The 288,358-nt window shown below is 32.7% G+C and overlaps 4 protein-coding genes and 2 long non-coding RNA genes across 12 annotated transcripts in view; 5 read left to right on the top strand and 1 right to left on the bottom strand.

The window, feature by feature from the left end:
* Nucleotides 1-9,083, top strand: part of LOC134700095 (uncharacterized) — a 12,999-nt gene extending 3,916 nt beyond the window's left edge. The window contains exon 2 of the mRNA XM_063561464.1: nucleotides 8,360-9,083. Within this exon, the coding sequence (XP_063417534.1) occupies nucleotides 8,360-9,083 (724 nt within the window). The remainder of the gene's footprint in view (nucleotides 1-8,359) is intronic.
* A 4,633-nt stretch (nucleotides 9,084-13,716) lies between these two features.
* On the top strand, nucleotides 13,717-16,765 carry LOC134700128 (piggyBac transposable element-derived protein 4-like). Its single transcript, XM_063561498.1, has one exon. It carries the CDS (start codon nucleotides 13,974-13,976, stop codon nucleotides 15,771-15,773), a length of 1,800 nt encoding a protein of 599 aa, XP_063417568.1. The 5' UTR covers nucleotides 13,717-13,973; the 3' UTR covers nucleotides 15,774-16,765.
* Nucleotides 16,766-20,500: 3,735 nt separating this feature from the next.
* LOC134700097 (uncharacterized) lies at nucleotides 20,501-26,743 on the top strand. Of its 2 annotated transcripts, none has more exons than XR_010103773.1 (3): nucleotides 20,501-25,113; nucleotides 25,668-25,756; nucleotides 26,622-26,743. It is a non-coding gene; the product is annotated as an uncharacterized LOC134700097 (long non-coding RNA). The 2 variants fall into 2 exon arrangements; XR_010103772.1 differs by having other exon boundaries at nucleotides 26,619-26,743.
* Nucleotides 26,744-74,888: 48,145 nt separating this feature from the next.
* LOC134700101 (innexin unc-9-like) lies at nucleotides 74,889-235,024 on the top strand. 5 transcript variants are annotated; one of them, XM_063561471.1, is made up of 4 exons: nucleotides 74,889-75,145; nucleotides 99,286-99,425; nucleotides 119,826-119,983; nucleotides 230,387-235,024. In XM_063561471.1, the coding sequence occupies exon 4, from the start codon at nucleotides 230,388-230,390 to the stop codon at nucleotides 231,612-231,614; it is 1,227 nt and encodes a 408-aa protein (XP_063417541.1). In that variant the 5' UTR covers nucleotides 74,889-75,145; nucleotides 99,286-99,425; nucleotides 119,826-119,983; nucleotide 230,387; the 3' UTR covers nucleotides 231,615-235,024. The 5 variants fall into 5 exon arrangements, with proteins under 5 accessions (XP_063417541.1, XP_063417544.1, XP_063417540.1 ...); XM_063561474.1 differs by lacking the exons at nucleotides 74,889-75,145; nucleotides 99,286-99,425; nucleotides 119,826-119,983 and adding an exon at nucleotides 227,237-227,359; XM_063561470.1 differs by lacking the exons at nucleotides 74,889-75,145; nucleotides 99,286-99,425; nucleotides 119,826-119,983 and adding an exon at nucleotides 229,640-229,756.
* Nucleotides 157,948-163,371, bottom strand: LOC134700130 (uncharacterized). The gene is made up of 3 exons (XR_010103784.1): nucleotides 163,170-163,371; nucleotides 159,433-159,520; nucleotides 157,948-158,558 (listed from the first exon to the last, which is right to left on the bottom strand). It is a non-coding gene; the product is annotated as an uncharacterized LOC134700130 (long non-coding RNA).
* Nucleotides 235,025-245,648: 10,624 nt separating the features above from the next.
* LOC134700107 (monocarboxylate transporter 12-B-like) lies at nucleotides 245,649-265,975 on the top strand. 2 transcript variants are annotated; one of them, XM_063561479.1, is made up of 6 exons: nucleotides 245,649-245,721; nucleotides 251,580-251,905; nucleotides 256,934-257,077; nucleotides 258,071-258,955; nucleotides 264,114-264,239; nucleotides 265,665-265,975. In XM_063561479.1, exons 2-6 carry the CDS (start codon nucleotides 251,701-251,703, stop codon nucleotides 265,817-265,819), a joined length of 1,515 nt encoding a protein of 504 aa, XP_063417549.1. In that variant the 5' UTR covers nucleotides 245,649-245,721; nucleotides 251,580-251,700; the 3' UTR covers nucleotides 265,820-265,975. The 2 variants fall into 2 exon arrangements, with proteins under 2 accessions (XP_063417549.1, XP_063417548.1); XM_063561478.1 differs by lacking the exon at nucleotides 245,649-245,721 and having other exon boundaries at nucleotides 251,466-251,905.
* The last annotated feature ends 22,383 nt before the right edge of the window (nucleotides 265,976-288,358 follow it).

Raw genomic sequence — 288,358 nt, 5'->3', positions numbered from 1 at the left:
AATTTTATTTGAAATTATGAATTTTTATTGCAATAGATTAATATGCTACTTTACATCGTTATTGGGAAACGAAGTGTGTTAAAACTCGGTCAAATCTGAAATCCATTTTGTCAAGTCATCGGGCATTTATTTTCACACAAGATCGTATGTAACATTATGCACATAGGAAAAATAATAGACCCCCGGCGCAATCTCTTTGAAAATTGTATTTTCCTTTTTTAAACAAGACGAAACAAGTCTACAGATTATGTTTGCTTACATCCCGTTGGAAACAAATACAATGTTTAGACCTAGTATTTCGTATATCCGGCTGTAAGGGCGAGATCACATGTTAGTCACATGTTTCACGTATGACCGGAAATGATAAGAACTTAACGACAAAAACAATTTTAATAAATAAATGGACTTCTGTTTCGTGTGAAATGTAACGCATAACGATAGCGTCATTTCCAACTTAATTATTACGAAGAACAAAACAAGAATGTAAAACATCTCTGACTCTGATTTACCTGTTTGAACATCTCGCGAGAGTTCATATTTGCATATTGTTGCAAAGAATTCTTTTACAACAAAGCAGATTAAACCATCTAAAATGTGCGTTACAAAATGGGAAACCAAAATAACGACAGTGTTCTTATACCTGCTACAGAAATACTTATAGTTCTCTGCATTTTCTTCTCACTATTCTTATTGGTCGATGTTCTTTATTATTTGAAAGCAAAAGTTAAGAATTTGGCGGTGACGATTATCTATAAAACAGTCAGGGTTATGCACTTTGGAAGCGAAAAGTAATGCGAGAAATGACACAAAAATACGGTTGTATAATCTTTGAAATCTGTTAATTTCAATTTTTTTCTAGGGAAGAGTAGCATACACTTGTATGTTGATAAAAATAATGACATCTTTAGATGTAGTTACAACTTTTCTTGAAGTAATTCCCAATTTTATCACTTTTCTATAGTTATAGGAAACGAGCCCAATAGCAAATTATGGTCCATATGTTATTTTGCTAGGACTAGAAAATAAGGGGACTTAATTGGTAAGTTTCATTTGTTGTCTCCCCTTTAAACAAAATATTGCTTTAACTAGTCATTTAATTTTTCAACAAAATAGAGTTGACCTTTTTTAAAAGGCAAATGTATCTATTAGCGATTGAGCATGAGTGATCATTTCTGCATTTAGTCAACTTAGGACTATCATATTTGTCTGATAAGGTGGAATTTTAGAAACTTATTTTTCATCCAGTTATCATTACATACAGTCAGCAGTTAAAATTTTTAAACATTTATTAGATTACTAAATTATCCTTGATTTTTACCAAACTTAGACAGAAGCTTCTTACAATCAAAAGATAGTATCAAGAGGAATTATTTTATTGATTTATTTCCACATCTTTGTAAAAGCAAAAGTAGACGAGAAACTTGGTTCCATGGAACCCTTACGCATTTAACCATTCTTGAGTTATGTCCCTTTATAATGTTATATCATCTACATGTATGTCTCATGGACAAATTCTTCATTTATTTGTTATTAACATTTATTAACATTTAGGTAAAGTCTTTGATTAAAACTTATTTAGACATCTCCCTCATGAACCATAATTTCTGAATATTAGCTGAATGTGGCTGAAATTTTCTGAATTTTGGCTGAAATGTGTCTTAGAACAAATCAGGTGTCTGAATCCTGTCTGACCTGTTTATTGATGGTGTCTGAATATTGTCTTATAGTTCTGAATTTTGTCTGAATACTTCTTATTTAGTCAGAAAAAGTTTCAGACATATTCAGAACTTCTGAATACTGTCTTATTTGTCTGAATTATTAAGAAACAGCAGTAAAATCAATTCAGAAACCAAAAATTAATTAAATACACCCCTAAATATCTGAATATTGTCTGAATTATTCTTAATCATTCAGATATTATGTCAGACAAAATTCAGAAAATTGGAAATAAGTAAATTCTAATATATAGATCTGAATATTGTCTGAATTTTTTAAAATCATTCAGAAGTTATGTCAGACAAAAGTCAGAAAACTGGAAATAAGTAAATTATAATCTCATAGAAATGAATTTTGTCTGATTTTTTCTAAATCATTCAGAAGTTAGACAAAATTCAGAAAACTAGAAATAAGTCATAGATCTGAATTACACTGAGTTATTTAATTTTAACACATAAAAGGAAACATAAAAAATAATTCTTCAAAAGTCTGAATGTTATGTGAATAAGTTTCACCAACAAAACTACATAAAATAAAATATTTTGAAAATGTACAAATAACAGCAAGAATTAATTTCCCTGATTACAAAAATTTAGAAATCCTTCATCTGACTCATCAACATAAAAGTGCAAGAATCTTACAGTGTTTTCCCAAGGCAATATAGCTACTGACCTTATTTTTGAGGTGGGATAGGAGGGGTCCTAATCCCGAAATCCCGGACTTAAAAAACGAAATCCCATAATCCCGACGTCCCGAAATCCCCAAAAAGAATTCCCTAATCCCGAAAGAGTGAATCCCGAAATCCTGAGCTTAAAAACACCTGATCCCGGGGTAATAATAATCCCCCCTTTTTTTCATCTAACATTTTGGGATGACCGTGAATGCAGTTACAGTCATCAGTTTAAACCCATTGATATATAACTATGAAATACTTTGGAAAACCAAGTGTACATAATAAAAAACTCATGAGTAGTTTGATCATTATTATCAGTACAATTCATTTGTACCTAGTCCAAATAATTATGATGTTTTGAAAGGCTATTTAATTTTAGCTTTGACACCTTTTGCAGCAAGGTGCAAAGCCGACAATAAAATAACCATTCAGTGGGGAAATGTTTTTAATGCAACACCAGGAATTCATGTTTCTTATACCTTAAAACTTCTCTAAATACAGTTCTCCCATCATATCGGCTAAATCAAGGAGACCCGTACATTAAATGGTCATTTAACCTTACAAAACTGGCCATATGATTCCTTTCAATGGATACTAGCAAGTGTCATTTTTGAATTTGAATAATTAAAATCATAATAATTCAACCTCATTAAACGGGCCTTGTCATCTTAATATCACTGATTAGATATAAAATTGTTATGTATCATAAAGACAGTAAACTGTGAGTACTGCTCAGCTTGTCATTATGTTTTTATTATCACAATGTTTTACATATAGTGATTATCGGCAATACCCACTGAAACAATGTTTGCAAATTTCATATAATTATTAGGGAAAAATCGTTAGTGTATGGTGTTTTTTATTTTTTATTCCTGCAAAATAAAAAAAATAAATAAGATGAAATACAAGTTGTAGCAGTATTTTACAATAGAAATTATTCACAAAACTAAAATTCACAAAGGAAAAACGTATATTTGAATAAGATCAAATACATTTTTAAATATTTCTCAAACACCCATATGAAGGGGAAGTTACTCTTCGAAATTTTAAATTTCAACTAACCAGCAAACCCTGCAAATCGGCCGTAATTTGTGACCTGACCGGCGGCATGTTTTGAGAAGTTTCACTGAAACACCGTTACGGGGACGAATCAATTTCGGGCCGATATGATATGGGGCGAGATTGACACCTTGACTGAAACGCACTGGCATACGTCATCAAAGATTACGCTGGATAAACAATATGGAGAATCCAAACGCAAATGTTTTCAGATAAGTATTTTGATTTAACATATGATAATTGTAATTATTATAAAATGCAATTTGTTGAGGCACTATTATAAAACATTTAGGATTTAAATCTGAGAGAACATCAGAAAATTTTGGCAGACAATTAATGTAATGAATATATATATTGTTCAAAATTTGTTGTCACATTCATAAAACAAATAGTAACTAGGTTAATCTGCAGTCAATAACTTAAAAAATGCACTACCACTTTCTACATTAAATGTAGAAATTAAATTGGGTGAACAAACTTAGTGAAAACTATAAGTCACCAATTTTATCTTCAAGGGATAAAAAGGGGGGGGGGGTCTTAATTTGAGTTTTTGGCTTCCAATGTAAGATACAGTACAAATGCATAATGCAATAATGTTTCTATTGAATTTATTGCTTCATAACCTCAAGAACAATTGATTCTTTGTGGATATTTTTGTACTTTTAGGGGATTAAATATGAGCTGCCAGCAATGATATGAAACAGATTTTATGCAGACTCCATTTTAATACCTTTATTCAGCAATTCAAGTTTGAAGTACAGAGACAGCAAGTTTTAAATTACAGAAAGGAAGAGAAGTTTATATCTGACACATAATTTTTATATTAGTTAATCAGTTTGTGAGTGAGGTTTAAGCTGACCATAGTTACTGTTTTTATTCTAATGCAAACCATGCAGGCCATTTTGTTCATGGATAGGATGTTAAGAATGTTATTTATTTAAATATTTGAATATATTCAGATCAATCTATGATCAAAGCACTCACTATATTTTGTGTTTCTTAGAAAAAGTGATAAACGATCATAAACCTTGGGCTTAATTGGAAGATCAAATCAGATACAATGGGGTTTTGATTCCATTTCATGCTATCTTATTATGGCTGAATATGTCTTAATAAGGCTGAAGATTGGATGAATTTGTCTGAATAGTTCTTAATATGGTTGAATATTTCTGAATATATATATGAATATTTCTGAATATATATGAATATTTCTTAATGTCTGAATATTTCTTAATATATGTCTGAATATTTCTTAATATGTCTGAATATTTCTTAGTATGGCTGAAGATTGGAAGAATGTTGGCTGAAGATTTCTGAATATTGCTGAATATGTCTTAAAAAATGGCTGAATATTTCTTAATACAGCATCATTTAACCCATAAATTTTCTGAATATTTCTGTTTCTGAATACTGGCTGAATAGTCCGAAATCCAGTCAATATTCAGAAATAGACACAAATACAACATTCAGACCTATTCAGACGATTATTCAGATAGAATTCAGAAATAATTCAGACAATATATTCAGCCACCAATTTTCCATGAGGGCAATATCCTTCATAGAATTTTATAAAATGTTGACAGAAGCTTAGAATCATACTTCATGCATGATTTTGAGAACATTTATAAGGAACATTTTTTCTGTAATTTTTGTTGAGTCTTTTAACATTTTATGTGGAAGATAGATGTAGAAATCCTACATAATTTAACTGTGTTCGTAACTTTAAGACTTTGTTTATAGTTCATTAAGACACCAATAACTTTGTCAGAACTTGGTTCAATTATTATATACAAAACAGCCCTGAGTAGTTTTTCTATGATCAAAAAGTGAAATAACCAAAATAACAAACTTGTGTTTAGCCCGTCCCTAGGATTTTCATGGCATTCCATCTATGCCATCGATTTTTCATGGAAAAAGGATGGAAACGATGTAAAATTTGATAAAATTCCATGAAATTCATGGCAAAAATTGCCATCCTTTTCATATTTCCCATGAAAGAAATTTCATGGAAAGGATAAAAATCTATGGCAATTGATGGCAAAGTTTGGACTTTAACTTTTTTGGGGGATGGAAACGATGGCAAACTTGGACTCTGAAATTTTAAAGGAAGGCAAACGATGGAAAAGCAGCACTTAGAAAATTTTCTAAGATGAAAACGAAGGCAAATTGGACTTAGAATATTTTGATGATTTGAAACATAAAAAGTTACTGAAAACATTATCAAAAATCTAAATACATGTTTAGATTCAGCATATCAAAGAACCCCAATAATTCCAATTTTGTTGAAATCAAGCAAAAGCTTTATTTTGGACACCGATTTGCACCAACATGAAGACTGGGCCCATATTCAAAAATATAAATACATGTTTAGATTCAGCAAATCAAAGAACCAAAAGAATTTATTTTTTGAAACAACTTAAAAATTAAAGTTGGCCCATAATCAAAAATCTTAATCTAAATACATGTTAATATTCAGCATATAAAAGAACACCAACAATTCAATTTTTGATGAAATAAAACAAAAAGTTTAATTTTGGACCCTTTGGACCTCAATGTGCACCAATTTAAAAATGGGACCCAAATTCCAAAAACTTAATACATGGTAACATTTAGCATATTAAAGAAGAACCCAATGAATTCAAGAATAAAACCCCTAAATTGAAGGGGTAAAGAAATATAAGCTATCTATACAAAGTATTAGAAAAGTATTGTTTTTGGCCCCTTATTCCTTAACTGTTGGACCTTAACCATTAAAAACAATCCCAATCTTCCTTTTGTGGTTTCAAACCTTGTGTATAAATTTCACTTATAAAAACTTAAGATCTGATTTAAGTGTCTTCAAAAGTGTGTACAGGAAAAAGAGGGGGTAAATCGTTTGATACTGAATTTCGTTTGAAAAAAGAAATAAAATGCATTATTTTTTTCACATAGTATATATATTTGAATGATTTCTGCATAAAAATAACATGTACAGAGATTTGAGTGTCTCTGATGAGTAATTGTGTGGATAAAATGGTGTTTTTTATTGTGGTTCCCCTTTAAAATGTTTGCCTCATGAACAGCTGTATGATCAGAATTGGAAATGTTAAAGAATGCTTACATAAAGGTTCCTGAATGTTTTTCCAGCCATTTTTTTTATATTATCTAGAAATAAATGGTATGATTGCCATTAATACAAATATCAATACCTTAGAATAAAGATAGCTGGACTATTAATACATGTAATAGGTCTCTTTTTACATATGACCTTCAAAAAACAACAAAATCCTATGCTGAAGTGTTATATCTCTGAAAGTCCAAAATGACAAAATATGAAACAGTTTTGTTGAATGAGCCTGATTAAGACTGTAACATTATGAATTAAAAACAATGAACATCACAGGATTAAAGATTTTTTAAGATGTAGTGTGGGTTGGAAGGTTTTGGGAAAGAAATGTTCTGGCCAGTGGTCAAAACTGGAAATAGAATTAACATGAATATTCTTTCCAAACAAATGCAGGATACGGCTGTGTACTAAAATAAAAATGAATAATTGTGTTAGCAAAAAAACATTAATATGCAAAAAATAACATGAATATTCTTTCCAATCAAATGATATTTATCCAGTGCACTCTTGACAGGTAAATTTTAAATATTAAAAATGCTTGGGCGAGCCTCACATTTTAAATTGAAAATAATTGGATAAATATCATATCACACTTGATGGTTTATAATTATAGCTAAATCAATTACCAGATTAATGAAATATGTCAATTTCGTAAAAATTTATGTACAAAAGAGGGAAGAAAGATACCAGAGGGACAGTCTGTTGAAACTCATAAATCGAAAATAAACTGACAACACCATGGCAAAAAATAAAAAAAGACAAACAAACAATAGTACACATGACACAACATAGAAAACTAAAGAATAAGCAACACGAACCCCACCAAAAACTAGGGGTGATCTCAGGTGCTCCGGAAGGGTAAGCAGATCCTGCTCCACATGTGGTACAAGTGTTTTCATGACATCACAAGTAAGACAAATTGGGACTTGCCACAAACTTGAATGAAAACTTGTTAATATTAGATAGGAGATAATATAACTGGTATGTTGACAAAAGAGAACTTTAAACATCAAATTGACCTTTCTGGCTTTGATATTTAGTATGTGGAGCTCTCAGGCTCTGTTTTCAATTCACCTATTCAGAATCTAAAGAACTATGGGTAATCTAATTGTTCATACACTAAAGTGAAATATCGTCACATCATTGGTTAAATTTCAGTTGTTTAGGATGTTTTTAACCAATCAACACGCTTTGGTACGGAAGCGTATTAGCGCCACACATTTTTTTTTTTTTTTTTTTCATTTTTTTTCCCGCAAAGGTAATGTTTGTGTTATAACGCAAAGGTTTGCGTTGTAACGCAAAGGTTTGCGTTGTAACGCAAAGGTTTGCGTTGTAACGCAAACATAGGAAAAAAAAAAAAAAAAAAATGTGTGGCGCTAATACGCTTTCCGTACTTTGGTGAAACGGCCAATTGTCTAAAATGAGTTGGAAAACAGGACGATTTCTCAACTAGTTTTTCTGCCGGTTTTTTAAATGTAGATGCTTTAAAAAAACATGCACGAAAATTTGAAAAAAGATCTATACCTTACTTGCTCCTTGAACTATGAAATCTTATTTTCTGAAACAGTGAACAATTTCTATTCTATTTATTTTCTTTGTCACTGTAAATTCAGAATTTGTGATTTTTTTTTTAAATGGATGATTTGGTACTTTCTTAAAAAAATCACAATTATAAATTGATGTAATAATTTCTGAACTTACAGTATCTCAATGACCTTGTTTCATAATCAATTTGACATGTGAATGTTATGTTAAAAAAAGTGGGAAAGCAGAATATGTATTATATTCAATATATTGTATTTCAGTGTGAGGAAATACGTGGACAACCAGATGAACAGGCGTCTCCGACGAGTTGGTATGCCATACAGCTATGTGGCTCCACGACAAGAGGCACCACGATGCTCTCGTCGTCTTTTAGGGTTGGAGCCAGAACCAGTTCTTGTCCCAGTTGCGTCTCCTGAGCTGCCAAGAAATGATCAACCTGAACATTTCGAAGCAGTTATTGTACCTCGGGCACGATTATTCTCCGTCATGGTTCCTGAAGCAGCTATTCAAATTGCTGATGACGAGGATGATATGGTCGAGGTTGAGATAGCTGGCGAGGAGCTCTCGGTTCTGGAGTCAACTCTGGAGGAGGAAGAGGTCATCGAGCTGTCTGTGCTGTGTGGTATAGACACAACGGTGGAGGACCCAGCCGACTGGTTCCTGGAGGAGACTGTGTCTTTCCTGCCAACAGAGGAGGAGACTGTTGTGTTCGAGGAGGTAGTGGACGAGGATGCAACAACCAACCACGCTGAAGAGACTGTCTGGTATGGTCCTGAAGAGGTTGAGGTTCCAGCCACTCCAGCCACACCGTATGTTGTTATAGGTAATGATGTAGGTGTTCCTTTGGACTGGGAGGTGATCCCTGCTCCAGTGGTTGATGTTGCTCCTGTCCCTGAGGCAGCTGGGAGGTTTGCTGGGTGGAGACAGGTGGCTAGAGTGCTAGGCTGCCTTGTTACTTCATACCAAACTGTCTCAGCTGTCTAATTTTTTTTGTTAATTTTTGGTAAATACATATACATTTTGTATATTTTCTTTAAAAAAGTAATACTGGAAATGTTTAAATTTTTGCTTTAGTTAAAAAAAAAATGTTTGGAAAAGTTAATTTTTGAAACTTGATTTTTTTGTTTTCATTTATGGTCATTCAGTTTATTTTTGAAAGATTTTCATTCTTTGCTAAATAACACAATTTCTTATAACTTCAAAATATTTTTTTTATAATTTTGGCTATTTAATTAATCATTAAAGTTTTATGAAATTATTTTGTTGTAATTTAAATGAAAGTTTTTAATGTTAAATTTACTGAACTTGGAAATTTATAAAGAGTGTGTGTCTGTCTTTTTGTAACCACTGTTCTTTTTATCCAACACATGTGAAACTGTCAAAATGGATCACCATAATTATCAGTCAGGTCAAGGTCAATCAGTATAGATATCCAATCATTTCAGGTCAACATTTTCGTTGAAGTTTGGTCATAGGTTAGAGGTTTAGAAGTTCAGGTCAACATTGCCAAGAATAGAATGGTCATATACTCCTTTATAGGGTAGAGGTCTACTAGAGTTAAGATCAAACTATTTGTAAGAATGGTTATTTGCAAGGTCAAAGATATGCACTGCAGGTCAAGGTCAATGTTTACTTCTACAGAATGATTATATCTGTTAGCAGGATCACAGATATGATTAACTGCTTAAAAGCAACAAGCACATGTAAGAAGCATATTCCTGCTAAACATCTTTAATATATGTGTACCTATTTTTACAAATAAGAACAAAAATAGCTCCCTTCCCAAAGGGTTGACTTGGGTATAGAAATATTTGAAAGTTGCATCTAATACCTGAGTAACTTTTAACCCAAAGTGTGACAGACAAACAAACCAACGGACCAACAAACAGACGAACGGGTAAGACCAGAAAACATAATGCCCATGTATGGGGCATAAAAATCCAGCATAACAGTGCAACATTCCATTTCGCTTTTGAAATTTTTATGAAAAATACAAAATATTTCCTTTGACTCAGTTAAAACATTTAAATTGTCACCCCAATTAGAAAGAAAATGAACATTAAAGTCCCCTACATAAATTTCATAGTTTAAATAAAGGGATTTTTTTTTTCAGCAATTTTTACTTCTGGATGAAAGGATAATATTACCACTTCTGGTGAGCATTTATAAAAAGTAACACATCAGAAGTAAAACAAAAAAAATGAAAATATCACTTATTTCCTATTAAACATCCTAAAAATTTTGCATTTGTTCATTTTAACCTTGACCACTCTTTTAATATTTAATAAAATATTAAATAAAGTTTCTGTATCTTAATTTGGCAGCTTCTGATAAATTAAAGAATATATTTAGTATACATCAATGAGGGGTACTTAACTAACAACAAAAACAAGGCGTCTTTAGGTCAACATAGTCTTCAACATAGATCGGCATCTATACAATATGTTTAGTGTTTTTAGTTCAAAATTAGTCGACAAAATTAACTCAATTTCTATAAAGAAAAATGTTGACAAATTTACTAAATAAATAAATATAATAAAAGAAAAAAGTTGACAAAATTTATTACTAAATATCTATAGAGAATAAAGTCGACTAAATTTACTAAATATCTGTAAAGAAAAAAGTCGAAAAAATTTACTTAATATCTATAGAGAATAAAGTCGACTAAATTTACTAAATATCTGTAAAGAAAAAAGTCGACAAAATTTACTAAATATCTATAAAGAAAAAAGTCCTAAATTTACTAAATATCTATAAAGAAAAAAGTCAACAAAATTGACTAAATATTTATAAAGAAAAAAAAAGTCGACAAAATTTACTAAATATCTCGAAAGAAAAAAGTCGACAAAATTTACTAAATATCTTGAGAAAAAAGTCGACAAAATTACTAAATATCTATAAAAAAAAAGTCAACAAAATCTACTACCGGTAAATATCTCTAAAGAAAAAAGTCTACATAATTTACTAAATATCTCTTAAAGAAAAAAGTCCACAAAATTTACTAAATATCTATAAAGAAAAAAGTCCACAAAATTTACTTAGTATCTCTAAAGAAAAAAGTCCACAAAATTAACTAAATATCTATAACGAAAGAACTAATCCACAAAATTTACTAAAAAAAGAAAAAGTCCACAAAATTGACTAAATATCTATAAAGAAAAAAGTATACAAAATTTACTAAATATCTATTAAAAGTAATAATAAAGCAAAATAATTAAAAATTCTTTTTTCTTGCAATTAAATAAGTTGAAAATTGTTAATTTAGCAAAAGATTTGGGCTTACCACAACTTGATGTGAATGATATTGCATTATTATAGTGTCTGGGTACAACATTATTACATAACTTGCTGGGTTCAATTTTTTTTTTACAAAAATATAAAGTATATCCAAAGTTAACACTGGCAAGTCTAGTATAACAATGTATCTAACACTGCACAATCTGCATAAACCTGCAAACCTGCATAGGAAAATTAGCATTGCATATTTAAATTAACATGTAAAGCTTATGCTGGCTTGCTGATGTTTTCTTTCATTGTTCTATTTAGTTAACCCCCTAGCCCAAATAGCATGCAACATCTATTTAAAATTGACCTGGGACTGGGATTTTGGGCAGGTAGGGAGGAATAAGGGAATTTAAGGCTTAAAGAAAGGGAAGAGGAAACCCAGGGACTCGAGTGAAGTGGGGAGATAAAAGGAGAGGGGAAACCCCGGGCCTGGTGTATTTAGGGAGATAAAAGAGGGAGAAGGTTACATCCACGGCCTGGTGAACTGGGGGAGATAAATGAGGGAATGGGGATAGAGTTGCTGTCCATTGAATGAAGTAAGTTATGTGTTAATGTTGTATTTACATTGTTGTGATGATTTTATTGTTGCTTTGAAGTTTGTGGAGCACAAATACCCCAGCACTTTTATGTGAAAATGATAATGAAAAAATATTCCTGTTTAAACTTTCAGCTTTTAATCAAGATATTCCAGTGTCCAAATTAACCATTAAAGTGGTCTTTTATTAAAGTTGTGAAACAAGAACCAAAGTGTACCTTTTTAAAATATCAACATTTAATTTTAAACCTTTGGTTTATACATTTATGCGTGTTTCTGAATTCCTTTCATTAAAATTGAGTAAATAAAATCTCACTCTATTTAAAAAAAATTGTGTTGTAAAAAAAAACAACAAAAACATTCAAAAAAGTACTTGACCTATAGTATAGAAACTTGTTTTTGTTTGAGACTATATTGACCTCTGGGGTTCAGGTTTTTTTATGTTGTTTAGTTGCTGTCTCAATAACAAATATTTAAAATTTAGATTAATTAAAATAGCCTCCCCTCTTGAAAAAAAAAGAACAAATTAACAGAAAAAAGGGGGATTGAAAAGTAATAAAGATACAGAATTTAAATAAAGTGATAAAAAGATCCTCCATCGTTTTCTAAACTTCTTTTTAAAGTTTTAAATTTGGTAAATTAGATGTTCCCTGAATTTAGAGTATCCATGGGAACATGTCCTATTTTTACCAGACATTAATATACCCATAGGAACATTACAGTACATGTTCCTCTTCAAAATAATAAAGGTATCCATTGGAACATCACATGTTCCTTTCCAAAGTAATGAAGGTATCCATAGGAACATCATATGTTCCTCTCCAAAGTAATGACGGTATCCATAGGAACGTCACATGTCCCTCTTCAAAGTAATGAAGGTATTCATAGGAACATCACATGTTCCGCTCAAAAGTATAATGAATGTCCATAGGAACATCACATGTTCCTCTTCAAAGTAATGAAGGTGATTCCATAGGAACATCACATGTTCCTCTCCAAAGTTATGAAGGTATCCATAGGAACATCACAGGTTCCTCTCCAAAGTAATAAAGGTGTCCATTATATAGGAACTTCAAAGTAATGAAGGTATCCATAGGAACATCACAGTAATGAAGGTATCCATAGGAACATCACATGTTCCTCTTCAAAGTAATGAAGGTATCCATAGGAACATCACATGTTCCTCTCCAAAGTAATGAAGGTATCCATAGGAACATCATGTTCCTCTCCAAAGTTGTGAAGGTATCCATAAGAACATCCCATGTGTCTTACCAATGTAAATAAGGTATCCATAGGAACATGGGAGCCTCAGTGGCCAAGTGGTCTTAAGTATTAACTACTGTAATCACTAGCCAGTCAACACTGAGGTAGTAAGTTCGAACCCTGCTTGTGCGGGTGCACATGACTCCAATCTTAATTGACTTAGGGTTGTAAGTTTTCCTTTTGACGGTCAGTTGTTTTCTCCAGGCACTCTGGCTTCCCCCACCAATACAAACTGGCTGCCATGAAATAGCCAAAGTATAGTGCTTTACAGTGGCGTTAAAACACAAAAAGATCAAATTCAAATTCAAAGGTGCACTGCCTGCTCCAAATTTACTGTTATCTGATATCCATTGGAATCCAAATTTAATTGTTCAGTTTGTATTGATGACAGAATTGGCTTAAAATGAACTTTGAACTCAAAGAAATGGATACACATGTTTCAGAAAAGTAAGTTTGGTACCAGAATATCTCTTTCCCTATTTTGTTGTTTTTAAATAATTTGTAAATTTTATTGTAAATGTAACATAGTTAACCCTTTCAACGCTATTCGCGGCATATGCCGCGATGAGGTGCTCCGTCCCAGGCTGCTATTCGCGGCATAAGTCGTTTTTGTTGTTGTTCGGTTTCGCCGGCATGTATCGTATGTATATCACCCGGAAGGCATCTAGACTTTAGTCAATCTTAAAGGGCATATGTCTAGGTCGCAATTGTGCTTATAAAAATGAAACTTTCTTTGGGAAAATATTGCGCCCGGCGGAGAAATAAAAAGTAAAAAAAAATATGATGCCAAAATGGCGGCGTTCATTGACGACGGAGAACTAGACGATTTTATACAGGAATATTTCGGTGAATCAGACGAAGAAAGCGAATTTGAAGGTTTTGATCTGAACGATATAATTACAGACAATGATATACTGAGCGAAATAGTATTTGAACAAGATGATAAAGACATAAATGTTGGGGTAGATGAGCAGAATGGTTGGTCGCGAATTGACACGCCCCCCTTTTGTGCTCCGTTCACTGGAACGCCGGGTCTAAATAATGACATCGACTTGGGAGAAGACCCACAGCCAATTGATTTCTTCAATTTATTATTTAAGAATTCAATGTGGGATACATTAGTCGTACAAACAAACTTATACGCTGAAAGGAGACTTCAAAATGATGAACTCAAACCAAATTCTCGCATCACAAAATGGCGACCAACTTCCATAGACGAAATGAAAGTATTTTTTTCTTTGATAATTTCAATGGGATTAACTAGAAAAGGTGACCTAGATGCCTATTGGTCAACAGATGAGGTTATCAACACCCCATTTTTCAGTAAAATGATGGCAAAAGATAGGTTCATGAATATTCTGGCCAACTTACATTTGAATGACAATAATCTTGCTAACACTGACCGTCTTTATAAAGTAAGGCCATTTATTTCTATGATGAGAGATACTTTTAGTGTTTATACACCAGAAGAGAATCTGAGTTTTGATGAAGGAACATGTCCCTTCAAAGGGAGAGTTAAATTCAGGGTATATAATCCTATGAAACCCAACAAGTTTGGTATAAAGTTGTATCAATGTTGTGAAGCGAGATCTGGTTATTGTGTTGCATTTGATATATATGATGCTGATGCTGAGCGTAGCTGCAGTATTTATGCTGATACTGTAGATGTTGGAGAGGATTGTACTCACACCACTAAATTAGTAGTTGGACTTTTAGCTTTCTGTGGCTTGTTACTTAAGGGGTATAAAGTATACCTGGACAACTATTATTGTAGTCCTGAACTTTTCAATGAGTTGGACCTACTAAATACTTATGCTTGTGGTACTGTTCGTACTAACAGAAAACTAGTTCCGAAAGCATTTACAGAGGTAAAAAAATTGAAACAAGGACAAGGAATATTTCGACGAATGGGGAATTTATTAGCTATAAAATTTCATGACAAACGTGATGTGCATATGCTCTCTACGATGCATGAGGCCAAACTTATAGTCACAGACAGAGTAAACAAGGACAACGAGCCTGTGCTCAAGCCAAACTTAGTAGTTGACTATTGTAAATATATGGGTGGTGTAGACATGAATGACCAAATCTGCCAGTACTATGATGTTCTACGTAAAAGTGTTAAGTGGTGGAAAACTCTATTCTTTCACTTATTTAATGTTCTCCTAGTGAATGTGTACGTCTTGTTTAAGAAATATGGAAAGCCCGCAAAACGAAGAACGCATCAAATGTTCCGTCAAAGTCTAATCCGCGCCCTCATCGATGAGGCAGTTGATGCTCCTCTCCCAGACAATACCAAAGGGAGAAAATGTGAACCCATTGGGAGACTTACAGGAAAACATTTTCCGCAGTATATTCCGGCAAAGGAAGGGGCAAAGCGTAAAAGGCCATTGCGAGATTGTAAGGCATGCAATTTTGCGCCAAAGGACAGACAGGGTAATCGTAGAACACAAACTTCTTTCTATTGTCCTAAGTGTGTCGTAGCACTTTGTGTTCCAGACTGCTTTCATGAGTACCACACAAAAAAGGATTACAAGAGAAAATTGGGGGTTGACGATACCTCTTCATCTTCATCTTCAGAGAGTGAATGAACACAATGACAAATTTCAACGTTTTGTTATTTACATGAATTGAATACCTTTGCCAAAGTTTTACAATGTTACAGAGTTCTATTTCTAGTTATTAAATTCTATTTCTACATTTACAAATGTTTACAGTACTTCCCATCTACATGATCTATCAAAATGAACCCAGTCAAGAATTATATGAATAACCATTATAACTACAGTATCACAGTTTCAAGTGGTGTTTGTTGCTTGAAAATTGAGAACACTTTTACTTCATGGGTTTCATTCACCTTGTCTTTATACAGAAACTACACAACACAACACAGCTTGCAATATTTTATTTACACAATCATACAAATCAATGTAATACAGGACATGGACATGTAAAAAATCTGATTTTTTTTTTTTTTTTTTTTTTTTTTTTTTACCTGTATTGTATTTCACCTTGATATACAGGTGCAAATATGTCAAATAGGTAAAAACAAACACTTATGTATATGTATATCAATATAATGAACATGTATACCAAAATATAATCACATTCTTTCAACAATGAATCCAGTATAGACCATTTAATCACACAACAATTCCATAGAAATCATAGAAATTGCTCCTGGGAAAGCACTTACCTGTAATCAAGGTTTTTACCTGTACAAAGGTAACAAGAGCCACAAATTTGTGAAAATTTTATTTTACAATCTTTACCTGTAAAAATTATGAGTTGTATACAAAAACCAACAAAGATTCCAGTCTAGAGGAGTGGTATACATAAATAATACAGGTTAATTAATTTTACCTGTAGTTTACCTGTATATACAGATTTCATTATGACCAAAAGGTAAAAATGGAAGTCGTCATTTTATTGTTTGGGATAAGGAGAACAATTTACATACACAAACTTTTTCTATATCTGCAATAATAAAAAAGTTATATCAGTTTGAATGTAGATGTGCATTTTCATTGCAAACAACATAGAAAATGCAGCAGCAGCAGCCATATTGTTCATTTTTTGTGTAGCGTTGAAAGGGTTAAGTTGTCAAATTTTTGTGTAAAAAGGGGAATGACCATTTCAAAATTGTTTTTCATTATTTTTGTTAAAGATTTTCAGAAGGAAATAGAAAAATTATTTATGAGAATGTGGATAGTGTCAAATGTGTATATAGTTTTAAGAAAAATAGAAAAAATAAAATAAAAATAATATGCATGGTTTTCATTCTAATATTGATTTTAAGAAAAATAGAAAAAAAAAAGAAAAAAAATAATATGCATGGTTTTCATTCTAATATTGATTTTAAGAAAAATAGAAAAAAAAAAAAAAAAAAAATAATATGCATGGTTTTCATTCTAATATTGATTTTAAGAAAAATAGAAAAAAAAAAAATAATAATATGCATGGTTTTCATTCTAATACATGTATTGATTTTAAGAAAAATAGAAAAAAAAGAAATAAAGTGGTTGGGGTTTAATTATATCGTGATGCAGAAATGGGTCCATTATTTTAACTTGAATTCGGAATTTAATTATATCATGATACGGAATGGATACATTCTTTTAACTGGAATTTGGGATTTAATTATATTATGATATGGAATGGATACATTCTTTTAATTTTAATTTGGGGGATTTAATCATTATCATGAAACAGAATGGATACATTCTTAAAACTGAATTTGGGAGATTTAATCATATCATGATACGGAATGGATACATTCTTTTAACTGGAATTTGGGGATTAAATTAAACCCTCAAAGTGGGGGTATACTGTTTTATCTCTGTCTGTCCATCCATGCCATCATTCAGTCTCTCAGCATCAACAATACAAGAATTTCTGAAAGTTGGTTCAGTGTTGATAAAATGCAGCTTTACTGTGCGATGCAGTTTGAGATTCATCACACAACAACTTCCTGTTAACCAAACACTTGTATCATTTACACATGATAGCTAAGTTGAAAATTTTCGTCACCTTTTTCTCAGAAACTTCAATTCAAGGATTTCTGAAATTTGGTTTCAGGGTTGATCAAAGTCAGCTTTACTGTGCGATGCAGTTTCAGATTCATTACTTAACAACTTCCTGTTAACCGAACACTTGTATCATTTACACATGATAGCTAAGTTGAAAATTTTCGTCACCTTTTTTTCAGAAACTTCAATTCAAGGATTTCTGAAATTTGGTTTCAGGGTTGATAAAAGTCAGCTTTACTGTGCGATGCAGTTTCAGATTCATTACTTAACAACTTCCTGTTTACCGAACACTTGTATCATTTACACATGAGAGCTAAGTTGAAAATTTTCGTCACCTTTTTCTCAGAAACTTCAATTCAAGGATTTCTGAAATTTGGTTTCAGGGTTGATCAAAGTCAGGTTTACTGTGCGATGCAGTTTCAGATTCATTACTTAAAAACTTCCTGTTTACCGAACACTTGTATCATTTACACATGATAGTTAAGTTGAAAATTTTCGTCACCTTTTTCTCAGAAACTTCAATTCAAGGATTTCTGAAATTTGGTTTCAAGGTTGATAAAAGTCAGCTTTACTGTGCGATGCAGTTTCAGATTCATTACTTAACAACTTCCTGTTTACCGAACACTTGTATCATTTACACATGATAGCTAAGTTGAAAATTTTCGTCACCTTTTTCTCAGCAACTTCAATTCATGGATTTCTGAAATTTGGTTTCAAGGTTGATAAAAGTCAGCTTTACTGTGCGATGCAGTTTCAGATTCATTAATTAACAACTTCCTGTTTACCGAACACTTGTATCATTTACACATAATAGCTAAGTTGAAAATTTTCGTCACCTTTTTCTCAGAAACTTCAATTTAAGGATTTCTGAAATTTGGTTTCAGGGTTGATAAAAGTCAGCTTTACTGTACGATGCAGTTTCAGATTCATTACTTAACAACTTCCTGTTTACTGAACGCTTGTATCATTTACACATGATAGCTAAGTTGAAAATTTTCGTCACCTTTTTCTCAGGAACTTCAATACAAGGATTTCTGAAATTTGGTTTCAGGGTTGATAAAGGTCAGCTATACTGTGTGAGGCGTTTTTGGATTTGCAACTCAACAACTTCCTGCGTACTGAAGTATATGTTGGGCGTATCCTCAGTGGGCAGTAGCTCACAGTTTCACTTGTTTTACCATGATACGGAATGGATACATTCTTTTCACTGGAATTTTGGATTTAATTATATCATGATATGGAATGGATCAATACATTCTTTTAACTGGAATTTGGGATTTAATTACATTCTTTTAACTGGAATTCGGGATTTAATTATATCATGATACGGAATGGACACATGCTTTTAACTGAAATTTTGGATTTAATTATATCATGATACGGAATGGACACATGCTTTTAACTGAAATTTTGGATTTAATTATATCATGATAAGGAATGGATACGTACATTTTTTAACTGAAATTTTGGATTTAATCATATCAAGATACAGAATGGATACATTCTTTTAACTGGAATTTTGGATTTAATTATATCATGATACGGCATGGAAACATTCTTTTAACTGAAATTTTGGATTTAATTATATCATGATATGGAATGGATACATTATTTTAAGTGTAATTTTGGAATTAATTATATCATGATACAGAATGGATACATTCTTTTAACTGGAATTTTGGATTGAATTATATCATGATACGGAATGGATACATTCTTTTAACTGGAATTTTGGATTTAATTATATCATGATACGGAATGGATACATTCTTTTAACTGAAATTTTGGATTTAATTATATTATAATACAGAATGGATACATTCTTTTAACTGAAATTTTGGATTTAATCATATCATGATACGGAATGGATACATTCTTTTTACTGAAATTTTGGATTTAATTATATCATGATACGGAATGGATACATTCTTTTAACTGAAATTTTGGATTTAATTGTATTATAATACAGAATGGATACATTCTTTTAACTGAAATTTTGGATTTAATCATATCATGATACGGAATGGATACATTTTTTTAACTGAAATTTTGGATTTAATTATATCATGGTATGGAATGGATACATTCTTTTAAGTGGAATTTTGGATTTAATTATATCATGATACGGAATGGATACATTTTTTAACTGAAATTTTGGATTTAATTATACATTGTATCATGATATGGAATGGATACATTCTTTTAACTGAAATTTTGGATTTAATTATATCATGATACGGAATGGATACATTCTTTTAACTTGAATTAAATATAATTTAGAGTATACTTTTTTATTTCTGAGGATTGTTTTGATATTTGTTAGTGAACAGTAACCAACAACAAAAAAAAAAACAACATCAAAAGATTATAGTTAATTTACATTTTAAATAAAGATAAATAATGTTATACCTTTTGTCCTTCATTTGGAAATTTCAAGATAAATTTAAAATAGTATGGAAATTTATAAATAAAAAGGAAAAATACTATATTCCCTTTAAATTTTTATAAAACCATAAATCATGTCTGATGTTAAAAATAATTTTTCAAATTTTCAAATTTTAGATCAAATTGCCCTTAAGACAAGCATAGAATCATTGAGGAGGTTATAAAGTCTTTGGTCCATACATGGGAAAGAGCCCTTTACCTCCAACACATCAGACAAGCATAGAACCATTGAGGAGGTTATAAAGTCTTTGGTCTAACATGGAAAAGATCCCTTTACCTCCAACACACCAGGCAAGCATAGAACCATTGAAGAGGTTATAAAGTCTTTGGTCTAACATGGAAAAAAGCCCTTTACCTCCAACACACCAGGCAAGCATAGAACCATTGAAGAGGTTATAAAGTCTTTGGTCCATACATGGGAAAAAGCCCTTTACCTCCAACACATCAGGCAAGCATAGAACCATTGAGGAGGTTATAATTGGAAGTGAAAAGTATTCTTTTTAAAATATTCATATTCATTTTATATTTGTTTATTTGAAAATGAACTGTTACTCATTACCTTGTTCAATTCCTAGTAGTAACAGAAAACATATAAATTTTTATATTTGGTTTAAAAATATTTTTGTTTGAAAAGTTAATCAAAATATTTAATTGAAAAGTATGTCTCCATGCAAAATTATCCATCCCTCTACAGGTGGTATCTAAATATAAAAATCTTATTCTTAAAGTATCAACACTAACCATTACTAACAATTGGTACTTAATTAAATAGGTTGAAAGGATGGAAGACGAGAGAGGGAGAGAAATGAGAGGGGAGAGGGGAGAGGGAATAGAGACTGATGGAGTGAGTTTTCAGATAAGGGTTTAAGGTACTAGTCTAGTAGAGGGATAGGTCTTCTTTAAAAATTAATGTATTCAGTCAAAAAAGAGAACTTCTTGTTAAAACAATATGAATATGAGTAGGGATACAAACCAATTTTTATTTTTGGTATGCAAATCCAGTCTGAAAGTCCTTGTTTTAAAATAATGGGTCTATTACATTTCTTAATTATTTCCAAGTCTAAAATTTTTGTGACCCCAGTGGCCAATCCAAGGGTTAGGGTTGGACCCCCCCCCCCCCCCTTTTTTTTTAATGATAAAGCATTTGAATGGGGATATATATATTTAAAACCTCCACTTTCTCCTGGGTTGGATCCCCCTTTTTTAAAGATTGCTGGTTCCTCTCCTGAACCTTTCTCCCTCCCTATTTGGTAAAGACATATAAAATTGTGTCCATAGTACATGGATGCCCCATCCGCACTATCATTTTCTATGTTTAGTAGACTTTGAAAATGGAGGAAAAAACTCTATTTGGCATTAAAATTAAAAAGATGATATCCTAGGGAACATGTGTACTACGTTTCAAGTTGATTGGACTCAACTTCATCAAAAACTACCTCAACCAAAAACTTTAACCTGAAGCGGGACAGACAAACAAACAGACGCTCAGACCAGAAAACATAATGCCCATAAATGAGGCATAATAAATGTTTGCCTTGGAAAACTCCCTTTAATAATTTGTATAACAACAGCCAGTCTAGCCTGTCATAATTCAGTAACTACCTAGTTATTTATCTTTTCTGGAAAGATATGACTGTTTCAACACCACTTGTAGTACTCCTACCTATTACAAGGCTGCCAGTTTTTATTGGTGGCGGAAGCCATATAAATGGAACCTGAAAAACCACCAACCTTCAGTGTCTTTAAATGTTGTCCAAAGTTTCTGTTGAAATGTTTGTACTGGTTTAAGGTATTGCTGATTAAAAGTGTTGACGTCTGATTAAACAAAAAAACATCCTTTACCAAATTGTCCTATTCAGGGGGAGATAAACATATTGAAATAAATCAAGGGGAGATAAACTTATTGAAATAAATCCTTTACAACAACTTTGGATCAATACCTTATAAATGGGTACTCGGATAATATTTTGGGAAAGATTTTGAGAAAAGCAATTTAAAAATCTGTTAAAGGTATATTCTCTAAATTTATAAAATAATTGGTCCAGTGATCAATGAAGAATGTAAAGATGATCATGATGTGATAAGAATGCCAATGAGATGTGGTTAATATGTCAATGAGATGTGGTCAATATGCCAATGAGATGTGGTCAATATGCCAATGAGATGTGGTAATAAAGCTAATGAGATGTGCTAAGAATGCCAATGAGATGTGGTTAATATGCCAATGAGATGTGGTCAATATGCCAATGAGATGTGGTCAATATGCCAATGAGATGTGGTTAATATGCCAATGAGATGTGGTCAATATGCCAATGAGATGTGGTCAATATGCCAATGAGATGTGGTTAATATGCCAATGAGATGTGGTCAATATGCCAATGAGATGTGGTCAATATGCCAATGAGATGTGGTCAATATGCCAATGAGATGTGGTCAATATGCCAATGAGATGTGGTCAACATGCCAATGAGATGTGGTCAATATGCCAATGAGATGTGGTAATAAAGCTGATGAGATGTGCTAAGAATGCCAATGAGATGTGGTTAATATGCCAATGAGATGTGGTCAATATGCCAATGAGATGTGGTAATAAATCTAATGAGATGTGCTAAGAATGCCAATAAGATGTGGTCAACATGCCAATGAGATGTGGTCAATATGCCAATGAGATGTGGTCAACATGCCAATGAGATGTGGTCAATATGCCAATGAGATGTGGTAATAAAGCTGATGAGATGTGCTAAGAATGCCAATGAGATGTGGTCAACATGCCAATGAGATGTGGTCAATATGCCAATGAGATGTGGTAATAAAGCTTATGAGATGTGCTAAGAATGCCAATGAGATGTGGTTAATATGCCAATGAGATGTGGTCAATATGCCAATGAGATGTGGTAATAAAGCTAATGAGATGTGCTAAGAATGCCAATGAGATGTGGTTAATATGCCAATGAGATGTGGTCAATATGCCAATGAGATGTGGTAATAAATCTAATGAGATGTGCTAAGAATGCCAATGAGATGTGCTAAGAATGCCAATGAGATGGGCAACAAATGCCAAGGAGATGTGCTTAGAATGCCAATAAGATGTGTTAATACAACTAATGAGATGCGCTAAGAATGCAAATGAGAAGTGATAAAGCTAATGAGATGTGCTTAGAAAGCTAATGAAATGTGGTAATAAGCTAATGAGATGCACTAAGAATGCAAATGAGTTGTGGTAATAAAGCTAATGAGATGCACTTATAAGAATGTAAATGAGATGTGGTAATAAAGCTAATGAGATGCACTTATAAGAATGTAAATGAGATGTGGTAATAAAGCTAATGAGATGCACTTATAAGAATGTAAATGAGATGTGGTAGTAAAGCTAATGAGATGTGGCAATAAAGTTAATGAGATGCACTAAGAATGCAAATGAGTTGTGGTTATAAAGTTAATGAGATGTGGTAGTAAAGCTAATGAGATGCACTTTTAAGAATGCACATGAGATGTGGTAATAAAGCTAATGAGTTGCAATAAGAATGCCAATGAGATGTGGTAGTAAAGCTAATGAGATGTGCTTAGAATGCCAATGAGATTTTGTAATAAAGCTAATGAGATGTGGTAATAAAGCTAATGAGATGTGCTAAGACTGCCAATGAGATATGCTAAAAATGGCAATGAGATGTGCTTAGAATGCCAATAAGATTTGTTAATACAACTAATGAGATGCACTAAGAATGCAAATGAGATATGGTATAAAGCTAATGAGATATGTGCTTAGAAAGCCAATGAGATTTGGTTATAAAGTTAATGAGATGTGGTAATAAAGCTAATGAGATGTTGCAATCATGCTAATGAGATGTGGCATTAAAGTTAATGAGATGTTCTACAAATGCACATGAGATGTGGTAGTAAAGCTAATGAGATGCACTTATAAGTATGCAAATGAGATGTGGTAATGAAGCTAATGAGTTGCACTAAGAATGCAAATGAGATGTGGTAACAAAGCTAATGAGATGTGCTAAGAATGCACATGAGATGTGGTAGAAAGACTAATGATATTTCATATTTGGTAATAAAGCTAAATAGATGTGGTAATAGTGCCAATGAGATGTGCTAAAAATGCCAATGAGTAGTGATATTTATGCAACTTCAATTTGGTAAGAATGCCAATGAGATGTGGTAATAAAGCTACTGAGATGTAGTAAGAATGCCAATGAGATGTGGTAATAAAGCTAATGAGATGTGCTAAGAATGCCAATGAGATGTGGTAATAAAGCTACTGAGATGTAGTAAGAATGCCAATGAGAACTATCCACCACAGATAAAACCACAAGGCTGTAAGAGTTATCTTTCTTTCATGTGAATTTTATGTATACTTTGTAAACTTTGTAAGCTCCCCTACAGATGATTAAAGTTACCCTTTCTTTTAATAAAATTATTTTATGAATAAACTTTTATAAATTAGCAAGATGAAAAAGCTTGCTATAAATCTCAAATTCAAAATATTCTGAAAAAAAACCCTTAAATAACCACTTGATTTTTTTGCCAATTTCAAAAAAGATATACCAGTAATGACACGAGGATAGAAGATGTGTGGAATCAAATAGGTAACAACTATAGTGATAATGAAATATTCTAATAATAACCAGTTTTAAATGTATTGACTTGATGGACTTATTGTATGATGTTGTATGTGACCAGTCAGAATAGTGGACAATGAAATATTCAAATGATGAAACTGACTGACTTTTAGTGAATAGACTGAATTCAGGATTAAACAGACTTGGAATTGGACTGACAAGTTAATATTGACACCAGCCTTGGAACCAGCAAGTGAATTATTGACATTTATATTGATGTGACCAGTATTCATGTAGATGGACAGTGCTAGTGAACTATAAACTGATAAATCTCACAGAAAGCTGGCACATCACAACTGGGTCTGAAGCTGTTACATGCAAAAGACTAGGTAATTATGCTCAAAATACATAACATTACACTGATTACATGTAGATGTAAAAAAGATGTGGTATGATTGCCAATGAGACAACTCTCAACAAGAGACCAAATTACACAAAAATTAACAATTATAGGTCACTGTACAGCCTTCAACATTGAGCAAAGCCCATATCACCTAGTCCGCTATAAAAGGCCCTGAAATAACTATGTATAACAATCCAAACGAGAAAATATAAACGGCCTAGCTAACTTGTGTAACAAAAATTTAAAAAATACCAAATATGTGAAACTAAAACAAACCACAACCACTGATGTTTATTAACCTTATATATATAAGCATTTAGGTTATTTTGAGTGTTTGAAAACGATAAATGTGTAATAGAGACAAAAGTCTTCATTACAAAAAAAATCAGCCTGGTAAATTTTAAAACAACATGTAATGTACCTGATCGGATGTTTTAATATACTTGGGTGAAAAGTTGTCCTACTTTTAATTATAATTAAAATTCCATATTTATAAGCATTTTTAAGATGTAACTGTTCAACATAATTTTTCTTCTTCAGATATCCAGGAAATTTTGAAGAATTGTATGTGATCTATAACAAGATCTGAGGACAGTAGGACCCGGAAGTACTATATTACCAACTTTAAGGTGAGGTTTTACAGTAAAATAATATGGTAATGAACACATGTTTAATCACAAAAATACTGAACGCCGAGGAAAATTCAAAACAGAAAGTCCCTAATCAAATGGCAAAATCAAAAGCATAAACACATCAAAAGAATGAACTACAAATTTCATATTCCTGAAATAATTGGTACAAAGATGTACAGACATTTTCTTCTATAGAAAATGGTAGATTGAACCTCAGGTTTTATAGCGCTAAACCTCTCACTTGTATGAAAATCCGAAAATTCCCTTACATTGACAACAATGCGTGAATAAAACATGATAGGTAAAAATGTCAAAATAGGGGTTCAGCAGTCAACACCGAGTCACAATCTTAATCGCAACAAAAACAAACAAATGTTTAATAAAGAAGCACTCAAAAAGCATACATCACATTTAACAACCTCGTTCATTATGCTTACTTATTTTCGTATTTTATCTATTTATGTCAAATATGAATTTGCTCCTGCAAATATACAATGACAACTTGATTATCATCATACTTTTGTTTATCCTACTGTTAAATCTTGGACAAATTATTTCATTGTTTGAATTTTGAAAAGAAACATTAATATTAACTAGCAAGTTTTAATACTCTTATTCTGAGTTATAGGCATAAATGTTTAACACTAAAATTAAAATGTCATGGACAATTTCCTTTAAGCCCACCTTGTTCTAATTATGCATGAAATATTTGCCGCTGGACATTAAGCATGCAACAATCAATCAATCAATATTATATGTATATATGAAATGAATAGTTTCTGACATATCAATAAGAATTAAATATGTTATTTTGTCAATTTAATTTCCATGTTTTAATTGACATTTTGTTGTTTCTTAGTAGATTAATTGCTTGGGAATTTACAAATCAACTGATAAAGAAGAAGACTAATTTTGCCATTTAGATGAACTTGGAAACAATTATTGACACACAATATAGTATATTATTATTCTTGTTAAAATCAACAGAGAGAGAGAGGGGAAGGATAGGAGAGAGTCAATTGTAAAGATTTATTTCTATTTAATCAGACATGTCGATTACATTAGAATTTCAGAGGCCTACAGTTTTAGCATTACAGGGCTTAAATGGTCATACATGGAAGTAGTTGAAGCAATTTAATGTTAAGACTTTGATGTGACCAGCGAGAACAATCAGGCAGCTGGCATTGGTTTAAATCTCTTTTTTCGAAGATGTTTTGGTTACAAATAAATAAATCTGTGTGGAACGTCAAAAAATGTAAAAAAAATAATTTGTGGTATTTTGTACAGTTTCATTATGCAATCTTGAATACATTTATGATTACTATTTATAAAGAAGTATTATCATAAGAATGAGGATGGAAAATGCTTTTAACATTTATTTGAGACAGAGTTTTGCATTATTTCATAAAAAAAAAAATCTTTTTCTGTTAATAAAGAACAAACAGGGAAAACAGACAAAGCTGTTATTATATGAATTTCAAATTGTATTTATATTAGTTGAAGATTAACTACAAGTATTCAGCATAGTACAAAATTGAGGTTGCACTGCAAGTGTATATTATCTCTATAGTTATCATCACACTATGTCCAATCTAGATGTACAACACTCTTTTTTATAGTGTTCTGTAAATTATCAGGAACACCAGTTGTGATGAATGGAAAGACTGGCAGGCTGAGATTATACAAGGGGAGGGAATACCCCTGCTTATCTTTTCAAACTGGTTAGTTCCTTTGGTAAAGGTTTTATACAAATGTTGTTCATATCAGATGTATACGTTTTGAAGAGAGTTATTATTTGGAGCTCTGTAAAAAAAAAAAAAAAAAAAGTAAAAAAAAAAAAGAAAGAAAAAAAAGAAAAAAAAAAAAAAAAAAGAGAAAAAAAGAATTGTAAACAGAGTTCTAGATAATAACTGGGTGGTATGAAATGCGGGTTGAATATTTTCGGTTTATTAACAATATTTTTTTTTTATATATGCATCTGATAATTTTGTGTATAAAATGTTTTGTTATTTTTTACAGAATTGCTTTAGTTGCCTTCCTGACTAACATTTATTGGTGAATGGAGAGACTAGCAGGCTGAGATTGAGGGGTGAGGGGAGGGATTACCCCTGCTTTTCTCTTCATACTTGTAAATTCTGTCACTGCACCGAAGGTCAACAATTAAGAATATATTAGTTATCATTTTTTTATGTATCAATGTAAGTTAGATTTATAAGTTATATCAGATGTATAAAAAGTAAGATGAAAGTATTCTTTAGAGCTCTGTAAAAAAAAAGCTTGTAAACAGAGGTCTAGATAATGCATTAAAGGGTTTGGTTTGGCATGGGGATTTCAAATTTTATTTACAAGTCATCATCTACAAAAATGCATCTGATATTATTATTTGCCCCAAGCCCAATTTCGTGTCCCAAATATAATGAGTACAGAATAATGGTGACAGCTTGGTCAACATCCTTATTTTAAGTTTTATTTAACCCTCTTTTCGTCACCCACCCCACCCTAACCCCACTCTTTTAATAAGAAGTTATAGGTTAAGGTTTCTTATTGTGATTAATGATAAATTAATTGATTTTAATTAAGTGTCACAGAATTATTAAGATACTCATTTCCGTGTAACAAGATAAATCTCCAATATTTGAAGGTGTTTTTGATCAAGTTTTATTAAACTCAAAATGTTTAGTATTTCATCAGCTCTGTAGAGTACAAAATAGAAATCTAACAAAATGAAAAACTCTGTCCATGAAATTGATTTAATTGAACTTTCAAACTGTTGATAATAACCCTGTTTGTTCATGACAATTTTACATGTGGTAGTCTTGATGTAATATATAGTTCTTCCACTAACAACCCTGTTTGTTCGTGACAATTGTACTCTTGAATATATCTGTTACAATTACACACCCATGCTTTTTCCCCTATAGGGTTTTTTAATGCAGGGTGCATGTTTTTCTATGTTACCATATGTCTGTCTCTCTTTTTAATAAAGAACATACATAGAAATGTTTCTGTTTGTTGAAAAATTGAAAGGTCCTTATTTACATCCTCTTCAAAGGTGTGAGTTTGTTACAAATATCATGACCCTTGCCTAATTCATCAATTTGGATGACAAACTATGTCCTTGAGGCTAGGACAAACATAAAACTGGTATTTGCAGCTTCAATGCCAAGGACACACTCCATTTAGAAGAAGTACTTGTCTGTCATATTTGTTTTTCATAAATTATTTGGTTATAAATTAGTCTGTTAATTCTTGTTTGAATCATCTCCCCTTGTTTTGTCCTAGGGATTATATAGAAAACTTCCTGGTATACAGCATTGATTTTGCTCAATGTTGAAGGTTGTACAGCAACATTTAGCTGCTTATGATCTGCGTCATTTGAACTTTGGAGCACATATAGATTAGTTGTCTCATCAGCAATCATACCACATATCTTATTGTATAGCCGGGTTGGCTGGAGTCATAATATTAATAAAGGGTATGTTGATCTAGTTTGAGTTTAAAATGTAGAAAGCCACAGATAAAAAATGGAAGTGAAAGGTTTTATTAGGGAACTTGAAGGAATCATGCTGCAATTCAATCTATTTGGATTCATTGGCTAGTGGTAGTATGTTAGAGAACCACAACCTTTGACAGGACAACTGACAATTATAGTCCATTAAGATGAGCCAAGTGCACTAATTGCCATATGGAGGCTTCGAACATACAACCTCTGCATTGAAAGGCTAGTGATACAGTAGTTTTAACTACTCCAACAACAATGCCACCATTTAGGTCTGACAACAATGCCACCATTTAGGTCCGACAACAATGCCACCATTTAGGTCTCACCTAAACCAGGATAGATGTTATTTAATGAGAAAGATCCTATCAAATATGATGTCTAAGTTCAAGGTCACATATACCAAAACAGACTAAAAGCAGTGCAGAAGCAGTGTTTTCACACATAGAACCTTGTTAGGAAGTAAACTTAGATATGATAAATCAATACATGGAAGACCCCAAATAATGTGTTAGTCCACATATAAGGGTAATTCATTTCAGGACGGTACCTTTGGAACATTTCACAACAATTTAGAATATGTTGGTGGTATGATTTCAACAATAGTTTACGTATTATATAAAATGCTATTCCAAATAATTCCATATGTAAAAAAAAACATGAATGATTCCCAATTATTGGAGAGCCAACACATGAAACATCTATGCTTATATTACATGTAGAGGTTTAATGCTAATAAGTCAATTCAAGGAGACCCACAATTGGTACATTTTGTAGGTCAGTGGTATTTGATATGCAGTTGTATTAGCATTGGCACATATCAAGTTCAATGAGATTAATTGGCCCTTCCCCTTCAGTCATGGTCTATTGACTTAGAAACTTGAGCTGAATTTACATGTTTTGTAATTGTCTGAGTAAGGTGATGCATTTCATTTCCATGGCTTTTTTTTTGCCCAGTCCTCCAGTCCTTTGAATTGCATAGTTTACATATTATATAAAATGCTATTCCAAATAATTCCATATGTAAAAAAAACCATGAATGATTCCCAATTATTGGAGAGCCAACACATGAAACATCTATGCTTATATTACATGTAGAGGTTTAATGCTAATAAGTCAATTCAAGGAGACCCACAATTGGTACATTTTGTAGGTCAGTGGTATTTGATATGCAGTTGTATTAGCATTGGCACATATCAAGTTCAATGAGATTAATTGGCCCTTCCCCTTCAGTCATGGTCTATTGACTTAGAAACTTGAGCTGAATTTACATGTTTTGTAATTGTCTGAGTAAGGTGATGCATTTCATTTCCATGGCTTTTTTTTTGCCCAGTCCTCCAGTCCTTTGAATTGCATAGTTTACATTTTAAAGTTGTAATTAGATCAGTTTATGATTACTGTAAATTCAGAAATTATTGTGTGCATATATCATTGAGATTTTGTCAGTTTAGACTTAAATACAATTTAATTTTTTACGCATTTTGAGAAAAATCCTGTTTTAATCATATAAAATATTTCAAAATGCAAGATTAAATTATTAGGTTAACAATTGTCGCATTTTTCGCAATTATAAAAACCTCACAATAATTTCTGACTTTACAGTAACCAATAACACTAAGTCAATGATATTTAGTATGCAATTGTAATAGCATTCCCTCTTAAATGGTTTATTGACTTGGAAACTTTTGCATTGTTTAGATGTAAAAGTTTGTGTTTGTTAGTTAAAGGGAACTTACATGTGAGAAGTCAATGGTATTTGGTATGCAGTTGTTTTGGCATTTACAATTTGCAAAGAGGTTATTCAGCCCTGCACCTTCAGTCATGTAAACAAAAAAGATGTGGTATGATTGCCAATGAGACAACTCTCCACAAGAGACCAAATGACACAGAAAATAACAGTTATACATGTATGTCACTGTACGGCCTTCAACAGTGAGCAAAGCCCATACCGCATAGTCAGCTATAAATGGCCCTAAAAATTACAAATGTAAAACAATTCAAACAAGAAAACTAAGGGCCTAATTTATGTACAAAAAATGAATGAAAGACAAATATGTAACACATCAACAAACGATAATCACCGAATCACAGGCTCCTGACTTAGGACAGGCGCATATACATACAGAATATAGCAAAGTCAAACATGTTAGAGGGATCTTTTGCTTTTTCAGTATTTTAATAATAGATTAACTTAGTTATTTGCAGTGAATATTTACACAGTATCAGTGTGAAATTTTTTTTTTTTTATCAAAAGTCCTTACTTTTGCCCTAAAATCTGAATATTTTTAAATGTGATGATAATTTGATGAAGGTATATGTTAATACATGTATGTCTAATTGTAAAGATTTTAATAGATTGTATCATAAGTGGTGTAGTAGTGATGTCAATAATGTAGGGAATAAAATTGAGAATGGAAATGGGGAATGTGTCAGAGACAACAACTTGACCATAGAAAAAACAACAGCAGAAGGTCACCAACAGGTCTTCAATATAAAGAGAATTTCCCGCATCCGGAGGCGTCCTTCAGCTGGCCACTAAACAAATATATACTAGTTCAGTGATAATGAACGCCATACTAATTTCCAAATTGTACACAAGAAACTAAAATTAAAATAATACAAGACTAACAAAGGCCAGAGGCTGCTGACTTGGGACAGGCGCAAAAATGTGGCGTGTAAAACATGTTCTCAACCCTTCCCCTATACCTCTAGCCAATGTAGAAAAGTAAATGCATAACAAGTTTATTATAAACTGATTTATATTGGCATAATTTTGCAAAATTAATGACCGCATTTTGAAAAAAATTAACAGTGGCCACTGACATCAACAAATACTTATGTTAGAATATTCCTCATTTACCATTTATTTTAGTTTTCACCATAATTTCAATAAGCATGGGGTTTTCACCATAATTTCAATAAGCGAGGGGTTTTCACCATAATTTCAATAAGCGAGGGGTTTTCACCATAATTTTAATAAGCGAGGGGTCAGGTGCCACAGATAAAATCTTAAAACATGGTTTAAAAAGGTTGCAAATCTCTTGAAAACAATATGATTTGGTGAATCAACTCAATTGTCTATCTTTTGAGATGAAGGAACCATATTATGAGTTCATTACTTTGAAGTTAATGTTGTCTGAAATTTGCCAAAAAATTTTGACATGATTATTTAACTGGAAAATTACATTGAACTGAATGCAGACCTGACTGAATTGTTATATTAATTTAACTCCCACTAGATAATATTCTTTGCACAGAAATAGATTATTTTAATTGGGAAATGGACTTTTAAATGTAATGTCTACCAAGTTTGGAGCAAGATGAAGGGAAGTCCTAATGATCTACTGATATAATATACATACCATTATCTTAGTCTGTCCATATCAATGAGTTTGTCATATCCAAGGATTTGTATAATTAAGTAAGAAGGTTCTTTTACTATACAAATCCTTGCTATATCTATCTGCAAATGTGCACCCCACAAGTCACTGTTTTATGCGATTAATTTATTGGGTATCATAGCATAATATACAGAATGGCATTAATTCTTAATTGTTTGTGGGAAGAATTTATAAAATAAATTGTTACAATGTTTGCCAAAATCTACAATAATCCTACAAATAAAAACAATAAAATAAATTAAAGAATAAAACACCTTTTCCTGTGAAGAACTGTGTTAACATTAGAGACAAAATATTAGGACCAAAATGGAATCATTAATAGAATATGTTATAAAAAAAACTTTAGAAAAGAATAGTATGCAGACTAAGGTTCTTAGTGTGAGAAAAGACTTTTAAACAGTATATTTCAAATTCTAAAACAGGCATATAAATCATAACAAAGAGAGACATATGATATACTACTTTCATCCATTCATTCTCATAACTGTCATTCTGATTGGGAATGATTCATCAGGAAACCAATATAATCATAAGTCAGTTGACCTGTTCTGTACAAAGAGGGATAACTCGAACATTTTTTTAAAAACATTTTAACACCACAGAGCATATAAACAGAACACATTAATTTATATAATGTATCTTATTGTTATTAGTAAAGGCTTGGGTAAAGTCTTGTTTAATATATTTTACAGACTACTGCTTACATATATATAGCGACAGACGAATATATGTAGATGTTACTTCCATTTTAATTTGGGTATTTTTTCCAAACAAAAGGGTAACCTATTCTACAACTGAGAACACATTGACTTATCTGGTAATACTTCAGATATATATAATACAAACAAAGGAAGAAAGATAAGCTACCGATTATGATGCCAGTGGTGTCACATTTGGTCTGATATTGGCGAATTTCTGATTTTTTTTTAACAAATCATAAACCCCAGAAACTGTCAAAATGGTTTATATATAAAAAAAAGAAGATGTGGTATGATTGCCAATGAGACAACTTTCCACAAAAGACCAAAATGACACAAACATTATAACAATGATAGGTCATCGTACGGCCTTCAACAATGAGCAAAGCCCATACCGCATATAGTCAGCTATAAAAGGCCCCGATAAGACAATGTAAAACCATTTAAGCGAGAAAACTAACGGCCTTATTTATGTAAAAAAATGAACGAAAAACAAATATGTAACACATAAACAAACGACAACCACTGAATTACAGGCTCATGACTTGGGACAGGCATATACATATATAATGTGGCGGGTTTAGCTGTTTAATTCACCTTAAATTTTACCTTAACCGCATCTGAGACAAATATACACATGTATATATGTCTCTGACCGCATTATTATACTTCAGTTTTGATTATAAAAAAAGGCGAGACATTTCAGCGTGTGCACGTGTGTTCAGCATAATCTATATAGATCCGGAACATGTGAATTATCTCTAACGAGAAAACCAACGACCTGATTTGAGACAAAACAATTATACACTACAAAACAACCAATTACGACATGCAGACAACAAACAACGACAACCAACGAACAACAGAATCCTGACTTGGGACAGCACATACAGAATGTGACGGGTTTAACATGTTTGTGAGCCCCTAACCCGCCTTCTTACCTTGGAAGTGTGTGTAACAGTACAAAATAAACTGCAAAAATGTTGACGAATTCCGCGTGTCGCATAGCAAATTATATATTGTGCAGTGGCAACTATTTGGATGTATAATGAGGGCGACTTGTGAATAACAATGAAGGTTTGCAAGTAAGGTCATCTGGGATGAAGGGCACATCATAACGATTTCAAGAGGGTTTGTTGGACAAGGGTAGACATTTGTTCTTGTTACAGACCTCTTTGAATTGCCTCAATAAGTTGAAGTAACATTTGATAATTGTTGTGTGTCTGAAGCATTAATCTTGTTTTTTAATTTTTGCAAGATCGCTGAAACCTACGAAAAAACGTAAAACAAAATCGTAAAGAAAAATTAAAGCCACATTAGCTAAGATTAACTTAGCTACTTAATAATTATTCAAACTTTGGAAATAAGGTGAAGTTGAACGTTTTTATATAATTATAAATACTATTAACATCGTTTTTTTGACGTTGATTATTTTTCCATAACAATTTATATAAAACTGTTTGTATCTGTAAGTTTTGAACATGCTTTAAGTATTCGGTTGACCGATAAAACATATAAAGATGGCTGTTATTGTCAATCTGGTCGGATTAACCCAGGTTAACGTGACGTGATAACCAACAATGTATACATGTAGGTTAGGTTTGTATTCCCGGTCGTTTGGGTGCTTGGTGTTTTTTTATAATGAGTGATTGAAGAGAGTACACAGCGCACTATGTTTTGTTGAATGAGTGATTGAAGAGAGTACACAGCGCACTATGTTTTGTTGCGTAAATTGAACCCAACATGAAACATACTAAATTGAACTTGCAACAGCATAAATCGACAAACTATAACGTGTATACATATTGCCTTTATCGAGATGTTGACACTTTATATTTCTGATAAACCTTTTCAAACAGATTGATTGATGTTCAAATAGTTGGTAACTTCACGAATCTTAGTTGTGCTTCAACTTTGACTTGGTAGATATGTATTTTAGTAGTGCTTTACATGTATTTCAATATGCCTGTGCCCTTATATATCCTGTCTGTATATTGTGTGTTTTTATGCTGTGCTTATGTTATTTTATATTCCGTAAAAAAGCTCTTTAAAAGAGCTTATGTGTGTATTGTTATATTTCAACCGAATCAAAATAAAACTTTCATATATTCATATTCGTATCCGTATAAAACCAATGGCAAATAGTTCATTCATAATCCAGTACTAGAACAAATTAACAATACATACACTAGGTAGGTTCTTTCGACGAGGTGTCCAAGATTAATGTTGGAAAAGTTAAGGAAATGAGAGTATGTTAGAAATGAACAGACATTAAGCCTTACAACAGGTAAGTACTGACCCCTTAAAAAGTTGTTGCAAGGGTTCCTAAACTACAAAGAGCGTTGCACTCTCTTTCCAAGAAGAAAAGGATTCAACGTCCACATTACTTGAACATCCCGCATAGCCAAAGAGACGCCCCAACTGCTGGTCAAAGAAAGACAAATGCTGTGATACTTTTTTCCTAATCACGTTTGTTTGGGAGGGGGGTAACAACTTTTAGACTGGTATTTGTTATATGTTCCGTGGCTTCATGATATGTATAAAACCACTTATCATGGTAAGATTTCCAATCTAAAATAATGTATGAAATCCTAGTAGGATTCTACACGTACCAATACAGATACAGATACAATTATAGTACTAATTTATCGTGGCATATGAAGAAAAATCCATCCGTTCGAAACAAATCTTTAGTTGAGTAGCTTTATGCATACAAACCATGCATCATGCTTTAGATTGCTTACCGATTCCGTAAGACGATATCCTTCATATAATATTTATGTCAATGTTCATCGAACATTACTACCTTTAACTCGTAAAAACCATGGTATATATAGTACTTAGCACTTAATGAAAATAGCTCCGTAAGAAAATATCCGATGATATAAACAAACAGCGTTGTATTTATGGTTAGCAGATTCTACTTAATTTCGTTTCATTAAATAATCGTAAAAAAGTCAAATGAATGACACTTTGACGTAACGAATTAACGGACTTTCTGTTGCATGTTTTATGCTGAATAAATTGTACCATGTATCTTTGAAGTATGTGTTAGTCCAAAAAATATAGGTTCCTTTTGCTTTGCGTAAATTTTTACTAGCTCCCTAACCATTCAATATTGCCATATATTTCGTCCAAGCGTAGAAAAGACTTATCGGGGCCTTTTATAGCTGACTATGCGGTATGGGCTTTGCTCATTGTTGAAGGCCGTATAACGACCTATAGTTGTTAATGTCTGTGTCATTTTGGTCCCTTGTGGACAGTTGTCTCATTGGCAATCATACCACATCTTCTTTTTTTATATTCTCAGTTCCGTTAGGGATAAAGAAAATAAGTCATTATGCGTTTGGCCCATTACAGAATGCTGGAAGTCTGTAGAAAACGTATAACCAGTTGCACACATCGACAACTCATGATCAGCTAGGATATCTTGATAAAATGGTTGTGCCTATATTATTTATTGATTGTTGATTGTAACCTCTGAAGTTTTCTTACCTCTTTTTAACAAATTTTAGTTCCATTCTTATATTTTTTTTTAAATAACTCTCAACAAAGTCGGGTTTAAACGGATTGAGAATATCTGTATATTAAATGCTAAATAAAATTGAGAATGGAAATGAGGAATGTGTCAAAGAGACAACAACCCGACCAAATAAAAAACAACAGCAGAAGGTCACCAACAGGTCTTCAATGTAGCGAGAAATTCCCGCACCCGGAGTCGTCCTTCAGCTGGCCCCTAAACAAATATATACTAGTCCAGTGATAATGAACGCCATAGCATACACTCATTTCATTTTTTTTCTATATTCCATCATATAAATATAAAAAAAAAGTTGTGGTAAGAATGCCAATGAGATAACTCTACACAAGAGACCAAATGAAATAGAAAATTAACAACAATAGGTCACTGTACGGCCTTTAACAATGAGCAAACCCCATTTTTCTATGACGTTAAGTACATCATTGGGCCATTCCAGTTAATTCTGACAGGTTGGGATGGATGGGGAGATTTTTTTCATACTTATCGGAAAAAAAACATCATGAAAAACTACCTATCTGATTTATAAATTAAGACCTATCAGATGTAGAGTTTCTGTTCATATTGGGTGGATGGGCTTTCATGGGAAAAATTGACCTATCAGAATTTTTTACTGCAAGGATTGTACCCATCAAAATTTCAAATACAATACCAGATAATGCATGATACGAAACTGTCTACATTCCAAAGCACCCCTAATATCCGAAAAAGGGTATTTTTTTTAACCCCTAAGATGAAATTATTTTTAATTATTTACTGCTGCAAGACCCTCAGAAATTTTTGCGTATAAGTGTACGAGTCAGATGAAAAAAAAAATCACCTCTAAGATGTATAAATTCTACACCCTTCAGAAAGGACCATCCATTCCCTTTTAGCAGATATTACTGACTGGAATGGCCCATTAATTGCGTCAATACCGTGTAATCAACCAGTCCACACTAATAAACAGCTTTTCTATAAAATCATAACACCTAAATTATATAAATTTTATATCCTTAGATAAGACAGGTAAATACTATTCCGAAAGATACTACAAATTGTTTTATCATATTTAACATTAGTTTAAAATAAGGACAACATATTGACAAAACGTCAAAAACATGCGGTCAGACGTAACAGACTATACAAATTTTAACTTTAGCAGGGGTGTTTGTGTTCTTCAAAACAGTGTTATATCCGCGAAAATTCGAATGAAGGATAAAGTATTAAAAAACTACTGAATATGCGTTCCTGTAACTATCAACGCTCTTTTTGGCAAAAATAAATAGTATTCATTATGGTCAGATTTAGGAAAATGTTAAGTTATCAAAACTTATAGGCTTTAAAATATAAGATTATGTGAAATTTCGTTCGTGTAAATTATGTTCATAAAAGTACATAGATAGACCATATCGAAATCGAATTTTTGCAGCACTTACGGGGCGCCGAATAGGACTCTTGTGGTTTTGTACAAAATTCAATTCTGTCATAACAAAATCATTTTTGTCTTACAAAACTATATGCTACAGACTTGTTTTGTGAGAACTTCAATTTTGTGATGACAAAATTCATTTGTGTAGACAAAATTCATTTTTGTCATGACAAAATTCAGTTTTGTAGACAATATTCATATTTGTCATGACAAAAGTCAATTTTGTCTAAAATCACAATTGACTTTTGTTACCTGATATGGAAATTTAATCACAAAAGTCAATTGTGTGAGACAAAATTTACTTTTGTGAGACAAAATTAACTTTTGTGAGACAATATTGACTTTTGTGAGACAAAACTCAATTTTGTCAATTTTGTTGAGACAAAAGTCAATATTTTGCTAATTTTGTTGAGACAAAAGTCAATTTTGTTAATTCTGTTGAGACAAAAGTCAATTTTGTTAATTTTGTTTTAGACAAAAGTCAATTTTGTCAATTTTGTTGAGACAAAAATCAATTTTGTCAATTTTGTTGAGACAAAAGTCAATTTTGTGACGACAAAATTCATTTTTGTGACGACAAAATTCATTTTGTAACAACAAAATTGAATTTTATGAGACAAATTTGACTTTCGTGAGACAAAAATCAATTTTGTTGAGACAAAATTCAATTTCGTCAATTTTGTTGTGACTAAATTCAATTTTATCAATTTTGTTGAGACAAAATTCAATTTTGTCAATTTTGTTGAGACAAAAGTCAATTTTGTCTCACATTGGTCAATTTTGTCTCACAAAAGTCAATTTTGTCAATTTTGTTGATCACATTGGTCAATTTTGTCTCACAAAAGTCAATTTTGTCAATTTTGTCTCACAAAAGTCAATTTTGTCAATTTTGTCTCACAAAAGTCAATTTTGTGTAACAAAAGTCGATTTTGTATGCAAATTAGTTCACAGAAACCAAACTAAACTAATTTGAATACAAAATTGACTTTTGTCGCCCTATTTTCAAATTAGGTAACAAAAGTCAAGTCTGTGTAACAAAAATGAATTTTGTCATGACAAAAGTGACTTTTGTCCGCTGATAGATAATTTTGTATGACAAAATTTTAAATTTGTTGTATGATACAAATTTTGTTAAACTGAACTCATTTTTGTTGAACAAAAGTCACTTTCGCATCGATTTTTTCCTATTCATAAAACAAATTTGATATTCTAATAAGAACAATTAACTTGTACAAGCGCAAATAGTTGTGAATATCAACACCAACTTTCAATTTCGATACAATTGTTGAGACATTTATCTGAAAGAAACCTCATACAGGGCCAAAGTAATAGTCACCAATCATAAACCTACCTGTGATTACTCATTCCTTGAAACATTTTGGGTAATAAACGAGTATAAAAATGTTTTTGTGTACGGTGTTTAACAACATAACTATGCAACGTACATAAGGATTTATGTGGTCAGCTAAACACCGTACACAACACTTTTTTAGGGATAAAATCTCGAAAAATAACATATGTATGAAAGATTTCAATGCCAATTATAGAAACAGCTATACTAATAACACACACACATTTCACCTATCAGAAAAAGAGTTGCAATGAATATAGAATTATATCGGATGAGACGAGGGCAAACTTCTTTGACAAGTATTTGCACATGCTTTTACAATATTTTAGTAATCCCTCTTGTTTTGGGGAAATAATGAGACATCTCTAACCATCAACCTACGTCCAAATCATTTCTTAAAACAGCAACTATATGTTTAGATGAAGTACACATTGATATTATGTGAACAAAACAAAAGACTTTCGTTACCATGTAAGATCAAAATCGCTCACGCCCGCTTGGTTAGTACCTATATCCGCTGTACGATGATACACGGTGGTAACTACCATTTGAGACGCAATATCGTGCGTAACGTCTATATCTTCATCTATATGGGCAATCCGTAAAGAGTCCGTTGACTCATCACACGAATACGTTAAAATTAAAGTTGTGTTATACTGCATGGTCAGCTATAAAAAGCTCCGAAATCACAAGTGTAAAACAATTAAAACAAACAAAATTGAACGAAAAATAAATATGTAACACATAAACAAACGACAATCAATGAATTACAGACTCCTGACTAGGAACATGCACATATATACATAATGTGTCAGAGTTAGCGTAGGTAATTAGTCACAACGACTTGTAGGGCCTCTCTGACAGACGAAAAGATTCACGATTGGTTATGCTATATAGATAGAACACAATAAATTAATTCCACAAAAAAAATTCAAATTCAAACCAAACCCACAAATTCCATCTTGCAAAACACAGTACAGACAAAGATCTTTTACCCAAGAAGAATAACCGACTGGAACAAATTACATAAGAACATCTTAAATTGCACATCTTCAGTAGACTCTTTCAAATCTTCAATTTCAAAGCATCAATATTGAACTAAATTACTTACATCAAACTAATTGTACATTAAATTTTGTAATTATATTAATCTATATCTTGTAAGTAAGTTATTTTTCTGCGACATATTCTTAAATTTGTTGAAGGCGGTCAGAAATATAAATAGAACAAATTATAAATAGATGAACGGGATATCATGTGAAGCAGGATCTGCTTACTATTCCGGAGCACATCCATTCCCCTCTCTTTTTTATGGAGGGTTTTAGGATTTCTATGTTATGTTATGTTAGTTGTTGTTTTTCTTATGATCGATTTTCGTTGTTTGCCAGGGCATAGTAAGTTTTATTCGACTTATAAATTTGAATATCACTTCGGACATCTTTCGTGTCTCTTTTACATAATAGTATACTACGAATCTGTTAATAAAACGAACTAGATTGTTTGTCTTTTGTAATAAAACATCCTTCGTCACACTATACAAGAAAAGAAGTTGGAAGGACAAATAATAACGAATACACCAATCAAATGCAGAATAATGCACACATCGACATTAATTCTATGAAGTGCATTGTCAGTTGGTTTCTTCTACATTAAGTTAGATTTGGAACCGGATGGGGAAAGGGGAGATCCAAAATATAATCACTATATGGCAATATTATACATAAAGAATTTTTTTCGATGTCCGTCTTGAAAAAATATTACCTTTATAAAACGTAATAACTGATTGTTTGCAAGTACGCTTTTTTTAGTTGTTTTTATCAATATTTTTACACAGAGCTTCTTTGGTCAATAATACTTTGAAAAATGTCAGTAACGATAATCAGGAGTTTTCTTTTTGCGCTTTTTAGCTCACCTTTCCTAAAAGGAAATGTGAGCTTTTCTTATCACTTGGCGTCCGTCGTCGTCGTCGTCGTCGTCGTATGTCGTCGTTAACAATTTTTCAAGCATCTTCTCCTCTGAAACTACTGAATGGATTTGGATGAAACTTAGCATGATTGTTCCTTAGATTATCCTGCACAAAGTTTGTGCTTCGATTTTTGATCCGTCAAAAAACATGGCCGCCGTTACTTAAAATAGAACATAGGGGTCAAATGCAGTTTTTGGCTTATATTTCAAAAACGAAACCATTAAGAGCAAATCTGACAAAGGGTATAAATGTTCATTATGTCAATATCTATCATTCCTGAAATTTTCAGATGAATCAAACAACCCATTGTTGGGTTGCTGTCACTTAATTGGTAATTTTCAGGAAATTTTGCAGTTTTTGGTCATTATCTTGAATATTATTATAGATAAAGATAAACTGTAAACGGCAAAAATGATCAACAAAGTAAGATCTACAAATAAGTTACTATGACCAAAATTTTCAATTGACCCCTTAAGGGGTTATTGTCCTTTAATGACAATTTTTCACAATTTGTTCATCATATTTACTAACTTTAAAAAATCTTCTCCTCTAAAACTACTCAACCAAATTCAACCAAACTTCAACTGAATGATCAGTAGGGTGTATAAAATAAAGTTTGTGTTTTATTTTCTATTTCGTCAAAAAGATGGCCGTCATGGCTAAAAATAGAACACAGGGTAAAATGCAGTTTTTGGCTTATATCTCAAAAACTCCAGCATTTAGAGCAAATAAGACAAGAAGTTACAGTATTTATTAGGTCAAGGTCTACCTGTCCTGAAATTTTCTGCCGAATTAGGTAACTGGTTTTTCAGGTATAATGCCCCCGAAATGATGATTTTAAAGAAATTTTGCAGTTTTTGGTTATTATCTTGAATATTATTATAGATACAGATAAACTGTTATAGCAAAAATGTAAAAAAAAAAATGATCAGCAAAGTAAGATCTACAAATAAGTCAATTTGACCAAAATTGTCAATTGACCCCTTAAGGAGTTATTGCCTTTTAAAGACTTTTTCACAATCTGTTCATCATGTTGACTTACTTTAAAAAATCTTCTCCATTGAAACTGTTGTATCAATTTCAGCCAAACTTAGGCTAAATGAGTTTCAGAGTATCTAGTATAAATTTTATATTTTATTTCCTTGTATGTCAAGAAACATAGCTCCTATGGCTAAAATAGAACATAGGAGAACATGATTTTTTTTTGCTTTTGAAGAAAATAGGACGATTCAAAGAACATTTGAATAAATTGAAAAGCCAAAATAATCATTGATGAGAGATTTAACCAAAAAAATTAAGGTGAACGATTCAGGCTCATGAGAGCCTCTTTTTTACACAGAATGGGACAAATAGTACACAATAAACGTCATATGCTAAGATAGTCTTGAAAGTTTAAATGCAAGCGTATTAACAATGATGTTGCATATCATGTTTTGAGTTGTTTTTTTGTATCATTATTTTTGTCAGCATTGAGCTTCTGATGTCATCTTTTCCCTTTGATTCAGCTGCAAGGAGATATGACCACAACCAGAAAACTAAACTACTTCTCCCTACTTTGACACCTCTTACAGAGAAGAAAGTTATCACACTAAGAACTGCAAATGTAATAGCAGCAAGTGGCATGTCTTGTTCTCACCTTCGCATTTCATATGCAAGAGATGGCCGCCAAGGAATAGCAGATGTTCTGAAAGAGGAGGATGTAAATGGAAAAGTGCGTGTCACCAAATCAAAGAAGATAGTGGATGCCATATCAGACTTTTTCAAAAGTTTAAAACCAGATGCTTGATGTACTATAACATGTACCTTTCATATTTGTATATCCGAATTTGAACTGCATTCCAATTTTGCTTTAGGTTATTTCATATTAAAAATTTATAATATAGATTATGGTCTTCAGAGTGTAAATTTGTTTTCTTTAAAAAACTAATTGGCATGTAAATTAATGTTCAGGTATTTTTTTTTTCATTGAGAATGTTAATTTCTATCCGTTTATTATCTGGCGCATGCAATTCTTGTCTAAGCAAAAGTGGAGAGTCATCTAATTCTATTGATATTTTGGAAAATACTTTATTTCAAATTGATCATAGGGACTGTATTGAGCAAGAATTTATGTGATAATTAAAAAATATATCAGCTATTACAAATGATTGATTCTGAAAAAAATAAAGGGGATAATTTTGAGTATTGTCATGGACCTCTTGCTGCACTTGTCAATATTTACATTGTATGGGAACGTTGGTATCTGTATGGTGCCTTACATGTAATTGTTTTTATTCCCTTTAAGTTTCAAGGTATAGTAACAATTGTATCATATTATGGTATGCCTGATAAGTTTGTTAATTTTTCCAGTTATGATGTTAAAGGGTTAAATTTTTACAAAATTCTGGATTTTTAAACTTGGCTATTTACCAGAAACTGCCTGTGATTGTGTATTACAGATTGAAAAAAAAGACAAATTTGGAAAACTATGATTTCTAGCTAACATCACATGATCATTTGCTCTATAATGGTATACTTTAATTTTTGTTTATGAAGTTTTTAAAGTAAAATGAGGCAGTAATACTACAGAAATTGAACAAAATATGGGCAAAACCACAGTTTTTGGAAAATTCAAATTCAGTTTATTTTCTAATTCCAACATGGATTTTTTTCTTGTATCAGTTTTCAAGATCATAATACCTTCCTTATTAACTTTTAATTATTAAAATATGGTTCTGATTACATATTTTTTTTATTTTTTACCCCATAAAGGTGGTAGAAAGTCTGGATTTTGAGTAAAATCTAGTTTTTGAAAATCTCAGTTATGCTTATAAATTTTCGAATTCCAACATGGATTTTTTTCTTGTATCAGTTTTTAAGATCATAAGACCCTTCTTTTTAACCTTTATCTTTGAAATGTGGTTTTGATTACAATTTCCTATTTTGTCTGTCCTTAATGCGGGGTTCACACATTGCCGATTATTACTCCCATTTGAGATCAGACAGCAATACGACACAAAAAGTGAAAAAGTCGGATTAGTATCCTCAATTATCTGATATGTCGTATCATTGTCTGAACACAGTCGTTTTAGTTCGTAACAGATTCCTACGGATCGGGAAGGGTTCGAATAGTTCGGCAAAGCACGCCGACAGTGAGTTGCGTCCCGTAACATTCGGGGCAACTCAGCCGATTTTGTCTAGTCGAATTACAATCGTGGCTATGTCGTGGCAGATTCTGCTTTATCGGATCGAATTCCGAACAATGTCTTGTGTATTCTGGACGGTGTCCTGTGGAACGGGAATGATCTGGAGTAATTCTTTATAGCTGTTTTTCTGCCGATTGAGTCCAGATTGCATCCAGATCTTGTCGATTGCGAACCGTTTTTTGCCGAAACCGTTCAGAAACAGTCCGGTTAATAATACGAAATTCGTCAATGATACCCGTCAGAGTCCCGACAATTACAGAATACAATACGACTGAGACCAGACAAAGCCGTTTGCAATGCGATAGAGCGGACCGTGATAGGATTACGTTCCGACAGTACCTGATCATCCCGAATATACCGACAGTTTTCGAACGGATAACTTCCGTCAGCGTCGTTTCACTGTCTGATCACTGTCTGATATCTGTCAGATTACATTCGGCAGAGTCGGGACGCAGTCGTGACAGACTCGGTCGAATTTTACCTGACGAAAAATACAAATCGGATTAGAAGCTGATTGAGAACGGGGTTATCGGGACTAATTCGCTAAGAAACGGATGAATATCGACGCTTCCTGGACACTATCTGATTGTTGTCGTGACCAAATTATTTTTTTTACAAATTTTAATTTAAGTTTGAATTTCCATCCACGATTCACAGGATCTTGATCAGACTTTTAATAAATTTAATCGGGAATGGTCCTGTCAAGGACGGTAGTAAAAGTCGTGAATGTGTGACCCCAGCTTAAATTAAGGTTGTAAAAAGTGTCAGTTTTTGAAAATTGAAATGAAGATTTTTTTCTAAAACCAACATGGATTTTTTTCTTGTATCCGTTTTTGAGGTTATAAGACCTTCCTTTTTAACTATTAATTATTTAAATTTGGTTCTAATTACAATTTCCTAAATTTTTACTACCTAAAAGGTTGTAGGAAGCGTGGATTTTTTGAAAAATCCATGTAATAGGTGGTGCTGAAATTTATCATCATTCTGCAAAACAAGTATTAAATTCTTTGCAATTTGACAAGTATTTATACTAAATATTATGAATTGTAATTGATTTATTGTTTTTTATTTTAATTATATGAGATTTTTTTTATTTAAAGGTAAAGGTATTTTTTCTATTGAAAATGTGAAGAATTACCTCCCTTTTCTGATTGTATGATAAAAACATTTTTTTACATGGATTTCTTAATTAAACATGAAAACATGTTAAAAAGTGTATATCTTTACTTTTTATGCCATTTTGAAGCATTCTAACTACATCAACCTGAGCATCCTTAAGAGTTTTTTTCATCAAAACTTTTTGCGTATTATTCACACAGTATTGCAAAAATACTATTCACCAATTCAATTTCGTACTTATCAGCCGTGAGGAGTGAACATTCATTTTTTTACATAAATAAGACCGTTAGTTTTCTCGTTTGAATTGTTTTACAACAAACAAATGGAAGTTTTTAACGACCTTGACTGGCTATACAGCCCTTGCACGGTCGGCTATTGTTTTACACTGTCTTATCGGGCTTTTTATATCTGACTATGCGGTATGGGCTATGCTCATTGTTGAAGGCCGTACGGTGACCTATAGTTGTTAATGTTTGTGTCATTTTGGTCTTTTGTGGATAGTTGGCAATTGTACCACATCTTCTTTTTTATACCTTTACTTTTATCTTAAACGTACAAAATACTTTTTGCAGGATTAAACTTGAAAAATAACACAAATAGTCAAACACTATATATAAACATCCGCGGATGATGCCAATGCTTAACCTTTTGTTTAGTACGTGGACAGTTTTAACTTTTTAAAACTTAACAATTCACGTCCACATAATCTTATCAAAACAAGTTTTCTTATTTAACTGAAGAAAATCTAGATTTGTAAGCAATATACTGCCGAAATTTACCAAAAATCCTATTAGACTGTAATAACTGTCCTTTCCTAGATTTATATATTTCAGTTTTACAAATGAAACTCTATACTAAAACTAATAACACAAGGGTCATTGTTTTCTCTGACAGTTGATGACGCCTTTACATTAAATCCATCGGATGTTGGATATGTCCTTGATTTGTATTGGATTTGTATTTGTTAATCCACTGTTCCAAATTAAGGCAAGGATTGGTGCCTTCAAACTAATTTAACCAGGCCACAATCTGATTGTGCCTGTTCCAAATAAAGAGCTGTCCGCAATTCAGTGGTTGTCGTTTGTTGGTGTGTATAAAAAAAGAAGATGGGTATAATTGCTGATGAAACAACTCTCCATAAGAGACAAAATGACACAGAAATTGACAACTATAAGTCACCGTACGACCTTCAACAATGTGAAAAGCCCGTACCGCATAGTCAGCTATGAAAGGCCCTGAAATGACAAATGTAAAACAATTCAAACGAAGGAAAACTAACGGCTTAATTTTTGCACAAAAAAATGAACAATAAACAAATATGTAACACGACAACCACTGAATTATAGAATCCTGACTTGGGACAAGCACAACATATAGAATGTGGCGAGGTTAAACATATAAGCAGGACCCAACACCCCCTCCTAACCTGTGAAAATTATAAAAGGCTTAACTCATCCGATGGATACTAATACAAATACTGCACATAGTGGACAAGGCCGTTTCCTTGTATATCCCAACAATAAACAGACACTAAGTACAGATCTGAGAGTACTCATATTTACTGACAGTTAATTCAAAGCCTCTAATAACTAATAAAAAAAATCATCTAAGACTAAATTATCAGTAAGTACACATCCAACATCCATTGGATTTAGTGTACAGACGTCATAAACAGTCAAAGAAAAAAAAATTACCTTGTGGTATGCCAAGAAACAGGTATCGACAGATAGTAGATCCATGAATGTATATAACAATAATATTCAGTTTGCTTTTAATTTACTCAGATAACAAAATCAATATTGATACCAATAAACACAATATTCAATGATCTAATTACAGTGTTGAATTAATAACCTTTAAAATAAAATAAGTTTATTTTAAGGATCGATAAGTTTACCAGATTCGTTTCTTAATTTCTGGTACGGTAAACAACATTTCTGTTCAAATGATGATGTAGTTCCGGTTTGAAATAAGTTTTTCACAGGTACAACAAAATCAAATCTTTATATCTTTGTGTAATATATTTGTTTGTTTTCATTATTTTATACAGACTGTCAGTTTTCTCGTTTGAATTGTTTAACATTTGTTATTTCGAAACCTTGTATAGTTTACACTGCATAATTGGCTTTGCTCTTTGGTGAAGACCATACGGTGACATCTGGCTGTAAATGTCTGTATTTGTGGTCACTTGTGGAGAGTTGTCTCATTGACAATAATACCAAATGTTTCTTTTGATATTACAATTTTTGATTTACACTAATATTTGAATCAGATGAAGACCATATTGCACCAACCCCTTTGATGATGAGTGACGGTCGGTGATGACACTATTGGAAAAAAGGAATGTACTTGTGTTGACATATCTGAGGACATCTTTTGTAAAGATGAGGAACTACAGTTAATCATATAATTTAATAACTTGAAACGGAATTTATTTTTACTTTTGTCAAATATATTCGATTTAGATATTGGGATCATATTTCGTTTAATAAGAACTATTTCGTATCGACGAGAGACCCATTATCACAGTTCCTTTGTTAAAATATCAACCCGTTAAATAAGCCAGGAATTATTGCATATGTTCCGGAAGGGTAGACAGATCGCTCTACATATGTGATACCAGCAAGGGTACAAATTCGGTGATAACTCTCATTTACGTTATTGTAGCTATGCCATTTTAGAAATCATTTTAACGAATTTTTCCCGTATGAATGGTTTTACACTAGTAATTTTTGGGGCCCTTTGTAGCTTGTTTTCCGGTGTGAGCCAAACAGTGAGCTCGAGGTTAATGGGTGTTTCTTTTAAATGTTAGTACTTTCATCACAAAGCACCTGTGGCCATTAATGTATTTAATGTTAATTCTTTCCGCATTTCATTAACAATTTTTACCTATTTTAAAAGGAGTAAGGAGATCCTGTTTAATGTGGCTACCAAATTTTGTTCATAAAAATTACAAAGGAGACTAGGCATTAAGGTTTTATTTAAGGCCAAGAATCTAAACACTTTTAATCATCAATTCAAGTAATCACATAGTGTTTGAAAATATGTGAAGTAAAGACAAAGAAATTATTAAGTTTACCCTAGATTTCTGAATTCAGACACAAAATGTGTCTTTTTCATGAAGGAAAGAAAACTGATTGATTTACGTAGTTTCTTCCCAAATTTCTTTTGTTGAACAGAGTGGCAAAAGATACCAAAGGGACATTTAAACTCATAAGTAAAATATAGACTGACAATATGGCTAAAAATAGAAAACAAGAAAAACAACAGTACAATAAACCAAACATAAAAAACTTAAGACTGAGCAATAAATGCTCAGCCAAGAAACAAATAAAAATAAAGAAACTTTATATTTTTTTAAAATTGTAATCGAAATGCCGCACACAAAATATATGGTGTGCATTTTAGGGTTGTCAAGAATTCACGAAAATCCCACATAAAAAAACGTCACTGATTGTTAGCGCTTCAACTCAACTAATAAAAAAATCTTCTAATTGCTATGTAAATTATTTCACAAAAGAAATATGCTTAACTTTAGACTTACAAAAGAGACAATGTTCACTCTGTGCTTTTGTAAGATGTATTTTTATTTGTTTCCATCTGATTTTTAAAGTTAGTCCTTATGCTGTACTGTTACACCACTTCCAAAGTTAGGGGAAAATTGGGATCCCGCTTATATGTTTAACTCCGCCACATACTATTTGTATGTGCCTGTCCCAAGTCAGGAGCCTGTTATTCAGTGTTTGTCGTTTGTTGATGTTTTCTATATTTGTTTTTCGTTTTTTTTATACATAAATGAGGCCATTAGTTTTTTCGTTAGAATTTTCTTACATTTATGCTTTCGGAGCCTTTTATAGCTGATTATGCGCTATAGGCTTTACTCATTGTTGAAAGCCGTACGGTGATCTATAGCTGTTATTTTCTGTGTCATTTAGTCTCTTGTGGAGAGTTGTCTCGTGGCAATCATACCGCATCTTATATTTTATACCTCATACAGAAAAAAAATATCCATCTGATATATCTGATAAAACAACCAATCACAAACACTAACCACTGTTTTGCCATGTTCACTTCACCATGTTCACCAAGATGGCCACGTTCATAGATTTTCATGTTGTACATTAATACCTGTGCCCAATGTACATGGAACATATTTGTGAAGATCTTTTCATGACTTTTTTCACAACAGTCTACCAAATTATCATTGCGTCTGTAAACGAAGGGATTACTTTTTTGCTCCTTTTCATCAATTTTTATAGTGACTCGAGCTTTAATGGTACTACTTAATGCTACTTGAAAACAAACTATTATTTTTGTATATTAGAAACCTACATACACAACTTTAAAAACTAAAGCAAGTGCTTTTCAATTCAAGATACATGTATGACAAACAGAGACTGAAAAGATATGAAACGCCTCCTCAATTTCTTTCTAGTTGCATGCTTCACCTGTGCATTGAGAAAAAATGATTTAACAAAAAAATCATTAAAGTTCACTCAACTGTATTGAGAAAAGACATCTAAAATAAACGGTTAAAAGTGCCCGACAATCTCATTACAAACACAAAACAAAGTAATACACGACTGTTTATGGGAAGGGGAAGATTTTGCTCCCTCAAACATGTTTCATTTGGGACTTTTGTTATTATATTACTTTTAACTATTCGGTATATGTTTGTTGAATGCAGTAGAGTGATCGATAGTTTCCAGGTTCTACGTCATTTTGTCTATGGTGGAGGGTAATTGTATTGGTAGTCAAACGTCATTTTCTCATTTTATGTTGAATAGATAATGACGTTGCGCACGATGTTGGTATCAATTCCATTTTGCTATAGATTAGCATAAAATAAGTACATTAGACTTGAATATAATAATAAAAGAAAGAAACAAAAATTTGAAATAACAAGAATTATACGACTAAGTTATCCCATTTTTGCGCAAAAAAAGTAATGTCCACGTTACATTCGTGAGCAAAAGATCGGATTTTCCTATGGTATTTGTTCTCCGATCATCTTAAAACTTCACAAGAGTATTGCTATTGTTATAGTTTTCAAACGGGTTCGGTACTTATACATCTTCGGATTTCAAATGTTTGGCTTTGAGCGTACCTGATGAAGGTAAATCCAGAAAAGCGCTTCGGACGCAAGAATTTATTAAACGTGTTGTTTCTATTTTTTTCTTCAAACAAACCGAAATCGGTTACAAAATTCTCAACCTTAAATTGACCTCATCAATTATATGCTTGAACGCCTGAAACGTTCTTTGAAATCGTCGAAATCGCCTTATTATCAGAAACGCCGTGTAACGCGAAGTAGTACAAACATCGTGCACAACGTAATAGCAATGATTTTCCAATATAAATATAAATTTAAACGAATTTTCACCTATTTCCGAAAAAAGTTCATGTTTGACTTTATGCGTTAATTTTTCCCTTTAAGTGTTTATTTCTATTATCACAAACAATCCTGTGGTCGTTAGCACTTTAATGTGTGTGTGTTTTTATCAAAATGTTTACCGTTTTTGTGTTGAACATCAATTGAGTGATCACAGCGGAAAAAGGTTTCACATTGTGATGATAAAAATATGCAAACAACCGGATACTTTGTAATCTATACAAATGCTAAAAAGATTGATGCCACTGCTGATGGACGTTTCGTCCCCGAGGGTATCATCAGCCCAGTAGTCAGCACTTCGGTGTTGACATAAAAATCAATTATGTGTAAATTTCCTGTTTACAAAAGTATGATTTTTTTTAAATGATACTAAGAATTTTTCTTATCCCAAGCATAGATTTGTCTGTTTGTCTTTTTCATTTTTAGCAATGGCATTTTCAATTTATTTTCGATTTATGAGTTTGACTGTCTCTCTTGTATCTTTTGTCCCTCTTTTACCTTCGCTGTATTTGGCACAACTTTTTGGAATTTTGGGTCCCCAATGCTCTCCAACTTTGTACTTGTTTGGCTCAATAACTACTTTGGTCTGAGCTTCACTGATGAGTTTTAGGTAGAAGAAACGCGCGTCTGGCTTTTTAAATTATAATCCTGGTACCTTTGATAACTAATAAGATATAAATAACAATATAAAGTGTTATATTTTTAACCACGCAATAAAACAGAGATATCAGTCTAATAAAACAGAGATATCAGTCTAATAAAACAGAGATATCAGTCTAATAAAACAGAGATATCAGTCTAATAAAACAGAGATATCAGTCTGACCGAATTTCTGGCATTGCAGGTGCTAATAACCCTAACATTGATTGTGCTAATAACCCTTACATTGATTGTGCTAACGAATTATAAACTTGTGATTTCATATTAGGACCCTGTTTAATCATTGACGTCAGATATGGCTATTACCATGATTACTGATAGGTTATTTTGGGGAAAGTTAAAAGGAAATTTATGGATACGCATACTGACATTAAAAGTATTAATGACCAAAGGAGCTAAGTGTTAACAAATGTTGATCTATGTAGAAACAAATATCTTTTAAACAACATAAACTTCAAAACAAGAGTTCTTACCAAAACAATCTTATATATATAAAAAAGGAATTATAGATTGCAACTATTTTAGAATGTTTGCTACTCTGTTTCAAAATAACAACCTTAAAAAAACCTGTTATCAGATGATAGTAAATAAATAAACGAATTAAACAGCAGAAACGTGACTCTTTTTGAGATATAACCCATTGAACATTTAGCGAGAAATAATTCTCTCTAACATTTTTATACATTTAACATTGGCACCCTTTTTCTTTAAAAGATATGAGAAAATAACAAGGATTTTATTGATTTTTTAAATATTGCTTTGAAAACTATATGCAATAAACAAAAATGAAAGGAAACATAGGGGTTAACGGGGAAAATTAATGAAGACAGTATATGAATGAAAAGATGCCGAATATCTGGCAAAAAACCCAAGAGGATTATACGTTTATACCGCGATCTTTCTACGCTTCCAGCAATTACGTCGACATCTTGCTTCATATAAATACTGTTCTATTCCATCTATTTATCATTAATAAGTACATTTCATGGAAACAACACGGTCATCCCACCAAAATCTACAAAAAATCGTTGGCATGGTGGTGGGGGTAGAGGTAGTGAAAGAAGAGCTTCTGATATGAATCCTGATCCAGTAAAAAATGTCTGACCGACCAATTCAATCTGATTTACAACACATTGCTGGTCCATCAAGATAAAATTAATTCGTACCTCGTTCAACAACTAATCATAACCAAGGATGAACTCAACGGCGTCTAAAATATCTTCCTATTATCGCTATTTTACGAAATTTTACTGTGATCTTACTGACTGATAATTTCCTTCTCAGCAGAGTAGAGTGATATGAAAAATAAAAACGTGGTTGGATCGCGGTGAAACCGAACGTGATGGTCTTAGTGGGGTCGTAGCAAAGTCGCTGTGAGACCACAGCGCAGTCTCTCCGAATAGAATCACGATTTCGCTACGATTGTACAGCTACCGTTTATATCTTACCACGACCTTACTGCGCTCTTATTACACCGCTACTACGACAAGATTTTGCCACGACTGTACCATGACTGTACAACCTTTATATATTTAAAAACAACGAAATCGGAGCTAGATATGACACTTAATTTACCCATTTGATGTATCTTATGACTTGAAGTCAGTGGTTTTAGTCGAATGTATTAGTGAACACTTTTACTTAGCTTGTTCCCTTGGACATTGATCAGATTTTCAAATGTAGCTGTACCTGATGAATTCTTGTCAAACACGGGATATTATTTCTTATGTTTTATACACGTGGATTTGAATGCGATCTACGTAAACTTATAGAGAATTTCAGGAGTACCTAAGATCACTCCCAGTTGTTAGTTCGGTTCATGTTAACGTTGCTTATTCTTTAGTTTTCTTTGTTTTGTGTACTATTATTAGTAGGTTTGTCCTTTTCTTTTTATCCATAGCGTTGTCAGTTTATTTTCGATCTATGAGTTGTAATGTCTCTCAGTAGACATATGTTAGATTTAGTATTTATAAGTACTCGTATTGATTTGTTTTTGTGACGAGTTAGACATAACTTTATACGGAAAACTTATCAGATATAAAAAATGCGGTCCTACATTTTTTCGAAATTGTTTTTTTAATGTTTTTGTATTAAAAAAAATATATTGTGTCATATTATCGTTATTATTTGCATATAAAAATATAATGGAAATCGTTGCGGAAAATGTTGATTAATAGCCCGTTAATCATAATCACGACGTTTGCTTTCATGTATAAACATTTGCATTATCAACAATTACAGTTCATTATGGCTAGCAATGACTTAAAGGTAAAACCACAAAATACTCCGATGAAAATTCAAAACGGAATGTCACTCATCAAATGACAAAATCAAAAGCTTAAATACCTCAAACGAATTGACAACTACTGTCAAATGGTAGAGATATTTTCTTATGTAGAAAATGGTGGATTAAACCTGCTAGCTAAACCTCTCACTTATGACAGTCGCATATAATTCCATTATATCTGACAACGTGCGATCAAAACAATCAGACATAATAGATGAAACTATCGAAAATAGGGGTACAGCAGTCAACATTATATTATCATCTTAAACACTACAAAAATAATATTTAAACACACATTTACTATGGCACAAACACAGAATGACGGAATGTATAAGTACAGAGCCACGTCATATGTAACAAAGACACACAAAAAGTCATATATACAAAGATTATAAAAATTAGTATAAAACAATAACACCATGCCAAAGTGCATTCAATGTTACATGATTGTCATAGTATTTTTTCACTCTACCTCATGTTTTAAGATACATGTATGAATTTTATTACCCCGTATATTTGAATAATAAAATATTTGAAGTATATCATTCAAGTACTTTATATTTGTCGTTCTTTCAGTGGTCATCTTCATGATATCATTAGAAAGCTTTGTATTTCCGTACTTTTGGGAAAATTTATTACCATGATATACATAGTATAAGTTACACAGTATGCTTAAGGAAAATTCAAAACGGAAAGTGACCGTAAAGAAATTGGTGATATCAAAGCTCGCAACCCAAATCGAATTTTATTACCCCGTATATTTGAATAATTAAAGATTTGAAGTATACGGCATATAGACTAACACATACAAAGGTTATTGAAAATTCAGGAACGGTCATCATGAAATATTGTAGTTAGTAATTAGAATGTCACTCCACTACCCGTGTCCAATAGTCTTGCCGATTTTGAAATATGTGTTATGTTTCTTAAACGTTAATACGTTGCCACTTCAAAGAAATACAGGTAAGCTTTCTTTTGATTTTTTCCAGGATGACAACATTTTTGAATGCTACTATTATGTTTGAATTGCAGTATCATAATAGTTGCTTGATTTTTATTTTGGGCATTGGTCGAATAAAGTAATATGTCAGGGTGATATTTCCATATCCAAAACAGACATATTTTAAGACATTTTGAAGCATTTAGTATCGAATATAACCACTGCTGTTGTTTTTTTCTATGGTTGGGTTGTTGTCTCTTTAAGACATTTCCCATTTCCATTCTCATTTGTATTGACTCCTTTATAAACATGTATGTAACATATGAAATCAATTTCGAAATAGTCTATTTGGTAATGCTCCTGAATTTTGTTGGTTGTTATACACCATTTACCTTTTAATATATATATTGCTTTCTACGTTCCCGAAGAAGGTAAATAAAGCCCCTTGAACGCAAGCATTTTGCAAAGTGCTTTCTTTATTTTGTATGACTATTTCTTTATATAAGTCTACTGTTGGCAATTGAATGGATCGGAGCACCTGAGACGGCTCGGATTCCGTTGGGGTTCGTGTTGCTCAGTTTTAGTTTTGTATGATGTGTTTTGTGTACTTGTTTTTGTATTTTGACTTTCTTTTTGTCATGACGTTGTCAGTTTTGTTCGATTTGTACTGTTGAATATGTTTTTGTAAATTCAAGTCATCTTTTGTTCATTCTTTTTACATAAAAATTGCAGATTGTTTAAAGCGCCCAAATGTACAAATATTTTTCTGAATAAAGAGGGTGAAAATAATAACTGTTGGTTTGATAAAAAAAAAGTAATGGTAATGCCAACAAGAATCAACAATACTCTAACAATATAAAAAAGAAGAAGTGGTATTATTGCCAATGAGACAACTATCCACAAAAGACCAAAAAGCTAAACAGTTGAAACAGTTAATGATAACTTGAATATTATGATCAGTCTACAAAATATATTATACATATGCCACGGGTGAAGGTCGGTATGTTGATGATCTCACATTGAGCTCTTCGGTAGTGTCATGTTGTCTCGGTTAAACGGATATCTGATGTTCAGCGGTTATCGTCTGTTTATGTGGTTTATAACTGTTTCTTGTTTTTCATTTCTTTTTAGATTTAACCGTTGGTTTTGAATGGTTTTACACTATTAATATATGGGGTCCTTTATAGCTAGCTGTTCGGTGTGAGCCAAAGCTCCGTGTTGAAGACCGTATCTTGACCTGGTTTACTTTTATAATTTTTTACTTGAATGGAGAGTTTTCTCATTGGCACTCAAACCACAAATTCCTATTTCTATGAAGACAACATGATTATTATATTATATTTGACATTAAAACTAGGGTTTTAAACAGTACACCCGACATTCGTTATACTGATCGGAAACCTTAGAATTATAGAAATTATTAGTACTTCATATCAATTTCAGGGAGCGAAAATAGATTGGTGATTATCACATCAAACATATGTAATTAAAAATCACAAGTCAAAACAGTTTAAACAGAAGTAATCTATTGATCATAGATATATCTTAAATTTTGGATAAACAAAGATTTCACGACATATTTCCTACATTTGATATATGCCTGGTATCGATTATGAGATTATTTTAAAACTTCTTTTACTGGTACTCGTGTTATCAAAGAATATGCATTTATGAGTGTTATAACATGGAGGTAAAAATATATTTATTGACAATGCAATGACGTAATGTCAATGACATAAACCAAATGCAAAACCACCAAACATCGCTTAAAATGTTCCGTACATAATAAAATCATATATCTACTGTACTTCATTCAATGAGAGCAGTCATCATTTAGTCTAGTCTGTAACCTGTCGAGGTTCTTTCATGTCCAGCTATATTCGTACATAAAAGCATATCGTGGAGATATAGATCATAAAACATTACCAGCTGCATTTATGATTTTCATTTACCAAAAAAACTGGCCAGTACATCTGTATTGCATGTGGCTAATTAAAACTTGGCAGAGTATTTCTAATGATATATGTTTTCTCAATAGTGGGCGATAAAGAGATTCTTAATTATGTAATGTTTGACCGCTTTGTTTAAGCTCAAATTTCAAAAACATTATGCACATCGTGTTGCGTGTTTTAGTAGGGGTACAATAAAGTTTTGCTCATCAAAAACTTCATTATATTGGCCATTTAATACACATCCTATTGTTCTGTTCTATCTTACTTCACATATAATTATTTGTTTATATTTTGTTTGTTTAATGGCTGTTTTAATGATGTTACCTCTTTCAAATAGTCATAAACTGTGCTACCTTGTTCAAGTGTATACAAGGCTGGTTTACTTCGTTGAAGTCGTTTTTTACAAGTAAAAGGTTTAATTATTTCAAATTGAAACACTCCACATTACTATCGGAGACAACAAGAGAAAATGAAAAAATCATCGGTTTCAGACATATTAAATTCGTCGAGATAAAGAAGTTTTTCTTTATTTTTCAATCTGAAATTAGTACAAACGCTGTAGTTGATATGGTGTATTTGATTATTAAAAGTAAAACTTCGCCAGGAATCTTCACAGACAAGCCTTATAATACCAAAGGACAAACTTCAATTCATGGTATTTTAAAAACGTAAATGTATGACTTGGATGGAAGGTTTTCACATTGACACGTATCACACATCTTCTTCCATCAATGTGTAGGGTACTATAGATAAAGCCTTTAAACATCAACTTTAACTACCGGTTAAACCATTAATCGGTCGAACGATTAACCGAGTAACCAGTTAGGCAAAAGTGAACGATTTGACAACACTAAAAGTTGTATATAATAATAGAAAAAAACTGTTACATTGCTACATGTATAATAACAATAATGAACATACATGTATAGTAATAATATGCCGTTTCAAAAATCGTATTTTATGTACCATAACTGTACTTGAATAAAAAAAAAATGGCTGTGCAAATTTACTCAGATATATTATAATATATGTTCTAACACAAATGATAAACTCTGCGAATTACTTAACATATGACCTTTAGAACTAGCATGTATTACTCTTTTATTTTAATTTGATTGCGTTTACTAAATTTTATATTAATTTTTAAATATTCGAAGAGTTTTATGATACCAGTCTCTGATACCAGTGATTGTAAAACAAAATGAACGACTTCCGTTGAAATGTCAACTCATGTTGTCTGACAAACTAAAACGAACGCAATGCATGACGTATCTTTGGTAGTTTAACGTCACGTGACTTCCATTAAAAGTTACGTATCATAGATAATGTAACATTTATCCAAAGCAGATATGCAACAACTGCCGTAATCAAACACACATGGCGTTACTTATAGCTATAACCTGCCAGCAGGTGCCCTGTATCACTTTTATGTAACACATGCCAATGCATAAAAATAAAACATCAATTAGTTACTAGTATTCAAACTAAACGATATACCATACCAACTGGAATAAATAAACAACTTATTAATTGAATTTTAATTATATCATGAAATATCTAGACAATAGTAATGTTAATAATAGTAGTACAAATTCAAATAACAGTTCGAATTAGAAAAAAAAATATATACTAGTATAACAAAATACCTATACGAAGTCAGGAATATGACGGTTGATTTCCTTCGTTTGATGTTTGGAGCTTTTGATTTTGCGAATTGATAATGGACTTTCCTTTTTGAATTTTCCTCGGAGTTGTTGTGGTTTTACTTTTTTCAAGCGACACAGAATAAAATTACAAGTAAAATATACATCCGAGACCTACATAGAGGGTAACATATTAAAACTCGAAAGGTAACAAACTGGTTTTTTTTCCGGCTTTCTGCAAAAATACAAAAATGAAGGATGTCATTTGTGTGATGTTTTAGCAGCGAATCAAGAAAAATGCTTGCCGTTTTACGTACAAGGAGTTTTCACATAATTAGTACAACGTTGCCTATGATTGAAGGATGTCATCTGTGTGATGTTTTAGCAGCGAATGCAAGAAAAATGCTTGCCGTTTTACGTACAAGGAGTTTTCACATAATTAGTACAACGTTGCCTATGATTGCTAACATATCAGGTTACAACCTTAACCACTTCAACGCATAGGCATTGAAAGCGTTAAGCAGTTCGATAAATTCTGGCTTATTTTAATTCCAACCTGTTGGCCTGCGTCTTTCCTTTTAAAGGTTTCGGTCGAAGAAGAGGGTATTAAATATGTGTTTACAAGAGTCATTCATGTTTATGAAGAATAATTGACTATAGCTCCATCTGGCATCTTCTCTCTTTTTTCGCTTTTTGCTAAAATTATGTTTGATATCAAATTGTGAGCCACTTTGATAAAACGTAACGATTAATATCCAATGGCTGATAATATATATTCAAATTTCAATGAACAGCATCATTTCTGTATAATACTATAATACATATAGTAGTAACACCATGAAAGAGGGACGAAAGATACAAGAGGGACAGACAATAGTTTTCAAAGGTAGCAGGATTATAATTTAGTTATAACCCAAACAAATACAAAGTTGAAGAGGATTAAGGATCCAAAATTTCGAAAAGTTGTGCCAAATACGGCTAAGGTAATCTACTCCTTGGATAAAAAATCCTTAGTTTTTCGATAACTTTTGTAAACAGGAAATTAAAAAAAAAATGACCACATAATTGATATTCAAGTCAACACCGAAACGTCCACCAGCAGAGGCATCGACCCAGTGGTGTAAATAGTTATTAAAGGTACCAGGATTATAATTTAGTACGTCAGGCGCGCGTTTCGTCTACATACGACTCATCAGTAACGCTCATATCAAAATAGTTATAACCCAAACAAATACAAAGTTTGCAAACTCATAAATCGACAATACACTGACAACGCCATGGCTAAAAATGAAAAGGACAAACAGACAAACAATAGTACACATAACACAACATAGTAAAACTAAAGAATAAACAACCCGAACCCTACCAAAAACTAGGTGATCTCAGGTGCTCCGGAAGGGTAATTTATGATTAGGCTCCATATGTGGCACCCGTCGTGTTGCTTATGAGATATCAGTTAATATTATAATTCGGTAGGTCACATAAATGACGCCACATTGTTGTAATATAAAACAGAAGCTATGGTATGATTGCCAATGAGACAACAATCCACAAAAGACCAAAATGACACAGACATTAACAACTATAGATCACCATACGGCCTTCAACAATGAGCAAAGCCCATACCGCATAAGTCTGTTCATTGTATTTTTTATTTATTTATTGCTACTGTCTTTTTTCTTGTTACACATTGTACATACCATATATAAATGGGAGATGTGGTATGATTGCGAATGAGACAACTCTACACAAGAGACCAAAATGACACAGAAATTAACAACTGTAGGTCACCGTACGGCCTTCAGCAAAGTCCATACCGCATAGTCAGCTATAAAAGTCCCCGATATGACAATGCAAAACAGTTCATACGAGTAAAACCTACGGCCTTATTACTATAAAATAAAATAAATGAACAACAAATATGTAACACATAATTAAACGATAACCACTGAATTACAGACTCCTGATTCGGGACAGGCACTTACATACTAATGTGTCGGGGTTTAACATGTTAATGGGATCCAAACCCTCCCCAAACCTGGGACAGTGGTAAAACCATACAACTTAAGAACAAACTATAAAAATCAGTTGAAAGAAGCTTAACTCATCAGATGGACAAACATATAAGTGGACGTGGCCGGTTACTTGTACATCCCAACAACAAAAATATACTATGAACAGATCTAAAAGTACTCGCAGTTACCTGACAGCTTGTTCAAAGCCACTAACAACTAATAAAAAAAATCACGCATCTATGACTAAATTATTAATCCGTACACATCCAACATCTAATGGATATTGTGTAAATACGTCATAAACAGTCATCGGCAAACATGACATTGTGGGATGCCAAGATACAGGTATCGACATATTGTAGATCCATGAATTTGTTAATGTAACATATTTGTAATATGTGGTTTGCTTTTATGGTACTGATAACAAAATCAATATGTATACCAATATAAACAATATTCAATGATCTTATTACAGTGTTGAATTTGTTACATTTTTATTCAGATATAAAAATACTTATGTATGTCAGACAAATCCCCACCCATGTCACAATTCAATAAATAAACCATGATAGGTCAGAATACGGTCTTTATCACGAATCATTGTCTCAAACCGAACAGGAAGCTATAAAGGGCACCCAAATGATTACTGTTAAACCATTTAAACGGAGATATTAAAGGTCTCATATATACAAAAAAACGCCTTCAACGTGAAACTATAAAAAAAACGCCTTTAACGTGAAACTATCTAACACCAGAGTCCTGACTTAGAACAAAAGCAAACAAATGCAGCGATTTCAAACGTTTTAATAGGTACCAACCGTCATCCTTATCTGAAAAAAAAGAGTAACATCAAAACATAGTTAATTAGCGACTTTTATATCTTTCAGTGTTGATGGTTGCTCACAGGCTCGTCATCTGGGCTCTTTTGTGTAGAAGTTTAAGAAGCAATCAAATTTTATCGCCTTAATTTTATACTTATAATGAAATGAAGCCAAAAAACAAAATTAGATTTTTAAAAAAAGTATTTGATAAGATATTTCATTTGTTATTGCATAATAATAAGGTATGTTTTCATTTACTAACAAATTAGCTGAATATAATATGGACGAGATATGATAAATAAGTGAAGATTGTTTATTTGTACCACCTGCTAGATTATTACACGTGCTCGTCAGTCGTTTGATTATTACACGTGCTCGTCAGCCAAGTGGAAGTAAAAGGCAAAGGCATAGAGTTACATTATAAATAAAACAATCATGCAAAATGTTACCCAGAATAGTGTTTTATAGCTATTTTATATTTAGGCATTTTGTTTTATGATCGATGTTACTCATATGCTTTTTTGGTGGGGGAGTCTTAAAAATTGACTCAACTGATAGTGCGGTCTGTAAATATGAACCTTTACAACTTTTAAAAGCTCGATTTTCCCCTTAAAATATAAATTCTGAGTGGAAATTATAACACAAAAAGAAATATTCAAACTTATGATTCTGTATCCATTGACCAGTCTGCCGCTAATTATTTTTCCTATAACATAAAATAAGGACATATGCATTTATGATATCTACATATAAAAGAAATGTTTTCAATATTATTTTATCTATTTCTGAAAAAAAATGGTTGAAAGAATTCCTTAAACTGGCATTAATATTTAGTACTTTAGTGGCCTTTTAAACTTTTTTTGGAATCGAGCGTCTGGTTTAATTTTTTTGATCCTGGTATCTATTATTAGTTTATTTGTAAATTATGTCTGCTTTACATATCTCAATAACATCATTATTGTTGTCATACCAAATTCTCATTTCGACAATAAATGAATTTTCAGTGACGCATGAGGCCATAAAAAAGGAAGATTACTGTTCAATTTAAAACAATAATTTCAGTCATTAATTTTCTATCTTGTATTTTATGAACCTGTATGCCTTTCGTCGTCTTTTTGTTGTTGCAGTGGTCGTTTTTTTTTCAATTTTGGTTTTGAGTTATGATTGTTCCTATGGGATCTTATGGCATTTTGTTTTGTCTATAGAGTTAAATATAATGATCATAATACTAGTACCCTAACTTTTCATATACGGCCAAAAACGACTTCTAAATGGTTGTTTGTTTGATTCTTTTATAACTGTTTGCTCTATTTTTCTGAGTTTAATAGATGTTACTTAGTGTGTGTTTTTTTTTAAAAATATATCAATATATTACAAATCATGATTAAATGGTGACATTAATAGTGCAGTAACATTTATTAAACTTATCAAATCTGAATTTTGCAATACCATTTCACAGATGTACATGTTTTAAGATTGTAAACAGCTATTTGATTAACAAATATAGACTTACATTGCGCATTACGCAAACGCACTATAATTAAATGAAGTGAATTACAAAAACAGATAATTATGCTGTCTAAAACTGCTTCTTGTCCCTTGTTGTTTACTACATTGCGACTTTTATATGAAGAATAGGCATGCAAACGTTGTTCTTTTGCTTAGAATTTTGCCAAACTACGTAGTGTAGGGCGTTCTAGTAATCTAAAGATATTTGTCAATATATAACAACACTTCGAGCAAAAGCACATTAACAAAATCAACATAACAACCTAAAGAAACATAACCAACAAGTATTTCTGCATCAGATCTAAGGGAGCTACCATTTGATTTTTAGGGGGGGGGCTAGGATGTTATTTAAAAAAATAGGAGTTTTTATTTAAAAAAAAGGCAGGATGAGACACCTTGCAAAAAAAAAGGCAGGACGACAATTTAGGTTAAAAAAAAGTCAGGATAAACAAAAAAAAAAGGCAGGACCGAACAGAGTGAAAAATAAAAAGGCAGGACAGAGATTACAGCTAAAAACAAATGCAGGACAACATTTTTCATCCTAGCTCCCCCATAAAAATCAAATGGTAGCTCCGTAAGAGTGTATGAATACCATTTATTCTCATCAAGTAATCATTTGAATATACAATATATTGGATTGTTAGCGTTTTTACTTTGAAAAGAAAACATGAAAAGTACTAAATGAAAACAACACTTTTAATCCATTTAAAATTGAAAATTGAGATGGTGAATATATCAATAGTCATAGGAAAACAAGAATAAACTCAGCTCAAATTTGCATAAGGGAACGAGAACCTACGTTGCTGATCATTTCTCTGTTCAACAGGATTTTTTTAAATTGTGCTGTTTAAATTCAAAGTCAACAACGAAGTATTAATGACTGAGCGGATCATACCGTCAGGGACTAATAAACATTCGATTAAATGAGGGATCAACCAAATAGTAATTAATGTAATAAGCACTCTAAAAACTTACAACTCCGATGCAATTTCTATGTGCGTGAATATTCCGTTAAATCCATGGTTAACATGTCGTCACCAAGGCGTACCATCGCCATATTGAATGTCTTTGATGAACAAATGCTCGATTATTACAAAATAATCAGAAATAAAACAATACCTATTTCAGCAACGCCGAGTGTATTTTATTTGCATTCAGATTTTAATTTAAGAGTTAACATCATAGCCCTCATTTGTATTGTTTGACGTCACATTTAGCCATAACGGGTCTGCGCTAAAATCAATCTTGAAATTGCGTGATATTTTCTAATTCTTATGCATGTTTCTTTGCCTCTTTTTAAAAAAATCTATAACTATTTGTTATCAAATAGTTTTGTAATACATTCGGATTGGACAAACTGTTATTGAAGTAATGCAAGTAATCATGCATTTGCCACTGCCTGCCAAAGTATGACAGCAACTCTCCTACTGCAGTACTGTTATTCATTAATTTTCATTTAAGAGAGTCGAAAAATAACAGCGCGACGTCGAAAAGAAACTGACAACACCTGTCAAATACAATAAAATACCAACAGGAAATCAATTAAGAATTGAATGCTTCTTTTTGTAAATTCATTGGGGTGTAAAAGCGTTGACCGAAGTACATTTTGTATGAAGCGCGGAAGTTCTTCATTCATAAAATGTGCGCACGGTCAACGCTTTTACAACCCTATGAAGTTACAAAAAGAAGCATTCAATACTTATAATTACATTTTTAAGCTTTGATCATGAAAACACGAATTTTGTAACTTTTTTTATTCAATTCACCTGTGCACTTTATTGTGGGACCACGTGTAATCATGAATGAAAAGTTTTATTGAGTGATGCAACTGCTTGAGAAATAACATGTCATGTGCAGTTAGCCAATCAGAATAAAATATTATAGAATGAAACATACATCAAATGTAATCAATAATACATGAAATATTACATACAAAAAGGTACAGACGGAGCAAAACAAACACCACAAAAATTTGTTGCGATCTCACCTTCCCCGGAATCTTTGTTCTGTATCATTTGAAAATACACCAAAGAGAGTTCAGTAGTCGATAAAAAAGGGACGAAAGATACAAAAGGGACAATCAAACTCATAAATCTAAAATAAACTGAGAACGCCATGGCTAAAAATTAAAAAGATAAACAGACAAACAATAGTACACATGACACAACATAGAATAAACAACACGAACCCCACCAAAAACTAGGGGTGATCTTAGGTGCTCCGGAAGGGTAAGTAGATCCTGCTCCACATGTGGCACCGGTCGTGTTGCTTGAAAATACACCACACAGAGTTAAGTAGTCGATAAATGTCCTGTTTGTGTCTGCACTGGTAACTTTTGTAAATACATGTTTGTTTCAACAAAACAGTGTGAGTTTTCTAGATAAGTCTTTTTGACTCCAGATTGTTACATTTAAACAAAGTATGCTGTAATTTTGAAATGCATGTGATGAGTATGTAATTTATCAACAATTACTTCAGTCACTTCAAATAATAAGAATTGATTCATATCTTTCTACAATGATAAGTTTGCATTATGTAAGATTAAGCTGACTCTTTTACATTATGTTAATGAGAGATGATAAATTGTTTATAAAGAATAATATGCATTGTAGGATTTATACTTTATATTATTAATATTTTGTGACTTGCAATACTTTTGAACAATTAAGGTGGTACCCAACACTTTCACTAAAATTAATTTTGCTCGTTCAATTTTCATAAAATTTTGACAAAGTATTTACTTTGACCCTCTAACAAAAATATAAGAAAATCAAAAAATTTGAACCAAGCGTTTTATCAGAAAAATTACACTGGTTACATAGCAGTTCGACAAACACTAATTTTGATCATTGAGAAGCTTTATATTGCGTTCACAACGCAACGTAATTAAAACGTTTAGCTAATATTACAGAGTTATCTCCCTGTAGTGTTAGGTACCACCTTAAAAACTATTATACTACTTAAGATATTAAAAAAACATTATTTTTTTTAATTGTATAGAAAGTGCCACAAGAAGAAAATGTTGCATTGTGTTTCTATTTTAATATTAGAAAACTTTAATTCAATAAAATATACAGAACATAATAACAAATGAATACGATTACAACACAGAGACACCAAACGATTTACATCAACATTTAAAAACTTGATCTTTAAACAAGTGAGAGGTTTAGTGCCTTAAAAACAGGGTCATTCCACCATTTTCTACAAAACGAAATCTATAAAAATGCCTGCATCAAGTCAGGATTATGACAGTTGCTGTTCATTCGTTTGGTATGTATTATCATTTGATTTTTCCATTTGATTATGGACTTTCCGTTTTGAATTTTCCTCGGAGTTCTGAAAATCTAAACAAGATGTCGCATAGATCATTCTGTTCCGTTTGTTTGTATACCAGGCAATGACTTGTGATGGATGTTGGTGATACTTTAATTTTTAAAGAAAACTATCATAGACGCTCTAAACGTTGGTGCATTATATTCCATAAAAGCGTTGAGTGTAAAAATATTTGAAAATTCGAAATCCAACACAATAGTCAAAACAAAAGACAGAAGTATGACTAGAAATCAGGGCTATGAACACAGAAGGCAATATTTGAAACATTACTTCATGTTTTTGTGCTGAGAATTAATTTCAATTGCGAAAGTTGATTGCATCTAAGAATCATACATAAAAAGAATACCACATGAGATTGTGAAATACCACATATGCAATGAAGTCTGTTTATATTTGACCTATACAAATTAATATTGCCATGATTGTTGTTTGATAACTAAACTAAACAAGAACGTTTGTAAATAGATATAGGAAGATGTGGTGTGAGTGCCAATGAGACAACTCTCCATCCAAATAACAATTTAAGAAGTAAACCATTATAGGTTAAAGTACGGCCTTCAACATGGAGCCTTGGCTCACACCGAACAACAAGCTATAAAGGGCCCCAAAATTACTAGTGTAAAACCATTCAAACGGGAAAACCAAAAGTTTGTTAAAGGCAACTGTAAAATGTAAAATATAAAAAATCAAATCACAAAAATATTTAAGAAATAACTGTAATATTTTTCTGTCTATGAAGAAATAACATAAACAATTTGGTGCACACTGAATAACGCGCGTAACTGGATTATTTAACAGTTTGCACCACATTTTTTATGTTATTTCGAATAGACAGAAAAAATATTACAGTCATTTCTTATAGTTTAATTCTAAATTCCATTTTAAACCGTAGAAACCTTGAAAAAACGTTTATGACGTTACGGTCAGATGACTAAATTATGTCTATGGACTCATAACAAAATAACGTCAACCAATCAGAAGACGCGTTATATTCAAAATTAAATTATAGTTAAATATACAAAAAAACATAAAAGATACAATTACGTCTGCGTCATATTATTTTTTTATATGATTTGTGTTATTGTTTGTGAAATCTTCAGAATGTGCATTGTTGTGCTTTGTAAACTTAACTGCTTTAAGTTAAATCATAATACATTTACCAACTAATAACATTACACCATTTTACTATGGTTTGTAACTATATGGCTTTATATTAGATCAGACTGTCTCCACTAAAATTTAGAAGATATGTGTAAAATATAATGATGAATGAAGTAATTTATTTTCACTAAAGTTTTCGGTTTTATTGAACGCTGAGTGGTAAAAAAAAAAACTAACTGATATTGATATTCTTCCTCGACATATACTCGTGGAATATTCTAAAATTCAACTTCAAATACAGGCATAGATACATTATAATAGTTAATGTCAGTAATACAATATGCTGGTGTTTTTTTTAAACTTCAAAGTATAAATCATTTCCTTCTATAACTGGTCAGACTCCTTGCTAGATATATAAATACGCGCTATAGTAAAAGAAGTAACTTGTTTTCGAGCGTTGTTTGGTGTTTCTAGCTTTATATTTGTAATACTTTTAAGTAAAATTTCTGATTATCCACACAAATAGTTTACTTTTTCCGCAGAAGAGTCTTTATGTATTGTGTTGTGTATGCACTGCCTCAATCAATAACCAAAAGATTATATTGTAGGGTTAAGTTGGAATTTGTAGATTGGAAATATCGAAACAAATTTTCATCAAATAATGTACGTATGAACATTTTATATATGTAAAGTATGAGAATGACTAAAATTAAACGTTGACAATGTTTTTTTTTCTTCAAATCAGCATTATTTGTCTTGCTACACATTGCTACATTGACTGACTTTCTTCATAGGACGTACAAGTTAATAAACTGTTTGCAAACAAGAGCAACACGGCGAGTGCCCCCCGCTTACATACAACCGGTCTAGCGCACAAAGGATCACCCCTTGTTTTGGAGAAGTTGTGTTGTTCGGAGTTTTGTTTTCTATTGTATATACTGTTGACAGTCTTCTGGTAGTTTTTGGCAACGCCATTGTACTGTCAGTTTATAGAATAATGCGTTTAAATATCTATTCTATTTTACAAAAAAAATCCGCCTCTGTAAATCCAAATATGCTATTGTTAGGGTGCATTGCTTTTTTCGCATTGCAATACGATTTCATTTTTGGGGGGAATAGAGAGAATAGTATTATATATTAACTGAAACCTTGTTTCTTACCATTCCACGCTCTACGTTTTGTTTCGGTAAAAATATACATCTTTAATCATTTTGTATATTTAATCTAATGTAAAATTATTTTCAAATACTTAAGATGTCATTGTGTGTGAGAGGTGTTACTAGAATAACTTTCATCATGTAAACGGGTGTTAATAGAATACTAGTAACTTTCGATACGTAAGCATTGTAAACAGGTGAAAACTAGAAAAATATAATAACATTCGCCATGTTAAAAGTAAAATCACCATAAAACGAAGTCGGGAAAATTCAAAACGAATAGTCTATTATCAAATGAAAAAATGAAAAACTCATACACACAAAACGAATAAATGATAACTGTCATCTTCCTGACTTGGTTTTGGCATTTTTCAATGTAGCTATATAGACAATAGTTGCTTAAAAACTGGTTTTATAGCAAACTAAACCTCTCACTTGTAGGACAGTCGCAAACATTCGTCATATAAACAGGTGTAACTAGAACAGCTTTCGTCATGTAATCAAGTGTAACTAGAATAACTTGTGTCAGTCAAACGGATGTTACTAGAAAACTTTCTCTTCGTCAGGCAAACAAGTGTAACTAGAATAACTTGTGTCGGTTAGACGGATGTTACTAGAAAACTTTTGCTTCGTCAGGCAAACACGTGTAACTAATACTCTTAAATAGGTGTAAATATGTGTCAAATGATTACCATTGGACATTAAAACAGGTGTAACTAGAATAACTTTTGTCATTTTTAAGGCTATTACTATAATATGTACAGAGGTTTGAAAATAACACACGTAGCATAATTGTCAACCAAAAACATTGGTAGTTTAACCATTCTTTTCGTAATTCAGTTTAATTTCGAGTATTGCATTTCTGTAAGTAAGTAGAGGTCTTGTGATTGATTATAATTTCATTTGGATATAGCAGAAACGGTCAGTAACTTCTTTATATATGCGATAGCTTTTAATAATCTCTATATCATCACATATTATCTCGGTACAAACATATTTTTTTTTGCATGAACGAAACGTTTAATTCGACAGGTAATGTAACAAACCAGATGTAGGTAATTTATTTTCGTATTTGCACACAGCAAATTTGAAAAGTCTGAGTGATAAACTTGAATATGTTCCGTGGATTACTAAGTTTTAGCAAAAACCACAAAATGACTGACTCTTAAGATTTAATCACAAAGGATAACCTTGTACATTGGCAGCCATCTTTGACTATAGAAAGCGATTAGTGATCGATTTTTACCAGTTAATGTGATAAACCGTGGATAACGTCATATGTTATCATACGGAGACGTAACGAAATGACATGTTATCTCAATATCTATGTGAATGAACATTGTATATATCGCTGATTAGACATTATATTAACATTGAAGTTGTTTTTCAGCTTCTTGATGCAAATGTTCCTTTCAATATTTATTTTTATGAAGAGTATATAGTATATAAAAACTATGTATTTTTGAATGATTGATTTTTTTCTCAATCTTAGTGACAAAATGTTCGTGCTTTTAAAATAAAAAAACTAATTAACACTTTTGCAGTAGTTTGAATATAGGTAGACTGTGTATTAAGAACAACATCATATCATCTCAAACAATCTAGCTACATGTTTCTTATTTTGTGTCAGGTTTAATTTTATTCGAAGTTGAATTTAAATGGGTTTGTTTTATTCATTGCGAGAGGGATATAGGGCATTGATACATGCTTCTTCTTTCTTTTTTTTTCTTTTTTAGCTGATTAAATTGCAAATGGAAAAGTGTGAATATAAAGTAATAACATTTCTATAAATTATCTACAGATGAAAATGCAGGTACCAAGTCAGAAATATCACCGTTTACCATTCGTTTAAGGGGGTAGACCTTGGTTCAGGGAGATAACTCTTTAAATCAGTTAAGCGTTTGTAAAAGTCAAGTTCATCAATGTATTTTAAGCATTTACCTGAAACAGATTGAAAATAATCTATGTAAACTAGAAGCTTAGAATATATTTTTGAAAATGGTTGACACAAACATACTGATGATAGTAAGAGTTATTTCCCTTAACCTAGGTCTACCTCCTTAATGTGTTTAATTTTGACATTTCATTAGAACTTTCCGTTTTGAAATTACCTGGGAGTTTGATATTCCTGTTAATCGAATGACGCAGATGACAAAAGGTCAGTTTAATATAAACAACAATTGACTTCTAAAATTTGAAGATAAGTGTTAACTAATATTTCATAAGTATACTTGGTTTAAATGGTGTTGCTTCTTCCACTAGAGGTAAGTAAGGCTCCGTTTTATCTACTTATATTGAAGATTTTATCAGATGCAAACCACTTTGTACATAATTTCCACTGATCCCTTTAAGCATCTGCCTGGTGTCAAAGAAACATTACTGTCGAATCAACATAAGATATGTCTGATTACCTATTCGATTGTGGTTAGTTATATCCTTTAGTCAATCGGTGCTTATCTACAGCCATGATCAGTTTGATTGTGGTAGTTAAAATTGATGTCCCCTTGAAATTGTGTATTGTATACTGATTTAACCGTTACAATTGTCGTATTAATCTGCAAAAAGATTATAGTTGAGGCATTAAAATAGACATTTGAATATGCATAGCATATTTCGTACATTAATTAATTTCCTTATCTTCGTTTTTGTTCTCAATCACTTTATTGATGTGACTTTTGTAAACGAAACGCACGTCTTGCGTACACTATTATAAGCCTTCAACATTTGATGGAATGATGATTGGATTTTTGAAAACAAGTTCATGCAAACAGAAGGTGCTGAAACTAAAACTGAGATTCGATGGGCACAATTGTTGTTCTTGACCAATGTTCTGCCTTCTATCCTTAGTTCCATTTGTGGTACAATGTATCAACATAACATGTTAAAGCAGAAAACTATTTATAGGCTACCATTTGAAATTATACATATAGGGTTGTATATAGGTATCAAAGGAACCAGGATTATAATTAAGTACGCCAGACGCGCGTTTCGTCTACATAATACTCATCAGTGACGCTCATATAAATATATTTATAAAGCCAAACAAGTACAAAGTTGAAGAGCATAGGATCAAAAATTCCAAAAAATTGTATCCTACACATTAGTCTTTCCCATATGTTCTGTTTAAAAAGAAATACTCATGTATTCACTTCCAGTTTTAGTGGAGTTCGTGTTGTTTCTTATTTCTTATTTACAATTGTTCATGTACATGTCTTTTGGTTTTGTGAGTCTTTGGTTACTCCTTGGTTTTGATTGTTATTGTCATACGCCAAAACCTACAACCTATGATCCAATGGAAATCTATTAATCCGATACATCTTATTACTTTGAACGTACATTTTTAAAAGTTAAAAACTAACCATAGATGTCTGGCTTATCAATATGTACGTTTAATCCACATAAGAGTCATTAGTGGCACTCGAATCAAATGCAAGCTTGTGTGTATCTCCCTCATGCAAAGCTCTGATTCCTTTCAAGGATTTGGCTACACTTTTTGAACCTTTTGGATTATAGCTCTTCATCTTTTATATAAGCTTTGAATTTCAAATATTTTGGCCACGAGCATCACTGAAGAGACATGTTTTGTCGAAATGCGCATCTGGTGCAAGAAAATTAGTACCGTTTTTTTTGTTTTTTTTGTTTTTTGTTTTTGTTTTTTTTGTTTTTTTGTTTTTGTTTTTTTCACGTTACGTTGTATTTTTGCTTATTAATTGAATCCGTAGACAAACGGATTGAAAAGAGGGACGAAAGACACCAAAGGGACAGTCAAACTCGTAAATCTAAAACAAACTGACAACGCCATGGCTAAAAATGAAAAAGACAAACAGAAAAACAATAGTACACATGACACAACATAGAAAACTAAAGAATAAACAACACGAACCCCATTGAAATGTACAGAAGAAAATAAACTCATCATAGATACCAGGACTAAATATAGTATATACGCCAGACGCGCGTTTTGTCTACAAATGACTCGTCAGTGACGCTCGAATACAAAAAAGTTAAAAGGGCCAAAACAAGTACGAAGTTGAAGAGCATTGAGGACCAAAATTCCTAAAAAAAGTTTTGCTAAATACAGCTAAGGTTATCTATGCCTGAGGTAGAAAAGGCTTAGTATTTCAAAAAATCCAAACATTTGTAAACAGTAAATTTATAAATATCTTTTGACGAACTAATAACCTTTTACCTCATATCTTCTCTAGTAACTTTTTTAAGTATACAGTTGCAACCTTAGAATGAACAAACTTTATATTGATTTTGCACTTTTATTTGAGAATGTGTTAAATATTTCAAATATCATATACATACATTAACAAACTATATGTCGCGACATATAAGCTCTTTTTAACTACATACCATAAAAATTCTTATTAGCACAATTACTGTGGGATCACTTTGGCATTCATCTTTCTGGTTAGCTATTAACTATGAACGTCTTTTAATCGTTATGATAAATTGAGGATATCATTTCGGCAGCTAATAAACCTAACGTCATTAACTTTCTAGCAATAATAACATTTATAACGGTAATTTGTTTTCATGATGATTTCGGCATTATAAGGCATTTGGATTGTGTATCGATGTATTGTACTAGTTTTTGTAATAATGTAATTATTTTCGGGAACAGAAAGTGTGTAGGAACCAAATAAATAATGTAAAGTCAATACTAATTTCACAAACAATGTAAATAAAAAACATAAAAATGTTTCATATTCCTACTTTCTTCATATAAACTTTTAACATACCAACCAAATAATGGAAAACATATAAGAAAAGCTAAACTACTGAATCATTAAAACATAAGGTCCTATGATGCTTTGCTTGTTATTCATTTCGAGATAGTAATTCACAAACTGATCTGTCAATTGCGATAAATAGGGGCCATCATTACGAATGAACCTGTTAGGCTTTTGAAACTGTGTAGACTTGTCTATGTTGTCAGAGCGATGTTTTTTTTTTCTTCAACTAAATGTTCAGATATCAACGGTTACAGCCAGGCTTATCATACTTGAAGTATATTTGATTAATAAACAATGTACGTATACATTGTATGATGTAAATGGATTTTCCTTTTAAATTGTACACCCCGTATAACCCCGATACAAATGAATCCGGACGTTGACGTGTTCGAAGCGATAATCAGGACAACATTTGGGATGACAATAACTTAGAATGCCTCTCTAGAACTTATTTGAGTATATATAAATATGTCAATGAGCATGTTAGTATCTTTATTCAATTATACAGTTGTTGTAAGTTTTAGATATTGTATAAAACGTTTGATTAAACTGCTAGATGCAAAACGCACAGACATGGTGCAAATTCATACGGTTTACGATGTAAACAATGCTGAATATATTTTCGTGCATACACCTTTGAGTATTAATACCTTAAGCAATACTAAATAACAATACATTGAATTACTACGTGCCTTCAAATGTGCCCTTGAACTTAGAATAAACGCAATATCATACAAAATAAATTTTATGTTTGTATAAAAAAATGTCACATTTTTGAAAAACCTTTTAGTAACTCATGAGTATTATGGCGAAGAATATATTGGCGCAAAATATAAAGAATAGATATTGTATTGTTCGTTCCACCAAATCAGCTCGGGATATTTCCCTACATTTACGCAAATCATGTAGTTTCTGGTAATGCAATGTAAAGTATGATCTTCCAGTCTGCATGTTATTAAAATTATAATAATCAGTGATAACAAAACACAAATATTTATCTCAATAATAAGAAACTTATCACAACTTATAAAAGACATATGTTGTAAATATTGCAATTATTCTTCAATAATATCATTATGGAAAATTCGCAATGAATATGTCAGGACATTTGCCAAGGTTAAACATGCACGTGTGTCGAATTTATCACAAATCAATCACTAGAGGTGCAAAAACGCATCATTTATAACGGAATAAAAATACCTTGGAAAATAACTCTGACAGTAATGAATTGATATCGACCAATTACCTATACGAAATCTTGTTATTTACACTGCAAACGATGTATCAATTTATTTACCTGATTTGAGAATAATTTTCAACCACGTGTTTATCTAATTGGCGCTAAAAGCATGTAAACGTCACTTCCTATGAAGGGAGATCCCCATTCTCAGTCTAGCGTAGATACATGTTTCGTATCATCAGACAAATAATAGATCAGCACGTGGTACCCCGTCAATCAAAAAAGTTGCAAAGAATATGGTAACAAGTGCCAGTTGTCATTTTCATCAAATTAGTTTCTTTTTTTTCTTCTTTTTATGTGATTTGAATTCACATATATCTGCAGTTTCTATTTCCAAAGACTTTGCTTTATCTATGATTATGTGACTTAATTTGGATAAATTATTCTATAAACAATTTACGGGATTCTTACACCCTAATCAAGGTAAGTTTGTTTTACTCAACTGAAAAAAAAAATAACCACTTGTTGTATAAACTTTTGGATTGTAATTAATACTAGTAATTAGAGCACTAGGGTCTGACGTATCATTAGTGGTTTATTACGTAACATAGAAAGTATAAAAAGTATGAATATTATAAACATACTTAAAGTTACCGCGGTTTCTGATGTAATCTAACGGTAGGTAGTTACATATATTTTATTTTGTATTATCTGTGTTATCTAGAAGCTTACGTTTTAATTTTTTTTAAATACTAAGGACTTTCTACTCCATGAATAGATAATCTAATCTGCATGTATTTGGCAAAAGCTTCGGAATTTTAATCCCTCAATGTTTTGTTTATCGTTATCATTTATTATCCCTTTTTAATTTTCTATTCGATCCTCATTGATGTATCTTTTTGAAGACGAAACGTTCGTCTGACGTAATTTGTTTTAAAATCCTGGTACAAAAAGTATATATAATGAGTTAGTTTTATAGAAGCTTACGTTTTATTCTGTAAAAGTTATCTCCTTTTCTTAAATTCTATATAATGCATTTCCCTTTAAATGCAAAAAAAAGGTTTGAGACAAAGATTCATAAACTTTGGAAATACTTTTTCGAAAAATACCTTAATTTAATCTTTATATCATTTCTGCATAATTTGTTAAATACAAGAGTGCAGTTGGTGAAATTTGCATCGTCTGCAACCACTCACTAGTTTTGGACAGGTTTGTGAAATATAACGACATGTGTTATAAGTATTTTCCCTTAAAAAATATATTAAGTTCGGATGTATCTGATGAAGATTTTCATAATCGCTTACACTATGATGTTTGTTCTGTAGTTGTTATGGTACGTTACTTTTACATTTTAACATAGCAAATTAAGGCATGTTCTTAGTTATTATAATTGCTTGAAAATTGAGATCTCGCATACAAATAGCAATGCGGCAATTTCACTTGTGTTTTGTCTAGTTTCAATATATGGATGGTTATATATAAAGACTTTTGATTGTCGTTGGGCTTTTTCAATTATCTTTTATCATGGTATTGTCGTATGTTTGAGAATTGTGATTTAAGTGCACATTTGATATCAGTCGTACTTTTTTCTCATTTAATTGTTTATCAATTGCAGGATCTTTAAATCAAGTCATATAGTTATGTAAGTACAAATGAAACTTGAGTATATGCTATTTCCTTATTCAGCGTATATATCAATGAATATTTGTTAAAACCTAGAATATATGCATGTTGATATGGGCGATTTAAAGATGCGGGTACCGTGGTAATTAAAGTAGTCGTTAATCATTCTGAACATTCGATATGTCGGACAGTACATGTCTTACCAGCATAGAATTCCATCACGTATGATATGATATTATATGATACAAATAAATGGGGACATAGTGACTGATGTGGTATTGGGTTGGATTTTTTAAAAGGTTAGTACATTGATGTGCTAATGTGCTAATGTGCTGTTGTGCATATGTAGAAATTAATGTATATGAGGTGTAAAAGATGTGATTTTGTCCACGATATTTAGCTGACCTTTGTTTGGCATGTTTGAATAAAACGAACACAGCATATATATAAATATCTGAAGATATTGTAAAACTTCCAATGTGACAACTGTTAACCAGAGACCATATGAAGAAAGAGTAGGTAGCTAAATGTATATGTCATGGTAAGTTCTTCAACAATTAATATAACCCATACCGCATATCCAGCGGTATTTGTCTGTCTAGTTTGAATGCTTACATATCAAAACAGCCTTCTGCATAGCACTCCACCCAAGCTCTAAAAGGAAACAATATGATTTGTTGGGACTTAAAAATGTGATATAGATGAACAATATAAACACAATCATAGCCATGCTGTTGTCTTCGTTTGTAGATATGAGTCAAATTATTCAAAATATATCGTATATATACAATTGAATAATTTATAATGAATAACATTTTGCTACCGTGTTTTAATTGTAAAAACCGTTCACTAACCTATAAAGGTATATGCTGTCTTATCTCATTTTCTTTTAAATTATCGTTTTATTATTTTTTGTAACCACAAATTTTACATGTTCATGCATGAGAAGGAAGAAGCTTTACTTAAAACGTTCAGAAGTTATTGAAGTGGTTTTGTAGAAATTAGGTTTAGTATACACATTGCTCTTGTTAATATGACTGTCGTCGAGACAGAATTTTTACACGCGAACCCACACTATAAATGATTATCAATTATACATTTGTGATATTATTACATATGAACGATAGTTGGCAGGTAAATAACAATTGTATCAACAAAACAAGAGAAAACTATTCTCATTTCACCTACACAATCTGTTTGTATTATTCACAACCTGAAAGAATAAAAGGGGGAAGCTTCAAATGTTGGCGTAAATGTAGCAACTTAGAATTGTTCCGTATCCATTTGTGGGACATACAGAAACAAGATGTAACTATGACAAAACGATTGAGCAACATGTGACATCGCAAATTATAATGCTAGTTTTTCAGATAAGAACTTTGTATACAGTAACCAAAACTAATATGCCTATTTACATGTAGCACTTTTTTGTCATTTTTCAAAAATCAGATAATTATAATTAAAGCCTCAACAGACCAATGTAAATCCAAATATAATAATGACAAGGGAATACCATAGCTTCGTCATAACCAACCTGTAATCTGTTTGTTTACTTAACGTCCAGTGACAAATATTCCTTGATTGTTCAAGACGAACTTTTTATATATGCATGTTAGAATGTAAATAACTATTGAAATGGTAAGTTTTCCGATATGACCACGGCAAACTAGTTAACAGGAAAACCATAGAATCATTATGAACATCACATGGGACTAAACAAAATACCGTAACAAGCTGTTACTCGCATGTCGGAATGTACGTTAGGAACTAAAACGCTAATTTTCTAAATACGTCTACTCACACCAAATAATAACAAGGCAAGACAATAGCATCACATACGAACCCTTAATCATGAAGTATAACTGTACTTAAAAAACAGAAACATGTCCCTTGCATTTCGGAATGTACAAATAAAGAACAAAAATGCAATTAGTATTATTCGTCTAACAACAGAAAATAATATCGCGGAAAAACCAAAGCATACTTATAATTACCAAGTGTGACTGTACTACGGAAAAGTAGCATGTTATAACGGAATTTTATATACGTCTTACTACAGCAAATCACATCTCTGGAAAACCAGAGCATCACCACGAGCCTCGCGTGTGACTTTACTAAGGAAAAGCAACAACCTGTAACGTTTATGGCGGAATGTAAATAAAGAACACATATGCAAATTTTATTATTCGTCTAACTGCAGCAAATATAATACATGGCAACACGTACCTAATGTACGACTGTACCAATGAAAAATAAAAGCATGTACAGTAGTTCTCGTTTGTTTATGTAATATATAAGTGTTTCTCGTTTTTCGTTTTGTTTATATAGATTAGACTGTTGGTTTTCCCGTTTGAATGGTTTTACACTAGTAATTTTGGGGCCCTTTATAGCTTGGTGTTCGGTGTGAGCCAAGGCTCCATGTTGAAGGCCGTATTTTGACCTATAATAGTTTACTTTTTAAATTGTTATTTGGATGGAGAGTTGTCTCATTGGCACTCACACCACATCTTCCTATATCTATCATTATAATTCTTACATGTGACTGTACTAAGGAAATGCAACAACCTGTATCACTCATGTCGGAATGTACATAAAGAACAAGTAAGAGACTGGTACAATGCTAGTTATTTATCTGTATCATCCATGTCGGAATGTACATAAAGAACAAAAAAGAGACTGGTACAATGCTAGTTATTTATTTCATCTGTATCAGATGCAAGTAATTGACAAAGAGGAAGTAATAAAGTAAAGGCGATGGTACGTAGTGTGCTGTTAATTAGAGGTAGTGGTATAACTATTTATACTTATCTACATGCTTCGTTTGAAGTCTCTTGCTATTGATTATGAATTTAGATGAAATGCATGTTCCCAACAGTTGCTTTTCTCGTTGTAGAGTATTACATATACATATTGTTGGATTAGTAATTTATGAATCATTGGCTTTCATTTATTTAAATATCGTTCAGAAAATTATGGATATAGCTATATAGACTATGTTTCTTGCAGGTTGAACTTCCTTAACGATTTCACCATTGCTAATTAATCGCCATTCCCACGGTAAAAGACAAAGTAGGGCTCATTTCATGTTGCGCCAATGGTTTTGAGTAAGATACACTTTACACAACCCCCAAATTGTTTCATCGTCACAATTTGTGTGAATAAGAAAGTTATAGATATAGACTATGTTTCTTGCAGGTTGAACTCCGTTTTACAATTTCACAATTGCTAATTAATCGCCATTCCCACGGTAAAAGAGAAAGTGATGTACGTTTCATGTTGTGCACGATGGTTTTGAATAAGATTTACTTACAGTACCCTCAAAAATGTTTAATCGTCACAATTTTTATGCATGTTTGTTGAATTCGAAAATTATGGGTGTAGATTATGTTTCTTGCAGGTTGAACTTATTTAACGATTTCACAATTGCTAATTAATCGCTATTCCCACGGTATAAGACAAAGTGGGGGTCGTTTCATGTTGCGCAAGATGGTATGGAGTAAAATACCCTTAAAGTTCTCCAAAATGTTCCATAGTGATAATTTTCATGTTTATTGAATAATAATATTATGGGTTATTTTCTTGCAGGTTGAACTTATTTAACGATTTCACCATTGCTAAATAATTAATATTCCCACGGTATAAGACAAAGTACGGCTTGTTTCATGTTCCGCAAGATGGTATTGAGTAAGATACACTTAAGTTATGGTACCCGCACAATTTTCTATAGTCACAATTTTCATGTTTGTTGAATAATAAAATTATGGATATAGACTATGTTTCTTGCAGGTTGCACTTCTTGAACGATTCCACAATTGCTAATTAATCGTCATTCCCACTGTAAAAGACAAAGTGATGTACGTTTCATGTTGTGCACGATCGTTTTGAATAAGATATACTTACAGTACCCTCAAAAATGTTTAATCGTCACAATTTTTATGCATGTTTGTTAAATTCGAAAATTATGGTCGTAGACTATGTTTCTTGCAGGTTGAAATTATTTTACGATTTCACCATTGCTAATTAATCGCTATTCCCACGATATAAGACAAAGTGGGGTTCGTTTTATGTTGCGTATGATGGTATTGAATAAGATACACTTACGGTTCTCTCTTAAATGTTCCATAGTCACAATTTTCATGTTTGTTAAATTTTATCGATATTTTAATGTTAATGTTCGCTTAATGTATACGAAAGAGCTATAAATAAAATCGTTTTAAATTTGATTAAATTTGATGTGTGTATTTTTGCCTAGAAAATTTATGAAACTGATATTTTAATTTATATTTCATTCCTGTGGTTTCATATACTATATGATATAATATCGAACAATGCATATGTAAATATTATAGATGGCCTTACATTTCTCAGAAAACTAAGAGGGTATGGGTAGGGTTAAATGTAAAAAGAAAATAATGGGTAAACACAAGCAGCAAACACAAATAGTCACCTATGAAACACCTGTCTACAATGTAGATTCTAAGATATAGATACAGCTATGGAATCAGTTATCACGTTACACATTTGCTTAAAAAAATCATTTTAGCATATATTAACTGGAAGGATATTCCAGGTACGTCGTAACTCTGATCAGTTTTTTTACTCAGTCCCACCAGGAACATATACTGTTCCCTGGTCACGCCTACATGTATGAGTGGCACAGTAGTATTTCCTGATCCATAAGGGATAATGATAGCCTTTTTAAAATTTATTTGTAATACTGCCAAAAATTCTGCGCACACAGTTAACTGAAAAACTTTCATTTTTATATTCAGAAATGAATTTAGATATATATCATGATCGTTTACTTTTTGTTCTATCTTTAAATACCCAAGGCCACTAGGGCTTTTATGTCTTTTATCATACAGTGAATACAAAATCCCGAAAAATTATTTCCATCTACATGTAAAATCATTTCATGTTTTTTACACCTGTTATTCCCTCAGTTTTGGGATGTTCAGTTAACATTGGTATTGCTTTTTTTGTATTTTCTTCAAGATCAAGAGTCGTAAATTGTATTCAGGTTCCACATGTTTTGTATTTTTACCTTTTTAATACTTTCAACTAGAATATTTTAATCGATGCTCGAATCAAATTTTTTTTCTGTATCTTTTTCACGTCTATGGGAAATCTGTCTAGATGTAGAATCTAAGATCTGGAAACGAACACGGAAGTTCTATTTTATTATTTTTTTTGTATCTTTTGAATCTTTATTTACTTGGATATTTGAAGCCGTAGCTCTGGTCGTAATCCCTTATATCTTTTTTTCACGCCTATGGTGTCTCTATCTTGCGATTTAGACACTTGAGAGAAATTAAGGTGGTACCTAACACTACAGGGAGATAACTCTGTAATATCAGCGAAACGTTTTTATTACGTTACATTATGAAGGCAATGTAAAGCATCTCAATGATCAAAATTAGTGTTTGTAAAACTGCTATATAACCAGTGTAATTTTTCTGACAAAACGGTTGGTTCAAAATTTTTGAAATTTTTATATTTTTGTTAAAGGGTCAAAGTAAATACGTTGTCCAAATTTTATCAAAATTAAACGAGCCAAATTAATTTTAGTGAAAGTGTTGGGTACCACCTTAAGTTAGATCTACATTTGTACATTCTACATTGAAGTGTCTCTATCTTACGATCTAGACACTTGAGAAAAGAAAGTACGTATGATCTACGTTAGACATTGTATAATGCTCTAAAGTTTCAATGCACTTAGTAATTCAAAGAGCTAGTTAAAGTTATCAAAAATATAAATTTTCAAAAATACCACAAGATACTGATAAGCAAGGGGGAAATACATAGTGAAAAATTATAACTGCTGATTCTATCAAATATCAAACCGTGTCTTATCATTTATCTTTGGTAAATTAAATATAGCTTCGGTATTAAATTATAATTACATTAGATGTAAGTTTCATTATGATACGTTATTCTGATTGGCTAACATGTTATTCCGTTAACAATTGCATCAGACAATAACATTTATCATGCATGATGACACGAGGTCCCACAAAAAAGTGCACAGGTGAATTAAATCAAACTGGATAAAAACCGTGTTTTCATGATTTTAGCTAAAAAATGTAATTATAAGTATTGAATGCTTCTTTTTGAAACTTTATAGGGTTGTAAAAGCGTTGACCGTGCGTACATTTTTAGAATGAAGCGCTTCCGCGCTTCATACAAAATGTACTTCGGTCAACGCTTTTACCACCCAATAAATTTACAAAAAGAAGCATTCAATTCTTAAATAAATACCACTTTGACGTTAGCTTTCCTTGGTTTCAAATTTATGAATGTTGTACGTCTTTCGATATACTTTGTTTTCGACTGAAACAACATAGACACGTTATTTATTGGTACGTGCACGATAGATATAGATTACATCATAATGCCGTGGATTACAATATGTTTTAGTGAAAGTAATGCTTTAAAAAAACTAAAAATGCGAGAATTGTCATGAAATATCACAAATTGATGCTGTAATACATGTCGTTATTTTTTTTGGATTTTTTTTTTTTGGATATTCAATGGTTTTGTTGATGGAGGGGCCTTTTAAAGCCGACTAAACTGTTTCGGGTTTTCTCATTGTTGAAGGCCGTACAGTTGCCTATAATTGCTTACATCTACTTCATTTGAACTTGGTGGATAGTTGTCGCATACAGTTTGTACATGTACAGAATAGTGTTATAATACACGGAGATTGATTGACACATTACTGGTATCTTCAATGATAAGTTAGTTCAGTCTGTATTTCTACTGAGAGAGTGACGTAGAGATGAAAAGTGAAAATACAATCGTTTTGCGCAATTGACACAGCAATTATGAATTATCGGTTTTTAAAGCTTTACTTAAGAATTGAATGCGATTTTTTGTAACTTCATTGGGGTGTAAAAGCGTTGACCGAAGTACATTTTGTATGAAGCGCAAAAGCGCTTCATTCTATAAATGTGCGCAAGGTCAACGCTTAAGTTTTACAACCCTATGAAGTTACAAAAAGAAGCATTCAATACTTATAATTACATTTTTTTAACTATGATCATGAAAACCCAAATTTTATATATATATTTTTTTAATTCACCTGTGCACTTTATTGTGGAACCACGTGTAATTATGAATGATAAATTTTATTGAGTAATGCAATTGCGTACTGAGGAATAACACGTGATGTGGAGTTAGCCAATCAAAATAAAGTATGATAAGGAAACATACATGTAATGTAATTATAAGTTCATATTTAATTGACCTTCGATTTTTTTAAATTTGAGCGCCACCTATGATTTTTTTTTGTAAACGAAACGCTTTTTGGAATCTTGAGTGTGTTTTCCCCAAATCAGTTTGTTGCACTTTATATCTACAGGAAAAGAAAACATGCAGACACAACGAAAACTCTTTCATTATCTTTATGATTGTTAAAACATAGATGCATGTCGTTTTGTTTGTTTATTCATTTAGAACAAAGATATTTCGTCTTGGACAATTTCTAAACATAGAGTACGTACTATAATGATCCATTTGGCAGATAATTAGTATGCTCTGAGACCACCTGACATCTAAAGTACAAATTGTTAAACCAATCATGGTCCGTATGCATAAAGCTACACAGTACTGAAGTTATAAGATTGGATTCGAATGGGCGAATTTTTCGTCATGGGCAACGATAACTCAGCACTACAATGGGATTTCTTAACGTAAGTGGTTTTGTGCATACGGGCCATGAACTTGTTACTTGTATATTATATTGGATATCATCGTTAAATGATTAAATTGTATTTGAAAAGTGAATCCTCGACAATGTTTACTAAAACAAGATATGACCTGCATCGTAAAAAAATCTTAATACCCTACTCAAATTATTTCAATACAGTGTACATCTAATAACTTGATTCGGGTTGAAAAATCGGTATGGAAAGTATGTTTCTGTTTAAAAATTGAGTTGATTTATAAGAACCATACAAAACAGTCCAGAATTCATCTTTTATTTCGTATTTGAATTTTAAAAAAATCTATTAAATGCTGACACAAATACATGTACGTGCACGTGATTTCTATATAGCGCAGCTCATACTTTTAGAATAAAGACATTTCATAGAGTGTAAAATATGATTGTCTATGAAAGCAAAACATCGTGCATATATAAAGGGCATATTTACAATATATAATCAGTGCTAGTAGAGCTTTCAATTTGCCGTGTCAGAATGTAACCGTCGAATTCTGGGTAATACTTTATTTTCTATAAAATTACCAACGAATCTGAAACTGCAAATTAGCAATGGTGAATATTCATTTTTTATTATTGTTTAATCAGCTACATCCTAAAAAACACCGGAGCCATTCCGGGCTACCTCATATTTGAAACAATTTCATTTTTTAAAAGATTTTTTTACATTCAAAAGAACTAATCGAATGTCTTTTACTAATCATACATAATTATATACAGTGTAATTTGGTTGTTGTTTTTCTTCGACTTTTTTTTTTGGTTGGCTTCCTGTACATGTACACATGCATGGTGAATGTATGCGATGTTCAGTAACATTTGTAGATATTTTCCATTTTAAATGTTGAATTATATCAATTATAATTCATATGAGGAGCACTATCGATTGGCATCTTTAAAGATAAAAAGTTTTAACAATATTGATACTTTAGTCCAAAAACATTATAGTACCTAACAAGGGGCAATGTTTTAAAACTGTTATGCCTCATACAATACGATTTTTTATGTCCTTTGAAAATCTCGCTGTTTGGATCGCATGCCTTGGATAGTTTGTTTGTCTAATTTTAAACCTTTAAAATTTAGGGAAGATCTATCGTTAGAGAACACAATTCGTAGACATAATGGAGATTTTATTAAAAAAATAACATGTCGATCAAAGTGGTAGGGGACGTACCCCACCCTGAATCCGCCATACCACTCTGACTAAGCATTTTGGATTTGGTTGTACTCTGAAATATATTGCAACATGTTTTCCGCTAAACAACTATTGAACATTCGACTATCACGTTTTACGCCTGTATCAACTATAACAAGTACTATACATGATATATTATGTAATATACAAACTACCATTGAGATTAAAATTTTTGATTATGACGTATTTTACATCGATAAGATCCTTATTTCATAATGTATATGATGTTACTTTGGTTGCTTCGTTAGATGTTACTTGATAACCGCATTTGTATCGGAAGAGGTGTCTATCCATGTACAAAAACCTTTGCAGATGCATGTCTTATTATATAGAAAGCCATGTGTCCCTTATGCAACACATGCAACCTCGGAGGTACAAAATGAAGTCTGTTAAAAAGAGATTTCGTCATACATCACTTGCGTCAATGAAAAATGATACTACATGTATATCGCCTCCGTCATACACCACTTACACCAATGAAAAAAAAAACATCATTCAAATCAATGAAAACTGTTTATACATGTATATCGCCCACATCTGTCAGTTATTCATCACGAAATTTAGACAACGCCTTCAGACAACTAAACAGTACCTCCACAGTCAATTTAGAATCCAAAGTGAATGTAAAAATTCATTTATACGTGTACATGTAGATGACTTAACACATGCGTTATTATAAAGAATAAAATAAAAAAGGAAATAACATAGAACGATCAGCATTATAATTTACTCCATTATAATTTTATTTCGACGTTTTACAATGTTTAACATTTACATACAATTTTTAAAAAAATGCTGTGATCATTTTATCATTTGTTTGATTACTTTATTTTTAAAGTAAATACTTAAACAATGTTATAAGAGACTATTGATATGAAAAGGCTCTTAAATAACAACTAAATGTTAGCATCATCCTTTTTGATTTGGTAATGTCCGTTTTGATATATTAAACTAATATATGATTGGGTTAGACTGGTATCCCTTTTCTATATCAGTTTTAAGTTTTAGAAATATAAGAATCCGGTATCCACTTTTGAAAATTAACAGTTCTAGGGGGTAATGTAACGTCGTAAAGTGTTTTGGTCATAGTTGATAGTTTCGAATCCATGCACGCGCAAATATTTAGACCGAAATCCAAACACATATATATCAGAAGATGTGGTATGAGTGCCAATGAGACAACTCTCCATTCAAGTCGCAATTTATAAAAGTAAACCATTATAGGTCAAAGTACAACTCGTAAAACCATGCCTCACACCGAACAACAAGATACGAAGGGCCCCAAAATGACTAGCGGTTAACTATTCAAACGGGAAAACCAACGGTCTTATATATATAAAAAATGAGAAACACTTATGAACCACATCAACACAAGACTACTTTTGGACATCAGATTTCTGACTTAGATAATGTGCAAACAAAATGAATGCAGCGGGTTTAAACGTTTTTATAGGTACCAACTAACATTACCGCTTTGTAAATGCAAAACACAAATTCCAACTTCCGGGACTTAACTTCGACTGACCTCTCTTTTGCGCAGGTTAAACTCACAAAATAAGTTTAACATTAGTCATCTCGGGGCATTAAATAGCTGACAATGCATTATGGACTTTAATGTTGAAGGCCGTACAGTGACCTTTTGTTTTTAATGTCCGGTTCATTTGGTCAGTAGTGAAACGTTGTCTCTTTTATATATATTTGTCGTCAATTACGGGTGCCACATGTACAGCAGGATCTGCCTACCCTTCCGGAGTGCCTATTATTTGTGGGTTTCGTGTTGCTTAGTCTTTAGTTGTCTATGTAGTCTTGTGTTCTATTATTTGCTTAGTTTTTAGTTGTCTATGTAGTCTTGTGTACTATTATTTGTCCTTTTGTCGTTTAATTTTTCTTTTTTAGCCATGACGTTGTCAGTTTATTTTAGATATATGAGTTTGACTGTCCCTTAAAGATATCAGATGTAAAAAAATATTTTGTTTTTCATTATGCCAGTTGTCTTTGTTTTCAAACTCATAACGATCTCCTCCCACAACTGATGAGATGCACTATTTTAACCGCAAATGCACATTGCAGGTTCGATATGGTCACTTTAATCCGCCGTACCATCCACCGATAATACTCGTCTTCTTCCTCGTCTGTAAATTCTGTGATCTAATTATGTAATCCATATGCGCATCATGTTTATACAAATTTCTTCCTTAATGATGTGATTAGCCCATAGATAATGTAAGGTTAAAAAAGGGGTTTAGACGCAATAATCTTTGCAATTAGCTTCAGCACAAAATACAATTTGACTTTAAAAAAAATGCATGAATAAAGCCTAGGATATAATAGTTATATTTTTTTTAAGTTATAACTACATCATCTAAACTGCTGCAGTTTGCATATTGTGAAAACCCTAATAAGTGTCCGTAGTAAGTGTTCTGACCGCTAATGTTATCAGAATTGTAAAGACTCAGGCACTTCACTTGTAAGATTTTCTGAACATCTCCTTAATATCTAATGAATATATAAAATTGCCTGCATCCGTATTTAATTTTATTATTAAATTATCTAAATATGAATTTTGTAAATAATAACCGTCACATTAAATACATGTTTATGTCTTCACGTGCTGAGTGAACTTTTAAGAATTTGGAATCCGGATGGAAAGTTAATATTGTATATATATATAGCGACTGTTAGCGTACTCTTTCATGAACATAAACAAATTATAAATAACGCCGTTTAAATGAAACCATCAACTTTTCTGTATCCGAAAAGGGATATTTACAAACTGTGCATGTTGTTTTCGTTTACCTTTATACAATGATTTACAGTAGTTGTCATTTGTGGATGATGTTCGTAAGAGTTTCTCGTTTCTCGTTTTTTTTTTATAGATTAGACTGTTGTTTTTGCCTTTTGTAGGGTTTAACATTAGTGATTTTTTTGGGCCTTTATAGCTTGTTCTTTGGTGTGAGCCAAGGCTCCGTGTTGAAGACCGTAACTTGACCTATAATAGTTTACTTTCATAAACTGTTATTTGAATTGAGAGTTGTCTCATTGGCAGTCATACCACAGTTTCCTATATTTATATGTACAAGTATAAAATACTTTAGCTGTTTGCTTTAAAATTTATATCAACCAATTTCATCTCTCTTCGATTTTGAAAGTTGTTAAAAACTATGATATCTGAATCAGCTTTGTTTGAGAACAAAGTTTTAGTGTGAAGAAAGTTCTAGATAAACTACAAATTGTAATGACCACACGTTTTTTCCTATCGTGTTCAGCAGGTGCGTGTCTGCCATTCCGAATACCATTTCAGTACAATAGAATTTAAAATCGTGAATTAAAGATTTGGATCTATGACGTCAATTCAAAAATCTGCTGTACCGATAAACGGTACACGATAGAAGGGCGTGGTGAAATCAAACGTATAAGGTGCACGAGTAATTAATTGAAACCATAACTAATATAAAAAGTTATGAAAGTTTTATTATATATTCATGACTATGATTTTCAAAAAGAAGTTAAACATTATAAAGGGTTATGATTTAATAAAGAGCACATGAATGTAGAATGCCTTTCAATCACTATATTGAAGTCTATATCTGCCGTGTAAGTAACTGCTAGTAGCTTTTTGTTGATTATTTTTATCATGGTAATTAAGCTTAGTTTCTTTGGGTTACTTTGTAAGTCTTTTGTTTTTGTTTTTAATTTTGGTTCATTTCTATGTTTCGGGGTTAAGTTTGGCTTCTAATTCACTGATCACTTTATTTAATGGTTTACTTGACAACTGCCTAAAGCCCAATTCCGCATGCGTGATTTTCTTGCTTTTATGAAGACTTATAGGTGACATTGGGCTGTTTTCTGCACTTTGTTCAGGTTTCGTCTCTTAGAAAAATTAATTTCTCGGATCCATTCTCTATTCTGATCACCTTACAAAAAAATCCACAAACTGGGGAATCATAATACTAATCTATAACCCAACTTACGGATGTTTATTTATGTGTCAGTTGGTCTCTTGTGAAGAGTTGTCTCATGGACATAATCATACCACATCGTCTTTTTTTTTAAATATATATAACGTAAAACAAAACATAGTTGTAGTATTATATCTATGAATATACTTAAAGCATTGATATAAGTTCGCATTATATCATATCTTAACAGAGCAAAAACAGAAACATAAACGACTGGTCAATGAATCGTCACACAAGAAGTATGTTTTAGTAGATAAGTTAATTAGAGTAACACGTTGTTCGTCAAAACAAATTACAATAACTTTAGATACGTATGTCTGCGTGCATACTCCATAGTACTTCTGTGTGAAAAGACAGATAAAGCATTCTTCGATCGAATATTTATCTTGAAAGATGGCTTAACTGATTTGTCGGGTCACTTCGGTATGTCAGATATCTTAACTAGTTTTTGGCAATACACAATCAATAATTACCACAGTAATGAAGCATTCATTAGTGGTAGAGATATAGTCTTGTTTGTTTGTTCAAGTTTCCCTTCATCTTTTTACTTCTGCTTAACCCGATCGCAAATTGTATCTCTGTGTAAGGGAGATAATTTAATATAATACATTGTAAACATGCTTTCAATTTTCCTTACACGTGACTTACTGTGAATTTTCTCTTGCGTTCTTGGCAGTCGAAACACGGCGCACATCTAATTTGTCACGAACTTGTTTACCTAATTTATTTGAATATATTAATTTATACAACAGCAAATAAACTGAAACAAGAATGACAAATTAGTTGATCAGATGTGTTGGTCCTCTATAGCTTGCTGTTCGGTGTCAGCTAAAAGCTTTGTGTTGAAGGCCATACATTCACTTTGACCTATATATAAAATAATTAACCTCTGACCAACTGACTTACATACAGAGCTGTATCATTTGTACTCATACCACATCTTCTTTTAACCAATTGAATGACACAAACCCTTTTCCTAACTTGGGACACTGTTTTAATAGTAAAACATATTAAGATTAATGTCTTTATGCACAGATGACCTATTCGAAACCGTAAATAACGTTCGAGAAAAGTAGCCATAAACTGTTTACCATCTACCAAATCCTCTCAATAATATTGATAACGTTGCCCCCGAAATAATATTTTCGACTTAATTGTGTCAATGTTTATTACTGCTCGATTCACAGATAAAACAACTGTAAGCATCGGCAGATCAAGGGGGGCCCGGACCTTTCCTTTTTCCTTTTTGTTGAAAACATTTGTTGTTTATATAGGGAATCACTGAATCGTGACTGGAGTGGGCCCATTAGATCAGTAATCCGCCAACCTCTGGATCCGCAGCTATTAAATTTTTCTTAAATAATTAATCTATATTTCAATGATTTTCATAAAACAACTACTGATTCTCAAACGTTTTGTATTGCTGACTTTCCCTTTTGGTCTCAATAGTGAAGTTTTTCCGGGAAATGCATGCATACGTCAAACGGGATACGTCAAACGAGATAGCACATCCTCATTTTTACGGAAATGTTATTAACTGTGCCCGGAAATTTAGAAATGATCATTGTAAACTTATCGCTCCTTTAAATAAACTTATTCTAAAAGGTTACCAATTCAACACTGTAATAAGATCATTGAATATTGTTTTTATTGGTATAAATATTGATTTTGTTATCAGTAAATTAACAGCAAACTAAATATTACTAGTATGTTATAAACATATACACATTCATGAATTTACAATTTGTCGATACCTGTATCTTGGTATTGCACAAGGTCATGTTTTTCTCTGACTGTTTATGACGTCTTTACACTAAATCAAATGGATGTTGGATGTGAACGGATTGCTAGTTTAGTTTTAGATGTATGATTTTTTAACAGTTGTTAGTGTATTTTAAATAGCTGTCAGATAACTGCGAAAACTCTCAGATCTGTTCCTAGTGTTTTATTTTGTTGTTGGGATGTACAAGTACCCGGTCACGTTCACTTGTATTTTTGTCCATCTGATGAGTTAAGGCCTTTTCAACTAATTTGTATAGTTCGTTCTTATGTTGAACTGTTATACCACTGTCCCAGGTTAGGGGGAGGGTTGGGATCCCACAAACATGTTTAACCCCGCCACATAATTTATGTACGAGTGTCCCAAGTCAGGAGCCTGTAATTCAGTGGTTGTCGTTTGTTTATGTGTTACATATTTGTTTTTCGTTCATTTTTTATATAAATAAGGCCGTTAGTTTTCTCGTTTGAATTTTTTTACATTGTCACATCGCCTGTTATAGCTGACTATATGGTATGGGCTTTGCTCATTGTTGAAGGCAGTGCGGTGATCTATAGTAGTTAATGCCTATGTCATTTTGGTCTCTTGTTGACAGTTGTCTCATTGGCAATCATACCACATCTTCTTTATTATACGTACATGCATAACCATTCTTAGCAAGTGTTTTGTAATGGTTTGTACGTTGTATAAAGATTTGGATTTTAGAATACGAAATACGCAGATGAGGCAATAAAATGTGTATCGTTTATATTAAGAGTTTATGTTATTACAATAGTAGGAAGATGTAGCATGAAAGCAATATTATTTAAGAATTGAATGCTTCTTTTTGTAACTTTATTAGGGTGTAAAAGCGTCGACCGAAGTACAATTTGTATGAAGTCCGCAAGCGCTTCATTCTAAAAATGTACGCACGGTCATAGCTTTAACAACCCTATGAAGTTACAAAAAGAAGCATTCAATACTTATAATTACATTTTTTAGCTAGGATCATGAAAACACGATGTGCATCAAGTTTTTATTTAATTTACCTGTGCACTTTGTTATGGGACCTCGTGTCATCATGAATGATAAGTTTTATTGTGTATTGCAACCGCTTCAGTAATAACACGTGATTCGCAGTTAGCCAGTCATAATAACGTATTATAATGAAACATACATCTAATGTTATTATAAGCAGTTAAAAAACGATTTCACTTATATACAGCGAAATCGGACTTAACCGAATCCTGTTTAAACCGAAAACTTGTATAAGCCAAACATGTTCGTAAGCACCGTCATATCAAATTATATGCCTTGTGAACCTGATAAAATCTAACATCGGCCAAAACCGAACAAAAGTTGAAGTCCAGAAGAGGTTCGGTTTAAACAGGTTTCATGTAAATGGAACATTAATTAGTTATAAAGATTTGACTTGCGATTCAATAAATGAAAAGTGCACTTTCGATACATCATAAAATATAATCAAATCTATTCAATAAAAGTTATTGTAAATACATGCATTGATAATTTCTTACATATTCTTCACCTCTCTCCAATTTGTTCTCTATTAAAATCAAATCTTCACGTCTGCTAAAGTAATTGTTCTCATCTACAAAATCATCATATTTTTTACGCGGGATGAAAACTAATTAATTTATGACGTCATTTATGTTTGCACGATTTTACATTATCTTGGAGTCGAAATTGATTTAAAGCACATCGACCATCTAGTATCATGACCGTGTGTGTCCACGGATGGGAGTTTTGTTCAGAGAGATGATTGACATATTAGAATACTTTAAGTCACATGAAACCTAAAAAAAAATAAAAAATATGCTTATGTTTTACTAAATGGATAGATTCATTGTAAAATGTATGTACATATACTTCTTTTCTGAAGTAAATTATTTTATGTGACCACAATAAAGAAAACTTTTAAAGGGAAGCAATTCGCCGACATATTTCCGTATGCAAGTGACCTTAGCGTGACCCTTTTCGTAAACATCCGAGGATCGTAATACGCATGGATCTTTTATTAAAGTCATATGAAACCTAAATTTAAAAAAAACACCTAAATGGATAGTTTTCATTAGAAAACTTATGTACATATACTTCTTTTCTGAAGTTAATTCTTTTATTTGTCCACATATAAAAAAAGGTTACTTTTTTAAATTGCTTGCTTCCAGGTAGTCATTCGCCGACCTATTTTCCGTATGCAAGTGACATAAGAGTGACCTCTCTCGTAAAAATCCGGAGATAGCAATACGCATGTATCTGTCATAAAAATAAACTAGTATCTGACTTTACGTGCTCAATATCGATGTTTTATTGTTTATTGTTTACTAATGTGATTATCGGTAAACAACGTTTCAAAACACGACAATTAAGTAGCCGCCAAAGAGAGTAATACATTGACGATTATACGTTATGTCTGCGTAAAAGACGATAAAATCGTCAACAGAAGACTAAGTTTATGATTTAAACATGCATTGGTTCAAGAATTGGATAAGTATAGATTATAGGATGTTTTACACATTGATATCGTAAAATATCAGCCGAGATTCACAATGTGAACCTCTTTGGCGAGTGATCGTAGAGAACAAGCTAAAAAAATCCACATTGTGTCGAGCGGCTGATATTTAACGATATCTATACGAAGAAAACCCGATTATCTGTTTATCGTTCTATTACTGGTCCTTTAAATTCTCCCTCGCCCTGCTCGTCCGAATTTAAAGTATTTAATCTCTAATTCAATAGGCTATAAACAAGACAAACACAGATATAGGATTAGTTGCTCGCAGTAACATCTTATTTTCTCTTGCGATACAATATTTTAGTTTACTGAATTGTACATATTTCTTCAATCGAAACATTATATAAACACATGACATATAACATTGTTCCTCTTTCGCCTCGTTTCTTTCCCCCTGGCTAATGCCTCCAACGCCTGTACGTACAATAAACATAGCAGCAACTGCACATATACCTATGTGACCAACTTCAATCCGACGTAACTGCGAGCACCTTCGATACTAAAACATTTAAATCCCAAACTTTATATAGTACCTTTAAACACCACCCATAAAAACCGCCAAAACTTTCCTCGTGCCTCCTGCACCTAACATCAAACTTATAAATAGTACATACTGTTACAAAACCAGTATCCGAACTAGTTATACTAGTTCCCATCTGTAAATATTAACTACAAATAGCAAACGGGAAAAACCCTATTTCAAACGAAATAAAATACATTTCCCCTCTCTCTAATACAATTTTTCGCTTGATGACAACAAGCTTTATAACGTCTCCTCTCGCATTGTGACGTCGCTGATCAAATGCGGAAAAGTTTGTTTTTGTTGTGCAGCGAATGTTGTACCTTCCTTAACCTGTGCCTATATTACCATATGTAACCCCTCTGTTATACACGGCTCATCCGTACTGTCATAATCTAAACGTAAAGAGTTATTTGACGCCGTGGACGGCGTAGCAACACTATTGGAGCAGAACTTTTCAGGTTTACTTTCGGTTATCCAATAGTAAAATTGATTAAACAGAATTATTACAAACCACATAGTTTCAATTGGTCTTTCTCAGAATAGATATCCTAAATAGTTATTTATCAGCAGCTTAACAAAATATGACACGCAGCTGATATCTTATGATGCCGATGTACAAAAACCTGTAACTCATATACAAGAAAATATACCAATCGACCATCTATAACAAGGGCATCACTGTCGGGTTTAGAGGAACCATATTTCTATACACCCTTTAGATTTTTAGAAGTGAGAAAGCAAATGTTATGAACAAGGTTCTTCAAGAATGTTTTTATCTATTGTTTTGAAAGTTAATCTTAAAGATAAGGAAATTACAACAAAGTGTGTTCCTTCGGAAAACAGAGATAGTTTATTAGCTACCTGTTTTTCTTTGCATATGTTTGAGATGATAACATATTTTCGGGACCACACATATGTCGTGACGTCAACCTCCAAACGTTTCGTTAATATATATCAATATGTACTTTACAATGATCACACATCTTCAATTTGGTATTTTATATTACACAGAATTGCACATGAAATTCAAGAGAAATCTTCAGATGAATTGCAAGTAGACATTAAAAATAAATCGATTTTTCGTGATTTGGATTATATTTGTAAATTCAGATTTTTTTTCTAATTACATTATTTAAAAGATTCGCTTTAATTTCATATAAAAATGACATTTAACAACTTTATTCCTGTGAATTTCACGAAAAACTCGTCTGAAGTGAATTTTATACGAGTGAAATTTCCATGTGTAACTGATTAATGGTGAATATCTTTTATATAGTCATTTTATAGAATTAACTGTTTGCAAAACTATGTATTATTATTGATAATAATGATGTTTTGTCCCAGGCGGATAACCCTGGCCTCACAACTTTTATAAACTTGAGGTCCTCGGCGATCTTCAACTTTGTAGTTGTTATGGCTTTCAAACCTTTTACATCTGCACATAGTTTTGTGTGGACGTAGCGCGCGTCTGGCGTATACAAATTGTTTTTAATCTGTTACCATTTGATTGCTACTATTCGCTTGACTCTCTGTCCTATATTTTCTTCCATTTATCTATTTATTTATTGTAACCCTGTCGTGCAATGTTGTCATTTTAATGTTATAATTAACACTGCCATTAAAGCAGGAGGTTTGGCATGCCACTAAACCAGGTTCAACCCACAATTTTTTCATAAAATGCCCTTTACCAAGTCAGGAAAATGGCCATTGTCACATTAAAGTTCGTTTCTGTGTGTGTTAAATTCCGGTGTTGTGTCGTAGTTCTCTTATATTTGATACGTTTCCGTTAGTTTTAGTTTGTAAACTTGATTTGTTTTTTCTCTATCGATTAATTAATTTTGAACAGCGGTATAATACTGTTGCCTTTAATTAGATAAAGTTCTACTCTTAAGATGCTTTGAAAAATACAACAACAATTTTTAGGTTTAAAATGATTTTGTAATTGTAAAATTACTACACAAGCCAGATGCAACAATAATTTATAACATTTTCAAATCTAATACTTCATGGTTCATAATTTATTAAATGAGTTTAAAAGCCGGGAAATCTGTCAACTTTACGATTCTAATCAAAGCTGACTGTTCCGTATCCTAGGGATCATGGATCCCTTCTAAATGCGTTGCAAACGATGTACAAGCATCTAACATTACTAAACTCACATAAAAAGAACAATGTGTATCTTATCATATATCAAATATTAAAAGTGATGGGGCGCTGCAACCCTGTTGTCTGTTGTCAGATTAGCTGAGAGGAACTGCTTTAAAAAGGTACGAAAGATACCAGAGGAACAGTCAAACTCATAAATCGGAAATAAACTGATAACGCCATGGCTAAAAATGGAAAGGACAAACAGACAGACAATAGTGTACTTGACACAACATAGAAAAAACTAAAGAATAAGCAACACAAACACCCATATACCTTATGTGAGTAAAATCTCACTGTGTAACTCCTCAATGCAAGGCAAACGATGGGCAAACATCTAACATTACCAAACTCACATAAACGTTAAAGACCAATATGTATCTTATCATATATTTAATATTAAAAGTGATGGGGCGCTGTAACCCTGGTCTACATTTGTTGTCAGATTAGCTGAGAGAAGCTGTTTAATATATACTTTATGAGAAATTAATTAACCGTTGATTGACGTTTACTGCTAAACGGTAACTTTAAGCTGTTATAATAATTACTGATCTCTTCATTTAAATAGAATTGTTTATGCGATGGAATTTAAGAAAATGCATTTATTCTTGCAAAAATATCTTTTAATCTTTGACACAAAGCTGAAACATTTATAACTTCTATCAGTCGAGTCTCTTGCAGCGTTAAAAGCTGTATATCACACAATGCTATTGACGGCACACGCGCGTATTACTATCAAATCAATCCATTTACTTCATTTGTAATAAACTTACGCATCAAACTTATATTTGTATATTTTTTTGGTGAAATCATTCAACATCGAAACGTAATTAAACGTTTATATTTGTAAATATTTATTTTAGAAAATAGATAATAATGATTCTCAGTGATTTATGCTTTCACAATTCTTTGATTGTTATTATAATTTGAAAACTTATGGTTGGGTTTCCATCAAGATTATATCTGTAAATTTCGATAGTGGTTTTAAAGTTACCTCATGTGGTTTGAAAGTATTCTAAAATTGATGAAAAGCGAAAATAGACAAATTATTATTTTAACCCATAGTCAAATCGTATCTTTGTATTGGAATAAAATCTCAAAACTGAAATATCTCTTCTTTGAATTACTTCATATATATTATCAAAAGAGACAAATTAAGCATATAACGTTCTCGTATTAAACTTCTGAACGGGTTATAATAGATGAGAAATTCATATACATGTTTCTGATATTCCTTCTATTTCAAGAATATTTACATAGGACGCTTGTTTGGTTATTGAATCAATATTTGTAAATATTGTCCTGAGAACAAATGTAGATATTTATATTGCACAGACTTGCAAGTGGTTATTATGGTTATATATTCTGCGAGGATTGATATTGATCAATATTTATGTTATAGCCCTTTTATTGTATAGCAAAGCTTGAAAATAAATGTTTGAAACCTATTTTCATCACTAATGACGTCGATAATTTGAAGTAATAATCTTTCTTACTTTCCGTTACGTTCTGTGTGATATATCATATTGCAATACACTTATTTCTTTATCTTCGCATATAATTGGGGATTATCTCTTGTCCCCTCACTCATTTAGTTATTAATACCTAGAATTAATCGGAGAACATCTGATGTCATATGCAATTATTTCTATCTATATTTTATTAAATTTTGTTCTATACAATGTTCTTAAGATGAGAGATCTAGAAAAAAGTGACAAATTAAAACAAAAACCGTGTCAAAAAATGGCGCGAGACACGAGTATTCCCAAATATATTTTTCGGCTTCAAAATATGATGTGTATATTAATTGTTCACGAAACAAATTATGATTCATATAAATACTATTTATTAATATATTTGTACAGAAAGTTGGATATCATCATGAAACATGATGAATTCGATGTGAAAAAAGAATGAATAATAACTTTATCTAGGTTCATATGTTTTAGATTCCTAACAAATCTATTAGTATGAAAAAAATATAATTGTATTTGACACTTTCAATTATTTGACTTGTGATTTCTCTACGTCTGTTAGTGTAATTTAAATTTCAAAATTTTCCGTCAGGTACCCTTTTATTGACATCAAAATCATTCTTATTCAATGAACATTTTAATCAAACCGTAAATCAGCTGATACCTTTTTATTTGAATCTTATAATAAATTAGTTAGAGCACACATAGTCACAGAACTGAATTTTACATGAACCCTTACAAATTCATCCGTTTTGCAAACGCATTTTTAAGATATTAATCTTGAACCATCTACATCTCTGCAACAATTCAAAACAAGAAAACATAAAACTTTCGACCATAAATTGTCGTAGTTGTCTTCAAAGAAACTGGATTTATAAATTTCTACGCCAAATGCGCAGTATGTCAACAAAGAATAACCATCAAGGGCGCTCGAATCAACAATACTGAAATACTAAATGAGATACGTAGTTGATGAGCATGATTTGAGGACTCACAAATCCGAATGATTTTGCGAAATATAAGTAACATATATGTTGCCGGGGTAGAATTCCTTGGTTTTTAAACAGTGACTCTTCGTTATGAAAAATGGGGTATGTTACGAACTGTAAGAGTATGTCTTCGGGTTTACGGAATGGAGACTAATAGGCAAAAATAAAACCTTGATATAAAACGTATATAAAGAATCAGGAAATAAAGGTGTAGAAAAGTTGAAAAACTCATTCCATATTCAGACACTAGTGTGTTGTTCGTAGTTGTGGGAACTGTTTTATTCTAAGAGGTTGTCAGTTTTTGTGCTTTATGTTGTCTGTTTTGGAGCAATGCCTCTTATACTATTTGGGAAATAACTAAAGTTTGGCAAACACAGGAGTTGCCGATATTATTTTTGAAGTATTTAAACAAACCACACTATATGAAATATCATAATCTATGTCCAGAATCATTCTAAGTTTCAATGATAGACAACAGCAACAATTCATTTTTGCTGTGATGACGTCAATAAATACAGAACATTTAATATATCATTTTCTTATTTGTTTATTTATGCATTTATTTGATTTTTTTCAGTGTGAGCAGCTGTTTATATTAATCTAGAATTTTATCTGATATATATGAGTTCAATCATAATAATATTAAATTGAAAGCTATCTATTTTTTTCTATTATATTAGGTTAATTCATGTTATTGTTAAATTTCAGTTGAAAACTTGCCATATCCATTTCAAATCGGAATATAATGTGATTACGAAAAACACACAGTAGAAGGAGAGTGAAAAAATATAGGTTGGAATTTTAGAATCTTATAAATTGTGACCAAACATATAAAAGGATTTATAAAGGTAAGTTCAAAAACAGTTACGATTTTACTATTCAAATTTCTGATATTAAAAATGAATAAGTGTTGGGGTTTACGTTTAGTTACTGCTCATACTGTTTGCACATAAGGATTGATACTTATAATGCTATAGATTATAGCTATATAACTAGAAAAGGCTGTTTTCCCATTTTTCAGATTTAAATCCAGTCTGAACAAACATATCCGTCTGAAGAGGGATACTTTTATCCCTCTATAGAAAGTTTATCCCTCAATACGGTTTGTTCTCAACCTGTTTAACAGTTAAATGCGTACTCTTCCGGAGCACCTGAATTTAAAAAAGCCCAAAGCACGCACGTTCTTCTTCAACCGCTATTTTTATTTACGTGCAGAAATTAGATAACTATAAACTTTACATGATAAAATTTAAGAAATACAAGTTTAGTTCATGGAGGGAATTACATTGTACATGTAAGCTATATATTTCGATACCAGCAAAAAGTGGAAAACCTCAATAATTTGGAGCACATAACTTAAATATTGAGCAAATGCCAAAAAACGCAGCAAGTGAAAATAAAGTGTTAAAATAACAGTTTTATAACTCTGACAATAAGTACTTATATCCGAAAAGTACAACCGTTATTATAATGACATTTAGGTACTTACATTACGTAGATGATAATGAAATGAACAATTATACTTAATTAATTCTATACAAATCTATTATTTTCTCTAAAGTGCATATTAAAAGCTGTGGGTGAAAACATGTAAAGCATTTGATTTCCTTTTGTTTTATAGAAATAACATGTGGTTAATAGAACAATATAACAGAAATATGTACATAATAACCACCACTTCAGTAATAAATTATAATATAATAACTAGTCTTGTGTAGATGCTTCAATAAGACAGTATAAGAGCGTGCTATTCAAAACATAATACAATATGTTGACTTATTATGTCTTTTTGTTTTGTTCTTGCAACGTTGTCAATACAATTTAGTTGTATCGCGATTTCAAACAGTTTGTTTTAACACGTCAGGAATATGACAGATATTTCCAATTAAGTTTGATGTGTTTCAGCTTTATATTTGGCCATTTTTAAAATAAGGATTAATCCGATTTAAATGTTCCTTGGATTTTTTTTGTTATTGCACGTTTACAATTTTTTTTATTTTTTTTAAATACTAAGGCTTTTCTACCTCAGGCATAGATTACCTTAGCTGTATTTGGCAAAACGTTTAGGAATTTTGGTCCTCAGTGCTCTCCAACTTCGTACTTTATTTGGCCTTTTTAACTTCTTTGGATTCGAGCGTCACTGAGTCTTTTATAGACGAAACGCGCGTCTGGCGTATATACTAAATGTGGTCCTGGTATCTGTGATGAATTTATTTTATATATACAATAAATGTAATTTATAAGATGGGGAACGATACCAAATATTCCCTTACTCATTAGTCGAAACAAACTGACAATGGCATAGCATAAAAAACACGAAACAAACAAAAGATAAATACAGGAGTGGAAAACTAAAGACAAAGCAACACGGACCCTTAATCGAAGCTTTCACCAGTACGCAGAATATGTACAACTGTTTGATAGTTATATGCTGTGTATACAAATACATTAATGAGTATCCAGATGAATGGATTACTGATGTTTTCACATTTTAAAATAATTATTCTACTTTTAATTTTTTTCCGTAAATACAAACATTCCTTAACACTAAAAAGTGATCAAAGTTTAATTAAAATTCAAAGACCGTACAACGTCTATCATTTGCTAAATTACAAGAGCACTATACAAAATACTCAAAATCAAAAAGATTTTTTCAAGTAAAAATTCCATCAAATTTCAAGGAAAGAGACCACCTTTATATTCTTTGGAAGCAAGATCTAACAGTCTAATTAGACATAATTAATTCGTCCTGCCTAGACATAATTCATATTAAAAAGTTATCGTTTACAACTTTTCAAGTCAATACGGACCACTTTTGATTCTGTGTTGTAGTTTTAGAAGAGAAGAATCATACTTGTGATACAATAATTAAACGTTTTGTGTCATATGCTGTTAATTTGTAGCAAATTAACAGTTTGTATATAAATCATCAATACTCATTAACAAAATTGCTTCCTCTAGTGCAATTACCAATTCATATGTGTTTTTCTTTTCTTTTTTCTTTTTTAATTTCATATACATATTTCGAATACAGTAAAGAATGTATAATTGAAAAATCGCATAACAACTTTAATTTGAATTTGATAAATACTTTTGAACTATACTAAGGATACTTAGCATTAGTAAAAACTGGAATGCAAATAGGAATGTTACCTTCGAATAAAAGTTGAGACACAAGGTGAGCAGTTTGACAATGATGAATCACATCTAAAGCCAATCATTGAAAATTGTATTTGTATTTTTGAACATCAGTAAATTGTTGTTACTCTGCCGGTCATTTTATCATCAAATTTATTACTGCAATTATCAACACGACTATTGTCTCAGGTTGAGTAAAATCAACTCCAACTTGGGATTACCTTACATCACTCATTTTTCAAGTGGTGCTCAGTCTTTTGGTTTTTAAGCAGTATTTTGAAGAAAATTATTTGTTGTTTTTTTTGTCAGTTTTTCATCGACTTACGATTTGATGTCCCTTTTGTCCCTTAACGATACTTTATAAAAAGCGAATAAGAAAGTGAAAGCCAGAAATTGAAACTTTATTAATAATAAATCAGATGATGGTACTGAATTACTGTTTTAAATCAGTTATTTTCACATAAAAAAAGAAAAAAATAAGTCTCCATTGTTATATCGTCTACTTTCCGATGAGTACATTTGTACCAAGTTATAAGCCTAGATTCTTTGATATGATTTGTTTTGAAACCCTGTTAATTAAATTGGTGTGGCTCTTTGTATGGTGGTATGTTTTCTCAATGTTGCTGATTTAAAGTGACCTTAGTTAGCCAATCTTTACGTTATTTGGTCTCGCGTGGAAATTTGTATTCATTCCACACATATATATATATTGTTTACCTTATATACAACAAAACAGTGGTCTCAGGCATACCAATACATAAAAACTTTGAACTTTGAAGACAACTTGTATAATGATATGTAAATCGTCCTAGCAGTCGGAAACCAGGTTGAAATATAACAAAAGAATCGCAGCTCTTTGTTAGAGAAGGCGATAAATGTTTACTGTATTGTTAACTATAGTAACAAAAAAAATAAAAGTTAAAAGAAACAAACAAAATTGCTATTTTCTTCTCAATAACGAGGTGTTTTATTTTAAAAACACCATTTGCATAATTTTTCAATTTATCTAGTACATAGTTAAACAGAACAATTAGATATCAAGTCGACGACATGGGTATCTTTCAAGTTGGATGAAGAAAATGCATAACTTCTGACTTTTTTGAAAAAATTACCACGACCGGAAAACATATCAATCTATTAGTTCAGTAATTTTCGTGTCTGCCCTTCCATTATGTGACTGAAGAGAAAAATCCAAAAAATGGGTAACAATTGTATTGAAAAGAGAAAATTGAGTGCACCTTTTTAAATAAGGGCTTGTTTGAGTTTAGTATTTTGTCTTGATATCGTAGAAAGTCAGAATATTTCATACATCGTCTCGCTTCAGATTCTATTATTTTTATATATTAAAGCTACAGGTTGACTTTATAACACAAAAAAATCACAGTATTAAAAGATGAAATATATGGGTCAAGTGAAATACCTATCTAATGAGTCACAAAAACAGAGAAGGTGTGTTCGAATAGCTTATTTTTTAACTGAAAGAACTAGTCGACAGTCTTTCAAGTTGGATGATGAAAATGCATATCTTCGAAAAATTCTAATTTTTTTCTTTTCTCGCGTCATCCCTACAATGGCTTCCATTTCTACGATTGTGAAAATGAACTGGCGTAATGGGGAGATAATTGTGACGAAGTAGACTCTTGACTGCTAGCTAATACAGTAATAGTCTGCGTACATAATGTACATTTAAAATGCATTCTATCTGTAATTAGTGCAAGGAGGAAATTACCTCAATTTAACAACCTAATTATTAATCAAGAAATGACAATATATGTAATCACTTGTTATTGTAATTGTTACTACAGTACCGTATAATTAGTTGGTATAAGTACATGTGATTGCACTGACATGCACCGACGTACTAAATATTACTTGACAAGTGGTAGGTTAAATGCTTTTGATGTTTAATTACAGAGCTTGTGTTTATTTTTGATTAGTCAAATGAATGCATAAGATTCGTTGGTGTTGCTCTGCATATCCTTATAAAGGCTATAAGAAATGTGTACAGAAGATTGGTGGAAGTATTAAACGCGATTTTTTTCATCCTCGTCTTTTTCGTAGCCATCACGTTTATGTATGCGTGGAAACAGCCGGGGATTCAGAAAGAACCACTGTTATTGATGCAGTATTTATTGTCTTTTTTTTATGGCGTTGCTAGTACGTCTCTGACATCTCTGCACTTAAATATCCGCATTATATCTTTCTCCTCTCATTTTTGTTGTTATTGCAAAAGGTAGGAATACATATTTGGAGGGCCTGCGCACGCTTCCAGTTTTTGTGGGGTGCGTGTTGCTCAGTCTTTAGTTTTGTATTTTGTTTGAACCATTGTTTGTCTGTTGGTATTTTGTTCTTTTTAAGCCACGGTTTGAATGTTTCTGGTATCTTTTGCTTCTCGATTGTAATGTATATATATGACGTTACCACTATCATGGTACGTTTGTTGAAAAAGACAAGTGTTTTATACTTCAGATAGATTTTCATTTAACGCTCAAAGTTCAACGACAAGAGTTTTCAAAGCAAATTAAAATGTAAATGAAGATACCAAAACCTTTAAATTTTTAACCAAATATAAAATCACAAAAAGACTGAACTCTCAGGAAAATTAAAAACGGAAAGTCCCTAATGAAATGACAAAATCAAATGATAAAACACATCAAACGAATGGACAACAACTGTCATATTCGCGACAAACATTTACAAGAAAGCACAAAAAACATCTATCAAATTTAAAAACACATTCATTGTGTCGAGAATTTGGCGTCAGAAAATGTAAACGTCATATAGAAAGAAATTTTGTCGTTCAATGTATATTCAAAACAATTATAATTTTAGATTGGGAATGTTGGTATGCAGGGTTAAAAAACAAAAGTTATGTTATAATTATTTCAGAAACAGACCGAGATTTAAAATTCTTTAAAGTTCTTTAGAATTTTAAAGAATCTGTATATGGTTGAAACCACTACGGTAGTAACATAATTGTGTCGTTTGTCGTTCACAATATTATCAAATTTATAAAACAAAAAAGCAATAACATAATGCCATATAACATAATGACGGGATCTTTAGAATACAGAGTCACGTTACAAGACTCTGGAATAGACAAAGGTACTTTTACATGGTATGCTTAAATCAACAATCCTTGATTTTTGTGGTTAACCTTTGTCTGATGTTAATAGTATTAAGAGAGGGAAATGGAAATTGATGATGATACATATATAATGTGAGCATGGACAGGAATGCTACATCCACTATGTGTCAGCTACATGATGATCTGGTACATATATGGAATGCTTAAGTGAGATACATTGTAACTCATCAAAGATACCAGGTTTATAAGTTCGTTTGCAGACGAGCGATTCGTCTGAAAAAAAGCTCATCAGTTGCGATCGAGGCAAAAAACTGAATGACCACAAATTAAGGGCTTAACCTTCCCAAAAGGTTTTGCCATATTTCTAGGATAGAAATGCACAATATTTTAAAGTTTTTCAAACAGATATGACAATATCAATGCGTATTTAATACAACAACATTTGTTAGACACAATTCATTCATGGAAATACATGCTTTACTTTTATATCACTTACTAAACAGTAAATACCGTTCCTAGAACTACATATGACATTGTCATGGTTAAAAATATCGTTAAGTTACATGATAAATATAAATGGCATGGCGAAGATGGATATACAGCAGAAGACGCGTACTATGTTGGCGCACACTGTCTTGTTCCTATTTAAAAGGGGATGCAATCCCTCAGTTTTTGTGCCTTAGTTTGTCTCTTTTCAATCGATGCACGAGGTTGAACATCGATAAACTACTTTCGCCGTTTGATGTTGGTTATATTTATCAATAAAAACAGAAATCTATAGTTTTTAACAGCGTATAAGCATTGCAAACAGAAGCTTTAGTTATTTCTAGAAATTTGAATAATTATTTGTATAAATGGTCATTGTTTGACCTCGAAGGTCAAGCATATTCCAAATAATAAGCTTTCGTTGACCATGCATGAAAAAATAGTATGGGTCGATAGTTGTACCCTATCAAATATCGGATAAAATGGTCTTATTGTATAAATGGAAACAACACAAGGGTTATTGATGGATTAAACAAAGCTATGTGACGAATTAGTTAATGACCAAATGCATCGTATTATTAGAATAAGAAGATTTATCATGTCGGTATTCACACTGCAGTTCAAGATATAACTTCTTTGAAACGCTTCTGCAATGTCAAATATTTTTTTACAGCTTTTTGTCAGCCATTTTGTTTATACAAGTATAGTTTAATAATACAAGTGCACGATCTGAAATAAAGTCCTCAATTTTATTAGGAGCTATTAACATCAATAAACTACCGTTGTCTGTATTGAAATTTTGTAGGTCATACATATGCTTCTGACCACCTCATTTGTCCTTAATGTTAAATATATTTCGACACCACGGAATTTTGTTTTTATAATAATAAATATAGACATGAGAAAACAAAATATACATTTTCAATTTTTTAAAGTAATATGTGACTTTTAGTAGAACTTACAGTCTATGAACATATGTTTAATGAATTAATACATAATTCCTGAAATAATGCATAAACCTTTTCAATTATTTTCATGATTATTTAATAATAAACTATGATTTTAATGCGCAAGGTAATGTTATCCGATATTATTATGTAATAATGATTTTGAATTAATAAAATGCATACAGCATGCTGCCCAATTACCATAAATTATATTAAGTTGTTCGTGTAAATCAGAAAATAATTACTTGCAGAAGTTGACAAAACATTAAGAACAGTATCAAAATGAGAGGGTGGGCGGGTTTACAGGATAGAGAAAAACAGGCTATTATTACAGATAATGGGTAAGAAAAATTACAGAAGAATGAGTTGCAAAAAATGAAGAAAAATAATTGCATGCTTAGATATAAAGAAAGGGGAAAGATGACTAACAAAATCAAAATCAAATTTGTAGAATCCTCTAACCAGACCCTCTTAAAAATTTATACGTTTATAAAAAAACATTATGAAATCAGGATGTTACATACGTTATATCAGCGTGAAGTTTTATTGTTACATTTCATATCATGTGCAATTAGAAATATATAAAATTATAGAATGTTTGTACTTAATTACTACATGTTATATATGCAAAACCACTTCTTTCAAATATATAGAGCGACCAAAAGGAGTAAATTGTAATATCTTAATTTTAGTTTCTTGTATACAATTTGGAAATTAGTATGGCGTTCATTATCACTGAACTAGTATATATTTGTTTAGAAGCCAGCTGAAGGACGCCTCCGGGTGCGGGAATTTCTCGTTACATTGAAGACCTGTTGGTGACCTTCTGCTGTTGTTTTGTTCTATGGTGGGGTTTATGTCTCTTTGATACATTCCCCATTTCCATTCTCAATTTTAAAATCAACTATATAATCAGTGCAATTTCGTCCGATTTTTACTGTTGACTTATGATTGTGTCGCTGATAACAATTGTACAATTACCACAAGTGTTATTCAATTTAATCAATCGAACAAAGACTATCAACGATCAGCCATCGACACAACATTCTCCAAAATGTATAAAAACATCTTAGATATGACACGTACAACTACTGACGCAGTTCTTAACGAATGACGTATCAGTACCTGCAAACGTGGAAGTGATTGCAAGTTTTGTTAGATATTAATCTAATCACTTTAAAATTCGTATGATCCAATGTAGCTGGGGGTTTCATCAAATATCCACGAAAACGTTCAATGAGTACCAAGTTCTAAATTACTAGGGGTCAACAATAATCACGAAAAAAGTCCGAATTGTAACAAGCTCTTAGTAACTAGGGATAACCAATGATAACGAAAAAGGTCGATGGGTAATAAGTTCTACAAGTAGGGATCATCAATTATTGACCAACGAGTAACAAGTTCTTAGAAATTAGTGGGTTACCAATTATTGACGAAAACGTCCGAGGAGGAACAAAGATCAAAGTCAGATGAGTAGCAAGCTGCAAGTAAATAGAAGCATTCAATTATCTACGAAAAAGTCCGAAGAGTAACAATTCCAATTAGCTGGAGACCATAAATTATTGACGAATAAGAATTCGAAAAGAATAGATTTTTCTCTCCAATTTCTTAAGTCTATCTCCAGTACACATATACTATTAGCATTACTGCTCATCAGATTGCTGCTATTAGGTAATAATATCAACAAATAACGTATCTAATGTAATAAATAACGCAAAACAAATGTGTATCCAAATTAAATGTGGTTCTAATTCAAATTATAACTGACAGTATTAATAGTGGAGGATAAGTTATATAAACGCCATCCAATCTATATTCATATCTTATTAATTGCATGCAATAATTTAACGATTATCTGAGAGGCTTAAGACAGTGGGTGTTCATATGATAAATTGTATTTATTTAGTATCGGCCCGTTTGTGATAGGAGTTGAGTCAGCAATGTGTAATTTTATGTATGTTACCTTAGAGGTTTCGATACTTCTTCTATGATAATACTCCATCGTTCCAATTTCATACTTCTTTTAAATTGATTTAACTACATACGTATTGATGTGTGTGTTTATTCTGTGTTGGCTATTGGAATAGGGGGGATTGTGATCTCAGACAACGTGGTTAACCCAACCGCATTGCTTGCGCTCGTCCTAATTGCAAGTCATTTTAAGTTTTGTATGATAGTCTTAGAAAACAAAAGATATGGGGTATCAACCAATGACACAACATCAGTATTTGAACAGCCAAATTTTTAAAAACAACATAAAAAGCATAGGGACAGCGCTTTTATTGCATCTCAAAGTCACTGACAGTGTGATTTTTTTTTTAAATTTTGGTTAATTCATATGTTTTGGAGTTAAGTGTGATGTCTGTTTTTCCTGCATGTAGTAAACATTTTTGTCAGCGGAGGCCCGTTTTGTGTTTTCTCGCTGTATTGAAGACCAATCGGTGGCCTTTTGTTTGTGGTTGGGTTGTTGTCTCTTCAATCCATTCCCCATTTCAATTCTCCAATTTATGTATAATCCAACAAATGAATATTTGACCCCATTTCGTCATATTTGAATACTAGTAGACAGAGAGCTAAAAACTAACACGAACAAGTTTTGTTTTTGACAAAGAGAAACTGGCATCGTCCTGCAAAACTGCTTTTTGCTTTATTTCAAAGAAATGATAATTTACAACAATATTGGCCTAAGCATATTCTTTTGTATAAAACTATCTAACAAATCTTTTAAAGGTATACACGTCTTTAACTTATAGTCGTCGAAGAAAGAAATTCTGTTTCCATTTGATAGTAACATTTCTAGTTTTATTTGTTTGCAGTAAAACAAAATAATAAAAAAATGTGGCCATCTGTTAGAAAAATCAAAACCAATATAACAAACCGTTACTTTCCCGCCGTTAATTTATTGGGTGTTTCCTTATGTTTTTATAGCATTAAACCAGTTAGTATTACTGAAAAGTGAATAACGATTTAGGAAAAATAAATTCTTTTAAATTCTTTATCTGTGTATAATTTGACCGCTAGGTATATTTAAGTGATGGGATCCTACTGCTGCGGCACGCGCCTGCTCTTATCTTTATTATTATCAAATATTTCTACTGATATAATTCTAAAAACAAATCTTAAGTTTTGTTATCAAATTACTTAAACAAAACTTTTCTTGATAACAATGATAAAACATCATAAACGATAATTTATTTTGAAAGACGGTATTTTGATATGGTTTTTGTAATCATTATCGTTTAAGATTTTTGCGTTTTTTGAAAAATGATCGTAAAGGTTACAAATTTACTTCACCGAAAGCTAGCCAGAAACATCACAGAAAGTTCTAATTCTGATGCAAATACCGCTACCTTCATAAACAAATATATTGTACGGTTCAAAGATAAAATATCTGTGAAAATGATCATTTACTGTAACCATGCTTCACGAATGGAGAAATAACGTGAGATAACGCGAGATATCGTGGGGGTTTGTTATGTTTTGTCTGATTATTGACTCGTTAACGTAATGATGGACATCTCTTTATCACAAATACATGGGTTTATGATAGATTCTAGACACCCTCAATGGCATGTTAATTGCCACATCGGTTTTTATACTCGTATTCGACTTCATTCTAAAAATTAACATATTTTATTTCTTTCATTTTCAAAGCTACAGGTTTTGAAAAATTACACATTATTTGTTAATTATGCAGTAAAAAAACATCATTTTATTCACAAAATGTTGTTTTTTACTTGATAATCCATACACAATGTGTAATTTTTTCACAACTTGAAAATTTAAAATTGTGCATTATAAAGTTAATTTTAATCTCGGAGTCTGCTTACTTTTTCGGAGCACCTGATACATGTATCACCCCTAGTTCATGTTGGGTTTTTATTTCTCAGTCTTCGATATTTTATGTTGTGCCGAATCGAAATTTAGCGAGCTGCCCGTTAATGATTAGAGGCTTCTTTAGATTTTATATTTATTGTATAGAATACAATAGATATAGGAAGATGTGGTGTGAGTGCCAATGAGACAAATGTCCATCCAAATAACAATTTAAAAAAAAGTAAACCATTATAGGTCAATGTACGGCCTTCAACACGGAGCCTTGGCTTACACATACTTTGTATCTTTTAATGACAACGAGAACAACTGTGTGTGAGTCAATTGTCAATGATGGTATCACGTGCTTCAATGATAATGAGGTCACACGTCCAGTTTGTATCCCGCTTGAAAACAGATTCTAGGTTTGGAACAGACGTTAGCACATGAACGCATATTAATTTGACCCCGAGTATGACCTGTATTTACTCTCACTTGCTATTGTCGAATGTTATTTGTAGAAGTGCCTGCAGCTAAAACAATGTAGAGTCGTCGATTTAAACTGGTCAGGTATTGGATCAACGGTTATTATGTTCATTCTAAAGCAACTATTGTTTTACTCTCTATTCGGTATTGTATTTACTTTCTATGATTCCTACACGATTTATCCTTTTCGAGACATAATGATTATTCAAGTTTTTATTAATCAACGTGTTGTTCTTTTGACCGAGTTCTTCATTGGTCCAAATTCGATTATGACGTCGAATTTTCGTTCGTTCCTATGAATTTCCTATTGTGACGGCATGAAAAAAGTCGACCATGTCTGTTGACGTCACATTGAAAGAACACATCTTCTTCAAGATAATTTTAAAGGGAGGAAAGAGTTTGCCTCAATATTGTTTAAAAATCTTTGGAGAAAAGGATTCCACCACCAAAGCTCGTGTGATACGACATTATCCACTCTCGACAGTTAAATATTTAGAATTTAACTGTCGAGAGTGGATAAATATCGTATCACACTTGATGCAGTGGTAGAATCTATATTTATGATCATTTATCAAATTTAATAATAATAGATATAGAAGATGTGGTATGAGTGCCCTCTATCCAAAAAAAAACAATTTATAAAAGTAAACCATTATAGGTCAATATACGGTCTTAAAACGGAGCCTTAGCTTACACTGAACAACAAGCTATAAAGGGCCCCAAAATTACTAGTGTTTACAAAACCTTTCAAATGGAAATAATGATAAGTCCATTTCTCTATTCTTTTTATCATAGAAACCCAAATCGTCCTTTTATGTCTAATGGTTATGAACTCTCTTACTCATGGTGATACTGTACTTTTGTGTACATTCATACAGAAACCTTCACTAATTACTGATTCATTGTTTAGAATGTTCCCTTGACTTTCTGTTTCAAGGTTTGATTGTTTTAAAGGAAGAGATATCTAAGTTACATCATCTTGCAGAAAAGCCACAACACCTCTTTGTGTGTTAAGTTTCAAAAGGCAGCTCGTCAATTGTTGCATATCAACATTAAGCCTAATACAAAAACAATTCAAAAAGAAAGTTTTTTTATTCGTGTTAACAAACTAAATTATACTCATTGACTTCGTGTTGTGGTATTCTATTCTACAACAAAACCTCTTTGTGATGTTATAAACATATGTTCCCATCAAAACTTCTGAAAACACACCTTTATTTTTAATTGTGGTTATACCAACATTTGTTAAGAAGAGAATGTATCATTTTGTTTAATTACATAATGAGAAGCTATTAGTTAAAACGAGTGCACTGTTATATGCATTCCTTTCTTGAGAAAAAAAATGTGCAGCGTCTGAAATTTAATTTTCTAAGAATTTTTTGGAATGCGAAAAAGGAAATCTGCATTTGTATTCTGAATCGTTTGTAGTGTAGAAACAATGCAACTGTAGTTTCAATATTCATCGCTTGTCCTTGGATTCTGACTATCTACGAAATGGAGTGGTGTACATATATAAATAGCTGATTTAACTTTTTTTTTTAAAGTGATAGTATTTTTCATGACAATCTAGTGTATCCGGGCAACCAGAGTTCATGACATTAACCATGCATTTATTCTTATTCTCACATCAGAATCTGTACATTTATGTAATTTTACACCGGTCTTAGATGGTTCGAGTGTACTTGATTTTCTGTTTCTTATAATTGGACGTATCTATGGGATCACAAAATTTATCGGCGGTTTTTTACTATACTTACGTCAGTCCTAGGCACCGAAATTTTCCTTAACATTGGCAAGCCAAGTCTGAGACCACGAAATTACGTTTACTTTATATTCTCACTTCAGTCCGAGACCACAAAAATTACGTTTACTGTATATTCACATGTCAGCTCCAGACCACGTAGTTCACGTCTTCTTGATATTCTGACTTATGGATATTAAGTTCGTCATAAGTTATCTGAGCAGAAATCTTTAGAAGATTGTACCTTTATAATACAGTGCTTTAGAAACCCAGCAATGTGTACGTGCATTAACGTAAAAATTTAAAAAACTGATCGTCTATATTGATAATAAAACGTTACACTGTATCTGGTATATACTGCATGGTAACATGTTGTACGGAATATGAGGATTTTACTATCAATACACAATTTATAGTCTATAGTTACAGCATATATGTAAGTTATTATATTTTATTTTGTTTGGTTTCATTAAATTATTTATTTATCCCTTTGAATTTCTACTCTCTCTGTTTTGTTTTTCTATCAATTTTTTATATTTCCTTTAATTTTTTCACTCATTCAGCATTCTTTTTGTTTTCTCTCTCTCTTATTCTTTTTCTTTTTCTATTTCATTCTTTTTTTTTCTTTCTTTTTTTCTTTTTCGTTTGGTCGTGTGTTAGTTTCATTCTTTCCTTTCAAATTTACTTTTCTTTGTTTCTTACTTACTTCCTTTTTCTATATATATTTATAGTTGTTATTCATTTATATTTATATTTGAACATAAAGCAAGTTTTTTTTCAATACGTTAATTGTAAATGTAAACAACGATGTTCAGACGAGTCACTGACTGAAGAATTCTAACTTCTGACATAATGAATAATCAGTTATGTAAGAAATTGAATCGGGGTGTGGGAGTATATATAAAAAAGAAGATGTGTTATGATTGTTAATGAGACAACTATCCACAAGAGACAAAAATGACACAAACATTAACAACTATAGGTCACCGTAAGGCCTTCAACAATGAGCAATTCTCATACCGCATAGTCAGCTATAAAAGGCCCCGATAAGTCAATGTAAAACAATTCAAACGAGAAAACTAACGGCCATATTTATGTAAAAAAATGAACGAAAAACAAATATGTAACACATAACAAACGACAACCACTGAATTACAGGCTCCTGACTTGGGACAGGCACATACATAAATAATGTGGCGGGGTTAAACATGTTAGCGGGATCCCAACCCTCCCCCTAACCTGGAACAGTGGTATAACAGTACAACATAAAAACGAACTATAAAAATCAGTTGAAAAAGGCTTAACTCATCAGATAGACAAAAAATACAAGTGGACGTGGCCGGGTGATTGGGGAAGGGGTGTGACGTTTTGACAACCTTTGATATGCATCTTGACTGCAATATGACCAAACAGGTTATTCGAAAATTGCTTATGAAAATTTGTAATTTGTAATAATTGAACGTGCATTTCAAAGAAATAAATACTGGCAACGTTTTAACGACCTTTGATATGCATATGCATCTTGACTGTTACATGACCAAAAAGGTTATTTAAAAATTGCTTGTAATAATTATTGAACGTACATTTCAAAGAAATAAATTCTGGCAGCGGCAAGTATTTGATAGCAAGTAGTGATCTTTTTGGCAATCATACCACATCTCATTATTTATATTTTCAAATGACATGATTAGATTATAGTTAGTTTTAATCAGATGTTAAAACAGCACTGTAAAATTCCACGTTATATAACATTAAAAAATATAATGTTGGAATGCAATTTTTAGAAGAAAAAAATATCCAAAAGCAATTGCATGGTTCTCCTGGACTCCAAATTGGGTCAATATAAAAAGATTATTAAATAAATATTTCTGACGAAATGAATCATGCACATCTTGCAATACTTGCACCTTTTTATGACGTTTCATTGGATTAAATATTTACTTCGCCTAGTAGACACACGAAGGCTGAACATGCATCAAAAGCTATCATTTACATACTTCTTAAATGATTAAGGCAAACATGCAATAAATGTGATTTGAATAATAATTTTACTATCAATATATGGATTTTCATTTGATAACATAAACTCAAGGCTCCAGTAAAACAAAATCCCGATGCATGTGCGTGGTGGCAGGTGTTTGCATATTGGTGAAATAACATTATATACCCCGACCATATGGCACACAGCAGATCGATGTTTCAAATATTCGCCACTACAAACTTGTTTAAGTTATATTCATGTTATTGGTTGATAGAACAAATGTTTAAATTAATGGATAAAACAATGAATGTGATAGAAATATGATCATTTGTATTTTATATTCCTTTGGTTAGTTATATGCATTTTTTTTATAATGTAATAAGAAATTAAGACTTTTAAAAGTTCAGAAGCAAAAAATAAAATAATACCACAGCTGTTTCTTGCACTAATTTTAAAACTTTGGTCCCTAAACTTAAAAATGTGTGACAAAAATGTCCATCTGGTGCACATGCGTTACTCATGAAACTGTAATTATTATTTTTTTTTTTGGGGGGGGGGGGGTCTTGTCATGTCAAAATTGATGGGGTGCATTTTTGGTCTATTGTTTTCTACTCTTTTATCATTGTGTTGCTTTTCTTTTTGGCTATTTTTTATTTTCCCCTTTTTCATTGTTATAGTTTATCCAGTAAGCTATGCAACATTGATTGATTTATGATATACCTATCGTGTCTATCCATGACGTTGAAACATAATTACAATGTAGATTTAACTATTCACCATTTATAAGTGATAAATTGATGACTGTTATCCAGCGGCAAATATTACATGTATATATAGGACGATAGCACATTATTGAGATAAATAAACCCTATATTTTGTGCATATGTATTGATACTAAAAGTAGGATATTTTAATGTACAATGTACCAGCTCACAACGTAATTGTTCGAAGGACGACATACCCCCTCATAGGAAACATTTAATTGACTCTTGAATAGACAATTCAATCTTTCCTTCTGTGAGCAGAAAATTTACAGAATTTAAATCGTTTTACTATATGCGGTGTCCTTTAAAAAAGGGCGCCTAAAAAAGACTAGAAAAAACTAAGGCAGGTGAAATCTTTTGAACGCAATGCTCTATACTGTCATATATATAAAAACAAATAATAAAAAAAGATATCCTATACATGCCCATTACGCCTTACAGTCTATCCTTTTCAAATTTAAACGTTTGTTGAAAAAAACCGTATGCAATGTTGATAAATAAAAGTGCTAAGTTATTATTTCAATTCAACTAAATATTCACCCAACGCGTTCGATTGTGATCATGAAAAATGTTCTTAGTTTTATTTTAAAGTAACAAATTAAATTAAAAAGTCAGTAAAGATTTTTTTGCTTCATAATCAAAGACATTTTATTTTTATTTTTATCGTTTATCTTTTTCAGATAATTTTTATTGATATTTATTAGTATAACGATTTTGAAACATTTTTATTTGCCTCCCATCCTCCAATTCACAGTGTAAGTTTTATTGTTGCTTAAACTAATTTTTGAATGTGGTGTTATAGCGGGTGGCCATTTTTATATTAATGTTTTTTGCGGTTTGTGAAATTATTACATGTACAAAAATCAAATGTTTAAAGAATGTACCAATATGAATAGAGTTACGAAGAGAAAAAATGTTAAATGACCGTCTCCAATTTATTTGTTTCACCAGTAGAGAGTATTAATTTGATAAAATCAATAATAATTCAGTATCTCCCCATTTTTGATTTCTTCTAATTCCGAATTTAGCGCAGAAATAACGACCGAATTATTCGGGTTGGGCACGTTATAGACACGTTGGTGTTAGTTTCTTTAGCCTTACACAATTCAAGTTGTGTTTTTAATCGTTTGTCTTTTGTTTCACATTATATGAGAGTAATTGTGCGACGTTACATGTTAGTTTTTATTTAAATGATGAAGTATACATTTTGTCAAGGTTACTGTCATGGTATCAAAGAGGTCTTTGAAAGCAAATTGTCATAAAAGTCTCGTTAATTTGTCCAAGGACATACCTATAAAATTTTAAGGTTACTTTAAATTATTCAAAGCGTTCCTTGACCGAAAATTATGATATTAGTGCATTTCGCTACTTTTGATATAATTTTTCAGTCTTAGATCAGTTTCATGAATATGTACAGGAATTCATTTTGTAGGATCTACTTCAAATACATTCATCTTTTTCCAATGGGTGGTCCGATTATTTTTTATATATGTATGTAACTATTTCTGACTAATTTCCCTCCTTTTTGAAGATTTCGCTGGAATTTACTTCGGGGTATGAAACAATAAACGGACATGTGCACCTAGTTGATGTTGATCGTAAGAATCTATTAATTGTACGAACACGACGGACATGAAAGGTCCGGTCTATTTCTGTAGTGATACTTTCTAAAGGGTTTTACAACCACTAAAGTGATGCATCGATATAGCAAAACGATTAGTGCTTTGAATTCAAAGCATAATTTTCTGTTGGAAAATTGGTGCAGTGTTTCATGTTATATTGTAGTACCATTATAAGAAAAGGGAAAACTATTAAGTAATTATAAAGTATTTCTAAGCTTAGATATAATTTCTTAGCCTGTGGTGCCATCTTTTTATACATTATATAAAGGGAGCTACAATATTTCATGTAAGTCCTATTATCCAGTAAGTAAAGCTAAAAGTAGTAAGTAACAATACGCAAGTCAAGTGACGATAAAACTTTAAACTTATATAAATTTAAGATTTTATTGAAAACTGTTTAGGTAATGTGGAAGGAGCTGTACAAAATGTTTGAAGAACAGAACTTTTAAAAGTTGTTTTTTTAGGTGTTTTAAAAGTAAAAGGTGCCATTATATTTGACACCACAGTTACTTATACATGTATATAGTTTTCCATACACGAAATTTGATTTGGAGTACGTCACATTGGAGGTCACGCTTTTGTTTGAGTATCGGAATTTAATCATGTACAAGCAAGTTTGATAAAATGTTTACATCTTTGTGACTACATAATGTCATAAGCTTGTTCAAGTCGTTGAAGTCGTTTCATGTGACGTTAAACAACTCCAATTATTTAAAATATGTCATATTTATATCATTGAAAATTTCGAAAACTTTATCTAATTTGTTAGGACAAGCAACAACTCTATTGCCCTTATTTCCCGTAGAGCTGGTTGCAACTTTTCATGATGTGATTTTTGACAAGAACTCTTCGACTGTATCGGCTCTTACACCTTTGGCTTTTTCAGCGTTCCTGTCGTAGGTATACCAAGGACAGCGCTTCGGACGGATGGAATTTATAATTGGTTGTTTCTGTTTTTTTTTATTATTTTAACAACTGCAGGAGAAATGAAAAATAAGCCAAACTCGTGAATTTTTTATTTACACCAAAGAAAACTTCAGAAAATAATATCTGTATTCTGTTGAATAATTGCAATTTCTAAGTATTCATAATTTGACTAATTTCTCTCTATATGTAAGTCCAGTATTCCATGACATTCAAGTGAATATACAGAAATCTTTGGTAAACTTTGATGATAAAAAAATGAAAGCTTTATGTTCATAAATACAAACATTTAGATGCATTTTGAATTTTTAAATTTTTCAGCTGCTCATTAGCGTATAAACTATATATCTTTTTATTCACATGAAATATTTGCCACTGGACGTTACGCAACCGACAATCAATCAATCATCCTAATATTCATATATATTACAAAATCTTATCTTCTACCCAGTTCTTTTAGATGTTCATTATGCCAAGAAATTTTGTCTAAGAAGCATGGTCTACCCAGATTTTCAAATCTCCAGTTTGCCAAGTACTTTTTTATTATTAAAAGCAAATGGTGCATCCTATCAAAAACAATATACAATATAGCTACTTTGAACAATAAAATAAATTTGGCGCCATTCCCAAATTATAAATCTTAATGGTATTTATCTTACTCATATCGAAAATTAGATAAACGTCAAAACTGAATTATGTAATGAGATAGCCTTCAACAAGGCGTATCTCCAGCAACCTGCATTTGTATAGAGGGTCTCGAACGTAGTCTATGATTCTGAGTCTACGGAAATATCTTTTTCAGTGTCGTAAAATTTTGATTAAATGAAAGAAATAATAAGATGTTGTAAGGTTGCCATTGAGACAAAACGTCACAAGAGAGAAAATGACACATAAATCAACAACTATAGGTCACTGCACGACATTCAGCAATTAGCAAACGTAAAACTATCAAGCACAGTCAGCTGACAAAGACGCAAAAATGACAAACTTAAAACAATTCAGTCGCAAAAACTATTATGGCCAGAAAGTATAAACTTAGTATCAATGATTGGTTGTCGATGGCTGTTTAACGTCATGTGGCAAATATGGCATGCATATTCAAGACGATCAATCATAAGTGTCATATGAATTATCGCTTAATTGGAAGTTAGTTTAAAAAAAAACTTTTGGTAAAGAAATTCAAAATTAAAGATATAACTAAACCATATTAGATTAAGGGTGGCAAAATTATTTGTTTAAGCTAGTTTATGAAACACAAAACGTTGTGAGTACGAGTTGTCTAGCTTTTGTTCCATGCTAGTGTACATGTTCCTTGCTGTCTGAAGATTTGTTACCTTCCAAGGTATAATGATTTGTAATCTTAGCGAATCATTACGTTTACAAAATTACAGACACTTGAATCTTTCCCACCAGAGACTCAATATGTAATGTCTAATTATAATATGATTACAGAAATCATTTTTAATAAATTGCTTGTTCTTTTTGCATGCAAGTAAACCTGTTTTATATAATTTTGGCAACAAGACGCACTGCCCTTTTAATAGGTATCTTTGATTGTCTATAAACTTCAGTTAACGTATTGAAGAAAAAGCTACATGATCAAATAACTTATTAACAGACGTGTACATGTGAAACTTTAGCTTGCATTGCTAAGTATTTATTCATTGTATGGACTTGTGGTTAGTATATATAACTAGATTTACTTTTATTAGTCACAAGGATTATGTTTGCTACTGAATACAAAGAACATATACATGTAACTCGTAGGTTCTTAAAAATTACTCCTATGAATAGTATCTGTAAGTTAAGAATGCATGTATGAAGTGAAACTGTCTAAAGCTGATACAATTTTTATTTAATATTTATCTATTTATTTTCTTTATTTCTTTATTTCTTCATTTCTTTAATTCTTTATTTCTTTGTTTCTTTACTTTTATTTTATTTATTTCTATTTGGATTCATTAATTTATTGATTGATTGATTGAATGAATTTATTTATTTATTTTTATTTACCTATTTATTTACCTATTTATTTACTCCTAGATAACAACCTGCAAGTTTATTTCATATCTAACAGCTTTCAAAGATTTAAAAAATGTAGTATAAGAATATTAGAAAAAAATATATATGCATTATATGAGTTCGTAAAAAAATATCAAAAGCACATAATGCAGGTAAAATATTAATTGAATTATATCTTTAAGACGGAAAATTGAAAAAAAAGAAATCTTTATAGTAATTGATGTTTGTATTCACAGATGGCGTTTACTACGACGACACGTGCTGAGGATTACAACTTCGTCTGACTCTAAAAGTGTGTACAGGATGTATAAAGTGTATACACAGAATCTAACTTAGAATGTGATTAAAATAAGGAATAATTTCATGAAGGGTGTGGAACGGATTAGAGAACTGGGTAAGTCTATCTTTTTGACAATTTTCCCGCTCAAATCGATATACATCAGGCCAAATCATGTTGGATTAAGCATTTAAAGACAGAGAGCTGCTCACATAGACTCAATGTAAACACAAATGAAAATTAAATAAAGTCCTTCCTTCATTCCTACCCTAACATTTTTTTCAGATGTAACTGGAACCAAACATACTACTAGTATTTTATTTAGCTCTGCAAACATATCAACTTCCATCTCCAATTCCTAACTATATATAATATAGCTTTGATATCTTGCTGCATCCTGTATTGCTGAATTTGAAGACTAGATATTGACAAGTACCTGCAATTGATTAATGTACAGAAGCATAAACAAAAAAGTTAAATGTTGAAAACGAACTTATTTTTTCTATTGATAGAATTACAATTTACATATTTATTTCAATTTAAAAGAATTGTTTGCAAAATGTTTGCTGTTCTCACAACAATCGTATTTTTTATTTTTGATTGAATGCATTGACCGTTCGTCTGATGAGTTTTGTAAGAGTATTAAACTTTTTTTTTTATATTTTGTTCGGTTCTGAATTCCGTTAGATAGAACATAGTATGTTCCAAACGGAAACGAAAAAAAGAAATGTTATCTAGTATCTTTAAAATTAGGAGAGAACAAAATGCGACTTCAAACTTGTTTGAATGACAATTCTGTAATATAAGTTATTCAAAATAATAAATCATTTTTGAATAAAGTCGAGAAAAAGAAAATTTGTCCCATGAAAAAACAAGCCCATGCATTGCTCACAAATACAAAAGACAATCGATCGATGTCTTATCCTGCACAACATGCAGGACACCTTCAGCTGTTGCAGGGTAATATTTACATAGACATTGAAGCGTAAGGCGAGACGTGTGGTTAAAGTAAATCTTAACACTTTTTACATGCGACATGTTGACAATGACGCTATGTTGTTTTTATACCTTCCTTGAACACGGGACCGATGTATTGTTTATATCACGTCCATACAACGTTGGCGGTTTTTATGACCGAATAAATCAATTGTATTAGTGATCTTTTAAGTGGCAAAAAGATTATCTTACATATGATTGAGGACAAAATAAGAGTACATTAAAAACTGACAAAGTCTGGAAATTCAGTCGCATGTAAGCAAATTTAAAATTGAAATGTTTAGGCCAAAATTCGAAATCGGAACAGAAATGTAAATTTATATGCCAAGACTTCTAATAGCGATCAATTTGAAAATATGAGGAATGATGTAAAAATTCTATAAAACTTACACAAATACTTGACAAGCGATGTTTGCAATTCATGTCATTGAAACAGTTTGTATATATTTATGTACAATGTTCTAACAAATTGCACAATACTTGACATGCTCTCAATGCGCTCATTGTTTGTGCTCGTGCATATGCATTTAATAAATATGCGGTGATTTAATTAAACAACAAAAAGATTATATATGCCTTAAATCTACTGTTTGTCGTTAGATTATACATTTTACAAAATAAACTTTATTAATCGTATACGATAGTTGCTGTTAAAACTAATATGTATGCATCAATATAATATTTCAATACTTAATATACAACAGCCTGTGCATACGCACTTATAAGTTATGCACCGATTTAATAAAAACAGCATCTTATACTATATTTTGCCAATAAACTATCATTTTGAAAAGAAAAACTTTATCAACTGTCGATGTCAAAATTATTATGTTGAAATAACATGCAACTAATTTGATACGACTGCCATACAAGTGAGAGGTTTAGCGCTATAAAACCAGGTCTAATCTACAGTTTTCTACATTTGAAAATGTCTATACCAAGTCAGGAATATGACAGTTGTTGTCTATTCGTTTAATGTGTTTTATCATTTGATTTTGCCATTTAAAAAGGGACTTTCCTTTTTACATTTTCTTCGGAGTTCAGTATTTTTGTGATTTTACTGTTTTGCAAGTTTATACAAGGGCTTGTGTATATGTAATTTATCAATATGCTTTATGATTCTGTATAATCATGTTTAATCTACTGTTTGTCTTTTTCAATCGACTACCATTTATACAAGACAACCTTTATCAATCGTTCAAGGTGTTCGCTGTTTAAATTATCATGTATTAAAATACATCAATATAACATGCAAGTACCTTGCAAGTATATGACACCATCTTGTGCATATGTACTTAATGAATATGCACCGATGTAATTAAACAGCATATTTAATCTAATGTTTAGTTTTTGTCAATGTACTATGATAACTATCATCTAATACTAGACAAACTATATCGATCGTAAAAAAAAATGCTCGCTGTTAAAATTGTTATGTATTAAAACAGAATTATCAATATATCATGCAACTACTTTGCAAGTATATACAACGGCTTGTGCATATGTACTTAATGAATTTGCACCTATTTAATTAAACAGCATCTTTAATCTAATGTTAGTTTTTGTCAATGTACTATCATTTAATACAAGACAAATTTTATCAATTTTATCATTTGCCTATGCGACAGATGTTACCTTTTAATAGTGTCGTTCAAAGCGATTAAATATAAATCCATATGAACGGCTCTTCATAGATTTTTGAACAACAATAATATAATTTATTATGTCTTATTTCCCAATAATAAAGCTTAAGATTTATTAGGAGTTTTGTTACATGTTTTACTTTGTAAATATACCAGCTTCTTAAATCTTAAAGTGTGGGCGTATCCTAAGTTCAAGGAAAAGGGAAGGAGAGTAATTTCCAGTATTGTAAAACTAAATTGACATTTTGCTGTATTTAACCATGTACTATTGCGTTTAGTGGGAAATCTTTGAGTATAAAAAGTAAAATCACAAAAATACTGAACTTAGAGGAAAATCAATTCGGAAAGTCCACAATCACATGGCAAAATCAAATAGCAAAACGCATCAAAAACGAATGGACAAGAACTGTCATATTCCTGACTTGGTACATGCATTTTCAAATGTAGAAAATGGTGGATTAAAAATGTGTATACGTGTATATATGATGTCCTCTTGTAAGCCTATGTCTCTGAAGTCTAATAGTAAAGTATTGTCTATTGTCTATTGTAAATACAGAGAGAAGCAACTTCAAACAATAATTATGCAGTTTACAGATTAAGGTCAACGCCCTAGTATGAATTCACCATTATATAATGAATAAAAGATTTTTTTTTTCAAAAGTTTGTAAGAGCAAATATAGTTTATATGAATCAACATAAAAATAAATATTATTACGAAATATGCATCTACAATGAACTGATGCAATTCAAATGAAATGGTATATCAATATAGCAGCACATTTTATAAATGTTATAGAGTTATCTCTCTTAGTTCAATGAAAAATATGTTACTTACGGATAATTCAAAAAGAGTCAAACTTATGAAGAGAAAAATGGATTTTGTCACTTCCTAAGAAGGAAAAAGTGTTATCACAGTTAAGATATTATAACTTTTCTATTATGCATATGCAGAAAAAGTAATCTCTCCAGGAGTAATTGGTTTCAAATTTTCGTATGCTTGCGAGGAATTTGATAGCTAGTTTAAAATCCTGCTCGTCTCACCCTCCAACATTTGTTGGTGCCAAAATTATGATAATAATAATGTTGAAAATCATTATGCGTTATAAATCAATGTCAAATGATCATACACAACATTAGCAATGGATCATTCAAATGAGATAGATTTAGAAACATTTATATTTCTCAAAATCTATATTAATAAACAGTTGGTAACAAGCAAAATATATACTCTGAAACCAAATCCAGTACTAAAACTCCATATCCAAGACTCAACAATACATCAAATGTACTTATTGAACATTTACAGGATAAAAAATGTAAAACACATTATAAAGTATTATATTTTTGCAACCTTTTTCAACTAATCGTAGCTTAAATACCAAATGAAATGACATTTATCAAAGGAACTAGTTTATGCGTCAGTGCGAAACTTTATTCTTGATATATTCAACAATGTTTTATATAAACCTCAAAATCTACTGTTGATACTTGAATTTAAAGGTAGGGTTTGATTTTTCAAATTATCAACATTGTGTACTAGAAATCCGGAGCCCCCTATTTGTAAACCTTTTACGCACTCCGTCGATTTTATTAGGTTTTGGACTTCATATAATTCAGCTTATAGCATTATTGAAGAGACATTATTTCTCGTAATGCGCATCTGGTACAGCACAATTTATACCGGTAATGATATTCTCACTGGACGAGATTCAGATTGTGTAAAAGTCTTATCAGAGGAGAAAAGACTTAGATAAAAAGTTAAATCACAAAAATACTGAACTCCGAGGAAAATTCAGAACGGAAAGTCCGTAATCAAATGGCAAAATCAAAATAATGGATAACAACAGTCACATTCCTGACTTGGCTGATTGAAAATTAAAATATTGTTTCATATGTCTTGTCGTCAAATAAAACAATACTAATACCGTCTTTGGAATTTGAGCTTTGCAGCTGCTCTTCAATTTCGTTATTGATTTGGATATCCAACTGTTTTAATTGATTGCCACTGACTAGTCTTATGTTGTCGAAACATCAAATTATAAGACTAGTATCTTTGCTTAGATTTTGTTAAAGTACATTATTCCAAGTATATTTTTCTATAATTGTTTGTTAAGTGTCCGTAGACAAGTTTTTCAAGCATATTGAGTTGAAGTTAACAAATATTGTTTTAACTTTATTATGATGAATTGGGCTGTTGCAAAAGGCAAAACGTATGTCATACTCATAATTCGAGGCCTCGGATTAAACGTTCCTAGTCCAATAATGCTGTAAATAACTACACCCACAAGTAATAATGGACAATCCATCAGCACTATTCTTTCTGCTAGGAAGGAGATTTAAAAATAGGAAACACGTTCAGAACCCCATTTACCGTTACGAACACCTTTGAACACAATACGGTGTAAATATCTTTTAGACAGTTATATTAACATTTACTCGAAGTCCGGTACCCTTATTTGTAAACCTTTTAAGCTTTTCTGCGATTTTTTTAGGTTTTAGACTTTCAAATAAATTGGCCTCTAGCATTATTGTAGACATTTATTGTCTAAATGCGCATCTGGTGCTCTAAAAATTATAGCGGTAATGTTATTGTCACTGGTCAAGATTTGGATTGTTTATACGTCTTATAAGAGGAAAGACTTACATGAAATATTGTTTCCTTGTCTTGTCTTTAAATAAAACCACATAAATATAATTGTTCGGACGTAGTCGGTATAGTTTCGGTTTGTGCCCTTTGAACTTAAGGACGCTTAACTATGGCAGCAGAATACGCATCCTCGAAAATCCTTTCTGTGATTGGACAAAATGCTGTCATGGTGGGTGATTTTGTTGTGTTTGAAAACACGTCTCGTTAAGAATATCGTGATGAATATCGTGAAAAACTATAAATATTTGAACCAGATCTTTCAAAGATTTATATTTTTATTAAAATAATTGTTTCTCCAATAGCTCTTTGCATCCATGACAGCTGTTTATTCGGGACAATTATATAATTTTTAATGTAAACTTTGTTGTACGAACGTACATTACTGTTAGAACGCACATACGCATGTGAGATTTCCACGGGGTTTTGGTGAATATAAACAGAAAGATACGAGGACCGAGAATACTGAATACAAATAGAGAAAACGTTATTTAAATGGTAAATCGAATTGATAGTTTTAAACATATACTCAAATTTAAATACGTCGGATATCTTTTTTAAAGATAGTTCTTGTTAAAAATTAAGGTTCACAGCTGCGTTATTAGTTTGAGTATCCAACTTTTCAATTGATGAGCACTATTCTTTTCACTTTTGAACACAATAAGGTGTAAAAATCTTAGAGACAGTTATATTACTCGTATCTACGAAAAGGGTAACTGAGTAAAAAAGCAAAATGCTAATTTTGTTATTCATGAAATTAACGAACCCAGTTTGAGTTGCATAGAATATCTGTTTAGATTTGATAAAGGCATCGAAATGCTAAAACGAGCAATCAAAACAACTTATAATATATCAATTCTATTAAATCAAATAGCAGATTCATCTCTATGAAAGTAGAAATGCGCCAATTTTCCTGACACGACTGCATGCATATTTAATATTTCAAACAATTTTTTAGATTTAAAAATGTAAGTGTGTAAAAGTAGCTATTACAGTTGCTGGTCAAGATAACATCCCAAAGTTTATATCTAGATTTAAAAATAGTTGCGTTTTAGCCTACAGTATTTAGAAAATTGATTGTAGGATTTATTATTAAACCACAAATGATACGGCCTGCGTCGTCTCTTGAATAAAAATCTGACTTCCTATTATCTATAATACAGAAACTTAACATAAGGACAATACCCTTCCATCTGATGTTACATAACTATACAAAGGACGATGAATTGTTTCCTGAATATAAATAAACCTTTCATTTACAGAATTGCAACATAAACGCAAATTGATTACAGGGCTAACAAATCTACGTATTGATTAAGTGCCAGCTTCGAATGACAGTAAAACATATTGTTAATCTTATCTGGTAAAAATGTTTCTAGGTCGGTCCCTCGAATGACAGTAAAACATTTTGTAAATCTTATCTGGTAAAAATGTTTCTAGGTCGGTCCCTCGAATGACAGTAAAACATATTGTTAATCTTATCTGGTAAAAATGTTTCTAGGTCGGTCCCTCGAATGACAGTACAACATATTGTTACTCTTATCTGGTAAAAATAGGTCCCGATCATGGTTCTTTAAGTATATAAATTTAAAATCATGTTTTTGAAAGCACTATGTTTGTACTGGACAACACTTTTAATTTAGCTTTAAAAAGTAAAATCACAAATATACTGAACTCCGAGAAAAAATTCTAAAAGGAAAGTGCCTAATCAAATGACAAAACCAAAAGCTCAAACACATCAAACGAATGGATAACAACTTTCATATTCCTAACTCAGTTCGGGCATTTTTAATGTAGAAAATTATGAACTAAACCTGGTTGAAGAGCTAAATAAACCTCTCATTTGTATGACAGTCGTATACAATGTCATTATATTGACAACATATAAGTAAAATAAATTTAAGCTCTAAATAATCTTTTATGCACCATATTTGTACCGAACAAGTCTATTCATATAATTTAAATTTGTCATAATTTCTTACCTCAAGACCTTAGAATCGTGTATGAATTGGTTTCCAAATACAAAATCTATTATTTTATAGATGGTCTGTTGATGTGTTCCCCTCTGTTCTGGTTTATGAAACTGGTGAACTGGTTTTGTTTCTGCTTAATCGATTTTTTTAATAAAATTGAGAATGGAAATGGGGAATGTGTCAAAGAGACAACAACCCGACCAAATAAAAAAAAACAACAGCAGAAGGTCACCAACAGGTCTTCAATGTAGCCTGAAATTCCCGCACCCGGAGGCGTCCTTCAGCGGGCCCCGAAACAAATATATACTAGTTCAGTGATAAATAATTATTATACAGCGGTTTTCTACTGTTGCCTTTATTTATACACAAGGTCGATGAGCATATTACTGAACTTGGTATCTTTGATAAAATTACCAAGTGACATAAGTGAACATTTCTTTTAATATGTTTGATAATTTCTATAATAGAATATAGTATTCTATAAAAGAAAGTCATATCCAATCCTCAAATTTATGTAAGTACGGTTGTGGTAAAGAAGATTTAGTGCAAGCTGTATGATGCATTTTTTTCTGGGGCAGAAGGTATCACCAATGCTCATCACTTAATACAATTGTGATCAATTGAATTATTCTCCCATGAATACAATTGTACAAGTTTGTAACGAAGTTGAAAAATAATTTTGAGAAAATTTCTATAAATCAAAATACAAATGATACCGTTTAATCAAATTTTCTCTGTTTGATTTCTAAAGTGACAATAAATCATTTCAAGAACAATTTTCATTTTTTGAATTATAAAGGGAAAATTCTCTGTATTGAAGATAAATTTGACAAGCATTGCATTTTCAGTTTCTGAACAGCAATGTTTTTATTTCTTTTTTTGGAAAAATGCCATGGCAAACGCACAGTTAAGTCAATAACTAAACCATACTGATATACGAACATGAGACATACGAAATTTTAACCTTGAAATAGGATGTAATTTGTTGTTTTATGCATTTTAATATATGGGGTCTATATGAAGACAACGCTGAAACCCGCTGTACTTTTTTGCACCTGTCCTAAGTCAGTAACATGTTGTTCAGTTGTTGTCGCTTGTAGAGGGGTTCGTAAGTATCTCTCGTTTTTAAATAGATTAGGTGTATGATTTCCCGTTTAAATGGTGTACACTAGTCTATTTGAGGGCCTTTTATAACTTGCTGTTTGTTGGAGACGGCACTTTTAACTATAATGGTTTACTCCAACAAATTGTTACTGGGACAATTGGGATGGATAGTTATCCCATTGGCTCTCATACCTAATCATTTTATATTCATAAACACACCTGTCTTGAAGTTTATCTTTTATTCTATTAACGCATAGAGTCTTTAACCGATCCTCAGTCTGTTCTTGTGACAACTTTTTATCTTTTTTTAGATGATATGGAGATTCATTTAAATGTCTGGATTCTATGATAGATAACGTTTGATTTTGTCAGTTTTAATGAACCTACTCTTTTTAAATGTGCCTTGGAGTAAAGTATTTTGTTAATCTATATTTTCATGGATTTCATCGATAAAAGTGAATCTGGAATTTTAGAAATTAACAAAGTATGCAATTTCTAATTAAGTTACTACAAGCATATCAAGTTCCAAAACCCACGATATTAAGTTTACCTATGGGATTAATGAAGCTATAGCAAATATTTAACCGATATCAATGGCAACTTTAAACCTCTGATTTTAAATCGTAATGGCTTATCATTTATTAGGTTACTGGTTTTCATGGTTTCTGAAACGACGAGTCAGATCGAACACCCTCATATAGTATACTACATTGTGGTTTAATGTAGATACGCCATATCAATATAATTTTTTTATGAATGAGTTTCACTGGTTGACCGGAAGTCAATCGGCATTTATGACGTCATTGAACAATCTTTCCGTACTTTTATGTAATAACGTATTTATTGCGACTTAGAACTTTACGGGAAACTCGAAACTCGTGTACTAGATTGTATCTTCCTCTCTCTTTATCCGACCTCTTAGCATACTTCATTAAATGAATATCAATTTATTTCTAGGTTGTTGCTATTGTGTCTTATATTTTTCATATGAATCGTAAGATGGAATAGATCAGAAATCATACACATCATGATAAGGGTCAAGTTTGGCGCTTGTTAAAATGTTTTGCCATCTGCATTTGTATGCACCCACCTGGCCAAGTCAGGATCATGTTTTGTAATGGTCGCTGTTTGTTTTCTTGGTCATTGGTGTTTCTCTTCTTGTTTTTTAAGAAAGATTAAACCATTGTTTTCCCGTTTGAATTGTTTTTACATTAGTCATTTTGGGGCATTTTGGAACTTGCTGTCTGGTGTAAGCCAAGACTCCGTTATAAAGGCCGCACTTTGACCAATAATTGTCAACTTGATATGCCTTTGTGACTTGAAAGGAGAGTTGTCTCATTGGCTCACATACTAAATTGTCCGACCTATATATGCATAGATCTAGGTAGACATCTTTATTGTTATGCATATTATAAGTGAGTATGAGGGATAAAGGATTTCATTATGACCCTGACTCAATTTGAGTTGTAAGGTTTTTTAGTTTTACAATATGATTATTTTTCAAATTCACGGTACTTCTTACCTGCGTTTTTGCGAATAGGTGACAACCGACTTTTGTTGTTCAGTAAAGTCATCAAAGAGGTAAAATAAAGTAAAAAATAGAAGAGGTTCAAATATGGTAGTTTTCCTGTTGGTTTGCATGCTGTTTTATGTTAACCGTGTTGATTTTTGTGTTGTTCTGTTCAAACCCTGTTGATCGTCATGTTGTTCTCTTTTTTAACCATTTTGATTTTGCTTCTCTTTTGTTAAAACCCTGTTGGTTTTGATGTTATCCAGATTTAACCCTGTTGGTTTTGATGTTATCTAATTAAACCGGTTGGGATTATCCTGTTTAAACCAGGTTGGTTTTGATGCTGTAGTGTATGTAAAGTATTTATTTGTTGCTTGCTATTGCTCCATATGGAATTTATTGATCTCGTTTATATACCAGTAGGTCACTAGCACACCGTGTAACTAATAATTCACGTATAAGTATATATACGATAAAAGATCTCTGATAGCAAAATAAAAATTGTTAGCTGTTCAAAGATTAATGGAAGGAAAAAATATATACCGGGAATGAAAATAAATCCCTTGATGAATAATATAAGTAGCCGATGAAAATAGTAAACATTTCAGATAGCATTAAACATGATATTTCTCGTTAGGGTTTTATCAAGTAATCTATCATAATTGACAATCTCAATACGTCTCATATGACAGCGCTATATTGTTTAAATCCCGAGAGTACACGAATAAACAAATTACATCCTCTCGAACAATAACTGCTTTCTAGACTAAACTTGATTCTGATAAAGTTCGCTTCTATTGCTTTTGTCCATCAATGAAAAAGGTTCAATGACATAAAAATGCCTATTTTTTATTTATTTCTTTGCAAATAATGTAAAAAAATAGAAAAAAGTTCAACGACATAAAATTTCTAATTTTTAATTTATTAATTTGTGAATAATAAACTGTTGATACATAAAAGCAGCAATGTTAATCATTGTATTAGGATCAATATTATATTGTATCTCGCAAAGATATTATTCTAATCATAGTTTAAAACTAATAATTATCATTATTGGAAATATTAGCATGTTTTCTCACAGGACCAATGAATTAATCAATTCCAAGGAAATTGGTTTCTATTGCAGTTTCTGCAGAACGTTTCCTGAACTGATTGTATCGTTAAGTTTTCATTATAAACAAGCTATATTTGGCCAGAGGAAAGAAAAAAATAAATGTTTTGAAGAATACAGCAATATATAGAACGAAAATATCAACAAGACATGTACGAAAAAAAAAAAAAAAAAAAATCCATACAGGATTATATATAAAAAAGAAAATCAGAAAATATAACCAAGATACGTATGAAAGAAAGAAACACAATTTTATACAGCAATATATAGAAGGATAATATCAACAATACATGTATGAGAAATAAAGAAAAACAAAATTCATTCAGGATTATATATAAAAAGAAAATCAGGAAATATAACCAAGATATGTATGAAAGACAGAAAAACAATTTTATACAGCAATATATAGAACGATAATATAACAAAAACATGTATGTAAGAAAACATATCTTCTTAAGGTGGTACCTAACACTACAGGGAGGTAACTCTGTAAAATCAACTGAACGTTTTAATTACGTTGTGTTGTTTAAGGACTATTAAGTTTCTCAATGCTCAAAATTAGTGTTTGTCAAACTGCTATATAACCAGTGTATTTTTTCTGATAAAATAGTTGGTTCAAATGTTTTGAAATTTTTATATTTTTGTCATAGGGTCAAAGTAAATATTTTGTCAAAATTTTAAGAAAATTAAACGAGCTAAAATGATTTTAGTAAAAGTGTTGGGTAAACCTTAATACAGCAATTAATAAAAAAAAAATCCGAAAATATAAAAAAAAACACAGATGATTTCATGCTTGCATTATAACCAAGCTATATATGGGAAGAAAAATCTAATTCATCATAAGACAATTATATGAAAAAAAGAAAACTACTTCATACAGCAATATATAAAAAAGAAAAAAACCATACAGAAAATATAAACATGACGTGAATGAAAGAAAAATACAAAATACTACATACAGCAATATATGAAACGAAAATATAACCTACACATAAAAAAAAAATAATACTTCATACTGCAAAATATTAAAACTAAATATATATATATATATAATAAAGAAATGTTTAGAAACAATAAATTATTACTTGTGATGTCCAATCTTGCCTTATAAATAAGCTCTATATTACAAGGAAAAATATAAGTCATTTATATATAGAAAGAAAAATCCGAGAATAGAATCAAGACATGTATGGAGAATGCACTTTGCAAATATAGCTGTTTCACAAACCACGCCTGTTTTGAGAGATTAATAATATTCACAGATATTTTGTTTTCTTTAAGTACTGGTTCCAAGATATGGTGTCTGTGTTTCATCTTATTGAGACATAATTTAGGAATGTTGCAGTATAAATGCACATGGTAGGCATTGGAATTGAATTCTGAGAAGAATATAAGTGACAAAAGCGGTAATGCAGAATTTTATGTTTAATCTATTTACAGTTTGGGGCAAATAAATATTGAAAATATACCGCACAGCCCTATGCTTTGACCTTTGAATACAAAAGTAATGCATATCAACTTTCCATTATAGGTATAATTTTTTTTAAACTTCCTAATTAAAGTGGTACAGTTTTAAATTATTCGAAAAACTAAGGATTTTCTTATCCCGTGCATATATTACCTTAGCCGTATTTTACACAACTTTTTATGAATTTTGGTCATCAATGCTCTTCAACTTTGTATTTGTTTTGGCTTTGTAACTATTTTGATCTGTGCGTCACTGACGAGTCTTATGTAGACTTAACGCGCGTTTGGTGTTTCAAATTGTAAACCTGGTACCTTTAATAACTAGCCGTAAAGAGAGATCCTATGGGAAATTTCAGTATCTATTTTACAGATATGTGACATGGAAGGAAAATATAACCAAGAAATGTTTGGGAAAAAAGCACAAACTGTTGTCTGTACTCAAGCTTGAATTATATTTAAGCTATTCATTAGAAGAAACATGTGTTACAGTGAAACATAAGGGATAATCATGTTGCTTTCACGCTTACATAATAAACAAGAAATGTTTAAAATAAAAAGTATATATAATTAAAGAAACAGAGGTTCCGTTATGAACCATCGATATGGCGAAAGAAAAAAAAACAATCAAACTGATAAAGGGTTTAGCCTTATGCAAACAATATAACGAAACAAGTCGGGGTGAGAAAAAAAACTGATTTCTTTCAAATAAACAATACAGGCAATATTTACCACTGAAATTAACGTTCTGTATCTCAATCTAAAAACAAAATCTTGACATTTCATTCTTGAAAGCATCCCCTTGTATTGCATCCATATCACGTAATATAACGTGAACAGTAAGGCATTACAACTTAATATCTTTATATATGATGCTCTTGTTTATTGTCGAAACGCTTATTCAGTCAAAAAGGAGCATGATATATGTATATATATAGTATATCCGTGTCCAAAGCATGTAAACTATTTTTAAAACATTAACGGGAATATTAAAATGAAAATCAACGAGGTAAAAATGCAGCGATATTTGCTGCTTTGGCAGGGTAGGCTTTGTATGCTTAAATTGCATACATCAACAAGCAGTTGGTCGCGGTAACAAATTAGTCGTGATATAGAATAGATACAACCCCATTGGTCGGGTTCTAAGATGTTCTAAACATTGAAAAATACGTCATTCTGCATTGTTGGACAAAAGCACGAACGATTGGACAACCATCTCATTAACTTAAAACAAACAAAACTTAACTTCAGGCGTTTGATAGACCCTAAGTAGAGATATACCGCAAGGTGTAGAGCATTCATAATGATTGTTTTATAAAGGAGATAAATGATTCCTATGCACTGTTCTCTACTAAATCATGTTGTTTGTCAATGACACTTGCATATAATTCGGTAACTTCTTATCTGATAAAAATTAGTTCTCCACACATGGTCCTTAATTTCGGCGGTTGTTTATATGTCCCACGCGCGGCATATAAACAACCGAACGAAAATGAAAACTAATTTTAATCAGATTGGTTTACTTTTATTAAATGTTCCTAGCTTTTTTTACGAGGTGACAAGTATCAGTTAACTTTACTTGATCAATATCCGCCTTAGCTTGAAAAGTTACACATATATTCAAATCAATTTATGGTACGATGAGAGGATTCACAAACCCAGTTGTCAGCACTTCTGTGTTGACATGAATAATCGTTGATATGGTCATTATTATAAATTAACTGTTGACTTTGAAATCTACCTCAGGAATATATTACTTACGCTGCATAAGGCAAAACATTTGGGATTTTTTGGTTCTCAAAGATTTTCAACGTCGTACTATATTTGGCCTTTTTAACGTATTTTTATTCTAGCGCCAGTAATGAGTCTTTTGTGGACAAAACACACGTCTGGCGAAAATACCATATTTCAATCCTGTTATCTATGATGACTTTATTTGTACCTCTTCATTGTTTTCTGCCCTATTTTGTGGACATGTTTGACTTTACGTTGTGTTTCGTGGTTGTTTTTTTTTATTGGCACTGCTCTTTTAGTTTTTAATGTCCCTTTGGTCAATTCAAACTCTCTTATTTTCTTTCTTAAAAAGTCCTCTACCAAGTCAGAAAAAATGACCATTGTTATATGATGGTTCGTTTCTGTGTGTGTTACATTTTAATGTTGTGTTTCTTTTGTGTCGTAGTTTTACTCTTATAGTTCATGCACTTCCCTCAGTTTCAGTTTGTAACACGGATTTGTTTTTATGCCCCACCTAAGGTTAAGAATTTTGGTCAAGGTAGTTTTTGATGAAGTTGAAGTCCAATCAACTTGAAACCTGGTATACATGTTACCTTTGATAAGATCATTCTAATTTTAATGCCAAATTAGAGAATTTATTCCAATTTTACGGTCTAGTAAACATAGAAAATGATAGTGCGAGTGGGGCATCCGTGTACTGTGGACACATTCGTGTTTTTTCTCAATCGATTTATGAATTTCGAACAGCTGTAAACTACTGCTGCCTTTGTTTATAAGTGGAAGTATGCGTTGTCGTGTAATTTGTCTTGGACTCTAGTATTGGTTTAATCTGAGTTAAAAAATAAAGTGTATTAAAGTGAAAAATAGAAAAACAAATACCGAACTCCAGGAAAAATTTCAAACGAAAAGGTTCAAAAGGCAAAATCGAATGCTCGTACACATCGTAAGAAAGGAAAACAACTGTCATATTTCTGTTTGTGTGTTACAAAATTGTCTCACATATTAAAACAGATTTCAATTTGTTTTACTCCCTTTTTATGACAGAATATACAACTGATTAAAACAAGTAAACAGTGGATTTTTGAGAACGGAATATGATCAATAATGCTAGGAATAGGAGTTTGTGATGAAAATAATTTATGGAAATGATAAATAGTTCGTAGACAATGCCCTCTATACTTCAAAGTAGTTCTTCCATACAAATAAAAATACGACTGCAACTACTGATAATGTTACTGCAGATATTAATATGATTATAATTCGCCGTTTCAGAATCTAATGCATTCTGGGTAATATTTTCAAAAATGTACACCGAAACGTCGTGATTGGTTGAAAACGTCAAAAACAATGGAAATTCAACCAATGACGTAACAGTATTTTCACTTTGGGTTACGAACAATGAAATTACCCATGATGCTTTAGATTCTGAAACGGCCAATTGTGCACGCAAACAACATCCTCATAAATAATTATTTTACAAACTTATCAACATTTTGTAATTGCATTTAATTTGTCAGAACTGCATGTTAGATTAAGAATTACCTTTAGCAAAATTGAAGCTAGAATATAAAAAGCAAACAGCAATATGGAGGCGAAAAACTCAACAAAAACTTTTCAGATTTTTTTTTAAATGAATTGAGCTGAAAAGAAAAGTGTATAAAGTGAGAAGAAAAAACTGTTCTGCGACTGAAAATGTTCACAAACAAATGATTCATATGTTATTCCCTTAAAACTGATATTCCGAATAGCTGATCAATTCACCATTTTCTACATTTGACAATCCCAGTAACAAATGGAAAACAACACGTTTTATAATTTATTGCGTCCGAAGCGCTTTTCTGGATTTACCTTCATCAGGAACGCTCAAAGCCAAACATTTGAAATCCGAAGATGTATAAGTACCGAAAATCGTTGAAGAGCTATATGTCAAAAATACCTAAAATAAATAGCCAAATTTGTCTAAAGCCAACTTTGCCTGAAGGAGTTTAAAACTTAGTTTCATAGTAATTTCAAAAATTTATAAACAAGTCAGGAATATGACAGTTGTTGTCCATTCGTTTTTGAAGTGTTTTATCATATGGTTTTGCCATGTGGTTAGAGACTTTCCGATTGAATGTTTCTCAGTATTTTTGTGATTTTACCTTTTTCTCATATATTCTGAGGTACAAAATGTAATAAGCCCCAGACTAATAATTTGATACATCAGTTGCTCGTTTCGTCTACATAAGACTCATTAGTGACACTCATATCAAAATAGTTAGAAAGCAATCGATTGAGGGCAAATAAATCCGGGTTACAAACTAAAACCGAGGGAAACAAATCAACTATAAGAGGAAAACTACGGAAAAACAGGAACACTGAAGTGCAACAAAAGCAAACATTAATATACATAGAAACCAACTGTTTGATAACAACTGTCATGTTCCTGACTTGGTACAGGACATTTAAAGAAAAAATGGTAGGTTGAACCTGGTTTATATATATATAAAAAAAGAAGCTGGTATGATTGCCAATGAGACAACTATCTACAAGACACCAAAATGGCACAGAAATTAACATTTTAACAACTATAGGTCACCGTACCAGTGCATTTACTTTTAAAAAAGAGTTTACTTTATCTGGGATTAAGAATTAGCTAAGATTGATGTCTCTGAAAGTACATAGACGTTAATTATGGTTGCCGACAGACTATCTTATGTTTTACAGTGAGTAATTATACTGTCACTCAATGGATTGGCATCTATATAATAGGATTCTGTCTTCGTGTTTTTTTATAATTCAATTTTATTACAATTGAAACATAAAACAAGATTCTATTATCGTCATATAATAAAAATTTGTAATGATCTAAGTGGCTTTTTTTTTATACCTGCATAAATGTTTCACAATGCCTCGTACCATTGACAAGATCTCGTTTATATATACGTTCTCTAGCTACAAAGTAGTCTTACGGTGTTTATATATCTCAACTTGTACGATTCGCTCGTGTATGTAACAATGTCTTAGATTTTAACGAGAGAAATTTATGTATTACTGAAAAATTATTACACCAGGGTTTTCGATATCACAAACTAGTCAAAACATTTACTAAATTTTATCATCGGTATAAAGACATCATTCGTAAATATAGCTCAACATGCAGACTTTTTATACGTTCAGGTATTTCACATCCAATTTTTTATGGAAATATTCTTTATAAAGCACAAAGGTGTCAGTATTCACCTCATAAACTTACAAAACCTTTGAATAGACTTATTAAGAAGGGATATAATTACGATACTGTTGTCAAGTCATTAAAGATTGCATATTTTGGCGTTAATATTGAGTCACTGATAAGGTCTTTGCGTCGGAACTAAACACATTTATTCTAAAAACAGTTGTTGGCATGACACGGGTTATGTTCTTCTCATATATGTTATGATGGTATGATACTAAACCCCTTACGGGAAGGATTGTGCCTGATGTTCATATGATGGAATCATAATCTTTCAGTCAGTTTAATTGAAGTCTGGAGCTGGTATGTCAGTTAACTGCTAGTAGTCTGTTGTTATTTATGTATTATTGTCATTTTGTTTATTTTCTTTGGTTACATCTTCTGACATCAGACTCGGACTTCTCTTGAACTGAATTTTAATGTGCGTATTGTTATGCTTTTACTTTTCTACACTGGTTAGAGGTATAGGGGGAGGGTTGAGATCTCACAAACATGTTTAACCCCGCCGCATTTTTGCGCCTGTCCCAAGTCAGGAGCCTCTGGCCTTTGTTAGTCTTGTATTATTTAAATTTTAGTTTCTTGTGTACAATTTGGAAATTAGTATGGCGTTCATTATCACTGAACTAGTATATATTTGTTTAGGGGCCAGCTGAAGGACGCCTCCGGGTGCGAGAAATTTCTCGCTACATTGAAGACCTGTTGGTGACCTTCTGCTGTTGTGTTTTTTATTTTGGTCGGGTTGTTGTCTCTTTGACACATTCCCCATTTCCATTCTCAATTTTACATATCTATTGGAAACGTAAGGATTTATTCATAAACTGGGAATTTGGATTTTAAGATTTTTGACGAAAATCGATTTTATTTTTATATTGAGATGCTGTATGTCAATTTAATTACATGTACGCTTAAACCTTTGTGGGAATGCATTTCGATGCTCTTCACATAATAGCCAAAATAATTTCTTTGTACTTTTCGGAATATAACTTTTCTGCTTCCTGATATTGCCATTTTGGGCAACGTATTTTTAGGGGAATTATTGAAAACACCTCTATATAGTGTTTCTAGTATCTACAATGGTTTATATTGTTTTCTGTGTGCATTGCTGCATATTTTATTTCTATGAATACAAGTTGTCAGAACCGCATACTTAACCATAAATTGAACAGATAAGGAAGTATTATTTAATGGTATATACTTTACTGATTTTTGCTATATTTTCCTTATATCATTTATATATAGCCAGTAGTCAACACTTCGGTGTTGACATGAATATCAATAATGTGGTCATTTATTAATAAATTTCCTGTTACAAAACTTTGAATTTTTCGAAAAACTAAGGATTTTCTTATCCCAGGCATAGATTACCTTAGCCGTATTTGGCACAACTTTTTGGAATTTTGGATCCTCAATGCTCTTCAACTTTTTACTTGTTTGGCTTTATAAATATTTTGATATGAGCGTCACTGATGAGTCTTATGTAGACGAAACGCGCGTCTGGCGTACTAAATTATATTCCTGGTACCTTTGATAACTATATATATACATATATAAGAGATGTGGTATGCGTGCAAATGAGACAACTCCATTCTTTTTCCTAGATCTATAATATATCCCAGGAAATATTTAGTATCATCCGAAAAACATATATTAGAAATTGTATTAGATTTTGCCGGTTTGTTAGTTTTATTTTAAAATTCACCAATTCCAACTACAATATCAACAGACTATAACAACATCACACAACATTACATTAAACCTCTCGTTTTGAATTTAAAATCTCAGTTTACCAACCTAACAAATACCATGATTGTAATAGGTTGTTGCCATCTCTATTGTTTGACATTGCTGCACCACCTTTGAGCAAAATTACATAAGAAATATGAAATCATTGTCTGTTACGATACACTGACTTTGTATTGACAAGTTGGCAGTTAGGGTCGTCTCTGGAAATTATATGATAAATAAGTATATATCTGTTACACTCAAACGCATCATTGGTTGTCCTAATTTTCTTAGTCTAAAAGCGTTTTTCCTGTTTTAAGTATTTTGTATAAATGAAACGATTACTTTCGTTAATTTTGAGTTTGATTGATTGTTTGTTTGGTTGCTATATCTACTGTAATATTTTTTCTGTCTATATAGAAATAACATAAAACATGTGGTGCACAATGAATAACGCGCGTAGCGGGTCATTTTAAAGTGTGCAACAAATTTTTAATGTTATTTCAAATAGACAGAAAAAAATATTACAGTAATTTCTTATAATTTAGTTCTAAGTTCCATTGTAAACTGGAATAAAACATGAAAAAACGTTGATGATGATCACATGACTAAATTATGTCTATAAGCTGATAAACAAAACGACGTCAGTTAATCAGAAGACGCGTTACATTCAAAATTAAATTATGAAGTATTATCATTGTTTTAAGGTCTTAAATAAAACAATTGTGTTCCAAACTCATATCAAGGTATAAATTTACACACATTTATTCAGGGGTAACAATGTATCTTAAAGTTAGCGCAAAAAACTGACTCGTACCTAATGACGTCACTAATTTTAAATTTATGGCTTTTATTCACAATCTCTACAAAAACCAATGGCTGTTACTTTCCGACCGGAAATGTTCTGTTGTTTCCTCAAAGCTTTAATTACGACCTTGTTGGAATTTAAGATATTTCCCCTGAAAGACTAATTCCTGGAATTGCTAAAATATAGAACAAATTCATACGGATTGTATTTTCTTACTTGTCCTAATGTCTGATCACACGATATTGTCATATTAAGAGCTATTTAGGAAATTAAACAAACAACCTGTTATAGGAACTTAATAGAGCTATTTGGTTTCATCGATTTGAAATTTTTACTAGAATCTGTAGCTCACTGAAGGATTTGTATGAATAATTAATGGATAATTTTAGTACAAACATACAGTACTCATTTATATAACACTTAACATTGATTGAATGACGGCAAAACTATTCTTTTTTATGTAACGAGATCATGAGTTTTCCTTATGAATAAAACGAGATTTACGATTTACGTGAATGAAACTGCAGACATTAAAAATTACATATAGAGCACGTTGCTACTTTAACATGTAATATGTTAAGAAATGAATGCAGAATACACGACCTTGTACGGCTGTAGTCCAGATAATGTGTAACTAGGGTTTTATATCCTCTTAATGGACTATTCCTTTGTAAAATTGTATGATAAAACCCTGAATCATCATTATTGGTATTCTTGATATGAACACAACCAACGGGTCCGAGACCTCAATTGTCGTCCCTTGATTTTCGATTTTCGTTGTTCACGAATATAGTCCCTAGTGTTAACAGTGGGTTACTTGCCATTAATTTTTATACCCCTTCCAAATTTATTTCTCCATGTTTAATGCCTCAAATTGTAAGTAGGGGGTGAAATTACACTGTAAAGTTTTTTTTTACAGGAAAGTAGTGATTTGGTCCAGCTGAAAAAGGTTAAAAATAAGCACTTCGGAAGCTGTCAAAAGATTTCAAGACACCCTAAACACTAAATTGTTCCATATTTTGAGTTAGAGGCGATAAAGTTTTCTATAATTTTGATATAATTTGTCCCAAAAGTAGTACAACACACTGTAAAAATTTCATTGAGAAAGCGCAGGTGGAATTTTTTTAATTTCCATTTATGTTCTAAAAGAAAAGCACTGCAAATTAATTGTTGTCTCGGACCAACGTGTTACAGACGTACATATGCATGTTGAAGCCCGTGAACTTTGTCTTATAAATATTTTTAAACATTGTGACTTAGATTGAGTGTTGTATTATTGGTGCAGGTACTCATACCACATCTTCTTAATATGTTCCTATGTTTTAGCGAGCATTTTGCAACTATGAAATAAGCATCTTTTACAACGGGTGTCGCATGTGGAGCAGGATCTGCTTACCCTTCCGGAGCACCTGAGATCACCCCTTGTTTTTGGTGGGGTTCGTGTTGTTTATTCTTTAGTTTTCTATGTTGTGTCATGTGTACTATTGTTTTTCTGTTTGTCTTTTTCATTTTTAGCCATGGCTTTGTCAGTTTGTTTTAGATTTATGAGTTTGACTGTCCCTTTAGTATCTTTCATCCCTCTTTTACAAAATCAGCCAAATCATTTTTGAAGGTGTAGTATTTTGACGATATTTTTAGACTTGTTGTATCACTGCTAATTTAGTTTCTTCGACTGGAACTATACCCCGCATGGAAGCATTCAATTATAAATTGATTGACGCCTTTATAAATTGCATAACAACAGAAAAAGAAAATAATATTTCCGATAAATGTATAAAAATTGATTAATTGTCATAAGACATATTAATTGTACCGTCAGATTTTTCTTTAAACATTCCGTGACCGACCATATTTACACATTCAATAAAACACGCTAGAATCAATCGTTTAGATTTAAGAAACAAATCAAGACATTAGCTCGGAATTCATGTTAAACATTTTATTTGTATTTTTAAAGAAAGAAAATACAATGGAAGCCAATAACTAAGGACCGAAAACAATAAAGTTGTAAGCGTACTTAATATCATAGTATACGCCCTGTATAAACGCACTTTGTCCCATACAATACAACCTATACAAATACCATTGATATGTAATACACTCCGTAAAACGAATTTTGTCTCGTATGATACACCCTGTAAAATGTATGTTGCCCCATACAATACAACCTTCACAAACACCATTGATATCTATATAATACACCCTGTATAGATGAACTTAAAATCGTATGATACAACCTGTATAAATGCAGTTAACACTCGTCTATATAATACACCCTGTATAGATGAACTTAAAATCGTATGGTACAACCTGTATAAATGCAGTTAACACTCGTCTATATAATACACCCTATATAGATGAACTTAAAATCGTATAATACACCCTGTATAGATGAACTTAAAATCGTATAATACACCCTGTATAGATGAACTTAAAATCTTATAATACACCCTGTATAGATGAACTTAAAATCGTATGATACACCCTGTATAGATGAACTTAAAATCGTATAATACACCCTGTATAGATGAACTTAAAATCGTATGATACAACCTATATAAATGCAGTTAACACTCGTCTATATAATACACTCTGTATAGATGAACTCAAAATCGTAAAATACACCCTGTATAGATGAACTTAAAATCGTATAATACACCATGTATAGATGAACTTAAAATCGTATAATACACCCTGTATTGATGAACTTAAAATCGTATAATACACCCTGTATAGATGACCTTAAAATCGTATAATACACCCAATACACCCTGTATAGATGAACTTAAAATCGTATGATATACCCTGTATAGATGAACTTAAAATCGTATGATACACCCTGTATAGATGAACTTAAAATCGTATAATACACCCTGTATAGATGAACTTAAAATCGTATGATACAACCTGTATAAAAGCAGTTAAATCTCGTCTATATAATACACCATGTAAAACAAAATTTAGTCTCGTATAACATGCTCTGTATAAATGCAGTTGACATCGTAAAATTCACCCAGCTGCATTTAACCCAATATGCTACACTATGAAAGTACATGTATAAACGCACTTACTCCAATACTATGCATACCAGTGCACCCCTGTAAAAACGCCCACTATAAAAAAAACTTAGTTCATATAATACGCATTGAATAAACGCAATTTGAACTATATAAAATAAGTATGTTTTGCTTCCTCTTAACTTTGTTTTGTTTGTTTTGTTTTGGTGCAGTTTCATTTTTTCATTTTTTCTTTTTTCTTTTGGTTTTTCTTGCAGAAGTAAATGATTTGACTATCTAGATTTTGTGAATCAATACATAGTTTTAAATTCACATGGTCTTCTTCAGTTCAAAACGGTTTAGTGGAGCAACACAAATACATAACATTTCTTAAGACACCAAATTAAACTTAAAATATAAAACAACAAATATCTTCGGTTTCTTTCTCTAGTTCTCAGACTGTGTAAATAAAATTCCTGCATTTTCCGACATATTGACTCGTTAAAGCGTCCTGTTGACTCACTGCAGTTCTCACTTTTATGTTTTGTAGAATCGTAAAATAAGATAAGCTTGTTGTAATTATGTGTCTTTGAAATCGTTCCTCGTCGTAATCCTCAAATATTTGATGTCATAACAATTTTACTTGCGCAAAGAACATATTGCCCTTCAATCTGGCAAAATCATTAAACGTTAATTTTTTATTGACAAAAAATGCATGATTTCGACATTATCAGCAACACTTCAATCCATAACTTCTGCTAAAACAGATTTAGAAACTTGCATTTTTTTCAATATATCACGTATCTATGATACCTTAGTAAAATAAAAGTGCCGATAGAACTGATGTTTGATTGTTTTATCTCTTCTGTCTTATATTGGCTTTAGTACGTAGAGTTTGGAATTATCTGTTTATTTATAATTCACACAAATGATTCTATTTCTGATTTTAAAGCAAATCGCTGCTTTACAAAGAAAGTTAAGTTGTAAAAACGTTGCTAATTAGTGTTTGGATGCATTTCAAGGAATAACGATTGTTTTAAAAGATTGCACTGCAATCTAGATCTCAGAAAGTTCTTTAAGGAAATGGGCTAATTAATCAAGGTGAAGAGAGGCCTTTTTCCGTATGTTTTAATCATATTTTTCTTAAATAATATTCTTGGTGATGTGTACAAGGTGTTTTGTATTTCTCAACAGTATTTCAGGTGTGTTAGTCATTAGAATACAAGTGTGCATTGTTTATTCTAGTTTAATTTAAACTAACTTGGTGCTGAAACTCGTTACAACAAATGTTCATGCCGATACAGGCACTGCATGCAGCATTTGTTCTTTTTCATTGCTTTCTTCAATGTGGATTTTATTTATGATATTATTAATGTATACAAAGTTGGAATTTATAATTATACTTTGTTGTTGACGTGAGGCCTTTCAAATGTTCATAGAATTAGAAGTGAAAGAAAAAAAGAAAAGTGAAAGCAGAATTTAGAAGTGAAGGAAAAAGTATTGGGAGTTTTTTTTAATTTACAAAAGGATATAATTCTCGAACTTTTTGTTGATATTGAAATCATCATGAACACATGCTGCTTTTGTTAGAAATCAAACACACGCCTGCAAGAGGACGGAAATATATTTCCCGCCATATTATATGAAATGAATTTTGAACGATCATGACGTCAATGGTACGATTTTTCGGTGACATCACGGCATCAACTGGCGGTCAGGGAAATCGTAGAAAGAGTTTGAGAAGGGGTTCTGAAATCGGTGAAAGGCTTGAACATACAATCCATTTAACATCAAATTCGTCTGCTGCATCAGCTTTTGACTCGGGAGTTGCTGAGGCAACCGGGGCACATTTGTAAGTATTTTCAAGGTTAAATATAGACATGAGCGTTCTAAGGGTTTCTGTGACACGAGATGATGCAATATTGGACCTTTTGACGTCACGTATTCAACGATTCCTTTGTATCAGCAGATAGTTTCTGCTGTGTTCAACATTTAAATGAAGTTTTGTTACAGCCAGTTAAATGACCCTCAAATGTCGCTAATTTGTAATTGAAAAAGAACTCCTTTTATTGGAAGACTTCCGATAGAATTATATTTATTGGGCTTAACTTGTGCATGTACCTGGTTCAATTAGCTTGAAGAATCAATTATTTACAAAAGAACACAAGAGATAGAAAAAGTTAACATGTTAAAATGGTAAAATGGCGATAATTTAAGGGTTACAATGGGTGGTGCTAATCGATACAAAGGGGGAAATTGAAAACCATGAATTAATTGAAGAAAGTCCTTTACTGAAGCAGACTTATTTAGGAAATTATTTTTAAAACTGGCAAAAGTATATATACAACTGTAAAGTAAATAAAATTATCTTCATCATTATAACTGTTCATCTTAACCTATAGAAGACAATATATCTGTTAAGGTTATTTATTGATACATTCGGAATACTATACAATTACTGCAAAGTGCGTTGTGGCAGGGTAATTTCCGAAAGGTTTCAATTACATGGTCTTTTGTACTCTTGTTGGTTAGGATTTCTATAGCACTTATACATGTACCTTATCTGATATTGATCCATTGGTTATTTTGACAGATTACTTTTTGTTTGTGTCTGGGTTAAGTCACTGTCTAAATCATTGGTAGGCTAACGGGAGTGAGAGAGAAATAAACCAAGGTCAAACTTCAGGGAGTCGTCAAAAGAAAATTTACATAAACATTCGAACGAAAACTTTTTTAATATTTTAATTCAGTTTCACTTAGGGAAATTTTAATGTTAGTTTACAATTTGCATATTCAATCAACTGCTAGGGTGAAACCTCCTGAAGTATGGTGAGAACTATTTGATTCTGTTTTCCAAATTGTTAATCATCTTGCATTTACTTGGTAATGCTAAATAAGTTGTCGTCCTCTGAAACTTTTATGAGGTATCTGATATATGAAATTCAAAGGATAACAAAAGGGGCTACTTGAAAACTGGTTTAAACGTTTAACCCCGCTGCATCTGTATGCACCTGTCCTAAGTCAGTTGTTAAGTAGTTGTCGTTTGCAATTGTTGATAATTAAGGTTCTCGTTTCTCGTTTTTAATATAGATAAGACTATATTGGTTTTCCTTTTTGAATTGTTTTACACTATACTTATTGTTGGGTCCTTAATAGCTTGCTGCTCGGTGTAAGCCAATGCTTCTTGTGGAAGACCTTACGTTTGACCTATATTTGTGAACTTTTTACACATTGTGACTTCGATGGAGAATAGTCTCATTTGCATGCATACCACATCTTCTCATTCACCTTACCAAATATTGTATTGTGTTGCTGCTTTGCTTTCATTTAAACTTCTTTTTGTCGGCGAAGTTTGAGACTTATGAAGTAATTATGTAAACTGAATTTGTGGACAGATTGGTATCGCATCTGTATTTAAGCAAGATATATATTTTGTCATTGTACCGATATAAGTGTATTGTATTAGCAGTTGTAGACGATATAAATGCTTTTTTACCATATTAGAGGATTTTGTTACCTATATCTGCTGTATCTATAGGTGCATTCAATTTATTTTTACACGTTATAACTGAACTTTTACCATCATAGCTATCTGCAATAAAGCTTTATTGAATCTTTAAATATAAGTGTATAAAATCTTTCGATATAAGTGTATAAAAATAACAGTTTTACATGTTATAAAACTGAACTTTTACCATCATAGCTATCTGCAATAAAGCTTTATTGAATCTTTAAATATAAGTGTATAAAATCTTTAAATATAAATGTATAAAAATAACAGTTTTACATGTTATAACTGAACTTTTACCATCATAGCTATCTGCAATAAAGCTTTATTGAATCTTTAAATATAAGTGTATAAAATCTTTCGATATAAGTGTATAAAAATAACAGTTTTACAAGTTATAGCTGAACTTTTACCATTATAACTATCTGCAGAAACGGTTTAGATAAAGAAGTCATCACTCACCCTGTTTTTATCTATAATGGTTTGTTGGGATAAGTTATACGCTAGAGATTGGACGCCTGATTGATTAATAGTATTAATGCTATACTAGATAGTGAGAGAATTGTTCTCATCTTGTTTACTGTACGTCATCAGTGTTCCGTTCAGGACGTTGAAAGATGGATACACCACAAATGACGGCTACGTGTACTTATATATGCAGCTTAATAGTGCAGAGTTTCTAGATCGTCCATTTTAAAATATATGGTCATTTGAATAGAAAACAATTTGAGAATGTTTCACTGTTTAAATTTACTGAGAGACTAATTACTGACATTACTGTTATAAATTATTCAGTCAGTATATATACATGTACAAACAAGGGGTCGACATGGTAGTCATCTACATCGTCTTTAACTGATGTTGTGGATTCGAACGTCGGCGAAATGTGTTGCAGCAAGTTCCAGGGGTCCAAATTTTAGTGGCATGTTTCCAAAATACCATATTTTCCAGTGGTAGTATAACTTGTCTACCCTTTATCCCGGCGAAATACCACGCGCAAATTCTATCGATACATCTTGTGGACGTTAGGTCGAAGAGGTGTATGTAGCTTATTGGCAATTCAGAATGATAGTTTTCGATAATTTAGGTGGAATGGGGGTGGTCTTTCAGCGATTTGGACATATTTTATTGCTGACATCAGGCAATATGTGTAAATGTTCTAATTGGATCTTTCCCATAATGAGCATGAAATAATTTCCGTTTGACTTGAGGCAAGTAACAATCAATCAGAAATGTATTATATTTAACCCCACTTACACAGTTCTGAGGCTGATAAAATAACCATTAACCCTCTATCAACACCTATTATAAACGGTTTCATGCATTTAATACTTAATAGCCCGTCAATCGTGCGCACGTGCTGGTAATAGCTGCCGTAGTGTTCGCACGTGCAGGGTAATGGCTGCTGTAGTGTTTGCACGTGGATGCCTCATTAATCATCTGTGTATTTGTGAATGGATATATCTTTTCCTGTTTAGTTAATCTCATTTGGGAACATGGCTATAAATTTGACTTTGAAACTAAATCTTGTTTCTGCAATTTAACGGCAATATAATAATACATATTTTATGGTCATAGTTTTATAAAAAAAAGAGACTCTTTCTTGTTGGGAGGGAGCAGGGTAAAAATGAGAGCAACTTACAAGGTTTAAACAATGCGAAATGCCCGAAACACATTTAAAACCCAGAACGTCTCACATGAGCCCACTCAGTTATATGCTTACAACCTAGTACTAGTCTAGTTTCTTCGATTGTTGTCAATTTGATCCGATGAAAGTTCATCCTTAATTAACACGTGTCGTTTTTTTTAAGTTTGGTTTGTTTATATCTGTTTTTTGTTAATAAATGTACATGTATATGATTCCGTGTTTATCATGTTTTGCTGTTGTTGTTTCGATGTCAATCGATCAACGAATCGTCACACAGATGCACAAAAGCTTAAGACTAGACTTCCAATGGAAAACAGCAACATACTTATTCTCCTCAACATAATATCATAAATTAAGTATCACTCTCTGATTCATTCGATTCTGATCGGATTGACATAAACCTAGAAAGTACATTGAGTAATATATTCCAAGCAAGGATGTTGCACTTCCATTTATCAAAAAAACAAGCTGTAATTGACAGGTTTATGACATACAGCTTGTTAGTGTAGACTTGTGCAATTATTTGATAAAGGCGAAATAAAGATCAATTTGTTTCTTAGTTTGTTTAAATCAGATGTTCGAATGAGATTTCAAATAACTCTTACGGTGTGTTTTTCAACTTCTTCTTTCGACATTGGTTGTAATATGATTCATTGAAAAAAGGAAAACAGATGATAATTAAGATAAAATAAATCCTCATTGAGCGATCAATCACGAGACCTTATATGAATTTGCAGATCCGAAATGTTAAAATCTTACCTGCGACCTTGGGGGTTCCGCTGTCGTCCCCTGCGACCTGACGTCCCATTTAAAATAACATGTGACCTACATGTACGACCCTATACAATTGTTTAAATCTTGCTTTCAAGTGACCTTGTGATCTCAAATATTTTTTCAACGTGAAATTGTGTCCTATGCATGGAGGTTACTCTATAGGAGCCTCGTCTATGTCATTCGTCTCAACTCGGCCGATTCCGTACCAGCGGATTCTACCGAGTATTCCCGAATGCATTTATGTATAATGAATAAAATACGCTCTAGGGTATATACATGTAGGTCAATACAGAAGCTACAAATGTACCAGACAATACAAAAATGAAACTGAGCAGGTCAATGAAATCGGCTAAGTGGTGAATGGATGGATTAGTGATCAACATCTAGTGACAAATATTTCATGGTATATATTAGGACATCTTGATGATACAGGAATATGATCCATTTTTTTTACCAACACGGTGAGCCAGAATTTTCAAAAGTTCTAGTTCATGCATAACAGTCCACAGAAAGACATACATGTATACATGTAGGACGCCTACTGGGAATTCCCCATTGCATTAAAGACCTGATGATGACCTTTTGCTGTTGTCTGTTCTATGGTCGGGTTGTTGTCTATTTGACACATTCCCCATTTCCATTGTCAATTGTATGTCTCTCTAACAGGCCACATTATTCTTACTCCGAGTCGTATACCGGTAGTCGAGTAACTGTAAAATACTACATACTATATATCATTTACATGCCTTATATGTTCTTTCCAAACGTTATGTAACTTTTGTAGAAGAAGGTGTGTTGTCTGTCACGTTGTTTAATTACTGCGCTGCTTTCTCCTATATATTATTTGGAAAATCAGAGTATACTAATTTTATTTGCAAAAATACACCCATATGGGTCAAGCAAACACAAATACAACATTTAATACAGACAGTGAAGAATTACAAATATAAACATAAAAAAAAACCATAGTTATAAATGGTAATTAATGTAGCCTTTGATGGACATGGACCTCATTTTCGCAATTCTAATGATTGCTTTATAAAGTCACCAATTTCTGTCAAAAGCTCAGATTTAGGAATTTTGTTATCCGAATAATTAAAGATACTATAAGTATACTAGTTTATAGTTTTATGTTACAAATAATGAGGTATTGCTTTATGTGTACACGTCATGCTGCCAATCAAGGGCTCTTGGAATTGGAAAAATAAATATTCCTGTTCTTAAAGTGTATTTACTGTTTCCTGTTTTATATCTTAAACTTTTTAGATGTGTATTTATTACTCAACATTTTATCTGATTCGAATAACTATATAAAGAAAAATGTTTAAACATCCCTTTGATTATTTATTGAATCCGAGTTTTCTAACGTATGGATAACCAGCATTATAAATGATCTATAGGATTCCTCAGTTAATCTTTGACTAAAAAACAATCTGCGACAATCTATCAAAATGTCAGTACGGATCCAAGAAAGACAGGAAAATGCCAACATTATGGTCTATAAAAATGATTTTTGTTATCTAAAATGGCATTTTATATTTGTCGATCAATTATTATAAGTTTTACTAATGTCTCTTAAACAAAAAGGTCAAAATTTAGATATTTCATTTCATACCGATGAATATTTTTATTACAGTTCTGGCAGACGACTTTTAAGATAACGCGCAACATCAATTAATCCCGCCAATCAAATATTGAACGATTGTAAAAGAAAAAAAACTTTTGAATTATCGGTAAATGTATAAACGCTGAATATATATATAGATATAGTGCGTCTTTCTATGTTGTGATGTTACACTACTATTTTAAGTTAGGGTGAAGGTTGGTGCCTGTTAAAATGTTTAAACCCGCCGCTGCATTTGTTTGAAGCTAGGAACCGGGTATTGAGAGGTTACCGTTTGTTGATGTAGTTTATACGTGTTTCTCGTTTGTCGTTTTATATATATGTATTAAACCGTTGGATTTCCTGATTGAAATTTTCACACTAGTCATTGTGAGGTCCTTTTTAGCTTGGTGTTCGGTACGACTAAATGTCTTACGTTGACCTATAATAGTTTACTTTTACACATTGGGCCTTGGATGGATAGTTGTCACATTGGCACTCATACAACATATTCTTATTTCTAATTATTAATATTTTAAATCTGAAAATAAAAACTCGCGGACACACACAACTTCGTCGGCAGATATTATGTAGTGATTTAAAGGCAGTATAATCCCACGAGTAATGAAGTGTACGTCATATAAGTGAATTAAGATGATTTTACAGTAGATAGTTCATAAAATATTTATTACATTTCAACAATTTATATATTATATATATCATAGGATACTTCATCATTTTATTGTTGATTATTTATTCTAATACGATCAACAACGTTATCAATTTCATAAAATTAGAAATGTTTCAAACCATCAAACGTTTATCGCAATTTCATGAAAATATTTTACATTCTATATGTGCATAGCCGAAGATAAATGTGTCTTTTCTTAGGTTGCTTTAATATACATTGGAAACATATTACAAAATCCGGTAATCGAACTTGCAGCCAATAAGAAAATATAATCTGTATACATCGCCATCGGTAGCGGGAGTTTCTCGCTGCATTGAAGACCCATTGGTGGCCTTCGACTGTTTTCTGCTCTATGGTCGGGTTGTTGTCTCTGAGACATATTCCCTATTTCCATTCTCAATTTTTTTAAACACTCACCGTAAATTCTGAAGTAAACATTAGACAGTACTGCATGAACATGGAACAAATAAAAAATAAACGAATATTAAATGGAACAGACGGACAGACAGTACCTCCTTCGGATAAAGAAGTAAAAGTTCGTTCGTTCGATGAATGATGTAAGAGTTATATTATTTGCACAGTTCGGATAAGAAACATTAATGTTGTAAACAAAAAACTCTGCGAGGAGAACCTAAAACAAGTCAATTACTTGGATAGCATGCAGACAGGCTATGAAGAGAAGTAATAGGCAATGGTAATTAAAATGTCTATGCCATAATACGACAGATTTTAATTAAAATGTCTATGCCATAATACGACAGATTTTAATTAAAAATAACCATTATGTGTAACGCTTGTCTTTCTTTTTAAAAATCTAAATATTCGTCTGGTACATCTCCTTTCAATTGATTGATTAATGGTTGCTTAACGTCCAGTGGCAAATAGTTGATAATGCATGTTCCAGACGGTCCTTCAAATAGATGTCTGGATTTGTGTTTAAATGTTGTTGATGAAACACGTTGTTTTATTGTGTGTGTGCAAGTCTTATTAGTTATTAGTCAGCCGAAGCACTGATGTATATCATTAAAAAAAACAAGATATTTTTCAACTTATACTAGTTCAAATACCGATTTTATTCAATTGTACGTAAATATAAAGAGAAATAGAGGAAAAAGGAGAAAGGTATGGTGAGCATTGACTCAATTAACTTTACATTTTAAGCTTCGTACCGAGCTTCATGCATGTCTTCGTGTATTAAAGTTTCTGTTGAAGCCAGGATGGTCTTTTGATTCAAAATAAAGTTGTTTCCGGTTACTTGTAAATAATACACTGTGTCATATGTGATTGACGAACATGCTTTCTTTTATCCGAATTGTAAGCGAGGTTTTTGAATCATGTTGTTTAGGCATATGTTATGTCGAACAGATTGAACACGTCTAACACTCGGCTATCCTCGGTAGAATCCGTTACTCTTCTTGAGGGCACGGAATTGGCCGAGTTGAGACGAATGCATATCAAATAGTATATTTCTGCTCTTTGAAAATAACAATTCATTGAATCAGAGTTATCTAAACTTAATAGTTGATGTATATTTAGTCTTTACTGAATCAGATAACTCCATTTTAATGCAGGTGGAAATTTATTGAAATATTAATAAGAAAGGGAAAAGGAAAAAGAAATGAGTATGAAAAGAAAATTAAATCACTGATTATAAAAACTAATCTTCATGTTGTTTCTTTTTTTAACATAAACGAACTGCTGTTGAAAGCTTTATTAAGCGGAATAGCAACATACTCGTTCTATATAAAATCAATATTGTGGGTTTGATTATGAGGAAACCGTATTTTTGAAAACACAATTGTGTCTAACTTGGGGGTCTTTCTCAATTAGTAGTCTGTTGTGACGTCACTATGTTAGTTAACTATATTGGAAAAGTTGTTCTGATTAATTCTTCTCATGGAAGATGTTTGTGTTTCTGCTTCCGAACTCGTTTCAGGATTAGAAAGATAAGCAAGTCATTAAAGAGAAGATGTTGCACAATTCTGAAACACATTCGTAACTTTTCTTTATATTCTATATAAGAAATGCAAAAATAGAAAAACAATGCTGACATCATAACATCTCAGTTTGTTTCGGTTGAAGAATGTTTTATTTATTTTGGGATGATGATCGACTTATACGATTGACCATTGTATATGATGCCTACTGTAATAAATCTTTGAAGACGTTTTCGGTTCAGCCCAGATAAAATCCAGTACATTTCCATTAGTCAAATTTAAAATTGAAAACATGTTATCTCACAAGAGCAAACTTTTTAATTACAACTTTGTGTTTTTCAGTGCTGTAGTATGAAAGTATGAAACTAGCAACCAACATCTAAAATAATAAAATAATGTCCTCTTCTGTTACAAAAATTATTACATCTGGGTTATTTGAAGAAAACAAATCTGCAAAAAAAAAAAACCAGGATGAATTTGCCATGCACCCACAATCATTATACATCGAGAAAAAAATAGTAAATAAACTTGGTTTGAAAATTGTTTATTTGCAAATTCTGGAGATAAAAAAAGAATCAATGTATAGATCGTGCATATTAGCCCTTAGCATGATGCTATATTTGGCAAAATTAAACAATTCTATTCAAGTCTAATCTAAATAATTCTTGGTAATATTTTCAAACGTGAACACCAAGACGTTATGGTTGGTTAAGAACATCATTAACTACAGACATTTCAACAAATCACTTGAATTTATTTATATGTTGGCCATAGAAGTTTGGATTTTGAAACTTTCAACTGTCACAACAGCTTGTATATTTTTTTTACTTTGTGTTCGAAAGATCACAAATTTTACTTTTCATTTTTTTGTTTGTTTGGCGTAAAGGAAAATGTTCATGGATTTTACGGAGTTTAAACTGAAATTTCCATGAAATCTGTCAAAGCAGTTGTGCACATTTATGACTGGAAGTAGGTAGAAAACAAAACTAACTTTTTGGAGTTTGATATAATAGATATAGGAAGATGTGGTGTGAGTGCCAATGAGACAACTCTCCATCCAAATAACAATTTAAAAGGTAAACCATTATAGGTTAAAGTACGGCCTTCAACACGGAGCCTTGGCTCACACCGTACAACAGTCCATTTTTACTGAACTAGTACACATGTTTGTTTATAGAGCAGCTGATGCACGCCTGTAGGTGCGGTATTTTCTAGCTGCGCTGACGTCACATTGGTGGCCTTCGGTTGTTTTCTGCATTTGCTCGAGTTGTTGCCTCTGTGACACATTCCCAGTTTCCATTCTCATGTTAAATAACTTGTTGCCTTTTATATCAACTTAACATGAAATATTGAATTTTCTGTTCTAAAATAAAAAGTAATATTTCATATAACTGCAGTTTCCTTACAATAAATCCCTTCAAGTGCAGATGTCAGCTTTTAACATTGCAATGAAATGTTTCTCATCATTTTATCAGGTTTAGATTGTAATTGAATAACACAAAAACGTCTTTTGTCTGTCAGGCTGTGAGTAATAGAATAAGACGATTACTAAACAGCAAATACAGAGCTTATTTCACATTTTTATCACGAAATAATTTTTGAAGAAACGAACAAATAACAGAATTGAGACATTCTTTATGCATCAGAGCTAATAAAGACCTCAGTATAGACTAGGACATTCAAATTAGATTAGAGAGATTATAAATGCATGCATGAGACAAGATAAGATATAGAAATACAACGAATTACAATATATCATTGATTTTACTTCGACAAAAATAAACTGATCAAAGATAGCAGGCATATAATACTGTATGTAAGACACGCGTTTTGTCTACATGTACAAACAACTCACCAGTGACGCTCGAACAAAACCAAGTGTAAAGGCCAAAATAAAGGACAAAATTGAGGATCATTCCGAAATTAATTAATTAATAATATCATGGGTGTATCTATTGCATAGGTCGTAGTGGGGTCTCCATGGTCTTGATCTAGTTTGATGGGGGCTTGTAAGAATTTTCAGTACATTGACATCTGATACCGTGATATCTTAGCAGAAGTACTGGTCATGGTTGTCAATAAAATTGTTACATCAATTGATATACTCATGACTGATTAGAAACAATATGTCAAAGTTTGGAACGTTACTTTAAAATACTAAACATGACTGTTCAACAACTCGAGCATATGGTCTCGTGCTATATCCTATACATAATATAATGATCTGTGGCATTATCTGTTAACTCAATCATTGAAAAGGAAAGCTCTTGTGTTTGATGTAAATTACCATGTGTAGAAAACCAGATATTTGAATAACTTTATATACGAAAACCAGATATTTAAATAACTTTATATACGAAAACCAGATATTTGAATTATTTTGTATACGAAATTTGTTTTTAACGATAGTTGTTCTTTCCATCCTCTGATTGAATGCCAATGAAATAAAAGATCAATTAAATAAAGCTTTTATGGTATAATAAATGAATGTATATATATACAGTGAAATCGACTTGTGAGGAATGAGCAGTGATTTATACATATATCATATGGTTAATGTAACAAAAGAGGCTGTTGAAATAGACAAGATTCTGGAAAAATATAAAAACCAATAATGGTGTTCTGTTAACTGTATTTCTAAAATCAATTTACTGTTGAGATATTATTGTATTTCTGTAGAGGAATGCATGTGGAATTTATGAGAAAAACTTGAAATTGGCAAGTACGTTTACGCAAGCGCAATTAAAAAAAACAGTGCTCCGACGGTGTGTATGGAGGAAATAAAATACTTTCTGGATGAAATTTGATATTTCTAGATACTGTTGGAATCGTGATAACTTTATTCATTCTGCATGGTCACTTGGATTATTGAAAAATTACAGGAATTAGCTAAGATAATTGGTCGTGTATTGATGTACGAATAGAGTTAAATGCAGCAATGCACTGTATATATTATTCTTTATTCAAATTGACAATTGCAACAAAGATTTTCGACATAATGCAATAATTTAAACGGCATATCTACAAAAAAAATGTTTGAAATGAGCAAAACATAGACTTAATTGAAAGAAATAACGATAAATACCGCTTTCTTGTGTTTAATTTTGTTCTCTTTTCGTCAACGCAGTATGTTGATTGGCAGTCGATTGACATTTGATGGTACTTTCAAACAGACGAATGCTAATTGGAAAGCTTTCAAGAACGATAACTCAATATTTTCCCCCGTATTGAAAATAATTACGGAATTGTAATACGAGTAAAAAGACGGAAACAGTGGTTGTATTACAATAACTTATATTTCATCTCCAGGGTGATAGATTTAATAAAATGACAGTGCGTGAGAACGTTTTTTAATATTTACAATTAGTGTGAGAATTTACATACTGGCTGGGAACATACTCTTGTTCATTAAAAAGGCTCATATTGATTTTAGCTACGGCTTGAAAAAAAGTAACAGGTGACAGCGGATGGTGGCATACTTATTGAAAAAAAACATGACTTCGGGAAAAATTAAAAAAAAAAGGCTAATAGAATCCTAAACAATAATGGTACCTGATTAATAGAAGACATTTTAAATTGGAAATTTCCTTGATTAATCCTGGCTGATGTATGACAAAAAAAGACATCGCCAAAGTGAAATCAGCTTTAAATGGCGGAAGGATAATAACTGAATGCACATTTTGTTACCTTTATGAAAAAGAGCGATCATGATACAATAATTTAAAAATATTTTCAATTGGAAATTTCCTTGATTAATCATGTCTGTTGTATGACAAAAAAGACATTGTCAAAGTGAAATCAGCTTCAAATGGCGGAAGGATAGTAACTGAATGCACAATTTTTACCTCTACAAAAAAGAGCGATCATGATGAGGTTAATTTGAGAAATCACTGTTATTGACGTTTAAACACGAGGGCTGATGATATTTTGATCTGTATGGTTTATCTCATGTGTTATGCCAGTTCAAACCTCTGATTCTATTATTATATATGTAATAATTATCGATAGAACAGGTGCGCGTGAGGTCGATGTAAATATGCTACTACACAGTCATTTTTGGTAAGTAGTTTTTATAATATAAGAAATCTTAGTTTCGAACAAGTTGTGTATCAATACATTTAAGTTCACACACGTTAAGTAAGATGTAAATATGCTGCTAATCAGTCATTTTTGGTAAGTAGTTTTTATAATATAAGTAATCTAAGTTTCGAACAAAAGTTGTGTATCAATACATTGAAAACACTGGACACTTTTAATTTGCAAAACACTCATTTGCAAATCCGCCGCCGCCTCAAACAAGAGCTACAATATCATGTATATAACCAAAATGTGCGGAATTACATGGGATTCAATAATTTCATTGGTTGTATACTGTCACTTTCATATTTATTTTGCAATTTGAATTATAAAAACATGGGATTTTCAATATCCCATGGGACAGGGCAAAATCCCATGGGATTTACCATTATCCCATGGGATTTTGGTTAAATCCCATGGGATTTTTTTTGGTCCCATGGGATTATTGTAGTCCCATGGGATATTTGTTGTCCCATGGGACAAAAAAAATCCCATGGGACTATAATTATCCCATGGGATTTTTAATATCCCATGGGACAAAATAAAATCCTATAGGATTAAAATTATAAATATATATAAATATAAAGTTATGTGTATGTTACAATGAATGCTGTTTGGTAGTAAAATGTTTTAAATGTATACAAGTTTTTTTTATATTTTTTATATATACATATATAAAAAAATGTTTTTTATTTGTTTATATGACAATAAAGATTATTCTTATTTTGGAATGTATAATAATAATATTTTAAAGAATAAAGTCCTTTCACTGAAACAAAATGATGAAATTTCTAAATAAATGAAAAAATATTGTTTTGAAATCTTTGTCTTCATGGTCTTGTTTATTCTATTATGAAAAATAGAACTGAAAACATATTTCATATTCTGACTGAATAGTTCACTCTTTTCGTGAGGTATGATTTTCTTTGTTATAGGTTCATTGCAATACTTGTATAGGCAAACAATTTGAATTATATATACCTTTGTGGTGTACATAATAGTATGCTTATATTTGCAAATTTATAATATAAACACTTTTTGTTAAAGTTTTTGCTTTCTTTATTCCCAACTTGCTATGTACAATTATTCAGTCCACTATATAAGAGTGAAGTCAATAAATAATTTCATTCACTAGAATATTCCTGCAATTCTTAGACAAAACATTTTTTCAATCTATTCTTCAAAGATCTTCCTCTGTACATCTTTATTGAATGGAGAGATTCAAATGAGAAGACAAAGCAAGTTTATTTGGACAACAACATTCTAATATCTAGTTCATTCGTTCCATCTTTCAATTGATAATTACATTGTTGTATTTATATGATCAAGTTCTTGTGCATCAATGATCGTGATGATATGACTCCTTTTTGTTTAAAGTCATCATGTTCAAATTTCTTCTTTCAAATAAATGTAGGAAAAAACATGTTCCATTTCAAATTAATAAAAAAGTCGCACTATGGAGAAAAATACCAGCTTTAAGTTTTCCGTTCGGTATTGATCTGTGAATGATGACCATGAAAATCGAGATGTCTGACCTACAAATACACAAACTCAAAAATTATCAGTGAAGAGATCAATAAAATGGCTATTTTATCATGTTTATGATATTAATATGATAAACTTTCATTTAAATATTCAAGTACTAAATTACAGAAATCGCTTAAATTTTATAATAGTTTAGTAAAGTACAGCTTTTTTAAAATTATAATAAAAAATATAGGCCACCGATGAGTTAAATAAGATATTACATTTCTAATGCCAAAAAATGGCATTTTTGCACCAAAGGGAGATAATTTGGAGCTCTTTAAATGATATATGCATTTTAAAAGTCATCTGGGGCCAAACCGAATTGATTGTTTTGAATGATTTGGTGTACCATGTGATAAAGTTATAAATAAAATGAGTTATGAAAAAAAATTATTAAACATTTTTCTGAAATTGTTATATGCTAGAGCCTCCTTAAATGTCATTTGATCTCTATTGGAGAAATGTCTCATTGCAAATCAGACTGCTAAGTGTTTCTTATTTTTATATCAACCCAGCCATATTATACCTGTCTAATATCAGGAGCTTGTGCATAGTTCAGTGGTTGACGTTGGTTTATATCCGTCATTTTTATTTTTCATAATTTTTTGTTTTTATAAATTAGTCTGGTATATTTGACGTTTGAATTGATGCTCTTTTTCAAATTTGGTTGGTGTTGACTTTTATAGATTACTATAACATGTATAGGGTATGGGTTTTCTCATTACTTACAGGTCATCAATGGCCTCTAATAAGTAATTACAATGCTTACATCCACTAAATTGAACTCTGATGGATAGTTTTCTCTTTCATCATACCACATCTTATTTTAATAAATATTTAATCATTATTCAAGGACAAAAACTTTTATAACAGTGGACTTACCATTTAGGCTTTGTTGACCTCTGTAAATCTAATTTTGTTGATAATTTCTTCTGTTTATAGTTTCTCCTTTATCTTTCATGTTCTTGCCCTACACATAAAAGGGTAAATATCATTTAATGACAAAATAACTACTACATGTATTACATAATTAGTAGGCAACTGAAAATTTTGTCTGATTTGTATATAACATCAACTTACTCATCATTCTTGCTGTTCAATATCATGAATATTATCATTATTCTATGAATATGAGGTAAAATTAACCTTGGCAGGCAGACATCTTTTTTTTTATATGATACCTTGTAGTCATTCCATACAAGTAGACCTATGCTTAAAAAATCTAAGGCCAAAATTAAAAATATGTTTGTTTCCCCTCCCCCCACACGGGTCAAAAATAAGCGCCCGGGTCAAAAAATTATTTTCCACAATAAATCGAAATTATTTTTTTCCTGAAAATAATTTGTTTCCATTTTTGGAATATGCTTGAAAGCTAAAGGATTGATAATCTAAATAAATGCACTCAAATTGAGCACAAACAACTGATAAGTGGCCTGGACTGGACAAGTCAAACCATTCATGTGACCATGCTATGACAATCACATCCTGTTAAAAAAAACTAGAGGCTTTCAAGAGCCTGTGTCGCTCACCTGTTAATGTGTTTACTGATGTCGCCCATCTTCGTTGGTAGGCGGGGTCATTAGAAACTTTTTTTAAAATAGATACCAAAGTATTATGATTGTGGCCAAGTTTGGTTAAATTTGGAAAGTAGTTTTAGAAATGATTTTTATACAAGTTACAAAAATGACGAAAAGTTGTTCAATATTGACTATAAAGGGCAATAACTCCTTAAGGGGTCCTCTAACAATTTTGATCATGCTGACTTATTTGTAGATCTTACTTTGCTGAATATTATTGCTGTCTACAGTTTATCTCTATCTATAATAGTATTCAAGATAATAACCAAAAACTGCAAAATTACCTTAAAATCACCAATTTTAGGGCAGTAACCCAACAACAGGTTGTCCAATTCAACTGAAAATTTGTGAGGGGATATATCTTATTCTGATGGACATTTAAATCTTGAAAGATTTGCCCTAAATGTCTTAGTTTCAAAGATATAAAGCAAAAACCTGCATTTTACCACTATGTTCTAATTTCAGCCATGTTGGCCATTTTGTTTGGTAGGCTGGGTCATCGGACACATTTTTCAAACTACAAACCACAATGATAATTGTGGCCAAGTTTGGTTAAATTTGGCAAAGTAGTTTCAGAGAAGTAGATTTTTAAAAAAGTTACAAAAAATGATGGAAAAGTTGTTAAAAATTAACTATAAAGGGCAATAACTCCTTAAGGGGTCGACTGACAATTTTGGTCATGTTGACTTATTTGTAGGTCTTACTTTGCTGAACATTATTGCTTTTACAGTTTATCACTATCTATAATAGTATTCAAGATAATAACCGAAAACTGCAAAATTTCCTTAAAATAACCATTTCACAGGCAGCAACCCTTCAACAGGTTGTCCAATTCGTCTGAAAATTTTAAGCAAGATAGATCTTGACCTGATCAACAATTTTACCCCCATGTAAGATTTGCTGTAAATGCTTTGGTTTTTGAGTTTAAAGCCAAAAACTGCATTTTACCCCTATGTTCTATTTTTAGCCATGGCGGCCATCTTGGTTGGTTTGACGGGTCACGCTACACATTTTTCAAACTAGATACCCCAGGGATGATTGTGGCCAAGTTTGGTAGAATTTGGTCAAGTAGTTTCAGAGGAGAAGATTTTTGTAAAAGTTTACGGACGACGGATGACAGACGCAGGACGACAGACGACGGACGCCAAGTGATGAGAAAAGCTCACTTGACCTTTCAGGTCAGGTGAGCTAACAAGAACCTGCCTTCCTGGTCTGTTTACAAAGGGTAGACCCAGGGGAGGGGAAACAGACATTCTTTTAAATGTGGCCTGATAAAATGACAAGACCATGAAAACTTATCATTGACCAAAGAACAATAAAATGCGGTCATGGTTTATATATGAATCTGCCATTCAGACATGCACACCTCACAATTGTTTCATATCTACCAAATATAATCTACCTGTTACTTTAAACATATGATAAACTCACAAAACAATACAGTGTTTCATTGACCAATGAACCATGAAAATGAGGTCAAGTTCATATAAAATATGACAGACAGCTAAGTGCATCTTACTATTATTTCATTCACTAAATAAAGGGGCCTTATTGCTTATAGTATCCGGAAAATAGACCAAAATACAAAAACTAAATATTTTCAAAGTTCCTTATACCCTGCCAATTTGTTATGGTTGTGCCTGTTCCAAGTCAGGATCCGATAATTCAGTGATTGTCGTTTGTTTATATGTAACATATCTGTTTTTCAATTTTTTTGTACATAAATTAGGTTGTTAGTTTTAAACTTTCAACTTGGCTATCATGTGTAAAATCATACAAGTGTTGGGAAAACAGGAAGTTGTCGAGTGATGAATCTGAAAATGCATCAGACGGTATAGCTGACTTATTTAACCCTGACACCAAATTTCAGAAATCCTTCTATTGTATTTCTTAAGGAAAATGGGACAAAAAATATTCATCGGACGCAAGGATGGATGGACAGACAGGGGTAAAACAGAATACACACCCCCCTTTTTTTTTAAATGGGGGCATAATTTTAATACAGGGCTATAAAAACCCATGCAAGATGTCAAAACAAAAAGAAGTAACATAATTCTTACTTGTTAGGGGTTATTTATTTATTGTCGGTTATACATATAACATTACAACATATTAAAGGTCTGTAGAGCTTTTATCCGACATACATATATGACAAGCACAATACATTTGTACATAAAACATAAAGCTCATCACTGAGATAGTAGTCTCAGATAGAGGGAGGCGGGGTCAACCAAACACCCCTATTCAATCTGAATGTAGGACAGAAAGTCACAGTCAAAAAGTCACACACTGTCACAGGACAAAAAGTCACAATTTAGTTTTGAGATTATTTTTCTTTGAACACGAAAACACTCTTTTTGTATTTTTCTTGAAGTTTTATACATGAACATGATGTAGCAACTTTAAATTAAAATTTATTAAAAACAAATAAATCAGTGCATTAGGTTTGCGCACATTACCATTACATTTGCGCACAAAAATCATTACGTTTGTGTGCAGCTTTTGATTACATTTGCACGCATTTTTTAACAGGTAAATATAAAAAAAAAGATATAGTATGATTGCCTTTTACAGTTGACTATGCGGTATGGGCTTTACCTTGGTCTTTGCTCATTGTTGAAGGCTGTATGATATGACCTATGGTTGTTAATGTCTGTGTCATTTTGGTCTCTTGTGGACAGTTTTCTCATTGGCAATCATACCATATCTTCTTTATATTGGCTTATTGGTGAAGGCCGTAAAGACCTCTAGTTGTTAATGTCTGTGTCATTTTGGTCTCTTGTGGACAGTTGTCTCATTGGCAATCATACCACATCTTCTTTTTTATATTATGAACAATTTCCTAAAATTAAAAATGAATATATGTAATAAAAAGAAGATATTTCAAAATCTTTTTTCATTTATATTGAATCAATTGTCAACAAATTGTTTGTGACTTTTTGTCCTATCAAATTTGTTACTTTATGCCTGAGTTTGACATGTGTTTGACTTTTTGTCCTGTGACTTTTTGTCGGAATGTCCTGTGACTTTCTGTTCGTTTACCTTCCATCTTAATCAGTGAACTGAATAATTGTTTTTTGCAGAAGTCCGGGGAGTGTTAAAAAATCACATGTGCAAGTTGAGAGTCAACACTTACAGGGACTACACAATACTTTTTCAGAATGTCAGCAAAAAAGAATCACTGGTGACAGGGGAGTGTAACCGATGAATTGATCCTGAATCAGATAAGATTTTCCCGGTACGTCTAAACACCGCTCAGGAGGACCTCCTGGGTGCACTCATGCAGGGCATACAAAGTGCACTCATGGCAGACCCTATTTAGTGGCCGTCGTATCTGCACACATGATGGATGTATATATTCGTTATAGATCGTCATACACTTCTCATTTTAGAGTTAAATTTGCAAGCAACCTCTTAAGATTTTAAAATAAAAATGCTACTAAAAATATAATATTTCCCCCAAGGATTTGTATAGTTGTTAACTATACAAATCCTTGCTTCCCCCAATTTTCTCAATTTTTTCGCCATATAAAATATTTAGGCGACTGTGCTTTTAGTGAATATAAACGATGACGAGGCCTCACGAATAAATATAAATATGAAATAAACTGGAACATCGATTAGCATAGATCGAGCAGCAGAGTAAACTTCCACATAAATCTCGAAGTTATTTACGCCGGATAATATAGACCATGTAGACTGTGCTCCTGAATAAAGTTGTCAAATACATTAATTTGTGTTTTTTACTTCTACAAGAATTTTGATTCAAATGCGAATTACGCACCATTTGTTGAGCAGAGAATCATTCTAAGCCAGGAACAGTCTATACTAACTGAAAACAGTAAGAATAGAAAGTCTCTGTAAAAAGGCAGTCAAACCTAACAGAACTGTATTAACTTAATGATACATGTACATCAAGTTCCAACACCTCACCAAGCACCCTTGCCTTGCATACTGAGATGGCAAACTGGTGACGTGTGTATCAGTATTTTAATATAAAACTGCGTAGGTTCATATCGTTTAATTCAACGTTAGTTTGGTTATTTTTTAAGGATCGTTGTAAAATTATACCTAAATCTTTGTTAAAATACGATTTTAAATTGTTCAATTCTTTCTATTTCATAATTTTGTCAAAGTCTACTTTTTAAAGTTTTAAATCTTACAGAAAAAATGAATATTCCATTTTGATTTGAAGAAAATCTTTTTGAACTGTCATGACATGGTGTTGCAAAGCTGATTACAGGTAACTATAACATACAGTAATTTTCCATTACGACAGTGCGTGTATTCTCGGGTGTGTATAACGTATAGTTTTCTAGAGAACATCCTGTCTACGTGTAATACAGATTGATGACATTATACAACATTTCTTTGGTTAAATGTGAAAAGGTATCTGTGTCCATTCCCTATTTCAACACCACTAATTTTTCGAAGAAAAAAATCAAAAAAAATTATATGAAATTAAGAAGAAAAGTACAAAATATAAACTTCAGTAATTGCGCATTGAGTAAACATAATTTCAATATTGCATGAACAAATCCGTGAGAAAACGTATATACACATGTATGAATAAAGATGTGTTTAAAAAGACCTATTGGCTTTATTTCACACTAGGACCTAAGATAACTAGAACTAAGCAATGATTGATCCAGAAATTTTCATAAGTGGGGACTCATTGACTGCCTTAGAGGGGTCACGTCCAGTCATGCTTCCGTGATTCCCTATATAATCTACCATTTGTTTCCCAAGATTTAGGAGGGGGCTGGTACACACACATATATATAAATATACCTCTGCGGCGGAGCCAGCCATTTGAAAAGGAGGGGGTCCCAACCCAGGACAAAGGGGGGAGGGTTGGTTCCTACCATATGTCCCCATTCAAATGCATTGATCGTTCAAAAATGGGGGTGGTTCCAACCCCCGAAACCCTCCCCCTGGATCCGCCACTGATACCTAGTATGCATATAATTAAGAACAGCTTTGAATATATGCATATAAAATAATGGTACGTTTAAAAACCGTTCAGGATCTCCTGGTTGCACACAGGACATTAAGTAACTTAGGGCATGTATATATAATAGTAAGAGTTCAGGGTATACATTCGATAACTAACATATTTTATAATTTTGTAATTATTGTTTTGATAAAATCAGAGACATATAATACATGTATTGAGACATATATAATACATGTGTTTCTGAAAAAATCAAACCATCTTTAAAGAAGTTATTTCAGTTTGAATCGACTGTCTTTTGCATTAGAATTCCAAATTTACAAATGCGAAAACCTGCAAGAAAGAAACACTATATTCGGTGATTTTTACACTAAACGTTTTCGTAATTTGTTTTAAAAATATTAAAAAGTACATGTACATTGTTTTTTCAAGATTTGTATAGTAACTGGTTTAATTAAGTCCCCTTGAAGAAATTTAAATTGCGAGACGCTAATTAATAAACTATGATCTATCTATCGGCATGCGTCGTTATTTGGGATACGTCACGGATGACCGATGGTCATATTCAATACGATATACCAATCATCATTTGAATTTGGTCAATTGATCTTTAATAATTAGGACTAATTGGTGATGGCAGAAAATAAGTCGCTGGTGATGGTTAAAAACATATAGAAGTAAACTTTGCAAAAAAAAGGTTTCCTTGGAAAAAATTATGAAAATATATGAATATGCTAAATTTTTTTTTTTTTTCGAAATAATAATTAAAGACGTTTAGAAATAACAATTTTTCACAGTAGGGAAATTTTCAATTCAAGTTATTTCATTTTGAAAACGTTGAAAATATAGATCTTATTATATGTACAATGTGGGCCGCTTGGAGATCAACTTGTGAAACCCTGCATAATTAGGGTTTGTCTACTTTCGTCTTTTTATATTGCATTCTATAATCAAGAATTCGTACAAGGCCTTGTTATAATGAATATTATCGCCAATATCACCATAATTACATAAAGAACAGATAAAATATTCTCCTAAAGAGTTTGCCATCTAACAATTCAAAATGAAATGTTGAGTCGAAACTGTGGTACCAAATCTATAAAAAGAATCACTATTTTAGTCGAAATTAAACTGTATGTATTCTTTTTTTCAAAACTCCTGAAATAATTTAACATTATCTATATAGAGCTTACATATGCAAATCTGTTTAGAAGTATGTGAGCGTAAATAAAATTTGTTTATTACCCACCCACCCTTTTTTTTCCTTCTATAAAATTTAATTGTAAACGATTTTCTTTCTTAATTTGTGTTTGCTCATTAACTGGGGTTCATGCTGTAAAAAAAACTAAATTTTCTCCTTGTGTAAAAGTTATTGATAAAAAAAAATTGAAGCTTCCAGGAGAATAACAGTACGCCTAAACACCGCTTGAAGGACCTCCTGATTGCACTCATGACATACGAAGTGCACTCAGGACCCTTTATAGTCATCGCACACAGGATGGATGCATATATTCTTTATACGCTTCTTATTTTAGAGTTAAATTTGGCAGAATTTGAAATCGAACTTAGATAGATATGTTACATTTGTAATTCTTAGTAAATAATAAGGGCACGTGTCACTGATTACACAACTACTGAGCCATGAATTATCCAATCAACAAAATGAATTGGATTATCTTTATTGTTGTTTTATATATTGTGTTGTTAGTACAGTGTGACCATGCGGGAAGTAATATTGTGACGTTTAGAATGAATATCACGATCTTTTAAGATTTTCGTCTTTTATTAAAATTTCGTTCCATAAATTTTAAAGTTTTATTCTTAATTTTATTATCATGTCCTGGACCAGTAATTAATTATTTGCACGAGTTTGAAAAGGGAAATAAATGTTCATACTTTAAAAGAATTATTATTAATTAAGGTTTTGTATATGGAATCCGTTCTTAACGGTAAAAGCCGTACTTTTCAAACAATCAAACTCATATACATGTAGTTAGATGTTATTTCTCATTTTTATCGAACTTGTCCAGGAATTTTATTTTTGAGTTATACGAATATTTTAAGAAATCCGTTTTTATTAAGTTTTTTTCCCTAATTAAAGTCGTTTTGTCCAGTTTCACAAGCCTGAAACGAATTTCAATGCGAAAATAAATTCTGAAAATGAACTTGTCTCCGTTTTCGTCTCCGTTTTTTGAAAATTATGATATTTTGGGTATAATTATTTCTAAAAAATATGGGAGTTAGATTGTAGTAGCGAGAAATTATAAAAAAAAAGAAGATGTGGTATGATTGCTGATGAGACAACTATCCACAAAAGACCAAAATGACACAAACATTAACAAAGAAAGACTATTTCGAAGACAGTTTATTGACACGAAATCCGTTCAAACCACGACTAAGTCTTCGTGCACAGATTTCCGTTAAGGTTAAACTGAATATTGTACATAATTGTCTTCTCTTGTATAATTAAATGGTTTGTTGAGAATAAAAATATACAAATGTAATAAAATTTGATATTCATTCAACATTGTGTTTGTTTAAAAACTTTATTTAGAGGAAGAGAGAGAAAAGAATCACACTGAAAAACAAAAATCGAACTTGTTACAGAAAAAACGCAACTATAAAATAATTTTCTTTATTCGTGAACTGCAAAACACAACAAATTAATTTACCCGTCATCATGAAAAATAAACTGAAAAAGCACATCGAATGAGATATATAGTTTATTTTTTCTATATGCAATTTCATGTTAAAGGTAAAACTGAACTAAACAATACAATTCCTAAAAAACAATAAAGTTAATCCAATCAATTTTGTTGATTGGATAATTCATGGCTCAGTAGTTGTGTAATCAGTGACACGTGTCCTCATTATTTTATAAGAATTAACATATCTATCTAAGTTCGATTCAGGCGCGGATCCAGAGGGGGGAGGGGGGTCCGGGGGGTTGGAACCCCCTTTTTTGGCCGATCAATGCATTTGAATGGGGTCATGTAGTTGACCCCCCCTTTTTTTGTCCTGGGTTAGGACCCCCCTTTTTAAAATGGCTGGATCCGCCCCAGCGATTTCAACTTCTACCAAAATTTAACTCTAAAATAAGAAGCGTATAACGAATATAAACATCCATCATGTGTGCAGATATGATTACGGTAATGGGTCCTGAGTGCACTTTGTGGAGCGGCCGGTTGTTTAGACGTACCCGAAGAATAAATCATTTCCTGAACCTAAAATACATTTATCTGTAATTAAAGAACATTCGCCTAAAACATTCTCTCATATATTTAAACAATTAATTGTAAAATAATTAATTCAACGTCGGACTTTCTGTCTGTTTACTAATACTTTTCTTGTTCAGTTTAGTTTATACCCATAATAGATGAACGGAAATAAGTACTTTTTTTTAGGAAAATTTACAACTAGATGAACGGAATTAAGTACTTTTTAGGAAAATTTACAACTCAAATTTTCAAAAACAAAATTCTACACTTTTTACCTGGATGTTTTTCTGTCTCTCAAACGTAGCGACCAACACCTCACATGACGTATTCTCGATGTTGAGGTATTGACAATATACAATCACATTTTTCAATATACAGCAAGTAAGTAATTTGGTGTTGAATGGCAGTAGATCAGAATTTGTTAATTGAACTTTACCTGTTTAAGGGGCACTAGCTGTCAAGTTCATGTTCTTCATCGATTTTAATAAAATTCACATAACGTGTATAGTGTTGAATTGTTTATTAAAATGTTGCCCACAATCTTGGCTGATATTCATAAAACCATTATATTTCATGACACTGCATGAAAAAGAAATTGACTTATCGCATTATACCAGAACCAGAGACATACATATTGTATCTAATATCTCTGCCAGAACTAAAAAATAAACTACAGTAAGTCCACATACACATAAGAGGGTATGGATGTGAATTAACAGAATAGAGAACAAAGGACAAAGTTAAAAGGAATAAAGAATAGTGAAAGAAAGAGAATAATGGAAAGAAAGTGTAAGTTATTAAAAATATAACTAAAAAAAGAAGACAGAAAAAAGACACCCCTCCGAGACGAGCCTTACATGCACTGTTATTACCAAAGGTTAATTTTACGGCGGCCCATTTTATTTTGGCTTAGAAATAAACATAATCGACAAGTTTCCTTCCCCTACATTCTCGATCCCACATGTAAATAGCACGGTGATTTCAAAAAGACATTGATACATCATTACAACACTTGCCGTCAGTGTTTGAATATATTGATTAAGAAGGTATAGAAGATTAATGCACGCACACTATTATACACCACTGGCCTAAATAGTTAGTCCGCAAACAACGAGGGTCATAAAAACCCAGCACTTTGAACACAGCCACCGGCATGGTGTGAATCTGAAAGCTTCCCACTATCCATTTCTACCCATAGAAAACTTTTGCCTTTCATTTGTCAAAAATGAAATATGTTGATATTAATGGTATATAAGAATTATTGGGGAATTCAAACCATTCCTATTGTAAGTGATAAAACTAAATTTATATCAGGGTGATTGAAATGAGGAAAAAAAAGGGGGGATCAGGAGTTCAGGGCCCCCTGTTTGGGAAAAGAATTAGTTGATTATATATGGAATCACTGAGTCATGGCAGGAGCAGGCCTCTCTTAGGCAGTCGGTGGGCCCCACTTATGAAAAATTCTGGATCCACCACCATGGTAGTCTTCAGCCATTGTCAGCAGTTCAGTTGTATTATCTTTTAAAAATAAAATTACACCTGTATAGTGTATATTCTTTTCTTAAGTGTAAATTAAGGGAAAATACTGTGAACTATCTGTGCATTGGGGCTTATTAAAAGGTATTTTAGGGGGAAGAAAGAAGGGAGGGTGAGTCCATGGGAGGTATTATCCCCACCCTTTCAATTTGAGAATATGCTATTATCTTGTTAACGGTCCAGATCCCCATCCCTAAACCATATATATTCTTGAATGGGACGATAAAACAAATCAAATGAAATTAAAAGGAGGTCTTTGGGGGTTACCCCACCCTGTTCAATTTGAGAATGTGCTATTATCTTGTGAACGATCCAGATCCCCACCCCTAAACCATATATATTCTTGTCGGGGACAATAAAATTAATAATGAAATAAAATAAAAGTGAAGTCCCACCCCCTCTAGTTTGAAAACTTGTAAACGGTCAAGATCCCCACCCCTAAACCATATTTATATATTCTTGTATAGAACAATAAAACAAATCAAAGGAAATATAGGGAGAGTCCATGGGGTTCACCCCCACCCCACATGTTTGAGAAACTTTTAAATGGTTGAGATCCCCTGTCATCCAGTGGTTAGGTGAAAAAATTTCAGGATCCCTGATCCCCACCCTCGAACCATATATATTCTTGTATGAGACAATAAAACAAATCAAATGAATATAGGACCATCCCCTTTGTCTTGGGTTGGGAACCCCCCCTTTTTAAAATGGCTGGATCCGCCCCAGCATACCATCTAGCTAGCTATAAAGGCTTTAAAAATATGAAATCAAACAAGGAAATTAACAGTGTAGGCAACTGTTTTGAATTTAAAAAAAAGTCTTTTACATATATATAACAATGTTAAATTTTTTGTGCATTTATTTTTGCTTATCGTATTTTCAATAATGGACAAAATTGCATGATTGAATATTGTAATTTAAGAAAAATCAGCATACATGATATAAAATGGGAAGTGGAAACTGGGAATTTGACAAAGAGACAACAACCCAATCAAAGAGCAGACAAAGGCCGAAGGTCACCTATATATATATGGGTCTTCAATGCAGTGAGAAAAATTCAGCACTGGTCTTCAGCTCATAAATATGTATCAGAAATGAAAACGAGATACAGCTTTCAGTTGTATTAATAAAAACCTCACAATAAGTTCTGAATATCAGAATATACAGTATTGCAAGATTCTCTCAAAATGTACACATAGAGCTGAAAAACTGTCAGTGACTGTAAAATTAATCATGCTTACATTAAAGTCCATGGAGTCCATCTTAATATGCATACTCACGTACAAAGGAATATAAGTATGCAATAGACATCAAGTTTTCAAAAATAAGAGTATCTATGCCATTAATTAACGACAAGATCTTAATCAATCTTCAGTAATAATTTCGGTTTGTTTAAATATTTCGGAGGTTAGTATGACCCTCTCTTTGGTGATGATGTTTTCGTTTTAAAGTTGGGAAAATTGTTTGTACATGTACCAACAAAAATAAAAACATAAAGTCAATCTAGAATTATGTTTTTATCATTTTTTATGTTTAGGTTGTCAGCAAGATGAAAAGGACAAGTATGCAGTTCAAAATTCAAAATGTGGATAAGTTACTTTGCAGATTTTCATACTTTGCATGAATGAATTCAAAGGTTATATGATGGACAGCAGAGAAAGAAAAAAATACTTTTCAATTATCCTGCTCCTGGATAAATGTAGAACATCTTGTTCTTCGGTAAGTTTTATGCTCTGTTTTGATAGTGTTAGTGCATTCATCTTTCAAGTCTTTCCTCTAAATTGTAAGTTTTTGGTGAGTGTTCACCATGAATTTCAGTAAGTAACTGGTGGATTTACATGTATACTCAAAATTTAGTACTAATATTAATGGGATTTTAGCACGACATTCTGCCAAATGCTTATTAATCATGTTTATGTTCCAGAACATACAAGTATTTGGACTGTACGCATACAGTCTGCCCAATTTTAAGAAGTTGGTCAAGTTTATAACAAACAAATGTACAGTACAGATCAACATAACTGAAATCTTTAATAGATTAATACAAAATGTTTAATTGCAGTTAAAATAAAAACACAGGTTTGGTCGAGCTGGTACCAGACAGTACAAGTATACTTATATGGTCTGACTGTACACATATGGTGGGACTGTAAGTTCTGGACCGTAAAAGTAAGATCTGAATACTGATATGGTCTGGAACATTTATACATGTCTTAAAATTAATATCAAACACATTGGTGTTTTTGAACTTGGTACATTTTTTGTAATAAGTTATTTGATAGACATGATAGAACTATAATGTTTTGGGATATCAAAATCAAAAATATCCCATTTTTACTTTTAATAAAGAAGAAGATTATTGATGTATGTTTAAGTGTATATTAAAATGAGACAGCAAGCCAACAACACAAAAAATAAGGATAAAACATACATATTTTTTTTGTATCAATGTTATAATTTCCAATATGTTCAAAGAGTTCAAGGTATTTTTTCATTGAAATAAAACACAAATTGAAATCTGTCTGAACTTCAAAAGCTTAAAGAAATATTGTTTCTGTTGTCTGTATTTTGTATAATATATTGCAAATTCTTGTGAATAATGGAATGTTATTATAGTTGTCTAAAGTTTCAACATTGATCTTTATACTGTAAATTCATAAATTATTGCGTGCATTTATTATTGCGATTCTGTCATTTTAGACTTAAATGCGATTTTGAATTTTACGCTTTTGAGAAAAATCCTGTTTAATCCATATAAAATATTTCATAATGCGAGTTTAAATTATTGCATTTACAACTCTGTTGCATTTTTCCCAAAAAAAACAACTCGCATTAATTACGAATTTACAGTATATATTATGTATATAAATTGGGAAAATACCCAAATGTTATAAAGAAGAATAAATTTATTGATTGGTATATGGTATTAGAATAGGAAGATGTGGTATATTGCTAATTTGACAACCCTCCATCAGAGACCAAAGGATGTAGGCCGTTAGCAACTGATGACACTGGACAACCTTTAACAATCAGTAAAATCCATACCGCATAGCTATTTTTATTGAAAATCATATTATTGCTACATGTATGAAAACAATTTTGTATAATCCATTACTTTAGATTTTATTGGTACTTTTTCAGAAGGATTGAAATTCACCACCTAGAATACATGGAGAAAACATAGAAACAAGAGCAGAATAAATTCAAAGACAAAAGTTGGATCAGTTATTATTTTCATCACTCTGTCAATGATTTGAAGTTCTTTTAAATTCAAAAAAATATTGAAACCACAATAATGTCAAAGTTTTGTGCTGAATGTCCAAAAAGTGGACTATACCATCAAACAATGCTGGATGATAAGAAACTATTAATGTTTTGTGTTGAGGGATATTGTGAAAAAAATAGATTTACTTAAATAGCTACTAGTATGTTAAGCCTAACAATAGAGTTTTTATTGATTTCAAATGGCAAATAATTGTGTTTCAAGAAAGTTTTCTATAATTCATGAATAAACATATATTGATACTTACATTATCTGCTTTGTTGTTTAAAAGTTTAGTTTTGAACAGTTAAAGAACAATATGCTAAATTAACAATTCCCAAGAAAAAAAGATATTCAATTAAAAAGATTCATCTTATAATAATTTACTACCAAATAGAATACATTGTAACATACACATTACTGTTTATTTATATTTATATATTTACAATTAGAATTCCATAGGATTTTAATTTGTCCCATGGGATATTAAAAATCCCATGGGATAATAAAAATCCCATGGGATTTTTTTTGTCCCATGGGACAACAAATATCCCATGGGACTACAATAATCCCATGGGACAAAAAAAATCCCATGGGATTTAACCAAAATCCCATGGGATAATGGTAAATCCCATGGGATTTTGCCCTGTCCCATGGGATATTGAAAATCCCATGTTTTTATAATTCAAATTGCAAAATAAATATGAAAGCAACTGTAGAAAACCAATGAAATTATTGAATCCCATGTAATTCTGCACATTTTGGTTATATACATGATATTGTATCTCTTGTTTGAGGCGGCGGCGGATTTGCAAATGAGTGTTTTGCAAATTAAAAGTGTCCAGTGTTTGAAGTTTATACGCGTTTAATTATAAGTTTAGAGAATGTTAACTTGTATGTGCATGGTTTATTTTTGGAATAAGATGTTACCCTTCTGTTTTTCATAAATTGTTTCTGTTTTTTTTAATAGATATAACTATTACGTCACGGCGATAAATCTTGAAAACGATACATGTGTTTCAAACTAAACATTATTAGTAACGACAAGATAGTTAACCTCCTTTGCGCTTTTGTTTTTAGGTGGAATAAGTGCATGGAGATTGATAAATATTGCGAAAGTTATACACTCATTTTTTGTTTATTTACCTCCATACGCTCTTTTTCATCAGCTTTCTTCTGTTTGCAAAGGTTAAAGTGTCATGGATTTGGTTTTTTTATCGATTTTTTTGGAAAAGGTACTAATTTCTAGAGCTTGACGTAAAACGACTTAAACGACAATCAAACGTTTGCTTTTACTTTACGTATGCTTATAGACCAGGCAGAAGCTAGCGAACAATAGCTAGCGAACAATAAGCCAGCGAACAATAAGGCGATATATCGAGAAACCAAAAAACAGAATAAGACAACAACGGCCGTTAAATAAAATAATATTCAAAAAGGCAGAAAATCAGTTAAAATATAGCAATTTTAACTCAATTTTGAAATGGTTTTTATCCAATCTATTGATTTAACAAGTCGCATAACTTTTTAGGCTAATATTCAGTACCACAATAACTCTGCATCTATCAACGGATTATGTGTAGGTGTAGGGCCACCTATGCACCCTCTTCAATTTAGAACGTATGTAAAAGTAGTCCTACCCTGTAAAATATAGCACCTTTTATGTCATTGTTTAATCTAGAGCTCAAAATTTGAAAAAAATGTCAAAAAATTAGGGGGGTCGGCCTATTCCAGGGCTTCTAGAGAAAAATAATGAGGGGTGTCACGGGGAATGACTATATAGGTCTTGTAGAGGAGAAACAGGCGCTTCTTTTGCGCTAGGTATCGAAGGGCGCTATGTTCAAAAATCTGAAACTAGAGCTCAAAATTCGAAAAAAATGTCAAAAAATTAGGGGGGTCGGCCTTTTCTAGGACTTCTAGAGAAAAATAATGAGGGGTGTCACGGGGTATGACTATATAGGTCTTGTAGAGGAGAAACAGGCGCTTCTTTTGCGCTATGTATCAAAGGGGGCTATGTTCAAAAATCTGAAACTAGAGCTAAAAATTTGAAAAAAATGTCAAAAAAATGGGGGTAGGGTCGGCCTATCCCAGGAGTTCTAGAGAAAAATAATGAGGGGTGTCACGGGAAATGACTATATAGGTCTTGTAGAGGAGAAACAGGCGCTTCTTTTGCGCTAGGTATCAAAGGGCGTTATGTTCAAAAATCTGAAACTAGAGCTCAAAATTTGAAAAAAATGTCAAAAAATTAGGGGGGTCGGCCTATTCCAGGGCTTCTAGAGAAAAATAATGAGGGGTGTCACGGGGAATGACTATAAAGGTCTTGTAGAGGAGAAACAGGCGCTTCTTTTGCGCTAGGTATCGAAGGGCGCTATGTTCAAAAATCTGAAACTAGAGCTCAAAATTCGAAAAAAATGTCAAAAAATTAGGGGGGTCGGCCTTTTCTAGGACTTCTAGAGAAAAATAATGAGGGGTGTCACGGGGTATGACTATATAGGTCTTGTAGAGGAGAAACAGGCGCTTCTTTTGCGCTATGTATCAAAGGGGGCTATGTTCAAAAATCTGAAACTAGAGCTAAAAATTTGAAAAAAATGTCAAAAAAATGGGGGTAGGGTCGGCCTATCCCAGGAGTTCTAGAGAAAAATAATGAGGGGTGTCACGGGAAATGACTATATAGGTCTTGTAGAGGAGAAACAGGCGCTTCTTTTGCGCTAGGTATCAAAGGGCGTTATGTTCAAAAATCTGAAACTAGAGCTCAAAATTTGAAAAAAATGTCAAAAAATTAGGGGGGTCGGCCTATTCCAGGGCTTCTAGAGAAAAATAATGAGGGGTGTCACGGGGTATGACTATATAGGTCTTGTAGAGGAGAAACAGGCGCTTCTTTTGCGCTAGGTATCGAAGGGCGCTATGTTCAAAAATCTGAAACTAGAGCTCAAAATTCGAAAAAAATGTCAAAAAATTAGGGGGGTCGGCCTTTTCTAGGACTTCTAGAGAAAAATAATGAGGGGTGTCACGGGGTATGACTATATAGGTCTTGTAGAGGAGAAACAGGCGCTTCTTTTGCGCTATGTATCAAAGGGGGCTATGTTCAAAAATCTGAAACTAGAGCTAAAAATTTGAAAAAAATGTCAAAAAAATGGGGGTAGGGTCGGCCTATCCCAGGAGTTCTAGAGAAAAATAATGAGGGGTGTCACGGGAAATAACTATATAGGTCTTGTAGAGGAGAAACAGGCGCTTCTTTTGCGCTAGGTATCAAAGGGCCTTATGTTCAAAAATCTGAAACTAGAGCTCAAAATTTGAAAAAAATGTCAAAAAATTAGGGGGGTCGGCCTATTCCAGGGCTTCTAGAGAAAAATAATGAGGGGTGTCACGGGGAATGACTATAAAGGTCTTGTAGAGGAGAAACAGGCGCTTCTTTTGCGCTAGATATCGAAGGGCGCTATGTTCAAAAATCTGAAACTAGAGCTCAAAATTCGAAAAAAATGTCAAAAAATTAGGGGGGTCGGCCTTTTCTAGGACTTCTAGAGAAAAATAATGAGGGGTGTCACGGGGTATGACTATATAGGTCTTGTAGAGGAGAAACAGGCGCTTCTTTTGCGCTATGTATCAAAGGGGGCTATGTTCAAAAATCTGAAACTAGAGCTAAAAATTTTAAAAAAATGTCAAAAAAATGGGGGTAGGGTCGGCCTATCCCAGGAGTTCTAGAGAAAAATAATGAGGGGTGTCACGGGAAATGACTATATAGGTCTTGTAGAGGAGAAACAGGCGCTTCTTTTGCGCTAGGTATCAAAGGGCGTTATGTTCAAAAATCTGAAACTAGAGCTCAAAATTTGAAAAAAATGTCAAAAAATTAGGGGGGTCGGCCTATTCCAGGGCTTCTAGAGAAAAATAATGAGGGGTGTCACGGGGAATGACTATATAGGTCTTGTAGAGGAGAAACAGGCGCTTCTTTTGCGCTAGGTATCGAAGGGGGCTATGTTCAAAAATCTGAAACTAGAGCTCAAAATTTGAAAAAAATGTCAAAAAAATGGGGGTAGGGTCGGCCTATCCCAGGAGTTCTAGAGAAAAATAATGAGGGGTGTCACGGGAAATGACTATATAGGTCTTGTAGAGGAGAAACAGGCGCTTCTTTTGCGCTAGGTATCAAAGGGCGCTATGTTCAAAAATCTGAAACTAAAGCTCAAAATTTGAAAAAAATGTCAAAAAATTAGGGGGGTCGGCCTATTCCAGGGCTTCTAGAGAAAAATAATGAGGGGTGTCACGGGGAATGACTATATAGGTCTTGTAGAGGAGAAACAGGCGCTTCTTTTGCGCTAGGTATCGAAGGGCGCTATGTTAAAAAATCTGAAACTAGAGCTCAAAATTCGAAAAAAATGTCAAAAAATTAGGGGGGTCGGCCTTTTCTAGGACTTCTAGAGAAAAATAATGAGGGGTGTCACGGGGTATGACTATATAGGTCTTGTAGAGGAGAAACAGGCGCTTCTTTTGCGCTAGGTATCAAAGGGCGTTATGTTCAAAAATCTGAAACTAGAGCTCAAAATTTGAAAAAAATGTCAAAAAAATGGGGGTAGGGTCGGCCTATCCCAGGAGTTCTAGAGAAAAATAATGAGGGGTGTCACGGGAAATGACTATATAGGTCTTGTAGAGGAGAAACAGGCGCTTCTTTTGCGCTAGGTATCAAAGGGCGTTATGTTCAAAAATCTGAAACTAGAGCTCAAAATTTGAAAAAAATGTCAAAAAATTAGGGGGGTCGGCCTATTCCAGGGCTTCTAGAGAAAAATAATGAGGGGTGTCACGGGGAATGACTATAAAGGTCTTGTAGAGGAGAAACAGGCGCTTCTTTTGCGCTAGGTATCGAAGGGCGCTATGTTCAAAAATCTGAAACTAGAGCTCAAAATTCGAAAAAAATGTCAAAAAATTAGGGGGGTCGGCCTTTTCTAGGACTTCTAGAGAAAAATAATGAGGGGTGTCACGGGGTATGACTATATAGGTCTTGTAGAGGAGAAACAGGCGCTTCTTTTGCGCTATGTATCAAAGGGGGCTATGTTCAAAAATCTGAAACTAGAGCTAAAAATTTGAAAAAAATGTCAAAAAAATGGGGGTAGGGTCGGCCTATCCCAGGAGTTCTAGAGAAAAATAATGAGGGGTGTCACGGGAAATGACTATATAGGTCTTGTAGAGGAGAAACAGGCGCTTCTTTTGCGCTAGGTATCAAAGGGCGTTATGTTCAAAAATCTGAAACTAGAGCTCAAAATTTGAAAAAAATGTCAAAAAATTAGGGGGGTCGGCCTATTCCAGGGCTTCTAGAGAAAAATAATGAGGGGTGTCACGGGGTATGACTATATAGGTCTTGTAGAGGAGAAACAGGCGCTTCTTTTGCGCTAGGTATCGAAGGGCGCTATGTTCAAAAATCTGAAACTAGAGCTCAAAATTCGAAAAAAATGTCAAAAAATTAGGGGGGTCGGCCTTTTCTAGGACTTCTAGAGAAAAATAATGAGGGGTGTCACGGGGTATGACTATATAGGTCTTGTAGAGGAGAAACAGGCGCTTCTTTTGCGCTATGTATCAAAGGGGGCTATGTTCAAAAATCTGAAACTAGAGCTAAAAATTTGAAAAAAATGTCAAAAAAATGGGGGTAGGGTCGGCCTATCCCAGGAGTTCTAGAGAAAAATAATGAGGGGTGTCACGGGAAATAACTATATAGGTCTTGTAGAGGAGAAACAGGCGCTTCTTTTGCGCTAGGTATCAAAGGGCGTTATGTTCAAAAATCTGAAACTAGAGCTCAAAATTTGAAAAAAATGTCAAAAAATTAGGGGGGTCGGCCTATTCCAGGGCTTCTAGAGAAAAATAATGAGGGGTGTCACGGGGAATGACTATAAAGGTCTTGTAGAGGAGAAACAGGCGCTTCTTTTGCGCTAGATATCGAAGGGCGCTATGTTCAAAAATCTGAAACTAGAGCTCAAAATTCGAAAAAAATGTCAAAAAATTAGGGGGGTCGGCCTTTTCTAGGACTTCTAGAGAAAAATAATGAGGGGTGTCACGGGGTATGACTATATAGGTCTTGTAGAGGAGAAACAGGCGCTTCTTTTGCGCTATGTATCAAAGGGGGCTATGTTCAAAAATCTGAAACTAGAGCTAAAAATTTTAAAAAAATGTCAAAAAAATGGGGGTAGGGTCGGCCTATCCCAGGAGTTCTAGAGAAAAATAATGAGGGGTGTCACGGGAAATGACTATATAGGTCTTGTAGAGGAGAAACAGGCGCTTCTTTTGCGCTAGGTATCAAAGGGCGTTATGTTCAAAAATCTGAAACTAGAGCTCAAAATTTGAAAAAAATGTCAAAAAATTAGGGGGGTCGGCCTATTCCAGGGCTTCTAGAGAAAAATAATGAGGGGTGTCACGGGGAATGACTATATAGGTCTTGTAGAGGAGAAACAGGCGCTTCTTTTGCGCTAGGTATCGAAGGGGGCTATGTTCAAAAATCTGAAACTAGAGCTCAAAATTTGAAAAAAATGTCAAAAAAATGGGGGTAGGGTCGGCCTATCCCAGGAGTTCTAGAGAAAAATAATGAGGGGTGTCACGGGAAATGACTATATAGGTCTTGTAGAGGAGAAACAGGCGCTTCTTTTGCGCTAGGTATCAAAGGGCGCTATGTTCAAAAATCTGAAACTAAAGCTCAAAATTTGAAAAAAATGTCAAAAAATTAGGGGGGTCGGCCTATTCCAGGGCTTCTAGAGAAAAATAATGAGGGGTGTCACGGGGAATGACTATATAGGTCTTGTAGAGGAGAAACAGGCGCTTCTTTTGCGCTAGGTATCGAAGGGCGCTATGTTAAAAAATCTGAAACTAGAGCTCAAAATTCGAAAAAAATGTCAAAAAATTAGGGGGGTCGGCCTTTTCTAGGACTTCTAGAGAAAAATAATGAGGGGTGTCACGGGGTATGACTATATAGGTCTTGTAGAGGAGAAACAGGCGCTTCTTTTGCGCTATGTATCAAAGGGGGCTATGTTCAAAAATCTGAAACTAGAGCTAAAAATTTGAAAAAAATGTCAAAAAAATGGGGGTAGGGTCGGCCTATCCCAGGAGTTCTAGAGAAAAATAATGAGGGGTGTCACGGGAAATGACTATATAGGTCTTGTAGAGGAGAAACAGGCGCTTCTTTTGCGCTAGGTATCAAAGGGCGTTATGTTCAAAAATCTGAAACTAGAGCTCAAAATTTGAAAAAAATGTCAAAAAATTAGGGGGGTCGGCCTATTCCAGGGCTTCTAGAGAAAAATAATGAGGGGTGTCACGGGGAATGACTATATAGGTCTTGTAGAGGAGAAACAGGCGCTTCTTTTGCGCTAGGTATCGAAGGGCGCTATGTTCAAAAATCTGAAACTAGAGCTCAAAATTCGAAAAAAATGTCAAAAAATTAGGGGGGTCGGCCTTTTCTAGGACTTCTAGAGAAAAATAATGAGGGGTGTCACGGGGTATGACTATATAGGTCTTGTAGAGGAGAAACAGGCGCTTCTTTTGCGCTATGTATCAAAGGGGGCTATGTTCAAAAATCTGAAACTAGAGCTAAAAATTTGAAAAAAATGTCAAAAAAATGGGGGTAGGGTCGGCCTATCCCAGGAGTTCTAGAGAAAAATAATGAGGGGTGTCACGGGAAATGACTATATAGGTCTTGTAGAGGAGAAACAGGCGCTTCTTTTGCGCTAGGTATCAAAGGGCGTTATGTTCAAAAATCTGAAACTAGAGCTCAAAATTTGAAAAAAATGTCAAAAAATTAGGGGGGTCGGCCTATTCCAGGGCTTCTAGAGAAAAATAATGAGGGGTGTCACGGGGAATGACTATATAGGTCTTGTAGAGGAGAAACAGGCGCTTCTTTTGCGCTAGGTATCGAAGGGGGCTATGTTCAAAAATCTGAAACTAGAGCTCAAAATTTGAAAAAAATGTCAAAAAAATGGGGGTAGGGTCGGCCTATCCCAGGAGTTCTAGAGAAAAATAATGAGGGGTGTCACGGGAAATGACTATATAGGTCTTGTAGAGGAGAAACAGGCGCTTCTTTTGCGCTAGGTATCAAAGGGCGCTATGTTCAAAAATCTGAAACTAAAGCTCAAAATTTGAAAAAAATGTCAAAAAATTAGGGGGGTCGGCCTATTCCAGGGCTTCTAGAGAAAAATAATGAGGGGTGTCACGGGGAATGACTATATAGGTCTTGTAGAGGAGAAACAGGCGCTTCTTTTGCGCTAGGTATCGAAGGGCGCTATGTTCAAAAATCTGAAACTAGAGCTCAAAATTCGAAAAAAAATTAGGGGGGTCGGCCTTTTCTAGGACTTCTAGAGAAAAATAATGAGGGGTGTCACGGGGTATGACTATATAGGTCTTGTAGAGGAGAAACAGGCGCTTCTTTTGCGCTATGTATCAAAGGGGGCTATGTTCAAAAATCTGAAACTAGAGCTAAAAATTTGAAAAAAATGTCAAAAAAATGGGGGTAGGGTCGGCCTATCCCAGGAGTTCTAGAGAAAAATAATGAGGGGTGTCACGGGAAATGACTATATAGGTCTTGTAGAGGAGAAACAGGCGCTTCTTTTGCGCTAGGTATCAAAGGGCGTTATGTTCAAAAATCTGAAACTAGAGCTCAAAATTTGAAAAAAATGTCAAAAAATTAGGGGGGTCGGCCTATTCCAGGGCTTCTAGAGAAAAATAATGAGGGGTGTCACGGGGAATGACTATATAGGTCTTGTAGAGGAGAAACAGGCGCTTCTTTTGCGCTAGGTATCGAAGGGCGCTATGTTCAAAAATCTGAAACTAGAGCTCAAAATTCGAAAAAAATGTCAAAAAATTAGGGGGGTCGGCCTTTTCTAGGACTTCTAGAGAAAAATAATGAGGGGTGTCACGGGGTATGACTATATAGGTCTTGTAGAGGAGAAACAGGCGCTTCTTTTGCGCTATGTATCAAAGGGGGCTATGTTCAAAAATCTGAAACTAGAGCTAAAAATTTGAAAAAAATGTCAAAAAAATGGGGGTAGGGTCGGCCTATCCCAGGAGTTCTAGAGAAAAATAATGAGGGGTGTCACGGGAAATGACTATATAGGTCTTGTAGAGGAGAAACAGGCGCTTCTTTTGCGCTAGGTATCAAAGGGCGTTATGTTCAAAAATCTGAAACTAGAGCTCAAAATTTGAAAAAAATGTCAAAAAATTAGGGGGGTCGGCCTATTCCAGGGCTTCTAGAGAAAAATAATGAGGGGTGTCACGGGGAATGACTATATAGGTCTTGTAGAGGAGAAACAGGCGCTTCTTTTGCGCTAGGTATCGAAGGGGGCTATGTTCAAAAATCTGAAACTAGAGCTCAAAATTTGAAAAAAATGTCAAAAAAATGGGGGTAGGGTCGGCCTATCCCAGGAGTTCTAGAGAAAAATAATGAGGGGTGTCACGGGAAATGACTATATAGGTCTTGTAGAGGAGAAACAGGCGCTTCTTTTGCGCTAGGTATCAAAGGGCGCTATGTTCAAAAATCTGAAACTAAAGCTCAAAATTTGAAAAAAATGTCAAAAAATTAGGGGGGTCGGCCTATTCCAGGGCTTCTAGAGAAAAATAATGAGGGGTGTCACGGGGAATGACTATATAGGTCTTGTAGAGGAGAAACAGGCGCTTCTTTTGCGCTATGTATCAAAGGGGGCTATGTTCAAAAATCTGAAACTAGAGCTAAAAATTTGAAAAAAATGTCAAAAAAATGGGGGTAGGGTCGGCCTATCCCAGGAGTTTTAGAGAAAAATAATGAGGGGTGTCACGGGGTATGACTATATAAGTCTTGTAGAGGAGAGACAGGCGCTTCTTTTGCGCTAGGTATCGAAGGGCACTATGTTCAAAAATCTGAAACTAGACCTCAAAATTTGAAAAAAATATAAAAAAATTAGGGGGGTCAGCCAGCAGCGGCATAACACAAAAAAACTCATCATAAATTTTAGACGCGTGTTTCATCTACAAAGACTCATTAGTGACGCTCGAATCAAAATAATGATTGAAAGGCCAAAATAAAGGACGAAGTTGAAGAACATTGAGAACATAACAGTCCTAGCAGTTTTGCCAAATACAGGTAAGGTAGTCTATTCATGGTGTAGAAAAACATACGTTTTTTTCAAAAATTCAAAGCGGTGTTAATTTATAAGAATATATCAATGATAAGCCAAGTCAACACAAGTGCTGACTACTGGACTGGTGATACCTTCGGGGAAATAAATCTCTACCAGCAGTGGCATCGACTCAGTGGTTGCATTTAAAGTTTTAACTCATCATAGATACCAGTATTTAAATTTTATATTTACGCCAGACGCGCATTTCGTCTACAATATATCAGTGAATGTCCTGTGAAGGGAAAACAGGCGCATCGTTTGCGTGAGAATTCAAAAGATGCTATGTTCAATTTTGTCAAAAGGAACTAAAAAAATTTAATAAAAAACTCAACTATCAGACAAGAACGCGAAAACCAAAAAAAAAAACCATATCATAGTCAGCACAGACTAATTTTCAATTTCTTGTCATATAAAGTCATTATTTCCCCATCCGAATAACATGATAACAGAGTTTGTAAAATCTGTTATGTAAATACTGATAAAAAGAATGTTGATTACTGGCTGATTTTCTTTTTCAAGGGTATGTCGAAAAGAAAACGACGAAGATAAAAGAACTTTAGTGCGAATGCCAGCTGGTATATAACCAAATTGTAATTGACATTAAAAACAGCACTCTTTATTTTTTTCTGATATAATTTGTCAAAATAGAACTAGTTAAACACTATTTAAATATCACCTGAGTTTGATCAATATTTTGTTTATATAGATTAGACCGTTGGTTTTCCCGTTTGAATGGTTTTACACTAGTAATTTTGGGGCCCTTTATAGCTTGTTGTTCGGTGTGAGCCAAGGCTCCGTGTTGAAGGCCGTACTTTAACCTATAATGGTTTAATTTTTAAATTGTTATTTGGATGGAGAGTTGTCTCATTGGCACTCACACCACATCTTCCTTTATCTATAGACTCGATAAGTTCTTATTTGCACATGCAGCTCCTGTACCCGTACACAGCAAAACATGTGTTTCATCCTCATTGTTTTCAACACTTTAAATAACCAAGTTTATAAAGTTATGTGATTGACACCTTGAAATAGGTCCTCCACAGCTCATAACAGCAGCAAGATGGCAGATTATCAGCATGAGAGAGGCAGAATGTCGCTGTGACAATTGCACGTATTGTCGGTCATCATTTTTCCACTATAAGTCGTTTAGAGAATAAAAATTAGGCAATACACGATATAAAAGACTATCCGAGATCAAAAAGACCCCCTATGCCACCTGCTAAGGAAAAATCAAGCATGATGAAGCTTAGTCAGAAAGAAATCCATTGCATACAATACAATCCTAAAAAGAGATAGGTGGGCATAAAGGAGCCTTTTAACAATAATTGTTCGAGATTGAATCATCTCTACTGGTTATTGTGCGATAAGACCATTTCAGGGACGTTTGCTTACGAACAGACACACGGTTATCCGTATCCAATGTAGCGCAGAGCTCGCCAAAATTGGAAATAAGCATCGTGGAGGAAGATCCGATGTTCAAATGGCATTCGGTTCATCTTCCTTGGCCAGATCGTAGCCCGGATTTGAACCATATATCGAGCATATTTAGGACACTGTTGGGCGGAAGGTGCACAAAAGGACACACCAGTTCAAACACATCATGAAACTAACAATGCCCTTCATCAGAAATGGTTGCTGCTACCTTAACAACATATTAGCCTAATTATGGCAGGAATCAAAAGACGTTTAGATGCGGTAATTCGTTTGATTGGAGGCTGCGCACAAAGTACTAATTCTTTGGCGGCGTATAAAGATTAACCATGAAGCGAACAATCATCTTAAGATTAATTTTGAAATACCTGACATTGTAAAGTTCGACTATAGTAAAACTTGAAAAATGCATTTTTTGTACAAAAAACACTACATTTTGTTATTAAAATTGTGGTTGCCAATGTTATCATAAACTATGTTTCAATAATATCATACACATATTTTATTATATTTCATCCAAAAAAAGAGGCTGAATTTTCAATTTTTAAAAATCAAGGTGTTGCAATACTTTTTTCCATGTGTATATATAATCCAGCCGTGCGTAAGATGAGTCCTTTAGGGTTGTTAACTAAGCGTCTTTTTTAAATAAGTCACTCGCCTATTGCAAATAAGCAGTCGATGCTCAACATAAGAATACAACGACTCGCAACTATGTGAGTTAAAGAACATGGTTTGTTAACTATGCACTATATAACCGACTTCATCTAGTCAGCCGTTTAACAAACCTCATCTTCACAAAAGTACAAATCGGTCTAGGTATCTCTATAGAAAAGTTTGTTAAACGGATAAAATGTTTCGACGTAAATTCGAGAAACGATGCTTGATCGTTGTTCGTTTGAGTGAAACTTGGATTACAGTTCTGTTTCAACAGAATAAAGAATTCACGTTTATTCTTCGCATCATTTATGTTTTACTTGCCAATATGACTAAGTGCCGCCAAAGACCAAGACGTTGTGATGATCAAGGTTGCTTTTCATACCATATTCAAGTCAAGCATTTTCATAAAACTATGGACGGAAAAGATTACCGAATTCAACAACAAAGAGATCAAAGTACTATGTATAAAACACTGCTTTGATGTCTACTCTATCGATACCGTAAGATTTGAGGAAACTCGAGTTTTTCTCGACCACTGAGATCATACCATGATGGGGAAGATGAACAAATACTTTAAAGCCAAATATATTCGCACTTGCGTGATTGGTACTTTAGATGATCTCATTAACCAACAAAAACACCACCAAACAGAGGTCGACTTAGGACATGTGGCCGCAACTTATAAGAAATATGAAAGATAATAAGGTGAAGTGCAACTTGTATGCAGACATACTAACTATACAGCAGGGTCAGTTCCGCGTGATTACCAATTCCAGAATTTTAACAATGAGGAAAAACGGAGTTCCCGAACTTCTGAATACCGCGTATCGCATCTATAATCGTATACTTGGGGTGATGTAAATGATCTCTTGGAGGAATGGAAAGGTATTCTCAGTCATTTATTTCTTGGTTCAAACAATAAGACATGGAGTCACAATCTCTATTTTCAAACACAAAGGTTCGTGGTTCCATCTCCGTTTCTTGGAGACAATTTCAGGGACCAAATTTTCACACCATTTGCGAGTATTATCTTCTGGAACAACGATAGTCTGTTGGAAGGATACGCGACTGCTCACGTGTTAAAAGAGAGCCATACCACTTGCACGTAAAAGACAACTTGTTAGCTTCCCAAAAAGAGCAGGCTAATGGCGCTACGAGGCAGCACTCGCACAATAAAAGTAGAAAGGAGTATGATTAATTTAACTCATAATAACTTGTTTCCAAAATAACTATGCTTAAACTAACATCTCTAGAAGGTCTATATTCTTGATGATTCTCCAAGACTGGAAAGGTTATGAGAATGTAAAGGTTACTACTTGTAACCAATGATTCAGCGGTTTTCTCTGATAAATCAGAGTAACTACTATGAATATATGCTGCATTCTATTAAACAAGAGATGTCGACGTGCATCAATTTAATTGACGTGCCGGTGCTATTGATAGCAGGTGATTTGCGGGTACACATTATCTGTATGTGAAATTATGATATGTATTGGTGTATTAGAGCCAGTAACATGGCTACCTTAAAAAACGATAGTATTGACGGGTAAGTTATAAACAGATGATTGCGAGGATTGAATACAAAAAAAATCTAATTTGACGGATTTCATAATCTTAACGAACATTTACTGATTTGTTTGCTAAATCTCTTCCACCACCTTTTTATTCGAGCAATCTTCTGCAATTTTATCATGATGACCTATATAAATATCATTTTTTTGTGAGTATGAATCTCAAATTTCTCAATTTTTATATCGATACTATCCAGTGATGTATCCAAAATTCTTCTTAAGTCTTGTAAGTGCTCGTTCATTTCCGGAACAAATGGCTTTAAGCTTTGTATTACTTTTCCTTTCTTAAAATAGAAATAAAGGACTTCTTAACTATGTGAGAGATGTATTTATCATAGAAAGATGTCAAAGTGACGTGACATTACATTGAGTGCGGCACATAGTAAACGCCATGTGTGTGGTATTTACGAGAGATATGCGTATGATGCAACGTATTACCCTCAGTTTTTAAGGTTTCGATATCTACTCTAGTTAGTCTCAACACATCTCACTTCATGAATCTATTCAATTTCTCTTTCTTATTCTTCTTATTTTGCTAACCAAACATTCATCACCTGGATCTCAGCTGCAGTTTTTTTTTCCGTGAAGTTAACAAATCAATGGTTCTGCATGTTTGAATTTGTGGTCATACTTGTCCAGCTTGTTCATTATTTTTTCTCACATTCTTTTATTGCTGCATCATATTTTATTTGCATCCATTTTATATCCGTTTCATACGTGCTTTTTAATGAACCAACATTTCATTACAGCATCCGAAATGGCCCTCAGAGCTTTCAGGATGGTGATATTGTGGTCATTCATGTTCCAGTATCTGAAGAAACTACACTTGATCGTCCCTTTTTATCAATGACCCTTTCTGTTGTTATTTTCCCTGAAAAGTGTTTTTCAAGTTGGATGACCGTTTCCGATGGATTTGGGCTCGTTTTGGTGAGTCGTCCAAGTTCGTCCCAAAGATGTCCCATTGGCGATAATTTGAAGACAATACTGGCCACGGCAACAGTCGAATGCGATTATTCTCCAAAACTCATTAAAATGTGTTTACAACTGGCGTTTTCTGTTAAAAATGTAGTTTAACGATGCCATCGAAGAGACGGGAGAACTAGTGGAGCCAGAATTTCGTTCTTATACCTTTTTGCATTTAGGTTTCCTTCACTAATTGTCAGATCGGGGCGTTCCTGGTAGGTTATCCATCACATACCATTAATTCGCCACCCTAAAGCCAATTTGTTTCCTGTACGCACGCATCATAAAGCATGCCTTGCACCTGCGGCAGACCATGTCTCTGCCATCGATAAATGTCAAGTTGAATTTGGATTCAGCGGTAAAAAGGATTAGTCTCCATGTTAGTCTATGTCATCGAATCCGTACCCTCTCCATTTAACTCGCGACATCCTTCGATTCTGCGTAAGGATAGGTCACTTCAACGAACGACGAGCTCTACATCCTTGATATGGTTCAAATCCGGGCTATGATTGGACCAAGGAAGATAAACAGACTAAATTTGAACAATGGATCTTCCTCCACGATGCTTATTTCCAATTTTGGCGGGCTCTGCACCACATTGGATACGGATAACTGTGTGTATGTTCGTAAGCAAACGTCCCTGAAATGGTCTTATCGCACAATAACCAGAAGGGATGATTCAATCTCGAACAATTATTGTTAAAAGGCTCCTGTATGCCCACCTCTCTTTTTTTAGGATTGTATTGTATGCAATGGGTTTCTTTCTGACTAAGCTTCATCATGCTTGATTATCCCTAGCAGGTGGCATAGGGGTCTTTTTGATTTCGGATAGTCTTTTATATCGTTTATTGCCTGATTTTTATTCTCTAAACGACTAATAGTGGAAAAGTGATGACCGACAATACCTACAGTTGTCACAGCGACATTCCTGCCTCTCTCATGCTGATAATCTGCCATCTTGCTGCGGTTAAGAGTTGTGGAGGACCTATTTCAAGGTGTCAATCACATAACTTTATAAACTCGGTTATTTGAAGTGTAGAAAACAATGAGGATAAAAACACATGTTTTGCTGTGTACGGGTACAGTAGCTGCATGTGCAGATAAGAACTTATCGAGTCGAAAATTATTGATCAAACTCAGGTGATATTTAAATAGTGTTAAACTAGTTCTATTTTAACAAATTATATCAGAAAAAAATAAAGAGTGTTTTTTAATTTCAATTCCAATTTGGTTATATACCAGCTGGCATTCGCACTAAACTTCTTTCATCTTCGTCGTTTTCTTTTCGACATACCCTTGAAAAAGAAAATCAGCCAGTAATCAGCATTTTTTTTATCAGTATTTACATAACACATTTTCCAACCAATTTTTTTCCATGTGTATACATCTATTTTTATCAGACAACACCCGCACGTGGACGAGGGTACTTATACCGTCTTTAAGGTTGAAGCGCTTGTATTGTCATTGATAAAGTTAACTGGTCTGTATGTAGTTTTACTATCATACTTTTTTTAACAATGCAGTACTCTTTGCTGATTTAGGTTATCTGGTACAAAACCTATGATATGAAAAAACTGTTGAAAGAATAAAAAGTAGACTGTCTATTAAGTCTGTAAGTGTATATAGAACTTTAGGTTAGATACCAGCTGGCATTCTCACTAAAGTTCTTATATCTTCGTCGTTGTCTTTTGACATACCCTTGAAAAAGAAAATCAGCCAGTAATCAGCATTCTTTTTTTTCAGTATTAACATAACACATTTGACAAACTCTTTTATCATGTTATTCGGGTGGGGAAATTTTGACTTTATATGACAAGATTTGAAAATTAGTTTTTACTGACTCTGATATGTCTGACAGTTGAGTTTTTCATTAAATTGTTTTAGTTCCTTTCGACAAAATTGAACATAGCACCTTTTGAAGTCTTACGCAAACGATGCGCCTGTTTTCCCTTCACAGGACATTCACTGATATATTGTAGACGAAACGCGCGTCTGGCGTAAATATAAAATTAAAATACTGGTATATATGATGAGTTAAAACTTAAAATGCAACCACTGAGTCGATGCCACTGCTGGTAGAGATTTATTTCCCCAAGGGTATCACCATCCCAGTAGTTGGCACTTGTGTTGACTAGGCTTATCATTAATATAATCTTATAAATTAACACCGCTTTGCATTTTTTTAAAAATCTAAGGTTTTTCTACGCCAGGAATAAACTAACTTACCTGTATTTGGCAAAACTGCTAGGAATGTTTGGTTCTCAATGATCTTCAACTTCGTCCTTTATTTTTGCCTTTCAACCATTATTTTGATTCGAGCGTCTCTAATGGGTCTGTTGTAGACGAAAGGCGCCTCTGGTATTTCTGATGAGTTTTTTTTTGTTATGCCGCTGCTGGCTGACCCCCCTATTTTTTTGACATTTTTTTCAAATTTTGAGGTCTAGTTTCAGATTTTTGAACAGAGTGCCCTTCGATACCTAGCGCAAAAGAAGCGCCTGTCTCTCCTCTACTAGACCTGAATAGTCATACCCCGTGACACACCTCATTATTTTTCTCTAGAAGTCCTAGAATAGGCCGCCCCCCCTAATTTTTTGACATTTTTTTTAAATTATGAGCTCTAGTTTCAGATTTTTGAACATAGCGCCCTTTGATACCTAGCGCAAAAGAAGCGCCTGTTTCTTCTCTTCAAGACCTATATAGTCATTCCCCGTGACACCCCTCATTATTTTTCTCTAGAACTCCTGGAATAGGCCGACCTTACCCCCATTTTTTGACATTTTTTTCAAATTTTGAGCTCTAGTTTAAGATTTTTGAACATAGCGCCCTTCGATACCTAGCGGAAAAGAAGCGCCTGTTTCTCCTCTACAAGACCTATATAGTCATTCCCCGTGAAACCCCTCATTATTTTTCTCTAGAAGCCCTGGAATAGGGCGACCCCCCTAGTTTTTTGACATTTTTTTCAAATTTTGAGCTCTAGTTTCAGATTTTTGAACATAGCGCCCTTTGATATCTAGCGCAAAACAAGCGCCTGTTTCTCCTCTACAAGACCTATATAGTCATTTCCCGTGACACCCCTCATTATTTTTCTCTAGAACTCCTGGAGTAGGCCGACCCTACCCCCATTTTTTTGACATTTTTTTCAAATTTTGAGCTCTAGTTTCAGATTTTTGAACATAGCCCCCTTTGATACATAGCGCAAAATAAGCGCCTGTTTCTCCTCTACAAGACCTATATAGTCATACCCCGTGACACCCCTCATTATTTTTCTCTAGAAGCCCTGGAATAGGCCGACCCCCCTAATTTTTTGACATTTTTTTCAAATTTTGAGCTCTAGTATCAGATTTTTGAACATAGCCCCCTTTGATACCTAGCGCAAAAGAAGCGCCTGTTTCTCCTCTACAATACCTATATAGTCATACGCCGTGACACCCCTCATTATTTTTCTCTAGAAGTCCTAGAAAAGGCCGACCCCCCTATTTTTTTGACATTTTTTTCAAATTTTGAGCTCTAGTTTCAGATTTTTGAACATAGCGCCCTTCGATACCTAGCGCAAAACAAGCGCCTGTTTCTCCTCTACAAGACCTATATAGTAATTCCCCGTGACACCCCTCATTATTTTTCTCTAGAAGCCCTGGAATAGGCCGACCCCCTAATTTTTTGACATTTTTTTCAAATTTTGAGCTCTAGTTTCAGATTTTTTAACATAGCGCCCTTTGATACATAGCGCAAAAGAAGCGCCTGTTTCTCCTCTACAAGACCTATATAGTCATTCCCCGTGAAACCCCTCATTATTTTTCTCTAGAAGTCCTAGAAAAGGCCGACCCCCCTATTTTTTTGACATTTTTTTCAAATTTTGAGCTCTAGTTTCAGATTTTTTGAACATAGCGCCCTTCGATACCTAGCGCCCTTCGATACCTAGCGCAAAACAAGCGCCTGTTTCTCCTCTACAAGACCTATATAGTCATTCCCCGTGAAACCCCTCATTATTTTTCTCTAGAAGCCCTGGAATAGGGCGACCCCCCTAATTTTTTGACATTTTTTTCAAATTTTGAGCTCTAGTTTCAGATTTTTGAACATAGCGCCCTTTGATATCTAGCGCAAAAGAAGCGCCTGTTTCTCTTCTACAAGACCTATATAGTCATTTCCCGTGACACTCCTCATTATTTTTCTCTAGAACTCCTGGAGTAGGCCGACCCTACCCCCATTTTTTTGACATTTTTTTCAAATTTTGAGCTCTAGTTTCAGATTTTTGAACATAGCCCCCTTTGATACCGAGCGCAAAAGAAGCGCCTGTTTCTCCTCTACAATACCTATATAGTCATACGCCGTGACACCCCTCATTATTTTTCTCTAGAAGTCCTAGAAAAGGCCGACCCCCCTAATTTTTTGACATTTTTTTCAAATTTTGAGCTCTAGTTTCAGATTTTTGAACATAGCGCCCTTCGATACCTAGCGCAAAACAAGCGCCTGTTTCTCCTCTACAAGACCTATATAGTCATTCCCCGTGACACCCCTCATTATTTTTCTCTAGAAGCCCTGGAATAGGCCGACCCCCCTAATTTTTTGACATTTTTTTCAAATTTTGAGCTCTAGTTTCAGATTTTTGAACATAGCGCCCTTTGATACCTAGCGCAAAAGAAGCGCCTGTTTCTCCTCTACAAGACCTATATAGTCATTCCCCGTGACACCCCTCATTATTTTTCTCTAGAACTCTTGGAATAGGCCGACCCTACCCCCCTAATTTTTTGACATTTTTTTCAAATTTTGAGCTCTAGTTTCAGATTTTTTAACATAACGCCCTTTGATACCTAGCGCAAAAGAAGTGCCTGTTTCTCCTCTACAAGACCTATATAGTCATTTCCCGTGACACCCCTCATTATTTTTCTCTAGAACTCCTGGAATAGGCCGACCCTACCCCCATTTTTTTGACATTTTTTTCAAATTTTGAGCTCTAGTTTCAGATTTTTGAACATAGCCCCCTTTGATACATAGCGCAAAAGAAGCGTCTGTTTCTCCTCTACAAGACCTATATAGTCATACGCCGTGACACCCCTCATTATTTTTCTCTAGAAGTCCTAGAAAAGGCCGACCCCTTTATTTTTTTGACATTTTTTTCAAATTTTGAGCTCTAGTTTCAGATTTTTGAACATAGCGCCCTTCGATACCTAGCGCAAAACAAGCGCCTGTTTCTCCTCTACAAGACCTTTATAGTCATTCCCCGTGAAACCCCTCATTATTTTTCTCTAGAAGCCCTGCAATAGGGCGACCCCCCTAATTTTTTGACATTTTTTTTAAATTTTGAGCTCTAGTTTCAGATTTTTGAACATAGCGCCCTTTGATATCTAGCGCAAAAGAAGCGCCTGTTTCTCCTCTACAAGACCTATATAGTCATTTCCCGTGACACCCCTCATTATTTTTCTCTAGAACTCCTGGAATAGGCCGACCCTACCCCCATTTTTTTGACATTTTTTTCAAATTTTGAGCTCTAGTTTCAGATTTTTGAACATAGCGCCCTTCGATACCTAGCGCAAAACAAGCGCCTGTTTCTCCTCTACAAGACTTATATAGTCATACGCCGTGACACCCCTCATTATTTTTCTCTAGAAGTCCTAGAAAAGGCCGACCCCCCTATTTTTTTGACATTTTTTTCAAATTTTTAGCTCTAGTTTCAGATTTTTGAACATAGCGCCCTTCGATACCTAGCGCAAAACAAGCGCCTGTTTCTCCTCTACAAGACCTATATAGTCATTCCCCGTGAAATCCCTCATTATTTTTCTCTAGAAGCCCTGGAATAGGGCGACCCCCCTAATTTTTTGACATTTTTTTCAAATTTGGAGCTCTAGTTTCAGATTTTTGAACATAGCGCCCTTTGATACCAAGCCCAAAAGAAGCGCCTGTTTCTCCTCTACAAGACCTATATAGTCATTTCCCGTGACACCCCTCATTATTTTTCTCTAGAACTCCTGGAATAGGCCGACCCTACCCCCATTTTTTTGACATTTTTTTCAAATTTTGAGCTCTAGTTTCAGATTTTTGAACATAGCCCCCTTTGATACATAGCGCAAAAGAAGCGCCTGTTTCTCCTCTACAAGACCTATATAGTCATACGCCGTGACACCCCTCATTATTTTTCTCTAGAAGTCCTAGAAAAGGCTGACCCCCCTATTTTTTTGACATTTTTTTCAAATTTTGAGCTCTAGTTTCAGATTTTTGAACATAGCGCCCTTCGATACCTAGCGCAAAACAAGCGCCTGTTTCTCCTCTACAAGACCTATATAGTCATTTCCCGTGACACCCCTCATTATTTTTCTCTAGAACTCCTGGAATAGGCCGACCCTACCCCCATTTTTTTGACATTTTTTTCAAATTTTGAGCTCTAGTTTCAGATTTTTGAACATAGCCCCCTTTGATACATAGCGCAAAAGAAGCGCCTGTTTCTCCTCTACAAGACCTATATAGTCATACGCCGTGACACCCCTCATTATTTTTCTCTAGAAGTCCTAGAAAAAGCCGACCCCCCTATTTTTTTGACATTTTTTTCAAATTTTGAGCTCTAGTTTCAGATTTTTGAACATAGCGCCCTTCGATACCTAGCGCAAAACAAGCGCCTGTTTCTCCTCTACAAGACCTATATAGTCATTCCCCATGAAATCCCTCATTATTTTTCTCTAGAAGCCCTGGAATAGGGCGACCCCCCTAATTTTTTGACATTTTTTTCAAATTTTGAGCTCTAGTTTCAGATTTTTGAACATAGCGCCCTTTGATACCTAGCGCAAAAGAAGCGCCTGTTTCTCCTCTACAAGACCTATATAGTCATTTCCCGTGACACCCCTCATTATTTTTCTCTAGAACTCCTGGAATAGGCCGACCCTACCCCCATTTTTTTGACATTTTTTTCAAATTTGGAGCTCTAGTTTCAGATTTTTGAACATAGCCCCCTTTGATACATAGCGCAAAAGAAGCGCCTGTTTCTCCTCTACAAGACCTATATAGTCATACGCCGTGACACCCCTCATTATTTTTCTCTAGAAGTCCTAGAAAAGGCCGACCCCCCTATTTTTTTGACATTTTTTTCAATTTTGAGCTCTAGTTTCAGATTTTTGAACATAGCGCCCTTCGATACCTAGCGCAAAACAAGCGCCTGTTTCTCCTCTACAAGACCTATATAGTCATTTCCCGTGACACCCCTCATTATTTTTCTCTAGAACTCCTGGAATAGGCCGACCCTACCCCCATTTTTTTGACATTTTTTTCAAATTTTGAGCTCTAGTTTCAGATTTTTGAACATAGCCCCCTTTGATACATAGCGCAAAAGAAGCGCCTGTTTCTCCTCTACAAGACCTATATAGTCATACGCCGTGACACCCCTCATTATTTTTCTCTAGAAGTCCTAGAAAAGGCTGACCCCCCTATTTTTTTGACATTTTTTTCAAATTTTGAGCTCTAGTTTCAGATTTTTGAACATAGCGCCCTTCGATACCTAGCGCAAAACAAGCGCCTGTTTCTCCTCTACAAGACCTATATAGTCATTTCCCGTGACACCCCTCATTATTTTTCTCTAGAACTCCTGGAATAGGCCGACCCTACCCCCATTTTTTTGACATTTTTTTCAAATTTTGAGCTCTAGTTTCAGATTTTTGAACATAGCCCCCTTTGATACATAGCGCAAAAGAAGCGCCTGTTTCTCCTCTACAAGACCTATATAGTCATACGCCGTGACACCCCTCATTATTTTTCTCTAGAAGTCCTAGAAAAAGCCGACCCCCCTATTTTTTTGACATTTTTTTCAAATTTTGAGCTCTAGTTTCAGATTTTTGAACATAGCGCCCTTCGATACCTAGCGCAAAACAAGCGCCTGTTTCTCCTCTACAAGACCTATATAGTCATTCCCCATGAAATCCCTCATTATTTTTCTCTAGAAGCCCTGGAATAGGGCGACCCCCCTAATTTTTTGACATTTTTTTCAAATTTTGAGCTCTAGTTTCAGATTTTTGAACATAGCGCCCTTTGATACCTAGCGCAAAAGAAGCGCCTGTTTCTCCTCTACAAGACCTATATAGTCATTTCCCGTGACACCCCTCATTATTTTTCTCTAGAACTCCTGGAATAGGCCGACCCTACCCCCATTTTTTTGACATTTTTTTCAAATTTGGAGCTCTAGTTTCAGATTTTTGAACATAGCCCCCTTTGATACATAGCGCAAAAGAAGCGCCTGTTTCTCCTCTACAAGACCTATATAGTCATACGCCGTGACACCCCTCATTATTTTTCTCTAGAAGTCCTAGAAAAGGCCGACCCCCCTATTTTTTTGACATTTTTTTCAATTTTGAGCTCTAGTTTCAGATTTTTTAACATAGCGCCCTTCGATACCTAGCGCAAAACAAGCGCCTGTTTCTCCTCTACAAGACCTATATAGTCATTTCCCGTGACACCCCTCATTATTTTTCTCTAGAACTCCTGGAATAGGCCGACCCTACCCCCATTTTTTTGACATTTTTTTCAAATTTTGAGCTCTAGTTTCAGATTTTTGAACATAGCCCCCTTTGATACATAGCGCAAAAGAAGCGCCTGTTTCTCCTCTACAAGACCTATATAGTCATACGCCGTGACACCCCTCATTATTTTTCTCTAGAAGTCCTAGAAAAGGCTGACCCCCCTATTTTTTTGACATTTTTTTCAAATTTTGAGCTCTAGTTTCAGATTTTTGAACATAGCGCCCTTCGATACCTAGCGCAAAACAAGCGCCTGTTTCTCCTCTACAAGACCTATATAGTCATTTCCCGTGACACCCCTCATTATTTTTCTCTAGAACTCCTGGAATAGGCCGACCCTACCCCCATTTTTTTGACATTTTTTTCAAATTTTGAGCTCTAGTTTCAGATTTTTGAACATAGCCCCCTTTGATACATAGCGCAAAAGAAGCGCCTGTTTCTCCTCTACAAGACCTATATAGTCATACGCCGTGACACCCCTCATTATTTTTCTCTAGAAGTCCTAGAAAAAGCCGACCCCCCTATTTTTTTGACATTTTTTTCAAATTTTGAGCTCTAGTTTCAGATTTTTGAACATAGCGCCCTTCGATACCTAGCGCAAAACAAGCGCCTGTTTCTCCTCTACAAGACCTATATAGTCATTCCCCATGAAATCCCTCATTATTTTTCTCTAGAAGCCCTGGAATAGGGCGACCCCCCTAATTTTTTGACATTTTTTTCAAATTTTGAGCTCTAGTTTCAGATTTTTGAACATAGCGCCCTTTGATACCTAGCGCAAAAGAAGCGCCTGTTTCTCCTCTACAAGACCTATATAGTCATTTCCCGTGACACCCCTCATTATTTTTCTCTAGAACTCCTGGAATAGGCCGACCCTACCCCCATTTTTTTGACATTTTTTTCAAATTTGGAGCTCTAGTTTCAGATTTTTGAACATAGCCCCCTTTGATACATAGCGCAAAAGAAGCGCCTGTTTCTCCTCTACAAGACCTATATAGTCATACGCCGTGACACCCCTCATTATTTTTCTCTAGAAGTCCTAGAAAAGGCCGACCCCCCTATTTTTTTGACATTTTTTTCAATTTTGAGCTCTAGTTTCAGATTTTTGAACATAGCGCCCTTCGATACCTAGCGCAAAACAAGCGCCTGTTTCTCCTCTACAAGACCTATATAGTCATTTCCCGTGACACCCCTCATTATTTTTCTCTAGAACTCCTGGAATAGGCCGACCCTACCCCCATTTTTTTGACATTTTTTTCAAATTTTGAGCTCTAGTTTCAGATTTTTGAACATAGCCCCCTTTGATACATAGCGCAAAAGAAGCGCCTGTTTCTCCTCTACAAGACCTATATAGTCATACGCCGTGACACCCCTCATTATTTTTCTCTAGAAGTCCTAGAAAAGGCCGACCCCCCTATTTTTTTGACATTTTTTTCAAATTTGGAGCTCTAGTTTCAGATTTTTGAACATAGCGCCCTTCGATACCTAGCGCAAATAAAGCGCCTGTTTCTCCTCTACAAGACCTATATAGTCATTCCCCGTGAAACCCCTCATTATTTTTCTCTAGAAGCCCTGGAATAGGCCGACCCCCGTAATTTTTTGACATTTTTTTCAAATTTTGAGCTCTAGATTAAACAATGACATAAAAGGTGCTATATTTTACAGGGTAGGACTACTTTTACATACGTTCTAAATTGAAGAGGGTGCATAGGTGGCCCTACACCTACACATAATCCGTTGATAGATGCAGAGTTATTGTGGTACTGAATATTAGCCTAAAAAGTTATGCGACTTGTTAAATCAATAGATTGGATAAAAACCATTTCAAAATTGAGTTGAAATTGCTATATTTTAACTGATTTTCTGACTTTTTGAATATTATTTTATTTAACGGCCGTTGTTGTCTTATTCTGTTTTTTGGTTTCTCGATATATCGCCTTATTGTTCGCTGGCTTATTGTTCGCTAGCTATTGTTCGCTAGCTTCTGCCTGGTTGCTTATAGAGTTGTTACGAAATGAATTTTCTCCTTTGCAAACTTTAAAACAAAACAATTACTCCTGAACAGTGTGGATTTCAGAAATTTTGATTTGAACAAAAGGAGGGATGTAAAAGTATAACAGATTCGAATTTTAAGCAATCATAGCTCGATCTGAAAGGATTAGAATTTCTGTGTCATTTGTTCTCTTGTGAAGAGTTTTCTCATTGGCAATCATATCACATCTTCTTTTTCATATATACTAACTTCATCCTTCCTCCAAATATTTATGTAATCACTCAAAACCTTCTTATTTTCCTCGATTGATAACTGGATCTTTAAGAGAACTGTATGACATTGGAAACGAAAATCAAATCTGTGTCACCATTTAATTGCAAAAATTCCAGAAATAAAATAGTTGACATCATTGTATTTAATAGATGTGTTATTAATATATATAGAAATTAACTATGTCATATTATTCTCATGGGTCTTCTTTATATTCGTAAAATATGGTTTGTGTGCTATAATTTATGTTTCATCTGTTGAAAATCATATTAAGGAATGTTTGCTACAGATTCTTTTTTAACTTAAGGTTTTGTTTTGAAACACAATTAAAAGTATAAAAAGATAGAACTTTTATTTTCAAATGAACAAAATTGCTGTTTTTGGTTTTGTTTCGTTATTTATCATTGTATACACAGGCAAAATTTGCTCACATGAATTTCACATGAATCTCACATGAAATTCACATGAAAAATTTCACGTGAGATTCACCTCAATCGAGCTTATACATGAAACTCACGTGAAAATTTTCATGTGAATTTCACGTGAATTGAGATTCACATGAATCTGATGTGAAATTTTTCACATGAATTTCACGTGAAATTTACAACAATTTTTTTTATATTTTTCATGATTTTGATCAAATTTGAAAATTTGGATGTCATTTGAATAACTCTATTTTAAAAATTCATGTGAATTTCACATGAAAAAAATTTACGTGATTTTCATGTGAAATTCACATGAGTTTCACATGAGAATCACGTGAAACTCACAAAAACTGATTTCATGTGAGTTTCACGTATAAGCTCGTTTGAGGTGAAATTGATGTGAATTTCACATGAGATTCACATGAATTTAAATTCATGTGAAATTGATGTGAGTGAAATTTGCCTGTGTATGAAAAGGGGAGACGACTGGGATAACTGTCATTGAGACAGCAACCAAGCGGTTCAAACTATAAATAAACATCTGGAGGTCAACATTATATTTTTGGTAGAAAACAGATCCCGATATATAGATATTCGCGGCAACTTTCTCAAATAAAAATTATCATCACAATGTGTACATTGTATCTCAATTACATGTTTATTTGCTGTTTTCATTTTGTAAATGATTGGTTGATTTTATTAACTCAACCCTTACATTACTTCTAAAATTTGAATAACTGTAAAAACAGTACCATTTTTTATTTTTGTAATGCATTTACAATTTTATAGACTAGGGGCGAATGACAACTACATGTATAGTCGTATCAATGTACATGTATTAAGGCTTTGGTGCTGAACATATTATAGTTGAACCATTTGCATGTTGGTTAAAGGGTAATTCTGGAAGTCATTTGGTTGGGTTTGCACGATCCTAAACTGTGAAATCTAGTTATTTTCTTGATCTTGTGTTCTTCCTTTCTCTTTTATGTCTACATGGAAAGTTTATAAAAAAGACATGAACATAAGAGAATCACTAGGAATAAGCCTTTACTATAATTAGTAGTTACGAAAAGGCAAACACAGAGCTTCTATTGTACCATTTACAAAACACGACTACTTTAATACATGTTATAATCTCGTTTTGATCGATGTAATTAAAATAATTGAACAATTATTCTATCGGACATAAATCAAGAACATCATCCGCATCAGTCATCTGTTCTATTTACCTTGTTTACGTTTGATAAATTAAGGAATCTCAAGAAGTTCTATGGAATACATGCCGCTTCAGAATCTATTGCATTCTGGGTAATATTTTCAAAAGCTTACACCAAAACATTGTAATTGGTTTTAAACGTTTTAAACAATGGAAGTTAAACCAATGACGTAACGTTATTATTATTTTTGTGAACGAACAATGAGATTACCCATAGTCCTTTAAATACAGAACTCTGAATTCTCGGTCAAACTAAATAACAAAGTGAAAATATTCTTCTTTAAAAATACATGTACCAATGACATTTGCTCATCACTGCAGTATCTTTATTGGTACGTACTTGGTATCTTTGAGATGGATGGTATGACCTTTGCTCATTAGTGCAGTACTTTATTGATACTTGCATGGTATCTTTGAGGTTGTATTGGCGGTTAATCACTCTAAAGATCTCCGCCTTAAAGAATTTAACACATGACCTCACATGCCTTTGATCTTTATTCTGCACGATATATATTGGTAATTCATTATAACAATATCAAAATAGTTCGATAAAGTGTGGCTAATTTCACTGTTGATATGAATTTGCAAATCCATGTTTTTTCTCTCTAATTAGAGAAACAGGTTATAATGAATCAGATTAGTCTTAACAACTCCAATACAGTGGATCATTAAAATACAAATAATATAGATTACAAATCACTTGTCTTCTTGAACTTTAAGAACGCTTTCTTCTCTCGCTCTCTCTCTCTCCTATTATTTCTATAATCCCCTCTTTCTCTCTCTCTTTCGTTTTGATTTTCTCTTTCTCTAGTTCTATATAGTTGATGGTCATTCGGTGCATAGAGACTCTTTTGTTCTATTAGAAAAGTGATCTCTCTCATTATCTTTATTTCTCTTGTTTTTTTCTTCTCTTGCTCTTTCTCTCTATTTCTATAAAATGCATGGTCATTAAGTGCATAAAGATGTATAGCTCTATAGATTATATTTAAAGAGCTGGATTCTTTTGAAATCTTGAACAATATTCGATGTCTAAACATTATTTGAGTTAAATTTACTGGCTTATTGGTATTAAATCTGTCTATTTGATACGCGAAGTCAATACTTTATAACGACGGATTCTAAGAAACAAGTGTTTATTTTTAGTATACCCTAACATAGATATGCCATCTAATGTAAACATTATATAAGGTTGCAGATGTTCTAACTGTGCAATGGATTATAATCGGCTTTTATTTGTAAGTCCAAAGATGTAAGTGACATGTCATATTATTAAGAGGGTCTAGCAATCGATGGTTACAGTAAAAGGTAAAAATGGGCATGAACATATAAAATTAGAAAGAGAAAAATGAGCGAGAGAAACTACTAGATGCTAAAATATACAGTAACCTTTGTAAAAGTCGTACTTAGAAATGAAACACTTGTATTACATGTTAAAATCTAAACGTTATAAAAGTAAAATCACAAAAATACTGAACTCAGCGGAAAATTAAATTGAAAAGTCCCTAATTACATGGCAAAATCAAATGACAAAACACATCAAAAACGAATGGACAACAACTGTCATATTCCTGACTTGGTACAGGCATTTCCCAATGTAGAAAAGGGTGGATTAAACCTGGTTTTATAGCAGTAAACCTCTCACTTTGTACGACAGTCTCATCAAATTCCGTTATATTTACAATGATGCATGAAATAAACAGACATAATAAATAAAATAGTCAAAATATGGGTACAGCAGTCATGTTAAGGATTGTGTTTGATTCGAAACATGTTAGTAAGCACGAAATATCTAAACATGACTTTTAATGTGTTTACAAATAAAAGTGTAAAGAAATAAAACACTTATTTCTAAACTAAACACGATTCTAAATACAATTCAAAAATTGTTTTACTGAGACACGTTTACTCGACCAAAACATATGAAAAAAGAGCGCAAAAGATGTGCTAAGAAATGTGTTTATGATTTGAACACCATTTCACAGTGTAGAGAATAACCTACAAATAATTATAAAGAATACAGAAAATGACAAAAAAAAGAAATAAAATATGCGACTGTCATACAAGTGAGAGGTTTAGCTAGCTATAAAACCATGTTCAATCCACCATTTTCTACATAAGACAATGCCTGTACCAAGTAAGGAATATGACATTTGTTATCCATTCGTTTGATGTGTTTGAATTTCTGCTTTTACTATTTGATTGGGAACTTTCCTTTTTGAATTTTCCCCGGAATTCAGTATTTTTGTGATTTTACTTTATACATAAATCTAAGCACTGCCATCCAGAGCCTCATAATATTGTATCCGATTGACTTTAGATCCAATAGATGCCATGTTTGTTGCTTATAGACATTTTATTTTCCTTTAATGCACATATTTATGTAGAAAATGATTAAGTATACTTTAACATGCAATCTTCTACAGAGATTTAAAGTGTAATAAGGATGAATAGATTAGTTTTTTAAGGTCCAGTGGCAATTATTAGAACAAGAACATGTTTAAGTGATACAAACATGAACCGTAGTTTGTACTCTACAAAACGTGCTCTATGAATTCACCTGGTGAAAGACAGAACATCGTACCCTTCTTGACACATACATTTAGTTCAGAGTCACCTTGTTTTTACTGTTATAAGTCGCATGCTTAGCAGAGGGAATAAGATAGTAATGTTGATAATATATATCTTTGGTTTGACCTCTCCGGTAATTAAGACGTCGACCATCTGCACGCACTCGAGGTGCAATAAACACGCTTTCATGTGATATGGTGTGATCACAGAGACAGGTTCAAAAAGTGTATAACGCAATGATTTTAAATAAATTACTAGTACTTATGGACAGTAACATTCATAAAATACATTTTGTATTGTTCTACTTGTTCATTTTAACGAATAGTTTTATTCAAAAGATAATTTTTATGACATTTTCTTCGAGTTGTCTGATTAATCTCTCAGGGGCGGATCAAGCCATTTTTTAAAGGGACCCCCTCTCCTAAAGCCCCTTGGATCGGACACTGACTCTCTCATTAAGGTAAACTGAACAGCTCCTTTTCAGTGTTTTCAGTGGCGAATATAGAACTTTTATTAGGGGAGGAGGCGCTGACTGCCATAAGGGGCCCGCTATAGTAATGCTTTAGTGATTCCCCATTTAATCAACCAATTTTTTCACACACCAGCCCCTTTCTGCATCCGCCAAGGTTTTTATTCCAATAAACATACTGAGATGTTATTTATAAATGCCATAAAGTTTGGCGTTACAGGTTTAATATGCAAGATCATTTAAAGGAAATCAACATGACATATATAAGACAAACTATAAGGAGATTATATATTATTAACTGTGATACTTACATTACATATCACGTGACTATTCTTTCGGTATCATTCTATTTGTGTACACAAACCTCTTTTCATTGGTTGCTGTATACAACAAATAAAAAATCTCCAATTTCAGAGAGCAATTACATTTTTTTTTATCTGTGTTCAATGTAAATTTGTTTCCATGGTAACATATACTAAGAGGATTATGTATATAAGGTTTAATGCTGATGAGCAGAAACTAAGATTTCACTAATTCACATGCAGACAAAATCAAACGTATCATTTACAGCTAAAATATCTAGCAAATGTTGCGAATATCCTTCTAATCATTAAACTTAAAAAAAGACATATTGTGACCATTCAATGCATTCAAAACTAAAATGTTTAAAATTCCGAAAAGGGATGAAACCCGATGGCCTAACAGCCTAAATATGATACTTGAAAAAAGTTGTTTTAAGCAATTACTAAAGTGCCCGTCAAGTTCTAATTAATGCAATTTGGTGAGTCACATTGTTGATGAAGACAATTGTGCCGTTTCTGAATCTTATTCATTCTGGGTTATATTTTTAAAAGCGTACATTTGATTAAAAACGTCATAGACAATAGAAATTCAACCAATCAAGTAACGTTTTTATTCGTTTTGGTGTACGAACAATGAAATTACTCATTCATGTAGTCCTCCATAGTTAGATTCTGAAACTGCGAATCAAATAGTACAATTGTTTTCTTAAATAGACGCCCATCATCAACATTAATTGGTGTATGTACATGCATATCTGAATAACTTTTATACATTATTTTGGTTTTTGGTGACATCTTAGGATAAGAGTGTCCTTATCATTAAAATTTTGTATTTAGTTGAATAAATACATAAGCCCTACTTTATAATGAAAATAATGAAATGCCTTATAATCATTTATAATTATATACATGTTAATTTTACTGCATGTAATAAGCAAGGAAAAGCTATATGATACATCATTCAAAAGAAAGCATAACTTTGCTCATTAATGAAGGTGACCTATAGTTGTTAATGTATGTGTCACATTGTGGAGAGTTGTCTCATTGACAATCATACCACATCTTCTTTTTTATATCACTATATTATAGCTTTTAAAACAATACTTCAATATTTTTGAGGCAAACATATCTATATTCCTTTACCATACACTAACAAAACAAGATGAAATGTTATAAACATATGAATGTAAAAATAGAACAGCTTTAAAAGTTATTGCCATAGAAACATGGTTTTAAATTTTATATTTTTGTAATGAAAAAGACAGCAAATTAGATAAGATCGATTTCATAATATATTCTGCCACAATGTATGTGTATGTCGTAAGATATTATAGTAAATCAAATTACTTTTTGTTGTATATTAGAGAAAGTAGCACATTCAGTACATTCGAGTGATTTTTGTTTCTAATATATAAACATGTACAGTACTTATAAATCCAAACAAGAAAAATGATAAAATTGAGAATGGAAATAGGGAATGTATCAAAGAGACAACAACCCGACCATAGAAAAAACAACAGCAGAGGGTCACCAGCAGGTCTTTAATGTAACGAGAAATTTCCACACCCGGAGACGTCCTTCAGCTGTCCCCTAAACAAATATATACTAGTTCAGTGATAATGAATGCCATTCTTATTTCCAAATTGTAAACAAGAAACTAAAATTAAAATAATACAAGACTAACAAAGACCAGAGGCTCCTGACTTGGGACAGGCGCAAAAATGCGGTGGGGTTAAACATGTTTATGAAACTATTAAGGTGCATCATTTAATAAAACAAAAATTAAGGTTATTGTTCTATAATGTTGTACTATAGTGTTTGTACTAACATGAGCAACGCAACAGATGCCACATGTGGAGCAAGATCTGCTTACCCTTCCTGAGCACCTGAAATGACCCCACGTTTTTTGTGGTGTTTTTTTTTGTGGTATTTCTGTTGATCAGTTTTTAGTTTTCTTTTTTTGTGTTTTGTGTACTTTTTGTTTTTCTGTTTGTCCTTTTCTTTTTAAGCAATATCTTGCAATTTTTTTTTAATTGTGAGCTTGAATGTCGCCTTGGTATCTTTCGCATCTCATGAAATTCACGTCATCTTGGAACTATCACTGAACTGTTATCGATCTTATTGGTTGCCGTATGATGCGGTTTAAATTCGATTGGCTAGAATGAGATATAAAATTGGGAATATATCCCGGTCAGGATAAAATGTAAAATTTTCAGTATGGGTATTCAAGAACCGAACAAAAGTTATGATGACGTAGTTTATGACACCGCCCTGTGCACCATTTTAGAAAGGTAAACTTTGACAATTATTGGCATTATGGGTAATATTAATAACAGTACCCGGATGTCTCGATAGTGAGATAAAATATAAGCGATACTTGTATACAAAGAGTATGACCATACTAACATTCGAGTCAATAAAGCTTTGATATTTTGCAATTTTAGTAAAAGATTTAATTATGTTTTCAGTATTCAGTCTTGCTACTTGATACCAAAGCCTTTAATATCCATGCTTCGTTGTTCTTTACATGGGATGCTTCCTGAATAAGTTTCACGTCGATCAGCTCTAAGTTCAGTTTGGTTGTCAGATTCTGTAAATATACAAGACAAGGAAACAAAGAATCGATGATGTATTTGTCTAGTTCGGATGTCCCATATTTTATATGTACAAGACAAAATACAAGCAACCAATGATTTATTGGTCTAGATCGGAAGTTAAACATCAGTTACAATGTATTTGAATTGCTACAATGAATAAAACGGTCGTATAAAACTGTTTCGTTGTATTAATTTTGACAGAGTTTGCCGACAAGGAACTAGGTTGTTCTGTCGTGTGGACGAATTCGATGACTATTGCATAGGAATGGTGTTTGAGAACCACTGCAAATGAAATATTTAAAATAACAAAAAAAACCTAGGACACACACACACAAAGAACAAACCCTCTATACAATACAGAAAAAAACAAAGGAAATGAATCCAATATGTGCATGGTTGTATTTACATGTACATAACATGAATTTAAGTGAACTGATATGGTATGATTGACAATGAGATGATAACTCTCCATTTGAGACTAAATGACATACAGAAGTTAACTTGCTTTAAAGGCATATCATGTACACACAAGTTTAGCTTATAACTAGTTGCGGACTGCTTCACTGTACCATAATTTAAAGTTGTTGTTCACATTTATTGTTGAAAATAAAACGTGTACAAGTAGACACGACTCTGGAGGTGTGTCTTGCATTTTTGTAAAGAAATTATTTTAAGATGGCGTGTATATCGACTGTTACTTATATATCCGCACCGTGATGCGACGCAAAATTATGTTTTTATATGGTTCGAAAATAAATGTTCTTGTCACCTCGGGCTTTTTGGTCATATTAGGTTTCAATTTGTTTATATACAGTGGCAAATGTTACACCAATAAATAATGAGACAAATATAAACCGTGGAGACATATTGAAAAAACAAAAACTTGCGTTTTACAGATTCAATCAGGATTAATCAGATTCAGTCAGGATTTAATGTTAATGTTATGTGACTATTTATTCACCTAAAATGTGATTTAATCATATACAAAAAAAAAGAAGAAAAACTGTAATTTCCGATATAACAACTAATGGATAAAATATCAAGATGTAAAAATTCTATATATATTGCTGTGTTGTTTCTTCTTTATAGATCGGTCACCTGAATACATGCACTAATAGCAATATCTTTAAAATTAACAAACAGCAAGGTATCTGTTTTATTATAACAGACTTCTATATATAAAGATTTATTGGTTAGTAACGGTAACTGAGGATTAACTGGTTTTTAATGCAATCAACTTCTATATTCTAAACATGCAGTATTTTGATTTGAAGAAGATCTGCTTTTAAAATAAGTTTGAGATTTCCTTCGCAGCAAAATTTAATACCTTGAGTTATTTATAAAAATTAAAATTGAGAATGGAAATGGGGAATGTGTCAAAGAGACAACAACCCGACCAAATAAAAAAACAACAGCAGAAGGTCACCAACAGGTCTTCAATGTAGCGAGAAATTCCCGCTTACCAGTAAAAAAGTGATGCATTGAAACTGTTATTATGTTTTAACAATTTTCTTATATATAGATATAGGAAGATGTGGTGTGAGTGCCAATGAGACAACTCTCCATCCAAATTACAATTTTTAAATAAAAAAAGTAAACCATTATAGGTTAAAGTACGGCCTTCAACACGGAGCCTTGGCTCACACCGAACAACAAGCTATAAAGGGCCCTTAAAATTACTAGTGGAAAACCAACGGTCTAATCTATATAAACAAAACGAGAAACCAGAAACACGTAAATATTACATAAACAAACGACAACTACTGTACATCAGATTCCTGACTTAGGACAGGTGCAAACATTTGCAGCAGGATTAAACGTTATATACCATGTATCTTTACATGTTTCAATTTACTCTGCAATGAATGAGAAAGAAGGTACAACACAAGAAGACAGGTTTTTACTGGCACATTTACATCCATGCATTTTCTTCTGACATCGGACTCGGACTTCCGTCTTGAACTGAATTTTAATGTGCGTATTGTTAAGCGTTTACTTTTCTACATTGGCTAGAGGTATATGGGGAGGGTTGAGATATCATAAACATGTTTAACCACGCTGCAATTTTGCGCCTGTCCCAAGTCAGGAGCCTCTGGCCTTTGCTAGTCTTGTATGATTTTTAATTTTAGTTTCTGGTGTATAGTTCGGAGTTTAGTATGACGTCCATTATCATTGTACTAGTATACATATTTTGTATGGACCAGCTGAAGTACACCTACGGGTGCGGGAAATCTCGCTACATTAAAGACCCATTGGTGGCCTTCGGCTCTTGTCTACTCTATGGTCGGGTTGTTGTCGCTTTGACACATTCCCCGTTTCCTTTCTCATTTTTATAGATTAGATCGCTATAGATAACCTTATCTGTATTGGACAGAACCAATCAGACTTTTCTGTCCTGAATGCTAACTTATTTTTTTTCTAAATTTGGCCTTTTCACTTTTTCATTTGAGTGTCATTGATGAGTCTTATTGTAGACAAAAAGAGCGTCATGCGTACAGTAGAATAAGCCTTATATCGCCGTTTGGTGTTCTTTTTTAACACTAAACTTATTTTGAAAAAGCCTTTTGAATATTAAAAGCCTTTCTATATTTGTACAAGACATATCAAATATATTGTATCGAAAACATACATGTAATTGAAAGATGGAAATCATATAATGATTAAAGGTCACACGTTATTGTTGCCTTGAATGTTCATTGTATTTTAAGGCCGTTAGTTTTCTCGTTTGAATTGTTTTACATTGTCTTATCGGGGCCTTTTATAGCTGACTATGCGATATGGGCTTTGTTCATTGTTGAAGGCCGTACAGTGACCTATAGTTGTTATTGTCTGTGTCATTTTGGTCTCTTCCGGCGGACAGTTGTTTCATTGGCAATCATACCACATCTTCTTTTTTTTTTATATTTAAACATAAACACGTAATATGTTATATAATTTTAACAAATATAGATCAATGCCCAGAACAACTATACCTCTGCTTCATACAAATAAAGATATAAGAAGATGTGGTGTGAGTGCCAATGAGACAACTCTCCATCCAAATAACAATTTACAAAACAGTAAACCATTATAGGTTTATGTACGGCCTTCACAACGGAGCCTTGGCTCACACCGAACAACAAGCTATAAAGGGCCCCAAAATTACTAGTGTAAAACCATTCAAACGGGAAAACCATTGGTCTAATCTATTATAAAAAAACGAGAAACACTACATGTATATCAGACGAATATTTTAGTCACAAAATACCTTTCAGGTTAAAAAGTATAAACGTACAATGGATTCTTTTCTAATTACAGTGAATCATATACTAAGAATAAATGTTATATGCATTTTAACATTGATATATCTGTTTTCATAATTCTTTACTTTCTAAAATAGATTTCTTTCATTTTTTTTTCTATTTCCGTGCAATAATGTACATGTATATATAACTGACGAGGAAAGGTAACACACGGCCACCGTAAGCTTTATTTTTGTGAAGCCAAGGTGGTCGTGTGGTCTAACGCACCGGATACAGTGCAGGCGATTTGGTTTCACGATATCTCAGTAGCATGGGTTCGAAAAAAATTGCGATATTAATTTAAAATCTCATGATTTGAAATCCAAAGGCTTTTTCTTGATTATTTGAAAAAAATACAGAATACCATCAGTATAAATATGTATTAAAGGATCCACATCGTTCTTTCTTTTTTTTTTTGGGGGGGGGGGGGAGGGAGGGGGTATACCTTTTAGTTGTCTTCCCTCTTTTCCTATCCCAATAAATGTTATAAATGTTAACCTGCTTTAGTTATCTAGTATTCAAGTAAAGTCTTTGTGAAAACGAAGCCTGTTCGTTTTTTGTTGCTTTTATATTTCTTCATAGTCATATCAGGGCCATATTTTAAAATCTGTCCGTGGTCCGAAATCATTTAATTACCTTATGACTATATGTCTATACTCTGATGTCATAATGTGCATGATTTGATAATAAAAGGAGTCTTTAATGGACACCAATGAAGGTGAACATTATGTCGTCAGCTAATTTAATAATATATGGAGAGTGTTTCCTATGAGACCGATAACGTCTCGCTGTTCCATTATATATTTAATCATGTATGCTATAATTGACGCTGTCTTTATCCGGTCAATACATTGGAAATAAGGTTAACATTATTTATTTATTTTTATATTGCAGTAAATGTTGCTGTTCATTCACTTTCTGGTCGTTTGCGTTTTCTTATTTTGAGCCCATAATATACAATTTTAATACCTTATACATGTATATAGTATAATATATTAGAAGTACCAGTTTTACATCCGTTATAGTTCTGAAATAATTTAATTTTGGATGTAACGCGTACTCTGATTGGCTGACGTTATTTTGTTATGAGGCCATATACATAATTTAGTCATGTGACCGTGACGTCATCAACCATCAGTCATAATCTGGAATAATTGAAATTGCAACTTAACAGATATTGTCAGAACAAATTGTTTTACACTGTCATTTCGGAACCTTTTTATTACTGACTATATGGTATGAGCTTTGCTCATTGTTGAAGGCCGTACGGTGACCTATAGGTATTAATTTCTGTATCATGTTGGTGTTGAAAGTTGTCAGTCATTGGCAATCATATCACATCTTTTTTTAATTTTATATTATATACAAATAAAAACCATTAATTTGTCACCATGTTCAAGTTAACGAAACAAAAAGCCTATACTATACAATGTTCACACTGAACCAAAATATTAATGTAACACTTCTACCACTGGATCGTAACATTTACTGGTGCACTGCTAGCCCCCGGGTTATCACTATAGCTCAGTAGGCTAGCAGGTATTTTGGTACCAGCATGAAAATACAGCTATTTTGTCACTTTTATGTGCTGTTACACAATTTTGGAAATTATTTGCACCGTTAATGTCGTTACTTAAACACATGTCCTTTCATGGACAGATAATATATTTATAGCCTTAGGGTTATCAGTCTTTCGTTCCTTGCAATCTTCTCGCACAAGGATATGGGATATAGTTAAGTTAAAACATTCCGCGATTCACTTTTTCCATTAAGATAAAGTCCCTTGTGATTTTAAAACTACTATAGGAATGAACTTCAAGGAATGTTTCAGAATTGTAGATTAGAGTTTTTCATTTAGATAAAACATTTATTTATGATACATTTGCTTGTGCGATGTTAGTCCCAGGATGTATCAGTATCACTAGCTCAGTAGCGGGTACTTCGGTACCGGCATAAATAAATAAACCTATTGTGTCATCTTAATTCGATGTTTTAAAATTTTGGTAAAATTTCAAATTAAGAAATTTGTTTCCCGCATGCAAAGCTTTGATGCATTGCCCAACTTTGTGTATACGGGTTTTTAAATTTTTTTTTAAGTAAGTGTTTGATTTTCAAATATTTTGCGTCGAGCGTCACTGGAGGGACGTTTATTGTACAAATATGCATCTACTTAAGTTACATTGGTACCGTTAATGTTGTTACTTCAATATTGGCCCTTTCGTCAACAGATAGGCATGCATAAGTATGGTTATCAGCATTTCATTTCTTGCAATCTTCTTGCATTAGGATATGGGATATAGTTAAGTTAAAACATTCCGCGATATGGTTAAGTTAAAACATTCCGCGATTCACTTTTTCCATTAAGATAAAGTCCCTTGTGATTTTAAAACTACTATAGAAATGAACTTCAAGGAATGTTTCAGAATTGTAGATTAGAGTTTGTCATTTAGATAAAGCATTTAGTAAATTGCCCTTTGTGTTTTCAGAGTTAATTTCTTACTCATCAAAGATAAAATGGTAATCAAGAACTATTTCTGATGGCTTTCCCATGTTGGTTTGAATGGGAGGTCCCGAAGGGCGTGCACAAAAATGGCTGTTATTTAAATTTGAATAACGAGGTGCTTATCTATGATCATACGAAAAGAGGGTCAAATGGAGTTTTATTTTTCACAACCAACGTCAGTTCCGGATTTTTATGTGTTTTTTTTTTTTTACCTCTCTCAGATACCTGTGTTAAACTAGATTTGATGACGACAAAATATAGATATTGTTAGATTAGTAAAGTGATCCTCACAAGCACCTGTCAGTTGATATGAATTCATGTCGATATCACAGCAGCCCTAATTTACATTTCTAGAACGGGTCTAATTAGATAATGATTTTTTAAAGTGCCGCAGTGATGTTCTGAACATTGAAGCTAGGTCACTATTAATAATACTAAATATAAAGTATATATCAGTGCATACTAAATCATTGACCTGTATTTAATTCTGTCAACAAACTTCTGATACATATTATTAAATATTGCAGAGATAATCTTTTCTTCATGCATATATTTCTGTTTGACACATGTGGTCACCAAATGAGAACTATAATATTGGACCATTCGGTTCTGAGCTTTAAGAGGAAGGTTAATTCAGAAAAGTAATTTGACGTATTGAAATTATAAAGTGCTATTTTCTTTTTATTGCAGAATATGATAACCTTAATAATTTTATTTTTATTCAGTGTTGGAAGTCATAAATAAAGATTTATCACTGTACAAATGATGAATATTGCATTGTATACCACGAATATATAGCTCATACAAAGCTTTGTTTTTTTCAGGGTTGATAAAATATTTGCTATACTCTGAACTGTACATATCTAAAGGGTCTAGTTTTAGTGCTAGTCGACACAGAGGTGTCTGAAGTCATACACTTGATCGCATGTAAACAATTCCAAGAAGTATATAAAAAAGAAGATGTGGTATGATTGCCAATGAGACAACTATCCACAAAAGACCAAAATGACACAATTATAGGTCACCGTACGGCCTTCAACAATGAGCAAAGCCCATACCGCATATAGTCAGCTATAAAAGGCCCCGACATAAGACAATGTAAAACAATTCAAACGAGAAAACTAACGGCCTTATTTATGTAAAAAAATGAACGAAAAACAAATATGTAACACATAAACAAATGCATTTTTATACAGGTGCATGCATGCAGGTGTCACTACTGCAAATACTAACGGAAGTTTGTGTTATAGGTGACTGTCATGGGATTTTGCAGTGAAAATGCAATAGCTATACGTAGTATAAGTCAGAGTCCGATGGATGAATACATGCATTATAAATAACATATTATAACGGATAAGTTTAGTCTTCTATTTTAATGTTGGCTGAAATTAATATTCCACCTTAATGTGGACAGGAATAAAGTTTATACAAATCATAAAAGACCTCAATAATATATTATGCTCGTATTAATGTTGACAGGAATAGAATTTTATTGCAAGTCATAAAAGACCTCAATAATGTATGCTCGTATTAAATTCTAAATTTACTGCATATATACAGCGCGTGTACGCCTTAGTCCAGTTTTTATATGGGGAAAACGACAATAATTGGTTCCTCTGATCATGGACAATAAAAGATTTATAAATATTGCATAGAATATGGTTCTGTGTCTAAGCCATCTCCAGATTATTCATAAAAGCAAATCAACAAAAGGTTACAAATTTTGAATAAAGTTATTTATATTTTACGACAACATATTCCTAGATATTACTGATGGTCTGGATGGGTTTATAGAATAGAGAATGTTGAGTGATACAAGTTATAGAATATGACGAAAACAGAAACATAAGCAAAAAATAAAGAATAGAGAATAATGGGTAAAATAGATAAGGAATAGGTTTAAAAAGTATAAAAACCAGCCGCATTTTTGCGCCTGTTCCAAGTCAGAAGCATCAAGCCTTTGTTAGTCTTGTATGATTTTTAAAATTTGTTTCTTGTGTATAACTAGGAGTTAGTAGGACGTCCATTATCACCGAACTAGTATATATATTTGTTGAGGGGCCATGCAGTTGAAGAACGCCTGCGGGTGCAGGGTCTTCTCGCTGTATTGAAGACTCATTCTTAGACTACGGATGTTTTCTGCACTTTGGTCGGTTGCTGTCTCTTTGACACATTTCCAATTTCTATTCTCAATTTTAAAATTAAACAAATAAAGATTTCAAGGCCTACATCTGGACCCTCATTACTAGACATATTGATAATCTAACCACGTATCTCTGCATTTTATTTTACCACATTTTAATATATCCTACACGATTCATATCTATTGATCGATGCGTTATTTATCTTATATTTTATGGATATTTTTGAATACAAATTTCTATATCAAATTTAATAATAAAGTGTTTCTGAACGAAATGACAGTTTATATCTATCGGGAATATCACGGACACGAGACTGTGTAACTTAATTATTGGTTTCTTTTGTCCATCAACAAATTTAATTGTAACTCCATTCTGCAATGAACAGAAATCAGACGTGACTTTTTTTTCTATATTATCCTGCTTTAGTGGCCCCTCAGATTTGAAGATTAAATTTGTTTTTGTTTGTTTTTAGTAGATATTTATCGCTTTTTTGTAATAAACAGAAATCACTTACGAAATAAAATCAGCCCTGTCGTGGTGACCCAATAGATTAGTGAACGTTGAATTCCTTGTCTTGTTGGTCTTTGGTAGATGTTTGTGTAATTTTTCACTTTTCGGCGTTGCAGATACTTATAGGAGTTAGATTTGAAAAAAAACAATTAAAAATTTACAACCCTGTCGTGGTGGCCCATCGGATTAGTGAAAGATTCAATTCCTTGTTTTATTGGTCTTCGGTGGATGTATAGTTTTATAGGAGTTAGATATGATTTTTTTTTATTGACAACCCTGCTGTGGTACTAAAATAGTCCTTCAGATTTGAAATCGTCCAATTCCTTATTAAGTTGGTCTTTGGTTTATTTGTGTCATTATGTTTCTGCAATATACATGATTCAGATAAATTGAATATTCACAACCATGCGGTGACTTTCACCATACATCTTTATTCCTATAACTTATAAGACAACAAACAGTACTTTCAAAGTATATTGCGGTATGGGCTTTGTTCATTGTTGAATGTTCTACGGTGACCTATAGTTGTTAATTTCTGTATCATTTGGTCTCTTGTAAAGAGTTATCTCATTGACAATCAAATCATATTTTCCTTTTTATTGTTAAGTAATCTAAAAACTATAAGATTTTATATGGAACTTCCACATACTACAGAGTACCGGAAGAGTTGCGTGACAAAAACTCATTGTTAAACCCAATACGGCCATTTTGATACATTTTGTTACATAACAACTTACATAATTGCAGTAAATATCAATTATTCATAGAGCTGTATTGCTAAAATTAAATTTCCAGGGAAATTGAAAGATCTTGTCATCTATGGCTTATAAACAATGTTCTGTTATAGTGATATTATCTGTATTGTTAAAAAGAGCACTGATTTATAATTATAAGATTTAAACATAACAAATATTACATTTGGTGCTCCGAAAACCAATCGAAAATAACTACACGGTAAAACGTTTTATGATACTTCACGTTAAAATGCCATATTTTGATTGGCTAAGACGAGGGTGTCAATTTACTCTATCACATGGCTGAGCGGGTGACAATTTTTTTTAATGTTACCCTCTCGTCTAGACCAATCAGAAATCGATTATTCAAAGAACAATGAAGTTGTTTTTTCTAATACCCGTAACGTTGTTATGAACGTGACGTCATAGAAAATACTTTTAAAATAAAATAAATCTGTAAAAGCCAAAATTTATAGGACATTCAGTATAATAAATTAAATAACACATAGCTGAGAGGGTGATAGAGCAGATTGGAACCCCTTGAAAAGGCATTGTCAACCTTGGCTTCGCCGCGGTTGACAATGTTTTCTCGGGGTACCAATCTGCTCTATCACTCTCTCAGCTATGTGTTATTTATATAATATTATATATACGCTTTTATGTAAAACTAAATAGGTGGCTTTTTATGATTTCATAACTTTGAAATATATAGGGGTCTTGATGGCTGCATGGTCATAAAAGTTCTCTATGTCTCTATGATGTTGAGATCGTTGATAGCCTCTATGTTAAAATTCTGCACAACGTAAGTAAACTCTGGTCTGTTTGAATCTTGACATTTTATACAGACACTTGTCCAATAGAATGCATGTATATAAAGACATGTAAACACCTGTCCAAAGGTCAAGACTCTGCATGTGGATGTCTTTTGTTGCTACATGTTTGTTGGTTGCTCTGAGGTTAATGAGTATTTCACATACACTGTACTTGTACCATGAGCTGTATTTGACAAAACCTTTCGGTAAAGTGAATACTTTATTGTCTTCAACTGCATTCTGTCTTTGACCTTTGAATATAATTTTCATTCGAGAGTCACTGACGAGTCTGCATGGTACGAAATGCGGGTCAGACGTACACAATTATAAGCCTACTATATTTGATGAGTTACTTTATTCATATATAATCCTTAGTTGATTTATCTGTTTTGTACGTTCTGTTTCAGTTGAGATTACACGACATTTTTGCTCTCTAGCATTTGCGCTAATGAAAAAGAATACCTAATTAATCAATGCAAAAAACAACATCGGATTTAATCTGGGTAATTCATAAGAAATTCTATCTTAATGAAATATTTTTCACCAGAACATCATTAATTTCCTTTTGAAATGAAACAAAATGTATTTCCAGATTATAACCTAATTCAATGTTACGCAGTATTAGCTTTATTGAAAACAACTAAATAATCCGCGTATCTGTGCGTGGCAGAATCTAAGAAAAAGAACATTGTATTTCAGAATTCCTTTATGTTTTTAGAATATGTAATTGTTTTCTTGAGGGAAAATATTGTGTGACAGATTTAGGTTATATCTTTTTAAATGTTGTAACTTAAATTTGATACATAAGTCTCTATAGAAATATAGTGAAACAATAAAAACAACACGACACGCTATTAATGACATGCGTCCGAAGCGCTTTCTTATTTACCTTCATCAAGATCGCGCAAAGTCGAATATTTGAATACCAAGGATGCATTAGGACCGAAATGGTCGAAGGGCTATATACACCAAAAAGTACCTAAGTATTAAAAGTTATAGTAACGAGAGTATATAATGATGTCGGAATTTAGCCTTTTTTGGTCAGATCTTTTATCTGACGAGGGAAATTCTACTCTTTTTGTTACATCAATATACATAAAAAATAGAGTATCACATCATAACCATGTAATGTCGAGCTAGGGTTCAAGGAAAGGAGTCCAAAGTTTGGAATATACGCCTCGGTTCTACGCGAATCCGCTACTGATATACCTGTTTGAGATCTCCTCTTATCTGGTAATTTATAGCAAAGATACAGACAGTATTTTTAGAACAGGCTAATTTGGTCATGTTATTTGGTATAAAATGAATTCAATTTAGAGCACTCTGGTATTTAGAAAAACATCAGCTTTAGTCTGTATAATTTTTAGTGCAGTTTGATTTTAAGCAATTAGAAGGATTTTTATTCTCCAAGGACGAGATGCTACTTTAAGCTACTTTAAAAGCATTATAAAAAACAATGATGATCTTTCAAATTGTAATACGGACTATAAGTACAAAGTTGATAGTGGAAAGTTTTTAATTGTCGTGAAATTCATATTGATGTTACTAAAGATATTTAAATTGTTGAGCAGATTGTGTCTGCCTTCAGTGTTGAGCGATGACTACTTTATGCAATCGTATTTTTTTTAAAATGAGGCTGCACATGTAAATCATTCATCGATGGTAAAAACAAATCAAATAACAAAAGCGCAATCTCTTCAAAGAGCAATGCATTGCATATATTAACTCGCTTCTATAATGATCCTTATGATCGACTAGTTATTGAAAGTCATGTTGCGTAACGGAAAAGACTGACTTAATCACAAATAAAGCGTCAATGAGCAAAGATCGGGTGACTCCGCATCACAAAACCTTATAATTTTAGGGATGGTTGATCATGAGTTGAAATATTACTCTGTACTTTATACTCTTTCATTAAAAATATTTAAATTTTGGAAAACAGATTCCTTTCTTTGCAATTAGCCGTTACAAACTCTAGTGCATTATGGGTAATATTTGCAAAAAATGTACACCCAAAATGTTGTCATTGGTGTAAAACGTTCTAATCAATAGGTTTTCAACCAATGACAATGATATTTCATGTTGGTATACGAAGAATGCAAATGAGATTACCCAGAGTTTTTTTAGATTCTGAAAATGCAAATTATTATCAAGCAAGTGTTATAGTAAGCAAGTGTTTTATACTCTGGAGAACAGAATGCGACTATAAATACCGACTAGGGTGATAATTGTATAGTTAACGGTGATAATGGCTATAATTATCAATATAATAACGAACAAAATATACATTTATATTTACGAAAGAAGATCTATTATCTGTAATTGTATATAATCAAAGCGTCATAATACGCTCTGATTTATAGGTATATTTACCTTACAGAGGAACTGGCTACAACTGTAAAACAAAATGGTATAGATGTTATAAGTTATAATAAAAAAAAATATAGTTTTTTCAAGCATTCTTATTCTAACAAGTAGAACATACCATTTCAGATACGTCAAATGCAAGTAATTTGAAAATTAAAATCTAGAAAATTATAAACGAGAGACAAAAATGTGTTAGCACGAGACAGTTCTATGGAAAAAAGTGAAATAAAAGTGAACACTGCAATCGTAAAGGTTAAACAACACGAGTCCTTGCGAAATCGGAAGTGTTAGGTTGTTTGAACAAACTTGGAAGTACAACGTACGTTGTGATATACAATGATGGTATGTGTAGTCAATAACATAAATTTCTTATAAAAATTATAAACCCATTTACTTCAGGGTAACGTTGATGTGCAACTAATAACGTCTACCGAAGTTTGAAAGACGGTGACACGATCTTTATAGTCAGGTGTGTTCACCCGACGCAAATATCGGTAGTTTGTTCCGACCTAATCTCGCGTGATCACAGTCTATCTCATCATATTGAATATAACTGGTAACCTTTGCAACATAGATGATAGTTTATTAAAATATGATTAATTATATCTGACATGATGAGCGTATCCCTTGACAGTATAAATTGGCACATCGTTACTGAATATACCACGTGTTTATCCAAAACTTGCTGCCATATTGGATTTTTGGCGGGAATTCAATTATAGGTCTAGATGTTGACATTCCATGATATAATTCGATTATACGTCTAGATAGTGACATGTTAGGGCTCTTCGATAGTTATAAATGATATTTATTGCATTAACGGGACTGTTTAATCATCCACTGAGATTACTAAGTGGTCAAGGGGGTATTTTAAGGGTAGTCACTATACAATGTTAATACATCTATTTCCCATCTTTCTTTCAAGCTTAAAATGATACATGCTAACGTTAAAATAAGTAGCATGTATATGAATGTTTGTAAATATATCAATGTTTAACTGTTAGGCTTCTTTTCCATGCTTTTATATGTTTATCTGAAGCCATTTGTACATACTCTCATGTGTAATTCATTTCAAAATGTTTGATTGAAAAAAAACACTTTTTATATATCATAATTTTTTTCTTAAGTCTTCGTTATGGTATTTATAAAAACAAATTGCAAATCTTCATGCATCAGATTAAGCCTTGAACAGAACGTCAAATACGTACTTTTCAGACAAGGAAAGTTTTGATGAAAAATTTAATTGACTTTAATCTAAATCATATATTTGAGTAAACGATGTAAGGACTTCATGTCGTCATTTTCTCAGGAGACTGACTTTTGTACGATAAAATACTTAATGTCGCTGTTGAAATATTTCTTTTTTTATATATCTTTTAGTTTTATGTTTGAATTGTAGTTTAATCTTAAAGATTTTTTTGCATTTTTCAGGTTTATTTTTAGATTGTATATTCTGAATCATCTTAATTTTAAAGTCAATCGTTAGTAATGAATATCTTTAGCTTGACAAAAATAACGTTGATGAAATTATTACACTGTATTTAGAAGCATATAATAATAAAGATTCATATCCAAGACTGATTAAATACGAGATCATAAATATCTTCTTGATCTTTGATAGAAAGTTACCTTGTTCAATTTCATCATGTCACAAGAGTTAGCTAATAATAAAACAAAAAAGTGATAAAATTATTTCCATGGAAACACATGCTATTATTTTGCAAATTGTCAGAAAAATAATGTAATTAGAGCTACATACGCATGTAGAGTATATATTTGCATTTTAAGGCCAAATGACAATTATATTCAGTATCAATTACATTGAGATTGGTCAATATACTAACTGAGTAGGAAGCACAAGTTATGTTTATAAACCGATGTCATTATACTCAACAACTAAAGTGCAGCATATCTGTTTTGAACGTAGAAAACTCTATATCAAGAAAAATATAATAACATTAAGTATGAACATGGATATAAAATTGAAAATGGAAATGGGGAATGTGTCAAAGAGACAACAACCCGACCATAAAACAAACAACAAAAGAAGGTCATCAATGGGTCTTCTATGCAGCGAGAAATTCCCGCACCCAGCTGGCCCCTAAACAAATATATACATGTATACTAGTTCAATGATAATGAACGACATACTAAACTCCAAATTATACACAAGAAACTAAAATGAAAAAATAATACAAAACTAATAAAGACCAAAGGCTCCTAACTTTGTTTTTAACGGAAAATGGAAAGAAATAAAATAAAAACATCTTACATTGTTTCGTATGAACATGGACATTTAACTGTATTCGTACATTATTCTAAATGTTCTCTTAAATAAAAAGAATGGGTGAAAAACGATGAATTGAAGAGAATAAACAAATAATAAGAAAATATAAGTCCCTTGCAGGCAGAATTAGTCTACACAACAGAAATGAACAATTCAAATTGCTTAAACTTTTGACCGAATATAAACTGTTTAATACAGTTGAATGGCGACATGCAATAGGCAAATTACTTAGAACAATTTGTCTGTCGTTATTAACAACTGCATGATCCCGAGGAGTCGGGTTTAGTTAATATTTACTGTTGTGAAGGAGCGCAATCATAAGATCTACGTGAAAACTATGCAGTGCATCTCGTAATTTTCTTGTGGGAATTTAAAGGGGGAAAAGGGGGGGGGGTATTTCAAATTACAAAATGACCATTTCAGAATCCAAAGGACTGTTAATTTTGATAGGTCGAACTGGTTACTGAAAATAACGTCAACAATATTTATTGTCAATGTTAAGAACGTTGTTAGCCAGTCACAAACATTAAGTGTTTGTCTTTTTAAAATTTTAACAAAAATGCAATACATTCTGAAAGGGCATTTTTTTCCACCTGATATAAGTTGCGTATTATTTACGTTGCTGAGTATACATTAAAGTATATGAAGTGATGTGTATTGGTTAAACCACCTGGCGTTTTTATAAAAGGATGGATAGAAAGGCAATATGATATTTTGTCAATATTTATAATAGAAATATCCGGCTTAAGATAAAAATCAGAAATGCTAGTTAGAGATTAGAAAGAAATCAATTAATTAAGAATTGGAACTGTAATCTACTTTGGATTAGGATGTCTTCATGAAAAAGAGAATAGTGATTTTATTTTTATTTCTGATGTATCTCTTGTCTTGCAACGTTTTGAGATATTGATACGAGAGTTCTTGCTGTGCTGTGACATTTTAACAAGGAAAAGTTAAACTATTTTCTTTATGATTATATCGTTTTCATGGTTGTACTAAATTTATTAGAAACATCAAACGAATTAACAAATTCCATGACTTAAAAATTGGATCTTTCAGTACATTTGGTGTTTGAAGCTATACATTGTGATTAGAAACTAAATTGACTTGATATAAAAATCTTGTCTCAGATTCCGTACTTATTTCAGGAGCTTCAATTTTGAACGATTTTGAAAGAAATATGATATTATTTATAACATGGAATAATTTAATTGATTTGGAAAGTACCGTTTTTAATATTCGATTACGTTTTGAGCTGTTTTGAAAAAAATACAATTGTGGTGAGTTGAAGACATGCATTTAAAAAGAGAATTTTATTTGAAAATATGCATGCGAATGAATTTTAACACGATGACCAGTTGAAATCATGGACGTTTAAAGATGCCTCCGTTGTAAAATTGTAAAAACATATTCTTATGTACACGTTATTGTTGTGGAAACAAATACTTTGAATTAGTTTTATAATGCAACAATAAATTGGAATGAGAAAAAAATCAGCTGCATGCAAACAGTTAAATTAAAAAAAAATAAAACATAATGCGTCTTAAAATAGATAACCTATATATTCAGCCATGTTTAATACCGTTAACCTTTACATGGAAGATGAATCCATACAAAGTAACATATGTTACAAAAAACTGTGGAAAATGAAATAAAATCCATAGTATTGTTTAGAATTCTTTAAATGGAGATATATTAGCTTGGTGTTTTGAAACATTATTGTGCATCCATCTGCATAATCCATGATATATATATATATATATATATGTGTGATAGGCTTTGACAACTTTGTTCGGGAAAGATGTCCAGTTGAGTGACAAAATGCGTGTGCTGAGATAACGTTTGAAGTAGATTTGTTTAAAAGAGGTAAAGGGATCAAATTGAAAGATGTTTTACATAAGGATTTAAACAAACCAAAATAAGAACAGGAGTGAGCGTGACCTACAAAGCGCCCTCTGTTGGAGACGATGACAGGAGGGCACTATCATCATCATCATGGATCTGGTGTAATAGGAAAATACTCTGTGTAAGTATAAATGATGCAAAATTAGAACATACCAAGGTCAAACGCTAAAGCAAGGCAAATAGATCGTATCATTATTCACTTTTTATTTAAAATAATGTGATGATAGATCTTTGTTTGAAAGTAACTTTCAAAAGTTGAAGGTCACAATTATCAAAAAGGTGAAGGTCATAAACAGTTCACGAAAGGGGAAAGTTCTGAGGTCACAACATGCTTGGTGATAAGTCTGGACTAGGGGTTATGGCTGTGTGGAATGAAAGAAAGGGGAAGCTATGAAATCTGTTACAAATAAAATGTTTCTAATGATCTTCGAAGTACACTTCTCTGAAGCTTATATGTTCTTGAAGCATGAAACTACATCTCTTCTCTACAAAATTTTGAATGAATATAGTATACTTTTTTGTGTTTATCTGCTTCTATAAAAAAAAATAATGATTTTTTCAATGTACCGTTTATTCTTTAACTTTCGCTTACTGGGTTTTACTTTTGTACTTTTACAACTTATATATATTGAAACGTGATAAAAAGTTTGTCCGAAGTAAAATCAAATAAACAGCTGATCTTAGCTTGTCACTGTTGGTCCGTCTACAGCTTGAGACAGTGACATGCTGAGATTATATAACCTTCACACCTGCTTCTCTACTCTTACCGAGTTCATAGCGTGTTTACGCCGTCATTGTCTCTGAAACTTCCATAGTCACTTCCGTAGTTTTATTGAATTTCATGCGTCAATATCAGTCATAATTTAATCAGCTTCGTTTAGACCAGCGGTTAATTAATTTGTGCGGAAATTGTGTCAGTGTTTTAGTTCTATTTCAGATACTTAAGTTTTGAAACAGTCTAGGGAATTTTATCGATATAGTTGAACCATCCAATGTTTTAACCATGTCTTTCTATTTGATTTATTTGAAATTATCGAGTGATACAAGAACTTTGGTTTGTTTCTTGAGTTAGTTTGTATTAAGGAATAATGTCAGCCAAGTTTACTTAAGCATTAATTATTATATTGTATTTATTGTTCAACTACTGACTCAATCTAAATACTAATGACTCAGTAACTTCAATTGACTATGTCTCTGATTCAAAGCAAATATAACATATGAAAAGTCACGAATCCTATCGATGGCTTAAAGTTCTTTTTGTATACTCTTATGACAGATAGGCGAAAGATACATGTACCAAAGGGATATTCAAACGAATATTACATACATAAAGCTCTATAGCGGCCTCTCTATAAGTCCATGGCGAATTTGTTATTCATTTTCCTTGCATTCATTTCCTTTACATAACGATGTGCTCTGTATGGCCTTTTGAATTGAAATAAGATTAGCAAATCAAATTGGATTAGCCAGGACGGTCTTTATTATTATACGAAAGTGGACATAAGCGGGTGCATTTTGTCGTCTGAAAGTAACTTTATATGAGAACTGAAAATTGATTAACCTTTCTGTATGAAAGGTCTTTCTGCAAGCCATGCAGCTTAACATCCGGCGAAGTATCCAAATACATTTGCAATTCTAAATCACGTGACCTCTAACAAAGTTTCACTAGATCTCTAGAACGCACTCTAATAATTTACAAAACCAATTTTAAATTATAATTTGAACGGAAAGTTAATTTGATTTATTTATTAAGTTGTTACTATATTTGCAAATATCTATTTATTTATAACACAGAATTTTAATATATCAAGTTAATAACAAATTAATATCGCTTACACAATTTTGTAACAGCATGTAGCAGTTGATTTAGAAGCAGCACTGGTTGGGTTTTTAAGTAAAGTTTTATATAAGAAAATTAAATCGATCGTTATTTTAGTTATCATATGAATAGTATCGGGGGCTTCAGCTGAATTATATGGATACTTTTTGTTCAGAAACTGTGAAATGGCTGTGTTCTGCCAGTGTCTGTTTGTCTGTTACTATAATAGTCTGTTAAAATTTGACTTGTGTGCATTGCATTCATGTTAATCGTATCAGATTTATATAGGAATGATTTGGATATGGTTATGATATCATTTCTCCCGTCGTAAAATATTATAGTATCTTTTTTGTCAAACATTTCATTATTGCGATTGTTCAATACCTTTTCTACGTGTTTTTTTGAAATATTTAGATTTTTATTAAAAAAAAATAATCATAAATATAGTTGATTTAAGAAAACTGAGCCACAAGCAACATTGATATAAACGTTATATTTAGCTGTAGTTATAAAAAGAGGAGATGAAAAAACTCATTTAACAATGTTAAAGATACTACGTTTATAAATTGCTAGACGTGCGATTCGTCTACACTTCATGACTTAGACGCACCATGTAGTGCATGGAACTTGCAAAAAGGCAGTTTGGTATTTAAAACAAAACGCAAATTCTCTAAAAGTTGTACCAAAATTGGATAGAGACATACTACAAATATGCATAGTAAACCCTTAACATATCAAATGGTTTTAAAGAGATATATAAGCATCAAGTCCTCGAAATTAAAAGGTTGCTAAATGTATAGAACTGGGGCATGCTGGCGAATAATAAACGAAAAGCTGATGTTCCATGGCATCCAGTCAAAATCCAAAACAACAAATACCCAAAATATTTTTTTACAGTTTATTTTCTTAACAAAAAACCTATCTATCTACAAGTAAACATTTTAACATACATTTAGATCGTTAATGCGAGCAGCATATGGATGTAGAAGGTAGAAAACATGTAACTTTACATCAGCTGTTTATTACTGTTCAAAACATAAATGTTTTGGTAAATTTATGGGAAGTTAATTACAAAATCAATATTTCTTTATGAATCAGACAGAAAAAATATTAGTTTAGACATAGTAATGGTTTATGTGAAATAATAAAGAAATCTGTGTGTAATTACAAAACAACAAATACACACAAATATATTGAAAATCTTTAGAAAAGGGGGAATGTGCTCCATGCAGATATTTGAAATTTGAGTTTTATGATTTGCCGATTCAAACCTCGCAAATATTTTTTTAAAAAGCATATTTGAAATTCGAAGTATATATTTATATATATTATGGTTTGCTGATCCAAACCTTGCAAATATATTTTTAATGCATATTTGAAATTCGAAGTTTTATGGTTTGCTGATTCAAACCTTGCAAAGTATGTCAATGTATCTACTGTGGATACCTATAATAAGTAAGTCATTGAGTAAATAAGTACAGCCTCAGCCTGTTTCACTTATGATTCGACGAAAGCCGTTGTATAATATTCCACGATAAATTAACACAAACAATTTTATTCCAAGCGCGATGTATATCAAAGTAAATAAAACAAATCAGAGGTCTGATAAAATGCACGAAAATTTATACTTAGAATAGATTATAAATGCGAAAAAAACACATCAATGCAGTGCAATTTTAAAACAAAATACAGTAGTACTGTCTGCTAGAGAAACAGCTATCACGAAATATCCAAGAGGAATTTTAGTAATTTGACTGCAATAAATCAATTGATTAAGACAAAGAACCAACACTCCACCTTTAAATTACTTGATTATCTAAGTGCAAATATATTAGTTGATAAATACCCATTATAGTGCTTGACTTTGTTAAATACATTGGATTTTCATTTGAAGCTTATTTACGAGAAATGTTTGCACTCGGTTTACATACAATTTAACTATCTACTTAAGATTCTTTAAGCTTGTTTCACTGTTAACTAGATCTTCCCAACAAATGTCTCGAAAGTTGTTACTCCTTTCGGTGTTGTTTGTCGTTGTCTTTTCTTTCCCGCCGTTTTTTTTAAAGATCTAAATTTCACTGTCATACCTTGGTTCAAGGGGTATGGGGAGGGTTGATTGAATTACAGTACATATACATGTATTATGCAGAGATTTTTTTACAAAATCCCACTCATGAAGCGTCTGATCTTGCCTTGTTAGTCATCCAAAAAAATATTCTTTTTCCAAATTTGTGGATCTGCATCTGTGTGTTGAGTTCATTCAAACAAAAAGCAAAATTAATATTGATTCTATTACAAGCTTTGTTTGTACATTTTCATCTTTGATAACTCTATGATGACCGAACCCCTTCAAATCCCTCCCGCCTCATGACCTTACAGATCCTCTGTTTGTTGAATTCTAGTTTTTTGATTTAGTAATAGGCGGGTTTTTGATTCCTCATCTCTGTTTTCATTTAAACAGAATATATAATGTTTCATCTTTCATGAACTTGCAATTATCAGATAATTTTCTCCTTAAAAAAACCGAATCTCTGTTGCATCATAGATCTCTTATCAGGAAGGTGAGAAAGGTATTCGAACACCCACTGACAGCCATGATGCAATCAGAGGATTATATGCAAGGAGCTCTAATCAAATACCGAAAAGCAGATAAATATGAATAAATATAACGTACATAGTATGATCTAATTATTGTACGGCCAGCTGTTGTAACGTTGAATCAACAGATATATTATGGGATGGTGTATTCTTAGCTAATGTTTAGTCTGATATGAATAACTTTTGTTTATCACTTGTTTGGAGAAAGCTGGACACTTCTTCTTTATTTATTTGTGGTGAGTGGACATATTACTTGGTTGGATAATGTTTATGCTGTATGGCTTCGTTTTATTTTAGTATAAATTTTAAGAGAAGTTCTGTATACAAGTATTTTTATATACACTTTATATATACAATGTATCTCTTAACAATATAATTTGAAAACAAGTATTCGGATAATCTAACCTGAGGATACAGCATATATGTAAATGGATTATATTTCGATTTGTATCTAGACATAATATTGCTTGGATAATGCTTATATATACTGTATAAGTTCGGTTTTTTTTTTAGTAAAATTTTTGAGAGAAGTTCTGCATAAAAGTATTTTATACACTTTATATATATCTCTTAACATTACAATGTGTAAACATGTCTGAGGATAATCGAACGTACCTTGCTTGGATTAACATATGAATCTGACCTCGATTTGTTTCTTGATTTAATAAATTTACTTTATTTACAATGTCCACAAAATCAAATAACTTTTATGAATTTTATGTGGTTGTTTTGTTTTGGGTATCATACATTTATGTTTTATAGAACATATCTTTCAGGACCCTGTCTTGATATGTTTCTATAAAGAACCAATTGATTAAGTTCATTTGTATACAGAAAATGGTCTTCTCTTTATCCAGCAAAATGAACATTTGACAAAATGAATAGGACTACAACCCAACAATTTGACTCATTAAAGCAAGTCGTCTCGAGGTCAATATCTGGTATCATAGAGTCGAGTCTATGAAAGTTTCAAATACACTGCATTACCAAAAACTGATATTATTATAAATTTCGAAAACAAACCAACTTTTTAGTCACAAATAATAGTAACGACAACATAGAAGCCTCAGACACAACACAAGTAAAGTTAAATATATTATACAACATCAGTGGCGGATCCAGAGGGGGGGGGTTCCGGGGGTGCGCACCCCTCCTTTATTTTTGCCGATCAATGCATTTGTATCGGGACATATGTTTTGCACCCCCCTTTGCCCTGGGTTAGCACCCCCCCTTTCGAAAATTCCTGCATCCACCCCTGCAACATGACACCATAATATTGTTTTCCCAATTATATTACATAATATGATTATACATTTGCAACACATGTTTTATGTTAATTTGAAGGGGGAAATCATTGTATCATGGAAGCATGGAAGTATTGTCAATATACTACATTACTTTCATGATGAAAGTAAAATATGATAATTGTTATCACTTCAGTTGTTGTATTATCTAACATGTTTAGTTATTTGATTATCGAATATTTTATTTCGAAAGTTTTATATATATCACATGTATATATAAATACGTTTAAATTTTCATCTTTTTTAATGTTTCTTCATACACTTTCCATATATGCAAAAACAAAAGTTGTAGAACGTTCCAAATTCTCAGCATTTCTAAAACACAGTGGTTGAGTCATCTTGGCAGTATGCTATGTGTAGAATTAGATATAATTAACCTAATGTTACGAGGGAAAGTACTTTGAAGTTGTTTACCCTCAGAATGACTTGTTTTGTATTTAATGTCTACTAAATGACATACTTCTGACATGCATGTGCATTCTCATTGATAGCAAGTGAACACAGCGATGGTGTCATAACCTTTACGTTTTATAGTTACTGCACATTTCACGGTAAAGAAAAGTATAAGAAACAAAGTTGACATTATTGATCTTTTAGAGTTTATTTGGTGCTGATGAGGTGCTCAATTAACTAACTTTTTTAGAATTGATCTTTTAAAGTTTTGAGATCGTCTGTATGTGTGATCCAGTTTGCTGAACTAGTATACATCATTATTTAGGAACCAACTGAAGTCTGCGTCTGAGTATGTGTTTTACTGCTGTGTTAAGAGTAAATTTAAGAATTGAAAGACTCACTGGGATGTGTTCTGCTCTTTGCTCTTATTGATGTCCCTTGGACTCATTCTCTGTTTAAATAATTCATTAAGGAAAACTGGACTCTAAATGAGTGGTCCTTATAGATCATTGTTAATCAATGACTGTAAACAATAAAGCTTGAGGGTCTTAGAGCGACCACACAGTATTGTTCGCCGAACGCGGCGAGTCAAGATGGACTATATTTTGATAAAGGTGCGTCCGAAAGGCTCCATATCTTTAAATAATTATCTCCTGAATACCTGAACGAAGTGATGCATTATAAAAAATGTTTCTGGTCAGTTGACTACCATGCTTTAATAATTATCCCATTAATAAGAAATATACGGTACCACATGCGTATTGTTTACATAATCTTATGGTTTGTTTATGTCTTAGATGTACCGACACAATCGGACAGGTCTTATTACACGTACTTATGTGTTATACATGTATTGTCTCTGACAGAAGCTTGGATGGAGGCATGGAATATTGAATAGCTTATATACAAATGTAGTGTCAAAATTCTGAACATCATGTAAGCTTTGTAATAATTTATTTTGGATATTCTTTGAAAAGGTACTTAAACACTCAAAGTTACAGAAAGGTAAATGTTAGAACCTGTCAAATTAAGTAAGCAGTCAAACCTCTCTTTTTCCAAGAAATGCCTCCTTTTTTTTTGTGGCAATTTTCCCTATCAATGAAACCGTTTTGTATTATCCTGTATACTTTTAATCACTTATTGCACAATCAGGAATGTTACTAAGCTCAATGATTATGCAAAAATATGTGACTCAATGAAACTGAGATTACAATTATTGAATAGTGAATCTTGAGAAAGATTCATCCATATATTGTACATTGTGAATTTAGTTTTATAATATTATATCCATATAGAAAAAAAAGAAAAGGAAAAAAAAACGAACAATGAAAATGCGCTGTTAGTGTTACCGAATTTGAACTCCATTTTTAAAAATACAGATTTTGCATGGTGAAAAAAATATTCGCTGACTCAATACACGGCCTGTGTTTGATACTTTTAAAGAATGTTTCGTTATCATATTAATTAAATGTTCTATATGTCTTTTAGGGTGGACAGTAGTATTAGGTCGGTTGGGAGAGTTGTAACATTATCATATATATTTACCAAATATTCTTTATTTTTCAGGATGGACAGTATTATTGGGTCGGTTGGGAGAGTTGCCAACGTTAAAGTCCGTAACGACGATGACATTGTTGATAGACTAAATCATTTCTATACGACTGGAATATTGATTATATTTACTGTAGTAGTTTCCGCTCGGCAATATGTCGGCGATCCCATTAGGTGCTGGTGCCCTGCAGAATTTCCTGGTACCCATGTCGATTATACAAACAATTTATGTTGGATAAAAGACACTTATTATATTCCAATGGAATCTCAAGTTCCATCACTAGAGCATATGCATCTCCGAAAAGAAAAGGAAATTAACTATTACCAATGGGTACCAGTTATGCTCCTCATTCAAGCCTTATTATTTTATTTACCTTGTATAATCTGGCGGATTTTGAATGGACATTCTGGTATAAATGTGGATCGAATAGTAAGCTTGGCAAGCGATGCAATGATGGAAAGCCCAGAAAACAGAGCCAGGAGTCTCAAATATCTGGTGAGACATTTGGATCGTTGCCTTGACAATCAAAGAGAAACGAGACATGCGTGTTGTGTTAAATTAAGGCACATCCTGTCTGCAAATTTAAATTTGCTGTGCGGAAGAAAGTATGGAAATTTTCTAGTAGCTGTGTACTTTCTGATGAAAATTCTGTATATCATGAATGCAATTGGACAACTTTTTCTATTAAATGAATTTTTAGGATCTAATTACAAGGTTTATGGATTTGAAGTGCTGCAAGAACTAACGGAGGGAAAGGAATGGTCAGGTTCACATAGGTTTCCCAAAGTAACAATGTGTGACTTCCGGATCCGGCAAATTACAAATCTTCAGCACTACAGCGTTCAATGTGTTCTTCCGATCAATATTTTCAATGAGAAGATTTATATATTTATGTGGTTTTGGTTAGTGTTTGTATCTATATGCACGTGTGTAAATTTTGTAATGTGGTTCTGGTACATGCTTTTTCCATCGACAAGAATTCATTTTGTTAAAAAGTTTCTAAAACTTATGGAACGGATCACTACTGGTCCTGAAAGGAAACTTGTAGGTAGATTTGTGTTAGATTATTTACGACATGACGGTGTATTTACATTGCGACTCATTGGAAAAAATTCTAGTGAGATAGTTGTAGCAGAAATAGTAGCCGGCTTATGGGATATTTATCGCAGCAAAAAGTCAATACAGATCCGAACTAACATAACTGGACATGATCTAAATGTTATAGAAGGGGAAGATGTGTGACTAGGCCGAAATGGCACCGGAACCGGAAGTATGCGCAAGGATATTATTGACACAGAGATAGCAGAGGAAGTATGTGCATCAACGGTATAAATTCGAATTTGGAAATATAGTTCCAAATTTTGATAGCACAAATTCGGTGTCATTGATGGCCAAATCGTGTGGGGTTGTGGAAAAGAAGAAAAAAACTAAGAATCATTCCAGTTAACAGAATGTTGATGAATTTCCGAAAATCAAAAACACAAAAATCGTTTCATGAGTACCAAAAAGTACATAATGCATAATAATTACTATTCAAAACAGATACTTTTCATGGTATATGGGATGATATATTTTTAACATGTTATAAAGCCATTGCAGGTCAAGCAAACTAGAATGAGTTTAGATAATAAATTGAAAGGTATATGAACAAGGAACAGTCAGTTTGTTGTAATAGTTGAAACACTGGGTTTCTATGAGGATTTCAAGTTCGACATGATTTGAATTGATTTGTAATTGTTATTTCTTTAAACAGTAATTATGAATTTAATCTTAGTTTTTTCCAAATAGTATATGTGTTAAGGAAATGCAAAATTTAAGAACAAGAAATACAATATAGAAAAAATAGAATATGAAATAGACTGCAATCTGTCGTAATTTCATGAAGGGTAGCATACAATTAAGGTGGTACCTAGCACTACAGGGAGATAACTCTATAAAATCAGCAGAACGTTTAAATGACGTTGTGTTCAGAAGGGAATATTAAGCTTCTCAATGATCAAAATAAGTGTTTGTCCAACTGTTATATAACCAGTGTAATTTTTCTGATTAAACGGTTGGTTCAAATTTTGTGAAATTTTTATATTTTTGTCAAAGGGTCAAAGTCAATACTTTGTCAAAATTTAAGAAAATTAAACGAGCCAAATTAATTTTAGTTAAAGTGTTTATAGGTCCCACCTTAAGGAGCAATCATTTAATCTCTAAAGGGGGAGGGGATATAATTGATATGTTGTTAGTTTTCAACGCTATCAATCAAATTATTTTGTTAAAAATTTAACAAAGGAAAGTCTGGATTTAGAATATATATTGTCCTCTGCTTAGACAGGATATTTTTTTCATCAATTTGGGAATCAAAATGGTTGTTAGGAAAACATACGTGCATTTTCAGCTATATATACCAGTGATTATGAGAGATATGATAAGAATGCCAAAAGCAAATGTCAAATTTTATAGCCTTATTTTGAAGATATGCAATTATAGAATCATGAATTAAGACTGCACTTGTGTACATAAACCATGCAATTATAAATCATGTTTTTCACGACACGTGCATGCATATACCATGTAGTTAGAATCATGTCTTTTCACGACACTTGTGTACATGTACTGTACCATGTTATTATACAATTGTATCTTTTCACGTCACTTGTGTACCATAAGAACGTTCGTTTGGAACTCTTTATGTTCTTTTTAAGACGGCTTAATTGCTATGCGTTCTTTCCAAATTTCTGTTAGTCTTTATATTGGTAGATAATATTGTAAGGAGGGTTTATTATAACGATTATTATGGGTTGAAAGATGTTCGCTAGATTTGTTTTCGGCATTTTTGTCAGTCATTCGGAATCCTCTGGTTTCATATATTCGGTACAATTAAAAATATGCCCGCTTACCCCTACTTTTCTTTTCATAATTTTCGTTTATGCAGTTTTAAAATCTTTAATTTGAAATCCTATAAACCCTTGCGATTTCCTTAGAATTTAGAAAAAAACGTTCACTATCTAATGTTTGAAAAGTCCAGAGAGATTTTTCCCTGTAATTTTTCAATGGATTATATCACAAAAATAAGGGCACGCACTTTTTATATTTTCTGCTTTTTTAGTTTTGTTATGTCATAGATGTAATACATCTATGGTTATGTGTAGTATATCCTCTTAATTTATAACAGCTTTCTAAAAAGCTTGTTATTATGAAATAAAGTAGCGAACATCCTTAGACGGTTGCAATTTGCAACAACTTTAAAATGTAATAATGTTGGTACACAAGTGTTTATGCATATAACATTTTAACATTTTTTTTTTAAGTTGTTTATATTTCATACAAGAAATTTTAATGAAAAACAGACTTGGATGGAGAGTTGTCTAATTGGCACTCATACCAGATCTTCCTACTTCTATGTATAATGATTGTTAAATTAGAAAAAAAGGCATTATAAATTATATGTATTGTTTACTTCTGGTCAGAAGATATGGTAATGTAATATATGTATCCTCTTTAATATTGTTATAATTTGTTGGTAAGGGAGTTAAAATCTTATAACAATTTAATGATTTAGTCTCTAAATGTGTGATAAGAATTTAATGATTTAATCTCTAAATGTGTGATTAAATTCAATGCTGGTGTCTACGCAATTTAATGATTTAATCTCTAAATGTGTGATTAAATTCAATGCGAGTGTCTACGGTAAATTGCTACAGTATCTATGATAAAAAGATGTATCCCTGCCAACATCCGATGTACGGGAAATAGTGACAGATCCAGAAATTATCATAAAGGGGCCTATTGACTGCCAAAGAAGGTTCCCGCTCCAGTCAAACAATAGAAACCGGCTGCCATGATATAGTCATGATCCCCGAAAGATGCGTTAACATGGTTAAACACATACCTTGTACAACAACAATTTTTGCAGTTGTATGTTAAACGCATTGTAAGAAGACATGTATATTTAAAATCAACTGCACATAAACCGTGCGCATGTGTGAATCCTGCTATTTTCTACATGATCTCCAAATGATTCATATCAAAACAAATATATTTAGATACATCAAGCATTTATACAGAACAAAGGCTTGTTTTATAACAACGCCATTCATAGACATACTTTATATTCAATTTCTGTCCATTTTATTATCTTTTCTTTTTAAGCATACATCTTTTTGTAAATAAATCATTCAGTAAAGTGGATATAAAAGGCGGATGCATCCGAAAAGTTATAAAATTTTAAAATCTGACTTGCCGCCCGCTAACACGATCTTCTATCGGAAAGGGAGATAATTTGTATCTATTTTTCTGCTGTTGTTAGTGCTTGAGAAGAGGTGTTGAACAAAAGGCTGTCAGATATTTTGCTTTAAATTTTATTCTTCAATTAATTATAGCACTCGTTATACGACAATACATCTTTTATTGTTCAATGTCGAGGCTCCTAAGCTTTGCGGGTTCCTGGCAAAACCTTCTCTTCTGATGTTGATCTCACGCTATTGGCACTTGGTAGATTAAGCACAGCTTTAAAATATGTAGGAGAACAAATCAGCCCTTATAACGTATTAGTTTTGGATTGGAACTTTGAAAAAGTCTTCTAATCAATATGAAACTAACGTCCATCAACACATGGTTTACTTGATAAAAAAAAGTTTTCTATTTACATGTATTTATTTCATTTCACGGGGGGGGGGGGGGGGGGGGGGGGGGCTTCAAGTAACGTTTTGTCTTGAAAAAAGACTTTCAAAAACAGGGTTTCAATAGAAATATCCAATTTTGTATTTTATATAAGATTGTGTTTTAATTAAACTTCTTATTTCCAATTAAATCATCGGGTCCGTTAAAAGCATTACATGTAGGTTAAACTAAATCACATCATATAGGCGGAGGACAGGATCAGTACAAAGAGGGATAACTCTAATTTGTAATCTTCGTCTTTTTTGTCGTACCTTAGCCATGTCAGTTGCAGATTAAAAAATAAAATTAAATCTAAATTTGCATTTGTCATTGTAATTAAAAATACATGTACAGTCACTCTGTTTTTTCTTAAGGTTTGGAATTTTTTTATTAGATTTTCTACGTTTTCGTTTCTTGGTGAATTATAGATATGACATCCAAGAACAAAATGCAGTTTATTTTGGATCGAATAATGAACGCAGTTTGACAGAGCCTTTTACATCTGAACAGAAGCTCTGCATTTTTGGTCCAACAAAGATGAGTTGGATAAGGATTAGCATTTACAAACTACAATACTACATGTTACCGTTCATATTTATTTGATTAATTTTTATTACCAGAGGTACATATATTTCAATGTATTTATTATTGTTTGTTTAAGTTTATGTTTACTTATTTAGCTGGTTGTGTTTATTGTTTAAATATAGATTTATGTTTATGTTGTTTAGATGAAATTTTGTTATGAAAATACGAGGGTCTGGATGGTGTTAATAGAATAAATAATAATAGACAAATAATTCAGAATGAAATACATTTTTTTTTTAAATAGACAAACAGTTATGGACGAAAAAATAAAGAAGAATGGCTGCTTTAAAAATGAATAGGTAACAACAAACTACTTTTTGATTAAAAATACGGTAAAATGGACTAAAAATTGAACGTATTTAGAAAAAGGACACAAATTTGAAGAAAACAGTAAGGGAAAAAAACTCTTTCCAAACCCTCATATACTGAATGTGATAAAATGTACATTTATAGTATGGAGTTGTGATCTTGTTTGTGATATACGTTATTACTAGTTGTAGTATTGAGTTAATAGAATGTACTTCATCTTTAGCCGTTCAAACTTTTTATAAGTCAAGAATTTATTGTTCGAAACTTCGCTTTGAATGAAGAGTTGGATGCCATAAAGTGTATGAAGAAAGATAACTCTGTTTAAACTATACGTGGTTTGACTAAGACCAACCCAACTTCATATTATTGAGAAAAAAAACAAATAAATGTTACAAATCAAAATAAGTTTTGAAAGGACATATGATACTTCATTTGCACGCAAGTAACAAGGATTATGTTTTAAACATCACCCTTTTTTATATGTTGACCAACTGCCGGTTTTGTTTATATAATTGGGAAAAAAATATTCTCTAAATTTTGTGGGTGCTTTTTATTAAGTCATAACTTGCTTGAAATATTTTAGGAACATCATTCGTCATCTAGCATGCTTCAAATTATGAGCAATTCATTATTTTTGTTTTAATATTACAAGACTGAAAGTCGATTTTTCACTGGTTAAGCATATGCGTTCTAGTTCATCATATACTATCTGGTAGTTTTGGAGGTATATAATTATGTGTGTCGTAGTAACGGGTATAAAATACCCAAGAGATAATTTTTTATTACATTGATTGTTATTAAAGTATTCATAATATTTGTAATTTATTCACATTTCTGTTATACAGTCACGTATTCCTATTTCATGTTTTGTAAATATATATATATATCAAATGTCCTACTTGTTGCCAGATGACAATTTGAATACAATATTTATTTAAAATCTTCTGGTTTTCTTTTAATTTCCATAAAAGAGAGACACAATTTACCAAAGCGATATTCAAATGCGTTAGTCGAAAACACACTGACATGTTAATCCCGCCTTAATCTGTATATACATGTATGGACCTGTCACAAGTCAAGAGCCTGTAATTCTAAGGTTGTCGTTATGTTATGTTATATATTTGCATTTCGTTATTTTTTTTGTACATAACTAAGGCTGTTAGTTTTCGCTTTTAATTGTTTATATTTGTCGTTTTGTGGTGTTTTATGGCTGACTATGCGGTATTGTCTTTGCTCCATGTTGAATGACTAAGGTGACCCATTATGGCAGATGTTCATTTTTTTGTTATTTGGTCTCTAGTGAAGAGTTGTCTCAATGGAAAAAACGACAAACAACAGTACACAAAACTCACATAGAAAACATAAGATCAAGCAACACAACCTGGGAGTGTTTTCATGAACTCTTGAACGACACGCACATCGTGCCCCATATGTGACTCCCATCGTGTAAAAACAAGTGAAAAAAAACCAGGGTGTTGGGTCGGGAGGTCACATTTAAAATTTTGAAAATGTCATCAAGCAAATGAACAAATGCATTGACATCATTGAAGTAAGAATTGATGACATCACGTGGACGAGAAAGACAAGTATGGTATCAGCTCTATTCAAAATATTTTTTATAGAAATGTGGGTGGACTGCCAATGGAGACAACTTTGAAATAGAAGTTTCAATTGGAAAAAATATTCTGAAATATTTTTTGTATCATTTTATTTTGAGGTACAATTCAAAGGAACTTCCGTATCCATCATAGTAATATGAGTCCTAGGAGTATACAATAAAAACATCATTTTATATATCAAAACTATATAAACTACCCGACTATGCACGCACGAAGCTTCGTGTACTTTCAAAAACTTAACCCCCTAATAGGTCAGTCGTTATATTCATCATACTTCTATTCAAGAACCATTTTTAGTTGTGAAGAAGCTCTAGCTGGTGTTTTTCTTTTGGTAATACCCGTGAAATAAAAGTATCTTAAAACTTACATAAACGTGTAAGTCAGCCTCTGGATCTCCATTAACAAAGAAATTCAAATGATATAAGAGAAGCAACAGATGTCAAAGGGATATTATATAAATAACATATAGCTGAGAGGGTGATAGAGCAGGTTGTTACCCCGAGAAAACATTGTTAACCGTGGCGAAGCCAAGCTGGGGTAACAATCTGCGCTACCACACTTTCAGCTACAATGTATGTGTCATTTACTTTTTTATACTGGGGCCGTCTTCACGAAGCTATCATATCTTAGGTTATGTCTTATGATCTTCTTTTGACTATCCTAGGACATATCTCAAACCTCGTCTCGAAGCTGTCTAAGGATGATCTTAGCAAAGATATCATAAACCTGTCGCAAGTTTTTTTTAATTTTAAAATATAAACATTGATTTACGGAAAAAAATCAAGAAAATGAAGAATATCTTTACAATAAATGACTATTTACAGTTAACGTATTAATCAATATAATTAGATAATTTGCATAAATGTTATAAAAAAATTAATATAAAAAAATAGTGTGGTTTATATAAATATACTTATGATAATCCTAAGACCATCGTAAGACACTTCTCGTGTAGTCCCAACTTTATGACCAACTTTAAGAGATTTGCTAATTTAGGACCACATTGTGAAACCCACATAGGACTATGATATGTCATAAGACTATCCTAAGACATGGCTTAGTCCTAAGACAACTTCGTGAAACTGGGCCCTGAATGCTATGACAGTTGCAAATGAAAAGTTATAGACTATGACGTCATTTACAAAACAATCGTCTTTATTTAGTATAGCGCATAGACGATAAAAGCGTCTCCATGAAGGAAATCAAGAAGGGTATAAAAACAGTATTTGCCATGTGATAGAGTAAAAAAACTAGAGGCTCTAAAGAGCCTGTGTCGCTCACCTTGGTCTATGTGCATATTAAACAAAGGACACAAATGGATTCATGACAAAATTGTATTTTGGTGATGGTGATGTGTTTGAAGTTCTTACTTTATTGAACGTTCTTGCTTCTTACAATTATATCTATAATGAACCTTGGCCATTAGTAACAGAGAAAAATATTTGGTAAAAATTTACATAAATTTACCGAATTAATGAAAATTGTTAAAAATTGACTATAAAGGGCAATAACTCCTTAAGGGGTCAATTGACCATTTAGGTCATGTTGACTTATTTGTAGATCTTACTTTGCTGAACATTATTGCTGTTTACAGTTTATCTCTATCTATAATAGTATTCAAGATAATAACCAAAAACGGCAAAATTTCTTTAAAAATTACCAATTGGAGGGCAGCAAGCCAACAACCGATTGTCCAATTCATCTGAAAATTTCAGGGCAGATAGATATTGACCTGATAAACATTTTTATCCCATGTCAAATTTCCTCAAAATGCTTTGGTTTTTGAGTTATAAGCCAAAAACTGCATTTTACCCCTATGTTCTATTTTTAGCCGTGGCGGCCATCTTGGTTGGTTGACGGGGTCACGCCACACATTTTTTAAACTAGATACCCCAAAGATGATTGTGGCCAAGTTTGGATTAATTTGGCTCAGTAGTTTCAGAGGAGAAGATTTTTGTAAAAGATTACTTAGATTTATGAAAAATGGTTAAAAATTGACTATAAAGGGCAATAACTCCTAAAGGGGTCAACTGACCATTTTGGTCATGTTGACTTATTTGTAAATCTAACTTTGCTGAAAATTTTTACTGTTTACAGTTTATCTCTATCTATAATAATATTCAAGATAATAACCAAAAACATAAAAATTTCCTCAAAATTACCAATTCAGGGGCAGCAACCCAACAACAGGTTAACCGATTCATCTGAAAATTTCAGGGCAGGTAGATCTTGACCTGATTAACATTTTTACCCCATGTCAAATTTCCTCTAAATGCTTTGGTTTTTGAGTTATAAGCCAAAAACTGCATTTTACCCCTATGTTCTATTTTTAGCCGTGGCGGCCATCTTGGTTGGATGACCGGGTCACGCCACACATTTTTTAAACTAGATACCCCAATGATGATTGTGGCCAAGTTTGGTTTGATTTGGCCCAGTAGTTTCAGAGGAGAAGATTTTTGTAAAAGATAACGCCGGACGACGGACGACAGACGACGGACGACGGACGACGGACGACGGACGCCGGACGCCAAGTGATGAGAAAAGCTCACTTGGCCCTTTGGGCCAGGTGAGCTAAAAAACGACCGTGCAAGGCTGTATAGCCATTCAAGGTCGATAAAAACTTCCATTTGTTAAAAGAGTAAATTGTCTTCCTCGTATCAACCAATCAACATCTTGCATTTTGTTTGACTGTATGATAATCACAATTATTTTCTTATTCGTGCCCTCAAACGCAAATAAAGTATTTATGAACAAAAACTCAAACACATATCTATGAGAAACAGCTCGCCTAGACAAGTGCAGCAAAGTTTTATTATCAAATAATTCAACTGTCCTCAAATCACTTTGCCAGCACACTAAGACCGCTGCAGCATACATGGCTTACAAACATATCTACAATGAGAAATAATGAAATAGAATCTTTCATATCACAAAAACATAATTTCATAATGTTCTTTTTAACATCTGCAGAAAAGCATAATGCATTTACAATATTATAAGCTTTTACAAAAACATGTACACAGGGGGAGGGGGTGGGGAAAACTTCACTGCACTAAGACTGAGCTTCGAATGGTCAAGCTATGATAATGTATTTTCAATGTTAACTTTTACCGCCACTGACCAGTCCGTGCTATCATACAAAGAACTGTAAACTCTTAACTTTGTTAAGGTGACTTATTGTTATGCTAAAATAATTTAAATATTATTGTAAACATAAACACATGTTCCCAATATACCAACAAAGCCATGTGCTATCGATAGTTAATAAATACATTTATTAGTACAAAATAAACTGACAACGCCATTGCAAAAGGTTCAGTACCATTAAAACGTTTAATCCCGCTACACAAATGTTTGCACCTGTCCTATAAGTCAGGAATCTGATGTACAATAGTTTTTATTATGTAATTTATACGTGTTTCTCGTTTCTTGTATTTTTTTATATAGATTAGACCGTCGGTTTTCCCGTTTGAATGGTTTTACACTAGTAATTTTGGGGCCCTTTATACATGTAGCTTGTTGTTCGGGGTTAGCCAATGCTTTACTTTTTTAAATTGTTATTTGGATGGAAAGTTGTCTCGTTGGCACTCACACCACATCTTCCTGTATCTATGAAATAAGCAAACAACAGTATACGAAACACAAAATAAAAAACTTGAACATCACGACCCAACCAAAATTCGGATCTACATGTACTCGAACGGGATCATCTATGCAGGCTCATCAGTACAAGTATAAGATATATATGCAAATACACTATATCATAAATAAATGCATACATACTGTAACGTGTACACCAGGTAAGCGTGTCTGTTTCTATTCTAGAATGAGTACGTTACCAGTTTGATACTGGATCCAAAATTGCTCTATTTACAAAACATATTACAAATAATCTTTATTTAAATATTAACTTCAATGAACCAAAATATGTACAACTGCTCTTTGCAATCTTTAATAAAATATCTATAAACTATTCTACTAAAATTGAAATTATAGACACCGGTACAAATTTGTACTCTTACAAATTTGTCCTCCTGGTACAATAATGTACCCTACAAGTTTACGCACTTGTCTTTGTTCCGTTGGTACAATTATGTACTTTGCAAGGTGGTCACACAGACTCACACTTGTCCTATACGGTACAATACGATTCCGCTTGTAAATGTTCAAGTCCGTATTTATAACAGGCACCAACCTGTTTTTTATTACACTTAGTTATATTACACAATAACTAATATATAAGAGACAGCGATCTCGAATATCTACGTACCGTACTTCAGGTCTTCGTCTTCAAACGTATGACAATCGACCCTGAGCTAGGAATCTCTCCTATTTATATATCCAGATGGTAGCTGTACCATTCTTGAGGGAGGGATGTTCTAACAAAGTGCCTCACTACTTGTATCTGAGTTTCCTAAGGAACACCCCTTTACATTGAACCAGACCCAAAGTTTACCCGCGAAACATCTTACTCTTTTCTATGTTTATTAAAGTATCATATAAATATATAAAATAAGGCTTCTGCCAAACAGTTACCAAATGTAAACAATTTAATCATAGATACAAAATCATCACAATACATACATAAAACACAAATAACTGATAAATAATACATTCGAGAAGAATAATGATCTATATTAAGTATTTGTAACTTATAACATGAAAAAAAATTACAAAGATAAAAATATTAAAAAATTTAAATAAGACAACTATACTGACTATGAGCTGATTCGGGACAGGAATACGAACTTGCGGCGGGGTTAAACTAGCTTTTGTGGATCCCAAACTCACCCTATATTGTTTAATCTCGATCAGTAGATTAATCAACAAACTGCACACACCAATAAACAGACAGTACAGAAAAACACACAACTTTTGAATAACGCTAAATTCACACGCAATTGTCTCTAAAAAAATACATGTATGCAACCGGGTTGTTTTTGGTCGTATATTAGAATAAAAACATCAGGATCAATGGTACCCTACAATACAAGTACAAATAATCAGTACAAAGAAAGATAACTCTATTAATTCTAGGTGATTAAACCTAAGATACAATACTCAAATATTTTTTACTGGACAACTATTGTTTTCAATGTTTTTGACTTACATATCTATTTACAGAGAAAGTGAACTATGATAAATATTCTTCTCATCTTCAATTAACTTTGAACATATTGTATTCCACCAAACATTCTTCTGATAGTCATTTACATGTCATTCCATTCAAATTGATAACAACATTGAATTAGTACACTTAAAGCAAAGCGTACAGTTACATGACACAATAAGCTTATAAAACAAATATTATAGCCATGCTCAAGACAAATGTTAATCACAAAACACCTACGTTTTTTTTAAATTCTGAATACTGCAGGTTATAAATCAATTCATGGTAAAAAGAAAGGGGGATGAACACATGTGCTAAGGAATGATACGTTACTCCGTCGAAGCTGGGGTGTGAACACAGGTTCCCTGGAATGGTGAGTAATTCTGTCGAAGCTTGGGTGTCGGTAAACACAGGTTCCCTTGAATGGCTTTTAATTTCAGTGACGCCGGAGTCGAATACATATTCTCTGGAATGGTAAGTAATTCCTGTGAAGCCGGGAATGAACAGAGGTTCTTTGAAATGGTTAGTTATTCCAAAGAAGCCGGGAATTAACAGATGTTCTCTGGAATGGTAAGTTATTCCTGTGAAGACGGAAGGGGGGAGGGGGTTAAACACGGGTGCTTTGAAATGGTTAGTTATTCCAATGAAGCCGGGGATGAACACAGGTTCTCTGGAATGGTAAGGTATTCTAGTGAAGACGGAAAGGGACTGAACACGAGTGCTCTGGAATGATAATTAATTCAAATGGAACGCGGGGTGATCACAGGTACTCTGGAATTATGATCATTACAAGTGAAGCCGAGGAACAGAGATGGTAATTCCGATGAAGCCGAGGAACAGAGATGGTAATTCCGATGAAGCCGGTGTCTGAATTAAGGGGCTATGTAATGGTTATTAATTCCGGGGAAGCTGGGGGCAACATAGATACTCTAAATTGGTAAATCATTCAAATGAAGCAAGGTGTGAACACGCACAGGTGCTCTAAGATGGTATCTAATTCCACTGAAGCCGTGGGATTAGACAGCTGTCTGGAAATATTAGTTATTCCAGTGAACCGGGGTTGAACACAGGTGCTCTTTAACTGCAAATTTTTTCATTGAAGTAATATCGAAAAGTGGGGCGAGTGCGCGAGATCTGAATTTTAAAAATATTGTTTTTTGCTTTAACTACAAGTATAATGTACTAAGACTGCACATGTCATTCACCATAGATCGGAAATGATGTGGATGTACGCAATTATAGGAAACGTATTGTCACATTTAACAATGAGAAACAAGTCCTCTCATATGAACACAGGCAATCAAAGATTAGATTGTGGTAAAAATAATAAAGGTATTATGTTCCATCATATTGTGTAAGAGTACGACCATTTAAAGAGGGGGGCTATATTCTGATTCTGAATTTGTTAAAAAATATATTCTGGTCAAGCAGATTGAATTCATTTTTATTCCGAACCTTTATTTTCCTAATACCTTATAGTGTTACATATTTAAAAAAAAAATTTGATTAATAGAGTTGAAAAAAATGACAAAAAAACATTACACCTTTCTTTGAAGTTTAAATGATGCTCCCTAATAAAGTTTTATTTTTATATTTATAGAGAAGACAGAACATTCCATTAGATAAGATAGGTCAAGTAAGTTGTTGGCCAGGTATTCGTCATACTTTAGCAACACAAAACTGTAAACATTAGGACATTATAACCTTTTACATACCATCTACAACGTGTTGTACTGAATTTACACATTTAATTTTTGGTACAGGTGCACCAGGTAAGTGATTTGACCATATGTGTGTGTTGTTGAAAAACATGATACATTATATTATAGTGGTTCTAATTTCTTTGTGTTTTACAATATTGCAACTATCGAAAACAATTTTAGAATTACATATAGTAGCAGCTGGGTGAAACAAACATTTTTTTCTCAGGTTCAAAAACAAATCATATTTTTCGTAAAAAACTGGAAACAAACTTTTTTTTTCAAAAAAAATCCATATCACCCTCCCCAAAAAATCATATAGTTGCTGCCTTAGTTTTCTATACAGTCAATTAAAGTTTGTAATAAAATTAATCATTTAGCAAATGTCGGATTTATCTAAAGCAATATTGAGGAGGCTCGCGGATACAAAAATTTCGGCAAAAAATTAAACATTTGTTCTTTTCATTACAAATTGTATTTTTTACACTTGTCTATTAATTATTACTTTATGATATGGTACAAAAATCAACCAAAACAATCGACTCGGTTTGGACCCAGATGACCTTTAAAATGTTTTTTATCATTGAAAAAGCTCCAAATTATCTCCCTTTGGTGCACCAATTTCATGCTAACTTTATTAGCAACGCCACGTGCAAGTGCCGCCTTAGTTTCTAGGGATGATTTTTCATCTCAAGCAAGTACCATGATATGAAAACAAATTTTTTTTTTTATCACAAAAAAAGATCACAGGAAAATGCATAAAATATCGATAATTAAAACTTTAATTCCAAAGTAATGGCCCCACAACGGACAGGCTCCGCGTATTTAGAACAATGAACAGAATTTATACAAATACAAAAGAATAATGTCTAGTGAAAGAATTAATTTTTAGAGTAAATATTTTAATGTATTGCCATTGATATAATCTAAATCATAAAAATATGCTAAGTTTTAAAATTATGTAACATATTATAATAGTCTCTCATGATTCTTTACGAATTGGAACTTGTACAAGTTTTTGTATTTTTAAAGGTAAATGATCTGTGACTGCTAGTTTTATAGACACTATATATATGTTTAATATATGTATTCGAATGCTTGATATTATACAAGTGTTTGGACTTCCATAAGATATTAAATATTGAAACCCGAATCTTTATAAAATACAATTGTGACAATAAAAAGCAAAAACATTCGTTTATTATTATATCATTATATCATTTATCCATAATAACAAGGTAAAATCTATATGCTAAGCATATTTAAAGAAATTAATACATAATACATGAATATCTCAGAAAATGTCTATACAATAAACCGCTTGTACAGATTTCACACACTTCGTATTGGATTGTTCAGTGGAGAAGGTACATGAGGTAAGAAATATGTTATACAAATGTAGCACTGTCCCAGGTTAGGTGGAGGGTTGGTATCCCGCTAAGATGTTTGATTCCGCTAACATGTTTAACCCGCCACATTATGTATGTATGTGCCTGTCCCAAGCCAGGAGCCTGTAATTCAGTGGTTGTCGTTTGTCTTCGTATTTAATATTTGTTTTTCGTTCATTTCTTATATAAATAAGGCTGGTTTTTTTTCCGTTTATATTGTTTTTTCGGGGCTTTGCATAGCTGACTATGCGGTATAGGATTTGCTCATTGTTGAAGACCGTATGGTGACCTATAGTTGTTAATTTCTGTGTCTTTTTTGTCTCTTGTGGAGAGTTGTCTCATTGGCAATCATACCACATTTTTTATAAATATATATACAAAATTACATTGTACTAATGTGTATATTGCAAACCAGACATAACCGTTATTAAAATATGAGGTTCAAGACTAGACAAGGCAAGACAAAACAATATGTTATTTGAGTCTCACCTCATATAAAACATTTACATACTATTCCAACATGCAAGTCGTGTAAAAAGGGGGTTCCCATTGAAAATAATTATTTGTTAAACAAAAAGGTGGAGGGGTTCCAAACTCCCGGAACAACCCCCTGGATACGCCACTGCAAGCATCTTTTTAAAACTTTTTTTCGTAAGCTGAAATTTGAGTATTCCTATACAGTTTTGTTTTAATTAAGTTTTTCAGAGGTGGATCCAGAACTTCTGAGAAGACCCACTGACTGACATAAATTGGAAAGGAGGGGGCCCAGTCATGGTTCAGTGATTACCTATTAAATCAAACAGGGGGTGGTTCTGGTTCCTATGGTTTTTTTTTACAATATCTAATATTTAAGATCCTTTAACAAAATGTTAGAGTTACTTCCCCTTAATATGCTTGTTTTACTGATTATGGACAACAACGCAAAGCATAGAACAGTATATATATATAGTCTATATATAATGTCTAAAAATAGCAACAATCAACATTCAATCTAATTAAGCGTGGATCACTTTGTGAAAATAAACTGATACAGTTACTGAATTAAATATATATATATATATATATATATATCTTTAGCGTATTTTCAGCTTTTTTTTTCTTATATAGAATATTGAAAAATAATACTTTTTTCCAAAAAAATGGGGTGAGTATATTAAACTTAGAATAATAAATCAAACAACTATTTAAATTAAAATACAAAATAACAATACTGAGGGCAATAATTACTTGGTTATATTTTTTAATGTATCGCCGTTTATGTAATTTAAATCTTCAAAATATTTTGCATAGTTAAAAAAAAAAATTGTAAGGGTTCCGCGGAACCCAGTGTCTCGGCTTCTTTTGCTGTAAATTGCAGGCTCAACAAAAATGAGGGAAAAAATCAATAAAAATATTCCGCTTGATACTGTCTTTTGATTGTTAGAAGCTTCTGTCCAAGTTTGGTAAAAATCCAGGATAGTTTATGAATCTAATAAATGTTTTTAAAATGTTAACTGCAGACTGGATATAATGTTAACTGGAAGAAAAAACTAAGTCCATTTATAAGTAAAATACAGATACACAGGTACAAAATATTAACAAAATTTCATTCTAGGTATTAGCTCAAGTTCTGATCATAAACAGGCTTCTGTCCAAGTTTGGTACAAATTAATAACAGTATAAGAAAGTTTTAAAGAATTTAAAAAAAAATTAACCACAGAGTGAATGTGTTGTTACAAAGGATAGTTTAAGAAAGTTATTTAAATTTTAAGACTTTAACCATATAGTTAATGTACTGTTTTCCCGCAGAAAAAAACTAAGTCCATTTATAAGTAAAATACGGAAAAAGTGGGATTTTATTTTTACAAAATTTACTTCTGAATACTATCTTATGATCACAAACAAGCTCTTATCCAAGTTTGGTCGAAATCCAGGATAGTTTAAGAAAGTTATTAGAATTTAAAAACTTTAACCACAGAGTGAATGTAATGTTTTCCCGCCGAAAATTAAGTCCTTTTATAAATAAAATACAGAAAAAATGAAATTTTATTTTTTCAAAATTTACTTCTGGATACTAGTCTATTTTGGGATCATAAACAAGCTTCTGTCCAAGTTTGGTAGAATTCCAGTATGGTTTAAGAAAGTTATTAAATTTCAAAAACTTTAATCACTGAGTGCATATTTGTGGACGTCGTTACTTAACTCGAAGGCTCGACAATGATGTAAAATATTATAATAGTCTATCATGACTGCTAAGTTTGATATAGTTACTGTTTTATAATATATCTATTCACATGTTTTATTTTATACAAGTGGTCTGGTTTGACTCTTATGAAATATTTAATCCTGAATCTTGACAAAATATAAATGAAGCAATAAAAAACACAAAAACAAGATTCTCACGATGAGTTATTGATTATGAATACAAAATGATTACAAAATCAATAGCACATTTACACAAAGTATGTTTACACAATTATACATCGCTCAGGTAAGAATTTACTATAACGATAAAGTTAAAGTTTAAGTCAACGAACATAACGAAATTCATTCACAAAATATAAGATATCTTTGTCTTCATTGTTCAATATTTAAGAGAACTTTTCTACTCTTTTAACTGTCTAGCACTTCTGACATGTGTATCCGGATAATGATGGAATATAAAGATTCATAATGATCAATAATGGAATATGACTACAGAAAATGGATGAAAAAAATAAGATGGGAATAACAGATCCTACGATATCAATTATATCAAAAATAATATGGCAAAATAAATACCGAATAGTGAAAATGGCTGAAAGCATTTAATCAGACCATATTTGCACTGATCGGTTATAGAATTAAGCAGACGTCGTCTTCTGTTATATAATATATATATATAATATTGTAGTTGGGCCGGACTTCAACATCAGTTATATAATAAGACGGATTTCGTCATCGATTGTAGAATAAGTCGGACATCGTTTTCGGTCAAAACAACGGATACTGTAATCGGTTAAAGAATAGACAGACGTTGCCATCGGTTATATAATTAGACGGACGACTTGGTAAAATAATTCGGCGGACGTGGCCACTGGTTATAGAACTAGGTGGACGTCTTAAATAATAGAATAATCGGATGTCGTCTTCAGTTATAGAATAAGGCGGACGTCGTCATTGGTTATAGAATACAGATGACATTGTCAGACAATGGTTATAGAATAAGGCGGACGTCGTCATTAATTATAGAATCAGGCGGACGTCGTTATTTGTTATATAACAAGGCGGACGTCGACATTGGTAATTGAATATAGCGGACGTCGTCATCGGTTATAGCATTAGACTGACGTCATAATTGGTTAAATAATATGACGAACGTCATTGGGAATAAAAGTGGACGTCGTCATTGGTTGTAGAATAGACGGACTTCGTCATCGGTTATATAATAGGCGGAGGTCGTCATTTGTTATATAATAGGCAGACGTCGTCATTGGATATAAAATAAGACGGACGTCGTCATCGGTTGTAGAATAAGCGGACGTCATTTTCGGTTATAGAATAAGGCACACGTCGTCATTGGTTATAGAATAGGCAGACGTCGTCATTAGTTGTAGAATAAGACGGACGTTTTCATCGGTTGTAGAATAAGGCGGACGTCATCATCGGTTATAGAATAAGGCGGACGTTGTCATCGGTTATAGAACTAGGTGGACGTCTTCGATAAGAGAATAATCGGATGTCGTCTTCAGTTATAGAATAAGGCGGACGTCGTCATTGGTTATAGAATACAGATGACATTGTCAGACAATGGTTATAGAATAAGGCGGACGTCGTCATTAATTATAGAATCAGGCGGACGTCGTTATTTGTTATATAACAAGGCGGACGTCGACATTGGTAATTGAATATAGCGGACGTCGTCATCGGTTATAGCATTAGACTGACGTCATAATTGGTTAAATAATATGACGAACGTCATTGGGAATAAAAGTGGACGTCGTCATTGGTTGTAGAATAGACGGACTTCGTCATCGGTTATATAATAGGCGGAGGTCGTCATTGGTTATATAATAGGCAGACGTCGTCATTGGATATAAAATAAGACGGACGTCGTCATCGGTTGTAGAATAAGCGGACGTCATTTTCTGTTATAGAATAAGGCACACGTCGTCATTGGTTATAGAATAGGCAGACGTCGTCATTAGTTGTAGAATAAGACGGACGTTTTCATCGGTTGTAGAATAAGGCGGACGTCATCATCGGTTATAGAATAAGGCGGACGTTGTCATCGGTTATAGAACAAGGCGGACGTAGTCATTGGTTATTAATTAAAGTGGACCATTGGTTATGGCATAAAGCATACGTACATGTAGTCATTAGTTATATAAGAAGGCGGACGTCGTCATTGGTTATAGAATAAAGCGGACGTCGTCATGATTATAGAATAAGGCGGACGTTATCATCGGTTGTAAAATTAGGCAGACGTCGTCATTGGTTATAAGATAAAGCGGACGTCGTCATCTGTTATAGAACTAGGTATCCGTCTTCGATAAGAGAATAATCGGATGTCGTCTTCAGTTATAGAATAGGGGGATGTCGTCATTGGTTATAGAATACAGATGACGTTGTCAGACAATGTTTATAGAATAAGGCGGACGTCGTCATTAGTTTTAGAATCAGGCGGACGTCGTCATTAGTAATTATATCTAGCGGACGTCGTCATCGGTTATAGCATTAGGCTGACGTCATAATTGGTGATATAATATGGCGGACGTCGTCATGGGTTATAGAATAAGGCGGACGTTGTCATTGGTTATAACGTCGTCATTGGTAATAAAATAAAGCGGACGTCGTCATTGGTCATAGAATAGGCGGACGTCGTCATTGGTTATATAATAAGGTGGACGTCGTCATTGGTTATATAATAAGGCGGACGTTGTCATTGGTTATACAATAAGGCGGACGTCGTCATTGGTTATAGAATAAAGCGGACGTCGTCATTGGTCATAGAATAGGCGGACGTCGTCATTGGTTATACAATAAGGTGGACGTCGTCATTGGTTATATAATAAGGCGGACGTCGTCATCGGTTATATAATGAGGCGGACGTCGTCATTGGTTATACAATAAAGCGGACGTCGTCATTGGTTATATAATAAGGTGGACGTCGTCATTGGTTATAAAATAAAGCGGACGTTGTCATCGGTTATATAATGAGGCGGACGTCGTCATTGGTTATACAATAAAGCGGACGTCGTCATTGGTTATACAATAAAGCGGACGTCGTCATTGGTTATACAATAAAGCGGACGTCGTCATTGGTTATATAATAAGGTGGACGTCGTCATTGGTTATAGAATAACGCGGCAGTCGTCATTGGTTATATAATAAGGCGGACGTCGTCATTGGTATTACACTAAATACATAAATTATTTCATATTGCATATAGTTGTGCTATATTTGCTGTTCGTCAAATATGTAACGAAGCCTTAATTTTTTAAACTCTGACATTTGAGTACTAGTATACGAAACTTTGTGAAAATAAAGATTAAATTCAGAAACTTATATCAGAAGAATCAGAATATATTTATATTTGTTTGTTAATAGATAATTGATACGTAGATGCAATATATGATATACTATTAAAAATACTTGTACTTGTCTTAAGTTATCGTCGGTCATTTATATTTCGGTTCAAAGATTCCAATCCGTGTCACAGATAACGGTGATAAAGGTGATGACATTTTACAGTATAATGAATACACTATAACCAAGTCGTGTTAGGACATTTATGTCATTTAAGGAGGACACATTTTCCATGTGTACGCTATATTTCATGCAAGACTTAAAACACTCGCGGTTATAGTTTTGTATTTCAATTTCAGGATCACAAAAATATGGGAACAATGACACATTATCCTTGTTCAGGCTATATTTCGTGTACATAGGATTTTAACCACACGTGGTTGTATATATTTTGTACTACAATATCTGGATCATTGAAATATGGGAACACGGACACCACGGGTCTCCCCGGACGGAGGTTGGGGCTGGGCTGTGGTGCTTGGTTGTTTTCTAGTACATCTGATTATGGATGGGTTTGTGTATGCGTTCGGAGTATTCTATATTGAATTCCTGGACTATTTTGGAAGTGACAAGGGTACGACCGCATTGATTGGCTCGTTATTGAACGGGATGTACCTTTTTGCAGGTAATTATAAATAGATAAATGTACCGGTACTATCCTCCTCCCCGTTCTTTCCAAAAAAGAAAAAATGAAAATAAATTATACATTCATATATATATATGAATTATTTTAACAACAACACAAAAAACGATGGACAAAAAATATGAACAATATGCTCATTGTTGAAGGCCGTAAGGTGACCTATAATTGTTAATGTCTGTGTCATTTTGCTTTTTGTGGATAGTTGTCTCATTGGCAATCATACCACATCTTTTTGTTTAATATTATCCAAGACAAAACAAATATACTGTATACTTTAAAATTGTAATTACAACTTGAATTCAAAAGAATTAAATTTTATAACTTGATAAGTTTGTTTAGTGCAGAGACATACTTGATCTATGTTTTATTAGATCATTGTTAACGATTATAATTCAATATGTATTCAATTATATTAATTCACAAATATAAATATGCATATACATTGACATAAAATTTGAAGACATACTGATATACATGTCACTGTACATTAAACGGCAATCAAAATTTTCGATGGTAAACAATCTGTAAAATATGGCAATTCGAGACCAAACAAAAACATACTGTATACTTTTGTAATTACATCTTGAAATAAAAAATAAATAAATGTAGAAGTAACACGAACAAAAAAAAACAAAACTTAATAACCTTTGTTAAGTGCAAAGAAAAACTACGACCGTTTTTTTTTTAATCTAATCTGTTTTATGTTAATTTGATAATTTATCAAGTGCATATGCACTGTTAAAGTATTGTACTAGTACATTAACCACCTGTATCACATGTTTAGTTAAAACATCTTTAGGGTTGCGTTTAATTTCTACACACAATCTTCAGTAGGCACATAAAGTGTAAAATTGTCCTCAATTAAACACTTTTAAAAGTGTTTTAGCATGAAAGTGTTTAGGAATGAAAAAAATATTTCTAAGCTAATAAACACGATTCTTTTCATAATCCATACACATTGAATTGAGACACGTTTGGACCAAAGCATGTAAACAAGTGCTCAAAGATGTGCTTAGAATTATTTTTATGATCTTAACACCCTTTTTACAGTGTACACAATTATAAAAATTAGGCATCCTGATAAACATATAATATGTGTCACTGTACAGGACACGCTGATCCACTTAAAAATCTTTTAAAATTTTATGCTAGATTGCATGTAAATATAAAAAAAGAAGATGTGGTATGATTGCCAATGAGACAACTCTACACAAGAGACCAACATGACACAGAACTTAACAACTAGAGGTCTCCGTACGGCCTTCAACAATGAGCAAAGCCCATACCGCATAGTCAGCTATAAAAAGACCCGAAATGACAATGTAAAACAATTCAAACGAGAAAACTAACGGCCTTATCTATTTTTAAAAATGAACGAAAAACAAATATGTAACACAGAAACAAACAACAACCACTGAATTAAAGGCTCCTAACTTTGGACAGGCACATACATAGAGAATGTGGCGGGGTTAAACCCTCCCCCTAACCTTGGACAGTAGTATAAGTGGTGTAAGCATTTTAAACATCATTTATATCATTTCAATACAAGATCAATACATCCTGTCATATCGTTTGGGGTTTACATAATAAAAAATAATGACCAAAGTGTACAGAATAGAGAAAAATAGGCCAAAAAAAAAGATTGAGAATAATGGGGTACTGAAATACAATGTATATGAAAAAGGGGATAAATATTAAAATACAAAAGTAATAGAGAAATAAATGTTTAGATAAATAAAGAATACAGTGTCAAATATATGATCCCCCATTCCAGTTCATCATAAATGGGAAACAAAATCTCTTCACATAATTGACGAATTTCAAAGCAAAGGAAAAACGATTTGGTTGATGAAGTATAACATGCACTACAAAATCTCACCTCACTGCATATATAATTTGGAAAAACATACTAGAATTTTATTATATAATATGCAATTCAATACGTATGGAGAAGTGGTATGATTGGCAATAAGATCATATGAAGTGGATGTAAGTCATATTGCTTGTTGATGTTTTCGTTTAAATACACTTATGACCTTCAATGTTGAAACTTATCTCTGTTAAATGAAGTCGGTAATTGATTACTTAACTACCGTAAAATTGGTATCTGCGTTGTACAATGATGTTATTTATGTTTGTTGATCAATTATTTTTAAAGTCGTTCCTTATTTACTTCAAAAATTTCTTATCTAACGTTACTAGATTACGTATACTACGTTAATATTTTTATATCAAAATTGCAAGAGAAAATATCAACACCAAAACTTGTTCTGCCCTCCTTAAGGGCTTATGTTTTTTTTATCTGTGATTCCGTTCGTTCTGTCGTCCGTCTGTCTGACCCGCTTCAGTTGAACGTTTTTAGTCGATGTAGATTTTGATGATTCATTATATCGATAGTTTATGAATGTGTGATATCCACAAGTTATGAGACAAGGTTGATAAAATAAAAGGAGAACATCAAGGTCATCAGGTTCTTCAATCCCATGCAATTTAATCCGCTATGTAGTGGTGTATCGATACTGGTACGATTTAAAATAGACATAGGAAGATGTGGTGTGAGTGCCAATGAGACAACTCTCCATCCTAATAACAATTTATAAAAGTAAACCATTATAGGTCAATGTACGGTCTTCAACACGGAGCCTTGACTCACACCGAACAACAAGCTATAAATGGCCCTAAATTTACTAGTGTAAAACAATTCAAACGGAGGAAAAATGGTATAATTTATATAAAAAACGAGAAACGAGAAACACGTACAAATAACATAAACAAACGACCACTTCTGTACATCAGATTCCTGACTTAGGACAGGTGCAAACATTAGCAGCGGTATTAAACGTTTTGATGGTACCAAACCTTATCCCTTTTTCTGAAACAATAGTATAACATCACAACATAGAAAACACACGATAAAATATCAATATCAATTGGAAGGCTTAACTCAATAAAAAAACGTAAATTAACATACAATTAAATTGAGAAAGGAAATGGGGAATGTGTCAACAACCCGACGAAAGAGCAAACAACAACTGAAGGCCACCAATGAGTCTTCAATGAAGCGAGAAACTCCCGCACCCGTTCGAAATTTGAACTACGATACCTGAATGCAAATACATACATTTGTAGTAAATCAAATATTAGGGACAAACATTCAAGACCAAAAAGGCAAACAAACAATCCAAACAAAGCCATGGCAAGACACCACCGCAAAATATTTAGAAAATACATTTAAATTACAAATAATGAGTTTCAATTGTCTCTCTTGTAAAAAAAAAATTGGCTAGCTGAAATTAAATAAATTACAAAATGTATGCATTACGCATACTCTTAAACCAATGCTGCTCAATGCAAAACTTAAGACGATGTTAAAAGCAGTATATTTTGATTGATCTGTTCTGGCTCTATGGGTTTGATGCTCAAATAACGTTCTGTGTATGTTGGCTTTAGGTATTGTTTTAATGTTCAGTCATTTCTATAGATCTTGAGTTACAAAAGTTACAAATAGGTGATTGATTGCTTGACGTTCAAAGTCAATTTCAGCACTATTGTGCTATTTTTAGTTGGTAGAGGAAGCCACAGTACTCGGACAGAACCACCTACCTGCGGTAGGAAAACAGTCTGTGGAGGAAGCCACAGTACTTGGACAGAACCACCTACCTTCGGTAGGAAAACAGTCTGTGGAGGAAGCCACAGTACTTGGACAGAACCACCTACCTTCGGTAGGAAAACAGTCTGTGGAGGAAGCCATAGTACTCGGACAGAACCACCTACTTTCGGAAGAAAAAAAGTCTGTGGAGGAAGCCACAATACTTGGACATGTACAGAACCACCTACCTTCGGTAGGAAAACAGTCTGTGGAGGAAGCCACAGTACTCGGACAGAACCACCTACCTTCGGTAGGAAAACAGTCTGTGGAGGAAGCCACAGTACTCGGACAGAACCACCTACCTTCGGTAGGAAAACAGTCTGTGGAGGAAGCCACAGTACTCGGACAGAACCACCTACCTTTGGTACGAAAACAGTCTGTGGAGGAAGCCACAGTACTCGAACAGAACCACCTACCTCCGGTAGGAAAACAGTATGTGGAGGAAGCCACAGTACTCGGACAGAACCACCTACCTTCGGTAGGAAAACAGTCTGTAGAGGAAGCCACAGTACTCGGATAGAACCACCTACCTTCGGTAGGAAAACAGTTTGTGGAGGAAGCCACAGTACTCGGACAGAACCACCTACCTTCGGAAGAAAAACAGTCTGTGGAGGAAGCCACAGTACTCGGACAGAACCACCTACCTTCGGTAGGAAAACAGTTTGTGGAGGAAGCCACAGTACTCGGACAGAACCACCTACCTTCGGTAGGAAAACAGTTGGTAGAGGAAGCCACAGTACTCGGACAGAACCACCTACCTTCGGTAGGAAAACAGTCTGTAGAGGAAGCCACAGTACTCGGATAGAACCACCTACCTTTGGTAGGAAAACAGTTTGTGGAGGAAGCCACAGTACTCGGACAGAACCACCTACCTTCGGAAAAAAAACAGTCTGTAGAGGAACCCACAGTACTCGGACAGAACCACCTACCTTCGGTAGGAAAACAGTCTGTGTAGGAACCTACAGTACTCGGACAGAACCACCTACCTTCGGTAGGAAAACAGGTTAAAATATATAGTGCATCTGGACAACAATGAAAGAAAGAGCGACAAAGAGCATTGCAGAACTAAACAAAAACCATAAAGAAGAAAACAAACACAAGTTGGTAGAGAAACACAACACAGAAATCTAAAGACGGAGCAACACGAATTATGCATAAAAATAAGAGATAGATCTCTATAATTGTTCTGGAACAGTATGCAGATCTTGCTCTAATGTAACACCCGTCAAATAGCTATTTATATTATAGTTTAATTTTTTTGTTTAGAAATACTTATTCGATTAATTATGTAAACGTGCAATATCATATAATGCATAATAGTACCTAATAGCAGGTGTAATGAATTATTTGTACGATTACAGGTCCGATAGCAAGCGTATTGACCAATCGATTTGGACCTAGAGTTGTCACCGTTGTTGGTGGTATTATTTCATCCGTTGGTTTTGCTGCTAGTGCCTTTGCTCCTAATATATACTGGTTGTGTATAACATTCGGTGTTATTCCAGGTGAGTTATGTATATAATTTGTGTATAGATTTCCGTATGGAAAGCCGTAGATTTTAGAAATGATAATAATAGCTAGGATTCTAAAAGCCGTAGATTTTGAAAAGCTGAAGATTTTGAAATGCCGTAGATTTTGAAAAGCCGAAGATATTAGAATTTATAATAATCGGCGGGATTGTAAAAGCTGAAGATATTAGAATTTATAATAATCGGCGGGATTGTAAAAGCCGAAGATTTATTTGTATCCATGTATTTTTTAAAGAAAAATAAAAATAATCGGGGGACTAACTGTGTCTCTCCATACATTCCGCTTTATGCTAAACATATTTTTTCATTTGTCTTGTAAACACTAATCAAAGCGGTAAAAAAAACCGTCGAAATCGCCTCGAATTTTTATGTGTTTTCACTTCTAACAAAGTACCAGATTGGTTGATACCCCAAAAACGAAGTCGGTGACTATATCATTATGTTACCTTTTTAAAATGGAAATTTGTGTATCGATAACATGATTTTTTAAGAAAAAACTATATATTAAAAATTAGAAATTTTATGAATCAAGAGTTTAACTAGTGAAAAGAAAATAAATTTTGTATAAGTGAGAAAGAAATGTGTACAAAATATGTCAGTTGCGGGCATTTTGAAAAGGTCTATCAAAACTAGTGCTTTTTAGTTTGGCCTTTGTGTATCCGAACAGAAGGGCACAGTTTATTCCCCATCGTAAATATCAAATTATTTACAATTAACATTATCCATAACGCGAACATACGTATATTTTCAAACGAATACTCTATGCTTTAACCATTATTGCATGTATAATTAATGCAAGTGTTACTCACCATTCCAAAAGTGGACAACAAACACAACACAGTCAACAATAACTATACTTTTAAGGACATGATACTTTCAATTGCTCTCTTGTATAAAGCCAGATATAAATTTGTCTTGTTTTATTTCAAAATTTGTTTCGATGTTCAATGATTTTCTCAATATTTGAAGGAATTGGTGCTGCCTTTATGTACGTCGCAGCAATATCATGTGTTGGACAATACTTTGAGAGGAAGAGAGCTTTTGCCATGGGCATCGCTTTATGTGGAACAGGCATCGGCACCTTCGTTTTGGCGCCATTAACTGAATACTTAATTGAATTATACACGTGGAGAGGAGCTGTTCTAATTGCCGCTGGTATTATGTTAAATTGTGTAGTTGGTGGGTTATTTTTCAGACCTATACATTTGAAAATGAAACTTGAAGAGACAGAGGACTTAAACATAAACAAAAGGGAAGTAATTTCTGCTCAGGATTCCTCTGAAGAAAAATCTTCGTTAATTGTAGGGAAAAGTGACAGTTATCTTTACCAAAAAAGTTCTGATTTGTGTGATTCTAATGTCACAAGATCCCAGTCAAATATGGAAACACATATAAACAAAGACTTGGTTTTTAACAAAAGTACATCGTCAATTTCAAGTCCAAAAACAATCAACAATACAAAAAGAAACATATGGACAAATGTCGATCATTTCTTAAAGAAATTATACACAATATTCGGATGTTCCATGTGTTTAGATATTGTGTATATATTTTTCGTGATAAGTAGTTGCTTCGGATCATTAGGTTCAGGAATACCTTATATCTATATCCCTGATCGAGCCTACGAAGTGGGAATATCCAAAACAGACGCTTCTTTTCTACTATCAGTAGCTGGCATGGCGAACACTGTGGCACGATTAGTATTCGGGTGGATTGCATCTCGAGAATTTTCAAACCCATCTATAATATATGGAATTAGTATACTACTTTGTGGGATATCAACTTTTGTTTCACCTTTCAATGATAGTCACGCCTTCCTCGTGTGTTATAGTGTTCTATTTGGTGCATCCGCAGGTATGTATATTCTTGAAAATATATTTCAGCTAATTTCCTAATGCATGTAGAACCAAAACTTTGATAAGCTTGCTTGCTTTGCTTGTATATTGTACAATCATTAGGATAACACCCAATTAAATTCAAATATAATATATACAGGTTAAACTATTCCTATATAAATTGTTTAAAGATGTCAATCTTATTTAAACACTTATAAAAACAAAGCAAGCAAGCCAAACAAGGGTTTACTTTGTAAGCATTAGGAAATCAGCTGTAATCTGTTTGTAACAAAAACATTGTACAGATAAATGTATATACATAGCACTCTAGTTTATTAAAGACACAAGCACACCACGTTGTCAACTCAATACAGACAAAAAATTGAATTTTAAATATACTTTAATGCAATGTGTATAAAACAACCTTTAAATAAAGGCTATAGTAGTATACCGCTATTCGAAAGTCATAAATCGATTGAGAGAAACAAATCTGGGTTACAAAAATCCTTGAGAGAAACACATCAAATACCAGAGGAAAACAACGAAACATCAAAAACACGGAAGTGCAACACAACATCAAAAGGCAATGCAACACACACAGAAACGAACTATAAGATACCAACTGTCATTTCCTGACTTGGTACATGACATTTTAAGAAGAAATGGTGGGTTGAACCTGGTTTTAGGGCTTTCCAAACATCCCGCTTGTATGGCAATTACAAATATAACACTTAAATATCAAAATTACATGACAAGACTACAATACAAATATATGGAAAAACATCCAGAACACCTAAATATACAAAGTAACAATACAATAGAACATTACGGCACTATTATAGTTATTTATGGTACCAGTCTGATAATTTGATACACCAGACGCGTATTTCTTCTACAAACGACTTTAAAAGTCAAATGGTAGAATAAATGAAAAATCCTTCAATTGTTTTCATTTAAATTTTATATTAAACAAAACAGTCTCAGAATGGTTTTTCATAATGCCATTATTGGCATTTTGTCGCTTCGTAAGCGATAGTTTTTTGTGCTATTCCAATCAAATTATAGCGGCGGCAGTCCTTTTGCGCAATTACTGTTTTTCAGGATTATCATTTCCGCCAAATTTTGTTTTCCAAATGTATCAATTGCGCCAATATTCGAAACTCATTCGTGCCAATTTACCTATACACATATCTATATTAAATATCAATGAATAATATGTATTCTTAGGTTTTGCTTAAAAAGTATCATAAAATTATGTTCGGAGATATTTAACCATGCAGATGAGCATCTGGAGAAAAATGACGTGAAGTGCATTAGAGCGTCCATGTACAGAGAGAGAAGAAAACTTATTGCTCTGCTGAATATTTGATACAAGATATGTCAAAAGAGAAGAAAATAGAAACTTTTACTTATTATGTTTAAGTTAATTTGTTGATGACACACGGTAATGGAACAGAAGTATTCCACAGGAATCATACTGTTTTATGCATTCATCCTTCAATGTATGTCTTTTTGGACATACAGTGAAGGTACACATTGGAAAGTATCAATGCAGCAGCAGTAAAAAGAAAGTATTTTTCAGAAAAGGAAAAATTGGCCGTGTAAACTGCCGGTTCCAAGTCCGAATAAAGAAGAAGGGAAGTCATTTTTCTTCTAATCGGCTCAATCGTATGTTTTATTTTTGGCGCACATACCATGCAATTTAAATAAAGGTGGCGCAAACGTAGCATTTGAGAAAAAAGTTGTGGCGCAAAAGGACGCATGTTTGGCGCAATCGGATCTTTCCCATTATAGCTGCCTTATAAAGGCCGAAGAAACATGGCATAAATTCAAGTATGATCGATTTTTCACAGTTTAGCTAATTTACCGCAATCATGGTAAAGGGTTTTCTGAATTACAAACAAACAATATATTGGAACTAAAGCTTCATGTAGGAAATATTTTTTGTAGACGTAAATTAAAAACCTGACAATGTTAAGTATGTCTTTGGTTGTATATTTGGTTGCTGTATATATATATATATATATATACAACTCGTCTAAACATCAACCCAACAATGTAAGATCTGTAAATTTGCTTTCGCAAATTTTTGGTTCTTCCCTGACCGGGATTCGAACCCATGCTACTGTGATATCGTGACACCAAATCGCCTGCACTGCAGCCGTCCCGCTAGACTACACGACCGCCTGGGCTCTACAATAATAGAGCTTCGCTGGCCGTGTGTTACCTTTCCACGTCAGTTTTAATCTAGCGGCGTACTGCAGTACATGATATAATATATATATGAGTCTAAATTGAAAACTACGTTCAACCCTACAATTGCGTTGGATAAAAACCGCTATTTTTATACGTGTGCATGTAAAACAAATTTCGTTGTAGAAGGGTCTAAAAACAGCACACACAACATTTTCCAAAAGACCAAAAAAGTTAAAAAGTATATTTAAACTAAACGCATTTGACTAACAGGTGGAAAAAACTGATGTTCTTTAACCCTGCTGACTGCCATTGGCGATTGCCAAATAAAATTGATCACTAGTTGTAACTAAATGGATCTTAATATAAATTTAATACCAAACAGAAAACAAATTTAAACTTGTGGCCACGATGTTATGCCACAAACATACGGTGTCAATATTTTTTAAGTACACCAGATCCGAATTTCGACAATATACGTCTTTTCAGTGATGTTAGGGATCGAAACGGTATTTGGAAGGCCATATAAAAAGTACCCTCATTTTTAGAAAAGTACCCTCATTTTTAGATAAACTCTTGAATTTTAAGAGTCAATATAGGATGAACGGATCATATAAACCGGAGGGAAAATATGATACAAGCCCAAACAAAAAATATATATGAGTCTAAATTGAAAACTACGTTCAACCCTACGATTGCGTTGGATAAACACCGCAATATATATATACGAGTCTAAATTGAAAACTACGTTCAAACCTATGATTGCGTTGGATAAAAACCGCAAAGTTTATACGTGTGCATGTAAAACCAATTTCGTTGTAGAATGGTCTAAAAACAGCACAAACAACATTTTCCAAAAGACCAAAAAAGTGATAAAGTGTATTTAAACAAAACGCATTTGACTAACAGGTGGAACAACTGATGTTCTTTAACCCTGCTGACTGCCATTGGCGATGGCCAAATAAAATTGATCACAAGATGTAACAAAATGGATCTTAATATAAATTTAATACTAATCAGAAATTTTTTGTTTGTTAACTTGTGGCCACGATGTTGTTATATTTATATATATATATATATATATATATATATATATATATATATAAGCACGTCTGAGTCAGTGACAACTCTACAACAGATGTATCCATCGGATCGCCATCAATGATGGTGTTACATGGCTGTGTACTTAATGTATACACAACTCGTCTAAACATCAACCCAACAATGTTAGATCTGTAAATTTGCTTTCGCAAATTTTTGGTTCTTCCCTCGCCGGGATTCGAACCCATGCTACTGTGATATCGTGACACAAAATCGCATGCACTGCAGCCGTCCCGCTAGACCACACGACCACCTGGGCTCTACAATAATAGAGCTATATATATATATATATATATGTAGGACTCAAATCTATGGTGGGTTCCAAATCTATGGCAGATTCCTAATCTATGGCAAATGTGACGTCATGCCATCCCAAATATATGGCAGATTTTTTAAACCCTAAACTATGGCGAGTTTTGTAATTAACTAATCTATGGCGGATGTGTGTTGTTTCAAAATCTATGGCAGATTTTGTGCAAACGTAGAACAAGGCAGTACATATACGATCAATGACTTGTCTTAAACAAGTGGACTTCTCATTTCTCGTTTTGATATAGATTAGACCGTTGGTTTTCCCGTTTGAATGGTTTTACACTAGTAATTTTGATGGCCCTTTATATCTTGTTGTTCGCTGTGAGCCAAGGCTCCGTGTAGAAGGCCGTACATTGTACCTTGACTTATATTGGTTTACTTTTATAATTTTTGTTAAAATGATGCGCCCGGTAAAACATAAAACTTTTTAAATCTGTACATGGTACCGGTTTAGTCCGTTCATAAACCAACTAGTAAGTCCCTTATCAAGAAGGCGGGTTTTTATAAAAAAAAAAAAAAAAAAAAAAAAATTAACAGTTTGAATTTTCACATAATGTTATTTCCTTATTGATACTTTTTGTTTTCTTGATGACAATGTAAATCAAATTGGTATCTGGTTATTTGATATTTCACTTTATAAACTTTGCCAGCCGTTAAATATTTATTATATAGCCTTTTCTAAAATATCCGGTATTGAAAACGGTAGGCAACAGCGGTTTTCAGCGGTGTCCTTATTTAGCACAGTTTGTCCCACTATCGGAAAAACGTCACATCTTCCTCTAAACCATCCGCAAACTGTTGTCTAGGGTAATACCTTTATTTGCAAGAAATCTATGGGATCCGCCATCGTAATTGGCTGCTACGATGCAAAATGGCGTTATTCAATTGTGAAGTTATGATAAATATCTGCCATAGATTTGGAGAAAACAAAAATCTTCCATAGATTTGATTTGTTTGGTGTTTGTTACGTCATATTTACCACATATTAGGAATCTGCCATAGATTTGGAACCCGCCATAGATTTGAGTCCTACAATTCTACATTGTATATTTGGTTTTTAATTTTTGTTTATTGTTTTGTACATAAACGCTGCCCAATAGTTTTCACATTTGAATTGTTTTGCATTTGACACTATTGTCCCTTTTATAATTTCTTTGTGGTATGTAGTGTACTCATTGTTAAAGATCCTATAGTGGTGTTGGTCATTTCGTGCTTGAGAAAGAGTTTCATCATTGCTTTCGACAAAACTTCTGTCTTTGTCATGCTGGTAATTACACACACACCTGATTATTGTGGCTAGAAGATGAAACTACAATATATTCAAATATTTTACTAAGCTTCCTGGTGGAAATAATGTTGAAGCTCATTCTTCTAACTTCAAACGGTTGCTATTACCTGCTTTGATTCAATTGAGATTATACCATCTTTTGTTTCAGGAGAAAGACGTGTCATAAGCTAAATGCACACCTCTGGTAATTAATACAACCCAATGTCAATAGTATACTTGACTCAATTGTTATCAAATTCCGACAATAATTCCAAAGAAATGAAACGTATATTTATAATTGTAGGTGTATACATATGCTTGAACGCCATTGTTTTAGTTCATTTTGTTGGAATAGATAATTTGACGAGTTCTTTTGGTAACATGTTGCTTTTCAAAGGTCTTTTTCTATTGATTGGAACGCCGGCTGCAGGTTAGTAATTGGTTAATATATTACCTTTTCCAAGAAGTGAAAAACACATTTAAATACACACTTTTTATACTCATGAACATTGTAATGGTTATACGTATCTCAGGGATATTTGTTTTCATTTACAATACAGCATTAAATAAAGATTTGATAAATAATTCGACAAAATAAAACCTATGTTCTTTTAAACATATTTACTATTAACAGCAAGGTTTGTCTGAGATATGGATTTAAAAAAAAAATTACCTCTCATGGTACTTAAATGTTTTTACCTTTGTGCAGTGGACGTATTTGTTGCTTTGTAGAATGGACAAATTCGAAATCACTAACACGTTGCGCGAGGACGTATTGACATCCAAGACCTCATGTAGAGTAGAATGCAATGATTTGTGCTCGTTAAAGAAACAACGACATATGAAACTGTTACCAGACAACATATGAAAATAATAAGACGTGGTGTGATTGCAAATATGACAACACTCCACCGTAGACCAAAATGAACATGTCTGCACCCCATTTTGGAATCTTAGCCGTATTTTGCACATCTTTTTGGAATTTTGGATCCTAAATGCTCTTCAATTTTGTACTTGTTTGGCTTTATAAATATTTTGATATGAGCGTCATTGATGAGTCTTATGTAGACGAAACGCGCATGTGGCGCACTAAATAATAATTCTGGTACCTTTGATAACTATTTCTACAGAGTAGCAGTCCAAATTGTCTGGCTCTTTCCGTTAAGCAAACTAAAATGAATCAGTCTTCACTGTTGGTGAATCAGAGCCTAGAAATATTGTAAATAAATCAGTCTACTGTAAACGATCGTCTTTATTTTTAATGTTGTTAATGTTGCATTGTTAAAGAAATAATTGACAGAATAAAAAAAGATAGATAATACAGTATTTGTCGAAAATTATGTGTTACACATTCAATTATTTGTAGAATTTATAAATCTTTAGTTTTACATGTTTATGTTATATTAGTATGTGGTACATGTATGTATTAAACAATAACAGTAAGTGCTGAAAATCGCTACATACTCATTTATTTGACATATTCTTTCAATTGGCATCCATTTCATACTTAACCGTAAAAATCAGAAAGGAAGTTTTAGTTCTTGCAGCGTGAGATTTATGGTTTGTTCTTTAAACGTGTACCCTTCTCGGTGAAAGTACAAATAAAATAAAGTTTGTATGACTTTCATATTACAATATAAGGTACTTTTACCAAAAACGTTCATTTTTAGTACTTCCGTTTATGAGCAATATAGTTTCCAAGATTCTTTTATACTTAGTAATTTGCTTTATGGTAAGGTGATGCCTGTGTGATGACTAGTTATAATGTATATTTTTTTGGGTATATTTGGCCCATTGGCACTCATATCACTTTTACTTATTTTATTTTGATATTCAAAATATAGGTTTTTTTCAGGATGGCTTTTTGATGAAACCGGAAGCTACGCTATTACTTTTTATTCAGATGGAATCATTCTGTGTTTGTCATCAGTATTGTTGTTCATTGGATATGCACTCAATATAAATAAACAGAAGAAATCAAGAGAAACGTCGGATGTTTTGTACGAATGAAATATGTGAGGTTATAACACGAAACTATTGAAATTCACGAGAGATTGATCCAAACGATAAAATGTGACCGTTGAAAAGGTTGTACCCGAAAAACCGAACTATTCACAAACTGATTCTCAATCAATAAAGGGAATAAAAGACAATCTTGCACCTAGATTATTTGCTATGTTTATTACATTTAGTGACCTAATTCATCCGTTAAGAATAAAACAGATGAAATTAGATAGATCTCACCGCACGTGGGTTCTCAAAGTTAGATAGTTTAACATAGGTTTTGTTCAGAAATACGAACAGAATGAACAGAACTCCATTAAGATACTTGTTATTTGAATTTCAACCTTTAGGATACGAGTTGTAACAATGTTAGATTCATAATAAACACTTTTGGAATTGCAGAACTATTAAAGATTTAATTGTTTTTAAAACAAAGTGTTTTTAATCCGTAGCACATGACAGAGACTGGTTGATATTAATATTGTAGACTGTTATAAACCAATATTTATTTGAAACAATTAGTCCATAAGATTAAAAAAATAAATAAAAAATAAACTATTAAGATAACTTTAGGTTTTCATTTATTTTTAAATTTTACAACATCATCTTTCCGATGAAAGAAAATTAATACATAAAGGTTAAGAGTGTATAAAAACCTGATAGCATATTCCTTTCAGTTTACTTAAAGGTATGATTATTAAATTAATACTGTTTTGATTCCAGACAGTACTATTGTCTAGCATGTAATTACATTTTTTTGACTGACTGAACTGACCAATCAAATAAACAATTTATGGAAAACGGTTGGAAAACATTCTAGCTACATTAGTTTCTAAAAGAAGAGTTATTGTGTATAAAAAAAACCGTTTTAAACAATTCTGCGTTCCAATTTTTAACTTGAGTTTTGTAAAACTTTCTGACCTTCTGTCCATCGTTCGTAATTAATAATTGACGTGCTCCTGCATACAAAAACTGATCCAGCCGGTTTGAGGGAGACAACTGGAATTTAATTAACAAAGTCTTTCAGCACCAATACTAATAGGTTGACCGATATTAAAGCTTTTATGTCCTATACCGTTTTATGACATTCAGACTCAGATAAAATGTAAAATGTAATTTGTGCACAACAGGGGACTCTAATGTGATCGTTTTATATATATTTTACCTTCTTTAACCATTATAATCATAATTAAAATAGCACACTGTACCCATGGTAACTGAATAAAACTAATATTTTTTAAGAAACGAAATGACCTATTTCACTTCATTCATATACAATGATATATTGTATTTGGTTTGATAATTTCCCAAAAAAATGGCACGCGAAATTGACATTTGACGTCTGTTAATGCATAGATGTAATACCAATATTACATCTATGGTTAATGGTTAATGGTTAATGGTTCATTAAACCTTAAAAATCAATCTAACTTCTAAATTTTGAAAAAAAACCCAGGGGGTTTCCAAAAACTTATTTATGGAAATTTTACAGAGTTTAAATTTAGAACATTATATTTAAAGGTAAAGACAAACTAGTTGATATCAAATGCAACAAGCATTAGCCTTTTAAAAAGGACTATAGTCGACTCTTAGTTGATGAAAATGGAAATTGCTCTCGCTTTGTAGATTCATTCATTTACTAGAACAGACACGTGCATCAATCAACAAATTTTACCACACACGTGGTAAACACGTTATGAAGTAGTATATATATCGTTTAACGTTGTTGTTTACTCCAGAAGATACGACTATTTATAGATAAAAGTTACTTGTGTAAAATCTAATTGCTAAAATAGAGAGGACAAATCCGATACTCTAGGGGATTGAAGGACATTTACTATGTTTGGATTGTCCTAACCAATAACAAAACTTTGATTATTCACGTCTCGAAAGATAATGATATATATGAAAAACTAATATAATTTAAATATTCATATTTAGATGCAATGCAACAGTATATTGTAAAATGTATTATACGTTTTAATGACCGTTAATAGTTCTTATATGTATTATGTATTAAAAATAATCAAACGATTGATTCACATGTCAAACCAAATGGATAAAACGTCCGCTATTCCTAACCCTTACAACAAATGTAATAGTCAGCATCTACATGCTCGCTCAGTAATTGAAATCGACTCTAACATGGTCTTTAAAATGCCAAATAAGCAGCACCGAACCATTTAAATTTATCATTAACAACTGTAGATTAGTTACAACGGATGCTGCGTTTTTGGGGTGTTTAAAAATGCAGCATCAGTTGTCAAATTTCAAATATTAACCAACTTAAAAGGTGCTGTTTTTTTTTGATTTTTTTTGACGTAATCGTTCTTGTAACATCATAACTGTCGTCTATGATTAAATATTTGAATTTTGCTAGTTCAGATTGCAAATTACTAGTTTGATTTGAAGCATATATTTGCAGTCCTGTTGTAATTAGCCATATAACATATGTCATTTAAAAATAAATGAAAATGGTGCAAGCGTCTTAACTGAAGTTCGGTTTGACTTTTTTAATTTTGTCATTCAAGATTTTTATAGTTTAATCAAAGTAGACTTATATGATTCATTTAACACCAACATCATACAGATAAAGGATATCTGTTATCCGAAATATTTATAAATAGTTACAGTTATAGTTTCCTATTTTTGTTAGTGGGGTTGTTTTGTACACTTTTTAGGCGTTTATATACATGTGTATTATTAGTTACATGGTGTGTTAGTGATATAATATGATTCATTTTAGGTGAGGGGGAAAAGCTCGAATACCCATATGGAATTTACTGACCCCATATTTATCTTACCGACTATCTTTACATGTAGTATCTTGGCTGGCAAAGTGATCAAGTCTTCACTACTTAGTATTAAGGATGTTCGATTGTCATGTTTTGGATTTTTTTGTCAGATTTTCAAAATCCTCTGGTTTTATCCATTTCAATGCCTTAAAACATTTAGCCCCTGTTGACCCCCATTTTTCTGTTTATAAATATTTTACATGTATAATTAAAAGCCATTTGTAAAAGTCTTATTAAATCTTAATTATTCTTTAATAGTTTTTGAAAACTTTAACTTGTCAATGATAAAGCTATGAACAATCAAGAGAGAACATTTTCCCACCAAAATTTCAATAGCTAATATCTCGAAAACAAGTACATTGACCTCTATATTTGTTTTACTTTTTTATTCCTTAATCAATCCGCTTTCAAGATTCACTAGTTTTATGGAAATCTATTTGTGTACATTACAGATCAGCTGAATTATATATATATTTGTATCAAAGAGAAATATAGAGATTCAGGCATTTGAACCAGTTCTGAATTAGAAATATATCACGAGATTATTATGGAAATTTAATTGAAAAAGTTGATGTTAAGAACCTTATATCTCGATGTACAACTTATTCACCTTTGAATATAGAATTTACTCTATATATAGCTATTTATCTATGTATTACATAAATATCAAAATATCTTTCTGCCATTTTTCATAATTTTGTTCAAAATGGTTTCAGCCAGGAAATTTTGAAGCAGAGTTTTAAACCCTTAAAATCCATCTTCTAAATTTAGAATAACAATGGTTTTCCGAAAACTACATTTCTGAAAAACATTGAGGAGTTTAAATTTAGAACACCATTTTAAAGGTATAAGCAAGAACTATTCAAAATCAAGTATTAATTCTAAAGTGTATTGAAAATTGGGATGGATACACATAATTCAATTCAAATATTATTTTTTTTAGAAACAATTGGTAGTATTAAACATCAATAACAGTTTAAATATCAACAGTTAATACATATAGGTCATACACATTTTCTGTTTTCTACATTATCAAACATTTGTTTCACTATCTTTATCGTTTCAAATCAAATTTATGAGAATATTCACACTCCCTAGCCCCTGACACAAAAAGGTAAATGGTCAGCATCTAAAATTTTATGCTTGCTCGGTAATTGAAGCCGACTATGGCATGGCCATGACATCCGCAATAGTATACGTAATATTTTATCAAAGAGATGTTATGTAACTTCTTCTGCTGTTGTTGTTTTTTCTATGGTCGGGTTGTTGATTCATTCCCCATTTCCATTCTCAATTTTATCATTCAAAAGCAAATTCTACAGTAAGACTATTCTGCTTGACAATCAGATCCTTGTCGAAGTAAGAGATAAGCTTCAAGTAATCTGTTATTTGATATAATTATGCAATATATAAAACAGAGAAATACAGAAATGTAAACCTTTGTAACAAATCAAAAATAAGAAATATATCTTGAGAATCTATAATTATAGTATTTATTTAAAATGACGCTTTTTTTTCTTAGGTATCTTGTATCGCGAATAATATAGTCCAAATTCACAATGTTCACCCTTAATAAATGTCATAATTATTATTATTTTTCGTAATTAGTATAAGCACACTGTTACTAAAAAAACTAAAACATTTTTGAGGGATTGAAATGAACTATTTCTTTTCACGCATATATTTTATATCATATAAACAAAAAAAATACTGACAACATTTACGGTCGCATACAATTCAATCATATTGAAAACAGAAGGATGTAATATGTAAAAATTGTAAAAAGGGTACAATGGTCAACATTGTGTTATTATCTTCAACATCATACAACAACGAAAAATGTAAAAAAGGAACATCCAATCGGATATAGTTATCAACATGTTTGTAATTCCAATTACTTACACTTATGACGCGAATGGATTTTAATTATTTATGTATGACGATTTACATCTACCCACATTGCCTTATCAACCCAATTTGTAACTTGATCTGTGTTTTGTAGTAATGTTCATTGTGTTAACGTTTTGTAACATTTCCTGCAGGCAAAAATTTAATTTTTATGTCAAATGCTTACATTTTTAGTTATATTAAATATAAAATCTGTGAGAACAACGCCAGAAGGGTGACTTATGTTTCATGAGGCTTATATTTCGGATGCTCTTTTCAACAGTATTTCATATGATCCGTTGCCATTTTAACATACAACTTTAATGATATTTTAAAGAAATCACTTACCTATTAGGGTAAACAGTTGAAAAATATTTTACCCCAATACATTTTAATACAATATTGTTACAACACTGTTCAAGATGTTTTCAAAACAGGAAAGCAGATGGCTAGAGTTGTTTTCCATAACAAGGCCTAATGTGTATCATCATAGACTGTTTCAAACTCCGATCCATGACATACTTAACGCATTCACCTGTCCCATTATTTCGCTGAATTTGCATACTTTCTGCCCAATCGTATGTAATTGAAGTGCCCATGCAAGCATAACACTGCTGAAGCGGAGTTATGAGGCAGAGAACACCAACTAAATTCACATATTTTACAGCATCAACTCTAATAGATTGACTTATATTGTGTGTATGTTTCTCGACTAAAAAAAACAGTGTTTTACGGTGTTTTATTTTAAGTTGAGAGTAGATTTATTCTGAATATTTAGCTAGTGTGTCATATTCCCTATTGTAAACTTTAAGAATATTTACGGAATTGCACAACGGGCAATCTGTGTAATATTAGAATCGCTCATTGTATGTTTTTCATATTCATATCTAAGTTCTAGAAAAAATTCTAAGTCCAGCCTCAAAAACAAATTGGACAGCACTTCCCCTCAAAATAATGCTTTTTAACCTCAAACCACATAAACCCCAGACCATAATAGACGGGATTTGAAGAAAGAAAAAGAGAGGTGTGGGGCAGGTTCATTTTTACAAGACATGAAACCATACACCTTCTCCACCCAGTAAAATTTGAGAAGAAAAAATAAATAGAAAATTCAAATCTGTTACCATGTGAAGCTTTTGACGTGATAACAAATTCACTAGTCCCATTTTTTCCTCTCGTTTCTACGCTGTTACATATGCATGATACGCAGATTACATGCACTACAGCTACTACGATATGGTATGGACAAATGCTCCACGGCATCCACCATCTGGTCCAAAAGGTCATATTTCCTTTCGCAGACACTATCTACAGGGGACTGTTATATATCTTAAAGAACAGATTATGCGCTACATGGTGAGACAGAGCAAGTCGTCAACCTTCTTTCCAGGTTTCAAAAAACGAAAGGTCACTGTCTGTAATCGGACGCCGAATTTCTCCAACTGACAAAACATATTAATATATCATATGATCTTTTAAGTTGAGAACTATCTAAGACTGTGTGAACTTTCAGGATGCAGCTATTCATATTCTTCATTTTAAAAAAACTTCCGCGCGATCAGCTGTAACTTGTAAGTTGTTTACACATGTTGTCAACATACGACAACGGAACTGTTACCGTGACCCAGATGGATGGGCAATATATCCAAAATTAGAACAGGGAACCAGTTTTACACAAGTAAAACGTTGTTATCTCCCATAGTATCGGGATCTACCTTAAGTAAAACACTGGCAAATAGTCTAACTTGGTAGGTTATATTCGAGGAAATACGTCAGAATTGTGAGTACGACAAATATACATTTTCGAAAACTATTCGACAACTATTTTAAGATCCATGCCAATGACAACAGGTACATTTTGAAAAGGGGTTATCTCAATGTTTACAACGGCAAATAGTTTATGTAATGTATTTTTCTAATTTCACTTTGAAAATACTGTATAGATCAAGTATTTTTACTGATTTGCTACCTTTTTGGCTATGTATATATATGGTCAAGTTATTGAGAGTTGACCAATTCAAAATGTGTATATTTAAAAAAACAAGAAAAAAGAAGAGGGCTTTGCGAAGTCCTACAATATAAGACTTCGTATGTTACTATCGTTTGCATTCTATGCTTTTATTTTATCCCATGTAGTTTCAATGCTGATTCATGAATTCTCATCATGAGCTGTTTTCTTGTACCAAGTTCCAAACGAATGTTTATGTGAGCTTTTAACGATACTTTTAAAATGGCTTCAACAGTTTTAAGTATACTTATGTGTGTATTGTTATGCGTTTAATTTTCTACATTGGCTAGATGTATAGGGAGAGGGTTGATATATCATAAACATTTTTAACCCGGCCGCATTTTTGTGTCTGTCCCAAGTCAGGAGCCTCTAACCTTTGTTAGTCTTGTATTATTTTTAATTTTAGTTTCTTGTGTACATTTATTTGGTGTTTAGTATGGCTTTCGTTATCACTAAACTAGTATATATTTGTTTAGGAGTCAGATGAAGGACGCCTCCGGGTGCGGGAATTTCTCGCTGCATTGAAGACCTGTTGGTGACCTTCTGCTGTTGTCTGTTCTGTGGTTTGGTTGTTGTCTCTTTGACACATTCCCCATTTCCATTCTCAATTTCATTATATAATTATTCTTATAAATAAACTAATATTAAACAAAATGTTGTACATAATTATTAAATGATTGAGGTATATCCTATTTTTAATTATTTTCGTATTATTCCGTCCTCATTTGAAATTGTCTCGCAGATAACATCAAGAAGTTTCCGAAGTCTTTCCGAAGAATAATCATATGTATTCATTACAAACTGTTCAGCAATGTTCAGAGTCTGAACATACCATAATTTATGATCGACCAGTAAGGTTGAGTACATATCTTACCTAAATATAGTCTCGACAGACCTTAGCTGTACTCGGCTTTGGTTCAGTACTTGATATTCTTTGTATGGCATCAACTATATCTTTAGACTCATGGCGCGACCATTTGAGAGTATGTATAAAAAGGGTATAGATTAGTGATAGAAATGAATATGTTGTCCTAAATAGTCATCGAAGTCGGAAGAAAATGAAGTTGATGTCTCAAAATAACGAACAACGATAGAAATAATTAAAAACATTAATTATATAACTGTTGGTTGTCTCAATGTTTCATGTCGGGCTTTTTATAGCCGACTATAATGTATAGTTTTTTTAAAGAAAGAAAACCGTATTGTTGTCTGTCATAACTATATATAAAATACTGTTTCCATATTCGAGATGATCAGGTACCGTCGGAAGGATATCCTATCACAGTCTAATGTACCGCATTACACACAGCTTTGTCTAAATCGGCAAAAAAACCCAACACAACCAGCAATAAGAAATGTCTTCACATCATGTCCATATTAAAGGACACATTCCGGTAAACACAGAATATTTTTATAATTTTGATCCGATACAGCAGAATCTTTTATAACTATTCCGACTCGACAAAATCGGCTGAGTCTCCCCGAATGTTACTGGATGCACCTAACTGTCGAGGTCCTTGGCCGACCTCTTCGGACTATTCCCAATCCGTAGAAATCTGTGACGAACGTATACGACTGCGTGCTAACAATGGAAAAGTCACATACTCGCTCATTGAGGATAGTAATCCGACATTGTTGGTGTCTTATCGCTGTCAAATCTCAAACCCCAATGATGATAGTAGCCAAGTTTAATCAAATTTAGCCCACAAGTTTCAGAGGAGAAGATTTTTTAAAATATTACTAAACATGTTGAAAAATGGTTAAAAATTTATTACAAAGGGCAATAACTCCTTAAGGGGTCTGTTGACCATTTTAGTCATGTTGACTTATTTGTAGATCTTACTTAGCTAAACATTATTGCTGGTTATCTCTATCTATAATAATATTCAAGATAATAACCAAAAACTGCAAAATTTCCTTAAAATTACTTATTATAGGGTAGATCCCAACAACGGGTTGTCCTATTTGTCTGAAAATTTGAAGGCATATAGATCTTGATCTAGTTAACAATTTAACACTGTCAGATTTGCTCCAAATGCTTTGGTTTAAGAGAAATAAGCCAAAAGCTCCATTTTACCACTATGTTTTATTTTTAGCCATTGCAGCCATTTTACTTGATTGGCAGGGTTATAGGACATAATTTGCAAACTAGATACCCTAATGATTATTTTGGCTAAGTTTGGTTAAATTTGGCTCAGTAGTTTCAGAGGAGAAGATTTGTTTTTAAAGATTACTAAAATTTAAAAAAAAAGGGTTGCAAATTGGCTATAAAGAGCAATAACTCCTTCAGTGGTCAATTGACCATTTTGATTAAGTGACTTATTTGTGGATCTTACTTTGCTGAACATTTTTGCTATTTACAGTAAATCTCTATCTTTAATAATATTCAAGATAATAACCAAAAACTGCAAAATTTCCTTGAAATTACTAATTTTGGGGCAGCAACCCAACAATAGGTTGTCCAATTTGTTTGAAAATTTCAGGGCAAATAGATCTTGACCTAATAAACACTTTAACCCCCATGTCAGATTTAAACTGAATGCTTTGGTTTCAGAGATATAATCCCAAATCTACTTTTTACCCCTAAGTTCTATTATTAGTCATGGCGGCCATCTTGGTTGGTTGGCCGGGTCATCGGACACTTTTTTGAAACGAAATACCTCAATGATAATTGTGGCAAAGTTAGTTTAATTTTAGCCCACAAGTTTCAGAGGAGAAGATTTTTGAAAAAGTGTACGGACGCCGGACGACTGACGTCAAGTGAATAAAAAGCTCACTTGACCTTTCAGGTCAGGTAAGCTAAAAATCCAAAAATGAAAGAGGGACGCAAGATACCTGAGGGACAGTCAAACTCATCAATCGAAAATAAACTGACAACGGCAAGGCTAAAATGAAAAAGACAAACAGACAAACAATAATATACACAACATAAAAAAACTTAAAAATTAGCAACACGATGACCTGTCCATATAATTGATATTAATGCCAAGACCGATGTGCTGACTACTGTGCTTGTGATACCCTCGTGGACAAAACGTACACCAGCAGTGGCATCGACCCAGCGGTGTTAATAGTTATTAAAGGTATTGGGCTTTTCCATGATAATTAAAAATATATGTCGATTAATATTAAAACTGTGATGTTTACTTTTTACTTCTTTTCAGGATGGATTTTCGATGAAACCGGAAGCTACGCAATTACTTTTTATTCAAATGGAATAATTTTGTGTTTGTCATCAATATTGTTGGATATGCTATCAATATAAATAAACAGAAGAAATCAATAGAAACATCTAATGTTTTGAACGAAGGCAATGTTTGAAAATAAATATAAAGCGCTTGTTAAAACATTTGGAATCAAGGAATTGTATATTCTGGATGGTGATGGTTGATGTCTCGTTTGGTGCTGGGAATATTTGATAAATATATTGTGTTGTATAGTGTTATAAACCGTAACAAAGTGAATATTTTGTACAAAACAATTGATATATAGTATTATCGACAAAATCATTCAAATTAATACCTACCTTTCCTGTCTACAAACAATAATATTTGGTAGCTGTATTTTGATTTTCGCGGGGCCCGTGCACATCCGGTCCGCGGATATTCAAACCAACATTCAACACTGAACAATAAATACTACAAAAACTCATCTCCTCTACAAATAGTACTATAAACAAATAAGTCTTTATGCTAATTCATAGAAAACTGAATTAATTCCTCCAAAGGAGTAGGTTAACTCCTTCAGATCGGCCTAAATTAACACCCATCATAATAACTGACAGTAAAGGGTTTAATTTACAGTCTCAAGCATTCACATCAGCTGAGAAAGATCTAACTTGGTATTGTATGAGAGGAGCTAGAATTAGAAATTGTAGAGAGTGGATTCGAGAGTCTATTGATGCGATTATAGATGAAGAAGGCAATATATGGGTGTACATATGGGCAGGTACTTGTGACTTTACTGCTAAAAACGGGAATCATATATCCCTGCGTACTCACGACACTGAATCAATTGTTAAGGACTTTATTTCAGAAGCCAACCTAATTATCCAATGCGTCAACGCCCATCCCGGATGTAGAGTAACACTTTTAGAAATACCACTATACAGCATTGTAAGTTGGAATTGGGCATCAGGTATAGATAGGGATGATAGAGAAAGGTTTCATGACCAAGAAAAACAACTGGAACAACAAATAATAGCTGTCAATCGAAAAATAAGAGAACTTAACGAAGCAAGCGAAAGTTACTCTCCAAAATTTAGCTCAGACCTTACACTCATCCAAAAATATAGAAAAGGTAGTAACCATCAAGTAGCCAGAAGGGTACAACACAGATTTGAATAATACTTTGACGGGATACACCCTAGACAATTACTCTCAAAAGTTTGGCTGAAAAAAATAGAACAACAAACAATTAAAGACTGCTGGGAAAATATAAATTAATATTCTATAATTTGAAAGAAAACATCTTATTTCTAAATTGTAAACGCAGGTTTCTCCACACTAAACTGTATTGAATTGGAAATCCTTTACTATTAAAACTACACTTTTTTATACATCAATAGAAAAAGAAAAACAGCATATATTCTCTCCTAGACAGTAAGCGTGGGTTACTCCACACTAAAAGAGGGACGAAAGATACCAAAGGGACAGTCAAACTCATAAATCTAAAACAAACTGACAACACCATGGCTAAAAATGAAAAAGACAAACAGAAAAACAATAGTACACATGACACAACATAGAAAACTAAAGAATAAACAACACGAACCCCAACAAAAACTAGGGGTGATCTCAGGTACTCCGGAAGGGTAAACAGATCCTGCTCCACATGCGGCACCCGTCGTGTTGCTTATGTGATTATAAATCCGGTAAATAGTCTAATTGGGTAGGTCAAATTCATGAAAGGGAAGGGGATTGTAGTTACGACGTAAGGAACATATCCGATATCATTTGTGAAACGGTTATTCCATAACGGTCAACCAACTCGTGATGGCGTCCGTAAAATTTACGAAGGGATGATTTCAACTTCACCATTTGGAACTCTTGGTTTAATAGCTTCCTTGTGAGCAGTAACCCTCTATCAAGAAAATCATGATAGGAAATGCAAGCACGGGAATATCGTATCAATTGGGAGATATATACCCCGTATGCATGTGCTGCTGGAATGTTGCTACTTAGAAATGGAAAGTTCACAATTGGAAAGCTGAAATCATCTCTTTTGTCGTAAAGTATTGTCTTCAACCGACCCTCATTGTCAATTACTAGATGTAAGTCAAGATATGAAGCCGACTTAACTGTATCTGTAGTATCCTTTCTCTCCAATTCGATGGGATAGATGCGTTCCACATAGTCACCAAATTTTGAATTGTTTAGTGAAAGAACGTCATCTATATAGCGGAAAGTAGAGTTAAAGGATATTGCTAACTTTTTATCTTTCTTCCTAAGAAGTTCCTGCATGAAGTCAGCCTCATAATAATAAAGAAACAAGTCAGCAAGTAGGGGGTCACTAAACTGACATCTTATATGTATTGAAAGTGAACGAAGGACCAAGGTTATTTTAGATTTTAACAATCACAAGGTTACATTCTTCTAGACAGTAAGCGTGGATTCCACCACACTAAACTGACATCTTAAAAAGTTTGGCTGCATTCTCTTGAACAAGTAAGCGTGGATCTCTCCACACTAAACTAACATTGTATTTCTAGTGATAAACAACCAAAGGACAGATGTCATTTTAGATTTTAAATACTAATCCCATGCAAGGTTTTAGTAACATTATCCTGAACAGTAAGCGTGGATTACACCACACTATACTGACATCCTATAGAGTTTGTTTGCATACTTCTGAATAAGTAAGCGTGGGATTCCCCCACTATACTGACATTTTACAGAAATTTATAATCGAGCCTACGAACCGAAAAACTTTAGCTTTTAACAATGATCAAACAAAAGCCTATTTCAAAATTTTTAACCACATCTTACCAACATTTTAGTATAAACTGCTTTTATCATTTTAAAAATCTGATCATAAATTTTAATCGCATCTTATCAGAACTGTTTTTAGTGTAATGCATATTTTACAACTAGCATTAATATTGAACTATTTTAACTCGTACCATATATTTTAGACTGCATTTTAAAAGAACTGCTTATCACAAGATAACATAATATTAAACATTATATAGATATATATATATATACAACTCGTCTAAACATCAACCCAACAATGTTAGATCTGTAAATTTGCTTTCGCAAATTTTTGGTTCTTCCCTCGCCGGGATTCGAACCCATGCTACTGTGATATCGTGACACCAAATCGCCTGCACTGCAGCCGTCCCGCTAGACCACACGACCACCTGGGCTCTCTAAAAAAAAGAGCTTTCGGTGGCCATATGTTACCTTTCCACGTCAGTTTTAATCTAGCGGCGTACTACAGTACATGATATATAAGGCATGAAGATGTTATTGTTACAGATCAGCTAAATTATCTATAGTAAAGGATCCTACAAATTAATGTAAGATACAGTCACAGAAAATAATTATATTCATAAGTACGTCTGAGTCAGTGACAACCCTACAACAGATGTATCCATCGGATCGCCATCAATGATGGTGATACATGGCTGTGTACATAATGTATATACAACTCGTCTAAACATCAACCCAACAATGTTAGATCTGTAAATTTGCTTTCGCAAATTTATGGTTCTTCCCTCGCCGGGATTCGAACCCATGCTACTGTGATATCGTGACACCAAATCGCCTGCACTGCAGCCGTCCCGCTAGACCACACGACCACCTGGGCTCTCTAAAAAAAAGAGCTTTCGGTGGCCATATGTTACCTTTCCACGTCAGTTTTAATCTAGCGGCGTACTACAGTACATGATATATAAGGCATGAAGATGTTATTGTTACAGATCAGCTAACTTATCTATAGTAAAGGATCCTACAAATTAATGTAAGATACAGTCACAGAAAATAATTATATTCATAAGTACGTCTGAGTCAGTGACAACCCTACAACAGATGTATCCATCGGATCGCCATCAATGATGGTGATACATGGCTGTGTACATAATGTATATACAACTCGTCTAAACAACAACCCAACAATGCTAGATCTGTAAATTTGCTTTCGCAAATTTTTGGTTCTTCCCTCGCCGGGATTCGAACCCATGCTACTGTGATATCGTGACACCAAATCGCCTGCACTGCAGCCGTCCCGCTAGACCACACGACCACCTGGGCTCTCAAAAAAAAGAGCTATCGGTGGGCATGTGTTACCTTTCCACGTCAGTTTTAATCTAGCGGCGTACTACAGTACATGATATATAAGGCATGAAGATGTTATTGTTACAGATCAGCTAAATTATCTATAGTAAAGGATCCTACAAATTAATGTCAGATACAGTCACAGAAAATAATTATATTCATAAGTACGTCTGAGTCAGTGACAACCCTACAACAGATGTATCCATCGGATCGCCATCAATGATGGTGATACATGGCTGTGTACATAATGTATATACAACTCGTCTAAACATCAACCCAACAATGTTAGATCTGTAAATTTGCTTTCGCAAATTTTTGGTTCTTCCCTCGCCGGGATTCGAACCCATGCTACTGTGATATCGTGACACCAAATCGCCTGCACTGCAGCCGTCCCGCTAGACCACACGACCACCTGGGCTCTCAAAAAAAGAGCTATATATATATATATATATACAAAAAAGTTTCTTTTCAAGCGGTGTACAGATTATATATTAAAAATTAAATACACAAAAAGAGTTTTAAGAGCAGCATTGTATAAGATAACAATACATCGCACAGACCGCTAAATTATAATGATGAGGCTCAATGCAGCAAATGTAACAACAATGTGCAATCACGAGCCATATACTATGACAAGGGACATCACTGCGTACACTATAGATGTATCAAACCATCTGACACTAAAATTGAAGCAGCTGAAAAATTAAATGATAATGAGTATTATACATGCAAACTTTGCATACCTGACCCTCATGCTACCACGCAATCATTGAATTCGGCGAAAGCAATTAAAAATGCACTTATAGATTCAACCTATTCATCTACTCAGTCAATTAAGAGTCATACTTGTCAAAATGAATTACTAGCACTACTAGATGAGGAATTACATGCAGTCTGTAATATTTGTGACACAATCATAGACGCACAGGTTGTGCGATGTTCTTCCTGCACTCAACCATGCCACATCTCTTGTACATCGTACGATGGACATGAGTACATATGCTCAAGCTGTGAAATTGACATCGATATATCAAAGGACAGCAATAATAGCAGGATTGAGACCCTAGAAAAAGATCCAAACAATCAAATTAAAGAGCCTTATTCATGCTCAGTTAATCCAAGTAAAATTGTAGCTAAGGACAACTCCTCAAATTCATCATCTATGAAAACCATTGTGGATGAAAATTTAGAAATTACCTCTCTAAGCAGTATCGTCCAAAACGTCCCAACAGAACATATCCATGTCATCGCTGAAAGCCACAATTCTCAACCATCTGAATCTGAAACAGACATGCCAAAGAAAACTAAAGAAATCAAAATGAGTTAAATAAGACAAAGAGAACAAAAACTGAAGAAAAAGGAAGAAGTACTCAAAATTAGAGAAAAAATAAATGAAGAAATGCAAAATGAAAGAGTATGGTTACAGTCATATGTCAGCATATTGGAAATGAGGATTAATGAACTTGAAAAATCAAACAAAATTCTCCCAAAAAAATGTGATGTAAACACTCACAATGTTGACAATAGTGATAATCAACAACAGCAGACTCATCACTGCAACTCTTACCAACAAAGCTCTGCTAATAAGCACATTGATCAAGCGGTCACAAAATTACATGAAAAAGTTTCAGTATTTATATTACAACAAATGGACACTCAATTTGATAAGATAATCAGCCAATTCAATGAGAACTCTAGCAGTTTACCTAACAACATTAGCAATAACCCTCAAGGTCATGAACCATCAACCTATAAGGAGAGAACAGAAGTGGGAAACAACACGACTCTGGGATCACATATGACCCACAATACAACAACAAGCACCACAGTGAAGTCAACGACACAACCTCTTCCCACAACAAGACAAAATAAAGATTAACCGCAAGTATGTCAACAATCTAGAAGGGTCGAGACTCCAAACCATATACCAGCACCACCTACCGTTGGGTAACCAATATTCTACAATGAGAAGGTCCCTATTGTGACAAATAAGTCAAGATACAATGTACATAATATGAATGTAGCTCCTCATATAACACCAAACATCAATGATATTCAATACAATTCTCTTCAACATGGCATGCTGAGACAAGGTTATCCAGTTACCTCTAATTATATCCAAAACAACCCTAATTTTCCAGTCCAACAGAACCATTTTTTAGGGGTAAGACCGAACCAACTATAATTTGTGCAACAAATGATAAAGCCAGTTCACCACAAAAGAACCTTCAAATTTTATCTTTTAACTGTAAAAATGCAAAGACAATTTATCCTTTCATGGAAAATTTTAAAAACAAAATGGATATCTTATTGCTTCAAGAACACTGGCTATTTGATCATGAACTTTATTTGTAAGACGAAATACACACTCAATTGTGTGGCAAAGGGAAAGCCGTTGACTCAGACAGTAGCACATGTGACTTATTTATTAGATCTCACAGAGGATATGGAGGAGTAGCAGTTATATGGGATAGAACCATTGATCAATATGTAAAACCTTTAGATGATGGCAATAACAGAATTCAATGCATTGAGTTAACAATAAAAAAAAAAGTGCTAATTAAATATTGTCTCAGCTTATTTACCGACAAAAGCAGATAACGACAAATATGATGAATATAGTGAGTGTATCGACCAATTATTTGAACTTATCAAAGCTCTGCTAATAAGCACATTGATCAAGCGGTCACAAAATTACATGAAAAAGTTTCAGTATTTCTATTACAACAAATGGACACTCAATTTGATAAGATAATCAGCCAATTCAATGAGAACTCTAGCAGTTCACCTAACAACATTAGCAATAACCCTCAAGGTCATGAACCATCAACCTATATGGAGAGAACAGAAGTGGGAAACAAGACGACTCTGGGATCACATATGACCCACAATACAACAACAAGCACCACAGTGAAGTCAACGACACAACCTCTTCCCACAACAAGACAAAATAATGATTAACCGCAAGTATGTCAACAATCTAGAAGGGTCGAGACTCCAAACCATATACCAGCACCACCTACCGTTGGGTAACCAATATTCTACAATGATAAGGTCCCTATTGTGACAAATAAGTCAAGATACAATGTACATAATATGAATGTAGCTCCTCATATAACACCAAACATCAATGATATTCAATACAATTCTCTTCAACATGGCATGCTGAGACAAGGTTATCCAGTTACCTCTAATTATATCCAAAACAACCCTAATTTTCCAGTCCAACAGAACCATTTTTTAGGGGTAAGACCGAACCAACTATAATTTGTGCAACAAATGATAAAGCCAGTTCACCACAAAAGAACCTTCAAATTTTATCTTTTAACTGTAAAAATGCAAAGACAATTTATCCTTTCATGGACAATTTTAAAAACAAAATGGATATCTTATTGCTTCAAGAACACTGGCTATTTGATCATGAACTTTATTTGTAAGACGAAATACACACTCAATTGTGTGGCAAAGGGAAGGCCGTTGACTCAGACAGTAGCACAAGTGACTTATTTATTAGATCTCACAGAGGATATGGAGGAGTAGCAGTTATATGGGATAGAACCATTGATCAATATGTAAAACCTTTAGATGATGGCAATAACAGAATTCAATGCATTGAGTAAACAATAAAAAAAACCAGTGCTAATTTAATATTGTCTCAGCTTATTTACCAACAAAAGCAGATAACGACAAATATGTGGAATATAGTGAGTGTATCGACCAATTATTTGAACTTATCCAGAAATATGATACAACCCATGATGTTATTATAGGAGGCGACTTCAAAGAAGATATATCAAAAACAAATAATTCAAGAAGAGCACGTAAATTAAATAAATTTATTGAAGAATACAACATGAAAATAGAATTTAAAAGGTCCAACGTTTATTAATGTAAAAGGAGTCGAAGTGTCCGAAATTGACTATTTCATATATAAAGTGAACAACTATAGAAATCTCGAATCTACAAGGCTAGTTGATATACCCTCCAATGTATCTGATCACTATCCAATAAAGGTTATACTTCCATGTGAACTTACAAAAAAGGACCCTTTGGAAAGTAATATACAATCAAGAATCAGATGGAGCAAAGTAGACACTGAAAGATATAGTGATATTATCAATAAACAAATTCCGGTATTATTAGAAAAACTTAATACTCAGGAAGACTCAATTACAAATAGAGTGAAAGAAACAATGGAAATACTTTCAATACTTTCAATATCAGCGAAGAAATGTTGTGCCCAAATATCATACGGGAAAAACATATTAAAGCTAAAAATATGGAATCCTCAAATTAAAGACAGAAATAATCAAACTAGGACTACTTTCTCCAATTTTCAAGAATAACGGAAACAAAAATGAATCTAAAAATTACAGAGGAATTGTAGTACTACCTATACACTGTAAAATTTTGGAATATATTGCAAGAAATAATTTTAGACCAGTTTTGCTGAAGAACCAATCACCATTACAAAGAGGATTCACCCCGAATACATCGCCTTCAAATGCAGCGGTTATATTTGAGGAACTGTACAGGCAATATAGTGACAGTCCATTCTACATAGCTTTACTTGATGCTAAATCAGCATTTGATGTTGTCATTATAAATATGCTGATGAGAAAAAACTTTTTCTATTAGATATTGACCCATCAACCTGGTCACTAATTGATGATCTTCACGTGAACACCAGTTGTAATATCAAATGGAAAAACCAGCTGTCAAAATAATTTAAAGTACACCAAAGAGTCAAACAAGGGGGACTTTTGAGTGCTGACTTATATAAATTATATATTAAAGACTTATTATCTCTATGTGAAACATCAAATCAAGGATGTAAGATTGGACACATCAACATTAATGCTGTAGCGTGTGCAGATGATATCGCAGTTTGGTGCGACAACCCTTATGATTTACAAATTTTAATCAACCATGCTCTGCAATACAGTCAGTAACATCACTACACATTACAACCACAAAAAAGAGTAATCATAGAGGTGGATAACAAATCTAGAAAAGCTACCAATCATAATTGTGTTTTAACCTGAACAATCAAGAAATGCCAAATGTTACAAGTTCATCACATTTAGGTATAATTCGATCAACATCAAGAATGAAATCAGAAACACTTCATGTTGAACAAAACACAACAAAAGCACGTCGCACTGCATATAGCCTGCTTTCAGCTGGTTTTCACGGAACCAATGGGCTGGACCCAGTAACATCAATATCTATCTACAAAACATACATTCAACCAGTTCTCACTTATGGTTTAGAAATACTACAACCAGGTCCATCAAGCATGACTAAATTGGAGAAGTTCCAAACATCTCTACTGAAAAAAGTTTTATCGCTTCCTCCAAACGCCCCAGATCCAGCTATTTATATCATATCGGGTATACTTCCAATTGAAGCGTCAATTGACACAAAATGTCTAACCCTGTTCAACAATATATGCAGACAAGATGACAAATCTGTGGAGAAACAACTTGCATATAGACAACTATATATTGAATTAGACAGCAGTAGCAGCTGGTATGTTATTACCAAAACACTTCTCTACAAATATGGATTTAGTGACATTTTTCAATTCTTAGATAATCCACCAAGTAAATATGAATGGAAGAAATTGGTACAAAAAAAGGTGGAGTCATACTGGGTTCAAAGAAACTCATGATTGTAGATTCTATTCCTCACTGGTTCATCTTTACTGTGATGCATTTTTACCGAGAAATTGCCATCCAATCATTGATCTGAAAAATGACAACAATCTATCAAAAGGGGCGTTATCAATAGGAATTAAACTTAAAATGGTCACTGGTACATACATGACACAGGCTAAACGTGCAAGTTTTACCAAGCATGAATTGCCGACGTGTAAGTTATGTGATGAAGACAACGAAGATATAGAACATCTGCTACTTAAGTGTAAAATTCTGGAAAATATACGTCACCCGTTTCTTAAACAACTAGATGACTTTTTGATAAAAGAAACAACAATATCGTTTTACAACATCAAGACAGACTCCAGATTACGATTAATTCTGGACTGCTCGAAAACTAACCAACTTCAGGCAGATATAATTTTAAATAAGAAAGTTGAGCAGAAGTGTGAACTTATATCTCGAAAACTGTGTTTTGCCCTTCATTCCATCAGAGCTAGAACGATAAATCAACAAAAAAAGAAAAAGAAAGTTAAATTAAAAATATAACAACTGTGATGTAATCCATCCAAAAAGTATGATGATATGTAGTACTAGAAGATAAACATCGAATCGCGTGTGAATGGAGCACTGTGTACAACATAAAAAAACTGTATATATATTGTGTACATACAACTGTGAATATATTCTTGATGGTGGAGGTTGTTTACTACTCCTATGGAGGTTGTCCTGAAGGACGGAAGAAGATTCAGCGGTAAGGTAAGATGGAATTAACATTAGTGTTGTTATTTTTAAGCTTAAAAAAATACTTGAATCTCAAGGTAAACTCGATTTCGGACGTAATTAGTTATATCTAGATCATTCTGTTCTAGCGTTCGAATTATCGACTTGACATTTCGATACGGGAACAACACTCTGAATTATCGATTGTTAGTATTTCGTCGAATGCCAATAACGAAAAGTACAACGTAAATTTGACACAAAACAGCATATCAACAAAACATATATATATATGCAAACGTGCCGCATCTTTCTATTTGCATATTGTTCAATGCTATTGAGTCAATAAGAAACATCTGCCGGACAACGTGCAATCTAAATAAACAATTCATAGACATACTGCACAAACAGATGGACGAAAATCTACCTCATCAGGACAAACAGAAATCATTCAGTAGTCCAAAGTTTAATCAATGTTACGGCAGAGGTCAACAGGTTATTTGAAATCTCAAATAATTATTAAAAAGAGACAGAAAATCTGAAATTGAAAACCGGCGAAAAGACAGATTTGTTGTACATACCCAACTAAGCGAGATGATAAACTTAATAAATGGACTATTATAAGCATATGTGTGGGATGAAAGCAATCGTCACCTGATTCGTTGAAATGAGAATAAGTCATTACATGAAAACAATCTTTTAATTTGTATTTATCTGTGATACACGTATTTCATAGGATTTATGGGGTTCGTGATATTTATTCTTAATTTTCTATGTTGTGTCATGGGTACTATTTTTTATTTTTTATTTTTTGCCTTGACGTTTTCTGTTTATTTTCGATGTATGAGTTTGGCTGTCCCACTGGTATCTTTCGCCCTTCTTTAATAGGAGATAGTCGACCATGGCTTGGAAAGGTTTTTCGTTGGAGGCAGTCTTACTTTTTTATTGTGTCTTTTGTGGTTTGATTTTGCCGTGTGATTATGGACTTTCCAGATTGATTTTCCTCTGAGTTCAGTATTTTTGTGATTTCCTTTTTTGTGTATTATTTTTTGTCTCTTGGTCTTTTTTGTTTATGCCATGGCGTTGTCAGTTTTATTATCGTGACAGGTTGATATTCCTCATCATTGTTCAGTCGTTATAAAATAAACATTAACAATTTAAATCAACATTTTTATTTATTATTTGATCACTTTTTCTGATTATATCAAATAGTTTGCACAAAAGCAAATGCCCAGTTCTGATTTTTACAACTGAAAAACCAACAACATTAAACCTTGACGAAATGAATACATTCACACTTGTTCATGCACACTTCACAATGAGATAAAATGGTTCCACATACAGTGTCTAGTAAAAACAAGCAAACAAGCTTTTTAAGCAGAGAATATACTAAAGAAGAATTCTTGGGTCTTTAAGTATCATCACATTTACACGATCAAACAACCATTTCATGGTCATTATAACTACTATTATTATACAGAATATTCACAGCCTAAAATTAAATGTGAAAATTACCCTAAGCGCTTTTAAACAACATATTCAAATCACTTAAATAAGTATTTAGAAAAAAATGAAAGCCCATGATATTTATTAACATATGAGATATCTCTTTCTAAAAGAAGAAAACGATATGTTAAAATGTAAAGCTCTAATTTTGATAACTTGCATAAAATTATAAAACATAACTATTCACTGATAAATAACAAAATAATTTTGTCTTTTACCTATCCCTTTTTAATGTTTGCAAGACTTGTACAAATCTAAAAGTTTTTTGATATTTTTATAAAATGAGACAAAATATGCAATAATTCACATAACCAAAATTAAAAACCATATAACTAACATGACTAATGATGACAAATATTTAATATAATAGCATAGGTTCCCTATGTGTAGTTTATTTCTTTTGAGACGTATAGATGTTTAATATTGATGAATATTTTATTTTTTGAAAAGTAATAAATACTTATTGATTTTTCTTATCATAACAGTCTGAGATCAATTCATTAAAATAAACAAAAAATAAGAGAGACAATGGTATCTACCAGGAAATGTGTCATTATAAACAAAGCCTAGCTTTAACAATATGACCACTCAAAAGTACCTAGATGTTCAAACAAATCGTCAACACTGACTTTAGGAAATAGAAATTTTTTCAGCAAATTTCTGAATATCTCAAACAACCAAATGTCTTTTGT

Source organism: Mytilus trossulus, unplaced genomic scaffold, assembly GCF_036588685.1.
Source record: "Mytilus trossulus isolate FHL-02 unplaced genomic scaffold, PNRI_Mtr1.1.1.hap1 h1tg000122l__unscaffolded, whole genome shotgun sequence".
Taxonomy (NCBI): Eukaryota; Metazoa; Mollusca; class Bivalvia; order Mytilida; family Mytilidae; genus Mytilus; species Mytilus trossulus.
Note: the sequence above shows the minus strand (reverse complement) of the source record. Positions and strands in the feature narration are given on the sequence as shown.

Excerpts from the sequence above, each read along its gene's own strand:
- LOC134700107 (XM_063561479.1), top strand. The coding sequence starts at position 251,701 with ATGGGAACACGGACACCACGGGTCTCCCCGGACGGAGGTTGGGGCTGG. Across the intron at positions 257,078-258,070 it reads AACATTCGGTGTTATTCCAG|GAATTGGTGCTGCCTTTATG; the intron begins GTGAGTTATGTA and ends CAATATTTGAAG. Across the intron at positions 264,240-265,664 it reads GATTGGAACGCCGGCTGCAG|GATGGCTTTTTGATGAAACC; the intron begins GTTAGTAATTGG and ends GGTTTTTTTCAG.
- LOC134700128 (XM_063561498.1), top strand. The coding sequence starts at position 13,974 with ATGGCGGCGTTCATTGACGACGGAGAACTAGACGATTTTATACAGGAA.